Here is a 288,358-nt window from a genome sequence, read left to right as displayed (position 1 = left end):
TTGGGTAAAATTGAGAAAAGTTCATTGAATTTGATAAATAAAGGAATATTTGCAAATTTTACCTAAATAGGATATTGTCAAATAATTTTTTTTGAAATCGACAAAAATTGGCTAAATTGACCATAAATTGGCTAAATTGACCAAAATTGGATAAAAAGACCAAAATTGGGTAAAATGACCTAAAATGTTTAAAATTGGATAAAATCGGGTTTAACCAACTAATATCGTCTAAAATGGGGTAAAATGATAAACCGAGAAAATCCCATGCTTTTTTAAATGTAGATTTTTTCATTTTAAGTTGTCAAAAACATTTTCGATTGCCATAGCAAAACGGAAGCCCAGCGTAACTTTTCCCTTGGTGAAAATTCATCTTACCTTAAGGTCTACATACCCCCCGAGTTTCATCAAAATCGGTGATTTACACCTCGAGTACACTCCTAGTTAGATATGTGTAAGATCATCAAGAGAATCAACAAATACTTGGTTTACACATGGACGAATTATAATTCGTCCATGGTTTACAACTGGACGGGTTGAAAATAAGCGAGCCCCGGTATATCACATCGCGCCATCGGTTTCTTTTTCAGTGAAAATCAAAGTAGTCTAACCTAAATACCTAACAATTTCGTTTAGATTCTTTTTTGCTTAATATAAGAGGGTCGTGGTCAAATTTAGGCCGAAGGAAGCGAGATTTTTAGCAAATTAACGAGGAGTGAAGCTGCCCAAGGTATTGTTGGATATAGCCACACCTGCGAATGCACGGCGCGAGTACAAAGAAAGCATGACGAAACATATAACGGATCTTCGAGAAATGGAGTCACTAAATGGCTCCGGGCAAATACTCGGATTATTCGTGAAAAAAAAACGAGAAAATCCAAGTACATAGTTAATTTTCCATCGTCCTCAGACTTGACTAGTGGCAGCCAATGGGGGGATAGGCATGTTGTTTTTTATTTGGGCCAGCAGGTACTCCGTCCAACAAGTTGCCTAAACAGGTAACCTAGTGCCGACTCGGGGATTCGCCGCGTACACAAACACTTACGGGCCCTCGAGGCTTCGTCTTCTTCGACTGTACATCAATAGGAAGAAACTAGTTTTCTGTCTTTTGTTTTTACGCGAATTAATACCTTTAGCTATTTTACATTATATGAAAACTCAAGTTAACCACGTTTTAGGATGCACTATCCTTCCAGCTAAATATTTTGAGAACACGCGATTTTTTTTGTGGGAATTTGTAACTGTTTATTCTTCATTTGTTTGTGGGATTTTTAGATTTTTTGTGAAATTTTAGGGTTTTGAACTGTTTTTTTTCGATTGGTTTGTGGGATTTTTAGATTTTGACATATTTGTATTTTTTGGAAATTTTAGGGTTTTAATCGGGGTTTTTTTCGATTGGTTTGTGGGATTTTTAGATTTTGACATATTTGTATTTTTTATGAAATTTTAGGGTTTTGATCTGGTTTTTTTTTGCGATTGGTTTGTGGGATTTTTCGATTTTGACGTTTTTGTATTTTTTTGAAATTTTAGGGTTTTGAACTGTTTTTTTTTTCGATTGATTTGTGGGATTTTTAGATTTTAAACTGATTTTCTTGATTTTTGTGGTACTTTTGGATTTTTAATTGTCTTTCTTGATTTTTTTCCATGGAAATTTCGGATTTAGAATTGTATTTCTTGATTTTTTCCGTGGAAATTTTGGATTTTGAACACAATTCCTAGATTTTTCGTTAGATTGTTCGATTTGTATTGACTATGGAAATATTTCCGGAAATTTGGATATATTTTAGATTTTATGAGACTTATACTTTTTGGTGATTCCTCTGATTTTATGAGACTTATACTTTTTGGTGATTCCTCTGATTTTATGAGACTTATACTTTTTGGTGATTCCTCTGATTTTATGAGACTTATACTTTTTGGTGATTCCTATGATTTCATGAGACTTATACTTTTTGGTGATTCCTCTGATTTTATGAGACTTATACTTTTTGGTGATTCCTCTGATTTTATGAGACTTATACTTTTTGGTGATTCCTCTGATTTTGAAATCCATCCAAACTAATTGAATCTTCATCACATTTAAAATTAAAGTTACATTTTTATTTTCATTTTGTAGGAAACTTATCCTTTTTTTTTGTAGTTTTCGCAACATTTGAAAGCCTTAAATCCCCACCCTTTTGGATATCATCAATAACAAAAACAAATTAGGAAATAATTATATCTATGAGCCCCGTAACAGTCTTCCGCAAAGACAAGGATTAATTAGTCGAAATACGCGTTTTTACTTAAGAAATCCAGATCTGCGTTAATAACAGAATCGGAGACTCATTTGAGTCCCTACAGAATAGATAACGGTAGTGTACCGCGATACCCTCAATACGGCTAAATCAACGCCTAAATGATAAGAATACCATCCCATCCAAACAACGACAAAGATTATCTCGTTGAGTGTAGCGTTGTTTTGAAACCCGCGTTGAAGAGACCGAAAGTATGTACGACTGGGGATATATTTAGCGAAGAAGATCCTCGTGGCCAGATAAGCAGACGCTGGTATAGAAAGAAGACTGTTGCGGTATTGCAATGACACAGATTTCCACGATTTGCTCCGATAGCTTTTTCGCTTCCTTTTGCCGGAGCTGTAGACGGTGTACGTAACCGCCGCGCGCCGGTAAAACAGGTTCCGACTCGGTCCCTCACCTTTAACCTTGAACGCGGTAGAATCGTCCGTACCGCCAGCACGAAAACGAATTGGAGAGTACGTGGAGAAAAAAATAGGACTGAATACGTTTTGCTTTTTCTTTCGACCGACTTCTAGGTTGCCGCTGAGAAATCGCGAATACAGACGCCGTAGTCGAGGGACCAATGAGGGGTAAAGTTTACGCCATCGCTTTCTCATCGTACGATTCTTTTCGCGAAATAATATTTGTAGGTGGGATGGCATTGGGGGGAAAGCGGTATGGGAAAATATTTCTGTAAACTAGGTAAAAATTGAACAGTTTTGGAAAAGATCTGTTTCACGCTATAAATTAGCAAATTGGTCCCCCCGGGAGGGATGTTAAAATGAAAGGAATTATCTAGAAAACGGCCCTCTTTCGGCCTTAATATTTGACCCCACGCAAACATTGACGTTTCGTTTCTAACCTCCCCCAATTTCTGTTTGAATCCCCCCCGAAAACGAGCGGCGTTGAATGGGAATGAAATCTCGCGTGGAATGAGCGTAGGGGAGAGGGGCGGCTTTCCCTCCTGGCTTCTGTCTTCCTTCGGGTAAGCGCATCGAGGCCAAAGACAGGGACTCCCCCGTCCTTCGAATTTCGAGGCCAACCTATTTAAAGCGCTTAGCACCGTTACGGCTAATGTCAGTTGCGAGTTTGATTCCAAGCATAACGGTGTTCGTCCATCCTTCTTCGAGACAGCCACGGTTTTATTCTCGTCGCGTTTGATTCATGAAAGCGACGTGATTCGTTCAGTTGGAATACTGCGAAAGGAGAATTTGCTTTTCTCTCTATCTGTGATTTGTCTCGTCCACTCATTTGGAATTATACTTCATCGAAGGACCACGAAGGTAGGATACGAGTTTCTAAACAATCGGAGATTTCGCGCCGTTAGATTAGAAATAGTCTAGATTTTTATTTCAATACCTCGAAATTGTTCAAAGTTGGGTATCTTTTAAATTGAAAAGTTGCTAGAGTGAAACTAGGCGGGCGAGATATCTCAATGCGTTACGACTATTTACAATTACTCGAAGGAAATTGATGTATCGAGAAAATATATTTACGCGTATATAATAGTAGAAAGGGATAAAATTCTTCGATTTTAAATATTTAATTTTTTATTATCTTTATCTTTGCGTCGAAGGTGTCACTAACGGGGAAGGAAAGATGTTAAAAATTCGGACGGCCTTGAACTTGGCCATCAGCTTCCTGGGGCTGTCGTTAATCCAGCAAGTCTTAGGAGCCAACTACGGAGGTGGTTTCGGTGGAGGAGGCTTCGGCGGAGGAGGTTTCGGAGGGGGCTACGGCGGAGGACACGGCTGGCACGCCCCTCCGGTCAAATTCATCATAAAACACGTCCCAAAACACTTCCACATTCCCAAACCATTCCCGATCCCGCATCCGTTCCCGGTACCGAAGTACATTCCGTTCTTGAAACCTCTGGCCATCGCCAAGCCGGTACCCATCCCTCACATCATCCCCGTGATCAAGCACTACAAGAAGCAAGTACCATACTTAAAAGCCTTCCCGGTACACCACTCGGTGCCGATACCTAAGTTGGTGGGAATTCCAGTAACTATCAAGGTACCTCACCCAGTCATCGTCAAGGTGCCCAAGCCCTACACGGTTCACAAGCACTTCCCGGTTCACGTGCCGGTCAACGTGCCCAAGCCATACATCGTCCCCATCTACAAAGCCGTGCCGTATCCGGTCATACACAAAATCCCAAAGTTCCACAAGGTCGTCAAAACCGTTCCTTACTACATCAAGAAACCAGTGCCAGTCTTGTAAGTTAGCCCACACCTTCCGTCTTACCACTCGCGAAATTTGACAACTTCCATAACGCAATTACTTTCTTTACAGCCTTGACGGAGGAAAATCGTGGAAATCTGGAAAGTCCGGGTATGGTGGATAGTCACAAAACAAAAAACTTAATAAATTTAGCTTAGAAACATTTCTTCATTGGTGGGAATCAAAATAATATCGACTAACAATATCACCAAGTCTCTATTTTTTTTGGTGAACGTGAAAGTGGCCATCCATTAATAGTTTCAATTATCCAATACAGTTATTAAAAACATTGACGTTACTTTTTAATATTCCGGTATTTTAGAGAAAAAAAATGTGGGCTTTGTCCGCGTCCTTGTTGCATGTTGTCACGTGTTTGAATTGTCGTTCGTTTTTGAGTGTGGTTAATATTTATGTCCGTTTGTCTCGTTGCACGTATGTTCGTTAAGTTATGCACGTTTCGTTTCGTCCGTCCTTAATTTAAATGTACAAATGTAGTGGTCCCGTTTCGTCCTCGTGTCGTATACGTCCTTTTCGTTTTTCTAACTCACGTTTTTAAAATTAATTCTTTTTTCCAGCTTCGAATCGATAGATAAAAAATCAAGCACTGCCTAAAATCCCACGTGACTAACACACTGCCGTCGCTGTAACTACGTCCGTTCCTAAAACAAATCGCTTTGGCTAACAACGTCTTCGCTTTCTTAGAAACTAACCGACTAACCGCAATCGATAAAACCCGTCAAAACTCTATAACGTAAGACTCTAAACTTCTTAATTGTCTCCAACGCGGACAGGTTTAACTTGGAAATTACGATTCAATTTTAATAATACACGTGTGTCTTCGTCATCTATGTGACATTCGTCCCTTTCGTGGCTTTTTGCATGTGACTAACCAAAATTCTTCAAAATTCGGTTCTATGTCCGTCCTCGTTTCAAAAGATACGTCGTCAATGTGATTGTCTGGTCGTCGTCCTTCAACCAAAATCAAAATTAATTACGTCAGGGTATCCGTTTTGTATCGTCATAATTTCCCTTTAAAACGTGTGCCTCTAAGTCCGTTAGTGTCAGTATACCAGTAACCGTTCTTCGTTCAGTCCCCAAAAATGTGTTTGTTCAAAATCTTCTCGCGTAAAAGTCTTTTTTACGCGTTATTAATCGTAGCAGAACGTCTTACGCCTTTTTTTCTTTAGTAAATTCTTTATACTTTCGCCCCTATTTTCTAAATAACAAAAAAGCTGTAAATAATGAGCTTTGGAAGTAACTGTTAAAGATCCGTCTGTCTCCCGCGTAGTTTCGTTTCATCTCGCCTCGTCCTAAATGTTAGCTTACGCGTTGACTATGTTTTTGTCCCCTCGTCCAGTATGACTTTACTATACGTGTATATTTCTTTTGTATTTAAACGTACCCCTTTACCTTCTCGTACTTTTATTGTCGCGCCCAGAAAACTTGATTAATTTGAATAACAATCTATTGAAAAACCCGTCGCTTTCTTTTTCTGATTTGACTTCTCTTATCGTTCGTGTCGTTTACAAAAATATAAACCAATGAAGGCTGGACCCTCATATTTAAAATCTCGTATTTCTGAGTAAATAAACAGAAAATACGCCCGCCAGAGTGTCTCCTACATTTTGTAAAAGGCTGGTCAATACAAAATCGCGCTGGTTTCGGTGCAGGAAACCAAAATATTTTGTTTTAACTTTTTTTTACCCGTCTGGTAGTTTTTATTTCGTTTCACTTTGCGGGCTGTGTAAATTAAATTACCGACAAAAAAAATTGCTCATAGTGTCATGTTGTTGTTAATGTATACAATTTATATAATAATTTTTTACACGTTGTAAATAAATAAAACAAATTGTGTTTTTTTATGTAAAAGTCAATAAGTCTCTTTTTTTTTCTATTCCTAAAAACACCGATGAGCAGCCATGCTTTACTTTCGAGAATATTCAGTTGGTGGGGTATTTGTAGTTACCATTTCTCGAGAACATAATTCCCTCTCCAATCCCGAACGCAATAGGATTTCCGGAGAACCAGCTTAAAACGGGAGAAGCATCATCGAGTAAGCCTAGATATTCGATGACCTTCATCGCTTAGTTTCAGAAAGCGGTGGTTATCCCGCGAAGCGTGAATTCGAAATAGGGGCCAAGCGTCTCGTTCCCGAACAGCCAGGAATTCACCAAAGCGACATATTTCGACTCTTATAGAGCGAATAAAAAAACACATTTATTATAGATAGAAAATTGCGCATCCGCTATAGAATATATTTAGAGTATTTAAAAGAATGAGAATAATCAGGGGATAAAGAAGAACGCGGGTCAGTCAGTATAACGAAACTGGTTCGAGACTACTTTTAAATAATGTTAATTATCCCCCAAATGGACTGAGAACGAGTCGTGGATATAGATTGGGTACTTATCAGTAGTTTACGCCAGAAAAATTAATTTATCTCAAGGGTAACCGGGGGACAATGTTCCAATAGAGTCGTTTGGATTGTTAACAACGCGAAAAAGCGTGGTTCAAGTACTTAACAATTCCCATCAGTGCCGTTCAAAGAGGCAACGCCGACCACGTGTGGTTTATTCGTGTAATTGATGAGCGTGGATGTGTTACAATTCGTAGCCGTTGGCGACTATTAAATCTTTTTTTTTTTATAGTCGATCAACTTCTTTGTAACCCAAAAACCCGCGAAGATAAAAGAGACGAAATCTCCAATAAGGCTTTAAGCTACTGATATAAAAGAGACAAAATTTCCAAGAATGCTTTAAGCTAAGGAGGTAAAAGAGACGAAATCTCCAAGAATTAATTCTTTAAGCTATTGAGGTAAAGAGACGAAATCTCCCAGAAGGCTTTAAGCTATTGAGGTAAAAGAGACGAAATCTCCAAGAAGGCTTTAAGCAACTGATATAAAAGAGACAAAATTTCCAAGAATGCTTTAAGCTAAGGAGGTAAAAGAGATGAAATCTCCCAGAAGGCTTTAAGCTATTGAGGTAAAAGAGACGTAATCTCCAAGAAGGCTTTAAAGTTACGAGGTAAAAGAGACGAAATTTCCAAGAAGGCTTTAAACTATTGAGGTAAAAGTTATAGGACTGTAGACGTAGCTTTATTGCGTAAAATCTACACTCAGCTACCAGTTTTCCGTTCACGTTTTCGAGGGTTGGCCTAACCTCTCTATTGACTATCTAAAATGTTCAAACCGAAAGTGTTCGTCTTTCAACGCCACATAAATCACCCCACAATATTTTATAAATTTTTCAGATTGTAACCTTAGAATTATTATTTAGAGTAAAGCATTATCAAAAAAATCGTTTAACACACAAATTTAACGTAAATTACTCATACAAAAACGTCATTATAATAATAATAATAATAATCAGCTAGGCTAATACCCAAGTCACAACCTTAGGCTCAAGTCATCGAGCTACTTAATGCTTTTAGACAGGTGGCCGGGTTACAAATACCAGTTATTATTCATTCAAAACGTTAATATACATACAAAGAACGTTATTATACATAAGAAAAAACATTATTATACGTACAAATAAACATTATTATTCACAAAAAACATTAATATACAAAAAAAAATTATTATTCTCAAACCAAACTTTTTTATTCATGCATTTTAGAGTTACGAGAAGTATAAACAAAAATTATTTTTTCAACCCTTATGACGCGATAAATAAAAACTAATATTAATTTGAAATTAGAGAAATTAGGAGAAACCAGGATACAAGTCAAAAATTTAAAAAATATATATATTTTCCAGACAATTTAACAAAAAGTAAATTCGCAACGAATACGATACAGAAAAAGAAAATACGCCCATCAAAGCAATCTAAACAACATCAACGTTATTTCGGATACTAACTTCCTCGTTAATTAAGAATGAAAATTATCTTATTAAGTATGTATTCAAATTACAATATTAGAGAGATTAAGTCCGACAATAAAACGTGAAATGAGAACTTTTAAACCATGCGCTTAATTTCATAAAACGGTTTTTATAAAATGAATTTTTGTTATAAATAACCTTATAACTTTGTGTGAAATAACGAAATGATCATTATATTATAGCCATTCGTGTAGTGAAATTTGAAAGACGTTACGCGTTTTCGTTACCCGTTCCACGGTACCGTGCTTAATCTATTATTATTGTAAAAGTTATAGACACGGGGGTGTAATTTCTTTACCTCCCCTATGTAACGTCGTTATAAGATTTCAAGAGACCTAAATTCGGCGCGTCAGCGAGGGGGGAGACCACTCTAAAGACCCACTGACCCAGAAAATATTATTAGACACCGAAATACATATCATATCGGAATGGATTCAATGGCGAAAGGATAGCGTCCAATTTCAAGGAGATAATACATACGGGGGGGGGATAATCATTTATTATTATAATATGCGAGTCAATCTCACCTGATTGCTACAATTTACCAAATGAATCGTTGGCAATAAATGCATTGCCTGATGAAATTAATTCATTGTGTAGAAAATTATGTATTTTATTCATTCCTTCTAATTATTGCAATTTCGCCTCAATCGTTCATTAAAATTATTGACTATAGCATTTATATTAATAATTTAAAAATATTATTACTGCCATTAAAATGTATAGTCAAATAAATAATTACTTTATCACACTTAAATATGTATTATTAAAATATATAGCCAAATAAATAATTACTTTATCACTTTTAATTGCGTGAAGTATAAATATAAAACAAATCTTTTGAACGACCACAAAGCATTAACTACTTGATTCACTTTATTTTAGGAAATTTTTCCCGAATAATTATTTCGAAAACACTATAATGACCCGACGCGAATTTCGGTAAAATAGGAACGCTAAAATAAGCTAAATGTGAGAGCAATAATTTAAAAAATAAAGTAACAAATAAATGCAAAATTAAAAAATGTCCTAATCAGATATCTTTGAAATTTGTTTAGTCTACTGTCTATTGTGGTTTTTTATATTTATTTATTTACTATTTTTAAAGTAGTCTTTTTTGTTATGTTCATACATTTCCTCAAGCCATAATAGTAAAATTGCGTGATTTTAGAGATTCAAAGTAATATCGGTACAATAAAATCGGTATTTATCTTATTCAATTACTGATTAAATTAATTTATTTAATAACTCCATATATTAATAGAAACGCCCACTCCTAGTAACCTTAAACTTACAATCAATATTAAAACTTAGTTTGACATGGTAATTTAATTAGAAAAATAATAAAACAAAATTAGCAGAATGTGCGAGGATTTCGGTTTCTTCAGTGGTTGTAGCAGCACTCTTAAAGGAGGGTCCAAACGTTGTTAACGCCATCCCTATGCGATGAACCAAACTACGGCTAAATTAAACTGTAGTTGTCTCCGCCGCATAGAGATGGCTCAAAGTGCGTTTGTACCCATCTTCTATGGCGGCCTCCATGAACCTAGAATCTAAGGCGACTCCCTGGTCAGCCTTTAAATAGCACGCGTTAATACTAGGAATAGGAAAATCACGGCTAATTTTAGTTCAATGTGAACAAACTTTGCGTCGCTGAAGTCGATTTCCTATTTGACGAAATGGCGCCGTTATTGTGGGTTAAATGATTAGGCTTAGTAAGTTTTAGACTTTTTATTTTTGAAATTGGTTCTTTAGAGGTTTTAGTAATGGTAATTAATCATTGTGTTAAATAAAAATAACCAGTAAGCCGCGTATGGCTGAGGCTAGAAAATATCATGAACCTAACTTTCTCGCACGTACTGTCGCTTATAATACCCGGCTAAGCCTCTCGTGGTGATAGTTGAACATAATTCTTGAGGCGCTTCAAAGCGGCTGGTGTACCTCAGATTTACGCCACGCCTACCGTGTCAAAATATCTGGACCAGTAGGGCCGACTTCGATGGGTGTGCACAAGGTGCCAGTGCACAAGGCCCCGCGGTTCAGAAAAAATTTGGGGGCCCCGCGAAATTGGAATTATAGTACGCGCGTTAAAACAATTCAAAATTTCATTGATTTCATATCTTAATAAATATTTAATGCAATATGATTGTGTAGTTTCTTTAACAAAAAAATAGTATTCATTAAAAATCGTCTAAAAAGAGGGGCCCCGATATTGGCTTTCGCACCAGGCCCCGCAAAACACCAAGCCGGCCCTGTGGACCAGTGTGTCCCCTTAGGTTCTTGGTCCATCACACGCTCGCGTTACTCATATAGGCCTTATTTCTCCAAGTCTATAAATAATTGGAACATATCTTTCATTAATTCCACGTGCTTAAACCAAATATATGGGCGCAATTATGACGGGTTTGAGGGCCAGATCACTTTGTTACAGGGTGTTCTAATAATCGTGATTTAATCATTTTTAATCTTTGTACGGACAAAGCTACATATTTAATTTTAATCTAATCTAATCATAACTTAATCATACGAAGGTGTCCTAATAATCATTGGAGTGAGTTGCCCCTCGGACGGATCGAAGTAAATATAAGTTGCCTATTACGCACGTCCACGCCTACAACCAAGCGCATCTGACCATCAATTCAGTCCTTACCCCTTTTCAAGAAATCAAGTCGCAATATTAGGTGAGACGATTCGTTTCCCAAGCGTAAAAATGAAGAGCCAAACTAATTATTTACCGAAAAAAAAATTATAAATGGCGTAACGGAATAAATACGAACTAAAATTGAAATTTTTCCCATCAATTACGTAAAGAAAACCTAAACTGTTTCGATTTCAAAGCGGAGATATATGTCGAAATGGAGACGAAAATGATAAACATGAGTGACCAATAAGGGCAATCCGCGCACCGAGGAATGTGGCCGAGAGAAACTCGAAGCAAATTGGATAAACGGAGAGCAGGTATCATCTTCTCCGTGAAAGAGAATAAATTGCGCGTAGGGGAAGGGGGGCGTTGAAGGTTAATATTTGGGACGGTATCGTGGGTCCGAACGTCGCTCCGAGGCAAGGTGAAAACTGGAAATTTCTAGGTCCATTTAAAATACAAACTCGCTCCTTTGAAGTTTACCGATATCTTTCATTCTCGTTCTAGGTTAGACTTTTTTTAAATGCAATTTCCAAGTTGACCTTATATTTATGTAGTAAATAAATTTCCCATGACAATATTTAGGTTTGCCTTTTTAATTTATTTCAAATATAAATTTAGTTGCTAAACAGAGTGCATCTAAGTTGCAATTTATTTATATCCGAAATGTAACCGAATTTCCAAAGTTTGAATTATCTGTTTTCGAAACAGCATCGTTAATTTCACATCGAAAGACCATATTTGTTTGTGTTATTAAAAATTAACCAAATTTAACATATACCTAGGGATTTAAAAATGAAAACCAGCAGATTTGAAAGAAAATCTAGAAATCAAGGGTACAAAATTAACATTTTAAACTAGTTACGGATACGTTTAATTTAATTTATAGTCTTGACGCATTTAAATAGTTTATAAAAAAAACTATAATGTAGGTCAGTTAGGGGCCAGTTTGTTTCTATCAAATTAAAAAGCTTTTAGGCAGAATTGTGGTTCAGTTCAGGTCCGTATATGGGGGGATGGCGTTAGGGGATGCTCAACGCCCCCAAATGAATACTTGAGAATCCCCAACCCGACCCAAAACAAAATCGATTGCTCAACTACCAAAGGATATGATCTAAGATGTTTGTATATTAATGAAAAAGGAGAGCTACATCACAAATAATTTCAGTAAATATTTAAAACGCTTTTACTATAGTTTTGAAATATTTGGTTTTCGCGCGTTTCACTGCACCAATGGTTTAAATATTTCAATTGAAGAAATACCGAACTAGCCCATACATTGAATTGGGAATAATACTGCTAGAATTACAATTACGATTTCGGTTACCATGGTTACGCGGGATCTGTTCTGATAAGACTGTACGAAATTCATCTTTATAATTAGGCGGTAGCGCCATCTATACTTTGTAAAGTTATATGGCTAAAAATAAATAATTATTAGCTAACTCACCGTAACTTGAGTTAAAAAGGATCGTGTTGACAGAATAAAATTATTTTTAAACAACTTCAAAGGTTTGTTTGTTACGAGTAACACATTACACAGTAATACATTTCAATTTCGCATCAGATTCGCGAAAAAATTCAATTGAAATATAGTTTCCACCACTAGAGACAGATGCCGCCACGGTAGAACAATAAAGTTGATAAAGTCTCCTTATTGAATGAAATTGGTCCCGCGCCAGCCAGACTTAGTTGTACCTCTATTTATTCCCAACTCAATGAGCCCATAAAAAGAGTTTCGACGGATATATCATTGCCTTGGAATTTTTGGGCTACACCAGGTTACACGAAATAGAGAAAAGTGATTGGACAATACTATACGACAAAAATGGTAAAACGTTCATAGAACTGCAGTCCATGCTTACTATTTCATCGACGTGTATCCTACTATATCAAAGAAAACTATTAGCTAATCGTCTTAAAGATTAGTTGTTTTAAATTCAATGAAAAAAAGTGAATCATTAAATTATATTAAAAAGTAATACCAAGAATGTATTTATTTATAATCATGGAGAATGAATATGTCGAGATTATTTTTCGCGTTTCTCCAATTCCACCCGTTGGGCCCCCCGGTATGCTCAATAATAATAATAATAATAAATATAATATTCTTTCAAAGCATTTAAAGTTACGTGTATTTACAAATTTAACAAACACGGTTTAAAATCGAAATAGGAGATTTCGCAAGAATTTGGACCAAGGCAGGACGTGATAGTTCAAAAGGGGGTATGAAAATGATGATGTCTAGTGAAAGCCAACAATATGGGGATGGGGGGGGGGACGTCGTGTTTATTTATTCTCTTTCTATTTTTTTCTAGATGGACAATTATGTAGTACAAATGTCGCGCATCGTCAGCGAGTTCTGCCTCAAAATACGCGACATTTAAATAAAAGGGGGAAAGGATTCGAGCGCTGTCCACCTGTCAATTCAAATCGTAATTAGGATTATTCATAACGGAACGAACGTTTTTGTTTCAAAATAAACCAAACCGCGTGGAAAAATACAACCATTTACAAAATCTGTTGAATTTCTCACAAACTTTAAAATCATTAAAAATTAAATATTTTTGTTATAAACTAAAGGCCACGCATTTCAGTTGCCTACGAAACTTCCCTTCGCGTAATACGTAATTTGTGCGTAAGGTATCGTTAATACGCGGTTTCAGTGGCGTAGACAAGGGGAGGGTTTCCGTGTCACCTCCCCCCTTGGGCGTATCGTTGGCTGTACTAAAATTTCACCCCCTTCTCGACCACTCTCAGGTATTTTATATAGCGTAAATCCCTAGCTCCCTTGAAGGATTTCTGGCTACGCCACAGCGCTGTTTACTCGATATGTTTTACGGTTTATAAAATCAATAAGCTCGTGCTGTACATGTAGCAGCAGCATTTTTCTATTGGAAGATCACTTACGTCAAGGTAATTTAACTTTATGCCTTTGATAAAAATTTAAAAATATTTGTGACACTACTACAGAATTTTCTTCACAAATTTTTACATTATTAAAATTTCCTAAAAGTAAATAATATACCTCTGGAACAGGATCGTATAGAGGGGAGAGCATCAAGGCTTTATAGAGGTCTGGTACGACAGGACCCCATCGCGTTGTCCTTCACTCACTAAAATCAGTTAGAACGGCCCGCTATGACATAATTTGTTTCTAAATCCAAAATGTTTCAGTGGTTCCAGGGAATAAGTCTGTATTTATGTAAATATATTTTAAACCTTTACTTACACTACATGAAATGTTGAATTTTAACACAGTCTACTAGTTATATGTTGTAAATACGTGTAGGTTTTATGTCAGTTTGATTTAGGAATATTTCCAGATCTCATACACTCTGCTTCCAACAAATGCCGTTATTTTTAACGAGCTTCTTTACCGACTACGTGGCAACTATGTCCATTACAGAAACCATCTACACTCTAAAAACACAACACTAGAAATTGAATGCATCAGCATTCAATGCCTGGCCACTGTGGTGGAATGCTTTACCATTCAAATGTAAGTTCTCACGGGGGCGTTCAACTTTGACTGCTAGGTTAACATTCAATATTGAAAGCGAAGATTCAATCCTGAATGGGTAAAGCATTCAAAGCCAATAGTCGCACAGTTCATCTTTGATTGCTGAAGTTCCAATTTAAGCGATCCGGCGTTCAAATTTAAGTCTTTTGACGTTCAAATTTAAGTGTTCCGGCGTTCAAATGTAGGTTTTAGAGTTCATATTTAAGTATTGGGTCGATCATATTTACCTGAAATGGCGTTTAAATGTGCGTGATTTATCACTCAAATGTAAGTCTTTAGGCGTTCAAATTTAAGCATTCCGGCGTTCAAATATAAGTCTTTTGGCGTTCAAATTTAAGTCTTGGGTCGATCATATTTACCCGAAATGGCGTTCAAATATGCGTGATATATCATTCAAATGCAAGTCTTTAGGCGCTCAGATTTAAATGTTCCGGCGTTCAAATATAAGTCTTTTGGCGTTCAAATTTAAGTCTTTTGGTTTTCAAATTTAAGTCTTTTGGCGTTCAAATATAAGTCTTTTGGCGTTCAAATATAAGTCTTTTGGTTTTCAAATTTAAGTCTTTTGGCGTTCAAATATAAGTCTTTTGGTTTTCAAATTTAAGTCTTTTGGCGTTCAAATATAAGTCTTTTGGCGTTCAAATTTAAGTCTTGGGTCGATCATATTTTCCTGAAATGGCTTTCAAATGTGCGGGATTTATCATTCAAATGTAGGCATAAGTCTTTTGGCGCTCAAATTTAAGCGTTCCGGCATTCAAATTTAAGTCTTTTGGCGATCAAATGTACCTGAATTGCTGTTCAAATTTACGCGATATGTCGTTCAATATAACGACAATTGAGCTTCACATTAACGCGTACAGGCGTGCGTGAATCATTTTTATTATATGGTGAATTTGAGGCGACAAATATGTTTAATTGTTTATGTGCTAGAAAGGGAACAAGTAAGCTTACAGCATTAATAAGTTCATAGTTTAGAAAATACGTTTTTATTGAAATTTAAACTTTATTCTTTAAACAAAATTAAAGTGTATTCTAAAGCATGATCCATAAACTTATAGTTATTCTGTAAGTCTATTAACAATGCCTACTACCGGCGACGAAACATCCGTTGTTACAATTTTGAAAAACACTTTCTGGAAATTCTTCATCCATTGTTTTTCTCAAGGAAGTCGGATACTCAAGTATGGTATCCAGAAAACAAGGATGCGACTGTCATTCTTATAGAGTTGACGTCAAATGACACCCCGTCAATTTTAACTTCCAAGGGATAATTGAATATTTCTCTAATGTTTTCATTTTGGAATACTATTTTCGGTGTATTCACAATTGGATCCTGTATGAAATATAAAAATATAAATTTTGTAAAATATAAAACCGCATGCTTTAAAAAAATTATTCTCACTTTAAACGTGAACTATGAAACTATGTGGTAATTCACCACTTCAGTATTTATTGTGCCATTTACGGAAGTTTTCCGAGAGCACATACTATATAAATTTTGTAGAAACGGAAGAAGGAAATTGCATACTAAGCAGTTATCTTCTTTAATAGTAGATGGCGCGTCAGTCACTGCGTTTGCGCAGATCGTGTTACTGAAGTGGTGAATTATCTTGATTTTTATTTAGTGAAGGCTGAAAAGCTCTTTCTAAAAACGCCAACCATTAATTTCGAGTTACCAGGTTTTGGAGATCAGGTAGCGAAATAAAATGAAATCTAAATTCCCAAATTAAATTTATATCAAGTATATTTCTGTTTAAAATCTGTAGAGTCAATAGTTTTCATTTCAACACTAAACGTTTACTAGTGTTTAAAAAATCTCGTTCCATAAGCTTAACGTAGCCATTGTTTACCGGAAGCGGGGGACCCTATATTTTCTTTAAGAACAAATAATTTCATTGCTTAATTCTAAGCCAAGAATAATATAAAATTAGAATAGCAAAACCAATTGATATTTACCTGCTTGTTAAAAGGTACCCTCGTGAAGTCGTGGTGGTTGAACAACAAAGTAGGCTAAGGCTTAACACGACCGGGAAAAAATGGCCTAGTTCCCACGATGCTCTTAAGTAATAGCAGGGTCTTTTTGAAGTGGGTAGCGACGCTTTTTTTTTTTTTTTTTTGACATCCACATATCGGTGTCGACCCAAGGCCTTAGACACCAGCACACAATAACTGATTAATCAGGGCGAGATATGTGTAACGGCCACGCCAACGGGGGGATACGTGGGGACAGGGGTGGGGACACCCGTGGCGGAAGTATTCCGACCACCCGTTGGGGGATTGGTGGTCGTCCTCACACGGCCATCCACAAACTCTGCCTCCCGGACGCCTGGGATTACAGGAGTGAGCCACTACTCCCGGCGGGTAGCGACGCATCGCTGCCACGTTTTAAAACGCAAATGATTCCAGGCCGGAGCGCTTCCGCAGCCGTTACGAGAAAGCGGGGCTGAACATCGAAAATTATTGTAAAATGAATTTCAAAATTTTGAAAATTATTTTAATCGTGTAAATTTGTGCTACTAGAGGGTTAAAGTAATATTCATTTTAGATTAATTAATTGGTTCGTATTTTAAATAGCTCAGCCCGATCACGTTTGGTATACAAATTTATGGTACCCTGAATGTGGTTTTCGATGGTTACGGTCGGTCGGCAAAACAACTTTTTTTAATTCAATTAATTTAATAATAAGATGTATCCGCTATATACAAGATAGTACACAATGATCTTAGCCAAGAGTCCGAGTTTTTTAATTCTTTAGGCATTACCCGCCTAAATCTAGTGATCCGGGTTCGATTCCATACCGTTTAAATATTGCTAATTAAAATAAAAAAATTGCACTGAATTGACTTTAAAAAAGCTCAGCTCAAATTTTATTATTAATTATATAAATAATGTATAACAAAACTATTAAAGAAACAATTGTCTCTTCCAAAATTAAAAAGCATAAAGAATGGCAGAGAAACGTTAAGCTTTATGTTTAAAAAAAGTGTCTGGTGCAGTAAGTGTCGGTGGCTCAACGGTTAAGCACTCGCTCGGAGTGCAGAGTGCCGGGAGTTCTATTCTCGGTAGCCGGATTTGTTAATTCATTTGTATAATTATTAAAACGCGAGTCACAACATTTCAATTTCTTCTGTGCAATAATTTAAATCGAACCCAAAATTTCGTTATATTTATCATGGAATAATAAAGCTTTCTTCTTCCATGTATTTACATAAGAAGCGAAAAATAAAACACTATTGATATACGCTTTTGATGAAACTGAATTTCTAATTTTCAACAAAGTGATTTAAAGGGGTTCCAAAGTTCGGTGGCAAAAAAAAAAAGAAAATTGAGCATGCTTTTCATTCCCCCAACCCCTCTCTCGGCCTTGGCAGAGGCGGGCAGAGTCAACCGTATATTTCGCACTTTACTGACTTTACACACATTTTGCCACCGAACTTTGGAGCCCCTTTAAGTATCGGAGGTTCTTTGGTACTGGTAGAACACCCGCCTGTCATGCAGGAGGACTCGGATTCGAAACCCACCCGATTCGATCACAAGTAAGACATATACCGTGAACATTTGTTGGAAACCTAGCCATTTGGATGCTTAGACGTCAAAAGCATCGTGAAAGATTTTTGAACGCAGAGGCTTATGCGTGTTCGTTAAGGTTGAGCAAACCGTCGTCTGCTAAACTTCGGCTGCTCACAAAGTCGCTTGGATACACTATTTAGCTCGCGTAAGCGTCGTCACTTTTTATAGCAGACGACACAGCAGCCGAGAGCTCACTCGACCAACGATCTTTTTTTTTGTGTAAACTGCTGTTAAATTGAGTGGATGTAGAACTTGTAGTCAAAATTTAACGCCAGGAATTAGTAAAATTAGAACGTCAATTTGAAAGCTTTTTTAAAATTGAATGGTAGCGGTTAAAGTTGAATGCCTATTTGAAGCGGCATTCAAAATTGAATAGTGTTATTCCATTTTGAAAGGAAATTGAATGCTTTTTTTTTAGAGTGTAGAAGCCCGAGCCGGATAATAGTTAGAGTTAGTGGCTCCTCTATGAAATCTTAACTAAATATTCTATAGAAATGCTTCGCAATTTTATCTACTAACATTCTATAAATAATTCACTTTTAAAGCCTAGATGGAAGCTTATCTCTAATATATTTATTATGCGCGTATATTACTCACAAAGAAAAATTATTATTTATGGTAAAATTTAGGAGAACAAAGCATTTTTTTGGAGTCCGGAACCAATTTAAGCCCGTAAATAAAAATAATTGTTGAATGTTTTAGTGGTTTTTGCATAGACATAGCATAATTTTCATGGCCCTCTTTTGAATCCGACGATTCCGACCCCATTCTCCACTTGCTCTTCCCAAGTGCATGGCTCTGAAAAATTACTTTCATATCATCCTCGCTGTCGAATGTTTGTTTGACCATGATACATTTCCAAACGAAGAAACTGTATACTGGAATATCGACATACTGAATAAATAATTATTACCGTATATTAATAAATATTACACGTTGTTAGCGATCCTACGCGGTAAGCCTTTACGTCCCTAGAGTATAGACAAGGTTGGACGTTTCCGTACCAAAAGCCAACCATTGACTGTACTAAATTTCCCCCCATCCTAAACATTTCTGGCGACTCAGTGCCGTGTTAACTCGTGGCAGGGCCCCTAGACATCCTCTCCGCCTTGTGACGCTCGGCCCCTGCTTGGTCCGTGCTCTTGGTGGGCCCCTAGGATAACGCGTGCACTCTGTCGACGATACTGGCAGTCAGAATAAATAATTGAGCGCAAATATTTAATGAAAATAAAAGGTTTTCCACCTCATTAACCTTGATATTATAACTTCCAGCTGCTAGAAGGAACTATACAAACAATAAAACGAAGAGATAAGGATCCTTTACTAATAGTGTACGCAACTGGTCAATTTTGAAACATTAGGAACAACAATTCGATATTTTCGCGTACGAAAGCACGTTAGTTTCGGAAAGAATGTATTTACATTTACATTCGCGAACCGTAAGCTCCTTCCCCCATGAAAAAGCTCAAATCAGCCCAATATCTCATTGGTTCCATAAATATCACGCTTTCGTGCGCTATTGAAGCAAACTCCGGGGAATAAATACCACCATGGTGCCCGCAAATCGCCTAAACATAGAAATAAATGAACAAGAAAAGGATTTAACTTTCAACCAATGGAACCTGCATTAGAAGCACATTTTCCAGGCGCCATAGGCCAGTATCGATCAGTCAGTAATTTCACAGTGGCATAATTATGAAATTCGACACGACCGCGAATCAAAAGTACAAAACATTTCGCTTTTGTACGAACCACGATTAAATGCCACCGAGAGTTAGAGGGAAAAGCTCACAAAGGGTCTGGTATATTTATAATTAATGCCTGAAATATTTAAATGTCACGCACGATTAAAACTAATGCATTACGATTAAGAAAGATATAATATTACTTGATTTATTACAGTTGCGAAATATTGTAAACATCAATACTGAAGTTTTATTAAACTACTCTATAAATGGAAAAACACAGTGGACTCTCGCTAAAGTACGGAATTTACGAGGTAAGATTTGGATATAAATTAAAATGGCCGTGCTACGTTCTATAGACTCCAGTTTTATTTGTCAGAAGTTTCAGTCAAATCGACTTAAATTGATTTTAAGGTCTAGCGTAACTGTGCTTTTAGAAAAGCCATTTTTGCATACTAGAGAAGTTTATGCATTAGCGGAGCATTTCTGTCTCCACAATTATGTTGCATTTCGCATCGGGTTTTGAACGGGAAGCTGGAACGTGATAGCTTAATCCACCCGTGAAAAGGCAATCACGTAATATTTCTAGACGAATAAGTTTATTTAATTTAGCAATTGACTAACAAAACACGGAAATTATTCACGGATATCTTATATATTTTAGGAAATTAATACCCGCAGTTAACTCTTGTACTTTTAAAAAGGGTACCTTGGATTCGGCGTTCGGTTCAGTGTCTAGGGAAATAGCAAACTATTTTCAGCGTTCTTTAAACATATCGTGAGTATACCATTTACTCCTAAGAAATTGGTTTCAAGAAAAAAAATTTAGACCAAAATTTAGGGGTTGGCGGATAACCGAATTTCGGAACAGTATTCGTTTGTTTTCAAATTTCTTGAGAAACGATTATCCGAATTTTTAAACAATTATTCGAAAAAAATTCGAATAATCGTTTAACTTACAAATACGTTTGAAAACGAATAAAAACCGAAAAATCGTTTGAAAGTAAGTCCTATTTTGCGGAAAGAATATTTTGCATACTTTTGCAAAACTAGTTCGAACTGGCCATTTTCAAGACCTATTTTGCGGAAAGAATATTTAGCATACTTTTGCAAAACTAGTTCGAACTGGCCATTTTCAAGACCTATTTTGCGGAAAGAATATTTTGCATACTTTTGCAAAACTAGTGCGAACTGGAAATTTTCAAGAATAGTGCCCCTTCCTATATACTTGTTTTAATTGTGCTTTAATATGGTATTTTTCGCAAGGAATCTATTGCTGTTAAAATTATTTTTCGGAAATAAATACTTAAGGAGATATAGTTAATTAAAAATTATGCAAAGACTATACATTGGCGCCTAACGGCGCCGCGCACTCACTTCGCTCGAGCGCTGGTGGCGTGCGGCGCCACCCCAACCCCATACTAAAAAAGTCATGGGCCATCTATAACGCGACCTAGAGGACCGTACCAAGCCTTTCGCATCAAGTATATAATTTTAAATTAACTATATCTCCTTAAGTATACATTTCCAAAAAATAATTTTAACGGCAATAGATTCCTTGCGAAAAATACTATATTATATGACAATCAAAACAAATATATAAATGAGGGGGCGCTATTCTTGAAAATAGCCGCATTAGCTACGTTCACACTAGTTTTGAAAAAGTATGCAAAATATTCTTTCCGCAAAATAGGTCTTGAAAATGGCCAGTTCAAACTAGTTTTGCAAAAGTATGCAACATATTCTTTACGCAAAATAGGACTTCCCGTTAAGGGTAGGGCAGTTTCACTGAACTTATTTCTAAAGCTTAAAGCATTTTGGGAAGAAATTACTGAAATTCAAATAACAATAGCTACGCCTAGAACTGACTGGTGGTGATTTGCGATCGGACGGATCGGCTATTACGCCCACGATAAGTAGTTCAGAAAAAGCTAGTCCAAATATCGACGAAAACAGAAGAAAAAAGAACAGTTTCAACGTCTAACTTTTACTTTTTAATTATTTTAAAACATAATTCCGATTAATTTAATTACTTAAATCACAATTTAATAATTTAATCATGTTTTAATCATTTCAATAACGATTTAATTCCTCCAATCAGGATTAAATCCCTTCATTCTCAATTTAATCATTTGAATCTCGATTTAATCACGAATTATTGCTTTAAATCACGAATTAATTCTTTAAATCACGAATTAATTCTTTAAATCACGAATTAATTCTTTAAATCACGAATTAATTCTTTAAATCGCGAATTAATTCTTTAAATCGCGAATTAATTATTTAAATCACGAATTAATTCTTTAAATCATGAATTAATTCTTTAAATCACGAATTAATTCTTTAAATCACGAATTAATTCTTTAAATCGCGAATTAATTCTTTAAATCACGAATTAATTCTTTAAATCGCGAATTAATTATTTAAATCACGAATTAATTGAATTAATTCTTTAAATCACGAATTAATTCTTTAAATCGCGAATTAATTCTTTAAATCACGAATTAATTCTTTAAATCGCGAATTAATTCTTTAAATCACGAATTAATTCTTTAAATCGCGAATTAATTCTTTAAATCGCGAATTAATTCTTTAAATCGCGAATTAATTCTTTAAATCGCGAATTAATTCTTTAAATCGCGAATTAATTCTTTAAATCGCGAATTAATTCTTTAAATCGCGAATTAATTCTTTAAATCGCGAATTAATTCTTTAAATCGCGAATTAATTCTTTAAATCGCGAATTAATTCTTTAAATCGCGAATTAATTCTTTAAATCGCGAATTAATTCTTTAAATCACGAATTAATTCTTTAAATCGCGAATTAATTCTTTAAATCGCGAATTAATTCTTTAAATCGCGAATTAATTCTTTAAATCGCGAATTAATTCTTTAAATCGCGAATTAATTCTTTAAATCGCGAATTAATTCTTTAAATCACGAATTAATTCTTTAAATCACGAATTAATTCTTTAAATCACGAATTAATTCTTTAAATCACGAATTAATTCTTTAAATCACGAATTAATTCTTTAAATCACGAATTAATTCTTTAAATCACGAATTAATTCTTTAAATCACGAATTAATTCTTTAAATCACGAATTAATTCTTTAAATCGCGAATTAATTCTTTAAATCACGAATTAATTCTTTAAATCACGAATTAATTCTTTAAATCACGAATTAATTCTTTAAATCACGAATTATTTTTTTCAATCACGATTTAATTCTTTCAATCATGATTTAATAATTTCAATCTCTATTTAATCTTTTGAGTATTAAATAATAATCATGTTAATGACCTGCTCAAAGGAACTCCGTAAAATCAAGTTAATGGCTATAATATCCCTTTTTTTGTTTAAAACAGATATGGAGACTTTTACGACATAATGGCGGATGAAAGCAATAATTTTGACCGAGATTCCGTTTTCAAAGACGTAAGATTTTAAGATTTGGTTTTGGGTTGGCATTTCACACTCAGGCCAAATTCACAATAGGGCCTCGACATCGTGTTCCTGCCGTTCTCGATGAACGGCGGCTGGTACTACGTACACTACTCATTCACAACGTCCGTCATCTACAGCGATATGGTGATTCTGTCCGGCACCCCGCAGGAAATCATAGAAACTTCATTTTCAGGATACTACCTCCTTCAAAAAGGAGTATTTACCACATATGTTTTTTTTAAATAAACATTGACCATGGATGTCCATTCGCAGGTACTAATATGCATCTGCCTGAGCTGGATCTCAACGTCCGTGATAAACACCTTATGCGACGTCTTTCTAAGGAATCACAAGTTAAAGTTCAGTACCAAACGCTTTCTGGTGAGACTATGGAGTCATGCTTGGAATTATTTGTGGTCTTTCTTAAGATTGCGTCAGTATTTATATCCGAATTACAACGCGTATTTAAATAACCATTGCTATTACTTTATAGCAATTCCGCGAATGAATACAGTGCGCCATATTTCGTACCGACTTCTAACTGGCACATGGCTGTTACTGGTTCTGATCATTGTCTTACAACTGAGCGGTTCTTTCACCGCTAGAATGTCTTCAGTCTCCTATACGACCATCAACAGCTTTGAACAGGTGGCGAAGTACAAAGACACGCAGCTCAAGTTGTACAACCAGTCATTCGAGCACAAAATGATGTGCTTTAAGGCGAGTTTCTAAGACGAGTCACGATCAGTGGCGGCGCCAGGAATAAGCAGAGATCAGTCACTGCCTTTTTAGTTACACAAAAGGTCTACAAAATTTAAAGTAATGGACTCCCAAAGGTTTTAATTTAAGGGCCTCGAAATTGTAAATTAAGGACCCATGTGCCAACCAACTCTGAAAAAATTAGATTTTGAACTACGTTTTTTGAATAAAAGATATTATTTTCTATCTTTCCTCCTGTCTGCTTATAGCAGTGTTGTCCGTGGTACTTAAGTGTTCTTGATTTTTTTAATACGTTGGTTGGACAAAAGTACAACTAGAATCCGTTTTAAGCTTACTATTTCGTCACTACATCAAAGACGAACTAATAATCTATTGTCCGCGAACGAATTTCATCGTCTTTAAAAAGGGGCTTACGACCTGTTCGTCTATACCTCAAAATAAATTCTGGCGCCGCAACTGATCATGATAGAAAAACAGCTGAAAAATTTACGTTTCGGGCGGAAGAAGACGAAACAATACGAGACATTTTGATGGAAATAGAGTTCAATGAAAGGTTCTACTACTACAGCGATCTGTTATTTAACGACGCATTCCTCCGGGATATTAACGAGAGGAAGATATCGGTGATTACTAACACATTTTTCTTTCGCGCATTCTCTCATTACAATCAGAAAGACCAAGGCTACCAATTATACTTGTCACCCAGTCAAGCTCCAGTCATTCAGGGCTTACTAGTGTCCAACAACGTTTCGATGGCTCTTAGAAAAACCATTAACATCAGGTAAGCTAGGCCTGTACGTAATTCTAATAAAGCCTTACTAATTACACCACCGTGACTCAGGCTAGCCTGGATATTCGAGAGGAGAACGTTCGGTAATATCTTCATGGAATGCGACCGCTACGGCTCTCGGCATAAGTGGCAACATCCAGCGTCCAATAACATCGTCTACCCATTAAACATGAAGGACATGTCTGTTGGGATCGTTCTCTTAACCGTGAGCTTAACAATAGCAATTTGCGTCTTCGCGATCGAAAATACTACGCGGCTCAAAAAAAGGTTAGAGCAGTTGAAGAACATCTTCGTACTCAGGGAGAACGTTACTCGGGTTGGCGATACTACCATCTTCGTGCGTCCCGCTGCTAAAGGACGAGGAAGGAAAGTATGTATCGAATTTGATGTTGACGAATAATAAAATTGTCTATAAACGAACCGGAACCGAATAAACAAACGTCAATTGTAATACGCGTTAATACTACAGCACATGACTCAATAAAGCCATATAATTCTGATGTATTTGAGCAAGTTAAAAATTCAATAAAAATACAAGATATGTATACGTATCATTCAAAATGTTAAATGAAACAAAAACAAAAGAGCATTCGTGACTATTCGACTCTTACTACTGAAATTTTGACACACATGGTACGGAAATTTTCAAAAAGATCACGACGATCCTTGTCTGCAGATCGCTCTCTTTCTCGATACTTAATGGACTCTCCCTCGAAACGAGTCAGAAAAAAAGGCGTTCTATTTGACACGACACACTGAAAATTTAACCAACAACATCTTGCTTCGCGAAGATAGTTCCCAAGAGGGCTTCTGCTTTTCCACGCTCGATATTCAATAGAACTAAACAATAACCATAGCCGACTTCAAAGGTCTTAGATATCCATATCAACGACAAGTCTCGGTACATCATTTAATTAACAAAAACGAAGGACACAGTAATACAATGGTACTCCGAATTGGAAATTACCAGGTAAGTCTGACCTTCGCTTCACTACAATAAAACCCGATACTGAAGTGAATCACGCTATAGCCTATAAGTAGTTTAAACTCAAAGTTTTTCCACAAACAAATATATTTTTTAAATCCGGCTTTTCAACGTCTTAGCAATTAAATATTGTTCTGATCCAAAATATTTTAGGTCCCAAATTAAATTTCAAAATTCATTTGTCTGTTGTTGCTTGGACTAATGAATGTACTTCGTACACGGACGAACCTCACTATAAGCGTAATAACATTTGTTAGTAGCCCTCTACCGACCAAAATAGGCATAGCAGCACTGCACATGCGCGACCAGTAAACTGATCGGTTCTAATAATTACATAAAAAAATCATTTAATGCGGTTGATATTTAACATGTTTTCTGCCAACACCGTACACGTAATGGCTTCTCTTAAAATACGGTGCAAATACAACCCGTAGGGCTCTTCGATGTTCCGTGCAGGACGGATTCTCGAACAAATTTCGAACTACCTGGGATCATCTTTAAATATGACGTAAGTACGTGCGTGATGTCTGAAAAATCTGTATATTTTATGATGAGGATTTTGAATTTTATAGATATGAATTGTACTATATTAATCAAGAACAGACAAGTAATTTTGGCATCGACAAGATAATGGTGGAAGTAAGATAATATACGCGGCATCAAAATATATACTATGAACACATGATAACATTGACATCATATTATTTTTAGGGCGTAGACTTGATATTAATTCCGTACACCATCGGTTGGGCCTATAAATATTACAAATACACCCCGACCATCGTCACCGGGGATATTGTCATTTGGTCCGGACAACCAACTAAGAAAACAGAGACTTCTTTCTCTAGGTTCTACGTTTTCGAGACCACAGTTAGTATACATACGACTCCCTCTAAATCTTGAAATCAACAAACGATGGTCTTTGTTTATTTATGCAGGTAACCTGGTGTATTATTCTAAGTCTAGTTATCATCTGCTGCCTGGAATCCCTCGTAACAACGTTGAATTATAGAAAAGCAATGAGGAAGCGAGGTGGACCACAAAATGAAGATTCCATATACTGGGAGAGCCTGCTTTCGCACTTTTGGAAGTACATTGGTTCTCTAGTGCGCGTCGGTATGGTCCTATAATTCAGACACAAGGTGTTATATTTCAAACGCTAATCTTACAGCGATACTAGAGAAGAGCAAGCAGGATTCGTATCGTTTACTCTTGGGGTCGTGGCTAATCTTGGTCTTCGTCCTCAGCGTCCATCAAGGGTCCTCTTTCACGGCACACATGTCTTTTTCTAGCTACGGCACCATTCAAGATTTCGGAGACATCCTTCAGTATCCGCAAGCCAAACCCATGGCTTTTAAAGGCACGGTCATCTACACCTCGCTTCAAACCAAGGTGAATAATCGAAAAATAATGCCATTTTTGAAGTATTAACGAATTAAGTTTTTGTTTGACACGATAACAGGCCAAAGAAGATGCTCGCGCTAAAAAAGTGTTGGATGAAATAGAAGAAAACGAATATTTCTACAATTTCGAATATTTCATCACCGACGATTTTCTAGAGTCGCTCGACAACAATACGACTATTTTGATAATCAACGACTTTTACTTGGGTGCCCTAGCCTCCGTCTTTCTGGAATACGACACCGGATACCGTTTTGCTGTATCGCCCAGTCAAGGACCAATTATTCAAGGATTTCTCATGTCCAATAACATTTCCGTTTCTCTCGCGGAATCCATCACTTTGAAGTAATTGGTCAGCGTCCCCATTTAGTTTAAGCTAGGCTATAATGAAATTTTTCCTATCTATCCTTAGGATAAATACAATTTTCGACACTAAACCGTACGACTACATCTTCAACGAGTGCGAAAGCTACATGTCGGTACATACTTGGCAACCTCCGGCGACCGAAAACGAGCAAAACGGACTAACGGTTGACGATCTCAGTATCGGATTCATAGTCTGTTTTGTCGGATACGTCCTATCTATATTATTGTTTCATATGGAACTAATATACCACATGAAACGAATGTACCGCGTCAAAAGAAAGAAATGCAATCCAAAAAGGGACACGAAATGTCAGGGGAAACCGGCGTGGATTCACCCAGCATTCCATCTGTTACCAAAAGCGATGTTCAATGATCAACACACGCGAGTATTTTGAACAGCTTCAAAAAGATTCTATATCATAAATAAAAATTTATTTATTTATTTATTTATTTACTTATTTATATTTAGGGAGAATGATTGCTGTTAATCCCACTACACTCTTAGAAAAAAGGGTGTTTGGATGGTTTTTCCTAGAACTCCCGGGTTCTTTGTAGAACTTTAATGAGTTTTTAGTCATCGAAGAGGTTGTTTATACAACCTTAGGGTTTTATTTTTATCTTTTGGGTTTAGCATATAACCTTCGGGTTTTATTTTGGCTACAAAGGGTTTTATTTGGACCAGGTAGGGTTTTTTATAACACGTAGGGTTTTTGTTTGACCATGTAGGGTTTTCGTTTGACCGCCTAGGCTGTTTATTGACCACGTACGGTGTTTGTTGACCGCGGAAGGGGGTGTTTGTTGACCAATTATGGGTTTATTCTAGATCTTCAAATATTTAATAGTTGAACCTTTGGGTATCTCAACAACTTAATGCTATTTATTGTTGAAGTTTAATATAGATCTTAATCAAGTGTCCATTTGACCCTTAAAGGGGAATTGTCACCACCCTAAAATTGGTTAAAAACCATTTAAATAGATAGAGGACTTCCGAAAATGGTTATACAAAAATTTAATGTTAATATTTCCAGTATTTGATTTATTATTAACAACCAAATTTCGTGTTTTATCCCCCCCCCCCCCGACTCGAGAATCTCAGACCCGCTTGGTTGAACCTACCCGCAGCGCCATCTCGTGAACGAAATATTATTTTCCCCGGTTTTATCGTTTTTCGATTGGAACTGTCGTCTGCTACGACATTCTCCTTGGCTATTTAACCTAGTTATATTCGTAGATTGTAGTTTATCGTGTTTTTAAAATGCCCTACACGCCGCACTTTCTCAAGTTTTTTGCCGCTTCAATGGGTGGTAGATAAAACCTAGGAAAGATATGAGACCAACCTTTGAGGCTACTAGATGGAACCTTGAAGGGTTTTAACGAAAGCCCCACGCGGAGGTTGTTAAATTTGTGGATGGATTGAAATAGAAACCATGACGGGGCTAGGTAAAACCTTAAAGGTGCTACGGAGGATTAACTAAGCACCTAGGTTGGAGTCAGTGGCGTAGCGTGGGCCATTGTCGCCCGTGGCGGAATCATAATTCCAAGGAGGATAGGAAGAGAGGCGAAGTAGAAGGGATGAACGCGCCAAAATCATCCTTGTAAAAAGGGGCAATTTTGCCGCCCTCCTAATGGTGGCGCCCGGGGCGGTCCGCCCCTCCACCCCCCCCCCTCGCTACGCCACTGGTTGGAGTTACATAGAACTTTCTATAGTTCCAATATAACCTAAAAGGGTTGATGATAAAACCGAAAGAAGATGTATGAAAAACTCCTGACGGTACAAGATAAAGCCTTAAATGGAAGATAATCAAACCCCTGGCCGTGCCAAATGAAACCTCAAAACAAGGGAAATACATAACACCTTTACGGGTTGAAAATAAGGGACCTCGGTAAAAAAAACCCTTTTTCCGGTTACACCAATTTTTCTAAGAGTGTAGCAGTAAGGTTCCAATAAAATTAAATCAGATCAGATATAATTGGTTCCCTTAAGATTACGTCATCCGACGATATTAAAGCACGTACCGATTACTTTACCCCCCCCCCCTTAAGGGCATACTAGAACATAATGTTGCCGATCGTTTCAACAGTCATTCACCCTAAGTATAAATAAATACATTCGTATTATAAATTAAATATTTTGTATTAAATTACACCACAAATCATCTTCGGGTAGGACCCGGGCCGATGGTAACTTTTGGGGGTGGAAACACAGGTACCAAATACGATCCTAATATTCTACTGCTAATATTGTTTGTTGGATGCATGAACCTTTGCACTGTGGATCCCGTCAAGTTTTCAAAATGCGTTTGAACGAAATAAATAGTTATTTAAATTATATCATATAAATTATGATATACATTGATTTTCTAAAACCTATTTCACCTGGAAAATATACTTTATAAATAAGTTAATATCTTTAGCCAGTGAAATCTTTTAATTTTACATAGATAAGTAATACACGCAATAATTTTTGTAAAATAGGGTTAATCAGTCGTGGGGAAAACCACTTCCTTAAATTCGGTACACCGATTACAGCGAGTAGTACAGCCTTTGGAAGTGCTAAATCGGTAATCGATTACGTAATCACTTTAGTACAGTCCAAGCTACGGGGTTGTACACCGATTACGGATAGTGGTCAGCAATCAGTAGCCAAACTAAATGCGGTGTATTGGGGAACCACAAAGTAGACGTTCGCCACGACGGGTTAACTGTCAGTGGCGTAAGTATAGAGAGATACCATTTTCCTATATAGCAATTCAAGCTACGCCCCTGGTGTCCATTGAAAACGGTCCTGATCTTGTGAAGGTACATGCTTCATTCTCGCAAGAATTATAAATTTCTGATGATACTAAATCATGGTCTGATATCTATTCAACGCAAGTATGTATCTTCGATCGAAATACCGGGTTGGTTGCACGAAAAATCGATAGTAATAAAAACGAATGAATGCGGGCTTGTTTTGAAGCCCTGGACGTTCTCTTTCCAAAAATGTCATTGTCAAAACCAATTTTCAAGCCTAAGTGTACTAATTTTGAGTCCGAAATTGACCTTTTTCGCTCCCCAAAATCCTGAAATTTTCAACGAATTTTTCTTCTCCGTAGCACGAGCAATTTGGGGCAAATCGAAGCTGTAGTTTTATTCCTAAATTAGAAGGAACTGAAGTGGAGGGATTCGCGTAGCGCGCGCGACAACGACGTTTTTATGAGCGAGGAACCTTCGGTTTCATATCATTTTTCTACTACGTAGCCTTGTGTATTATGCCTATTTCAATTACTACTGCCACGGCCGACTTCGATCTCTCGCGCTACAGTGGCCATCTCATTCGTTGACGTTTCTGTGTTAACCTATGAGCAAAAGATGTGTATGACGTCAGCGCCCCTAGCGGATTATTATTTTTAGTATAGTTTTTATATTGAAGTCAATATAACAACCGAGCGTGGCGCTGAACTCCTACACGTTATTTTTACGGGTTTTTTTTGGGTTTTTTTTAGATCCTTGCTCGCGGAATTTCGACGAATGTGTTGGCCGCTGTAGCGCGAACAGGGCGTGATCAAAGTTATCCATGCTACTGCGTAGGACTTTTTCCTGGGTGGTAAATCAACCTGCTTTTAATCCCAGATGTAAAGAAATGTATTACAGACAATTAACATTTTCTGACGTCATAGGTGCCGATAACCATTTTGACTTCTTTTTATGGTAATTCAAAGACCGCTTAACCGATTTTGATGACATTTTCTGTACTGGCTATAAAATGTTTGCTCTATCTAATGAATCATTAATTAGCCATAGCTAAAATTTCGTGCAACCAACCAACACTTTAATTACGGTTCAATTAGTTCTGACAATATTAAAGAAATTACTAAAACATTACTTAGGTCCTATAAAGATTATAAATTAGAATTTTGGTAAGTAATGTCGAAAATCTTTGTTCTATAGAAATCATCTCTAATTTTCACTAACAAAAGTAAGTATAAAAATACTCTTAATCCGAGGAAGATAATAGCTTAAACGAACAATAGGCCCTTCTATCAAACATCTTCAATGAAATCGCCAAGAACAATGTTTCCGAGAGCAAGGACCTGCAAGTTACTGTTTATATAAGCCGAGTTCACACTAGACACTTTGGAACCGTTTTCAATTGTAAAATTTTGCTGTCAAATGTATTTATCGTATGGCTATTAATACAGTTGACACCGAAAATGTTCAATTTTAGATTTCGAAACCGTTTAAATAAGTGTTCCCTTTTAACCAGGTAGCTTTATATTAAGAATTAGCAAAAACATGACGTTCTGTTTACAGGTGGAAAGTTTCAATTATTTCAACAAGCACCAAATAAACAGTAACTTGCAGATGCTGGCTCTCAGAATTATTATTTCTAGGTGATTTCCTTGAAGATGTTTTTTGAAGCGTCTACGAAATTTCGCCAAAAAAAGAGAAACTTTTCCGGTCGTTAAAACTTTACTAATTCTATAGAGCGAACGGTTTTCTTAGCTTTTAATGAAGCTTTAGGAATTGACACTTAAATTCGCTTAATTATTATAAAACTTATAATTTCTATCTTCTACCATTCGAATATTCTGAAAATATTTTGGTCTACCACAGTAGACCAAATTGACTTTCCCGGGACAATTCATACATCGGAGGCTTAAAACAAACAGCTAGTGTGTTCTTTTCTGTAAATATCATTATTTACTCACGAAGGATCAAGAAGCAAAGCGCTTTTTAAATATAGCTATAGCGTTTGTGACGAACGTAATCAATACTTTTGAACAAAGTATACTACCAATCTGTATCGATGGTCTTTGAGCAGAAAGAGTAATTTGTTTACCCAATATCTCATGCTTTTTCATTTTTTATTTTCGAAGTTTATACTCGCTATTGGTAATGATAGCTACCGATAATTTTTTTATTCAGAATATTATTAAACAGCCACTGGGTCAAATCTCTTTCTAACCATTTTGGATTTTCATTTTTAGCATCAACATCGAAACTTTTCGTTTCCAGTTTCGTAATGAGTTTAGTTTACGGAGCTTACAGGCTGTGCTAAAGGCGGTATTATTGAACGGCGTATTAATATTAATATATTTTAATGGTTTGCGGCATCGCCAATTGTCACGCGATCAAATCGCCAAGTCTGAATATAAATTAAATGCACACTCGTAGAGAGACAGTAAATAGGCGAAACTTAAAGGACGGCAGCCGTGTAGAAATCATTCAGATATGATTTTCAACTATGGACTGTACGCGGTGAGTACAGCTAACCAGATATCACTTTAATATGTTTAGAAATTGTTCGTTTTCAACGCTATTTTCAATTAAAATAATTAAAAATTCAGTTCAAAATTCGTATAAACGTTGTCGTATGTCTGTTATTAGCTCTTTTTAATTGGTATCGTTGATGTTAAAAAACGTTTTTACACTGTTGTTCTAAAAATATCTGTGATTTCTCACATTATTTCAGTGATTTTTATATATTTCTAACAATAGTTCGGTGACTTTCATTGATTTATCACAGTATTTTTGGGATTTTCATTGATTTATCACAGTATTTTTGGAATTTTCATTGATGTCTCAGAATTTTTCAACTGCGATTTAATAATAATAATAATATTTAGCTAGGCTAATACCCTAGGCACCACCACAGGCCCAAGTCAGCTTGCGACTTTTAATGCCTTATTTACCGGTGGCCGGGTTACAATGCCACTCGATCTAGACGACAGCTCCCTACACTAACTATTACCGTTAACCTCTTAGTTCAATTTCAGTGATTACACATGATTTTCTTAGTTCAATTTCAGTGATTACACATGATTTTCTTAGTTCAATTTCAGTGATTACACATGATTTTCTTAGTTCAATTTCAGTGTGTACCCAAGATTTACACACTTGATTACTTAAGTGACTACTCATCGGACACCGTAAAGAATTTCGCCGTGCTACTCTGTTGCATTGAACATTGTAGTTAACCAGAGTTGTTGTTTTGGTTTTTGAAATCAGAAAAATGTATTTCATTGCTTTTGTATTTTTATTTGATTGATTTTCAAAAATTGCTTATCTCTTTGTTTAGATTATTTGACTGATACTTTCCTGTAATAGATAAAGTTAACTAAAATTTAATTATTGCTTATGAATATTTATAGTAAATCGGTTTACTCAGAAGAAACATTTTCGTAAATTCGTTGACGCATAAAATATCATTTAAAGCAGTGATCGTAAAAAAAAATCAAACAGCACTGTAATAAGCCCATCCCAGGATTGGGGTTCGACTGACTCGTACTAAAGTATGCAGAAGCGTACCAACCCGAAACAGGGAAAGGCCACTTGAACCGACCTCCAAAAACGGTTTGACAACCTTTTTTAGAAACACACCCTCGTTACGCCACTGAAAATATTGTCAAATATTACATTAATTAGTACGTAGAACGTGCACTAGGTGTAAACCTGATCCAAAGGAGCCTAAGTTGACTAATCTTAAACTCTAAAGGCAATATGTATAGTTTTCTCACCGATCAACAGTCAACTTGGGCTTAAATTTACCACCTGTCTGCCTTTTTTTCCTGTGCCAGTTAAATGGTAAGATGTTCATGTTTCTTGTAGGGTACGCAAGAGATGCCATTTGGGAAACTGTGCATTGAAATTGCCGACTACTTTCAGAATAGTATAAATTTATCGTGAGTGTATTCATATTATAAAAACTATCGCCACATTTTTGCCCTGAAGAGCACTATTTTTAACAACTACGAAAAAAATATAATTATTTCAAATCGTGACGACATAATTTTCAGATTTTTAACCTAACCTTTATGGAAGGAGATTTGTCGCTGAACATCTACCAATTTTAGAATAACTAAACCTAAACACATGGCGTGATAAAAGAAACATTATTTTTATCAGTGCGCTGGCTTTTATTTTTCAATCAATAACTAGATCATTTTATATGACATATGGAAAAATTATCGACCGGAATTATTAAGTTCACACATAACTTCCAGGTAACGATGGCGAGAAATCTCCTTCGCCAGCTAATTTTTGGTAAGATCAAGGCCTAATGAAAAGCAAAAGACTTCCAAAAGAAAAAATAACGCTTACTTCGGCAAAATAAAAGAAAATTGACAATTATAAACAATCGCTTCTTTTCTAAATATATTTATTTTGTAAATTTCGTTTTCGCTAGTATTTATCGCATCAGCGTAACTTAGTACAAGATATGATATACAAAACACTTGAAAGTCCGTAGTAGCCGAATCTAATTTCTCTACTTTAAAAATAGGTACACTATTGTTGAATTGAGCCCGGATGAAACGGATAATTTCTACAGGCCGAATGACATCATTAAAGAGGTACATCTCGAGAGACTCACTGTGACACTTTATTTTTTTTTAAAGTATTTAATTTTAAAATAAATTATAGTATTACTATTTCTATGATATGGTCATACCAAAAGTGACATAATTAATTACCAAAAGTGTGTCAATCGGACCTTTTTCTTAATGAATATTACGAGCGAAATACAAGTTGGGAGGGGAGAAGGGAAAGAAGTTAAAACCAACAAATAACGCCTCGTAGTGAGGAACGGAGGAACTAAGTAGCACTGGTCAAAATTAGTGCACTTTTTGATTTTTCGTCGTTCTGTGGAGATGCTAACGCCATCTACATACGATATAATACCATAGACTAAAAAAAGATCCAGAAAGGCGTCCATAAATAGTCTTTTATGTGGTCGATCTCTAGTCGAGCATTCATTAAACCTTTAGCATACGAAAGTACAGGTATTGTCACACTTTTGGTAATTATGTCACTTTTGGTCATACTCATACATATCCACTAACGTAAACCATTATTTTCTTTAGAACCTTCATTAGCACATCTGCATTCTTTATTATTCCCCTAGGCCTTACTTGAAGTTTCAAACTCAAAGGTAGCCATATGCGGAAAGCGTTTGCGCTCCTTCGTAGCAGGTTATTTTTAAGACCCCTTCGCATTTTCTTAATTCAAATCGGTTGTACAAGCCCATTTCATCGGTGTTTTATTTTTTGTTTAAAGATTGTATTTCGAGCGAGTAGAAATATGTTTCCCATTATAGCTTGAAATATCTCACGTGTGGACTTGGTTGGGCGCGACCAAGAAATTCAGCCCATTCTCTCTCTTTATACCCCTCGATCGTCAGTAGCACGCGTGTCAATTCCTTTTGTGTGAAAGCGCCAAAGACCATTGAATAGTGCCTATGGGATAAAGCAAGGTCACCACGTGGGAACAGGTGGTAAATACCTGGTTTACTTACCGTTTTCCAACGTTTGTCTTTTTGGCTTGGCTACGGATAGCTTCAGCGCGAAAATTAAATTTAGGAAGGGCACGATTTAAGGGGGGGGGGGGGCAACCGATGCCTCCAACTGAGAGGGGAATTTCTAGGTAAAATTTTCTAACGAATACCGAATGTAGTGCAAAATTATACAACAAAAATCTAAATTCTGACAACGAAAGAGCAGTTTTCACACATTCATCAGGGAACTTCTATAACGGGAGATTTTATGATGAAAGGGGGAAGGTATATTACGCGAGACCGGTGCGAATACAACATGTTTATAACAAACATTTTGCCCGTCTATGCCTGTCGATACCCGAAATGTTATCGGTATTCTGGAATTGCTAGCCGAGTCTGAACCACCATTTGAAATAGCATGCAAACAAAGGTAGTGGTCAAGTCAATTACCTTTCATCTACTTTTTGTGAAGAGCTGATCAGCTCTATGGGTGATAAAGTCCTCAATGAAATAATATCAACAATTAAAAAAATCAAAGTACAATTCGGTGTCAGTGGACTCCGAGCTCGATGAATCTCATATCGATCAACTGACTATAGTTGTTCGATATATTGAAGAATCGATGCCGAAGGAAAGATTTCTGACCTTTTTACCAAACTCCGGCCATACTGGTGAAACCACAGCAAATGCTTTTCTAAAATTTTTAGAAGACCATCAAATTGACATTCTCGATTACCGCGGCCAATCGTACGATAATGCTGCAAATATGAGTGGCAAATACAAAGGGATGTAAGCTCTGATTTTGAAATACAAAATCGTTTATCGGCGTTAGTACCATGTTGTGGTCATTCTCTTAATTTAGTTGATCTTTGATTTCGTTCAGAATTTATATACATTTTTCACAGCAAGTACAGAACGATACCGAATTCTAACTGAAAAATTATCGTAGAAAAAAAACGGACAGTTTTACGTGTTGAAAAAGCTTAGCTGAAGCTCCGAAAGCCATTGTCTTTTGATAAGGAGCAAAAAGGCGTCGTGAGAAACGAAGCAACGAAAGATGAGTGATCTCGAAACCGCTCTATTTGCCATCTTTTGGAACGACATTTTGGAAAGATTTAATGCTACAAACAAGATGTTACAAGACCCGGAAATGATTCTTGAATCTGCAATGCGTGCATTGTAATCATTAAAATTATTTGTGGAATCCAAAAGAGACGAGTTCGATAAATACGAAGAAGCAGCTAAAGGAATATCAAATACTGAGCAGTACGTACAATCACGCACGAAAACAAGAAATGTGGGGTTGAATTCGTTCGATTGTATGAAAGCGTAAAACGCTAACCTATCACCAAAAAAAAGTGTCAGTTTTTATCCCAGTGATTGATCAGCTATGTGTTTCTCCTACTTAAAGATTGCAAGCATACGATGCAAATTTGCATGCTGCAGCAGAAGAATTGGTAAAACTTTACAAAGACGATTTAGAACCTAGTCTTAGTAATGAATTGGTTCAATTTGTATCGTTGATAGATTTATACAAAAAGGACTATCAAAAAGACCAATCTATGGAGTTGTTCTACTATCAAATTCTTGAAAATCAAAATTTCTGAGCTACATTCTCAAACATTGAAATTACACTGAGAATGTACTTGTTTTTAATGGTGTTGAAATGCACTGGAGAACGCTCATTTTTAAAAATGAAAATTATAAAAACTAGACTACGAACTATGATGAGACAAAACCGCCTATCTTAGCATTGAAAGTGATTTACTCAGGGAGCTGGATTTCACTGAAATCATCAATGATTTTTTATCGAAAAAAGTTCGCAAGGTTCCATTTGTTAACGCTATAATTTGATTTGTTCTGCAATAAATTATTTAAACACTTGAAAAAAATTGTTTAACTTGTTTGAAAGATTATTAGGGGCTTCCACTCCTTTGTGGCCCCAGGGCCTCCGCACCTTTTAATCCGGCCCTGTATTTAGGGCAACGCAAGTCATAATGCAGTTGAGAATCGTAGATAAAAACAGTAGCTGCGCAAACACCAATCCCCCTTTCATATCCGTCTATCTCTAATCCAGCCGTTCTCTTGCTCTCAGCCCCCACCCCCACCCAACGTTTCCGTTCCCCCACCAGAAGCGCATGCGCAGATGCTGTTTTTATCTATAAGATATGGTACTTTCATACTGTCGTGAACAGCGAAATAAAAGACGCGAACTTTTCAGACATAAAAACCGGTAAACCTTTTTCCTCTTATTTCAAAACAGAACTGGCCGTTAATTTATTTTTACACGCGCAAAAAATAACACCTTTTTTAACAGCAACCAAAAACTCACTTTCACGCGCGCGTGCGCTATATAAACATTTGAAAACGAATATAGGTACCTGTACTATACAAAATTACGATGTGTACAACCGAACATTCCGCCCGCCTTGAAATAACGAATTTCAAATGAGATAGTAAAAGTCCGAAAAGTTACATTTGCATACATAAATAACCCTTAGTAAACAGTTTGAATACAATTAAAATCAGTCTAGTGGTAACTGGCATAATTTAACTACGGGTCTTTTCAGTGATTTGTCAGAGGTTCTGACAGTTACGACGCGAACTTGATTGTCTTGTCCTGGATGAAGTTCAGTGATTCTTGCCATTCTCCACTTGGTTGGAGGTAAATCTTCATCCTTGAGCAAGACCAAGTCGCCGACTCGTAGATTCGGTTTTGGTGTAGTCCACTTTGGACGTTGTAGAAGGCGAGAGAGGAATTCATTTCGCCAACGGTTCCAAAAGTGCTGCAGTACTTGTTGGCCCAATTGCCAACGTGACAGGCGGTTGACGTTTTCAGAAGTGAGATCGGGTTCGGGTATTGCGGTGAGTGCATCTCCGATTAGGAAATGTCCAGGTGTCAACGCATTGAAGTCGTTTGGATCCGAGCTTAACGCCGTTAAAGGACGTGAATTTAAGCAAGCTTCGATTTGGCAAAGAAGCGTTTGCATTTCTTCAAAGTTTAGAACCATGGTGCCAAGAACTCGTTTCAGATGATACTTGACATCACGAAGACCGACGATCCAATAACGTTTCTGTAAGACAGAAGTTAGTAGTTGAGCACCTCCGTGAAAATGTTTCTCGTGCTCGTGTTGTATTAGAAGTTCTGTTAATTTGCTCTGTCTCGGTAACAGTGCCGGATGCCTTTGTTCGTATGGTAAGTTGGAGTGGCAAAGTCTGCCACCAACTCTAAGAATCCCATCTTGATCGATGTACGGACGCATCGAAAGGATTTTACTTTTCCGTGGTAATTCTTTGTTTTGTTTAAGGCAAGCTATCTCTTCGTTAAAACTGTTGCTTTGGACGACCCGAATCCAATGGGATAGCGCCTTTTCGTTCTCTTCCTTCGATAAAGGTCCAGTAATCCTCAATTCTGTCGCATTTCGCGAATTGAAGACAAAACGTAGAATGTAGGCGGTGATATGAATGAGTTTTTTAAGCGCTGAAAATTTGGAAAGGAGCGTGAAATCCATTTGATGATGTGTTACTAACGAAATAATTCGTCTTTCCTCGGATAAACATTCATTTGGCTCTGAGAGTTCATGTAGTTCTTGCGTTGTTGCGGCGAAAATAAGGCACTGCGGTCCATGCCACCAGAGACCATGATTTCCCAGTTCGCTAGCGGATATTCCTCGAGAAGCGCAATCTGCAGGGTTGCTGTCTCCTGAAATGTGATGCCATTGCGCTCTCGGTAGTTTCTCGTGGATTTCTGACACTCGATTGGCAACGAACGTTTTCCAACGTTGCGGTGGAGCTTTCAACCAAGCTAGGACGATTGTTGAGTCCGACCAGCAATGAACATCAGCTATATCCAATCTCAATGACTCCCTGATCAGTTGAATCAGAGAAGCCAAAAGTAATGCACCAGATAATTCCAGTCTCGGAAGTGTGATTTGTTTGAGCGGAGCGACTCTTGTTTTCGCAGCGATCAGTTGTATTTTGATTTGTCCGTTGTTATTCACCGTCTTCAGGTATACGGCAGCTGCGTACGCTTTCTCCGATGCGTCACAAAATCCATGCAGGCTAATGTCTGTAGCATTAGCTTGCGAAATGTGCCGTTGGACCGTAATGTTTTCAATTTCTGGTAAATCGGTTCGAAACGACCTCCATTTAGCTTGAAGTGGTTGGGGAAGTTGCTCATCCCAATTCAATTTTAGCTGCCACATTTCCTGTAACATCAGTTTCGCTCGAACGGTTACTGGTGCCAACAGTCCCAGAGGATCGAATATCCTTGCTGTATCCGAAAGAATCGTACGTTTAGTGATTGAACTTCTTGACGCTGGAGAAGTAACCATAAACGAGAAATTATCAGCCGAAGGAGTCCAATATAGGCCGAGAGTCTTGACTGATTCGTCGTTCTCGATGCATAGTGGCTTTTGTAAATCCTTCATGTTGGCTGGTAGTGTATCCAATAATGCAGCTTCATTCGACGCCCATTTCCTTATTTCAAATCCTGCTTGAGATGTAGCTTGAATGATTTCTGACTGAAGTCTTAAAACGTTCTCAATCGTTTCGTCGCCTGTCATTAGATCGTCCATGTAGAAGTCATTTTGTAAAGCCGAAGATGCCAACGGAAGTGTCTCTTTCACGTCATGGCCGAGTTGCTTCAAGACTTTAGTTGCTAGGTATGGCGCTGATGCGGTTCCATATGTAACCGTTAGCAAACGGTATTCGAGCAAGGGTTCGTGTGAGTTGTTTCGCCAAACAATTCTTTGAAGATCGGAGTCGTCTGGATGTACTCTAATTTGACGAAACATTTTGGCAAGGTCTGCTTTCATTACAATGCGATGTTGACGAAAGCGAATAAGGAGGTTGACCAAATCATCTTGAAGTTCTGGCCCCACTAGCAGATGATCGTTTAGGGAAACTCCAGTTGTAGATTTGGCAGAGGCGTCGAACACCACACGAACTCTCGTGGTGGTACTGTCTTCTTTGAATACCGCATGATGAGGCACGTAGTAAGATGGATTGGTTTCGATTTTTATTTCATTCGAGGGAATGAGTTCCATATGTCCAAGGGCAATGTATTCCCCCATGAACTTGCGGTACTCCTCATAGAGATTCGGGTTAACACGTAGACGTCGTTCTAAGTGAGAGAATCGACGGATTGCCATTTGTTTAGAATCTCCAAGTTTTGGTGCATCGTTTATCTTTGGTAATCGTACAGTGAATCTTCCTGTAGAGTCACGTGTATGTGATTCTTCAAAGTTCTTTTCACATTGAATTTCTGTTGGAGATAGTATTCTTCGAGGCTGGATGTCTTCTAGCTCCCAAAGATGTTTCAAATCTGCTTCCAATGTACAATGGTGGACCTTTATTTTCGAACTTCTTCCGGACATCAGCAATGGACCGGAAACTGCCCATCCGAAAAGAGTATTAAAGGCACCTGGAAGACCTTCTTTCCCCTTGCAAATGCCATCTTGTAAGAGCTCTAGATACACGTCAGCACCTAGTAAAATATCCACTTGTCCAGGGCTATGAAAAGTTGGATCAGCAAGTGTTAAGCCTTTCAAGTGTAGACAATTTCCAGGATCGAACGGACTGTTAGGTAAATAATCCGTGACCTTTTTCAGGACGATTGCCTCGACGATGACCTCCGACGTGTTAATGATATTTGACTGAATATTCACCATGACACTGCCTTGAGAGGTGTTCATTCCGGTTGCTCCAATTCCGTCAACTGAGACGTTGAAACGTGTTCGCTTCAATCTTAGTTTCCTCGTGAATTGTTCCGTGATGAAACTGGCTTGAGAACCCGAGTCCAGAAGCGCTCGGGCTGGATAAAGTTGCTCGTCAAGTCCCTTGACTTGGACCATTGCGGTTGCCAAGATAACTTGGGTTGATCCAATTATTTCACGAGATGGGCATGAAACTACACCGGAGGTTGCCTTCGTCTTCGTTAATTCCTTCTCTTGATGTAGAAGTGTGTTATGTCGTGCGTTGCATTTCCTACAATGACCAGATTTGCAGTCATTGCTTTGATGACCGGTTCGTAAGCAATTGAAACACATGGTACTCCTCTTGACCATGTTCCAACGCTCGTCCGAAGATGCATTCAGAAAATTGGTACATTTGTATACAGAGTGTGTTTCGTTGCAAAAGTGACACGTCTCGCTCAGAGCACCATGATGAGCCTTTGTACTCGGTCTCTGATGTAATGGAGGCTTCGACTTGATTGCAGTAGTTGTAGGCGGAGCTGCTGCTAAGGCTCTGGCCCGTTGTTCAAGAAATGTAACGAGATCCTCGAAAGCTGGTCTTTCGGTCCCCCTCAGGGAAAGTTCCCATTGTCGGCGAGATTCTGAATCCAGTTTTTCCTTTACAAGATGAAGTAGTATGGAGTCCCAATGTTGTACTGGTTCTTTGAGAACCTTGAGCGCCCTTATGCATTCGGCGGTGGTATCGATGAGCGTTCGTAAAGCGGATGAAGATTCTTGGATGACATTAGTTTGACTGAAGAGACGTTTTACGTGTGCATCGATGATTTCCCGGGTATTGTTGAACCGATTGTTTAAGATATCCCAAGCTTCCAGATAATTAGCGTCAGTTACCGGAATAGATTGAACTAGGAGCGCTGCTTCGTTTCGTAATGATGACTTCAAATACTGAAACTTCTGAGCTCCGGTGAGCGATTCGTTGTTGTGTACGGTGGCCGTGAAGAGATCATGAAATGGAAGCCAATCGACGTAACCACCGCTGAATGATGGAAGTTCCAGCTTAGGTAAACGTACATCACTAGCTGGTCTGACTTGTCTCACTGGAATGTTTGCTGCTCTTTCATTTGATTCAGTGACGAGTAGGATTGTCAGATCTTCGAGTCGAGCGACTAGAGGGTTGTATTCATCTTCGTGATCCGCGAAGTCGTCGTCGTCGGGATCGATATTTGCAACTACGGCATCGTGAACCTCATCCAAGTCTTTCGATAGTTTTTCCACCTTGTCTACATACAGCTTCAAGGCGACGTCAGATAGATTCGTTGCTGTTTGACCCACCGCATTTTCAATCCTGGTGATCTGTCCCTTGATAGCTGCTCTTCTTCTCACCAGAACATCCATGATGACTTATGTTGATTCGTTTACGATCGGGATATGATCGATGGTTTAAACGGTTTCCAACGGAGAATCCACGCTAATTTTCACTGTCTCTCACGGAAAGATAGCCGATTCGATGATTAGTTGAGGAACATAATCAAGTTGACGAATGTATCCGGCTCGACGGACCAAAAAATGTCGTGAACAGCGAAATAAAAGACGCGAACTTTTCCGACATAAAAACCGGTAAACCTTTTTCCTCTTATTTCAAAACAGAACTGGCCGTTAATTTATTTTTACACGCGCAAAAAAACACCTTTTTTAACAGCAACCAAAAACTCACTTTCACGCGCGCGTGCGCTATATAAACATTTGAAAACGAATATAGGTACCTGTACTATACAAAATTACGATGTGTACAACCGAACACATACCCTCTGCATCACGACTTCCGTTGACCTTTAATTAGTAATCATACCGTAGACTACCCTATGAGCATTAAAGGTAATATCCATAGACACTTTGAGACCAGTATATCCCCCCCCCCCTCTTCGGTAATGAGAATCCTTCTATATTTGCTGGCGCTAGGGAAACCTACCACACATTTTGAGCTTACTTTCTACAACGTAAGACATAAAGGAAAACCATTTTAAACAGACACTTTTAATTACAAGGATGTGGACATAGTCTGCATGCCCTGCTCCACCAACGGTGGTTTCTATTACAATTACTATACTTTCTCGACACCAATCTTAACCAGCGATGCTATCATCATGTCCGGAGTTCCGTCTAAGCAAATAGAAACGTCCTTCAATGGCTTGTTCATATTTTCGGACGCTGTGAGCTACTCAATTGACAACGTCGTTAAACACAAAGTGGTCGCTCATTCTATTTACAATTTCAGGTTACGGTGGGTCTGATCATGGCCATCGTGCTTGTTTCGACCATCGGATCCTTGATCAAAAACCAACAACTGCTGGAAACAAATGAGGGTGACCGATTCGTACGAGGGAAACGGCCAAAGAAATTTTTTCTAGAAGACGTAGTACACCACTTGTGGAGTCTTTCCCTCAATCTATTTCGCGTCGGTAGGTGTTCATCTTCAAAAATATCTTTATAGGCTGCTGGAATAAACTTGTCGATTTTCATTTCTTCGAGATATCCGTAAAATCCCAAACAGGTTTTCGTATAGAATCCTGATGTACGCCTGGTTACTGGTGGCTCTCGTCATCAACATCCAGCAGGGTAGCAATTTCACCACCAACCTATCTCTTCCGGTTTACTTGCGCATTCGACAATTCTCGGACATCAAGCATTACCCGAACATCATTGTCAAGGTGCCTAAGAACACCTTTGAATCCAAATTCCTTTCCAACGAGGTAATTAAGTCAATAGTACTGCCTCCTACAATCAAATAATTATAAAAATCTTATAGGCGGAAAATGACCCGGGGGCTCGTAAGATTCAACAAAAGGTGGTTGAAAACGACCATTTTTACGCCTTCAGTGACTTATTATTTTACGATGACTTTCGAGCTAACATCAGTCAACAAAAGATAGCAATTGTTACCAACACGGTGCTGCTAAAGATACTGGCTTCGCAATGTATGGAAACCATCGAGGAATACCGTTACTACTTATCTCCGAGTCTCAAGCAAATCCTACAGAGTTTCATCATTAGTAGAAACCTAAGCGCTCAAATCACGGAAACCATAAATCGCAAGTAAGCTTTTTGTTTTATCTGGCTGGTGATTATACGGTTGTAATATAAATCATTTTTCGTGATATCTAGTATGGCCTACATGTATCAGAGTAAAAGCTTCGAGAGAATGTTGCAAAAATGTGAATCATACCTTTGGGTGCATACGTGGCAGATTCCACCATCGGACAACAATCAATACGTGTCCATCGAGGACAGTTATTTCCCATTGATTATCTACGTGGCGGGCCACGTACTAGCGTTATTTTCCCTCGTGTACGAACTGTCATCGACGCCCAAACTAGGACCGAAGAAAATTCAGGCTTTAGTGAAATATCCCAGAAAGGAAATGAAAGAGCCAATCGGGATGATATTAAGAAATACAAAGACGTCAGAGGAAAAGTCATTTTACCCCAATCCGCAAAAAGGTATTAATTTTCTAGGGAAAGTTGTATCTTTTTATTGAGTTTCACCAATGAAACTCTCTACCACCCACGTTATTAAGAAAGTTTTCAATCTAACGAAAACATTGATAATGTGGTAGGTATGACATCAGCGATATGTCAAAATTTATCTTCATAGTGTATTAACGATGTAATAAATTGTTTTGCTTATGAGAATGGTGGAATTCTGGATTTAGTCAAAATTTATTTAAAATTAAATGTTTTTATTTTAATTCCCAAGTATTTTTTTCTTGAATCTCACGTTTGACTGGCTGTAGCTTGGGCTTTACCCTTAACAGGAAATTGGCGTATATCTGGCCAGTTGTGCTGGTCCCCCGTTCGACTTCGGGTTTCCTTGCGTTTCTTCATGCTTTCCTTAGTTTCACAATTCGCCCCTTGTTTTTAATTTTCCCCTGATAGAAGATTACCAAGCCTTTCGTTTTCTAATATGGTGATTGTATTGTTAGCTCTCTTGCAAATATGTAGTGTACGAGGACTTACCCTTTTCTTGTGAACTGGCGGTGTAAAGGATCTGTTTCCGATGGGTTTTTTCCATGACGTAGTGGATAGAGTCAGAGGGTTTTGGTAACCGAGATCTCTTCGAAATGAGGAGCGAATAGAAATGTTTAGAGAACCAGATAGTTCGGGAAGGAAATATCATCTCCAAAAACGATTGTCTGGAGTCCGGACCATAGAGTAACCCACTAACATAGAGTGGAAAGCCCTATGGAAGCGCATTAAACATCAATCCGAACGGGCCAACTTGTTTTCGAGGCGTGAATAAATATAGTCCGAAGAGCGATGTTGTTGTTTTTACATTTTTTAGAGTATAAACTAATTTTTTTAACCAGATATTGTACATTACTTTTAGGCCAACTTGTTTATTTCGCGCCTCGAAAACAAGACGTTGCGTACGAAAAGTGTTAACAAGTTTCGCTGATAGCCTTCCACTCTATGTGAGTGGTTTACTCAGTGGTCCGGACCAAGTCCGACGTAATTTGGTTATGCGAAAAGTGAGCGACGCTGGAAGAAATGCGAAAACTTTCGCGAGTGTCGCCTACAACTTCACTTCACCAGCGGTTTTCTTTGGCTCCTTTCGTCATCGCTGCCCGATCAACTCCGAGCTTATAGCCCTGGCTTCATTCCGACAGCGTTAATCAGACATCAGAATGATGATCGTCGAACCCAAACTGGAGAATGTTCGCCGAAACAAATAAGTTGTCAATGTTTCAATACTAACTTGATCAAGAACTTCTCTCCTTTAGTCTTAACAGAACTAACTAAATTCATTGTCGGGTTCAAAGTTTCGGGTGTCACTAGTTTTAAGTTAGCTTTTAATTGCCATACGTGTTCTTTGTTTAAATATCTATAATTTGTAAATAGAGGTTCGGAATAGAAATAATAATAGGTTTAGTTTTTGTTCCGTGAAGTTATACTCTTAATGTTTAAACTAATAAAATATTGCATTGGTAATGTTCGTAACCCTTTCTCTTTACTTCTTAAATCATACCCCTAGTCACCATATTTTTGTAGAAATTAAAAATTTATAATTATCACAGGCCCAATTGTGAAAGCCTGGTGAAACCCGGAGATTATTCTGTTTATGGCGTAGTTTTATTTGTGGTCCCTACATCGCTACAACATGATTTCTTCCCACTGGCCCCCAAAATATGGAAATAGGGCCAATGGTTGCGACTTCGTGTATCTAATCGCCTCAACAGCCACGCTTATAAAGACTATGAACGATGATGATTGCACTTAAGCGTAGCTTTGTAGGTCACATAAGCGTCTAGGTCCCTAAACACATAATGTTTTCGGTTGAAAATTCTTGTTTAGGTCAAGTTGGTAATGTTTATATATATCGCCCTTCCCTTGATGTCCTTATGGCGTGCTTATATTGCTTAATGGTTAAGCCAGCCCTGCTACGAGGACATTATACCGTCATCGATTTGCTTGACTCTTTATCGGCTATTAGTTTCTCTGAGCGTCTCTAAAGGTCTTCATCCGGCCCGAGCTCGTAGAAACGTGGAAATTTTATAGTTTTCCATGAACCCGTTTATAATTTCCAGTCTTCATAATTTCGATATCTTCCATACTTTTTATTTAATTTACCATTCTTGTTCTGCAATTCACCGTAGACAACTTTTTTAGGGATATATATCACAAATCTGTCTTTCTGTTTTTATCTTCCGCCAACTGGACAGCTTTCGTCAAGTGGCGTTTTCAAGAAACGGGGAATCTGTGAAGGTTTAAAAAGAATTTTGTCATTTGATTCCTCTCTTTCAAACGCCACTTTTGGTGCTCTTTAAGCCAGAGTGTAAGATGAGATATTTTTATCTAAACTTTGTAAGGCAAGGTGCTAATGCTATATACAATACCCTGCCTCCCGTAAATAACAACAAGCTGTAACACTTAAAACTCTCTTTTGAATGACTGACGTTAGCCAGCGGAGTGCCTAGGCTTCCACAGGGCCTGAAGACGTTTTATCAAGCTAAATATGAAAACTGACACTCGTAAGTCTATAATTTTCTGAACTTAACAAGTAGGGGCCGGAAACTGGGTTTCGGCTCAGGCTAGCGGCGATGATCCCAGCATCGCTGGAGCTCTGGCGGAGTTGGTTTGCAACTTTGCGGCGGTGGGTCTCCGTATGAGGCGCTGTGACCCTTGCTTCCGCCTTTTGGGCCTTAAGGGGTTGGAGTATGCCATAACTGGTGGCTTTACCGGGGAGTCTTGGCCCGGCTCTTGTAACCCATAAGGGCGGTGGTGCACTGGGAGATGTTAGCTGTAAGCCTTTTTCCTTACCTTTAACAACTGCTCCTAGTCAAAAGGACGACACCGCAAGACACAATAGCCTACAGGGAAGGATTGTTACTTGGAAACTCGTATAACGTACACGATTGGAGTTAATGAGTTGAAGTCTAGGGGTATGCTTAAACTACTCATAGGGATAAAAGGACGGTCTGCCACATTGCAATTAGAATGGTTACCTTTAATTATTAAATACAAATTAGATTTAACTCTACCAAAAGCTCTGCACCAAAGGCTCTGCAGAGACCAATTGATACATGACATACATTTTATAAACCAACACAGAAACAATTCCGAGAGAATGGACAACAGTTAAGTCTTATTTACGAAAATAAACAATACGTCATACCATCGTTGTTTCGGCTCGGCACCCAGTTTGCGGTTGTGGAACGGTGACCGCTAGTTTTATGGCGCACAGACACACACGCGCACACCGGGGTTTCTGCTGCTCGAACGGGACTTACGCCTTCCTAACTCAAACCTCCAGGTTAGCTCGATTCATCACGACTTAAAGCCTAAACAGCGGGGCAGTTGCCCTTTAGCTTAGGGGTGCTTCCGACTTCGCGTCAGTGGCCAAAGTTACCCAAAGGTTGGGTCTGCCCCAGGAGTAGCGGAGAGGGTGACCCTTTTTTGGTTCGAGTCCCCAGAGCGGTTCTCAAGTTCGTTCTTCCAAAATCTGCCAAAATCTTTGGTTTTGATGGTCTTGGGTTCCCGCGCTTTTGGGCTCTGCCCAATCACTAGTTCTTTTCCTGAACGGTCATCACTGAGGACATCCAATCGTCGAGCGTGGGAGCGAAAGTCTTTAAATTCAAACCCCCGAAAATAGTTGTTAGTTGAAGGGACGCTCGTTTAACATGAAGGGGCTACCACCGAGCCAAACACAATAACAGTGAAACTTTTACTTTTCGCACTTAGGCGTTAAAAGTTTCCATATGAGTCACTTTATGACCCCAAAGCGAGGAAAGCTCGCTTTCTATTCATTTCGTTAATATCGTATCAATACAAACTCTCAGAACTCAAGTCATAAAAACGTCACACAGAAATAACAAAAATATAAAATAACATGACATATTGGCAGTCCTTGTTTCTTATTTCGGAGAAATCCCAAATGGGGAGATGAGGGTTAAAAGATAGTGCGGCATTACAAAGACAAGGGGGCACTCCTTTACTCCAAACGCATCGTTATATGGAACGAGAAAACCTACTGGGGGCACAGCAGCCACTATGGACCCCATGTCAACAAAGAAAGGGAAGCTCGGCTAAGAACAGCTGGTTCACGCGATTCCACCCAACCCAAGACGACCCGCGCCAAGGGGTAGAGAGAGAACGCCCGAGGAGAAGTTACAAAAACTTAAAGAACGATACAATTAAACTGAAACTAGAAAGCCCAAGAATGCTAAACTTAACAGGCTAACGTAAGCCTAAAATATGGTCGTTATATCGCTCTGATCAAATGGTCCTATCTCCAACTCCAACTTTGGTCAGGTATGTGCTGGAAACTGGGCTTCGGCTCAGGCTAGTGGAGAGGGTCCAGGCAAACTGGTCACCTCGGAGGACTGTGTAGCCTGCTGTGGGGCGGCGGGTCTACGTATGAGGCGCAGTGGACCTGGTTCCCGCCTCCCGGCCTTTTGGGGCACCACCGGGTGTACGGTGCCAGCTGTGCCGGGTTACGTGGGCCGCTGTGTCGTTCCCCTTTAGGAGCTCTTTCTGAAGGGTATGGCTATCTATATACGTAGGTAGGGTGTCGGCTGGAGTTGCTATAGCATCCACTCTCTATCTTACAGCTGTGCGCGAAGTGGAAGCTGGTCCCCCCCTTGCTCCGCCTTTGGTCGGGATGAGTGACTTGCGTCGAGGGTGAGACCATCAGTAGTAGGGTACTACTACCCATGCTGGATTTGTCACCTGTCCGGGCTTGTGGACGTTGGCGTAGGGCATTCTGATGAGACCACCGATGTAGTAGGCTTTTGATTCGCTTGAAGCACCGGTATATAAATTTCTGACCACACATGCTTCCGCCTTTTGTGCTCACATCGGGATAATCCGAGCCTACTGTGCGGGGAAAATGTGTGCCCTTTATCAACTCGTATGGGAAGGACCGTTTGCCAACAAATCCTAAAAACTCTTATCTTGTTCCGTGTCTAGTGATCGAGATAAAGTGAGTTCCAACGAGTCCGATACTTGACTAAATGCTCTTCCATCGCCGTCCTTGGGGACTCATTTCGTATTGCAGTTGGCCTTCGTTAAGGCACCTGCATGTGGTACGCCAGTCAGTTCCTTTGGTACTCATGAGTCATGCCCTAAGCTGTAAGAAGAGCTCGGGTCGTCTTTAATGATGTTTTAGAACGAGCTCTTTTCTTTGGCCGGTGGTTTTTCCACCTTTACAACTTGTTCAATGGAAAAAAGCAGCCATTTTGGACTTCAAGTCATCAACGCTTTGTGGCATATAATTAAATACTTGCCACTATCAAAACAATTTTTCCTACAGCATTTTACTAAGAATCCACATTTGGAAGCTCTTAGTCTATAAGCCAATGAAAGAAAAAAACATTTTAAAACTCATCTAAAAAAGTTTAGACATTGCGGCGCTGACAGTATACTAACAAGGAGACATCCCGAAGTGTAACCCACCGATTTTGTTCAAACTCGGGGGTCATTCCATGACAAAACGCCTGCCACAGAACACCCGACCCCTTTCGATTTTGCCCAAATTTTGTATACAGGGTTTTTTGGGCCTAGGAAAACGATTTTGACAGTTTCATAACGATCGGTTCAGCCGTTTACGAGATACAGCATACGCGTTTTTTCAAAAGTACGCCTTGACCCCCTAAATGTTTTCTACTATATCTTAAGACATAATTATCGCAAAATCACATGTAATACCTCATTTTAAAGACAATGCGCACCCTAATATGAATATTTAATCAGAGTTGTCATTTGACGTAAATGTCATTAAAATCTGGGCCTTTAAATAATTTGACCTTTGACCTTGCCCAGACACCTCAGTCGTAGGTCAACGATTTTAGCATTTTTAAAATTCCCACTATCGAATACATAATAATCACTCAAAATCTCAAAGTAATATTTGTAGTTTTCGAGATATTAATTTTTGAAATTTACCCCTCAAATTAATGAAAATGCTATTTTATACACAAAACTAGTTGACCTACTAAATAAATTAAAAATATTATTATTTTGGTAATTTTGAGTTTAGAATATCAAATACACTAATTCTTAAATTAAGTTGAGTTATTTACATATTATTTTTAGTTTTGCATGTTATCTGTAGACAGAAGACATCACTAAATTGCTTGTCCTTAGTATAGTCTGGCGTTCAATATTATTGTAGCGTATCTTACTGCACCCTAAAATGGAAATGTGCTAGATATCTCAAGAAAACCCAATATTGCTCTTAGTCATATCGATTACGTTTTTAATAACGTAAAAATGTTTTAATATCTTTTTAATATATAATAGTTATAATTGAGTAGTTAAATATATTAACAGCGATAATTGAGTAGCGAAATAGAATTTATTTAACTGTATATTCTCGAACAAAGCCCTGAAATGGATCGAAATTGTTCGTTTTGGAGAGACAGTAGTAAATGTCATTTGCAAACACTTTCGAAAACAGTTGGTATCAACAACCATCTGTCCGAGGATGACAAATTAGTTCTTAGCAGCCGAACAGCTATACCTATGTCCAAAATAAGAAACATATGTCGTCACCATGAAGAACTTTTTATGAAAAGGTATTCAACGAGTCAAAAGAAGTGTATGAATCCTTTTGGGACTCACGACGCTGAAAGAAAGAGTGGACTAAAAACTATTTCATTGGATTTGTTCAAAAAATTAAAGTTACGAGGAATTGAAGTTATCGCTGGAAATAAGTTGCGCATCCAGTGTTTTATGTCTGCTGGAAAAAAAGTAAAGGATGAACTCCAAATACAGTTGGACGTTTCAGAAGTTCACACTGCACAAGAATCACAAGAAAGCGATTCTTTTTCATTTAGTCAACCTTGTTCATCGGGAGATGCGACGCAAGACGACAAAGCTATAGCTTTAGACTTTAGTGGCAGTTAACGAAACTCTAATAAACTTGGGAGAATCTCCTGTTAAAAGAAGTAAGAAATATATTCAATTTGAAAGAATTTATATATGTATACATATATAAATACATATATTTTTTAACTTTTGTACAGAAGGTTTGTCATCTCGCCAAAAAACAATTCTAAGCAGGACTAAGTTAAACGCTGTGAACAATTCATTGAAACGCAAATTAGAAGAGTCAATGGAAATTTCTCTTGATGAAACAGACGATAATATGGTTATGGACGATGTTTTTAGAAAGCTCGAAGAACATCGATTATATGAGAATATTTTGAACGAACTGAGAGAGAAATTCAATAACTCCAAGACATCATACGGCGAAAAGCTTCAGATCCTGACCTTGTCACCATTTGGAATACAACGCACAATGGAGGAATTTGGAGCACCAGAATACATGGTCAAACGAAGCAGGAATCTTAAATCTAGTCAAGGAATTCTTTCGCTACCAGAGAAACAATCGAAGGGATTAATATTGACCGAAGACGTTAAATCAAAGGTCGTTGAATTTTACGAAAATGACGATAACAGTCGTATGACACCTGGACAAAAGGAGTTTGTGTCAGTTAGAAACCACGAGACAGGTCAAAAAGAACATCATCAAAAGAGGCTTGTACTGCTGAACCTGAGAGAGCTCTATAACAAATTCAAGGAAGAGCATGATTTGACGTTAGGATTTTCGTCATTTTGTTATCTACGACCACCTTGGTGTGTATTAGCAGGTTCGTCAGGTACACATTCAGTGTGTGTCTGCACCTATCACCAAAATGTCAAGCTAATGATATCAGCTCTACCGTCTCCTTGTCCTTTAAAATGTGATATCGATTTCATGGCGCTCACCGTGTGTGACACTCAAAACAGGAATTGTATGATGAGGGTGTGCAAGGACTGTCCTGGGAAAAATGGTCTACTTGAAAATGAATATTTAACGAACCTTTTAGAAGATTTTAAAAATATAAAGTTCATGCAATGGGTGACAACTGACAGCACAAAGCTCATGACCTTGAGCGAGAGTGTTGAAAACTTTTTCGACTCTTTGGCCATTAAACTACTTGAACTAACTTAAAAACCTCAAAAAAACTCTAAAACCTGGTGACGTAATTGTTCTCAGTGATTTTGCGGAGAACTATTCCTTCGTAATTCAAGACGAAGCACAAGGGTTCCATTGGGACAATTCTCAAGCGACAGTGCATCCCTTCGTAATCTACTTCAGGGTAGTCGAAAACGGAGAACTTAACCACTTAAATTTTTGTATTATCAGTGATACCAGAACACATACAACCAATACTGTTCACAGTTTTTTAACTTATCTAATTCCAAATATAAAAACACATGTTCCTAATGTTAGAAAGCTAATTTATTTTACGGATGGATGTGCTGGACAGTATAAAAACAAATACAACTTTTCTAATCTCTGTTGCCACAAACAAGATTTTGGTTTGGACGCTGAATGGCATTTTTTTGCCACATCTCATGGCAAGGGACTTTGTGACGGAATTGGCGGAACAGTGAAGCGTAAAACAGCAAGAGTCAGTCTTCAGCGACCAGTGACTGGACAGATTTTGACTCCAACAGATATGTTTAATTTCTGCCTATCAAACTTCGAAAATATCAAGTTCATCTATGTTAAAAACGAAGAAATTGAGCGACAAAAGGAACTTTTAAAAGAAAGGTTTTCTAAAGCCATAACAGTAAAAGGAACTCGAGGGTTTCATAAATTCGTTCCGAAATCGTTAAATGAAATCATGGTTTCTCCGTTATCTAATGACGATTCGCTAACCACAGTTAAGGTTTCGACTTTAGAATTGTCAGATACTCGAAATCAAGAGGCTGAAAACTTTAAAGTGGTAAATTTGGTAGCCAGCGTCTACAAAGGCCAACTTTACGTTGGATTAATTGAGGAAGTATCAGAAGAGTTTGGAGACTTCTTTGTAAACTTTTTGCGTCCCCCTGGTATTTCGGACAAATACACATGGCCCAGAAGGATCGATAGCAGTTGGGTGCAATTGAAATTCTTGTAGGTTTACCAAATTCGAAAGGCTATCAAATCAAAGAACACGATAAAAATAAAATTACCAAAGCCTTTTCCATGTATAAAGAAGTTTAAGCTGTTTTGTGTAAATAAAAAATTAATTGGTGTGTAAACTATAAAAATAAATGGTTTTGGTATTTCATTTTGTGTGTGGTGGAGTAAATTTCAAAAATTAATATCTCGAAAACTACAAATATTACTTTGAGATTTTGAGTGATTATTATGTATTCGATAGTGGGAATTTTAAAAATGCTAAAATCGTTGACCTACGACTGAGGTGTCTGGGCAAGGTCAAAGGTCAAATTATTTAAAGGCCCAGATTTTAATGACATTTACGTCAAATGACAACTCTGATTAAATATTCATATTAGGGTGCGCATTGTCTTTAAAATGAGGTATTACATGTGATTTTGCGATAATTATGTCATAAGATATACTAGAAAACATTTAGGGGGTCAAGGCGAACTTTTGAAAAAACGCGTATGCTGTATCTCGTAAACGGCTGAACCGATCGTTATGAAACTGTCAAAATCGTTTTCCTAGGCCCAAAAAACCTTGTATACAAAATTTTGGCGAAATCGAAAGGGGTCGGGTGTTAAAATTAAAAAAAACTAGGTCGTTTTGTCATGGAATGACCCTCGGGGGATTGGCAGACGTTCATGTATGATGAAAAATCCTAAAGGGAATTTATTCAATGGGCAACCGTTTTGCCATGGCAACGAAAAATGTTTTTGACAACAAAAAATGGAAATTTTCCCATTGAAAATAACATGGGATTCTGACCGATTCCTAGGGCCCCCCTGTGAAAAATTTAAACAAATTTCGAAAATGCCAAAAAAAGAAAAAGTAAATAAAAATTGACAGTAAAAACATCAATTTGAGGTCAAAATCCCATGTTATTTTCAATGGGAAAATTTAATATTTTGTGTTGTCAAAAACATTTTTCGTTGCCATGGCAAAACGGTTGCCCATTGAATAAATTCCCTTTAGGATTTTTCATGATTCATGAACGTCTACCAATCCCCCGAGTTTGAACAAAATCGTGGGTTACACTTCGGGATGCCTCCTTATAAGAAGATTTCTATACATCAACTTATAGAAAATGATTTCCTAAACACCTTGGCCGTTGGAATGTTAGGTCTAGAACCCCAAAATCATTAAAAGTTACTGATCATAAATCTTTTCCGTGTTCAAAGATGAAACTTTGATCGCTACTGATTTAGAACCTCATTTCCGTTTATTTATCGATGAAGTAAACTATAGCCACAAATTCTTAGGCAGAAACGCGTTAAGAGGCGGCCGCAACGCTTTTATTTTACATAAAATTTGTCAAATAAGAAAACGTTTTGGTTAATATTAATATTTGAGACAAACATATTTCAATCAATTTAATTTTACACGGGGTCTCGGAAATTTCTCTATTTTATCAATGTTAGAACATATAAAAACATTTTCAATAGGTACGTTATAGAGCATATTCGAAAAGGTTATTTAAATAAAATATTTATCATTGTGGTTTCAAATAAAGATTGGTTTTAGAAGGCAATAGCTTTTTTTTGGGAGAATTGTCCATAAAAGCCGGAAATGTAATAACAAGGAGACGACCCGAGGTGATTCTCACTTATTGTGTTGAAACTCGGAGTTATAGTAGACCTTCACGAAACTTGAAAATTTTCTTTACCTGATTTATCATAGGAAAATCATAGATAATAAATAATAATAAATCATTTTTGAAATTCCAAAATTTTGTTTTTACAAAAAAAATTACTCAAATAAACAAAATTATGAATTATTTGACGAATTCGGTCATTTTGGGTAAATTTTTGGCGACTAACATTTTGTAAAAACGAATATATTAAGGAAAATTGCGATAAATGTGATAGGCCTACATTCTAATAAAGAAAGATAAATATTTCAGGGAAACAATATTTGGAAATTTTTGTATAATTAAATGGAGGGAAATTTAAGGAAATGCAATTAAATTTGGGTAAATGCGAATTGAATTGGGTAAATGCGAACAAAATTTGGGTAAATGATAAAAAATTGGGTAAGTGAGAATAACTTGGGTAAATGAGAATAAACTGGGTAAATGCGAATAAGTTTGGTAATTATTTTGTAAAATTTGGGTAATTGCGAATAAATATGAGAAAATTGAGGTAAATTTGTGTAAATGGGAGTAAATTTGGGTAATAGCAGGGAAATTTCGGTAAAAGTGAATAAATTAGGGTGAGTGCGAAAATGGGGGCATAAAATTAGTTATGAAGTAGTGAGCGTATTTAAGGGTCCTTAATATTTAAAACCCCTGAACAAATAATTTTGTCAAAATACGTTTCTACCACATTTTCCCAACCCTCAAAGACCATTAAAAACCCTTTTAGAAGTAAAATCCTGGATACGCCCTTTATCAAGGGTTTCTAAAAATACCATATAGATATTGCGATTCAATTTGTGAAAATCTTTCATGTGTTGCAATCTTACAAAGTCACCACCCTAAGGAAAATTCGCCATCTTAGAAAATGGCGTTAAAAATTAACTAAAACGTCAATAAATCACGAAGTTATCAAAATATATTTACAAAAATGCCCGTGTCTTAGCCAATTTATTCGCACTGACCGAAATTTCCTGCTTTTACGCAAGTTCATTCGCATGTACACATATTTACCTACATAAGGGCGTATCCAGGATTTTACTTCTGGAAGGATTTTAATGGTTTCTGGGGGTTGGCGTAGAAACGTACTTTGACAAAATTATTTTGTTCAGAGGTTTCAACTATTAAGGACCCTTAGATACGCTCACTACTTCGTAACCAATTTTCTGCCTCATTTTTAAAACTATGATCAAGTATTCCTGGTTTTCTTCGCACTCACCCTAATTTATTCGCATTTACCGAAATTTCCCTGCTTTTACCCAAATTTAGTACAATTTACCTAAATTTTCCCAAATTCGTTCGCAATTACCCAAATTTCCCCATATTTAACAAACTTATTTGCATTAACCCAATTTATTCGTATTTACCCAATTTATTCTCCTCTACCTAATTTTGTCCACAATTACCTAAATTTAACTGCATTTCCTTATATTTCCCGACATTTACCCATTTTGTTTGCATTTACCCGATTTTTAATCAGCTAGGCTAATGCGTAGCAGGGTTGTGGCAAGCCCTTCATGCCACGCGAGCCAACAGCTCCCTACACTAACTATTACCGTTAACCTCAACAAGTTTTACCTACATTTTCACAATTTCATTTCAATAGGCGGTTAAATAAAACATGAATGAAACATCTTAAAGGAAATCGCCAAGAAGTAATATATCAGAGAGCCAGGACCTGCAAGTTACTGCTTGTGGAAATAATTGACACTTTTCACCTGTAAATTGTAAACAGAACTTCGTGCTTTTGCTAAGCCTTAATACGTAAAAAATAGCTACCTGGTTAACACTAAACACTTGTAGCATATGGTACAGGTGAAAAGTTTCCATTATTTCAACAAGCACTGTATAAACAGTAACTTGCAGGTCCTGGCTCTCTGAAATATTACTTCCTGGCGATTTTCTTGAAGATGTTTTATTGAAGCGTCTATAAGCCCAATTTTTAAATTATACCAAAATTTCCAAATACTTTTTACCTTACATTATTAGCGTATCACATTTATCGAAATTTACAAGAAACGGACATGCGGTGCTGTGTTGGTATTCACTCCATTAAGAGATAAATTTGAATTTTTCAAACTACATTGGGATAAATTAATTTGAAATTAAAAAAACGATTTGGAGATATGGGAACAAGTCAAACTGTTGTAATGGAAACTTTTTGCCGGTACGGTAACGGCATGTTCTAATTAACTAATTAATTAGTCCATGGTAACGGTATGCAAGCAGTATTTCCTTTTACCCAGGTAGATTTTTTGACATATTGAGACTTAGCAAAACAACCATGTTCTGTTTACAGTTTTCAATTAAATAGATTCACCAACACAGTGATAACAAGGAGCTGAAATGTATAACCAAGAATGTATTTATTTATACTCAGGGAGAATGAATATGTCGAGACTATCGACGGACACGTTGAGCCCCTAGCCCCGTCACGCTAAGGGGGGGGGGGGGAAGGAGGCGGTCTTATCTTTTGCGTCCTAGCAGCAGCGTTAATCGCGTCGAAAAACGTAATTTTTAAGAACCAATGAGATTGCAGTATTATTTGATTTTTATTAAAGCGGAGGAGCATACCGGGGGCCCAACAGGTGGAATTGGAGAAACGCTAAAAATAATCTCGACATATTCATTCTCCCTGAGTATAAATAAATACATTCTTGGTATAACTTTCTATTTATGCAAATTTCATAAAGAGGCTAATGATAACATTAGACTTTTGCTTATACTATATTATTAAGTTTTAGTACGATTTGGAGGCACATATCACAAATTTTAGTCTCACATTACATTTGGCAGGAAACTTATATAAAACATATTGTACACAACAGATAGTAGTAAATTTGTAATGAATAGAACAGCTGTAGCTTTAGTAATGGGTGCCATTACTGACGAATAATTTTCTCAATAGTTAAATAACATTGGTGTTACCACACTATTTGCATTTTCTATTCAACAGCTCCAACACAATCAGTTCACTCAGATCAAATTTATTTGGGTGTTTCTTCGAAACATTTTTCATTTCTTTCTCAAAAAGAGTGTGATTAACAACATCAGCTAAAACATTCTTACTAGTAAATTTTTAACTGGTAAAATTCTAATCAATTCCACAACAAAATTATCAAGAATATAATTCCTGATAAAATTTTATTCTTTAAAAATTCAGAAAATTTAAATTCAAAAGGGTGGTTATATTATGGTTGCATAACCAATTATGCAGATAAATATTTTTTAAATCAGCAATTTTACTAATTTATTATTCATAAATCTACTAGTCTTCTTACATAATGCATGCATAAATTTACATATACATAACTCGGATAATAGCTGTTTAATTGCAGTTACATTTAACACAGTCACAAATATATTATATAATTTATATTCAACCAACCATAGTTGGAATAAATTATCACAGAAATCACTTTTGTAGCTTGTACTTAAATATTATTGGAATCCCAAATAGTAAATAAAACTTAACAAATCACGCATAAATTTAAAACATACATAACTTTGAAATCTACATAAAAGTTTCAAATTCATTTACAAAAATTAAGAGCGAAACACTTATTGGCTGGTTGAGTCTATAAATTTTTTTAGTAGTTCGTAAGATGCATTTATAATTCCCCATGATAGAAGAGCGCGAGTATAGTTTACGTGAACACCGTAAAACATTTTTCTAATACTGCAGTCCCTTTCTATGTATGTTTGCCGACAAGCTTCAGGGAAGGATATAAATTTAGTCCCACACGAAACTTGCATTTTAATTTTAATTACATTTATTGGGTAAAAGATGGTGCTAATGAACGCACCAATGAGCGCACCACTGACAAAATGTTCAACAAAATTAGCTAACCACGTTTCATGTTCAGGAAGAACATTTTTCATTGATGACTTTAACCCAAAGAACATAACATTGCTGGGGCCATTTCTCATAAGGATCGGAGTCAAACCTCGATAATATTCTTTAATACCGTACACCTTTAATTCATGGAATGCGTGGTAAGTGTTTTTGAAACGGTTGTGGTATTTTTGATCTTGTAATAAGGTTTGCACTCGCTCAAATGGGGACAATATGGCCTCAGTTGACCCTGCTAGTAACGCAGCTACTGTTAGAGAAACTTGCGGGGATATAGATGGAAAATTTCGTTTCAGAATACGCCTGTACTCGTAATAAGTACCAAACATTACGGACATAGAGACGGTTTTTTGAATTAACGGTGGTAAACATCCCCTGTAAAGATAACGAAGGCCTTCTTTTTTCAACTGGTTGAAAGCGTACTGCGTGTCAATACCATGTAGCATTTGACGGAACATAATTTTGTATATTGGAAAGGTAACTGTAAAGTTGGTATCAAATTAAAAACTTTGGAGCTTATAAGTGGAAATTTCAATAGCAATCAAACCTGCAATGTTAATAAATCCTGATCCCCACCCACAAATAAACTCTCCAATGGCTACATTTCTTGTTCTTTTCCGCCCTTGGAATTCGTCCGTTTTATTAACCTGCATCAGTGATTTGAGTGTATATATTATCTCTATACATAAAAAGTAAAAGTTTCAAGTCAAGCCTTGCCACAGCTAGATAGCTATCCCTAAAGTAAAAGAGTAAAGCACTATTACTACAATGTATTATTTGTCGACTTTCACATCCTAAAATTACTCACTTAACCGAAGATAAAAAGGATGCTTTACAAATTATTAAAGCATAGAACTGTGAAAATTTAAAAGAAAGTACACCGGTGACCGGCTAGCACAAATTTCCCATGCACGGTAGTGACGGTACCCTAGATTCCCTTGGTACAGACCCTACAGGGTTCATCTTATGGTCCCTGAACATGAGAAGGCGTTTTGAATCTTCGCCGTTAGATGTCGTGATTTGGAACATAAATAAGTAGAATTCGATATTGCTAAATTTCTTGAAGCGCGGGTAATTTGAATTTTCAGACAACGAAAATAGTTATTTATACGACCATAGCCGTCTGTATTACCACGGCCAACTTTGATTTATCGCGCATCTCTCGCGCTACAGCGGCCATATCATTCGTTGACGTTTCTGTGTTAACCTATGAGCAAAAGATGTGTATGACGTCAGCGCCCCTAGCGGATTATTATTTTTAGTATAGTTTTTACATTGGGGACAATATAAACACCGAGCGTGGCGCTGAACTCCTACACATTATAGTACAGTTTATAGGGGGAAAATCCTTGCTCGCGGAATTTCGACGAATGTGTTGGCCGTAGTAGCGCGAACAGCGCGTGATCAAAGTTGGCCGTGGTATTACAGACGGCTATGATACGACGAAAGGTAAGCATTTCGTTTCGGGTATTACTGTGGGGCCAGGGTCTCAGCTCCATTTTCATAGGATGGTAATGAGTATGTTTCCTTAAATAATCAACTTCCGAGTTTCGCTGATAAATGCTTAATTACCCGATCCCCTACACCCCATCCAAACATTTAACATTGAACTGTGGTTATGGCACCCACGTACACCGACGAAAAACGGCATAAAAATTTAAAATATTTAAATAAGGGAGTGGCGTATCAAAAAGGATCAGTCCACTTGAGGTTGCAGCCGATTTTGTTTCGTTTCTGTTGGTAAAATTTAACGCTCGCTGTTCAGGCGGAATAGTCACTCTTACTTGTTGAAATCTGAATATTAAATTCCAGCCTTAACTATTGGTATACACTGAAACTTTAGAAATGACCCTATGAAATAAATTTGAACACCCTATGATGTAGAAAATTCGATAACTGTTAAATATTTGCAATTGGTTACTAAACAAACAAAATTTTTTTTTTACTAAAAACATTTGATTTACAAAGAACAAACCAAGGGAACGAAAGGTATTACCGTCTCTCATAGTGTCCTGTCTATACTATAAGAAGTTAATTGGTTAACATTAGGACAGTAGCGGCATCTTCGTTTTGAAAATTTGCCGTAAAGGAATTCTCTTGTCTTCCAGATTAAAATATAAACAAGTCTTCAGAGATTTCTAATAATTTTTCAGACGACTTGTATTGGATATGAATATTTCCTTTAAGCCCAAGCGGCAAGGATAATAGAAATATTAAGTCCAAGCCCTGTGTACTCGGTTTTATTGAATCGTCTATAATAAGCAACATACAGACTTTATAAAAATTAAAACGGAACAAAATGATGGCAGTATTTTTTATATATAATACCGAAATACCGGGATTGAACCCAGTCCAATACCGGCATTTCGTTTCTGAAGAAAATGTCGCTATTACCGGGATGGGATGCACTAAATGGGAGTTTATTGTACAGGAAATACAAAGTGTATACGCTTATTATAGACGATTCAACGGGTCTGGCCCATAAGCGAAGCCGGTGTTCATAATCACAGCAGCAGTATCGTATCATCAGCCAAATATTTATCGACGATTTTTTGTTAAATACAACTTTAGATTTTTCTCTACTGCAATATCGTAGTTCTTTATAAACGTTTCCTAACATATATGAAAAACTATTTTGATATAGATCTATGAACATGGTACCGTACGAGCGACATGGTACCCAAGATGAGCTATCGAACGGTGCCAATGTTTTTGAACGTTTTGAATGCGTAAATTTTAGTTCAACCAAAAGTGACATAATTACCAAAAGTGTGACAATCCCTGTACTTTCGTATGCTAAAGGTTTAATGAATGCTCGAATAGAGATCGACCACATAAAAGACTAGTTATGGACGCCTTTCTGGATCTTTTTTTAGTCTATGGTATCGTAGGTAGATGGCGATAGCATCTCCACAGAACGACGAAAAATCAAAAAGTTCACTAACTTTGACCAGTGCTACTTAGTTCCTCCGTTCCTCACTACGAGGCGTTATTTGTTGGTTTTAACTTCCTTCCCTCCCCAAGACATACTTTCTCTTCTCCCCTCCCAACTTGTATTTCGCTCGTAACATTCATTAAGAAATAGGTCCGATTGACACACTTTTGTTAACTATGTCACTTTTGGTTCAACATATACTTCTTATACTATCTCTTCTATCTTAATTTACCATTCTCCAGTAGTTCCATAAAATATGGAATACCAATTATTAAAACTAAAAAAAATTATTAGAACTGAGCCACATTCCGTAACAACAGGTAGAATAATTTCTGTGCCTCTGTTTTTAATTTTTTTAAAGTTGGCACTTTCGTACTCCGCGATTAAACATTGAATACTTTTTTATATTTTCATACAATAAAAATTAACTTAGTCTTTGATGTAAACAAGGCTGCTAAATATTGTCTCAATCGTTTCTGTTGCTCTAAAATTAAAAAAAAAATAACGAGTTTGACCTTAAAGTTAGATATAGGCTAGACCAGCGGTTCCCAAAAGGTGTTCCGCGGAACCCTTGGGTTCCGTGGAAGGATCACAGGGGTTCCGAGAATTCGCAGCGCGGCCATCTTTGTTTGTGTCAAGAGTCTTTTAAGATAAGTAAAAAAATTAGTTGGGGTTCCACCAGAATTAGGTGGATAATTTAGGGTTCCATAGCAAAATAAATTTGGGAACCGCTGGGCTAGACAAAACCAACGTCGTCACAGACGCCTTGTCACGGGTTCATGAGTCTGGTGGGTTGGAGGGCGTAGGACCCATCCATCAGGGGGATGAGATTGGTGATGGTATAGTGTCTGTCTCCCAAACCCCGTTTTTGGCTGTGGCGGCTAGTACCGTTGAGGTCGTTCCAACTTTGTCTATGGCCGACATCTTAAAAGGTCAGTTAGATGATATAAGTCTTAAGAGGATATACTGTTAATGGTAGTCAATATTGACTTTATCTTTTGATCTAACGTTATCTACCAAACCAATTTCATATGGGTTGTTTTGTTTTTTTATATAACCTCTGATTTTTAAACCCGCATTTATTATGTATATAAACAGCGGTTGGTTTTACTAAATCATCATTCGTTACCCGTTATTTGTATTTACTATGTAATTCATTAAATTATTTTATGCTTAATGAAAGTTGTCGTAATAATTCTCGTCGCTACGGTTTGGAAGCTGCAATTCTAAAACTTCAACATATACAATGTTTTAGAATCAGGCATTCTACTCGCTGAGGAGAAAGAGGCTAGACATTATACGATAGTCGGTCACATCCTGAGGCGTACGGTTGCAGGTGGGGGCCATCGCATTGTTATTCCACCTAAGTTGCGTTAAGTAATTCTTCGTCAGGTTCATGACCACCCGTTGTCCGGTCATTTGGGTGTTGACAAAACGGTCGAAAGAATACTGAGTACATTCTGGTGGCCCGGTTTAAAGAAGAGTGTGTCCCGGTACATAAAAACATGTTTCACCTGTCAACAACCTAAGTGCCGTAATTTTCGATCTCCTGGCCGAATGATCACTACATTGGTGTCGACTTGATGGGTCCCTGGCCGTTAAGTAGGCATAGAAATCGTTTTCTTTTGGTGTTTACTGATTACTGTTCGAAGTGGGTGAGGTTAAAGCCTTTACGGGTCGCTACTGTACAGACGGTGTCCGAGGCCTTGGTTGAGAGGGTCGTTAGGCAATGGGGATGCCCGAATCGTTTGTTAAGTGATAATGGTCCACAATTTATTGCTCACGTTTGGAGGAGTACTTGCGCTCAACTGCGAATAATTTGTTCCTATGCCTCACCATATCATCCCCAAACTAACCAAACCGAGCGTGTGAACAGAGTGCTTGGCTACGTGATCAGTATTTTTGAAGGGAATCAACATCGGGAGTGGGACGAATGTCTCCCCTTATTACAACTAGCTTATAATTCTGCGCGCCATGAGGTAACTAAGCAATCCCCTTTCTAGTTAACCCAAGGTCGGGAGGCGCGGCTACCGTGGTTGGAGTTTCCAGGTGATGTCCAGGACGAAGACTTTGAGGCGGAGTGGTTGAATATGCCAACAGCATTTTAGAGCCCATGGAGGAACGGCTATCCGCTATAAGGTAGGTATTCAGGTAGCTAAGCAAAAACAAAAGAAATATTACGATCAAAATAAGTCTGATTGGTGCCCTGAAGTTCATTCGTTGGTTTGGAAACGAACTCATCCGCAGTCTAGTGCCGCTCTTGGTTATACTGCGAAGTTAGCCGCCAGATGGGATGGACCTTATCGCGTAAAGAGAGTCTTAAATTTAGTAGATTTGCGAACCGGCTTGAATGTGGGTCCATGGCATGTTAGTCTGCTTAAGCAACTCTATTCTAGAGACCCCGATTTGCCAATCTTTCCGGTAGTTGAGGATAGTGATAATGTAGGCGACAAACCCATGCTATTAGGATTGGAAGCTTTGCCTGGGTTATTTGAGGACGAGGGAGAGAATGGTGTTCCTCCCCTTGAGGTATCTGATGAGGGTGAGTCCGTGGGGGCTGTCGTAGGTGCAACACCCCCGGGTGCTGATGGTTGTGTGGAGGTCCTTGCTCACACTGACCCATTCCTTAAACCTTTTTTGCATGGTTGGTATAGGGCCGTTGTGCATCGTGTTAAACCGTCCGTTACCGGTATCACGTTGGATATTTATTATTTTCCCCCTCGGTACGACTAGGTCGGCAGAGTAATCAAATTAAGGTCCTTAACTGATGTGGGGTTGGAGCTGGAAACTACGAGTGATTAACATTTACCTACTCATGGTTTATCGTTGGACAATTTTACCTTTGTTAAAAAAACCATTTACAGGGAACCTCATGAGTTCGTCCGTTCAGCCGGTGAACCCAATCGTTTCTTGTAATTGATACCTTTTTTTTCCTAGGGGCCCTGGCTTGAGTTTTCTGCGTACTAGGTTAACTGATAATAAAATTGAGATTCCGGTTGATCTGGGGTTTTCACCCGTTCCCCGGATTACGTCGGCTGGAGTTATGTGTTTGCATATCCGCTATAATCTGTTGGGTGAAGCGGAGCTGGACTACTATAGTACTTGGGCGAACGTTCGATTCGTGGGACTCTTGTTAGTTAAGGTGTTTTGGTCGCAGTCTGCCTTTGTGTTGCCGTATCTCTTCGTGCAGAAGGAGGACATGTCGCCACCTAAGATAAATTTTGATCCTGCAAGTTTGGCACGTCTGGGCTTGCTTATGGACTTCCACAAAGGAACTTACCGGCTTGAACCCCTTTCTTCGCTACGTTTGTGCCAGCCCCACGCCGTATCCTGTGTTTCCATTGCAAGGGATGTCATAAAGTCCGCGTCTGTCCGTCGTTACCCCGAGGTCGTGGTCCGTCTCCCGTCAGCGGGTCGCTTTCCAGTTTGTAGGTAGCCCTCAACCAGAACTGTGCTATGGCTCGTCCAAGCGTTGTCCCTCCAGGCAATCCTCCCGCATTTGTTCCCATTGATGATCTACCATCATCTCCCGTGGCTGTCGACGACGACTCTCTCATCCTGCACCCGGACGATACTGCTTCAAAGCGCCAGTTTCTCCGATCCTCGCCCTCGCCATCCGCCACGTCGGGTTCACCACCAGGCTACCAGTTTCCGTCCGCCGAAGCGTTTTTCCCGTCAGCGTCCGAAGCCTATGCCATATTTTTGTGGTCGCGCTTCGCGTGGTTTTGGTGTTCGTGATGGTGCTTGATAATGTTTTTTTATCTTCTGCTATTTAATGACTTTTGTTCTCGCCAAGGGGCGTTATGATCTTTGTACAATTTTTATCTCCTGGTTTTGTTAATAAAACCGTGTCTTTTGGAGTGGGGGGGGGGGAGATGTAGCCGTTTCCGGCCCTAGTCTTTGTTCTGGCGTGTTTGGCAGCACTGCTCCACGTTATTATTAGCAGGCGCACATTGCCTCGGTTGTTCAGTCAATCTAATGGCTACATCCTCATCAACTGTCCGGAACGATACCTTTGTTATATCACAAGTATAGTATTGTTTTATATTATCTCTTAAGCCTATGGTGAGGTTTGGGAGTGGTAATTTATTGTGTAGTCACTCTACGGCCTCCGAAGACATGTTACACCCCCCCCCTTCATAAGTAAGGAGCGGGTACATAATGGACGAGGCACCATGGCTACAGTCGTCGCGTCCCGTGTCTCGAGGAGGCCTGGGTATTCGCCACGCCTCTACTCTCACTCTCCCCGCCTTTCTCTCATCGGTATCCAACGTTTAGGTCTTAGTCCGCGCTATTCTGCCTGCCTCTATCGACCATCACGGGTTGGATTTTTCCGAAGCTTCATCTCAGTGGGAAATCCTTTCGGGTGCGGTGTCTTGCCATCGCCGGATCTCCGAAGTCATCAACGCGCGTGGGAGGCCCCTCTTGTCGAGCAGCCTATTACTCGGTTGTCCGCCCGTACTTCCAACGACAGGGACAAAGATCGGCTACTCTCGGTCAGCTCTGCGGACTCTGGGTGTTGGCTAAACGCCCTTCCTTCGCCGTCCTTGGGCACGCTCTTAGACGACGACTCCTTCGGTTGGGTGCCGAAATTTGTGTCCCGCACGTTTGCAACTGTGGTAGCCGTGTGAACTCCTTGGGCACCCACGGTTTGAGTTGCAAAAGAAGCTCTGGTCAGCTGTCACGCCACGGCGCCGTCAATGACCTGCTTAAATGCGCCCTCATTTCTGCCGGTGTTCCGGCCATTCTAGAACCCCCCGGTTTGTCGCGGGACGATGGGAAACGACCCGATGGCATGACCTTGGTCCCCTGGTCCGGTGGAAAATCCCTGGTCTGGGACTTTACGTGCACCGACCCTCTAGCCCCGTCCTACTTGGCGTCATCCTCTTCAGCCCCCATTTGGGCTGCAACCCAGGCCGAATTGCTGAAGAAATCAAAATACGCGGGTTTGGAAAATCGGTTCATCTTCACTGCTGTCGCGGTCGATACCCTGATCTCCTTCGGGCGGGATGGTCTGGCCTTGATCCATTCGATATGCCGTCGGATCAAGGAGGTCACAGGTGAGCATCGGTCGGTGACTTTCCTCTTGCAACGGATCGAAATCGCGGTGCAGAGAGGCAATGTGACCTCAGTACTAAACACTTTCCCTCCGGGCGCCTCACTCGGTGATTGTTTGTACTCCCTGCCCTAAGTTCGTGTGGGTTTTTTTTATTTTGTACTATTGTTCATATTTGTTAATAAAAACCAGATATTAAACAAAAAAGGGAATTAAAAAGATGATACTAAACGTGTGTCATTTCATTACTCCCAAGAACGGACAGATATTGGATAATATAATACAGAGATTTTTTAAAGTAACAAGTCTGGATATTTTTAAGATTTTTTGGCTTACAAAAATATTATCAAAGTTTTATTCAAGTTTACTAAATCAATCTTATGAAATGTTCCTCTTCTTATCATAGTTTTTCTTTTCAGGCTTTATACAGCCGCCTTTAAATATAAGTGGGTGAATTATACGCATATTGTCTATTTAATATCAAATTAGAGCAAAGTTTTACTATTAAAAGTACTGCGTTTTAGCAGATTTTAATTAATCTTATAGGTTTCGTGTACAAATGTTTTTCAGCTTAGCCATTTAGTACGGGTGATTTCTATCGTGGTTCAGTGGGCGAAGGTGGGCGGAAAATTAGTGGTTTATTCATCAGTAATTAATTTATGCCAGAAATACATGAACCGAAATTATCAGCGAACAAATGTTCTCGGGCGGCAATTTCCCCGTGCGACAGGGGAGGGTTAAATAGGGAGGCCTTGTAAATTTTCCGCCTCCCGCGACTCCAGAGAAAATTTCGAATGCACCACGGGTAACTAGACCGCCATCTAGTGAGGCCAAGATAAATTATTTCATCGAAGAAAATCGTGAGAAACGTGGTCTGCAAACCTAGGCTTAGCCGTGTTTTGTTTTTGATAGAGGTCAGTGGAACTGTGGAACGCGCCGCAACGTGGTAGCTGCAGCTAAAAGTAGATTTATTAAAGCCTTTTTAACTATTCTTACCAGACCATTTATGTATGAAAGAACAGAGAAATACTTAGTTTTATTAGAATTAGAAAATATACAAATTACTTAATGGAGCTACTTAAGATATATGAAACCCAGATAAAAATATTTAGGCCTGCAGTAGTAAAGAATATGGGAAGACCAAAGAAACAGAAGGCTACGGAAGAAGAAGAAACTGAAATAAACCACGAGAAAAGAGCTAGTAGAAATAAGAAATAAAAATGATGATTTCGTTTACGAGTAAGGCTACATTTACGTTGCTATTCAGTTTTATATTTCAAATAAAACAAGTACAATTATTTTAACAAAATAATACAAATATTTATTGTTTATAATTCTTTTTACGTAGTCAAGTTAGTCTAGTTTTTATTAGTCGTTAACTGGGCTTCATTAATTAATAACAACTGATTACGATGATATTTGTTTGAGGTATTCTTTCCTTGGACAGACACATGATGCACTTGTAATTTTTCCCCAGCAGCATATTTTATTTATTTATTTATTTGTTTTTCGTGAAAGTTTCGCTCGGCCGTCGCCAGGTAGCGTATTCAAACCTTCACTGCGGAGGTGGGGAGGTTCTCTTTTCGAGGAGGGGAAGGTAGCACGCGGCCACTAAGGTGGGGAAAACTTGCCTCCCGTGTTAGAGGAATAGGACGCTGATAATTTCGGTTCATGTATTTCTGTTTATGCTTTATCTACTTAACCGATTTTATTTCGTATATTGCTTGTTTTAAAAAAGTTAATTAGGGAGTGAGTAATTAATTTTTGACGTTACCGACCCCCTCCCGACGCAGAAATAACATACGAAATTATCGTGTTGAATTTAGCAAGAGAAGCCTAAATGTTTGTACAAAGCTAGTGTTTGATGCCCTAAGCAAAATCCTTAAAGCTCCAAAGGATCCGATTTGGCTCTTCCCCATTTTCAAATATGACTCTTCACACTTCTTTGATCATATCTTTTGATCCAATGACGTTATAATGCTTTTTAAAGGTTCTATCGATAGAGTCTTGGCTAGTCTATATTTTCATAATTTACACTAAACCTCCATATCTAATCACAACCAAGTTCAATTACTAACATTTTTGTCATTAATATCAAATTCAAAAATAAACTAAAATTAGGAATCAAATTAGCGCTAGCAACATAGACTATTTATTAAATATATGCATGAATTTATGAGTACCGCATTGTAAAATTCAAACTCGTAAGTTTATCTAGAGAATATTTAATCATTTTGACACCAAGATTATTACGACTTTGAAATCTAAAATTACTCTTCATCTGAAAAATCGAAAATATCAGTTGATCATCAGATATTTTTGTGACACTTCGATTTCGTCAATTAAACTATATTTTTGTCAACTTTGAGAAAAGTTGGTGGGAACATACCCTGGTACTTCGCGTACCAAAGACCCACCTACGCGCGATCTTCGTTCATTAACTGATTTAAGATTTTGAAATCTTTGAAGTGGTTAAAGTCACTATTTTAAAAAAATCCATTTGTGGATTTCAAGTTGATTTGTTTCGCATAGATAGACGGTATTTCAGATCTCTAAGGAGCTAGGCAAGGGGGTGAAAGGTTACCGGAAAGATGAGAGTCCAAGGTCCATTTCAGGAAAAAAATGGGGGGGGGGGCGATACTGATGAAGCGTCAAATCGGATCCTTAGTAACTTTTAGGATTAGGCTTAGGGCATCAAAGATTTTTGTAGAGGTCCAGGATTTTTAACTGATTATCAAATATTTCTTCGATTTCTAAAGGTTACTTAACTTTCTCAGTGATTTTTATTTCATTCATAATTTAAAAAATAACAAAATAAAGCCAATTTAAGTATATTTACTAATTTTAGGATTGGGAGTTCAAATTACGATTTTTAGTATCAAGGCATTGGCACCCCCCAAAAAAATTGAGCGGCCCCGAATTTGGTGGCTGGTTACGGGGCTGCTAAATTCAACGTCCATTTCTAGACACCCACGATAATTTCTTAAATTATTTCCGCGTCGGGGAGTAACGTCCAAAATTTATTACTCACGCCGTAGCGGCCGTAATTAAGTTATTTTAACATTCTATGGCTTTAAATTACTCGTTAAACAAGAACTACACGAAATAAAAATTGTTAGATTTTTTCAGTAATTTTATAATCCATTATTTAATCATATATTTCATCATTTTGGATTTTTCATTAAAACACGATTATTTTTAATTGGCCATGCATCTATAACTATAAGTCTTAAAGTGTGTCCTTTTATTTATTTATTTGTAGGCCTATGTCATGTTCCTAAACACTCGAGAACTCAATGTTCAGGGCCTGATTTTCAACTAAACGCGCCTAATGCCAAATACCTGACATATTTATTAATCTAATTCAATTTTATTTTTATTTTACTCGACTTTGGACTTTCGCCTCTTTGCTTCCCTTATCTATTTTTCCGGCCGGTCTCGGCTTTCAATTTTTTTCTCGACTTCCACCCCTTTGCTTCCCTTATCTATTTGGTCGGATGGTTCCGACTTGCACCTCTTTACTTCCCATATCTAATTTGCCGCCATTTGCGGATCTATTTTTTTTTTCAATGTCGCGTGGTCGCGCCGTTATTTGTATTAAAACGTCGCTCGGTTTGTTTTCCTCTCTTGAGTTCCTGGCGCCCGTCCCGACCTTTAAACTTTTTTAACGGGTTAATTGTGAAATTCGTAGAAGTGTGAAAGAAAGGGAGGTTTAGTTAAGATTTTTAGGTAGTTCAGGACTTTTTGCTACGCGTGTTACGTTTTTGCTACGAGGACTTTTTGCTACGCGTGTTACGTTTTTGCTACGAGGACTTTTTGCTACGCGTGTTACGTTTTTGCTACGAGGACTTTTTGCTACGCGTGTTACGTTTTTGCTACGAGGACTTTTTGCTACGCGTGTTACGTTTTTGCTACGAGGACTTTTTGCTACGCGTGTTACGTTTTTGCTACGAGGACTTTTTGCTACGCGTGTTACGTTTTTGCTACGCATGTTACGTTTTTGTTACGCGTGTTGCGTTTACTTTTCTTACGTACAAATCAGATCTAATTCATTAAAACTAAGACCCCGGGCGAAGCCGATTATTAAAGCTAGTTCGTAATATATATGCAGTACCCCCAGAGTGCTAAGCGGGGAGTAAAAATTTCCAAATGCCAAAAATACTAAATCTGGTCCGTTTTTGGGGTTTATTTTGTTCTTATTGTCCCCCTCAGTCCTCAGACCACCGGATTTAAACTGCTTTGCCCCGTCCAACTTCTCAAACGTTACAAGGTCACTGCTCTGCCATGGATAGTAGATTTTAGAGGATCGGTAATAAGCCTGGTTTTTAGCCCCCGTAAACCAATCACACTAAGGGAGTCGGCCAAGGTTATTTGAAAAAAAAAACAAGTATCGCTAAGAGTGGACGATACTGTTCGAAAAAAGAAAAAAGATAAACACGAAGTACATTTTTACGTCAAAAGGTATTTTTTCACTTTTTTATAGATTAAATATGATATACTAAAAATCAGTTGATAGTTTTTATTGAATTAAAAAACCAAAATTACGTAACAATATCAACCGCATTAGATTGCCATTTTGAAATTTTAAGATCACTTGGTACAAACGACCTTGCAAGACTCCCTCGGAGTCTCTCGAGCTGATTGATACGCGGGGATAAATAAAATGCACTATGGAAGGGTATCAAAAACCTGTCCCCTTAATTTACTGTCCATGCTTAAATATGCTTAAATTAAGAAAAATTTTCCGTATATTTGCTTATACATACTTTTAAGCATGGCTGCTCCTTGAAATACCTTAGCACATGCGCAGTCGCTGTTAGGCATGGTTTATGATGAAGTAATAGGTAGAAGAGCGTTTCACAAAGGATAATAATAATAATAAATAATGAAGTATCTGGTGCGGTTACTGACACATTTTCCTGTTATTAAATATACCTATCAACCCTGAATTTTGTGGTTTTTTAAAGTATAACATATTAGTTACCTAAACCATATTTTTATTTACCTAACATTAAACATATTAGATTACATTTTAAATATTTCATACTTTGTTAAAAAGTGCCTTGCTTCAAAGTATTCAAATCTTTTAATGACCGAGGCCTTTATTCCGGAAAATGTTCCGTATTTTTCCGAAAAAATAAAAAAGGTTTCATTCCATGATTATTCTAATATATAAGGTGGTTTTTTTCCGCTTGTCCGAGGACAAAAAGTGTTAACTTTTTAAACTAAAACGTTTTATTCGCCTGTTCTCGGGGTAAGATTTACCCTGTCCCGAATTTTGTTCGCTTGTTCCAGAAATCTAAGGTTACACTTTTTACTCCTCCTCGAAAGGAGGTGTAGAGGAAGTAATCTAGCTTTGTCGTCTGCTTAAACGAAAAACCCCCAGATTTCATTAGGGGAGTACAATGTATGACTTTGACTTGTACCCCCCCAAATTTCAAATTTCTAAATACATAATGATTTTATAAAAATTTGGTTACAGAAAAACCAAATAAGCGAAGCTTTTGGAGTCTAGGCAGCTGGATGTACTATTACTTCTTGGCGTAAATGAAATCATTGAACGAGCTTTATAATACGAACTTCGTATTTCGATGATAGATATACTAATGTCCATGATGATACAAACGTCTATTTGAAATTGGCAATATTAACAAATTGATTTTTTGTTTAACAATGAACACATGAAGAAAGAAAAAATAGTTATATTATACAGATTATACACTCTTTTTTTGGGAATTTTGCTGGGCGCGTTCATGTGGGGTTTACCCCCCTTAACCCCCATTCTCCACATACTTTAGGGCTAAGAGTCAGTAAACTATCTGATGACCGTGATATTACGCTTAGCTGAGTTAATTTTGAATTACCGAAATGGTTTTACGTGGAAGGACAGAAAAACTGATTCACAATAATATCCCAACTTTGAAAATGCTTCAAGCATTTTCACCGTTGGAAATTTCAACTTTCCAACATTGGCAACTCTGCTTTGCAACGGTTTCTCAGGACGGTGTTGGCGTGGCGCCTATTTTGGTCAATTTCGTGCCACGATTCGGTTTTCTATTCAAATTAAATAAGTAGACTAGTGCAAAAGATATTAAATGGGTTTACTGTGTTTACCATTTTTCAGTTATAGAAATCTGGAAACCATTAATGTAAGTTGTTCTTTATTAATTTAGCGCCTTTGGTGTTTAATAACCTACATCGTTTAAATACTATTATGTTGCTCATAAAAGTGATTAAAAACAAGTTGGCAAGCCAAAATATACCTCTCCTCGGAAGAATTGTCCCTAGTGGTATTAATTTCTCGAGATAACCCTTGAAGATATATCTCCGCAATTTAGAGTTATTTGTTAAAAATATTAACCCATTTCTATCCCGCCCGGTATAAATTTTTAATTATAATTAAAATAATTGAGACGAAACGACCAATTTTAATTTATTCAGAATATCATAAGTTAAGTAGTTACAACAGTAAGTTAGACGTACTATAACAATGCACAATTGAATTAAACCCTTTTACAGAACAAGTTTATCAGTTAAATATAATACGAAGCCAATTTTAATGAAAGAAATATCTACAGAGGGTATTTGTATTTTTGTCGCTTACGAAATACTTGCCGCATAGTTAACGCTCATTTTATTTCAACTATCGCCCGATCAAGATACCGTAGATATCTGGTAGTGGACGACTCGTTCACTTCCTGTTGACGTTGTGACGCATACCACATGAAAAAGACCAATGCCGTCCAATTTCCAATATCATATAATGACTCGCACACCCAAGAAATCATTGACTGCGTTAGAAATCGTAGATATCCAAATATCCACACCAAATGTATTTACAAGAAGCAAAAACCTTACCATCAACAAAGCACAGAGAGCCACTTGACTAACCGCCAGCTTTTAAAGCAATTAACGTTAAATTATCTCCTTTGAATTAACACAACTATATATAGGTCGTTAAGAAAGTGGACCACCCACAGGGTCTACCCTTTAACCCTCTAATCTCGGCTGACTGCGCTAAAACAAGATTTAACCTTTAAAAAATACCAGATTAGGCCTTCATAAATTCATCAATAAAAAAAGACTTTATTACCTATTATGCTTACGATGCCTGTCTTAATTTCAGTGAATCTAAGCAGCTATCGGTGGTTCTGTGGTAGAGCGCTCGACTGCCAAGCCGAATGGTCTGGGTTCGAAACCTGGGTGGCGCATTTGTTTTTAATCAATAGAGAAACGCTAAATTAGAATTTCTTCGATGCAATAATTTCAATTTCAATTCTATTTCAATTAAACCAAAATTTCGTACTCTATTAAATACGCTTCCGATAAAGCTGAAGGTCTAATTTTCAATAAGGCGTAACAAGTGTCGGTGGTTCTGTGGTAGAACATCCGCCTGTCAATCAGGAGGTCTCGGGTTCAAATCCCGCCCGATGCGATCGCAAATTGATACTAAGACGAATACCGTGTACAACTGGTGGAAACCCTGCCATTGGACGTTGAGAGGTAGCATTACACTCAGCACTCGGTCCGTCCCAAAGTCATTAAGAAGAAGTTGGAGAGAAAACGCCCATATAACACAACAGACTCAACATGCACATCCATCAGAACACAAACACAACAAATTCAACACTCACAACCTACGCACAAACATTACAAAAACGTAATACACCAAACCGTCACGACGGTGAGCGAAAAAACACCATCCAAACCAAACCGCAAATGCATCCGTTAACGCTCACCGTCACACGGTGGTTTTGCCAACCCTTTGAGAAACTGCGTACGCAGTGATTACACTTTGCACCGAAAATGCGAACGCGTTCGCAGTCCTGACAGACAGACACACCCACAGACCCACCCACAGACCCACCCACAGACAGACACGGTCGTTGTATAACCCCTCCTAGGGGACTTTGTCCCCTCGGAGAGGTAACAAGTTGGCAAGCCAAAATATACCTCTCCTCGGAAGAATTGTCCCTAGCGGTATTAATTTTTCGAGATGACTCTTAAAGATATATCTCCGCAATTCCGAGTTATTTACTAAAAACGTAATCCCGGTTCAATCCCGCCCGGTATAAAATTTTATTTATAATTAAAATAATTGAGACGAAACAACCGAGTATAATTTATTCATAATATTATAAATTAAGTAGTTACAACAGCGAGTTAGACGTACTAAAACAATGCACAATTGAATTTAACCCTATTTACGGTACAAGTTTATCAGTTAAATATAATACGAAGCCAATTTTAATGAAAGAAATATCTATTTTTCTCGCTTACGAAATACTTGCCGCATCTTTAACGCTCATTTTATTTCAAATTAAACATCTTAATCAGTCGAGAAAACGTTTAAAATAAATTACGAAGTAATGACGACCCAGTTAAAAACCAGACCAACATAAGTGTAAGCGCACGATGTATACAACTCGATAAAAATAAACGACTGAAAAAACGAAATAAAATACAAATAAAACGAAAGATATTTAAAATTAAAAAAACTGATCCTAATAAAACGTGAAAATACCCTCCAGGTCACGCACATTCGAAATATGCAGAAGTAACGTTATACTATATCCAGTTTAAAATATTAGAGTATCAAAAAATAAAAATAACGAATAGAAATATACACAATAACAACCCAAACAATCAGACTTCAGAAACAAAACTCATAGAAAAATATTATAACGCAGTCAAGCAATCAGACTTCAGAATCAAAATAATTCATAGAAAAATATTATAACGCAGTCAAGCAATAAATTAGTTCAAATACTTATAAATCAAGCAATAGAAAATATAATATCAAGAAGCGCAACACCTTACCATTCACAAATACGATTTTTAACGTTATTATAATGAAACCGGATAAGCTTTTGGGGATGACTTACGCTCTTAAAGGTTCCTCTAAGACAGGACGATTTTGCGGGAAAAAGGAAATAAACTTAAAAAATAGTAGATACAAATATAAGACAGAAACAAGTTGGCAAGCCAAAATATACCTCTCCTCGGAAGAATGGTCCCTAGTGGTATTAATTTCTCGACACGACCCCCAAAAGATATCTCCGCAATTCAGAGTTATTTACGAAAAACGTATTCTCGGTTCAAACCCTGCCCGGTATAAAATTTTAATTTTAATTTAAATAATTTGGGACGAAACAATCGAGTTTAATTTATTCAGAATATTATAAATTAAGTAGTTACAACAGCGAGTTAGACTTACTAAAACAATGCACAATTGAATTTAACCCTTTTTACAGTACATGTTTATCAGTTGAATATAATACTAAGCAAAGTTTAATGAAAGAAATATCTACAGATGGTAATTGTATTTTTCTCGCTTACGAAATACTTGCCGCATCTTTAACGCTCATTTTATTTCAACACTCGTAGACTTCCAGTTGACGTTGTGACACATACCGCATGAAAAAGACCAATGCCGTCCAATTTCCAATATCAAATAATGACTCGCACACCCAGGAAATCATTGACTGCGTTAGAAATCGTAGATATCCAAATATCCACACCAAATATATTTACAAGAAGCAAAAACCTTACCATCAACAAAGCACAGAGAGCCACTTGACTAACCGCCAGCTCTTAAAGCAATAAACGTTAAATTATCGTCTTTTAATTAACACAACTATATATAGGTCGTTAATAATACCCGTAAATAAATAACAAAAAACTAACAAAGTGGACCACCCACAGGGTCTACCCTTTAACCCTCTTATCTCGGCTGACTGCGCTAAAACAAGATTTAACCTTTAAAATTTCATTCGTAAAAAAACCAGATTAGGCCTTCATAAATTCATTAATAAAAAAGACTTTATTACCTATTATGCTTACGATGCGTGTCTTAATTTCAGTGAAACTAAGCAGTTATCGGTGGTTCTGTGGTAGAGCGCTCGACTGCCAAGCCGAATGGTCTGGGTTCGAAACCTGGATGGCGCATTTGTTTTTAATCAATAGAGAAACGCTAAATTAGAATTTCTTCGATGCAATAATTTTAATTTCAATTCTATTTCAATTAAACCAAAATTTCGTACTCTATTAAATACGCTTCCGATAAAGCTGAAGGTCTAATTTTCAATAAGGCGTAACAAGTGTCGGTGGTTCTGTGGTAGAACGTCCGCCTGTCAAGCAGGAGGTCTCGGGTTCAAATCCCGCCCGATGCGATCGCAAATTGATACTAAGACGAATACCGTGTTCAACTGGTGGAAACCCTGCTATTGGACCTTGAGAGGTAGCATTACACTCAGCACTCGGTCCGTCCCAAAGTCATTAAGAAAAAGTTGGAGAGAAAACGCCCATATAAACACAACATGCACAACCATCAGAACACAAACACGACAAATTCAACACTCACAACCTACGCATAAACATTACAAAAACGTAATACACCAAACCGTCAAGACGGTGAGCGAAAAAACACCATCCAAATCAAACCGCAAATGAATCCGTTAACGCTCACCGTCACACAGTGGTTTTGCCAACCCTTCGAGAAACTGCGTACGCAGTGATTACACTTTGCACCGAAAATGCGAACGCGTTCGCAGGCCTGACAGACAGACCCACAGACCCACAGACAGACACGGTGGTTGTATAACCCCTCCTAGGGGACTTTGTCCCCTCGGAGAGGTAAAAACCAACAATACCAAAGATTAGACAAAAAAGAACGTAATCTGGATCAGTTAAAAAACACAACAAAAAAGCGTATCCGAAAAAATAAACCTACTGACAATTAAAGAGTTTAACAACGTCATTGAATAATATATTACAGATTTATAACACAACGTAAAAGGAAACAATAACACAGCGGCAACGAATCAATTTCATTAATATTTAATAAAATATAAGATTAATATAATTTATAAATATTTAATAAAATATAAGATTAATATAATTTATAAATATTTAATAAAATATAAGATTAATATAATTTATAAATATTTAATAAAATATAAGATTAATATAATTTATAAATATTTAATAAAATATAAGATTAATATAATTTATAAATATTTAATAAAATATAAGATTAATATAATTTATAAATATTTAATAAAATATAAGATTAATATAATTTATAAATATTTAATAAAATATAAGATTAATATAATTTATTAATATTTAATTAAATATAAGATTAATATAATTTATTAATATTTAATTAAATATAAGATTAATATAATTTATTAATATTTAATTAAATATAAGATTAATATAATTTATTAATATTTAATTAAATATAAGATTAATTTAATTTATAAATATTTAAAATGATGTAGAATAAATTATAGTACCTAACGTTATGACTTTGTAAATGACATTCGCCAAAGCTGTTTTTTAGAAAAACACCGTAACTCAACAAGTGTTGGTGGCTGAGTGGTTAGAGTAAATCTCTTGCACGAGGCAGACCCGGGTTCGGTTCCCGGCCGGCGCCAATAAATCGCAAATCGTGAACAATTGGTGGAAACCATGCGATTGGATGTTGAGAGGTTGCATAACACTAAGCATTCGGTCCGTCGAAAAGTCATTAAGTAGAAGTTGGAGAGAAAACGCCCGTACAAACACCACAAACTCAACACCCACAACCATCAAAACACAATCACAACAAACTCAACACTCACAACCGTCATAACACGAACTCAACATACACAACCTACGCATAAACATTACAAAAACGAAATACACAATCAAACTGAGTTAAAACCGTCGGTGAGCGGTAACGAAAAAACACCATCGAAACCAAACCGCAAATGAATCCGTCACACGGTGGTTTTGCCAACCCTTCGAGAAACTGCGAACGCAGAGACTTCGAGAAACTGCGTACGCAATGATTAACCTTTGCACGGAAAATGCGAACGTGTTCGCAGGACCGACAGACCCACAGACAGACACGGTGATTGTATTACCCCTCCAGGGTACAAAGTACCCTCGGAGAGGTAATTATCTGACACTAGCGGAATTTTCACTCAAATTTGCTTAAAGGTTAACCTTTGTAACAAGTTAACTTAATACATTCTTTTGAAACTTCGGCGCAATCGGTATTCGAATTTTGTATAAATGAGGCATATTTTTTAAAGCAGGGCATAAGACGAAATTCACGAAGATATGTTTAAACTAGATTCCAAGCAGTAGTAATAATCGTTATTGACAGTACAGTAAAACTACCAATAGAGACTTGGCACTCCGTAGCTTTGGCCATGGCGGCCATAGTGGTCAATTTTTTTCCCCACTATAAAAACTATAGAAAAACAAGTTGGCAAGCTTGCAAAATTATACCTCTCCTCGGAAGAGTTTTTAATTTTCAGTGAAGCGTAACTGTATCCGTGGTTCTGCGGTAGAACGCTCACCTGTCGTTCAAGAGGGCTCGGGTTCGAATCCCGGCCGATTTAAAAATTATACTACACCCAATGACAAAAAGAGGGCGCTTTTGGAAAAACCTTTTCCCTGATTCTAAGAAACTGGGTACGCAGGCCTGACAGAGAGACATGGTGGTTGTATAGCCCCTCCTAGGGTACAAAGTCCCCTCGGAGAGGTAAAAACTGACATAGCACTGCCAAGTCCCAATTAATATATTTCGTAAAATGAAAGGTGTTTACAGCTAGGAGCAACAAACACAAGGAGAACGCAGCTAGCCTTTAAACACACTAACGAAGGTTGTGTACGAATTTCATTGGACGAGCGTCAGGAGCCTTTACGCTGAACGTTTTACGGGCGGGGGGGAAGACAATTTCTGAATTTTCCCCTTCCGTCGGCGGCAGGCGCTAAAGCGTCTAGCCAATGAAAAACGTACACAAGAAAATCCACGACTTTTGACGGGTTGCGTTTTCCTCTTTTTTTGGGTTTTGTGTTTGTTGCTCCTAGTTTACAGTTAGAAATGTTTGAAGTTACCTCTACTAAACTCTGATTTAAAATATAAGCTTAAGTAAAACAGAATCTTAATCTAGGCCCCAACTAGCAAAATCACGAAAATACTACTGTTTGATACATATATGCGTTTATATTTTAAAGAAAAATCTACTGATCGAAAGTTTTATTTTATTTTTGACAAATCTGAGAAACTATTTACAATCATTACAAACCCCTTTTTTGTGACCAGGAGAGGCTTAACAGCTGATATTTTTAAGAGAAATAAATCTGGCTCCAGAATAATTTTTCTAATTTTAGCCACAACATAAATTAATTTAACTATTATTTTTTTAAATAGTAATAAAAGAAACCAATTAGATACTCGAAAATTTAAAAGAAAAACTATTTAGTCGAACTGGTAAACTTTACAGCACAATGGCACAATGAAATTTACTAAATTTTAGTATTGATACAAAGTATTTTGCTAGATAATCAGGTGTGTTCCACGTTATTATTTGATTTGTTTATATATTAAAAACCATTATTATCAGGCATATGCAGCACAGCAGTTTTTCTTAAAACCAATTCTTTTTAAACTAAATGAACTAGCAATTTCATTGCGTGAACTGTACATTTAGATTACATTTATAGTAAAAAAAGTATTTTCAAAAGTGATGGTTTCATTTAACGGATTAATTTTTAATGTTAAAAAATAACAGCATTTAAATTCTGACTTAAAATTAGGTTTTAATTACTTTGACCGTAGTTCAAACTTTGGTTTTTTAAGCCATACTTCACGCTGTCAGAGATATACCATTCAAAAACTCTCAATAGTAGGCTAACTTCGATAATCTTTACACATTGAAGTTAATGGAACTAAGTTTTCATATAATTAAAAATTTTGAAGCAGCATTTTCTCTAAACTGGAGGGTCCAGTTTGTGCTTCCTACACTCCTGCTCTGGTTTTTACTCTTGAGCTTCTCTGCAACTGAAATTTGAGAGAGAAGCTTGCGGATGTCAATCATCTCTTTTAAGTGGTGAGTAGAGAGCAATTTTTCAGTAGGGTGTTTAAAGAAAATGCCACTTATATTAAAGCTATTGATTACTACACTTCATTATTTTTCGGTGCTACAGTGAATAGTTATTAATCTATTTCTGCTTAAATAATTGAACACAAATTGGGCGGATAACAAATAAACCATTCCTTTTTTTATACATAGGTGACACATACTTGACGGTATTTTTTAAGAATACCAGCTTCTTTATAATAGTATCAATACCAAAATGTAAATTTAAATAATTTGTCACTACCTTTAAAAAAAAAAATTGACAGCCAGCCCATGGACAGGTAATAAATGCGTTATAAAAGTTATATCAGAAAAACAAAATTTAATGATTTAAAAGCATTTCTCGGCTGGTGTTCTGGTTCAAGTAGTGAGGTTTTAAGTATAAAAACAAAATACCGAATTGGCACTACAAAGATGCGCTATTCCATTTCTCACATTTTAATCATTTGGATATTAATTAGTCTAATTTCGTGGATTTCTTATTTAGTATTTTCATTCAAGAAAACATTGATACACTTATTTTTGATACAAAAATGACATACATACTTTTTTCTTCGATTTTGACTTATACAAAAGCGATAAACATTACTTATAGTACATCAATGTATCTTTAATAATTGTTCATGTCTTGGGGGGAGGGAAATGGGGTATTATTTTCTTATAGTCAGTTTTTAATTTTTTTTTCTGTAACACTAATTTTCAGAGACTAAGCACTAAATAAGCCTGTTAAAGTTAACAGTAATATACTGGAATGTGAGCTTCGCTATTTCGTAAATTTTGTAGATATAAAAAACAAAAAAGGGGGTAGGAAATATATATATATAAGGTTCATTAGCAGGCTTATTTTTAAAATCTGTAAAAGTGGCAATTAAAAGGAATTCTTTTTGGCATATATTTCGAAAATAACCTTACCTAATTGTTTAAACTCGCTATTATACAAATTATAATATTTTTATTGTTCTTCAAGATATGCAGTTAATTTACTTTCTGGAAGATATTCTTTACTTTGAGAGAAGAAACTTCTTCAAAAACAATGTGATTTCAAAAGTAACTTTGATTCTTGATAAATGAGCTTTTGTAAAATGATGATGAGAAAATTTTGGGGATAGGGAAATAATATGAAATTCTAAATAGACAAGCTCAAAATTAGTTTTACAGTTTTTCTTTTGTGTATAGTTATTCTGAAATTGGATGACTACATGCAATTTTTAAAGTATAATAACACCACTATTAGGAAAAAATGGTATTGGTCGGTTACGCATTTCTTTTTTCTCTTTTTCATATATATATATAAGTTCACTACATCACACTCTTTCATGTCACTGCGTCTTCACCCTACATTCCCTTTAAAAATCGGTATTAAAAATGTATCGAATTTTATCGCGACAGTCCCTCTTTTAACATCACGATGACCAGTTATTAATTTGTATTATTATTATCATATAAGGATGCGTTTTGAAGGCATACCATGTCCGAAAAGGTGGATGGTTCGGACTCGTTTTTTGTTGTTGCGGAAGGTATATAGATATTTGTTAATTGTCCGAGGCCATCGTTTGTTTTGTAGACGACACGGAAGATTTATTTCCGAAGCAATTTAGTTGTAAGACTGATGAGAGTGGGGGGTAACGTTAGGCGTAAAACTCTTTGTTGCTGCTTCGTGTGTAAGAGTTCACCGTTGGTGAGCGTTTAGGTTCATCTAGGGCATAGCTGCCCTCGTCTTTTTTCCTCATGCGGTACACGATGAACATGACCAGCAATATGGCACAGAGAAGACCAACTACGGCGCCACCAACCACCGCTATAAAAAGAGCAATGTTTAAATATCTGGAAACAAACTATATTAAAGCTTTATTTCCTTACCCGCAAGAATGCCTGGTCGTGAAAAGAAAGAATATCTTTCGGCAGATTTCTGTTGCATGACACTAACTTGGTTGCCCTCGTTATTGTTGCTTTGGTGTTTCGTATCTTTGTCATCACCCGTCCCGGTTGCTCCACCAGGAGCACTAGCGTCTGTTGGTAGCACTTTACCAGATTCTGGTACCTTTTTGGTTGATGTTTCGTGATTTAAATCGATTTCCGGGATTTGGTTTTCGTGTTCTGACGGACTCTTGTGCTAAAATAAAAAAAAAATCGTATCTTCATTTTGGCTGTTACCTTTTAAATATAATAGGGTTTTGTTAAAAAAAAAACACACTACCTTTGGTACTATTTTTCCTTCCTCGACAGCGGGCTTCTTCGATGTCTCTGGGGTGACCATGGACGTCGTTGTACTTGTCGCACCCGTCGGCGGTGGTCCACCTTCTGAGTGAAGTATATGTGGCACTAATACCATATAGAAACAAATTATGTCAACATTAGGTTAAGAAATCCACGTTTTGGGTATGGTAATTCCAAAAGGATGGCTTCCGAACATATTTTCAAGGGTTGATAATATACCTCCTCCGGATCCGTTGTCGTCAACGTCGTCCGTTTGCCCATTTCCGGACCCATCTGGCGCGTCTTCGTCATCGACACCTTTGCCCGAAGAATGTTCTAGGTCGCCAAATTCTTCGTCCACCGCACTGCCCTCGATCGAGTCACCCTGAAAGAAGATGGAGAACGACATAACGTCATTATCTTTTCTCAAATCGCACGCAAAATTATCAACGAAAAATACTAAACATAACTAGAAGAATATAACATATCTTCCCAAGTTCAAGGCAGTTTTAAATGGGAGCGATTTTTCAGCCGAACCTCCGAAGAATATTTCGCACCACGGTTCAAAATGTACGTATCACTTAGCCTAACAATGTAAAATATGAAAATTAAACTGAATAGGGATGTTAAATGATGTAAATACTATTTTTCTCTATGTAATAGTTTAAGAAAGTCACTATATGATGTATCAACAGGAGCCCGCGATTCCGCGAAGGTCCAAGTTTCAAGCAAATAACATTAGCAATGCATATAAAGATAAATACTTCTGACAGATAAATAATACGCTTCCGTAAAAATCTCCTGCTTGGGAGACCAAAGTAAATACAGAATGTGTGTGAAAATGATAAAACAACTGCCAACAGTGAAACTTTAGCAAGCGTAACAGGAACAGAAGTTGCGAACTACCAATTTTCTTCCCTTTAGATTTTGATCGCAACCTTAGACTAGAGACAAGCCAATTCTCTTCCTTTCGCATCTTTAACGAAGCCTTAGGACGCCAGAAAGAATCAACGGCAATGGAATTTCATTCTCCAGGAAGGCAAACGCGCGTCAACAACTTGGCAGTGCAGCTCTAAACTACGATAGATAACGGCCACCTGAATATTGATCCTATTTGCTCACGTAAATCAGCAACGTAGAACTCATTAAGGCAACTGCCAGTTTATCGTTACTGATCTTACGCTCGGTATTAAAGCGTAACAAAGATACCACTTTAACTCAAATGGTAAGAATCAAACAAAGAAGTGGACGTCGAAGAGAGCGCATTGTCGCGCGGATGAAAATGTCGCCAATAAAGGAGAACAGTTTGGTCCGGGAGATTAGATCTCTTTCGTCGAGCCAGATCTTTTCTCCTTTTTATAGCGAGGCGCGGAAGAAGAAGAAGCCGAAATTGCGTTTTCTCCGAGAAGAAGAAAGCGAACAGCTTTACACAAATGAGTCCGCGCGGATAAGAATGAGACGAGTCGCTTGACATCCATCGAAGTTAGCGGCCGAGCGTCAAAAAGTATCAGCGGGCGGCTTAAGGATGTAAAGAGATCGAGGACAACCTCAACTACTTACCATTGTTTGTTAGCGAAGAACGAGAACTAAAGACTAAAAGAAAATGGTCGAAACTTTTCGGAGAAGTCTTACCATCCGACGTAAATTCTTTTAGCGCGTTCATTTAAGGGGGCCGTTTCGACGAAATCGAAAAGACAAAAGAGTTAAAGCTAGTTTTTGGAAACTTTTAGAATAAAATCTCGTGTTCCTCTTTTCTCTTTATCCCGGAGAAAGGGGTTTTTCTTCGGGAATTTTGTACTTACAAGCGGCTAAAGTTCCGAATTCGGTGTTATCCCCCGCCGGTGAATTTGAAAAGGGGAGATATCGACCACGCCGCTGGAAGGAGAAGAATGGATAGAAGCCTTTTGCGCGGCCAGACTCGAAGGAATGAGAGAAAGAGGCTCATCCGCTTTTATACGGAACATTTCTTTGCATTTTAATCTTGTTCCGAAAAAGGATTGAGCGCGCGACTAAATTTATATATTTCTAAAACGCTTTTGTCTGAAAGAACTAAAAAGTACACTCGATAAAAGTCCACCGACGCCAGACGAAATGTATTTATACCCGACGAGCGTTTAGAATTCCCTTTTTCAGACATCGATTAGAAATATTTTGTTATGGAGATCAATTATTTAAAGTGGGTATTAGCCTAGCTGATTAGTATTATTATTATTTTGTATTAAGGCCTACCAAAGATTGCCTTTTAAGTTTTAAAAATACCACAAGTCTATAATTTAGGTCCATAAGTGTGTCACTTGATCGAAATAATTACCGATAGCTATGTGACGTAGAATTGACGTCTGTGATGCCTAAAAATACCAGCGCCTCTAGCGACAAAAATAGGCAAGATATCGGGCGCCGGTCCTTCGCGTGGCTCTTTGCACGCCCTCGATACGATTACTAGACAAAGAACACGTGTAATTTCTAATGACTTAAGTCTGCAGTCCACCAAAAATGCGCTGATAGGGACCTGACACACTTATGTTAAAATTATTATAAACTTATGAAAACACTTAAGAAGTTACCAAAACGAAAACCTTATTTGGTAAATTCTAAGCATTGTATTGCGTGACAAATATAAAAGGGCGATTTGGGTAATAAAAATAAAGCAGATGAATTACTTGAGGGTCATCAATGAAGAACATTCCGCTGTCGCCATGCTTATCACTTGCCCCACTCTGAAAAACAAATGCCAAAAATTAACAAAAATGCAGCCAAAATCATAAAACGCATTACGCAAATTAAAGAAACAACCAATAACGAACGACAAGACAATTAGTAACGTCTCCATTAAATCAGCTTTCACTATAATTAATTATAAATATAAAACTACAGGTCATGCCAGCCTACAATATAAATTAATTACAAAGCATTTTTCTATCGCCATAAATACTGCATTGCAATATTTCCAAAAATATTGAATATACCTTACTATATGGTCTAGTGTAGTTTGAAAATTAAACCATTTGAAGGAACTACGTATTTCATCTATATAATATGGCGCATGCATTCGTTATAAATATTACAATGACCACACAAGACAGGTTTAGCTTTTGAGAAAGCATCCTAATATTTATTTACGCCTAGTAATACGAATTTGCATAAGATGTAATAAATAAATAAATAAATTCCCACAAGTCTTTGTTCTTTGAAAACTTTCGCGAATACATTATACATTCAAATAATAAACAATATATCACGGACATTTAAATACACACAGTCCCCCCGATGTATTAAATATATTTTAAATATTAAATTTAAATTTGAACCAATTTTCAATCATCTTGAACTTATTAAACCCAAGAGGAATTTTATCGAAATTGAATTTTTTGAGTTACCGGGTTTTGGAAATAAGGTAGAGAAACGCGAACGCGTTAATTTAAATTAATTTTTAGACAAACCAAATTTTTGAGTTACCTGTTTTTGGAAATAATAATAAGGTAGCGAAACGCGAACGGTTTTCGAAGTTAGATGGCGCCTGTATCAATTGTTACGAAATTAAAATATCACCATAGTGCGTAAAATTAAAATTTCTTAATGCAACCGAATAAGTAGTTAAGAAACAAGTCTGTCTTAATTAAAAAGTTATGTAAATTTTAAGTCGAAAATTTACAAAAATTATTAAAGGGGCAAATTACCAACTTATACATTCAAATAAGTATTAAATTTAAATTTGAACCAATTGTTACGAAATTAAAATATCACCATAGTGCGTAAAATTAAAATTTCTTAATGCAACCGAATAAGTAGTTAAGAAACAAGTCTGTCTTAATTAAAAGAGTTATGTAAATTTTAAGTCGAAAATTTACAAAAAATGTTAAATGGGCAAATTACCAACTTGTGGGCCCCCTAGTAGCAAAATGAATATTGGGCTATTGAGGATCTGATTTTATGTTATGTCAGATTCGGTGGCGGCGGACAACACGGAACGTGATCTTACAATTGTTAGTACACACAAATCCCTTAGGATTGTGTGTAAAAACCGAGAAAACCGTGGCTACACCACAAAGAAAGGTACTACAGAAATTATCCTGTTAACCAGAAATGTAAAAAAGGAAGCTTTAGATATTTTACTATACTGTTGTTTTATTTGTTTTACGTCAACAACGGAAAATAAATTTGTAAACCAAAGGTTCAGTAGCACCACCAAACGGAATCTATGAACTAACGACGTAATTTTGAGGGGAACACCCAGGTTCACACTTACCCCTAAATCGCTTTGTTTTAGATAACTAGTTTTCGAAACCAGCGTGAGAAATCGCTTCGTGTTGGTTCGGGAAGCAACTCGTCCAAGTCGGTTCGCTTAGAATCTCTTTCAAAACGACCAGGTGGGGAAGTAAAATTGCTCGAATTTTCCAAAATAATGGGAATAAAATTCTAAATAATGTCAAATAAAATTCTAAATAATGTCAAATAAAATTACTGTACGTATAGTAAACATGATTAACTAATTGTTTTGGGATACATTATAGTATTTTCAAAATTATGGTCATAATTTGAAATGGTCTTGGGCCTTGGCTATAAGCGAACCGGGGTGAAGCGATTTCGCACGTGTGAACCAAGAATTATCGCCGGCGGTCAAAACTGGCATTCAAACCGACCTAAATTCGGTTTTAAGCTCTAGACTCTAGTGTGACCATAGAGTGTGACCGTGGCTTTAACCACGGCCAACTTTGATCACGCGCTGTTCGCGCTACTACGGCCAACACATTCGTCGAAATTCCGCGAGCAAGGATTTTCCCCCTATAAACTGTACTATAATGTGTAGGAGTTCAGAGCCACGCTCGGTGGTTATATTGTCCCCAATGTAAAAACTATACTAAAAATAATAATCCGCTAGGGGCGCTGACGTCATACACATCTTTTGCTCATAGGTTAACACAGAAACGTCAACGAATGAGATGGCCGCTGTAGCGCGAGAGATGCGCGAGAAATCAAAGTTGGCCGTGCTTTAACAGAAGCCAGCCTAGCCAGGTAGCCAAAGCGGTTATCAGCTGATTTTCTGAAGCCGGTTTTCGCGTCTTAAAAGAAAAATGTCAAAGGCTTAACAATTTCCGAACTTATTTCGTTACTCTTTTATAGTTTTTTAGAGTTTGCAAGTGTTGAGATTACGTTATTAACAAATGGACGTTTAAATGAAGAAAATCAATAGGTGTGTCAAGCTTTTAAATAATGTGGTAAAAAAGTAACTTACAAGTGTAACTTTGGCCTAGCGGAGGATAATTGACACTCCCTTTAATTGATTATTATATAATAAATGGCAAAATTTAGAAGAATATAAATATCTGTATTTTAGTAGAAATGAGACGAATACACAACCGATTTTTTAATTTTATTGCCCAGGCCTTTTGCGGTTGTAGGAAAAAGTGGTAACCGAACAGAATTTAACCCTATTGCTTAAAAAAATAAACTTACAGCTTTAAAAAAAATGTCCATGAACGACTTTTTTCATCTTATAATTTAACGCGTCTTCGAATGGAGCCGCCATTTCGTTTCACCCACATTAACTATTTTTGACGCACCGATGGCGCCACCTATCGAAACTTTTGGTGGCGAACTTCCGAATATTCCAGGAAACGTACTTCGTAGAAAGTGGAGCGCTAACGGTTTCTACGAGCAACGGCAGTGATGGCATGAAAATCCAATTTACTCTAAGAAGATTCGGAAGAAAGCCTGATATAGGGAAGACCAAGAGCAACTACGAAACAACTCCGCGCGTTGCAGAGTGGACTTCCGGATAATCAAATGAGGAAATGGATGTTTCGCCAATGTATAGCGCCATTTTTCGCAGTTACGCGCCGTACAGGTGTCTATTCCATCCCGGAGAATAGTCCAAGAAGCTTAATAATACTAATGATATGTTTACCAAATAGCAAAACTGGGAAACACATTTCCATAAACAAAATCATACGAAGCTAGTCAACACAAATTAAGATTCCCAAAATTAAATACTTTAAATGGGTTTATATGAAGTTGTAGATTTCAAACAACGTCGAATAGGTAAAATGTTATCTTTAGACCAACGGTGGTTCTTATTTTATTGTAGATTTTAAAAGTTATCTGAAAGATAATTTTACAGAGAGAAGAGAAGAATTAAAGCAAAATGGGTCGTAAGAAATTTCCAGTTACGACTGCCGCCCAAGAGCCAAGGCTGGCAATTACGTTATCGAGTTAAAGATCCGTACTTTTAATAAAAGCGGACGTTTCACTTGTTGCTCGGTCACCCCCGAAGGATACGACGATGGGCTCAGACCTGGATATATCGAGGAATCTGGTGTCATTAGGCTACTTGTTTTAGTCGGAGGAGGGCAACGACGGATATCGAACGATGGGCTCTCGCTCGTTCGCTGATCTGGGCAGAAAATGAAACCGTTCCATCCGCGACGCAACGACAGACAGACGGCTGAGAGAGAGACGATGTTTGGTGGGAAACGCCTCGAATATCTTCATCCGGCGGAAGCGGACTTTTCATTTTCCGCCAGAGTGACACGAGGACCAATTTCCGCACCAGCTAGCCAAATAACTCCCTCATCTGCCGCGGCTATTTTGGTCGCGTCTCGCGCCTAAAAAACATATCACGATCTTTTTCTGGTTGCTTGGCCCGATAAAATGGGAATAATAGGGACATGAGCCCGTCGAGAAAGTGATATCGCCAAACCGATCATCGGAATAATGGACGAAGTATACCTTCGATCTATAGAAATGATGTTGCTTCGATTTCTCTATTCATTTCTCTCCAACTTTCTCGATTCGCTAGCTAGTATATAGCTCTACTATTTTCCTCAATTTGATCGAAGGAATGAAGATATATTTTCAATCACGCGGGAATACACTACTTCATCGTGGGTTATCTTTTATATTAATCCAAATAACGCGAATAAGAAAGATCTCTTCCAAGTATCTCAAAACTCGTGACAACCTCAACAACTACTACAGGGTTGCTACAAAATTTTCAGATTCAAATTCGCTGACTATTCCCTGACCATTTTAACTTATTAAGTCCAAAATTTTTCTTTTATATTTTAATTTTATCAGAAGTTAATAAATTTAGATGAACTTATATTTCAGTAAGACGGTTATTGCAATGTTGAAAAAATTAACCAAACATTCAAGGAAATAAATGATAATAGTGGAATTTGTCTTAGATCTAGAGTTAAATTACCTTAAAAAAATGCCAAGATAAAATTGAATTCCCTGACTTTTCCCTGAATTTTTACCAATTCTTAAAATTCAATGAAATTTCCCTGACTTTTTAGGCCCATTTTTAAATTCCCTGATTTCCCTGACGTGTGGCAACCTTGTACTATCAATTTTGTTCCAACTATACCTCCTGGATTTAAGTTTTCTCCAATCTTAGCCGCGTTCTAAGACATCCCAAAAACAACCAGGTTAAAAAAAAAGAAATCCGGTACATCGTATAAAAACAACGTTAAAAAACCCTGATGGAAATTTCCCGCTTATGGCCATTCCAATTTCATTTATAACAATTTCCAGACATTTTCCCAAACTTAGCGCGAACCCCGAGACGAGGGCAAAATGGCTCTTCTTCGCTAGACGGGGAAATTTAACGAGCGGCCAGGGCAGACCCTCCGAAACTACACACTAAAGCCTAGTTCCCACTTAGCGAAAAAAAAACAATTTTCGCGCTGAAAATTGACACTCGCGAATAAAATTTGCGTTTTTTTTTTAAATTCGCCGCTAAAGTCGCGTCTCCGCGGTATCTAGCGAATGTTCTATTTTTTGACGTCCACACCTTGGCGATAAAAAGCTTCAGCCAATCAGAAAACGCGTTCCCTCGATATCTTCCGCTCCCGTCCGTCACTTATTAAGCCTAGGTCTTTAGAAAAGCGGCTCAGCCAACTTGACCAAGATACTGAAGTAAAGGTAATTATCTCACGAATAGAATCGTTTATTTATTGAAATTATCAACAGGAACATCCATTTGGTTCATTTTGAACTGATGTTTTATGTTAGGCCTAAAACATTACTAAAAACCCGAGTTGTTTTCAGCGTTTTTAAATTTTCGCGCTAAAGTGAGAACCGCTTCCCCAGCGACCGCAAAAAAGCGTCTTTTTTCGTTGCGCGAAAATTTTATTCGTCTCGAAAATTCGCCAAGTGGGAACTACACACTAATCGAGGGCATTTAAAGCGGCGACTAAACACGTTCTTCGAGACGCGTCATCAGCAGCTGGGGGCCTCAGTTTCTCTCTTCTCCGGCCCCCGTCCTCTCCTTTTAAACATTAGCGCCACTAATATGATCGTAGTATACAGCGGATCCGGCGGATCGATTTTTGCCGCGAGGGCCCCTGAGGCGGCGACGAGAACCGCGAGCAAGCATTCCGGAATGCCGAACGTACTTTAGTACATTGCTATCATCCCATGCAAGATACGATAACCGTATCTTCTAATATATTCCGAAATGCTAAGCGGGTATAAATGCCCCTGTGCGAGGTTGAGAGACTAAATGCGCTCGGCTGATACGATTGAAAATACCCTACCGTAAGTTTTTTTCACTTACGAAAATGACGAGGGGTAAGACAGTCTAAGATAATCTGTACACCGAGTTCGTGCATTTAGCACTGTTAAAGGTACATATTTTCAAGAGTTCGCGAGTTCCATTTAGCACTGTCAAAGGTACGGTAGTATACACCGTGTTCGCAGAGTGTCTTACCCCTCGGAAAATGACTCGATACGATGTAGATATTGAGATTCAACTGGACTCGAGACAAAGCAGTTTGAATGATCAAAGGATTTTTTCCAAATCGGAATAAAGTTCCCATTTTGGATTGTAACTTTAGGCCAAAGCCGAATTAGGATCTGTAAAATTTTGGAAACAATTGCACTCTTATTTGATCCACCACTTTTCATTGTTCGTGTATTTTAACGTTCCTTCCAAAACGTAAAGGGTCGCGGAATCCCTAAAAATTTAGGCTTTTCTATCACGTAACTAAGATATAACTTATTATTTCCCAAAACTCGCGATTCTGTAGCCCCATCCCCAGACGGGCAATCAGAGCAAAGAGCAAACGCAAAAAAAACACCCAAGAGCAAGTTTCAAACCTATGTACAGAAGCAAAAAATGAAGTCCCGCAAAACCCCTAAATGGGCTCCTTCCTATCATGTATGTTCGTAAAAGTAATAAAAAGAAGTTGAATTAATTGAATAAATTAGACGTAGTTTCGAAAGAAAATGGAAAGGTAGTTTCGAGTTTCGGTAAAGGATGAGGATGAAAGCGGAGGGTTTCAAAGAGATCGAATGAATTTTTAACAAAGCGCGTTTGTACCGTTGAAAGGAATAGGCCTAATACGCGGATGGGGGAGAAAAGTAGCTTTATCGGGCGACTAGGGCTGGCTAGATTCGCTCGGAAATAATATCGATCCATCAAGGTACGTTGAACGCGCGCCGCTATGGTATAACGGGAATCGACCGGAAAAATTACCAGAATCCGAGAAACGAAGACAGATTTTTGGAAAAGGATGGAATTGCGGGTATCCATCCGAGTGTACCGGAATAGACGACGTCTTTCTGTCGCGCTGAGAGATCGTTCCAATTAGAATTGACAAAAGTCACGCTTCCGTTGGCGCTGAGCAAACTAGAAAATCAAACCGCTACCGCCGCTTCGATTCTCCCGCCTCATTTGAATAGCAAACAAACTCATTGTATACCGCGGTACCATTCCTCGTTACATTGGACAATACTAGGAAAAGATCTCCCCCCCCCCCCCCAAAACATAGCGAGTTTGCTTTGGGAAAGTTGTACCTCAATTTAAATTAGTTTCTTAAAGAGATATTATATACGTCAATACTTTGTACCACATATAGCAGCTTTTACAGAGCTCGTACGAAATTTCGTATTTTAAATCCCTGATTTATCCAGGTTATCCCTGACCGTTTTTAAGCAATATCCCTGACCTTCATGGTAATATTTCTGGTAATTTTCATGATTTCATAGGTAAAAAGTACAAAGTTAAAGTATTTTTTTTTTAAATATCACAAACGTAATTATATTTTATAACAACATACTGAGAGCGCATTTCTCTCGGGAAAAGGTGCCATAAATTTGCGCCCAAGAGAAGATACCTAATTTTTCTCTGCGATGCAGAGTTGGTTCTCTAATAAAATCTCTTCGTTTATCCATAATTTGTAAATCCCTGACTTATCCAGGTTCCGTACGAACCCTTACCCCTAATGAAAAATCTTTTAGCCACTGCTGTCGTCTGTACCTTTATCGTGAAACGAAGATCAAATATCTTCAAATTATCAAGTCATCATTTTGCAATAATAATGCAATTTCTAAGAGAAAATAAGATTGTTGATTCATCCAATATGAAAATTAAATTTTTGCGGTTATTTTCCAAAATTAAATACGAATAAATTGATAATAACTGTGGCTGAGTATTAAACTATGAACTACGATCAATATTCATCGCGATTCTTGGAAATAATCAGACGAGAGAATGAAATTGCGGTTTTTTCCCCAAATTAGATTTATTTTATTAAAAATGATGGATAAGTATCATTTACGATCAACGTACACGTGAATTTCAAATACCAAAGAACCCGGTTACTTCGAGGAAACTCAATTGGAAATTCCAGGAACCGTGGCATCACTTTCCGCTTTAGTCTCTAGATTCCATTTTGATCGATTCCTCCGCTTTCGAGGGAACTTCAACGTCATCTAGTAGCTCAACGAGGGGCGTCTCGCCACGTTTTACGAAATCTCGTTGCAGGTTCTTTAATAATGTAATTACACTTTTGACTGCAACGCAACGAAAGAGCGGGTTCAAATTCTGTTTACCGATAAATCAAACGTGACTTAAATTCGCGAACAAAGTAGCCATTAATTAAATTTAAGCGAAACGAAACTATGATGACGTCATAGCAACGTCATCGAGGACCGTGAATGCTTAAGTGAAAAGTAAAATCACGGGCCGAGTAGTTAAGGACACTCAGGGTGACCACATAATATTTTTAATTCCTTTAAAGGAATTATAGGAAAATATATAGGAAGAAAATTGGGGGAAAAGAGAAAACGGTTGTCAAAATTATTTAAAGGGGGAATAACATTCAAAATAAAGTTGATAACCAATAGAAATAGTCGAAAACTATCGGCGAACAGTGTTGGAAATAAGCATCTTAAAAACTAGGACAATATGAAGACTTCGAAGGGTAAAATATCAACTATTTTAATTTCTTCAGACGTTTGAGTCAAAATATAGGGTATTATAGGAAATTTAATGCAATTATAGGAGAAAAAAAGGAAAGACTTAAATTATAGGAAATATAGGAACTGTGGTCACCCTGGAAACTGTAAATTTTAGTTTGTCTGTTTGTGAACGGAATAGGAAGTATTTTCGTAACGTCACCATCGTTGTAGTGGAAAGCTAGTGTCTTCCCCCTTAATGTCCTGCCTTCGAGCCAGGCTGACATCTTGTCTAAATTTCTCGTGAATACCACCTATTCTTATAGCGTTTCTGACAGTGTTCCGAAGTGGTAAATGTCAGGGGTCAAATAATGTGGCAAAAAGTGGTAAATACCGACATGGCGAATAATACCTTTACTGGCTAATATGGCAAATATAGGCCAATAATAAAAAACATACCAAAGAAAAAATATATTTGTGCTATTTTAGTGAAATATAGTGGATTGGTTGCCAGGTTTTGGGCTAGAAACTCAATTATAGCCCAATCTAGTCATTTCTTTTGGCTATTTTTCAACGATTTTCTTTGAGTTTGAATTCGTCTGCTATATATCTTTAAGGTGTTTTTAAAGGTTCTTTTGTGAAAAACTGAAACATTATTTCACATGTAAGTGATGCTACTACATCATTTAAATGCATATACTGATAATTAGTCACTATTTGCCATATTTGCCACTGACATTTACTGGTTGTATACTATTGGACCGAATCCCGTTTGACCGAATCCCATTGAACCGAAAAGTATTTTCGTTTATAGCCCAGCATGGCGGGATTCAGTTGAATGGGAAATTTAAATCTGGTTCGTTTTCACTTCGGGTAGGTTAGTTCAGGTTGGGTTGGGTTGGGTTGGGTTAGGTTAGGTTAGGTTAGGTTAGGTTAGGTTGGGTTAGGTTAGATATGGTAGGCAACTATTTCACGTCGGGTCTTATCTGTTAAATATCTTTGTATTTGTGTAATTAGTTTAAAATTGTGTATTATTGTTTAATTGAAATGTGTTTATTATTAATTTGTAAAATGTTGTATTTTTTTTAGTGTATTATTTGTTTTTTAAAAATGGCAATATCCATGGAAAATTAATTCGAGAATTTTCTTTTGTAATAATTTTCTTTTGTAAAATGTATAAACGCGAAAGTGCCAATCTGGGTTTTTCCGTGGCGAAAACGTTGAGCCATCCCTGCCTTGCAAACCCGAAAGACGAAGACCGGATATTGGAGGCAACGGGGGGCGGCTCAATGGGACCGTCCTAGTATTTAGGGGAAATACCCCATCCTTTATAAAAACAGAATGACCAGAAACGTCGTAAAAACTAGGTGAGAGAAAAAGCTCGCTCGGACTCTAAAGAGTCAACCCCAGTGATGTTCCGGACGGTACAATTGTACTTTTTTAGTACGTTTTGAAATTTGAAGTACAAAAATACGTTTTGGATTTTTTTCAACGTATTTAGTACGTTTTTATTATTTTCAATGCCAAAATACAATTTTGGAATAAATGAATGGTTTTTATTACGTTATGAAAATTTTCGTATATAAATAAAAACGATTCTCGCGCAAAGAGTGGTCAACCATTGAAATACCCCAAATATTCCCCGTTTTTCACTCATTCAAAGTTCGTTGCACAGTAGGTGGTTTACAAAAATTACACCTGAAATACAGGCAGACTGCCAGTGGCACTTGGCAGTGGCCAGGTGGTTGTTCAAAGCTTATCAAACGGGGGTCAGTTAATATCCGGTAGTAGAATGGGGAAACTCGGCCCTAGCCGGGGATTCGGGGAATAAAAGATCTTACAAAAGAATGTGTTATCTCTTATTGAAGTGTCCCAACTTTCCCTCACTCTCCCGTCTTTTTCTGTTGATTGTTAAGTTCTTCTAATCCTCCCCTATATAAGTAGCTAATAGCTATGTCATGAGGGGAGTGGAAGAGGAATGCAGTAGAAACTAAGTCAATACCTTTCCAAACGAGAGGGGTTCCCCCATTTGTTATTATACTGTCTACCACGAACAGCTGAAAATTTGTTGGTCAAGTTTACTATCTCTTTTCTAATTTCCGGGTATTCTGGTCTTTGTGAGGGGAGGTGGGGTAAACTTTGGTCCTTTCGAGGATGTACTTATACGTAATTAACAAGTGACATCAGTCAATACTACTCTGACATTTTGACTCTGATATGCTTAATCTAGTAGTCCAGTCCACCACACTTTAATTCAAACGCCAAAACTAAAAGCATCAAAGCTTTTGAGCTCATATGTTTTCAATTTTGTTGCTAGTTTCTCTTTAAATTCGCAGTTCAATGTTATTACGAAAGTTTAGCTACTTGAAAGTTCAATTATGGATCGATTTTTAATTTAAACTAAAACAAAAACAACCAAAGTGCTCTTATTGAATAAAACAGACGGTGACGATTGCGACGAACCAGGAGTATCCGGATACACTAAACCAAAGAGACAGATAATTGCCGATGTTTTCCAAGAAGAAATACTAGGTGATGCAGAATCGTCTGATTCTAATTCCTACTTTAGCCATAGCGCTAAACGGATCATGGAATACCAAGAATTCCAAGACTTTGTGAAAGTTGAACCTCATAAGCTATTAACACCTTGCCAAACGCGTTGCCTTTCTTTAGGAGCTGTGGTTTCTAGAATGCTTGAACAATGGCCGGCTCTAATACTTTTTTTTTCAATCGGCTGCCCTAGAGGACAAAGTAGCTTCGGCTGCAACAATTCTTAATGCATTGAGAAACCCAACGAACAAATTATACTACAGTTTTTTAAATTAAATTTTAGGTCACATTAACAAAATGAACCTTATTTTTCAAAGCGAATCTCCAAGGATCACAAAACTGCACACAGAGATTAAACGATGCTGAGAAATTTTTTGCAAAAAAATATGTTGATGAAACTTCCGTCAGTAACATTTGTCCAAAAAATAAATCGAAACGGCTATCTCCCAGAAACGTCTATATCGGTACCAAAGCAGAAATAATGATTTCTGAAGTCAAAATTTGCCCAAATGATTTAACGATGTTTTATGAAAGAGTAACCGAGTTCTACGAGGAGCTGTGCTCCCAAATTAAATCCCGATTTTCATTCGATGATCTTTTTTTAACGAAAATATCGTGTTTGTAACCATATATCGCCGTATCTGGGGAGGTAGCGAGTCTTGTCCCTTTAGCTACGCAATTTCCCAACTAAGTTTCCGCTAAAGAATTAGAAACTCTAAACGAAGAGTGGAGAATGCTGCCAAATTTTGATTGTTTACAAAATCTAGGAAATAGTGATGAATCACTAGAGGGATTTTGGAATAAAGTTGGCCAATTTAAAAATTCATTAGGAAATCAAATGTTCCCTACACTCGCTCGTTTTTCAAAAGCGCTCATTTCTTTGCCGCACTCAAGTGCTAACGTTGAGAGAGTGTTTTCACACTACAAACTAATTAAAAGCGATCAGAGAAATTTGTTATCAACAAAAACTTGTAATTCCCTCATTTTAACTAAAGAGCTTATTGGAAAAACCACAACAGATAGATCTTGTTTTAACTGGGAGCCGCCGAGTCGTTGTTTGATTAAGAAAGCAATTCCCCCTGATCTTTAATTCGAACTTTATGTCTAAACAATTACATGATACCTGAAATTATGCCAAAAATTTGTATTCAATTATTAATTATTTCATTATCGTATTAAACATTTCTAAATTGCTATTGGAGTTATTCTTTTTAATTAAATTAAAATTCGCGCCTATTTTATAGATATTTCTTGCCATTTCGTTTGAATTTTAAAAAAATTGGCGCCTTTTCCGTGTGAAAACTCTAGATGGCGCTCGCAGCGTCGACTAAAATACGTAAAGTACGTTTGCTCCTCAGAAAGTACGTTTTGTTTAGGGTAGAAAATACTTTCTTAAATCTAACAGGAACATCACTGGTCAACCCTCCTAAAGGAGGAATTTTTAGTTCAAAATAAAACTTAACCCTTTTAAAACCAAAAAGAAGTCTCAAATTATCTTAAACAAAATAAGAAAGTAGGCTCGCAAGTAGATACAGTTAAAGATCGCTTTAGGTAATTTAGTCCTATAAAACTCTCAACATAATGGTGCCGAAACCCGGGATCTAAAAGCCAACGTAAGCGAATCAAAACTTGGAAAAAAGAACTGTTTTTCCAACGCGAGCAACGACCACGCCAAAGATGACGGAGCCGGCAGAAGAAGTGATTGCGGCCGCCAACGCCGCGTACCAGAGGGTAAAAGCCAGCCGGACTCCCATCCGGAGAGCCATCACCGTGGAGATTTCGAAAGTAGAAACGCTCATCAAAGACAAAAAATGTACGATCGAGCAACTGGAGGACTTACTGGCCATCGTTCTTCAAAAAGAGGAGGAAATCATTCTTCTCGACCAAAAGGCCGAATCGCACCTCGATTCACCAGCGGATCTCGAAAAGGAGGCGAGCTCGACAATAACTTACAGGGACAAAATCACCGTCGCCAAATCCAAAGCCAACCGGAAAATCAACGAGCTCCGAGGCTACGGAACGACAACGTCCATCCCTTCGAACCACGGAGGAAACCTGCAGCTGACGACGCCAACGCTGATCCCACCACCGCAGATCATCTCGGCCACGAAGCTTCCCACCATCACGATGCCCAAATTCAACGGAGACATTTCAAAGTGGTCCAGTTTCTGGAGCCAATTTCAAGCGGCGATCCACCGAACGAACTTACCAAAGGTAGAAAAGTTTACGTATTTGGCTTCGTATTTAGAGGGGGAGGCGGCTAGTGTATTAGATTTCTTAGACGCGTCAGAGCAAAACTACGACGACGTAATAAAAATGTTAGAAGACCGATATGGTAGAAAAGATCTCGTAATACATAGATTAATGAATAAGTTATTAGATATACAATCGGTTAAAAAATCAAATGATGTAAAAGCGTTGCGCACCCTGGTTGATACGTGTGAGGGAACAATAAGAAGCTTAAGAAATCTAGGCGTAGACCCAAAAGTAAATGGTACTTTTCTCTGCCCAGCCCTACTACGTTGTCTTCCTAGCGATATTAGGCTAGATTATAGTAGAACGAAACCCGCCGGTGACAATTGGGATGTCGATAACTTGATAACGTTCCTTAAAAAAGAGGTAGAAAATCGGGAGGTCTCTGAAATGTTAGGACAGGGGCCCCAAATTATAGATAGTTACGCGAAAGTTCAAAAAGAACAAAGTAGGGAAAAATCCTACCCGGAAAAGTTTAAAAGACAGCCATCGGCAACCGCGCTATCGGCTGTAGTCCCCAACGAAAATGTGTATTGCATTTTTTGTAAAAGCACCCAACACTCGTCCACGAATTGCACCTATCACTCGATCGAGGATAAAAAACGCCTATTAAAAGATGAGGATAGATGTTTTAATTGTATTAGAAAAGCCCACCAAACCAAAAATTGCCCGTCAAAATTTAAAGGGTGTAGAAAATGTGGGAGGGCCCATAATATCGTAGTGTGCGAGAAAAATGAGTCAAATTCCAAGAAAAATCGAAACCCCCCTAAAGAGGGCGAAAAGGATAAAGAAAGGGGAAGGGAGGATTTTACTACAATGCAGGTGTCGGTAAACAGCTCTCAAGTAGCTACTTCAAATACAGTTTTGTTACAAACAGTTCAGGCCCTCGCGGAAAACCCCGAAATGAAATCAAAAGGAGAAACAATTCGTTGTTTATTAGATGGGGGTAGCCAATTGTCATTTGTACAGGAAAGCTTATCCCGTAAATTAAAATTGCCCGTAGTTGGTAAAACTGAAATAGCGGTTCATGGGTTCGGGACTAGTAAAGCCGCGGAAGTAAGTCGGCGTATTGTTAGGCTAATTCTACGTAACAAAATTTACCCACGTGAATTTATAGAAATTCAGGCCGTAGAAGTCCCGTTCATTTGTCGGGCATTGTCTAAACCACCTTGTATCGAAATAGAAAATTATCTCGAGGAAAAAGGCCTACAGATGGCCGATGAATCGGAAAAGGGAACCCTAGACATTAACGCCTTAATTGGGGGTGATATTTATTGGGAGTTAGTTTCCGGTAAAATTGAGCGTTTCGGAAAAAACACCGTCGCTTTAGAAACTAAATTTGGTTGGGCCATAACGGGTCCCGTAAAAATAACAGGTGTAGGACGAGAAACGTACTCGACCTTGCACGTTAGTGTGGAAGAAAATCAAGTTAATGAAACGTTAAAATCGTTTTGGGAGATTGAGGCTATAGGCATTCGTGAAAAATCTAATGACCCACCCAATGACGAAGAAATCGTAGAAGATTTCGAAAATAGCATTGAATTCGAAAACGGCCGTTATAGCGTTCGATTCCCCTGGAAAATTGATAGGGAAAACCTGCCCAATAATTTTGAAATCGCGAAAAAACGCGCGCAAAGTTTAGCTAGAAAACTTGGGAAAAATCCCGCTCTTTTCAAAGAGTACAGAAAAGTTCTTCAAGAACAGTTAGATTCGGGGATTATCGAGGAGGTACCCCCCGAAAAGATTGACTCGAAAAATTGTCATTATGTGCCCCACCAGGCGGTAGTGCGAGATAGCAGCGCCACAACAAAGGTCCGAGTCGTTTTCGACGGCTCCGCCCATGAAGCGAACTTACCCTCTCTAAACGACTGTTTGTCGCCAGGTCCTAATTTAAATCCTGATATGTTAGGCTTACTCTTGAGATTTAGAAACCACAAAGTGGCTTTGTTAGCCGATATAGAAAAGGCTTTTCTTCAGGTGGGGTTAGCGGAAGAAGAAAGGGACGTAACTCGGTTTCTTTGGTTTAAATATGACCAAGAGGGAAAAATAGATCAAAATTCATTTAGGGTGTTTAGATACAATAGAGTTCCTTTCGGGTTTTCACCCTCCCCGTTCCTTCTCGCTGGAACAATTAAGTTCCATATTAAAAATTACCAAGAAACTGACCCCGAAGTAACCGAAATTTTAGATAGGGATCTCTATGTAGACGACGCTGTAAGCGGAGCCGAAAATGTCGAAAAGGCTTACAAAATATCAGTTAGGATGAACGAAATTATGGGGGACGCGAATATGCGACTAAGAAAGTGGAATTCAAATTCGCCCGAGCTCAGACAAATGTGGGGGGAGAAAGATAAAAACGCAGGCCCCATTCCTATTTTCTCTAGTGAAAATAGTTCCGAAACTCAAAAGGTGCTAGGCTTAAATTGGGACCCCGAAACTGATACCTTTTCATTTAACTTGTCAAAATTAATGAGTTACCTAATAAACCTCAAGAAAACGAAGCGGTGCATTTTGAGTTCCGTTTCCCAAGTATTTGATCCGATGGGGATTTTAGGGCCTTACACAATTAGGGCCAAACTACTGTTCCAAGAGTTATGGAAAATAAAAAATTTGACCTGGGATGACGAACTTCCGGAAAATATAGGAAGGGAGTTTGAAAAATGGTGCGAAGAACTACCCGAATTAAGAAAAACAGCTTTTCCCCGGTATTATTTGAATGGGTTGGAGGGCGAAATAGAGTCGAGAGAGCAACACTGCTTCTGCGACGCCAGCTCAAAAGGTTACGCAACCGCGATTTATTTTAGACTGACCACTAAAAGGGGGGAAGTTAAAACTGTACTGGTAATGTCAAAAACCCGCGTGGCCCCGCTGAAAGATAATACGATTCCCCGTTTAGAGTTGATGGGGTGCGTTTTGGGTGCCCGCTTAGCTAAATACGCTAACGAACAATTTGAAAACAAAATCTCAAAAACGTATTATTGGACCGATTCAATGATAGCCCTTCACTGGATAAAAAATAACTCGGAGGATTGGAAACCGTTCGTTTCCAATAGAGTCCGCGAAATCCAAAATTTAACTAACCTCGAAAATTGGGGTCATTGTCCCGGAACTAGTAACCCAGCCGATTTACCAACTAGGGGCTTAAGCGCGAAAAAGCTCAACGAAAGTAAACTTTGGTTTGAGGGTCCGTTATGGTTGCGGGATCCCGAAAGTCATTGGCCAAATTTTCCATCCACCCCCTTAGATTTATCTAACGACGGGGTAGACGCTGAAAGGAGAAAGGTAGCGATGGTAACCACTCGCGATGATCAAAATTTAATCCAAAATCTAATCCCTTTAGACCGCTATAGTAAAATAGATAAATTATTCCGCGTAACAGCCTGGGTTAAGCGCTTCGCTAAAATGTTGAAATGTAAAACTAGAATTAAGGGTAATTTAACCGCTGAAGAGCTAAACGAAGCGGAAAATCTATGGGTGAAACATATCCAGAAAATTGAATTTAAAGATGAAATAATTTCTTTAGAAAACAAACAAGAGGTTAATAAAAATTCGAAAATTGTATCTTTGAAACCATTTATTGATAACGAAGGTTTGCTCTGTGTGGGGGGCCGCTTGGAAGAAGCGAAATTAACGTATAGACAAAAACATCCGATTATTTTGGGAAAAACTAGCCGTTTCGCCTCCCTGCTCGTAGAAAGAAGCCACGCCCAAGTGCTACACTCTGGTGTAAACGGCACAATCACGCAAATTCGCGAAAAATACTGGGTGATCTCGGGTCGCCAGTTAGCCAAACAAGTAATAAATAAGTGTTTCGAATGTAAAAAATTTAGTGCAAAACCGGGCAAAATGTCGGAAGCCCCGCTACCGAAAGCTAGAATTGACGAAACACCCCCATTTAGTACCATAGGAATAGATTTCTGTGGCCCTCTGTATGTGATTGACAAGTACAAACCAAAAACAATGGTAAAAACATACGTCTGTTTGTTTACGTGTAGCGTGACGCGCGCGTTACATCTTGAATTAGTCGATTCTCTGTCTACCGAAGACTTTTTGTTAGCTATGCGGAGAATGATCGCGAAAAGAGGTATTCCTCAAATAGTGTTTAGCGACAATGCAGCCACTTTTAAAAAGGCGAATGCAGACCTTAAAGAACTTTGAAAAAAATGTTTAAATTGAATTGTTTTTGGAAATACTAACGTATTTGCCGGGGGAGTGTTAAATATCTTTGTATTTGTGTAATTAGTTTAAAATTGTGTATTATTGTTTAATTGAAATGTGTTTATTATTAATTTGTAAAATGTTGTATTTTTTTTAGTGTATTATTTGTTTTTTAAAAATGGCAATATCCATGGAAAATTAATTCGAGAATTTTCTTTTGTAATAATTTTCTTTTGTAAAATGTATAAACGCGAAAGTGCCAATCTGGGTTTTTCCGTGGCGAAAACGTTGAGCCATCCCTGCCTTGCAAACCCGAAAGACGAAGACCGGATATTGGAGGCAACGGGGGGCGGCTCAATGGGACCGTCCTAGTATTTAGGGGAAATACCCCATCCTTTATAAAAACAGAATGACCAGAAACGTCGTAAAAACTAGGTGAGAGAAAAAGCTCGCTCGGACTCTAAAGAGTCAACCCTCCTAAAGGAGGAATTTTTAGTTCAAAATAAAACTTAACCCTTTTAAAACCAAAAAGAAGTCTCAAATTATCTTAAACAAAATAAGAAAGTAGGCTCGCAAGTAGATACAGTTAAAGATCGCTTTAGGTAATTTAGTCCTATAAAACTCTCAACATTATCAAGGTTATTTTCCAAAATTAAACCCGGAAAATATCAAATTTCGAGGGCAAAAGGTCTAAAAATACACGTCGGTACGAAATAATAAATATTTAAGACATAGTTTAGTCCAAATTAGATATACTATCGTCACGTAACCTACGATATATAAATATGTATCACTAACGCGGTTTTCAGTCGATTGGAATTCGGTTGAATGGTACATTCGGACGAATGGGATTTCGGTCCAATGGTCTACAATCACATTTACTTTATTCTAAAAAAGTGACATTTAGGTAACACTGGTTTCTGAACTTGACTCATTACATCATTTCCCGTAGCTTCTCCGAATGCGTTGGTCCTGGTCGGATTGACGCAATAGAAATTTCGCTATTTGGTAAGCAACTAAAAATTCTATCGCTGTTCACGCAATGTAACAAAAGTAAGCACTAACAAGCAAGAATTATTAATATAGCTTAAAACAGTAAAGTACTACCGTTCTACGAATGTTATAAAAAGCACAAAATTTACGAAATTCGAAGAAATTAGAGTTTTACTAAGAAATTTAAATACACGAATACAAATTAATCTTCTAATGCGAAAAGAGAAGCGCGTAGACACACGACCTATTTAGATAAAAGGTTTAAAGTCTTTAAACAATCCCAGTACGTATGGCGGAAGGAAATTACGAGATAAAAATAATATAAATGATGCATACGTATAAGGGAGATGAAGAAAACGATTATTTCTATGTAAAAAGTAGAAAATCGCGTGGTACAATACGATTTGTGCGTAGATTGTATAAAAACAAAACGGAGCTTTGGTCTATTTTCCCAGTTGAGCAAATTTAAAGTTTTCCCTACCAAAATACAAGAGCCCATACATCCGGCCCCAAAAAAGCTTCTAAATGAAAATTGCTTTGTAACTATTTCTTTCATTATAGAGAAAAATTAGTCTTTTCAGTTGATGTAGAGTCACATAATCTTTGTCAGGGTTGCCACATCGTTTTAAAATCAAAGTCCCTGACTTTTCCAGGTTTTCCCTGACCATCTCCGGAGATTTTCCCCGACTTATTATGTGTTATTATGTGCCAAGATTTTGTAATTTTCACCCTATATTTTAGTAAAAGTTTCCTATTTCCAACCAAAATTTAAATTCCCTGCCATTTCCCTGATTTTTAGACTAATTTTTAAAATTCCCTGCCATTTCCCTGATTTCTATACCCATATTCAAATTCCCTGACTTTCCCATGAATTCCAGGTTTTCCAGGTACCGAGGCGACCCTGTTTGTATTTTAGCGTATGAAAACCCAGCGTCTAAGTGAGCTTCTCGCGTTGGTAGTTAAGTGGCTCTACGTTAACTGATGACTAATTATAGGACCCCTATTAAGTTTAAATATTTGCTAACACTAGTGACAAACAGCGACGAAAAATGTAACAAGACTCTCTCATTTTCATCCATTCACTCTGCTAGTTTTCAAAAACGTGCATAAAAGAACCACTTTAGCAAAAATCATATAATGCAAGCGGACGAATTAAAAGCATTTAGTTCGATTTTTTAAACGTAGATGGCGCATAATTTCTGCGCGCAAAGAATAAAAACAGCGAGCAAACAAAAAAAAACAGCTTTTTCCTAATGGTTCCCTTTACGCGGGCCCGTTTATTTCCGTCTCCCACGTGTATAAGATCTCAACGGAGATCCATAGTCTTCCGCCTAGATGCGTTTCGTTAAAATTTAAAAGGGCTCTTTTGATGAAATTTGCGTCATTAGAAGGAGCGCGTGCCAGAAAGAGTAGATCTCGTTAACGGACACGACCTGGCCTTTCAATCCCTTTTCCTGCAAAGTTAATTCTCTCGGCGCGCCTCTCTCCCGAGTTCGTGCGCCCATCATTCAGCCGCCCAATATGTTACCGACAAAGTTTATTACGCGCGTCACGAAAGGGTTAACGAGTCCGCATTAATTATTTCCGAAGTCGTTGACAGAGTGCGCCACCGTACGTAAAAACGACCCTAACACTGTGAACATCTTACCAAGTTCGCCAAATTTCAGGGTTTAAAAAAACCCGGGTTTTTTTTTAAATATCCAGCCCAGTGGGTTTTTTCGGGTTTTATTGGGTATTTATGGGTTTTTTGGGGTTTTTTATTTTAAAAATATTAAATATATTACATTTATTAAATTATTACTGTTTATTAAATTATTACTGTTTATTAAATTATTACTGTTTATTAAATTATTACTGTTTATTAAATTATTACTGTTTATTAAATTATTACTGTTTATTAAATATATTATGTTTATTAAATTATTATTGTTTATTAAAAATAAAAATATTATACTTAATTCGAACCCTGCCAAATTTAGGGTCCGTATTTACGCCACTAGGTGGTTTCTTTTCGCCTTTTCTCGGACTCTATTTACCCTTAATCGTTTTATTCGCCAGATGCGGGGATGAGAATTACTCCGCCCCATAAACTATTCGCTTGTTCCGGAGTATTAGAGCTACTCTTTTTACTCCTTCTGGTGCCTTGGGTATTAGCCTAGCTGATTATTATTATTATTATTATTATTATTAAGGGACGTGTAAAGGATTACATCTGCTAGCCAGAATTTATCTGTTAAAAAGGTCACAGGCAGCCATTTTGGAAAAATGTTTTTACTCCGACTCAAACTATTCAAACATAATCGGTGTAAAATGACGTCATAGCCTTACCCTTCTTACTCTACTCCGAAATCCCGGAACAAGGGGAATTCATAAAACGTGGAACGAAAAAATATTGCATCCGACTTCAATGCAATTAAATTAAATTAAATATTTTGCGATCGAGCGAAAAAAGTTCAAACGCCGCTGCGCACAGAAAGTAAAACATTCTACGTGCGACGGAGACCATCTGAAATTTCTAAAAACATTCGGAAAACTGAGTACAAAACGCGTGTTTAGAATTTTATTTGCAAAACTGAAGTTTTAGCTTTTACTAAAACCTTCAATGTTGCTAGAGCAATAGTACGATATCTGATATAATTTTTTCTAAATTTTTCTACCAATAAAATAAAGAATAAAAATATATTCGTTTTGTAAATTGAAGTATACTAGTAGCGAAGTTAGCGTATATGCTAACATATATGTAAGCACCTGAAACTATCGTCTGCTGCAATCTGTCGAAAACGAATTACAACATTTATAAGGTAAAATTTATTGGATAGCATTTTTTGTTTTACGAATTCGCGTCGTACGCAATATTTTCCGTTGGACGGAAGTACCGATGAAAGCAATTTTTTTTACTTAAGTAGTAAGTGTTGGCTAACCGAGGAGGAGATTGTTATTGAGATAATTCCCGACTGTCCTCGTGTACCCCTCTTTACGATTTGGGTACATTTGTTCGAATTTCATTCGTCCGAACGGTGGTACAAATGTCCGAATGATCATTTGTCCGAATGCCGGAAAACAGGATCGTATGTCCGAAAACGTATTTCATTTGCCCGAAAATTTTTTCACAACCTTTGTTGGTGATTTAGTCGTTCAATTTATGTTAACTTTACTGGCGAATTTCATTTGTTCGAATAATCGTTAGTCCGTTTTTTTTTAAATTCTTGCACTAAAAAAAATCCGGACCAGAAAAAACAGCAATAAGAACTACTAATTTAGCGACAGAATTCGGACACGTGCTGCTACCGATTCGGACGAATGAAACAAACAAGTTGTCCAATTCGGACGAATGAAAAGTTTGTTATTTCGGCGGTTCGGACGGTATGTTCCCATTTAACCCAATTTTACCTTCTCCCAAAGTTATCAGTTCTCCCAAAAACATGGTGTCCCATTTGTCCCAATTCCATTTCTCCGAACCGGAGTTCATTTAACCCAAAAATATGTATTCCCATTTTTCCCAACGATCAAGTTTCCCAAAAAAATTGATTCCCATTTCTCCCAACGATCAATATTCCCAAAAATATGGATTCCCCTTTCTCCCAATCATTATTTTCCAAATATATGGTAATTGCGCGGTTTTAGATCTCATCGGTACGAGTCGATATGTCGAAAAAAATACAGCGTAACATTTTGACGGTACTATATTTTTTGACGACATTGTCTAATAAAATAGGAAGGGGCCCATATGTGAATTGACTTGGCGTTAGGTTAGGTTAGGTTAGGTTAGATTAGGTTTACCATATTCATATGGGCAAAATTTGATGTACTTGCATATTAAAATAAAACTTAGATTCATGTTTATACCAAGTGTAATTTTGGGACAAATGGGATTTGGGATAACTATTTTGGGACAAATGGGATTTGGGATAACTATTTTGGGACAAATGGGATTTGGGATAACTATTTTGGGACAAATGGGATTGGGGGAAATGGGATTGGGAGAAATTGGAATTGGGAGAACTATTTTGGGCGAAATGGGGGTAAACCGTTCGGACGAATGAAATTCGAACATTTGTTCCACCTTTCGGACTATAACTAAAAAAAGATTAAATTTCTTTGTTCAAACATTTATTATTTCTCGTGGATTTCGAGTTTTCTCATTTATTTAAACTTTTTCTATAATTCGGATATATCTGTAAAACAGACTTAAATGTGATTTTGGTCGTGCAATTTGAAGGTAGTAAAATTCTTCCCCTATTCCGCCGCCACTGAAGGTAATCTAAAATAACTTTTGTCTCAAATCCCCGTGTGGCGCCGAGTAAAGGCTGGTTTTCACTAAGGCCAAAACGCCACAACGGTGAGAGTCGACGCAAAAATATTGCATTAGGCCTAACGGGAATTTTTCGCGTCGACGTTCACCGTCGTGGCGTTTTTGCCCAAATGAAAACCAGCCTTAAGCCTCAATGAAATATTAACCCGGTGGTAGTCATTTCGGTCCTGATCTTAGCAAAGAAAGAACATCCAAGTTAGCGGTCATAATCGGAAAGTAGTCCCGTAATTTTGGGCAGGTCTCCTAGCTCGTACTCTGGCGAACTTCCCGGAAGATAATGGCGCGTGAAGTAGAAGGTAGAGAGAGAGAGAGATGGTGAAACTACGGAAGAAAGACGAAGTAACCGTTCGAGCTGACACGGTAGAAAGCTATTCGGGAGAGAGCGGACCGTCGGAAACAAAGAGAAGAAACGTTTACGGGGATATGACGCGGTGGGCCACTCGGAAAGAGATTTTCTCGCCGCCCCAGCGTGTCTACCGCAACAGCGCTCCGTGTTATAACTCCGAGAAATAGTTCTTCCGTCACTCGAAGGAGAATGAATAGCTCGTTTTCTATCTCTTGGCCTACGGAGGAAGATAGCTCGCTGAGAGGAAAGTTTCCTCTTCCCGGCTGCTCGTTGGTGCAGAATGGAGCGTGGAATCGTTTCGCTTCCTTTTCAAATGGCGCTGGACTGGAGAGACGCCGAGCGAGTTTTCAACTGTAAAATGTTCGAATGGATTTATCGGAGCGTCCCTTAAATCTCGTATGGCCCATTCCTAATGCTATAATGAAGCGAGAGGCATTAGCTAAAAAGGCCAATTCGCGCGGTAAAACTACTACCCAGCCTCAAACCGATTTGCTCGACTATTTGAAAAGCGGAAGACGCCTATATTTCTGATTCGAATGAACTCCCCGAGAGGTCCTCGCCTCTACCAGTTCTGATAGAAAAAAAAGTACTTAATGGGAGAGTCCGTAGTGGGGGTGCCAAACGGAAATGCTAAAACGTAAAATTAGCCAAAGGAAGAAAAAAAGATGGGTAAATTCCCTGGAAAATCCTCAACGCGCGCAGACATCCACATCGAATAAAAATTAATCTAGCTTAAAATTAGTTTCGCGATACACATTTGTCCGTTGCCCCTACTTTACCCTCTCCCCGCAGGAGTTCCAACTCTCTCTCTCTCTCCCGATACTTGGTGCTTATAATTCTATTTTAATACAAACTTGGAAGAGCTAAAGAAGGCATGAGCGTTACCATAAGTGTATAATATTATTACATAAGTGTGCCGCTTCTTCTTATGCAAAAGTTTTACTGAGAGCTATTCACAAGACAGACTGCATTACGGGCTTCGTCGCCGTTTCGCGTCCGTTTGCTAACGCAACACGCGTAGCCTTTGACCAATAGTCTAAAGCTGGTTTCACACTCGACGGAAAATTAGCAGCGTAAAGTTGAACGTTAGCGGTATATCGAATGGGAATCAATTTTCAGCTCGGCGTTTATTATAGTCTTTCCGGCATATTTTCCGTCGAGTGTGAAACCAGCTTTAGTCGATAGCTACGCCGCAAAAGTTTGGTTTTGAAAACGAAAACATGAGAGAGTTGGCCGTTTTCGGTCTATCGATATCTGGCAGCCTTGCCTGTCTTCCGGCCTGTATCTCCATACCGAAAATGGCCGACGATTACGCCGCCGAAAATATTTTACTAAACTGATCGGCGGCGTTTTTGACCGTTATTTTGAATTATGGACTTAGACTATGAGGTTGAATAAATAGAGATCCAAATCCGCCTTCCAGGACCTACGTTTCGCGGGACAGTTGAGTTGGAGAGTTAGGCCTAGTAAATTAACTTAATCTAATCATGTTGGCGCCATCTATCGCGTTATTGGAAAACTAAACCTTAATATATTTTGCAAAAGTGTCTGCTTATAGAAACAGATGGCGCCAACACGATTGGATAAAGTTGAAACTTAAGCCTAATTCTAATACTCAAATAACACGTGTCCCGCGAATCCCAGATTGGTTTGGATCTCTAGTTCATATTCTACCTCATTGCCTTTGACAGCGCCTCGCTAAGTGGAGATTTTCTTCTTGCGATGACGTCGCTTCGTTTCTAACTCTCAGTAAAATATTCCCCAAAGTGACAAACTTATGGAACATTCTTATAGACTTATAACGTTACGTATCTCTCGAGTATTCCCCGATAAACCTGGAGTGCGCCTTACATGAGACAGAGAGAGTTGGGTACCAGTGTCGTCTTCTACGCCCGTGTTACAATTTTGCAAACCTCGGACGCGTATTACGCCAATCCAGATCGGGAGGCCCCACGCGGTTGCTTACAACAAATTTCTCTTTCGAGTAATCTTAGTTTCTCGTCGGTAGGGGGCGGAAATTTCTTTCGAAACGCGAGATTATAACGTTTTCCCTTTATTGCCAAAGAATGCCGGATTAATTCGCTTTAATTAAAAAGCGAGCTGAGTCGGCGAATTTAAATAGTTCGGAAGCGAGAGGGAAATACGGCCAACTAAAAGGCGAGACTGAGCGAAACCGACCGGCCCATTATTATTAAAAGGCGCGCGCTTCACTGACTAAAGACACTGGGAAAGAAACCCGCTTCCTTACATAAACGCCCCACGCCAGGGTCAATGGCTGAAGGCAGCGAGCGGGAGAGAGGGATGCGAACCTTGGCCTTAGCCTTAGGTCTGCAGTCGAAAAGGAAACTGTCGCCAGGGGGAGAGGGGGTGCGAGGGTGGCCGGAAATTTAGGAAGAGGTGCCGGGAGTGGAGAGGAGAGAGTTATATTATAAAGAAGATGGGGAGAATTCCAGCTCACGCGCCATTAGCCCTGTTCCGAGATTTTTCCTTTCCAGCGATTCTCGTCCGGCCAATCGGCCAACCGGGGAATAAGCCATAATTTCTTCCACTCATAAAATGCGCAACGTATAAAAAATATCAATCACTAAAAGAAATTCAAACAAAAATGTCGGGCCGTTCTTCCAACGCTTTGTGGTTCAACGAACCAAATTCTTCGCGATTTATCTTTATTGTTCGAGGTAATATAACCGACTACGGCTGGGTTAAAGTTTCTTAACTGTTAGGGTTCAATTTCCTAACAGAAGACTTTCGTTTTAAAATCATTTACAGTAATCAAAGTTTTGAAATTTAATTGATTTTGCGTAAACTGAAATTTGTTCAAAATGAAAACTATTTTCAAAACCACAAATGAATAACACCCAAAGGTGCTCCATCAAAACGTTAGGTGTAAAATAAAATAAAATAATGTTTTGTATTATTTTTAAAAACAAATCTAGTGTCTATAACGGATTTTAAATTAATTTGAAAGTCTTCGGGGAAAAGGCAAATTCGGCCTTCGTATACTGGCGTCAAATTCAACGAAGTAACGGTTTACACTCTTAGCGAAATTAATTCTCAAGCGACTCGACTACATTTTGGAATATAATTTATAAAGGCGGCTCTCCTACGATACGTTTAGATTTAAAACATCGGCTACGCGGTACATATATAATCTTAGATCATCGGAAAGACGCGTTTCTCCAGCGACGCGAAAACGCCTTCGGAATTTCGTCCTCCCTTACTGATTTAAATTCACCCCGAGATAGACAGAGCGCGCTACAATTTTCCCCGAGTAGTTCCATATTTTAGGAAGTAGGCTGCTGGAAGAGGTCGCCCGCTCGCAGCTGCAGCGCGTCTCCGAGGTTATATACTTAGAGCCAGAGAGCGGCTACTTACGATAAAAGGACTTAGCTTTACTCACACACACGTACCCACCCCCCTAAAAATAAAGTAGAGTTCAACAGAGAGTCCCGGTAGTTTAGGAAAACGACAGAAAAAGGCCAACGCCGGGGGGTGATTAAATTTGATGACTCTTCCAACATTAGAGCGCCACCCCCCTCGCCTCAATTCCCTTTTCTTTTTCAAGAATTTCGATTTCTGTTCTCGTTTGGGGCAGAAGTGGAAATGTCATACGCGTCGCTGACTTTCTCTATTCCTCCATCTCCTCGCGAGGACGCCCGCTCCGCTCACTTTATCCAGAGTAATATATACTGATTTGGTAGGCTTCTAGAATGACGAAACGCGCGATTAATTGCGTATGCTGGATTTCTTTACGTTCTTTTAAAAGAAAGAAAAAAAATGTTTAAATTAAAACTTCCTATAAGAAAAATAACCCATTTTTTTCAATTCCTTTATTTGTACGAAAATTATTCTTATTTTTTACTCCTTTGGGAATTTGGTCGGGGTTTCATTGGCGGTTTATTTTTAGAAGATCGAACGGATGCGTGGAAGGTTAGGAATAATTATCTGGCGGTGATAATTACGACAGAATTCAACCAAACGCTCGTATAAACAAATTATTACCGAAAGTAAATAGGGAGAGTAAGTCTTGGACTTGGATCGAAAACTATTTTCCACGATTTCGCTTCGATTCCACAGGCCTATTTACGGAAATTTGTTCAAAACGTATGCTTCATCGCCGTAAAAATCAGTGATTAAAGGGGAATAGGCAAGCTTTTCCAAATATCGCCTTATTTGCATATCAAAAGATCAACAAGACGTTCAATATGCTTACACGTACCTTATTTTGTCTTGAAAAAATAGTTTTTGGCCTAAAAAGTTGAAACGCCAAATGACGCCAAGTATTTGGGTTTGAATTTTCGCCGCCATCTTAAGGTGTATCGCCAGAGCCAGCAGCACCTTAGTGAGCGATTTACGAACTATACTAACTTTTAAAATCGCGCAATTTAGGCTTAGGTCTCTTAAAACTGGAACGCGTCGCGCGTGCAAAACAAATCTTTCGCGTCTTCAGCAGCGAGCGCTTTTACGTTGTTTTTCTGTCTCACCGATTTCTCACCAGGTGTCGCGGCGGACGCGCGCTTTTCAATCTCCCGAAATTTCTTTATTTTATTAAAATTTGACTCTCTTAATATTTTTTATGCGGTTTTCGCCATCAATTTTAGTTTTTAACGGGCTATAAGGCTATCTAACTGGTTAAAGCTTGACCGTTCCCCTTTAATAGGCGACAATAAACGCTTTAATAAAATATTTTAAATTAAACTTAATCAAAGTATAATAGTTGATCATTTCTCATTATCAAATAGGCCTTTGAAGATAACATTTTTGGGGAGTTAGGATTTTACTTTTTTGGTATTCTTTTTAAATGATACTTAATTATTGCATATTAAAAGTTCCTTGTAAATTTATTTGAAATCCGCCAAAATTGTAGGATTTGGTCGAATGGGAATTCGTTTGTATGGGAGAAAAGCTTGTCAATTATCCACCGTGAAAGATAGAATACTCGATCGGTTCGAGAGTTTCCCCTCCTATTTACTTTCGGTATAATTTTTATTAATGCTGGAAATGTTTCGATCACTTTCAGCCATATTTCGTTGCTCTTTAACATCGAGCTCTAATGGGAGTTGAAAGTTTTACGCTACACGCCTTCTGCAGTCTAATTTATTATTAAATTAAATGAAAAAAAAAGGAATTTTATTCCTTAATGCGAACCCGTATTTTTAAATCGTTAGAGAACGGCAAATTTGATTTTTTTTCGCCAAGCTTTTTACGTTGAACGGTTTCTTTTGGAAATAAAACTGTTTAGAGAGAACAGCTCCTGGGAAATCAATAAAATTGCGAGCGCCAGCCGAAAAGAAGATTAACAAGAGGCCAGCTAATTTAAATCGGCTCGCTCATTACCTTCCCCATAGAGACTAAATATTCTTTGGCAAGAGGGAGTCTCGTAAGGTACACTTTATTGCTAAGAAACTGTAAAGAGTCATTATTTTATAAGTATCAAGAATTTAAATTGTCTAATAGAAGTGATTATCTACTAGATAATAAAATAATGAAAGGCGGACAGTTTGGGTTGCTTAGATAATGCTTCATCTTTGCTCGGCATAATTAGCATACGTGACGTATAGCTTCCAGAGCTAGATTATCGTAATTGAAAGAAGAGATTTTTAGGAATTAATGTGGTTTCTTGAGTTTTAATTTAAATGTATAACGTCAAGAAATATACGAACAATTATAATATAAAATTTTATGGAAATTAAAAATAATAAAAAAAAGTCTAGACTTTGTTTAGCGGTAGGTCGAATATTTGTATTTAGCTAAGGTGACTTACGTGAATAGGGCATTTAGAGATACTTAAAACGGAGAAAGCACTGAGACACGAGAGGGGGGGGGGGGAGAGAGCTTCAATGGCGTCGAAAGACGTAAGTATTATAGAGAACCAATGGGAACTAAAAATAGTTTCAACATATTTATTTCTACACAGGGATAATGATTAAGTAAATAGGATTTTAAATTTTAACTCGAAAGGTGGAGTGGTTAGCGCATTCGCCTCGCAGCAAAAGGATCCGCATTCGATCCCAGCTTGTGGCATTGGGTGCAAAACTCGGAACTACTCCTTCCGCGTAACGTTTGCGAGTTATCTCCCTACTGGTTAAAGGGGTTCAGGCTAACGGAGAGGGTCCAGGCAAACTGGCCGCCTCGGCGGATTGGGTAGCCTGCTGTGGGGTGGCGGGCCTCCATATGCGGGCACGGCGGTCCTGTTTCCCGGCCTTTTGGGGTCCACCGGGATCTCCGGTGCCAGCTGTACCGGGTTATGCGGGCTGCTGTGTGCTCGTCGTTCCCCTTTAGGGTTTGACTCCTTACCTACGTAGGTAGGGTGTCGGCTGGAGTTGCTATAGCATCCACTCTTAATCCCACTGCTGTGTGCGAAGTGGGGATTGGTCCACCCATTGCTGCACCTTCTGCTGGGTTGAGTGGCTTGCGTCTAAGGTGCGACCATCAGTAGTAGGGTTCTGCTACCCATGCTGGCTTTGTCACCTGTCCGGGCTTGGGGACGCTGGCGTAGGGCACTATGATGATAGGCCTCCGGTGGTATGGTCTTTGTTACTAGGTACACCGGGCTATAAATTCTGACACACTGCTGTTAAAGGGGTTCTCACCCGAGTTCTTCGGTTTCCCCTTCCATAAAAACGGTAATAGTTAGTGTATGGAGCTGTTGTCTCTCGTGGCATGAAGGGCTTGCCACCACCCTCCTACGCGTTGTAACCCGGCCACCTGTTTAAAGGCATTATAAGTCGCTAGATGACTTGGGCCTAAGGTGGTGCCTTGGGTATTGGCCTAGCTGATTATTATTATTATTATTATTAGTTAAATTCTTTTCGATTCGCCACTGGCGGAGAAAAGTGGTCAGCGAATTATCTTTCCAGCGTCAAGGAAAGTACAATAAATTTTATCATCATGCGTAATAATAGATTCTTCAATATGCAAAACGTCAAATAGGGAAAAAATTACTATAAAATCATACACCGTACTGCTATAAAAAGGAAAGAAGATTTTCATTGTTTTAAAACTACAATATTGTTATTCGCGATTTATAGTCGTACTTCTTGGTAAAGTTCGTATTTTCTAACGCAACATTACGTCCAATTATTTACAGTAACTCCCTGAACGGAATTCATTATTCACAAAGAGCAATTAGATGGACAAATAACCCAGCCGCAACGATACAAAGGAATGAAAAAACGCAATCTGCCTTAATGAAGCGGAAAGAAGGCGAGAGGAGGAGGGGCTGACAAGATGATTTGTACTTTCTTCAATCTTTTATTTACTGCGGAGACTAAGAGTTAAAAATAATAATTATCCTTCGCCCATTAAGTCTATACCCTTTTGTCCATAAAAAGCGAATACGCGTACGCTCAAACAATAAAAAGTAATTAATTCATCTCAACGAAGGAAGAGGGCGCTTCTTTCGCAATTAATTTTTACGACGACCCCCTCTGGCCATCCCCCCCCCCTCTTTTCATCCTTTCTCTCAATAAAGAAATGAAGTAAAAAAAAATAAAAGCACGAGACCCCGAGAGAAAAGAAAGCTCCGATACGTAGAAGAAAAAATAGTATTTAATTCGAGGGCAACGGACAGCTTTCTAATTTGTCGGGGCCACCCCCTCCTCCTTTAAATTGCGGTGTCGGGGCCCCCTTTCGACTATAAGCGCCGCATTGCGGGCCAACCGAAACCCGGCAATGGTAGATACAAAATATATTAAAAATCCAGAGGCTGCTAAGAGTCTTTTTTTATTTTTCGGTGCTGGTAACGAAAGTGGCTCTCGACGGAGGGATTTCCAGCCTGGAGAAATTGCTGAAACCCGAAGAACAGAGGTGTTAAATTAGAATGAAATGGCGCCTGTAGCCGGAGATGGTCGCGGTGATGTATAGAAGAGAACAGGAGGAGCCCGCTGAAAGGTAATTATCAGAAACACGCGGCTTTCGACGGATATTTACGGGTTCAAATTCTTCTCTCGATTCCCGGAAATAGGTTTCCTTCTTTTTACTATATTCTTTTAGCTTCGGATGGAAGACCTCGATTCCGGATGGAAGAGGAAAAAGGACCCAAAGAAATTATTACATTATACGGGATAGTATGCAAATTACGTATTTCGTACGTTGAAACAAGAATCCATACCTCCACTTGGAATGCTTATCCTGCCGTATCGCGTACGGTAAGATAACTCTGACGGCTTTGGCCCCGCCTACGAGATAAAAAAAAACCCCTTTGCACGCGCGCTCCCCTCTCACGTTGTTGTTTGTTAAGTTAACATAGCGACGTCAAAAAACCGTTAGCCACATCGAGACGAAAATCTGCCGCGATAAGCATTCCAAGTAGAAATATGGATTCCTGCCACGGTAAATGGTAAGTCACGTGTGAATCGTAACGGTCCAGTGCCATCTTGTATCAACGCACGAAATACGTAATTTTCGGCGAGGATCAAATTGATCTCTTTTTTTCGGTTAGGAAATGGATGGAAATGGTAATTTTGTAGTTCGGGAATGGTCGGTAAAGCCTAAAGGATTTTCTTTGGTCGTGATTTTTTTTAATCGTTGAGGGGAAAGGTATGAAAATGAAAAAAATTATTTCAAATGGAACGAGAATGGATGGGAGACATATTTGAATGGAAATGACATCGGAATGAATATTGTTTCAACGGGAATGGTAAAGTTTTTTCTTCAAATGCAATCCTTTAATAAGGAGGGTCAGGCACTCATTAGACTTGGACTAATCAAGTGACGTTTATCATAGACGAATTTTAATTGTAAATTGCGGTGTTTGAAGAAAATAATTATTTGAAAAATTAATTGACGCCAAAAGAAAACTAGTGTTGTTAATTTTCCGGAAAAATAAAATGCGGAAAAATTTCCAGAAAAATAAAAAATTTAAACATAAATTACTTTTTAAGGGTTTTTAATTTTCTTAACTTTTTATCGATATAAAATGTCTAATCACAGTAAACATACTACAAAACATTAATAGCGTTACATTGTTAATCAGTTTAAAGCTAGTCTAGAGATTTAGTTTTACTTAAGGATTCGAAAAAATTAGCGAAAATGCCGCTTTATTTAAATTTGTAAACAATATTAAACTAATCATGGAATGAAAACTTTTTTTATTTTTTTCGAAAAAATACGGAATTTTCCGGAAAAAAGGCCTCTGTCATTTTCCGACTTACAACACTAAAGAAAACTATCGTACAATGTCGAAATTTCCGTGCTCGAAATAATAGCGTGAATACTAATGCAAATTAAGATAACAATAATATAGTTCAATCTAAACATTCTATTATTGACCTTTAAATTTTCACCCACGAAATAACAAGTTCAAACTCCTTTACTATAAACTTTAAAAATGACGGGTTACGTCCGTATAGTCGTTGTTCAAAGTTTAATACTCCTAGTCTAATGAGCTTCTGCTGGGGTTCGGAAAAACAGTCCTCCTTATCATAAACTAAGAAACCATCCCTTATAAGAAAGCGCGCGTGACCCCACGCCTAAATAATAAAGATCGAGCTGATGTCAGCGGCGAAACAGGTGTCAATGTTTGGCACAACACACGGTTCCTTCCAAAACTCTCTATAACTTATCGGAAACTCGTCTTTACGCCAAAGACAGCGGTTGAGGATGTGAAAAACGCCTTCGTTTTATAAACCCGCGCATCCTTCCAAATCGCTTATTTTTCACTAGCAACAGCTTAGGCTACTTTCTCTTTTATGCATGATGGAAATTCTAGCAACTAGGCGAAAATGGCCGGCCGAAAAAGATGAGAAATAGAGCGTAATAACAAAAAGGAAAACGTCGGGCGTTCTTCATCCTTCTTTTCTCGAGAGGAGAGCGAAAAGCCTTCATTTGTTTTTCTAAGCCTCGGCCGCGTTTCCACCCGTTTCAGCACGCGCTTCGACGCGAAAGAAAAAAATAGAACCAATTCAACCCTTTTCCAACTTTTTATCTCTTTATATATAAATGACCAAAGATAGTCGCGATCCGCGGTTACGCGAGAGTTCAAACCAATGGTAAACTTCCATCTCAGCCTTGCCGTTTCGCTGCGAGGTAACTCGGATCGTAGAAGACGGTCTTTTCGTCGGCGGCAGCTGTCCCGATAAGAAGGCCAACAAAAAAGAAAACTACCGAGAAATTGAGACGAAAAGTTTTCCTCCCTGAAAAAACTGCCGAATATGGGTGGAAAAATAAAAATAACAGGGCCAAAAAAAATAAAGAGAGCTTCATCATTTTGTTCTTCTATCCTCCGCGACTATTTCTCATACATGGAGCGAGCGGTAGTCAGCCTTCATCCGCGCCCACACTCTCTTTTTTCTCCTTGGACCGTCTTCATTTCTTCTCGCGGGGCTGACGGACTGTGTGTATAAACAGACAAGCTAGCAGACGTCCTTTCGCTTCTCACTCTTTCGCGGGGAGCGCGTGCTTCGAATATCATCACGGTTGCGACTTCGCGCGGAGGATACGAAAACCAAGCGAGTCGAAGCTTCTTACACACCAGCCACCGATAAGTAAGTGGCGGATGAATGACGATTCATTTCAAAGATTTACGCAGCGGAGATACACGACTTCTGTGAATACAAAAATTTCGATGTACACGATTTAATCCATAAATATATATTTATCACAGGGTTGCCACCGTTTTTTCACAATCAATTTCTTTGACTTTTCCAGGTTCACCCTGACCATCTCCGGAGATTTTCCGACTTATTTTGTGCCAAGACTTTGTATTTTTACCTATATTTTAGAAAAATTTCCTATTTGCAACTGAAATTAAATTCCCTGACATTTCCCTGATTTATTAGACTAATTTTCAAAATTCCCTGATTTTTATACCCATATTCCTATTCCCTGATTTTTTAGACTAATTTTCAAAATTCCCTGATTTTTACACCCATATTCAAATTCCCTGACTTTTCCAGGAATTCCAGGTCCGTGGCAACCCTGTATCATTATCCTACGGTCCCCCTCTTTAGGGAAGTAAATATTTTTAGTATTCAGACTAGTCTCAAAGGAACATATTTTCTTTTTGCGATCTAATTACGTTATTTCTACAAATGAACTTGACCTTGTTTTATTGTTTCTGTTACGTCACTGTCTCTTACTTTTACAAGGTTACGAGAGCTTAATTTCGGATTTTCTGGGGCTTGTGGCTCGTACTAAGATTGTACTAATAAAGCTCTATTTGGTGAAGTAAAAACATGTTCTCTTTCATTTTATTTTATAGAAACATTTATTAACTAGGCAAAATTTATGTACATCATTTGATATTGACCAATAACTTCAGTGAAAAAACCAATACGTTCATTTACAAGGTATGCTTTTTCGACGAATCTTGGGTGTTTATTTTTTAACTGCTGCCAGAAAGAGACCCTTACTCTTTTGCTACAGAGTTTCACGTTATTAATAGATAATCTAGGGTATTCCTGATCAATATTCACGGTTTAAATACGATTTTAGTAAATATTTACATCGCGAATCGCGGAAGTTTAAAAATGAGCTGGTGTTTATTTAAAGATAATATACCGCTACCCAGCTGGTTAAAATAGAATATATAAACACTGGATAGTATCAACAAATTTATATTTTGGAAATGGACAGTGATTGTCTTCCCACGGGTTTGATAGATTAAATTTAATAATAAAAATATTATAATTTATATTTAGAATATATTAAAGATATTTTCTATTAAGAATGAAAAAGTTTTTTTATTTATAAATTAAAAAAATAAACTCTAATGTTCGTATATTATTTTAAAAATTCAAAAATATTATTAGATTTAAATCGTATTTTTATTGATTGTTTAAAGTTTTTCTTGCCAAATTGATTTATTATTTGAGTGCAGCGGGTATGTAAATTCAAATTAATGCTGAATAAATATAATTATTAAAAACAATTTTAATTTTGTTGGTTCTGAATTGACATTGCTAGAGAGCCTACTTTTGCACATTTTTCTAAATACATTGAAGTATAATACAGGGTTTCCCTGATCATTTTAAGAGACTTTCCCTGACTTATTAAGGCCAAAATTTTTCTTTTATATTTTACTTTTATCAGAATTTAATAAATTTAGATGGACTTATATTTCAGTAAAAAGGTTATTGCAATGTAGAAAAAATTAGCCAAACATTCATGGAAATAAATGGTAATCGTGGAATTTGTCATAGATCTAGAGTTAAATTACCTTCAAAAAGTGCCAAGATAAAATTGAATTCCCTGACTTGTCCCTGAAATTTTACCAATTCTTAAAATTCCCTGACATTTCCCTGACTTTTTAGGCCCATTTTTAAATTCCCCGACTTTCCCTGTTTTCCCTGACGTGTGGCAACCCTGTAATAGGAATTAAAAAAAAACCCTGACGAACATTTTATTCGTATTATCTTTCTATTTGGTCTATACTCGATCTACAAACGCCTGTAGAAGTATTCAACTAGCAAGGCGTCGGTGTTCCGAGAAAAGCCAACATTACTAGCGGTACAGCGAAGTGGCGAGAGATAAAATTGGATACCTGGGAAAGGGGGCGTGGATCGGTAAAGGGTTTCTCCTCCTTCTCGCAAAAGCCTCGTTCGTACCACTCTTACAACCTAGCGAGGTTTCATTGTTAACTATAGCAAACCGTTACGCGTCAGTAAATCACGAAAAAAATAGTTCTTTTCGCACGCACCTTCCTACTCGCGGAATGTAGCGAAAAAAGTCACTCGGGTGGTTTCTGGGCGCGAAAAATTTGTAACAAGAAGAAAATATACGTACATAGATAGGGCGCTTATCAAAGAATAAGAGATAGGTGGAAAGAACGGCGCTTATCGGAGAATAAGAGAGAGAGAGGCAAACTTTCTCTCAGACTCGCTTCTTTCCGCAACACAGACCGTTCGTAATATAAAAGATGAAAAGTTCTGGTTTTCGCTATATTCATCATATTGCGATTCTCGGGGTGCCCCCGGTGCGCACCAGGGATGCCCGTTATCCAAGAAGGGGCTGTCTCGTGCCGATAAAAAGGGAAGGACGGGCGCGCTTCTCCCTTCGCGCCGATAAATCATCCACTCTCCTTTTTTATCCGCAGCCTCTCTTACGTATAATAAGATATATCGAAGGAGGCGTAGGACAGCATCGCGGCCCACGCGCCGCCGTATTCATTCGGGAAATGTATAGTTCGACCTTTCTTTATACTCTTTTATTTTTATACTATAGGCTACGAACTCGCACTTGTCAAAATTGTTTTTTTCTCCGTAAGAACTATACGTTATTTTATATGTATAGGACTTTTCGAAGGCGATATCACGATATGAAATTGAAAATTATTAAAGGCGTCTGAATATTGTGGTTTGCGTTTAGGTAGGTTCTCCTTCCCTTACGACCTCGAGGAATCCCCCTTAATATTAGAGCATTTATCTAACATTTTCGAGGGTTGTCAAGGACGGGCTTAACCTTGGTTTTGGAAGTAGGCTGCATCAAGCGCAAAACCAAGCAGCAGGGACTTTAAGTTTACTTTTAAACGCTGGTTACCTCGATTTGTTTACAAAGTCCTTTTTACCTATCACACGAACCCAAACCTTAATTTTCGAATTTCCCTGCTGCTTGGTTTTGCGCTTCTTGCAGCCTATTACCAGGGGATTATAGGCCACACTTTGAAGCTCTTTTCACTCATCGTAGGAAAAGGGGAAAAACTGGCATACTTCTCAACTCACCCCCTACAACTCCAGAAATGTTTGGCATAACCCTTTGAAACACCCTGTATAAGGTTATCACAATGTTTTCAAGCTCACAGTCCCTAATAATTTTAAGAGATTTCTACGTAACATTTTAAAGCTAAAATTAAGACAATTTTTAACTTTATATTTAATTTTATCAGAACATAACGAATTTATTTTAACGTATATTTTAGTATAAAAGTGACTCTTCCGGTTATATTAACTATTTAAAGACTTAATTAAACGTTTAGAAACCTTAATTTATCTTTAAAATTTTGTGGGCAAATTTTTCTTACCAATTCTTAAATTTCTGACTCTTACTCAACTTACCTATGGCAACCCTGTTTTTGTATTTTCGATAATACTTTAAATTTATCACAAAAATTGCTTTTATATAAAGCATTTTCCTTTTATGGGAAAAGAGCTTTGGAAAAAATGCGCGTAAAAATAATGGGCCAAAATCTAAGAGATTGATTTTTGCTGGGCCTGAACCCCTGCACCTGCGCCTACGAGGGAACCGATGGTAAAAGGCGCGGGCGAATCTGGCCAATCGATAAACGGAACGATACTTTTTGGGCTCCCATCACAATCAACTTCCGTTACTTTCTAGGATCGCTACCTCGGAGTCTATATACGTTCCGGAAATAGGTAGAGAATAAACAAGACGTGACGTCTACTGGTCTTATTTATAACAAGTTATTAATAAATTACCTTCTTGTACGTGTAACGATAGACCTATTCCGCTATTAGAGAGTTTAAGACTCGTAAAAGGCTAATCGGAAATTTCATACTTTGACAGCGCTTCCAAGTTAGGTTGTCGAAACGCCCTCAAAATAACGTGGAGCTCAATAGGCGATAGCATAAATTGTTTTGGTCTTAGCTAACTTGTTCAAATGTTCCCGGAAATTCGTCATATCACTGCCAACTTCTATAACGCGCTTCCGCGATCGAGGTTGGCCGTGGCCGAAACATAGGGGCTAGTGGCTACTTCACTAAGCCTAGGTTAAAAACGTGTTCTAGTCTAAGTATTTAATTTTTTTACTATTTTCTAGTCAGAGACTTAACATTACTATCACAATAATATTACTAATGCCCGGTCATCGTTAAATTAAGTTTAATAAATTAATATTTTTTCTATTAAAAAAGTATAAATATTTAAAAACATAATATACCACAAAATTTTAAGTATGACTTTCTTTAAAAATTAAACTTTTAAAGATTTGTTTAACGTTTCTACCGTTTGATGGCGCTCAAATGTTTCCCGAAAGAAATTTTACCCAGTATACCTTGCAATTTCTACTATCGCCTATTAACGTCACGCGTTTAGGGGAAAAAAGTTTAGATTGATAATCGGAGGTTGGAAAAGTTTTACAAACTACATTTTGCGTGTTTTATCGAAGGTTGCTTAAAATAACGACGTTCTTTACCGAATAAACTATTCAAACTACAAGAGCAATCTCTCTTAATTCCCCTTTAAAAGGGGCAAACTTTCGTAGCTTGGCCAAGAATAAAGGTTGCGCCGGAGAGATGCGAAGGTAAGATATACAGTGGAATCGCGAGCTGAACTTTCGTTTTAGTAAGTAAAGGCGAACGTAAAGAGACCCGACTGCCCGACGGAACGAATAAATTTCTATCAACTTCTTTTTTTCTCTATCTTGCCTTTAATATTAATGCACGAGCTTTCTCTATCACTTTCGTTCTGTATTTTTTCCCTCGAAGGGACTACGTATAAGAGTTCCTCTCTCACCAAAAAAAAGAATTTGTCGAGGATGTGAAAAAAAAATGGCGGCCGTGGATTGAAATCAATAAATGTTTGCTGTGGCGATTAAGGTCACTCATTATTGACTATCTGCGCCACGAGCGAATGAAAAAAAAAGAGCCCTTTTCATTTGGTTCTCTTCTTTCGTCGCTGACTCGACGTTTCCAAACCAAATTTCAAGAGCGACCGGAGTATATATTGATAGGAGGCCCTTTTTATCTCGGCGAGCTTAATGTCTCCCCAAAATTTCCGACTCGAACTTACCATTTACTCGTCAATTGGGAAATGTTACCGAATTAAAGAACCATTAACGATCCATATTCCAATAAGAAATTAAAGAGTTTCTCCGCCCTTTTAAAAGTAAGATGGATCCAGATGTTTGTGGTTGAAATTACAGATTTCTAAGAAAGGCCCGTGTAATCCCAAATCGAAAGAATGCTACATTGTCATTGAAAGCGGAAACGTTACCATTCCCGCCCATTTCCACTGAAACTGTTGCCACAGTTTTTTCAGATTCAAATTCCCTGACTTTTCCAGGTTTTGCCTGATCATTTCCGGAGATTTTCTATATCTTAATAAAGCTTTCCAATTGGCAAGCGAAATTATATTCCCTGACATTTCCCAGATTTTTAGACCTATTTTTATAATTCCCTGACTTTTCCCAGAGTTTTAAACTAATGTTTATAATTCCTGACGTTTCCCTGATTTTTAGATTAATTTGTATAATTCCGACTTTTACCAGATTTTTAGACTAATTTTTGAAATCCAAATTTTCCCAGATTTTTAGATTAATTTTTATAATTCCCTGACTTTTCCCAAATTTTTAGACTAATTTTTTATAATTCCCTGACTTATAGACCCATATTCAAATTCCCTGACTTTGCCCAGATTTTTAGACCTATTTTTATAATTCCCTGACTTATAGACCCATATTCAAATTCCCTGACTTTGCCCAGATTTTTAGACCTATTTTTATAATTCCCTGACTTTTCCCAAATTTTTAGACTAATTTTTTATAATTCCCTGACTTATAGACCCATATTCAAATTCCCTGACTTAAATTCCCTGACTTTTCCCAGATTTTTAGACCTATTTTTATAATTCCCTGACTTTTCCCAGAGTTTTAAACTAATGTTTATAATTCCTGACGTTTCCCTGATTTTTAGATTAATTTTTATAATTCCGACTTTTACCAGATTTTTAGACTAATTTTTGAAATCCAAATTTTCCCAGATTTTTAGATTAATTTTTATAATTCCCTGACTTTTCCCAAATTTTTAGACTAATTTTTTATAATTCCCTGACTTATAGACCCATATTCAAATTCCCTGACTTAAATTCCCTGACTTTGCCCAGATTTTTAGACCTATTTTTTATAATTCCCTGACTTTTCCCAGAGTTTTAAACTAATGTTTATAATTCCTGACGTTTCCCTGATTTTTAGATTAATTTTTATAATTCCGACTTTTACCAGATTTTTAGACTAATTTTTGAAATCCAAATTTTCCCAGATTTTTAGATTAATTTTTATAATTCCGACTTTTACCAGATTTTTAGACTAATTTTTGAAATCCAAATTTTCCCCGATTTTTAGATTAATTTTTATAATTCCCTGACTTTTCCCAAATTTTTAGACTAATTTTTTATAATTCCCTGACTTATAGACCCATATTCAAATTCCCTGACTTAAATTCCCTGACTTTTCCCAGATTTTTAGACCTATTTTTATAATTCCCTGACTTTTCCCAGAGTTTTAAACTAATGTTTATAATTCCTGACGTTTCCCTGATTTTTAGATTAATTTTTATAATTCCGACTTTTACCAGATTTTTAGACTAATTTTTGAAATCCAAATTTTCCCAGATTTTTAGATTAATTTTTATAATTCCCTGACTTTTCCCAAATTTTTAGACTAATTTTTTATAATTCCCTGACTTATAGACCCATATTCAAATTCCCTGACTTAAATTCCCTGACTTTTCCCAGATTTTTAGACCTATTTTTATAATTCCCTGACTTTTCCCAGAGTTTTAAACTAATGTTTATAATTCCTGACGTTTCCCTGATTTTTAGATTAATTTTTATAATTCCGACTTTTACCAGATTTTTAAACTAATTTTTGAAATCCAAATTTTCCCAGATTTTTAGATTAATTTTTATAATTCCGACTTTTACCAGATTTTTAGACTAATTTTTGAAATCCAAATTTTCCCAGATTTTTAGATTAATTTTTATAATTCCCTGACTTTTCCCAAATTTTTAGACTAATTTTTTATAATTCCCTGACTTATAGACCCATATTCAAATTCCCTGACTTAAATTCCCTGACTTTTCCCAGATTTTTAGACCTATTTTTATAATTCCCTGACTTTTCCCAGAGTTTTAAACTAATGTTTATAATTCCTGACGTTTCCCTGATTTTTAGATTAATTTTTATAATTCCGACTTTTACCAGATTTTTAGACTAATTTTTGAAATCCAAATTTTCCCAGATTTTTAGATTAATTTTTATAATTCCCTGACTTTTCCCAAATTTTTAGACTAATTTTTTATAATTCCCTGACTTATAGACCCATATTCAAATTCCCTGACTTAAATTCCCTGACTTTTCCCAGATTTTTAGACCTATTTTTATAATTCCCTGACTTTTCCCAGAGTTTTAAACTAATGTTTATAATTCCTGACGTTTCCCTGATTTTTAGATTAATTTTTATAATTCCGACTTTTACCAGATTTTTAAACTAATTTTTGAAATCCAAATTTTCCCAGATTTTTAGATTAATTTTTATAATTCCGACTTTTACCAGATTTTTAGACTAATTTTTGAAATCCAAATTTTCCCAGATTTTTAGATTAATTTTTATAATTCCCTGACTTTTCCCAAATTTTTAGACTAATTTTTTATAATTCCCTGACTTATAGACCCATATTCAAATTCCCTGACTTCTCCTGGAATTCTAGATTTTTCAGGTACTATGGCAACCTTGAGAATCCATTCCCGCCCACTTCTATTGAAACTATATCTATTCCCGCCCCATTCGCGTTGAAAAAATCTAAATTCCAACCATTCCCTACACAAAAATTAAGAAATTAATCCCAGTCTACACCTGCGATATAATAATAATAATAATCAGCTAGGCTAATACCTAGCGACTTTTTTCAATGCCTTAAACAGGTGGCCGGGTTACAATGCGTAAGAGGGAGATGGTAAGCCCTTCATGCCACGCGAGCCAACAGCTCCCTACGCTTACTATTACCGTTAACCTCATCAAGTTTTTATGGAAAGTCGAAACCGAAGAACTAGAGGGAAAACCCCTTTAACCAGTGGGGAGACAACTCGCAAACGTTACGCAGAAGGAAATGTTCCGAGTTTTCACACATTGCCTCAAGTTGGGATCGAACCCGGCCAGGGCCGGACTGGCTAGTAGTTGGCCCCACCGGCTATGCAATGGTGTTGGCCTCATTTCCCATTAATGCCAAATTTTTCCACTTTGGCCCCCAATTTGAGTTGGCCCCGATCTGACCGGCTCCTCTTGCTGCGAGGCGAAAGCGATAACCGCTCCGCCACCCGGTGGTAAACGGTAAAAAAACCTTTCCCACGCAACTCAATATTATTACGGTTCTTAAGCCCCATCCTGGCACTGTACATTCACGAAAAATAACAAAGTAAATTAAATTTCTCGAAAAACGCCCGCTATAAATCTATTGATTGATGTTCCACCAGTAGGCGTTTATGAAGTTTCCCAAAGGTTCGGCGGCTGTCGCTACCATCAGTAATGGCGTATCTTGAATGATTAACAACTTAATCCGAATAGCGAGAGAGAGAGGGGGAGCTACGATTTATTAAACTCCCTCCCCCATGTTGAAATTTATAATTAAATCATAGTCTCCTTGAAGAGAAGCTATTAGTCACCGAAAATTAATAACGTTTAGACAGTCCAAGCCCCCCCCCCCCCCTCAGTTTAAGCATCTAAAGTGAACCCAAAAATGCGACTTACTTTGAACGCGAAAATTCCGGCGGGTTTCATCAAGGGATTTTCTTACCACAGAAGCTTGTTTAGGTTAACGGTAATAGTAAGTTTAGTTGAGCTGTCGGCTCACGAGGCATGGACGGCTTTCCCCCGCCCTCCTACGCGTTGTAACCCAGCCAACTGGATTAAAGGCATTATAAGTTTTGGGCCAAAAAACTACGAAAATAACAAATTTATGGTTCTTACCCACTTGTAAATTATTTTTTTGACTATATTCATTATTATGACTGCGTAGTTTGCGCAACAATCAACCAAGTAGCCTACCAGGGTTCGTACGAAAATTTCTCATCTAAAATACCTGACTTTTCCAGGCTCGATTTTTTGTAAAATTTAGTCTTTTTTAAAATTTAAAATTTAGCATTTGATCATTGTTGACCTAATAAACCAATTATCTATGTATCATACCGATATTTCACAAATAATCTATTTCAATCAATTCCTATAAACTATAATCGTTTTTTAAAAAATAATTTATTTCAAATAATTTCGAAATACTTTTTCAATGTTTGTACTTTTTTAAATTTTCTCTAACATTTTCCCGATTTTAGCCATTTTGGTTCATTTTCACCTATTTTTCTCAACAAGTAAAAAAAACTGTAGACTACCCTGACCCCTTTTGAAGCTTGAGTGTACTAATGAAAGGTGTAAAACGCGGTTTTTATGAAAAAAACGGGCTATGCATAGTTTCGACACGTGATCCATTCGCTCTCTCTCTTCAGTCATGTAAACATAACAGCACGGACTTTGCTATCTAGGGGACGGTTTTAGCCAAGGTTCTTAAAAAATGCTTATCGCATTAATAGGAAAAATATAACACAATTTCCAAGAATTCAACGCAGAATTCAGTGAATTCACGCCATATTTTAAGAAATTCGCGGGAGTTTTTAATGAAATGAAATAAAATTTTGGAAGTCACGTGAAATTACAATCGTTTTTCGAATTCATTGGTTTTCACAAATTTTATTGAATTCCACTAGGAGTTGAAGGAATTCATTTATATTTCTACGGAATTCATACAATGCTTCTGGAAATACCGAGGGGAATTCTTGTATATTTTAAAGAAATCGCGTAATTTGTAAGGAATTCATGTGAATTATAAGAAATTAAAAAAACTTTAAGATTTCACTTGAATTCCTGGAATGCATGAATTAATTTACAGAATTCAAGTATTATCTGTAGGGAATTCTCGTTGAATTCATCCAGAGATGTACGCCAGATTCGCGAGTTAGCAGCCCCTCGTTTCCAGGTTATCCCTGACCAATGTTTGCCAATATTCCTGACCTTTTTGGTTACACTTTTGGACTTTTTTTTTATTATTTTAGGTCAAAAATTCTTTGTTAATGTGTGCTTTGGTTGACTAACTAAAATCCCTGACTTATCTCCGACTTTCAACGAAATTATTTGAATCCCTGACATTTTTCCTCCATTTTACAGATCCTTGACTTATCCAGGTTTTCCAGGATATCCAGGTTCTTTACGAACCCTGCCTACGAAAGGGTCTGAAAATGTTACGTTTCTTACAACAAAACCATCTTGACACTCCAGGGCCAAAGGGCCGAGGGTTAAAAAATCCGAAATAAATAAGCCAGTCTCAAAGTTGTTCCACCGATACATCCACCAGAACAAATAAAAAACAAAAAGAAGGCAGAGATGAAAGAGGACGCAAAATGCACCACGCCGATCGATGGCGGCGCCTCCTATCGCCAGTGGCCCGTTTATTTTTGGTTTAAGAAAACTAGACGGCCTACAAACAGCGCTTGGCTGTAGCGTGATTAATTGGCGCGCGCCAGCACAATCAGGCGGGTCAATACGCCATTGTCCAAGCCGCTTAAGCCAAAGCTTCAACTATACCCGCAGCGTACTCTACTTACACCAGGAGTCAAACATGATACAGAAATTCCCCCGAGTGCTGGGATGGAGAAAAAAATCTTGAAAGGAGGGAACCTTTCTCTGTATAAATTTATCCTTAAAAGCTTTTATATTCTACATATAGGATGGAAACGGTGACGTCATCGTAGCGCCCCTGCTCCTAATACTAGTAGCGGAAACACTCCCACCATCACTCCATCCATATTACAAAAAAAAACAGGAGAATTCAACGTATCCTTATGATGATGAAATACCGTTAGCGATTCGAAGTAATCTATTCCATAAATCAAGATATTCTCGGTTCTTTCTCCGGCATATTCTGATGGGTTTTTTCGGGAGACGACGACGGTTGGAATGAACTGAGAGGGGAGGATCACCCGCATTCTAACTAATCGGCGAAGTAGGCGTATACCCCCTTGACGAGTCTAAGTCGCTAACAAACGCGGTATATACGTATAAAGGGGGAAAAACGATACGAGTCTTAAAAACAAAAACATTCTTATCTAATGAAGACTGATTAGGCGAACGTCATAAGCGTAAAAACCGGGGTGCCTAACTGCAATGAGCTTTTTACAACACCCTAAACGCGGAATATGGCGTCAGAACGAAAAACTTGTACATGACGACAAATCGTTATACATTTTAAATTTACATATTTGGGCGACTACGCGGGTTTCATTAACAGATAAGGCACGCAAATTATCTTTAGTTGTTGACACTTAAAGACGAACGAAGTTGCGTGACCTTCGCCAATTCTAGTCAACTACAAATTCTTAATATTCCGCGACGTTTTAGGCCAATTTTTAAATTCCCCGACTTTTATCTGGAATATATCAAATTTGATAATACAAAGTGGTCTACAGTAGCTTGTGTCAAAGGAAACTAAGTCTCGAATCTAGACAAAAGTTTGATCTATAAAGGAAAAACTAATATTGGTTAATAATAATAATTATCAGCTAGGCAAATACCCAAGGCACCACCTTAGGCCTAAGTCATCAAGCGACTTTTAAAGCCATTAATTCAGGTGGCCGGGTTACAACGCGTAGGAGGGTGGTGACAAGCCACGCGAGCCAACAACTCCCTACACAGGGTTGCCACAAAATTTTGTGATTCAAATTCCCTGATCATTTTAAGAGATATTCGCTGACTTTTTAAGGCCAAATTTTTATATTTTACTTTTATCAGAAGTTAATAAATTTAAATGGACTTATATTTCAGTAAAAAGGTTATTGCAATCTTCAAAAAATTAGCCAAACTTTCAAGGAAATAAATGATAATCATAGAATTTGTCATAGATCTAGAGTAAAATTACCCTCAAAAAGTGTCAAGATATAATTGAATTCCCTGACTTTTCCCTGAATTTTCCAAATTCTTAAAATTATGTGACTTTTAGGCACATTTTAAAATTCCCTGACTTTTCCCTGACGTGTGGCAACTCCTTTATAAATATTAAATGAAATATGCCAGTTTGCAGCTAAAAAGCCAAATTTTTGGTAGACCAGGCTACCATTTCGACGCGAGCAATTTCCACTACTAAAAAATGTATTCATCTTCCAAAACTTTAGAAAAATATAAAATCCGAGCCAACGAAAACTGCGTATTTTTTTATTCGTTGGTTCTAAGAAAATGATGTCCTTTCGGTCTGGTTTTCGGAGGCGGCTAGCTGTTTTAGTAAAATGCAATATTAATATTTGAGCACCCTCTCCGCTTTCTTATCGGTTTAAGCATTCCTTGGTGGTGGCGAGAGATAGTAGGAAGAAAAAATGGAAGAGTCGCTAAAGAAGGCCCGAGCCGATTTGAGCAATCTCTGGAGCTTTAAACCGTCTTTGTTTCCGTATATTTCGCCTTAGCTCTCGTCTGGGTAATCATTATTTCGTCCGTATTTAAAAAGGTGGGCGACTTTAAGAGAGTGGGCCTAATTAGAAGGCTGGGCTGGAGGGATAAGTTTCTAACGGTCTCTACGCGTTACGGTAATCAAGGCCCGGCAGAGCTTGGCCCGCGCCCCGGAACGGATTACGAGCCCCAACGGCTTTCCTAATACTCCATCTGACAAATTAATCCGCCTGGAACCAGGAACGTAAACGAGCGATCTGCCGAGCCAATCTCTCTAGCTTCTTTTCTTTCTTACTCCCGAAATTCGGGGCAAAAAAAAAGCTTTTTCATCCTTAACGTTTTTACGCGTTTTGTTCTAAAGAGATTTAGTGACTGTTGATATCGTAAAACTGAGATAACGCTATAAAATTTTATGTTTCGAAACGTATTTTGATGAAGAAGCGCATTTTATCAAATTAAACACAGAAATAGCCCCTTTTTTATTGATAATTTTTAATTTTATGGTAGTTCAAATTAAAGAAAATATTTATAAGGGAAAACTAACAATGTCAACCATTAATCTAGGTGACAAAAAGTACCTTAAATATTTGTCTCTCATTTATTTTAATGATTAAATCTGATGATTAAATGAGGGACAGATATTTGAATAAGATTTAATCAGATTTAATCATACGAGGGTATCCTAATAATTGAAGGAGTGGGCCGTCTGCTAAAGTAATCTAAAACATTACATAATTTTAGTGTTTATTTTACGCCGAAATATTTTTCAATGAAATTAGGCCTCTTTAAATATTTGTTTGCGAGTGGTAAACCGTAGGGGGGGGGGGTACTTTAAGGGCGGAAACTCAACTTCATATTCCCAATTAAAATCAGCCATCATCAAAGGAGCAAAACAGAACGCGTTGGGGATAGTAATCAGAACCTCAGCGGCGATCCTCTTTGGCCAGTGACTGACCCACTCGTCCGGCTCAGTCGAGAGAGCAAAAGAGAAAGGGAATTGGACCACGTCGCGAGTGAGAAGGGCGTCGCGTCTGGTGTGGCTTGAATGGCCGCCGCTTATACGCGAGAAGAAAGCCCAGAGAGAACAGAAGATTCTTTGTGGTCTGGAAAGAGCGTTTTCCGCGCGAAATGGGATTTTCTGAGAGGAAAAAGAAGGGGGCACTTCCCGCTACGTGCCCCCCCCCCCGCACTTCTTCTTCTTTACCATCCCGAGCCCGATGGCCCGAATGTTGACCCCGAAAGAACCCGAGGCACGCGGGAAACATAAAAGGGGGTCTTGCTGGTCCATTTCAAAAGACTAGTTCGATAAAACGACGTCGAGTTTTGTTCTCCGTTGTCAGAAGAACAAGAAAATGAAAAGCTTCCTTTTTTCAGTCAAATAGAACAAAAACGGTACAGCTGGAACCGAACCGTTCAAAGAGACGAACAAAAGACCAGCTATAAAACCTTAAGGAAACGCCAATGCATCTTGACGAAATTATTTAGTGAAAGTATTATTTAATGTACCAAATTTGTGCTTAAAACATTTATCTAATTATTTTCGAAAATAAAACCAATTCACGGTTTTCAAATATTTTCAGATTCAAATTATCTGACGTTTTACTAATTTTTTCCCTGGCCCATTTTTAGAGATTTTCCCCGAGGGGCAGGTCACTTCCATTTTGGGTGCGTCTTAATCATAGTAAAATGATTAAATCAGATTATTCGTGATTAAATCAGGGTAATCAAGATTAAAAAATCTAATCTCGATTTAAACGAGATTTAATCAGGATTTCATAATTTTAATCAGATTTAATCATTTTAATTAAATTTAATCATTTTAATTAAATTTAATCATGTTAATTAAATTTAATCATTTTAATTAAATTTAATCATTTTAATTAAATTTAATCATTTTAATCAATATAATCGTCTGAATCGAAATTTTATAACTTAAGCATTCTAATCATGATTAACCGTGATTTAATCAACATAATCGTGATTAAATTTAATTTAATCAAAATAATCACAATTAAATCGGATTTAATCTTTTGAGAGGTGCGTCGTTAATCAAGGAAGTGACCTGACCTTCTGTAGAACAACATTCGACAATGTTTAACTTTATAATTTACTTTTATCGAAATCAATAATTTACTATTAAGTTTGTATTAACAAAAAACATTTTAATTATTAAAAAAATTACCAGAACTGTTAAGGAACAAAATGATAATCACATAATTTATCCCAGAACTATAGTAAAATTACATTCTAAAATTTTCCAAGATATAAATTAAATTTTCATAAAATTTTCCAAGATATAAATTAAATTTTCATAAAATTTTCCAAGATATAAATTAAATTTTCATAAAATTTTCCAATTTTTTTAAAAACTTTCCCTTGCCTTTTAGGTCTATTTTCAAATTCTCCGATCTGTAGCAGCCCAGCAATTATCAAAAGGCAGAATTAACAGTGACAAAAAGACACGCTACGCCCTCGATAGAAAGCAGTCTGCGCGCGATAAAGCTACGTCACTGCCCTTATGGGCGGGATGAACCCGTCTCCTCCAACACTCGCTTTCAATTGATTTCGACACCATCTCCGGGCCAAAATTGTAAACGTCACCGCGGGTGGATTTCGTTCTGTTGCTCGCAAACAACGTGGACCAAATCCTACCTAGGGGAAAAAGAGCTTACAATTTCGACCAGGAGATGGTTCTGATGTAAATTAAAAGCGAGTATTACGGAGTTTGCCAGACAGAAAGGATGGTCGTCTACACGCAGCGAAGATGGAGGCTATATCAGCGGGAGGACAGGAGGGATGATAATGGCGGGCACCCAAGTGTGGGTGACATAGTAAAGGGGGCTTCCAACGACGAGAGGGGGTGATGGGGAAATTTCCCGATATAATATTGGAGAGACGTATAAGTAAATCGCTCGATGCGAGCGCGCGAATGAAAGATAAATTCCGAATTAGGAGCCAGCGAGGGTTGACTCACTACCGCGTATAAGGGAGAACTGCGGGATTCGTCATTCTCAAGTTTGAGCAGTACACCTTACCAGAAGTTAATAATAAATATTAAAAGAGAAGTAGCCACCTTTCTAAACTGCTAACATGTACTTTCGCGAGTCCCCCGATGATTTTTCAAAATACCAGGGTTGGCAAGAGCCAGGCAGACTGGATTAAACCACCCTTGTTTAAGCCGGTTTTCACCACCTAATAAAATCCATGGTTAAAACCACTTTTTTTTATAAAAAAAATTGACAAATTAATTAGAAACATTGACAAAACTTAACCTTCACTTTTTGTCGCGAGTATTGAGAGCTAACATATAAGCAATTAGGGTATCTTAAAATTAATTTTGCGCGTGAAAATACGCTGCCATGTTAGGGTATAAAAGCGGGTAAATAAGTCTGCTATACCTCACAATGTAAAGGTACTGTCACGCGCAAAAACGTAATTTTTAAATCGGGAAATTTGAGCAATGAGGGCTTGATATAAGCAATTTGATCATTTTTTTATTAATGGATTTAACCGGTTTAATCCACCGGTTACAGCCGGCTTTAACCATACTGGATTTTTCAATTTTTAAAAAAGCCGTTTTTTTTGCCAACCCTGCAAAATACCGTTTCAGAATAAAAAAATACAGACTAACAGGTGTTTTCATAAAATCCCCATCAAAGAACAGCCTAGGAGGTGGTATACTCTAGGAAGGGACATGTAACTGGCTGTAGTCTTTGGTTTTTATTGATTTTTCTGGAAACATGTTTGCCAGCTTATTGACGTACATTCATGCGAGTCGCGCCGATGGTTTTAGAACTGGAACGTACTGAACTGAACTCCCATCAAAGACTGAGGAGGCAATTTTTGTCGGGGGGGGGGGGGGGCGACATAGCTGGATTTATAAATGAGTTCATATCCATAGGAATTATTTTATTTTAAATTTTACACATAATAGAAAGAGTACATATTGAGCGGTTTGAAGGGAAATTCGGGTTCAAAACGGCGACAAGCCTGTGAATTGTTCATTTTGGTAGCCTAAATTTATACTTCTGACTGTAATCGGTTTTCCCATTTTACTTGTTTAATAATTTATTTTCGGTTAAAATATTCTAGGAAAAACTAGTAATATTTCTTTAGTCCTCCTTTTTAGGAGCAATATAAGAACAATGGAAATAAATAAAAAAGTTATAAAAAAATATTACCAAAGACGGTCTATCTCAGCTCTGAAAATGGCTATTCGAAATGTCCCAAGGGTACGTATAAATCCTCGAAAATAGCGTATATTTCGGTTCATCCTAGAAATACGTGTAAATTCCGAGCATAACTTAAGTCATGAATTTCCAACATTGCGTAACACGAAACCAAAACTGATCACCTGCGATTTCCACACGCCATAAGGCGAGCATAGCCAAGAATTTATTCGGGCGCACAGAGAATATGCAATTTGTTTGCTTCGGGATTCCCTAAAGAAAAACCACGCCCCTCCGCCTTTCTCTTAGTAAGTAAAAAGCTGGGTATCTCATTTGTTCCTCAAACACGATTGCAGCGCCCTCCAGTGACCAGGGTTCGCACTTTTTTTTAAATAAAAATACAATCAATTGATTTTTTTAATTTAAATCGGATTTTATTGAATTTATAGTTTTTTATAAAATAATAATATACCGCATAATAATTAAAGGATATTTACTTTTATGAGTTAGCTAATCTTGAATTAAATGAAATCTTAATTGAATTTAATTACTATTTAATATTTTAGTTTAGTAAGATTTTCTATGAATTTTAATCTTTGAAGATTTAATGATTTAAATCAGGGTTGGCAAGAACCAGCCAGACTGGTTTAAACCGCGTTTAACCACCGAAAACAATCCATGGTTAAATCCACTTTTTATTAAAACAAATACTGATAAATGAATAAGATATATTGAAAATTTCAAAAACTATCTATTTAAAATAAAAAATGCAGAATAAAAAAAAGAAACTAAAACTTAACCTTCTCTTTTTGTCGTCTGCTACGTCGTCTTACGTAGTAATGAGGGCTAGATATAAGCAATTGGGGAGTGGTTTTAATTTTTAAAAAATCCGGCTAGCCTTGCCGGTGAAGCTCCCCCATACGTAAAAAATTCGAGTAATTATCTCTAAGCAGAAAAAAATACATTCTTGGTTAGGGCAACATATTCTCCACGAACCCGAATATATTCTTGCCTTAGTAAATCTATTTTATATCGAATAAACGCGAATAGAAACAATAGCATTTGGGGTATTGGAAGGGGGAGGAGGGAGAGGGCAATATCAGGGGTCCCTCGGGGATATTGGCAGTGAATAATCCGCGAGGCCGCATCGGCCAATAGGATAGTAATACATCCTTCGAAAACGGACGTTGCGAACATGAAGAAAATGGCAGAGCCGCGGCTTCTTCGATGGACGGAAGTAAAAAAAAGAGAGCGAAAAACGTCTGTTCGTCGTGGCGTATCTGGAAGAAACGATTCCCCCGCGGCGCCGATGGGTTTTTTTTCTTCCCAACAACGATATAATTTATATAAAAGCCCGGGTCTTTTGTAAATAACGGAAAAAAAAAGAGTAACGGGATAGGGAGCTTCTTACAAGTTAGAAGTATTAAAAAGCTCTATCTTAAAGCTATTTATAAAACTAGTTTTCCATCCTCGCCGCCGCAGCGCGTTCGCCGCTTTTCGTCTAGAAATGGATACGCGCACGCTCATCCCTCTCATCCTCCTGGCGAGAAGAGCGGATTATTTTCGCTTCCAGATTCCAGATGGAGCCAGGAGGAAGCAACGAAGCGTAAATTTATTCAGTCGTCGTTTTATTTTTCCGGCGGGCTGCAGCGGCCGTGGCGAGAACGAAACGAGCCGTTGCCATGGCGACGGAGCACGCGAATTTCGAGCCGTAAGATATACGTAGGAGTTTGATTCGAATAGGTCTACGGGGGAAATCCCCGGCTCAATGTACGGCGCGGCACGTGCGGGGAAAACCGACGTGTTTGCTTTCGTCAATATCGCGCTGGCGGCCACTTCTTACACGCTGACGCTGGTTCTTCTCTCTTTGGGGACAATTTAGAGTAATAATAATGAAACGCGGGTCATCTTCCGCCATCGAGCTATCCTAGGTTACGTTTACGTCTGGATCCAACTCCCCGATCAATAAGGAACTTCGGTGTGCTTATAGAAAGAATGAGACTCTGTAACGAAGAAAGCGCTCGTTCGCTTTTGTCGTAATAAAAAAATGATAATTAAACATGTATTACGTCTATTTTGTAATTAGCGAAATTTTAAATTTATTAACTTACAAGGAGACATCCCGAAGTGTAACCCACCAATTTCGTTCAAACTCGGGGATTTGGTAGACCTTCATGTATCATGAAAAATCCTAAAGGGCATTTATTCAATGGGCAACCGTTTTGCCATGGCAACGAAAAATGTTTTTGACAACACAAAATATTAAATTTTCCCATTGCAAATAACATGGTATTTTTACCTCAAATTGATCAAAAGTTGATCAATTTTGATGTTTTTTTTTGTCAATTTTTATTTATTTTTTCTATTTTTGGCATTTTCTAAATTTCGAAATTTGTTGAAATTTTTCAATCGGTCAAAATCCCATGTTATTTTCAATGGGAAAATTTCCATTTGTTGTTGTCAAAAACATTTTTCGTTGCCATGGCAAAACGGTTGCCCATTGAATAAATTCCCTTTAGGATTTTTCAAGTTACATGAAGGTCTACCAATCCCCCGAGTTTGAACAAAATCGGTGGGTTACACTTCGCGCATCTAACAAGGAGACATCCTGAACTACAATTTTCACAAATCGAAATAGATTTGTACGTCTGCTCGTATTGAAAATCCATAAATATTACTTCAAAAAAATGTATATAACGGTATCATTAACCTTTTAATAATTAACTCGCTACATGACAAAACCTCGGGAAGGTTAAGTAGTGGTTCGTATATGTGGATTTCATTTGACGTCACTATCATAAATACATTCCAATCATTGAGCAATGGTAGACATCTTGTTCAATTAATTTAATACCGTATTTCGAAAACATGATGTTTACTTCGAAATTTGAACATAATAAACACCTTAGGTCTCTAGTCTTCAATGGAAGGTTCGGCCTCCACTCTCCGGTCCTCCATTTTCCATCGCGACTAGAGGCTTCCGGTTTCCAGGTCTCCAGTCACCATCCCGACTAGAGGCCTCCAGCCTCCATAGAAATCGTAGGTTTCCGGTCTCTGAGACAAACTGGCAACTCTTTTGGTCTCCAGTCTTCAATGGAAGGTTGGGCCTCCGGTCCTTCAGTTTCCAATGGAAGGTTGGGCCTCCAGTCTCCATAGAAATCGCGGGTCTCCGGTCTCAATGTATGATAAACACTAATTACTGAGGTCAACTGAAACCCGACTGAAATTCGCATGTTTAGCTAATTTAAGGCATTTTAGGATAGACCCAACATTTTACTATTTAATTAATAACTTCATTTCTAAGATAAGTAAAATTAAGTACAAAATATTTCGACGGACATAACAAACAACAATAATTGAATTAAACTAGATTTCAAGTATTTTTGGTATCGAATTTTTAACACGCGTACTTCATTAACATTTAACGCAAACCTAATCAAAACTAATTAGCAACCCTCTAACTATCACAACCAAAACCCTAACCTATATTAACGGTAAGTCCTACCTATAGCTTAATTTACCCTCATTGTACAGGGTTCGTACAAAATTTCCAGAATTAAATTCATTGTCTTTTCCAGGTTTTCCCTAACCAATTTGAAAAAATTTCCCAGACAATTTTTGTAGAATAGTTTGAGGTAAAATCTGGAAAAATATTTTATATGTATTTTTATAATACATCGTTCAAAAATTTATTTGCGTGATTTCAAATTCCCTAACTTTTTGGAACCATTTTCAAAATTGCTGACTTTTCCAGGTCGTGTACGAGCACTGTAGTAAGTTATTCGGTTACTTGACAATTACAAGCGCGTATGGGAGCTATTGTGACAACATTACACGAAGACTTATTTATTCCAAGCACCCAACTGGGCCGTTTCCGAGGGAAACAAAATTAACGCGCTGGCACGTTTTGAGGGGGTTTTTTGGGGAGGACAAACATGGTGTACGCCGAGGACAGACTGCTCTCGGGGCGCTCACAGATGACATTTCGTGTTCCATTGAGATTGCGCTATCAGAGTTTTCTGAGAGGGGGAAATAAATTGAACGTCTTTTAGAAACTGTAAGAATGTCAATATTCTTGGGAAGATTTGGAAGAACCCGTCGAGATAGTTTATAATAAAAACTTAAGATGGCAGCACCCTTAAGAGATTCATATTAAATATTACGATTTTAAAAGTAATAAAATTTACTGCTCACGTTTCTGCCTGATATTAACAATTTACATAGACTTACAAGGAAAGTACCCGAGGTATTTATTGCCGATTTTGTTCAAAGTCGGGAGTAATGTAGACCTATATGAGATATGAAATTTCCCAAAAGGAGACGTTGCACTACCCAATGTCCAAATTACCCATTTCGTGATTTTCAAATATAAATCCCATACTTTTTTAATGGAGATTTTTTTGTTTTTAATGGTCAAAGACATTTTCGGTTGCCATGCAAATCGAATTGGTACTGCAACCTCTCCTTTTGGGAAACTTCATATCTCATACAGGACTACATTACGCCCGACTTTGAACAAAATCGGTAATAAACACCTCGGGTACTCTCCTTGTTAGTTAAGTACATATGTATAAAACATCATCTAAGTCTTCGCGTTTCAGATTATGAACGGGTACGATTTTGAAACGTTCTTGCTTTAAGGGGGAAGAATACAGTAGAAGCCTCTTTTTCGGTCAAGCTGAAAATTTCTGTTTTAACAATTACATAATTGAATTAAATTTTTATTATTAGGCTGAACCTTCCTCTAGTGCTTAAAATGATTTTGATAATTATAATATTAATAGTTAAAGAGATATAAGGTCCCAACTAAAGGGTAGTTTGGGCGCTTGCCTAACTTGTTTAGCTCCGGGGGTCCGAATTAAAACGTAATAACTTAATTAATATCATTTCAACTTATTTCATTATGTTTTTTACGCAACCAACCATTTATTTGAATAAAAGTGGCATTTATTTAAATAATTGTTTGTTTCATTTAAATAATAGGCTTATTCACTTTCCATTATTTAAACATTTTACAATTTTTATTCAACTATTGGTTATTTAAATAAATATTATTTAAATATCGCCGAGCTTATTTTATTCGTGGATAAAAATTAATCGAATGCCGAGCACTAAACAAGAGGCTGTTCCACGCTTAAATATGAATTTTATAAGTTAAAATACAAAATTAAAAGAGATCAGCTTGAAATAACGCGAAAGTAGACAATGGCCACTGTAGTCTTCCCCCTTAAGAGTTGTTTCTTGACAAAATTACGTAGCATGTTCTAAAAATAAGTAAACTTTTTTTGTTAACTCTACGCAGCCGTGGCCTTATTGAAAAAATAAACACCGCTTTTCTATAAAATTAAACATACTCTTCTTTTATTTATTTATTTTTGCTAGGTACGCCAATGTCTTCCTCTCGGCTTTCCGCGCGACTTGAAGAATGGGAAGGTAACCCTCGGTGACGTCCACCGGATTTGGTTGTTTCTTTTAGCGAGGCCGGGGGAGGAAAGGCTGAAGGGAACGGCAACGAGCCATTCGTAAGCCGCTCTTATTAATTCCGTCTCCGGCCGACAAGTTACTTATAAGTAGGGAAAGAAAGGGGCTGCTCCGGAGTGGGGCTCCCGAGAGACCGCGTACCTACAACAAGGGCCGCTCGCTTCGACATCGTTAATGTAATTAGGGCGTGCGCGCGACACTACTGGGGATTAATAAAAGACGTCCTCCCAATCGCCCGGATTAGCCCACGATGATAAAAAATAACATAGGACCTAGCCGCATTCACCGAAGGAGCCAAGAAGCTTTTATATTAGGCCCCGATACAGAATTTTATACTCGACACGGAAAAGAAATTAGTTCTCCGAGATACATTATGCGTAAGAATTAATTATATTTATAATTAATAGTAAACCGCGATATTCGTACGGTGGCGGAGTGGTTAGCATCACCTCGCAGGGAGAGGAGCCGGATTCGATCCCAACTTACGGTACTGGGTGAAAATTCGGAGCTACTCCTTCCGCGTTGAGTTTGCGAGTCCTCTCCCCGCTATAGTTAAAGAAGTTTTATCCCAAGTTCTTCGGTTTCCCCTTCCATAAAACCTTATTGAGGTTAACGGTAATAGCAAGGACCAATTTACACGAGAAAGAACTTGGAACCGGCACAGTTTACATTTAGTTCTACTAATTTTTTATTTATTATTATTATTTATTTATTATTTCAAAAATACGAAATTTTCTAAATTTATAGCTACTTTTAAATATACAATTGGAAAATGCTTTAATTTTATAAACTCAGTTAGTTTTATAATATTAATTAATAATGAACAAAATTACATAAATAAAAACTATCAAATAATTCAAAAATATAAATAAATTAAATTATTGGTTTAATTTATACGCGATATGCATATATTAGAAAATAACGTATTTATAAAAAAAATATAATTATAAAACTAAAATAATAATACTTATGAAAAATGTATCGTGTTCCGTTCAAGAGATGGTAATAGTAAGTGTAGGGAGCCGTGCGCCCGTGCCACCACCCTTCTAGGCGGTAAAACCGGGTACCTGAGTTTTTGGAAATAAAAGTCGCTAGTCTCCTTGTATTGCAGCTAGCTACGTAATTTGAAAAAAAAATAGCTAAACTGTGACTGTTTAGAAATCGAGCATTTATTGAAATAGGCCAAGCTAATTAAATATTAATCATTTAACCTAAAAATTTAAGCTTCGTGACAATTTATATTCACTGTTAAAAATTTAAAATTTTAAAATTTGTTTATCCATTTATTCATATTACATCTAATAAAGACGTATTTATCTTTTACAAATATAATATATTTATTAGTTTGTAGTTTTTAGACATGTTCGAGCAGCGTATACCTAAAATGGGTATAGGTTAAGCCAACTTATTAACCTTCTTATTTCTCAGAAAATAAAAAAATATTCAAACGTCCGTAGATAAACGGATACCAAAAGTACCCGCCCAACCATAGTTCAAATTGACAAAAAAAAACTAAATACCCACCCCCACACCATTCGCGGGTGGGTGGATATTAGTGGGTTTCCACCTCTAGAAGATGGTCGCCGTAATTTTATTTTTGAGTAGTCAAAACTGAATAATTTCTAACGAAAATATTTGATAAAAAATTAATCATCTAAAAATGAAATACGTAAGCGATTAACCAATGAAAATAAAGTTTGACGTCCGCGAGTTTTTTTCCTAGACATATAAAATTCGATTCAAAGCTCGAGTAGATTTTAAATTGGAAGGCGTTATGGTTATCGATCAAGTTCGTAGCGCCATGGCAGGCGTCCAGTCCTCGAAAAAGCGCAAGAGGACAAAGAGGAAGCGAAGTTCCAAGTCCGCGGAACCCGGGTCCGACGAGGCGACGAGGAAGGCCACGGGGGTCGTCTTCGCGAGTCATCCCGAGGTGCCCTTGGAAGAGTACGCCGAGTCCCTGATTCGCTTCGCCGGGTCGGCCCGGAAGCTAATTTACCTGGACAGCTTCAAGAGCAGCCGGATCTGCGCCTACCTCGAAACCAAGCAACTGGCCCAAGAGTTAGTTCACGACGGCTTTGTCCTCCAGGGAAATCGAATCAAATGCAAGCAGCTCCGTGGATAGTGTCATTGTTAATTTACCCAGCGCGATAGAGATTTCCAAGGTACGCACCCGCGTAACCTTAGCAGGTTTCCTTTTCTCTATGGTCCCCAAGGCGGGTTTCGCGTTTGGATACTCTATAGAACATTATTTGCATTAATATTTTATTTAGATTTCAATTTAGTATTAATTTCATTTTACACTGAATTAATGTTTTACAAATTGAAGTCTATCCCTTTTACTAATTCAGTTTACTTATTGTTAACTTATTAAATTCTGAAGACAAACAATTGGCGATCCTTAGTAATTTATTTACACAAGTAATAAGTTTAAGTATGATACTTCCTATTCAATAACAATGATTAATACGTTCATTGTCGAAACCTTATTATGTCGCCAAGAACTGAAAATATCTCCGAGAGCTGTTACTAGATGAGAAGTAACGATACTCGAGAAATAGCTAACGAACGTGTATTGAAAATTTAAACGTTTTCTACATTAAAAATAACGGAAAATTATTAAATGGGAACCAAAAATTATTATTAAGCTATCACCTTCTTTATTTTCGAATTTGATCAAATGTATTATTTTCGAATTTGAGACCTAACGAAGAGAGAATAGGGTATAGTCTTACTTTTACGCAAGCACTCCGCGACAGACAATCAAGTACCGAAATCGTTCAGTGTTATACTTATGATCAATAAGTTGCTCGCGCTATTAATTATGTAGCGATTTTGTTATAATTCTTGACATATAGAATAAAACGTGTCTAGAATTATAACACGCGTTAAAACGAAATTTGTCGCGTACCACATTGCAAAGTTGTCGATAAATTAATCAGTTATCCCTCATTATAAGTGTATCGAAATTTGTAAAATGCGGCTCGCGCGTTATTGCCGGAGATAAGCTCGCTATACAGCTATTTTCAAACAATGAACGCCCGTTTATTTACCGATAGTTCGATACGTCAATAATAGTCGGCTTCTACTCTTATCGAATCGCGGCTTGTTACGCGAGCGAGCGCGCGGAGGGTCGGGTCGCTTATCGGGGATTTTTGGCTGCCACCGACAGGAATTATCGACAAATCAAACCCCCCGACAACGCGAACGACACTGAATATCGGGGTCGAAAATTCAATTCCCTCCCCATCACACGGCGACGCCTGTTCCCGAGTACCGGCAAAAATTCCTTATTAATTTAAGCCGCAAAATGTTTACAAAGTAATATAAACCATCTGACACGAAATATTCGTAATATACAACGGTCAAAAGTTAGTATAATCGTACGAGGAAGGACGTAAAACTTTTACCTAAATGTTTATGGCCGATAAAAAGGGGGAAGTTGAAAACGGCTACTTTAAAAGTTACGGGAATAATTTCCTAAATTTAGTGACGCGAGATTAAATTAAATTTCGGGCAACGACCAAAAAACACAATGAATTCACTCTCCAGCGAACGCGAAAGCACCGATAAAAAGGAACAAAAAATGTATCTACCATAGCGTAAATAGGGACGTAAAAATGCCCTTATCTTTCCTGGGTATAAATTGACATTATTCACGATGGAATATCGGAAAACGGTCGTGGTCCGAACCGCGAGTCAGGGCTCGAAAATTCCCATTATTACCAATCAATAAAAAAAGCGATATTAAGAAGGTACTAGTTACTAAAAAATAATTGAAATCAACAAAAAAGCGCTGAATCGGAAAAGTGAATTAGTAAGTCACGAAATACCTCATTTAAATTCGAAAGAGAAATTTGAATTTGATCAAAGCTCTTACAAGGAGACATCCCGAAGTGTAACCCACCGATTTTGTTCAAACTCATGGGGTTGGTAGACCTTCATGTATCATGAAAAATCTTAAAGGGAATTTATTCAATGGACAACCGTTTTGCCATGGCAACGAGAAATGTTTTCGACAACACAAAATATAAAAATTTCCCATTGAAAATAACATGGGATTTTGACCTCAAATTGATCAAGAGTTGATCAATTTTGATGTTTTTTTTATTAATTTATATCAATTTTTTAAATTTTTGGCATTTTCGAAATTTTTAAATTTTTAAAAAATTTTCACAGGGGTCCTAGGAATCGGTCAGAATCCCATGTTATTTTCAATGGGAAAATTTCCATTTGTTGTTATCAAAAACATTTTTCGTTGCCATGGCAAAACGGTTGCCCATTGAATAAATTCCCTTTAGAATTTTTCAAGTTACACGAAGGTCTACCAATCCCCCGAGTTTGAACGAAATCGGTGGGTTACACTTCGGGATGTCTCCTTGTTAGAAGAAGGAAATTTTGTTCGAAGAGCCCATCGCTGGTGCGAGATCAAGAAACGGAAAGTTACGCGAATGAATGAATTCGGGTGAAACGAAGAGGTCAACAAACGAAGGAAGAGATGGCTATTAAGGTCAGTTCGGCGGGTCAATACTTCTAATGACGGTCGAAAAAGATCAATTAACCACTGACAGAGGTGGTCGTCGTGTAGGATCGTCATTCCTCTCTCGAGAGGAGCTGAGGATTGCGGGGAATTAAACGACACCCGAGAAACCAAACGGAGTGTACTCTATATAATGGTCTCGCGGAGCCCGAGTCCTTGAAGGAGCGGAGACCCGATGTTTGTTTCCTTCCTTTCGAGTCCTTCGACTAATGCCAATTACCAGACATGCTTCGACGCTGAAAGACTCGCCAATTCACTGCCAAGAAAATACGCTGCGAAATAAATGTGTCCACTATACGTTACGAGTTTACATACTTTCCAATGAATGATCCAAAGTTCGTAGAAGTGAAACCAAGTAAACTCATTCGAGCTAAATAGACGCGTGGAAGCGTTTTTTTTTGTACCATTTACACTAGCGGTAACGGTGTAAATCAGATTGATATCGTATTTTCGGTTAGTGAATTGATGGAAAAAGTAATTTAGAGTTCGGGAATGGTCGGGGTTGAATTTTCTCTCTGACCGCAATATTTTGAATCGGTAATGTGTAGGAATGATAAAATTTGCAAAAAGGAATTAAAATGGGAATGGTTAGAATACAAATATATAAACGAAAATGGGAATGGTTAGAATACAAATATGTAAACGAAAATGGGAATGGTTGGAATACAAATATGTACACGAAAATGGGAATGGTTGGAATACAAATATGCACACGAAAATGGGAATGGTTGGAATACAAATATGTACACGAAAATGGGAATGGTTGGAATACAAGTATGCCAACGAAAATGGGAATGGTTGGAATACAAGTATGCCAACGAAAATGGGAATGGTTGGAATACAAGTATGCCAACGAAAATGGGAATGGTTGGAATACAAGTATGCCAACGAAAATCGGAATGGTTGGAATACAAGTATGCCAACGAAAATGGGAATGGTTGGAATACAAGTATGCCAACGAAAATGGGAATGGTTGGAATACAAGTATGCCAACGAAAATGGGAATGGTTGGAATACAAGTATGCCAACGAAAATGGGAATGGTTGGAATACAAGTATGCCAACGAAAATGGGAATGGTTAGAATACAAATATGCCAACGCAAATGGGAATGGTTGGAATACAAATATGTAAACGAAAATGGGAATGGTTGGAAGACTATGTAAACGAAAATGAGAATGGTTGGAAGACAATGTAAACTAAAATGGGAATGGATGGAAGACAAATATGCTAAAAGAAATTTGAATAGTTGGAAAAGCAATATGTAAACGAAAATGGGAATGGATATTTTTTCAACGGAAATGGCGATGCTTCCGCTTTATACGTGGCTCTCTAATTCGAGCGTCATGCCATTCTTTCCAGCATCGACGCTAATATGATGTGGTGCGTGTTACCGTTGATCATTCCTAAACACGATAGAACGCCAAAAGATTACATTCTTCGCGCACTCCTTCGGTCGACACTGACGCGGTTTTATCTTTCAGAAGAAACTTCTTAGAAACTGAAAAGGACGCTCTTCGAAACCATATTTAGGCAATCTGTGGGCGCCACCACCGACCTCGACGAAACGCCTAATCTTTTCCCCTTCCGGTCTTCCCTGTCTCGTCGCCGGTTATCTATGACGCGTTTAGTTGTTTCTTAGTCAGGACTAAACGTCTTCGGAGAGCCCACGCGACGAAAACCAATAGAAAGTGCGTGCGCCAAAGACGTTCACGATACTGTTCTCGGGATTGCCATACTTCTGGCTTCAATGAAGCGGAAAAGTAGCATTCGGGGACAGCGTATCGGCGGTTGGCCAGGGTTAACTGTCTTTTGGCTAGACTCGCGGGGTACGGAGGATAAAAAGGAAATTAACTAGAGCCTAAATTGCAATTACCCCCACACACGGACTAAACGCCAAATAATAATCAGAACCAAATGCAAATACATACAAAATAACCACCACCTTTTGAAAATTTCGCCACTTTTTAAAAATATTTTATACGTTTTGGGCGCGTCAAGTTGACAAAACTGTTTCCTTAATTTAAAAACATGGCCTTGTAAGAAAAACATTTAAATTAAAATCATGTCAATCATACATACCAGTTCGAAGAGCACGTGATTTTTTTAAACGACTTCATTTGATAAAAGTATAATTAATTTTAATAAACAATTGAATACTTTCCTTTAAAATATATGACCGCCTTTTCCATAAAAATTGTGTTTATTTCATTCAGAAACGTTTATAAGGATAAATTTTTAAAAACCGTTAGCGATATTGCGAGAAATCTTGCGAAATTGACGTACCCATTATTTTATAACATTAGACTTTAAAGGGAAATATCGTCCGTAGAGTAACGTTGCGAGTAGACCTTGCATTAGAATACAACGATAATGGCTTTGATGAAGTGGAAAATTATACCACGATTCTGGGCTGAAAATATAAGGATTCAAACCGAAATAGCCTATTTGCATAATTAAAACAAAGGGGTTCGTAGCTTGATCTCCAGCAATTCCAGATATTGAACAGTTTTCCAAAGTAGCTATAGCACGAAGTCAAAATATAAGTTAGCGTCTTTTGACGAGGTAAACGCGCGACCTCAATCATCTTCGAAATTTAATATTTAAAGGGATTTTATTATTTCTAAACTCCCTTACGCGAGGTTAAGCCTTTCCGTAGACGCTTATCCTCCGCAGACAATGGACTCTAAGTATTATGTAGGTCAGTTATAATCCCGAATGGCGCCAGTCTTCCAGGCGGTATTTGCCATCAAATACCTGTTCAAAGTGTAAGCGAATAACGAGTTTCTTATCGCCGTCAACGAACGATCGTCTTAACCGGCGGCAAATGCGAGCTTACTTTACGTACTACAGAATACTCGCAAAGTGACTTACATTGTCTTAACTTACTAGAAATTATTGTACCGTGAATCACGATTAGCCAAATATGGGGACACTGCGTATATAGCTTATATTGCGTAACAAGATGTCACGGACATTTAAGTACACGCAATCCCCCCCCCCCGATTTATTAAATATATTTTAAATCATCTTGTACATTAACTTAATAAATCCCAGAGGAATTTGATTGAAAATGAATTTTTCGGGTAACCTTGTTTTGGAAATAAGGTAGCGAAACCGAACCCGTTAATTTAAATTAATTTTTAGACAAACCGAATTTTTCGAGTTACCTGTTTTTGAAAATAAGGTAGCGAAACGCAAATGTTTTAAGGAATTAGATGGCGCCTGTATCAATTAGTAAGAAATTCAAATATCACAATAGTGCGTACGCGGGTTGTGGGGTCCCGCGAATTGGCCAGAAATCTCACTTAAAATTAAAATTTGTTAATGCAACCGAAAACGTAGTTCAGAAATGATCAGTACCAACTAAAAATATAATTTAAAAAAAATTGAGTGGTTAATTTTTAATAAAATAAAGAAATTTCGGGAAATCGAAAAGCGCGCGTCCGCCGCGACACCTGGTGAGAAGTCGGTGAGACAGAAAAACAACGTAAAAGCACGCGTTGCTGAAGACGCAAAAAAATATGTTTTGCACGCGTGGCGCGTTCCAGTTATAAGAGACCTAAGCCTAAATTGCGCGATTTTAAAATTTAGGATAGTTCGCAAATCGTTCATACGGGGTTAGGGGCGCTGGCGGCAGCCCCTAAGATGGCGGCGAAAATTCAAACCCAAACACCCGGCGTTATTTTTCGTTTCAACTTTTTGGGCCAAAAGCTATTTTTTCAAGACAAAAAAAGGTACGTGTTAGTATATTGAACGTCTTGTTAATCTTTTGATACGGAAATAGGGCCATATTTGGAAAAGCTTGGCCGTTCCCCTTTAACAACGGGCTACCTTCGATTAAAATATCCCTGACCCTGCTAAACCTAATTCTTGGAGAGTTATGTGGAATATGGCGGCATCGGCATCGGCTACACTGTAAGTCAGCCCAGTACACACCAATCCCTTAGGGATTGTGTGTAAAAAATTGATGATAACAGACCTCCAATATTAAGATAATATAATACGAGATCAAGACGAAGTATGTAGGCTTCAATCAATAGATAGGTTAAGCCCGCTCTACTAAAGGTCTACGAAGAACGTATAGACTACACGTGATAGGGCGAAATCTAAACGTTCTCCCTACTCATTTTCTAGAACGGGTTTATCCTCTATATTGACCAAAATGAATTTTTGGATAATGAAGACTTTGTGAAAACTGTCGTGACGTATGAGAATATTTTTTTTAGAAGGAAGCTTAACGATTTACAGAAGAACGTAAAACTGATAAGCGATATGCGCTGTTACTAAGGGATACGCTGGATAAAAACAAGCCTTGACATTTGAAGTACCGTCTAGTTACGAAATGGAAATGAAAAGAATATCATAACACTAATCGTAAACATTTAAGTTGCTCAAGGCAAATTAGAATTTTGAGATCAAATTACCAGATACATATTTATTTTAATTTCCGTTGCATTTTTAATTAAAAAAATTAAGAGTAAAGACCAATATCTGAAAAATAGTAAAAAATTAGGAATTTACCGGAGTTTAACAAAACTTAAAAAAAACAATTTAAAAGCATGACTAGAGAACAGCGTAACATACTATTATCATTGTTAAAATATTTTATATACATGCGTAAGAAGAGTCATCTTCAACCCGCGAGATTTGAAATTAAAAAAAAAAACACGAGAACCGTCTAATTAAAGTAAATCAAAAACCCATTGGTGCAAAATTAAAGTTTTAGCGGTGCATTAAGGTGCAACATAATAGGGTGGTTTAGTATTGAAAAACAAGAAGTGGCTTGCGAGATTTGAAATTTAAAAAAAAAGCGAGAGCCGTTTAGTGCAAAATTAAAATTTTGGCGGCGCATTTGGTGGCATTATGGGTGCTAGATGATAGGCTAGTTTAATGTGTAAAATTTTAAAATTTGTGTGCTGCATTAATTTGGCTCACGAAATTTAAATTTGTTTTTGGTGCCAAACCATTGTGGTGCAAAATTCGGAACTGATGGTGCATTTGGGTGCATAATGATAGGCTATTGAAATATTTGATTGGAGGAAGTCGCGGGCCAGCTTAATGCACCCCAGAAGGACATAACTCGCATCTGCGCAGGGAGTGGAAAAATACACAATTATTTCAAGAATTACAAATGGTTTTTCGAATGCGCCACCGTTTTGTTAGTCGTGACATACCATCTGCGTTTTACTTCAAATATAAACAGGAATAAAATAAAGAAAACACGGAAGAAAAATTAAACTAATTAGATATTTAATCAAATATAATCATTGAGTTTTAATTAAAACAAGGATAAATATTTGTGTAGAAACCGTGAATTTATTAAGATTTAATACCAATTTCATTTGTATTCTACACTAAATATAGCTGGCGCTTAGATCACGAATAATTCAAATTTTAAAATGCGCTTTGATATATTATATCAGTGTTGTAGCTAAACAGACAGTACACTTTATAATTAGCCAAAAAAATCGATAAACTAATTTAGTTAGGAGGACTAAATGTGACGCATTCGTAGAAGTCTAAATATCCCGCTGACTGACCAAAAACTCCAACTATATCAGATGAATTCATATATGAACGAAAGCTAGTAATAGTAATTTGGCTTTTAAAACGAATACGAACCAACCAGCCATTTTTCGTGAGGCTATAACTTTTGTTCTCAAAAGTAAAAATTGAATTCCCGAAGACGAGCTAATGATCTACCTTGCAAAAAAGTGTCAGTTTCGTTCTGCCCAAACAATAGTTATTTTTATAAAATAACCTTGGCCATCTTGTTGAAATGTTGCCTCCCCGCTTCAGCTGTGGATCCGTTTTCTCTCCCACTAAAGAGCGAACTCATTCTTAGGCATTGGCTGAACTATTCCAGGGCAACATTTCAACAAGCTGGGCAAGCGTAAAGACATTTTATAAAATCAACTATTGTAATACAGCCTTATGTAGTCGGATGAAATCAGTCGTGCGTGAAATAGGCGAATAGTTCAGAACGGGTTACACTCTTTACAAGTAAATTTAATTTACAAAGTGCTCGTTTTTCAGCCATACGGTCTTTTTTAGTTTTGTCACCCGCAACCAGAGTTTCATATTTCAAACAAGACCGTTCCTTTTCTTCATTTTCAAAATTAAAGTTGTAACCATCAGAGCTAATTCCTTTAATATGTTTTTTAAACCCGCCCACAACAGACGAGTCTGATGCTTATGGAAGGCGCGCCGGTAACGAGTAAAACAAATCTGAGAAAAAAGTCCCTCTTCCTCGCCTCCCTGTACGAGTTTAAAATACCTTTCATAACACTGCCAAGTTATCTCGACGAAACTGTTCGCAAAACACGGGTGGACGTATAGATGTTGTTGATGAAACTTGGGTCGCTTATACCTCGCTTAATATAAAGAAGTTGCTGGTCGAGTGGCACTTCCTGTTCTTGTTCGCGCGAATGTGGAGCGCGACCTTCCAAGCGCTCCCCTTGAAAATAACCCGTACCACGAATACCGGCATCGGTGGATCTTTTTACACACAATCACTAACAAGTAAGGGATTTGCGTGTACTGGGCTCACGTACAGTGTAGCCGATGCCGCCGTATTCCACATAACTCTCCAAGAATTAGGCTTAGAAGGGCCTGGGATATCCCACTCGAAACAAATATCACGCCCTCGATAGCCCGTTTTGGAGATCGGGGGCCAACAAATTGATCATTGGCCCATTTTAGTCCTTTTTGGTGATATTTGACTTAATATCAACAACTTGGTTGATCATTTATGAACTACGTTTTCGGTTATATTATGAAATTTATATTTTAGGTAAGATTTCTGGCCAATTCGCGGGACCTCATAACCCGCGTACGCACTATTGTGATATATGAATTTGTGCCATCTAACTCCAATAACATGGCTACCTTATTTCCAAAACCAGGTAACTCGAAAAATTAGGTTTGTCTAAAAATTAATTTAAATTAACGTGTTCGCGTTTCGCTACCTTATTTCAAAAACCAGGTAACTATAAAAAAAATCGGGTTTCTAATAAAGTCATTTAAATTAACGCGTTTGCGTTTCGCTACCTTATTTCCAAAACTTCATTTCCGATCAAATTCCGCTTGGGTTTATTAAGTTAATTTAAAAGATGATTGGAAATTTGTTCAAATTTAAAATTAATATATAAAATAAATTTAATAAATCGGGGGACTGTGTGTACTTAAATGTCCGTGACATCTTGTTAAGGATTCAACGGGCATTTTATTCGAAAATGAAAATTCATTTCTTACGGTTCTACACATACAACAAAAGATGGCTTTTTGTATTTAATTAATGGTTTTAGAATCAACCATTTTTCATCCCGATTGTAACGTTGCTATCCTGCCCCTTCCAATGATTAATCGACTTCAAGTTGCCGAATAATGAATTTCATGAATAAATTGCGCGAAAGATAATTAATGCTCTGGACTAATTAAAATATGAATTTTTATATTCATAGCGAAACCGAATTGATGAAAGCGAAAGTAAGGTAGAAGTAATAAGTATGGCACTTCCTATTGTTTCAAGATGCTAATTTTCTTAGCGGACCTTTTTCCGACACTGACACTCTCATCCACCTCTGACTTGGACTCGAAACCGAATATAATAGAATATGATCGTCCTTAATAGTAGTATATTTAGACACTAGGGGACTTAACAAAACCTTAGGTGATAATCTTCGCTAATGGTCATCCTTATTAATATTAGGTTACTTATGATATAAGTACACCTGAAAAAAACCGCCCAAAAATTTAAGTGAATAATGAAATGGTTTTGGACGCCGCTAATGAATTATCCCACTCCAGTTGGAATGAGCTTTGCCGTAAAGTAGATACACTGCTATTTAATCAGATATTCTGTCACAACAAAATAATTCTTAGAACGAACAACAATGGTGGAAATCCGCCAGCGAATGTTTCGAGCAATTGAGTATTCGACAAAGGAAATAGTGATATATTTAAGCAACCATTAATCCAACAACGCCAACGTTTGTATATAAAGTCGTAAGGACTAATAACGCTAACGAAATAACAGCCACACCCATAAATTCGCGTAAAGACCTAATTCCGCAACACCACGATGGCTATAATGGAAGCGTTGATGGAAATAATGGCAAATTATATAACGCGTATAAAAACAGCAAAATTTGTCCGCAAAAACAGACGTTCCGCGGCGAATTCGGTCACCAGACGTTCATAAATTTGGCCAGCCACCGTACGTGTTAAATAATAGAGTGTGTCTCGAGGGTTGACCAAAATACAAAACACGATCCCCAAACCGGCGACCCATTTAGGCCCACAATGCATTAATGCAATTAGGCTCGAATATATACGCGAGATAAGGGAAAGGATTCGGTAATATTATCTACAAAGGCTCGAAGAAACCGTGTTAAAGTCGCGAGAATGTCGGCTTATACGTTTATACCGCTGGGACTCGAGTATATTTATTTTCTCTCTCTTGTCAGACAAAATTGGGTTTTAGCGCCGTTCCGGAATGTCCTTTTTTCCACGCTTTCGCGCGAATTCCTTATTTAAATGTCAAACGGAAGCGAGCCAACGCGTCAAGTCGCGAAGGGAAATAACATTTCACACTACAAACCCGGGCCCCGAAAAAATTGTTTTCTTAGGCTCAAGGCTTGGAATTCCTTCAGACTTTTTTCATTGACTCGAAGAATTTTCTCAAAAATTTCCGCCAACATCCAACGTCAAATAAATAAGCAACAACGAAAAAGACTCTTCACGTTTATGCAAAATTTTATTCAATAGAAGTCAAGCCTTATTCCAAAACGTCAGAAAACGGCCAGAGTCTGAATTATTTTCAGAATCCAGACATTTTTCTTATTTTCGGAGGATGAAATGGAATATTTTAATAACGCTATACAGGTACATTTCTATTTAAAGTTTAGAAAAAACGTTTTTCTAGGATTTACAAGGTCTGTTTAAGAAATTTTACGCACTCGCAATGTCTAAGGTTCCATTGTCACCGTGCTGAAGATCTGAAGAAACGGGCTTAAGCTATGTCGAATGTAAGTTCGTGGAATTTTATTCTTTTTATTTCTTAACGAAACTAGTCTAGTTCCTTATAAAGTCACGCAATTTGATGATAAATAAACAGTAAATGAGGTATTATGAAATCTTATTATCGAATTGGCGCAGATTCTAAATCCCGGCATTAAGCCACGCCCGAATCACCAGGGCCACCATAGTCTTCCTTAGATATTCTAAGTGCACACATATATAATTTCCTGGTATAAGCGAAATCAGACAGTCAAGTTTATTTCCGTGGCACCTAACGTGGTAAAACCCAAATTAAAAAACCTATACTCTACGTCCTTGACAGTGGTACTAATTAACTCAAATATCTTTTAAGGTTGAAGGTTGGCCACCACCTTCCCTCTCTAGGGTGCGATACGCGGAAAAAACTAATTTAAAAACTTGTAAAAAATTTAAATAAGCTTCCCACTGGGACGCCGCCGATATATAGGCAAATTAGGAGCGATTTTATCGTACTATGGGTGAGTATCGAGTAAGTCATTTAGGTAAGATGCTCACGATGGGGGAGACGCTCGCCAACGACGATTCTGACTGATATGTCACGCTGCGACTTTCGAATTGCATTAAAAGCTAAATCTGAATGGATTACAGTTTATTTCAATAACGGTAAAAGAATATTTATTCTAACTCTTCACAGAGTTAGAATATTTAATTTTATTAAGGCTCAGTGGCTTTGACCTTTTGTTAAAATTCTACCGGGACTACCGGCAATTACTTCAAAATTTTGAAAGGTCAAGATACCGGCGTAATACTATAGCCTGCTCTATATATCAACGATGACAGCACCTGAAAAAATACCGATCTCAAAATAGTCTTTAACGAGAACACGTAACCATTCATAGAATCGATTTCTCGAGATAATGATATTTTATCACACGAGCCGGACTCGCCCACAATGACTTCATTAGGAAATTTCAGAATTACAATAGCGAAATTTCGAACAAAAGTGCAACTTGGCTTACTGAATCAGCCTTCTAAGAAGTGTATTAAGTTATACCAAGAATGTATTGAAGTTACTAAGAATATTTCAGCATAGCATTAACCCATGGATTAAACACTAAAGGATGTTCCACGAGCGAAAAAACACAAAAATACTCTGTAACCTTGCCACCTAGCGGCGCGAGCCCGCAAACCGGAAATTGTTTTCTATCCAGGGGCAAACAAACAGACATGCAATGATACTTCGTTTATATACTTACCAAAGATCTTATTTTAGGATTTGAAGCTTTGAAGTTTCAACCTTTTCACTATTTACTATTTGTAATTTTAAACGAAATTGCCGATTGGTAAAAGAAGCGTGTTTTGATCCATTTGGTTATAATCTTCAACTAAAAGAGCAGACGAAAATCACGAAATTACAAAAAACCGCGAAATTATTTAAAAAAATACGAGATGGCGCTACAAAATCATATCCGGTGCCCCTAGGAGAGTTAAGCGCGGGGGAGGAAACACGTTACGACCGAGCCAACGCGAACTCGGCATTGAAATCTTAGCTCGTGGAACATCCTTTAGTGTTTAATCCATGATTAACCCCTGGTACCATCCTCACAGCTTTTGTGGAGAAAGTTCGTCTGCATTTAAGGCGCATTCAAGGTCATACCATATAGCAAGAATGGGAAAGCAGACGAATTTAAGCTACAAAGGCTGCGAGGATGGGAATCAGAATCCTGTAGTCCAATATTCTTAGTCACTTCAATACATTCTTGGTTATACGCGAAACAAGATCACTTTTGGTCAGAGTAGATAAAACGAGTACTTTAAAAGGAACGTTTATAACAGTGGCAATTTCAATTACGCGGCGTGTAAGATAAGATTTCTCCCGAGTTCCGCGAAAAAAGCTGTATTATTTTACAAACGTACGTGATTTCGTAGGATGCTAATGTTTATAGAAGATAATAAAATGAAAAGACATCTCCCACGATTGACACAGACGAATTCCCGAGACTGAAAACGCGTTTGGCTCGCTTCGCTAAAGGCGAAAAACTTACCGTGACCTTGGAATACGTAATTAAATTAGAAATACACGTACACCGCTTAAATTAAACCGGAAATTCTAATGAATTGAAACTCTATTAAGAATCAATGGAAAGTGGAATTCACTCGAACTGTTTACGGCGATTCTTAAAATAAAATTGCCAATTTGAATTTGTAAGAAAAATTAAGAGGTTTACAGTGTTATATTCCCAAGGCTAAACGACGGTTTAAGTGGCTTTTGACGTACTCGAAATTGCTTAGAAAACGTAGAATTATGAAGAATTTTCCAAAATAAAAAGAGGTCTTAAGAATTACATCGCCTGGAATATTTAAAGTCATAAAACTAACCGTTAAAGCGAAGCAAATATCTTAACGCGGTTTTAATATCGGTTTCGCTAAATAGCTTCTTCCCAATAAATTAATGGAGATACTTGAAAGTCCGAGAGATTAAGTTTTGAAAGCGTGCATTATACGCTTTTGATATAGCTTCGGGACATTTCACTTTCCCCTTTAATAATATGTCCTTTGTATAAAAAGATAAGTTTCAAAGAAAATCCGAGAAAAAGCTGATCTTGACTTTTGGTGAAGTTGAAGGGAAATTAAATATGTACGAAGCAGTATATTGAAAAGATTCGGGTTTTTTTTTTGTAGTTTCGCGAGCCAACCACTTAACTTTATAAATGTATTTTTTGGATGCTTTCATTTTGAGCCGCTAAGGGGTGGAAACTCCGCAAAGTATATTGTGTGGAGCATACTTAATATCAGTTAAAGAAATTAAAAACGTTTTAAAACTTTTTTACGAACTGGACACGTTACGAAGTTTCAAGGATTTCAAGCAATTTTATAGCTCAGCTCCTAATGGCTAATACGAGGCGAATACAGTTGGTGCTAATGACGCGAAACCTTATTTATTGATGAAAGCTATTAAGTCGAATCTTCGCGATTAGTTTATAGCCCACCAAAAAGAGATTAACACGTTATAAATAAAACGGGGAAAATAAAAAAATAAGTCTGAAAGGGACGCCTTTGACCCCTGTCAAAATTCATCGCGGAGAATATCATTAATCCCGAACATCTTTGAGCGATCTGAATAATACCAGGCTATATAAAAAGATTAGGGGCGGGTCGAAGAGGGAACTTTAGCCTTAATCAAGTTGAAGGAACCTATTTTCGCGGCGAGGAAAAGAAGATAAACAGTCTCAGTCTGCGAGATCGGCTGAATCGAAGGCTTTTTAATGACGCGTAGAGAGTGAACGAAAGCTGGCACGCCGCTGAGATATCGCGTGTCGGAATATCGAAGATCGTGTTTCGTCCTTCTTTGCGATATATCTCGTGATGAGACGACGGCAACACTTTTTTTGATACAGAGCTGCCAGATGGTGCGTTTTCTAAATACGTTTGGCGGTTTTGGACGAAGGGAGTTTTCGTATTACTGCATACAGAGAAAAATATCGTTAACTTAAAATAATTAGATAAAAGATTACTTTGTGTGAGATGAATTTATTTAAGCATTAATAAAATTTAATTTGTGTCTAAAAATTGCAAAAAGGTATTATCCGTATGATAAAATAGTGCGTATTATAACTGGATTTTACACAAGAAAGTATCTATAATAGAGATACGATATTATCATTCTCTGGTTTAGATCTGATTCTCGAGATTATCAGAACCTACTTAACCGGGGGAGGGGGTGGTAGTCTCTTTAGTAAACAGGTGTACAAATCGTAGGTAAACACAGAAATAGCTCAATACAATCACTGGAAATCACCGAATATTTTTCAAAAACCATTACTCAACCAATTTTAAGTTTCAAATAGTTTATTTTAAAACCTGAAATTATATTTCATAACGTAAAATACGTTTTAACATATAGCGAAATGAAAAGTTTTATTTCGCCTTGTCAGAATATTTTGGAAATTGGGCGGTTTCAAAGAAGATTTTGGGTGGGAAAACGAAAATCCGGCAACTCTACACGTCCGTACACTGCGCCAAAAAGCGCATTTTTACCCGAGTTAAAAAAAAGCTGTTTTAATCTTTGTCCGCAACGATGATGAGGGTGGCGACATTAGAACGGGCGCGCTCGAACGAGCTCGGAGATTGTGAAAAGTAACGTGAATCTCAACCATCAATCACAGCCGATGAGAAGAGCCAGCACGAGCCCCGAGAATCCAAATCTGTTTCTCTCGCCGCCCGCTGCCATTATCCCGCATGCAAATTAAGGACGGTGATTTCGCTTAAAGAGAGATATACTCGCTGCCAGCTCAAAGTCCAAGTCACGGACGGGGTTACGAAGCCGATATACGGGCCAAATAAATTGAGGCGAGCGCGGATGACGGGATACGTTGGAAACTCGATTCACTTCCGCCATTGGAGAAGACTAGCTGCCAGAGGGTCACGTCAACAAATCGGAAAGATAAGAATTACGCCCCAATTTAGCACTCGTCGTAATTACGGCGACGTAAAATTAAGAGCTATCTCCCTTCGCCGGTGTCCAAATAACGCGTCAACGCAAATTACGTCGACGCTCACGAGAACCGATCGTGTTAAATAACTAGATCCCAACCGATTTCTACCATCCAATTTTCTATCGCTTCATTCAGTTTGTAAACCAGTAACAAGTAAATATGGAATTCCTTTCATTGAGGAATATAATAACAGATTAAAATATCAAACACTTTTTAGGTAACCAATGAATAGGGTTCGTACTATATTTTCGGAATTAAATTCCTTGACATTTCCAGGTTTTGCCTGACCAAATTGCCAAATTTCCCCTGACCATTTTTGTAGAATAAATTAATGGTTGCAGGTAAAATCTTGAAAAATATTATGTACATCTTTCAAAATTAATTTGCCCGATTTTTTTTTGGGTCATTTTAAAATTCCCTTACTTTTTTGGAACATTTTCAAATTACCTGACTTTTAGAAACATTTTGTAATTCCCTGACCTTTTGGAAACATTTTGTAATTCCCTGACTTTAAAAGGTTTTCCAGTTCGTGTACGAACCCTGATGAAATACCTGGCTGGTTAGTTTTTAGTTTTTTACACAGAATTGGATTCTTGCTCGTAGCGTCGTAAGCGTACGTCGTAGCTAAGCCAAGCCTTGAAACGGCCGACATGACATTAATTTGACGTCACAGATCACGAGGAAAAACGCCACACGATCCTGAGAAATAATCACGTGACAGCCATCGGCGTCTTAATGTCATGGCCGACCGAGACGCGTTACCGCGGTAACGAACCCAAGAAACAACCACGAGCAAGCTACGAATCCGTACTGGGCCCACGTACAGTCTAGCTGATGCCGCCTTATTCCACATGACTCTCCAAGAACTAGGCTTAAGGCTGCCGTGGATATCTTAATCGAAAGGAAATATCATGTCCTCGGTAGCCCGTTATAAACCTTTGAAATCGGAGCTCAAAAAGTTAATAATTCTTCCATTTTAGTGGTTTTTCGCGATTTTCGACTTTGAATCTATACATACTTTTTAAATTAAGACCGACTTGGTCGAGAATTATATTTGTAGTTACTACTGATCGTTTCTGAACTACGTTTTCGGTTTCATTAAGAAATTTTAATTTGAAGTGAGATTTCTGGCCAATTCGCGGGACCTCACAACCCGCGTACGCACTACTGTGATATTTGAATTTCGTACCGATTGATACAGGCGCCATCTAACTCCAAAAAATATGGCTACCTTATTTCCAAAACCAAGTAACTCGAAAAATTCATTTTCGATAAAATTCCTTTTGGCTTTATTAAGTTGATGTACAAGATGATAGAAAATTTGTTTAAATTTAATATTAAAAATATAGTTATAACATCGGGGGGATTGTGTGTACTGAAATTGTCCGTGACGTATTGTTTTTTAACGGGGAACGAACTTGCTCCTCGAACGTAAAGGGATCGGGAACAACGCTAAAAATCGTAAGTAAATACATTCTCGATCACATTTTGAAAGATCCGACATTCAAGGGGCTAGAGCAAACAATGTCAGCTATATACTACATAAATCAAACAATGTCAGGTATATACTACATAAAATATGAAAGGTCGCGTCAAAAGTAAATGAACCGAAGTTATCAGACTGCTATACTCTCCATGTTGGAAGCGTTTTCCTTATGAAGTTACATTTGGACCTCGAATTTGAAATTTGGCGCGCTCCTAAGCCGAAAAAATACCGTTTTTGTTTTTATGAAACCATTTTTATACATAGAAATAGCTATACCCACAAAGACGGGGATGGAAATTAGCTTTTATTTGACTCGATTTTCTCATCATTTTCGTAAGGAAAACGCCCTCCAATTCCGAGCGCTATTTCGATAACTTCGGTTCATTTACTACTGGTCGCGTTTAATTACAAACGAGTATTGGCCACTGAAAGGAAGGTTATCTACTTTCTATAATGATAGTTCTTAACTCTACAGAATGGTGGGTGTTTTTCTAGGGTTGGCGACCGTCAGCGTTCGGTTTATTCTCGCAGATGGTATAGTCCTACGTAACCGTGACGTCAGCCTCGTCGTCAGAGTTATGATGATTGTCTTCCGATCGGAAAACTGGTTTATCAAGAAGAGAGAGAGAGAGACAACAACTCGATCCGCGTCTTTACCTGTATCAATTCTCGGCGCCGAAGACGGCCTCCATTTTAGGAGAAAAATTCGAAGCAAAAAAGCAAAAGAGAACGCGCTCTTCCTTACAAAATTCGACCTTCCCGCTCTTCCTTACATTTACTCCGAGGAATAATGACTCGAATTCCTCAGAAATATTCTTTCCGCTGCTAGTACTCACCCTTTTAAAAGAGTTTATCCTGAAAACTCGTTCAAAATGAAGACGTTCGTTCTAATTTCTATAAAAAAATAGGCCACAATTATCGATGAAAATTATTTCTTCGCACCAATTACAGTTAGACAAACACAAAGTGCTCTATCAGGTTTTTAACAAATGAAATATTATATATAAAATTTCACATTTCTACTACCAGATTTATCAAAAGCTAACTAAGTTAAAAACAAGTCTTACTTTTATCCATATCCGAAAATTATCCAAATAAAAACTTAAATTTTGCATACTAAATCGTTTTATAACCGCGAATAATATCCATAAATAAAAAGTTAACATTTTTTTAAAGAATAATCGAAAATTTGGTGGTTAATTTATCTGACCTCTTGTGATAGTAGAGTCCATTTACAAATGTATTTAAGCGTCTATACATTGAGAAATAATTGTGAAGTATAAATTCCAAGAAAACCCAAAAATCGGAAATTTGATGATGAAATTCGTTCTTCGTTTAAAATGACAGGTTCTTGCAGAAACTAAAAACCAGAGTTAAAGTTCCAAAATAAAAAAGGTCATAAAAATAAAAAAGCAAGACAAATGATCGTTTAAGAAACAAATTCCCCCAAAATAAATTAGGGTCTTCGCAAATAGGGCAAGGCTCGCCGCCTCTTAATCCATTATATTTCGTTAACAATTATAGTTCCCTCTAATTATCAAATCAGCCACATATCGCGTGCTCGAAATAATTCACCCTTTTTCGCATTTCGGAGAAATAACTGCGGGAGGGGGGGGAAATCCACCAAAAACAAAAACCAAGGCTTAATCGCCGGTGGCCGCCACGCGTCAAAGAGAGAAAGAGTCATAGGAGGGATCGGATGCCTGTATCGGAACCGATAGTGGCTCGCCCACTACTTCCGGATTCTCTTCCGATTTCGATTAAACTTACATTTGTCAGTCCAAACACGAATTCGGAAGAAAAATAATAATAAAATTCAAGAAAAACAATAGAGAACGCCTCCGCCGGTTGTCGTTGCTAGATTGGACGGTGTTGGGCAGGAAGCCGCGTTCACATATATATTAAGAGAGAGAGATGCCAGGGCGCTAATGAGGACCAAGCTGCTTGGAGAGATAGCGCCCTGATTAGGCAGACTCGCGTTTGCCTGACTCCGCGGCTATCACGCCGGAACTGGCCAAACAACGAGGCGCCTCCCCCGCAGCACCCCACTATTGTTCCACTTATCAGAGGCCGATATACACGCGGCTCCAAGTTAGGGCCGAATTAATCTCTCAGAAATGAGCTTCGAATTAGCCCAATGCCTTTCCTACTCCCTCTCTCTAGCTAGCTAACTAGTTAGTTGATGAAACGCGAACCAGAGGTCGGCAGAGATATCCCATAGAATAAAAGCGCCTCTTAATGTAATTAGCAGGCGCAATTTAATTAATGCCAAGGGTCGTATTAGCTTTATACAAAAACCAATAGCATCTACAATTTATATTTTAAGTTGCCTTGTATTATTTTCGCGTTGAAATTATTTTTCGTGGCCAAGAAATTCCAGACCAGTACAAAATCGAAAATAGCCAACTCGATTTCAGCCATTCAAACTAAAAAACTAAACGTCGTCTTTTGGGACGACGTTATTAAAATAAAGAAAATTGTATAGCAATGCCAAATAACTTACAAGTACTCAATAAATTTAACTGAGATTAAATTAAATATTAGTTTACATTACCAATGATAATAATGAATCAATTGGCCAAAAAAGGTTTAAAAATAAAAATATAAAATATAATATAATTTATAATATAATATAATATATAATACATATAACATACAAAATAAAATATAATATAATATAATATATATATAATACATATAATATAACATATAATACATATAATATAACATAATACATATAATATATAATATATAATATATATAATACATATAATATAACATATAATACATATAATATAATATTATATAATATATAATATAATATAATATATAATACATATAATATATAATACATATAATATATAATATAATATAATATAATATAATATAATATAATATAATATAATATAATATATAATACATATAATATATAATATAATATTATATAATATATAATATAATTTAAATAAAAGAAATCAATTTTCAATTTTTATGAATATAATATACAATATAATATTATATAATATAATATAATATAATATATAATATACAATATAATATTATATAATATAATATATAATATACAATATAATATTATATAATATAATATATAATATACAATATAATATTATATAATATACAATATAATATTATATAATATAATATATAATATACAATATAATATTATATAATATAATATATAATATAATTTAAATAAAAGAAATCAATATTCAATTTTTATGAAAAAAATATCAACAATCAAACGGTCGTAAGCCCGGGCACGAAGAGCCACATGCACAGCTGTTATGTTAATCGGAGCTATAAAATTGATAACACCAAACCAAAATTGTTATAATTACTTAGAAATACAAATTGGAAAGGCATCTTAACATTACAGTATTTGATAAGATACCCCCGTATAATATCGCATACTGGTGTATAAATTGGCGATTTTAGGCGCATCAAAGACTGAACTCGCGTCGGAACCGGTTTCCTTCGTCGGTGGATATCAATTAAAAGCCACGGGTGCCAGAAGGACAAGGAGTGTCGGCGGAGTCATAATTACAGACAGCTCGCTTCTTTCGCGTTATAAATACATTCGGCCAACTGATCATATAGCTGGCTCTCCTCAAATCAAATAGCGAAGGCGCCAAAATGCTTCGAAAATGCCTTGAACCGGCGTTATTATGACGCGTGACGAAACGCTAAGCAACTTTCGGTTGTTTCGGTAAAAGATCAAGGTCTTCCAATTTGCCGCGTCGCCGATAGTCGCCCCCGATGGGAAAGTGAAACTCGAGAAAGCCAATGACGAGTTTTAACGAAACCCGAACCGCGGAGGTTCGAATTTTGAAGGTTTAAACGCTATACTATTACGTCGCGAAAATATACACCTGTATACACCAAAGCTTTAGTATGCCTTAAGACGTTAACGTACTAATCGTTGTTGATGGGACAACGCGCGTATCTCGGCGATACGCTCTCGTCATTTCCATCGACTTATCGGGCCGCTTTGAAACAATAGTGGGATAAGCGATATAGTCTTAGCGACGTAACATTCGCGTCGAAGATATAGACTATCTACAGCGGACGACAGACAATCTGGCTCGCGAATGTCTGTACCCAGTACGACTTTGGCCCCTTTTTGTAAGTTTCTCTGTACGTAATTCGCGAACTCGTCTATATAACGGGACCGCAATTCTATAAAGTAAATATAAAATAATATTTCGCATTCTTCGAACGGGCAATTAACTTCCAAAAATGAAAAATAAGGTTCGTGCAAATTTGAATAAATTTCCAACAACGCGTAATCGAGATTTACAATTTAAGAACACAGTCATAAGCGATCTCTATTGCAATTTACAAAATAAGACTTTATATACGAAGATTTAAAATTTGCAAACGGTCTTACAGGGTTGGTTGATCGTACGAAATTCCTGGCTGTTTCTACGCGTATAAACGGGGGATGGAAATGTAGATGTACAAAGACGCCCACGAAAATGCGCGAGTGAGCGATTCCAGACCATCGCGTTCGCGGAGGGAGCGCTGAAGGGGATTTGTTATTTCCGTTCTGTCCTCGGAGGACAGCGTGGCTTAGCAGTTCGACGGCCCGTCCCAGCACCGCGTGTGTTTCACGCTTTAGTCTTGATGAGTAAACAAACGCGCCCCTTTCAATTTGCGAAACGAAGCGACCCTATAACCCCGCAAATGAAACGGAAAACTGGCGCTCGATCAATTACAGCACACGCAACGACGGATGCCGATTTGCCGCGTTACACCCTTTTCAAACCACACAAAATCACACTTATGGCAAATACAGAAAAATAATTCCCAAACTATCTCATTATTTCTCTTGGTTAGAAATTCATTCTCCAAAAATGTTTACTTTATTTCACGCTGGATTTCAAAATTTCAAGATTTATTGTCGGTTTTCGAGATTTGTCGCTGGCTTTAAGGATTTCTCTCTCGAATTTCGGGATTTCTCGTCGGATTTCAGGATTTATCGCTGGATTTCGGGATTTATTGACGGATTTCAAGATTTATCGCTGGATTTCGGGATTTCTTGAGAGATTTCGGGATTTCACGTCTGATTTCGGGATTTCACGTCTGATTTCGGGATTTCTTGCCGGAATTCGGGATTTCTTGAGAGATTTCGGGATTTCACGTCTGATTTCGGGATTTCTTGCCGGAATTCGGGATTTCACGTCGTATTTCGGGAATTTTGCCGGAATTCGGGATTTCACGTCGTATTTCGGGATTTCACGTCGGATTTAGGGATTTCTTGACGGATTTCGAGATTTCACGTCGGATTTCGAGATTTCACGTCGGATTTCAAGATTTTAAAGAAATCCAGGCAGGATTTCGTATTTCTTGGAAAGTGTACGGGATTTCTTTGATTGTCCGACCCCTCGTCAAGAATTTAGTTTTACGTTGCTCATGTTGAAGAATGAATATGTTTAGAGACTTTGCTATACGTCTCCCAAATCTACCTCACGATCCTACCAAAAAGCAGCTCCTCCTCTTAAAAGTCACTCAGATCGACCCTCATTGAAACAGACGCGAGTGACCATTTTCCTTCCATTTCTGTTGTGCCGGGAGGGGGGGGGGGAGCTGGACCATGGTGTCGGCAGATCGTCTCATCATATTCATTATCCCTAACTATAAACAGAATGTATGCGGGTTCTGTTCTCCTGGTGATCCCCGTAAGAAAAACCACGCCCCTCCGCTTGACTCGCGGAATCATTCTCTCCGCGAACTGTTTGTACCAAGAATGGATTTAGCTTATTACAAAAGTACAAGAAAAGTTACTATTAGCGATGGTAATAAACACGCGTCTCCGTAATAAAAATCAAAGCTAATCGACTCTGAACTTGTACTCCCCATTAAAAAAACACCTGTTGAAAAACCTCGAAGAATGTAAGAGGGAATGTCGGTAAATGGATTTCTTCACCACCCCCCTGCCTCCAACGGCGTCGCTAACTATACGAGATTAAAGGGCTTTTCGATTAAAACGATGGGCGGGTTCTGGGCATTCCATCTTTTCATTCACGGGTTCGGGGCGATTACTACAAGGCGCTTTCGATTCGAGTCCTCCGCACGACTTCCGCGAAACCGAGAGCGTCACGCTCTACGCCTGACCGCACTCCACTCTCGATACTGGTAATTACCGCTAACGCGCTAGTTACGAACATTCCGCCAGCCAGCCAGATATACGCGATGTGGTCGTCATGCAAATTCACTTATTTCATCTCTCCGCGAATGAAGAGAGCTTTCGCGAAATGAGTCCTTCAAAAAGAATTATCATCGAGTAAAGAAATAAATTAAATTTTCCGCGGTTCTCCGTAAGATCGGTCTGTTGTTACGGCTTTTGTTTTAAGAGATTATTATTCGGGAGCTGGATTCCCCGCGGTCATTATACCACGGACACTTATCTCAACCAAAGTTTCGGTAAAGTATGGTTACGCGTCGTTGCCACCATCTTCTACTAGAACAAAACACCGGGACTTCACTTTGCACTTTCCCAAATGAATCAAAACACTTTCTATTATTATTCTCGGATTTAGTTTGAATATAAATATAAAATTACGGAAACCATTATTTCAAACCTAGTATAATTAACGACGAACTCGATAGTTTGAAATATTAAATCTTTCAAAATAAATCCGTAGATTTTCGCGATAATATAATTAACGACGAACTCGATATTTTGGAGTATTAAATCTTTCAAAATAAATCCGTAGATTTTCGCGATAATATAATTAACGACGAACTCGATATTTTGGAGTATTAAATCTTTCAAAATAAATCCGTAGATTTTCGCGAGTACGTACGATGAAACCCGGCTCGAATATTTCGAAATAGAGTATTTAAGCGAAAAAGCAATAGAATAAAGGTCCGTCTGGTTCGTTATCGGTCTAAAGCGCGGCGACCGAGAGATGGATCGTGTTCAGCTCGTAGGACAGCTGTCCGTCCATTGTCTACACCATCGTCTAATGGGGACATTTCGAGCGTCTTCCACGCGGCCATTACATCGAAACTAGCGTACAAAGCCTCGTAAGACGAGACTTAAGCGCCGAATTAAAGCAGCGCCACTCCATTATTTTTAATGGCGGGATTCTGCGCTATATTCAAAGCGAGCGGCTCGTCCCTTTGTTATTCGACGTCCTCCAAACTTTCAATTGATCCACCGATTACAACGGGAATTCTCGAATATTAAGCGACTTCGGAAATCGCGTATTTATGGCTTCGAGAATCCAACTCGGCCGGTTAATACGGTTCGTATAGGCGCCGAACGGACTTAATGTTCGAACAAATACCAGAGTTTGATGTCGTCATTAAATCCGCGATTTTGAATAGAGTATTCGCCCTATTTAAGCGTACTTTCAATAATCGTAAATATCATATTTACAATTAAACGGACCACTACGGAATAAGGAAAGACGAAATAAAGGCGATTACTTAACGGCAATGGGCCGCGAATGCTTGTAGAAAAAGGGGGAGTTGAATCATTACCGTCACTAGGCCACTTCACGTCGTTCGACACATTCGCTGTCCCGTTTAATTAAAGGCGATAACTGGAAGCGAAGTCGGCGCAATTTGAGGAAGGATAGGCGAATCTCCATTGCCTTTGTTTCGGGAGGAAAGAATCATCGACCCATTTGTCTCGCGTTTAGAGTAACAGCCTACACGTTTAGTCTTTCGGGATTCTAGTCTAACAAAGCTTAAAATAGCCGCTTCCAGAAACAATAGCGCGGACATTAGCATCAGCGGCTATTCGCGAATTTCGCTAATTACGCGCTCCGAAAAGTAGCGGCCAGAAACTTAAGGTCGAATATACGTAAATTATAAAAGCGTAAAAGCATTATATGGGTCCCCAAAATAAACGAGACTAGGTTTTTCCGGTTTGCGACGGACGAGATAAACTTAGCGAAAGAGACGAGAGCCTTAGAATTCGGAAACAATGCTTTTGAAAATGTCAAAGGACCGTAATTTAAAAGTCCACAACGGCTTTTAAATTGACGTCGTAAAACAGAGGCACCCGTGCAATATTTTCAGATTCAAATTCCCGGAATTTTTCCCGATTTTCCATGATCTTTTTAAAATGAAAACAATTTTTAATTTTATATTTTACTTTCATCAGAAGTTTATTTTAATTTACTTCAACCTTTATTTTAGTGTAAAGGTAAAAACATTTTATTACAACGTTTAGAAATCTCCAGAACATTTAAAGGAACAAAATAGCAATCACATTTTAGTAAAATTATCTTCGTAATATAGTTAAGATACATTTTCTAAACTTTCCCCGACTTTTGGGCCCATTTTTAAATTCCCCGACTTTTAGACCCATTTTATAATTCCCTGACTTTTGGACCCATTTTTAAATTCCCCGAATTTTAGACCCATTTTATAATTCCCCGACTTTTGGACCCATTTTTAAATTCCCCGACTTTTGGACCCTTTTATAATTCCCTGACTTTTGGACCCATTTTTAAATTCCCTTGATTTAGGTCAATTTTTAATTTTCCCGACTTTCAGACCCTTTTTTAAATTGCCCGACTTTTAGACCCTTTTTTAAATCCCCTGAATTTTAGACCCTTTTTTAAATTCCCTGAATTTTAGACCCTTTTTTAAATTCCCTGAATTTTAGACCCTTTTTTAAATTCCCTGAATTTTAGACCCTTTTTAAATTCCCTGAATTTTAGACCCTTTTTTAAATTCCCTGAATTTTAGACCCTTTTTTAAATTCCCTGAATTTTAGACCCTTTTTTAAATTCCCTGAATTTTAGACCCTTTTTAAATTCCCTGAATTTTAGACCCTTTTTAAATTCCCTGAATTTTAGACCCTTTTTTAAATTCCCTGAATTTTAGACCAATTTTTAGATCCCCCGACTTTTTAAACCCAATTTTTAAATTCCCCGACTTTTAGACCCATTTTTAAATTCCCTGACTTTTAATAATTTTAGGCCAATTTTTAAATACCCTGATATTTCCTAATTTTTAGACCCATTTTTAAATTCCCTTACTTTCCCTAAACTGAGGCAGCTCAAATTTTATTAGTCAGATCTGAGATACGGACCCGCCCATTTGAAAAAAAGTATACTATAGTCTATTAACAATGAACAATAAACAATGGAAATTTTTAATTTTCGCCCTCTAACTTTTAACTTAATCTCTTAAACATTCCCAAACAAAATTTTATCATTCGGACAAATTGCACCAGATTCCCGGAATAGCAAATCTCGGAAATGGAGGGGGCGAGAAAATACACCACTGTACGAAATGGCGCCGTCGAAGCGCAGCTGGAAGGTAAAATCCGCAACTTCAAAATGGAGGACCGAACTTCGCGACCCCCTTTTTCTTTCTCATAAAGGGTCCAAGATAAAGATAAGTGTATATCTGAAGCGATACGAGATTTCCCACGATCTATCGTTCAACAGAAACAAAGCGTCCACCCTTCAAAAATCAGAAATAAATTAACACTCGAATTAATAAACTGTATCCAAGCCCCCATCACACCTCGCAGGTGCACCTACAGCGCGAACAACTGCTATAGGAATCGGATAACAGGGAGAAAGTAAAACAAATCGCGGTGACGTCACGAGATGGAGGGTAAACGCGAGAAACGAATGCTCGAGCACGGCTGAGCTTCGTACGAGTTGGCGAATTAAGGCTCTCGATAGTGTGTGTACGTAATTTCTGTTCGGCGCCTCTTTCGCCCTTTATTATTATTCCCCGAATCGGGCCTCCATCTTCCAGAGCAGAGCCACACTTTGCGCCGGGTAGTGGCGAGGAAAAAAATGAGAGGAAGAGGTGTAGTTATTCTCCGCATTATAAAAGCGCGCCACCTCCGAACGTAAAAATGCTTCATCTTTTCCCCCGTAAATGTTTCGTCCGCCTACACCGCAAAAACTAAACGTTCTCTTCAAGTAGCCATAAATTCCTTTCCGAAACTCGGGCACACGTGTTCGTAACCGCGGTATCATTTATAAAATTTTCGATGACCCGTCGTATTTTGTATTTCAATAACGGTAATGCCGTACGTGGTGGTTATTTTAATAACAAAAGACAAAATCAGATTCAAATTCCCGGTTTTCCCTGACCATTTTAAGAGATTTTCCCTGACCATTTTAACAGATTTTCCCTGACTTTTTAAAGCCAAAATTTTGTATCAAAAGTTAATAAATTTAAATGGGACTTATATTTCAGTAAAAAGGTTATTGCGATGTTGAAAAAATTAGCCCAACTTTCAAGGAAATAAATGATAATCAAAGAATTTGTCATAGATCTAGAATAAAATTACCTTCAAAAAGTGTCAAGAGGAAATCGAATTCACTGATTTTTCCATGACCTTTTACAAATTCTTCGAATTCTTTGACTTCATAGGGCCCATTTTTAAAATCCCCAACTTTTTCCTGATTTCCCTGACGTGTGGCAACCCTGTTTTAACTGTATTTTTTTCTTAAAATCAAAAAAAATAATTTAGCGCATTGTTAACGTAAAAAAAAAAAATAAATACCACTTATTGTACAATACACAGTTTTTATTTAAAAAACGAGACCACTATAGAATCGCCTCCCATTCGGAGGCTTCATCGGGTCTGTTTTCGTAAGAAATTTATGGAATTGACCTACGGAGAAATTCACAAAATGTAAAGTTTTGGAAACATGGTTTAGACTGAACCTGTAACAGAAGGAAATGATGAAGTATAGAGGAAGTTAATAATGTTCAAATCTTAAATGTTAGGTTCTGAGGGTTGCCACAAAATTTTGAGATTCAAATTCTCTGTTTTCCCTGACCAATTTAAGAGATTTTCCCTGACTTTTTAAAGTCAAAATTTTTTATTTTATTTTATATTTTACTTTTATCAGAAGTTAATAAATTTAAATGGACTTATATTTCAGTAAAAAGGTTATTGCAATGTTGAAAAAATTAGCCAAACTTTCAAGGAAATAAATGATAATCATACAATTTGTCTTAAACCTAGAGTGAGATTACCTTCAAAAAGTGTCAAAGTAAAATTGAATTCCCTGACTTTTTATAAATTCTTAAAATTCCCTGACTTTTTAGGCCAATTTTTAAATTACTTGACTTTTCCCTGTTTTCCCTGACGTGTGGCAACTCTGGCTCTTTATACTAGTACCCTGATGAAGCTACTGTAAAGCGTGTATTGAAATTAATAAGACTATGATTCACTTTAAATTTAAAATATCAACAGTAAATGGTGTTGCAATTTTGATCGTAATATTATCAAATATTCCTTTTACAAGCTAATCCAAGCGCGCTAATTAGATTAAATTTTCTAGAATTTCCTTATCTCGAAATATGTCGTTAACGGAAAAAATTCCAATCAATAAGAACCGTTAGTAAATTTCTTGGATATCAATTGATTAATATAAATTCTAGGAATTTTAGTTCCTTGGTCTACTAAAGCAGAGTTCTTGTAACTATTATAAATGTTAAAAATTCGGGGGGGGGGGGGGGAATGGTTTAAAGTTACCTTATTATTTTCCAAGATATCGATATATTCAAAACTAACTACACGGCGAGAAATACGAACTACGCTCTCGAAACCAAAAATACAGGGTCGAACCAAGGATTCTATATTTTTAGAGGGAGGGTTACCTTCGTATAGCTACCAATAATTGTAGACTGGAATAGAATTTCGTACAAGCCCCATTAAAAATTTTCATTAGGAAAAGTTTCGAGTTGCTGTAGGTAAAAACTCATAAACGAGCCTTACTCGCAGTTCTTGAAACTTGTTAATACACTGATCTGGAACAGTTTAATAACATATTTTGTTTCGCGCCGCCATTTTGTACAAAGCGTGACACTGGTATAATAGTTGTTTGTTAATGATTAATGAAATTAAAAACGACTTCGTTATATTTGCATATTTAATAAAATATAACGAAGTCGTTTTTAATTTCATTAATCATCAACTACGCATATTGAACTTGCAAACTTCCTAAGCCTTAGTTGTTTGTTAGTAGATGCTTTAAACGGTACCGCAGGGATATTATCATTTAATAGGCGTTTCAATAAATCATCATCTAGGAAATCGCCAAGAAGAAATGTTTCCGAGAGCCGGGACCTGCAAGTTACTGTTTATATAGTGCTTGTTGAAATAATGGAAACTTTTCACCTGCACGGTATGCAACAAGTGTTTCCTTTTAACCAATTAGCTTTTTTTGACGTAATAAGTCTTAGCAAAAACACGAAGTTCTGGTTGCAGGTGAAAAGTTTCAACAAGCACCAAATAAACAGTAACTTGCAGGTCCTAGATTATATTTTTAAAAATATAGGTCTTTAGAGGATTATTTTTTCAAAATTATAGGTCTTTATAGGATTATTTTTTCAAAATTATAGGATTTTATAGGACTGTATATGCCATTTCATTTGCTAACTTTATGCATTTAAAAACCAAATCTATATTTAATGAAATAAATCTTTGATTTTCACTTAGAAAAATAGAAACTATTTAACCATTTTATTACAAAAATATCTAACCACATGTGTTAACAATAACAAAAGTATAGACTAGAATGACATGGTATAGCAATTTAACTGAGGGGCGGGATTTGAAATGGACAAAATATCAAAATTATAGGATTTTATAGGCCAAAAATAACTCTCTTGTCATTACGTCTTAAGAAGAATAATTCTGTAACCACTTTTACGAACGTCGGAAAGATAATCCTAAAATAGTCCGTGAGTCAAGTGAAAACTCAAGTACCGATCGGAGGACATATTGCCACATATTTTCGGTAAAAGAGCCACTAAATATGATAGAATCTAGTAATGGCGTCATCTTTCACCCAGCTATTCAACATGGCGGCCATTTAAATATATCCAATCAGGCCGAAATAAACCTACACTCGTATCTTCTCTTCTAAGTATCCAAATTGTACGCGCTCTTCGACGGTAGGTGGGTTTCGATGTAATCTACAAATTATGTACAATGCCATATTTCGAAGCGTAGCGCTATCGCACGGTGAAACGATAAAATGTGATTCCTCACTTGATCACCCAGATTTTGAAGGGTTCATTGAACATCACTAAAAATTAATTTATACGATGAATTATATAATAAATTGCCAATAAATTAGCTAAAAATAAACATTTTCCGTATTTTCCCGAAAAAAATAAAAAAGTTTTAATTCCATGATTAGTCTAATATATTGTTTGCAAATTTAAATACAGCGGCATTTTCGCCTCATTTTTTCGAATCTAAAAGTAAAACTAAACCTCTAGACTAGTTTAAACTGATTAACAATGTAACACTATTAATGTTTTGTAGTATGTTTACTGATATTAGACCTTTTATATCAGTAAAAAGAACATAAAACCCTTAAAGGGTAATTTATGTTTCAATTTTTTATTTTTCCGATTTGCGGAAACTTTTCCGCATTTTATTTTTCCGGAAAATTAACAACCCTATAAATTGCCAATAGTTCAAGATTAACATAAGTTTTCAATAAGTAATAATATAAATGACTATAACTATTACTTATATGTACACCTAAATTTTGGTCGATTTTTCAAATACTACGAATTAATAAAGAAATTGGCTAATTTGTTTCATTACGCATAGATTAACAGCTTTAAGTATTTCTTATCACGGGATATTGCATTTTTAGTATTTATATTACCATAAGCTACATCTAAAACATAAATGTGCCACGTTGAAATTCTTGGTATTGATTGTGGTGGGAGGAAGATGAGATGACGTTAGTACAAGATAAGAATAAGAATTAAGAGGCGTAGTTTTGATATATTGCCGTTGAAACGTTGTTTGCGTAAAAAAAATCTCAAAGGGTTTCCAAGAATTCCAGTCTTTTCTATTTCTGTAAATACTCCAAATATTTAAAATTACTTAATTTTAATTCGTTTATATAATTCACGATAAAAACTACAGATTGGTTGTATTCAACGTAAAATAAATAAAAAATCTCAAAGATCAACAAAATTATAATTTTTACGTTATCGACAAATGACACAAATATTAATTGTAAAATGTATTAAAACACATCTATTGCCGAAAATCGCGGGCAAATCGGATGTTTAGAAAGAGAGATACGAGTGGTTTTATATCAGCCTGGTCCGCCATTTTAAAATGTCCGCCATCTAGAATACATGGGTGACGGATAATGCGTTCGTTTTCTATCGCGTCTATAGTGACTTAGGCATGTGGTTCATAAACTATAGGTTCTTCTAGACAATGGTTTCGCGACAACGACACAGTCTGTCGGTAGCTTTCGAGGTACACCATCGTCTCTATAATGGAAGGTTAATGTCATTCCCCTTTCCTCCATCATGCCCCGCCTTTGAACCGTGGCGGTCATCTTGGAACACATTTTTCGGGAGACTATGAGAGATCGTATTGCGTAGTTTGTCGAAACGACTGAAAAGCGAGACGAACGTCGAACGGTTCAGGGTTAAATTACACGAAGGCGACGGTATATATATATTGATCGTGAGGGTGAACTCCCGTATACTAGATGAGATTTCAAAAGGGAACGATACCGCGACCCTCTGAAGCGTTCGAAAACGGTCGAAAAGAGCCGTCCGAATGGAAGTTTAAAGTTTCGAAGAACCATTAAGGGCAGGGACAGATTTACAATGAAGCGGAAATAATAGGGTGGTTATATTTTTGGCAATACGAAACCGTTCGCGTTGAGTTGACCAGTTCTTCGCTATGGCCTTCGCGAAGACATTCGCCATCGACAATTTTTACCGAAGAACGGAATTTCTCACCTACACGTTATTAGCTAAACTGAAAGTTAGAAATCAATTTCATTTTGGTTGGAAGGGAAAAAAAATCTTTTGATCGTGAGAACCGGACATAAAGTTGACATTTAAGAAAAGACAATGCGTTCTTTTATTCCAGAAAATTAACTTTTGCTTTTTTTTCTCTAAACTTCCTTCCGGAAAACCTGTTTTCCCGGGGTACGAGTTCACTTAGATTATCCCTCCTCAAAAGTGGTGATTGCCACCAGGTGGACAATAATGAGTTTACTAGCTAATGTGGCAAAAAGTTTACAATATATTAAAAGAGTGACCATAGAATATTTTAAAATCTTTTAAAGGAATTATAGGAAATTGATCATTGAAATATAGGAAAATATAGGAAGAAAATTTGGGAAAAAATATAGGAAGAAAAGGGGGGGAGGAGAAAACCCATTATGCAATAAGAGAAAATAAATAAAGTTGATCACCGAAAATAATTAAAAGTAGGAACCATCTTTATTATAAAATTATAAGCAGACGACGAAGCTGACGCTCGCGGCTCACAAGAGATAAATGAACTGTCTGAAAAGAGTAGGAAATAAGGATTTTCTAAAAAAATAAAGCGTACCAATATATAAGTAGACGATAGAAATAGTCGAAAACTATTGGCGAACAGTGTTGGAAATAACCACCTTTAAAAACGAGGATCAACTATTTTAATTTCTTCGGGCTATTGAGTTCAAATATAGTGTATTATAGGAGACAAAAGGAAGGACGTTAAATTATAAGAGAAAATTGGAAATATAAGAACTGTATTGAACAAAAAACCGCAAAACTTTTTCAGAGACTGATTCAAATTATAGGCCTAAATTTTTATGAAAAAAGTGGACTTTCGGAAAATTGATTTCCACTTATTTAAACGTCTTAAGTCCAGGATAACCACATTAAAGCTAAAAAAAAAATAGGAAAAATAGGAAATTTGTATTCGATTTCTAGGATTTCATAAGAGCGATTTTTTGGGGAAATATATGATAATTTGTGTTGAAATTACAGGAAAATAAAGCGTCAAGTATTTTTATTCGAAATTCTTTCTAGCTTTGTACTTTTTCATTTCCATACATATCAAAACACGTAATTGCAATGGGTGAAGTATGAAAAAATCCCTAAAAATAGGAAAACACGTTCAAGAAGACATTGCAAATAAAGGCATTTAAAAAATATATAGGTGTGGCTCATCCTGTACTTCTTTCGCGAATGTATCTTAGTATATTGTTTTCGCGTTAGCTCAACCGAGGCTATTTTTGAAGAAAAAATTAATAGAACCGAGGGCTAAAATGAAAATTCGCTGATGGTTTCGCTCTGCTGGGGAAAAACACGAACTCGTCGATAGTTGAATAGAATTTCCAGGCGGGTAACCAAAACGCGTCTAACGAAAACTCAATCGCTCTCCCCTCTCTTCTGCCGCTATTTCCTTCACACGCAAAAAAAAACTACCATTACAGGCTGCGGAGTCGAAACTAGAAAGAAGAGCAATAGGATCATAAGTCTGTAATGTAATTCCATAAGTGTGCCACTCAGGGTTGGCACGGTGGTAACCAGTCCGGTTTTATCCAAAAACGCATTGTTTTAAAAAAATCACTAAGAAACGTTTCTATACTTAGCCAAAAAAAGAGCTTTTTATTGGTGAAAACAATACAATTTAGTTTATGGAACTATCCCAATTTGTGTCAGTAATGACTAAATACTAATCAATATTCATTTTTCAGTATTTTGAGTATTAAGATACCTGTTTATCTTTACAAGTTTTTCTGCTTTTTCGTATCCTAATCTTTTTCTCAAATTGGATAAATTTTCCTTCCTCCACTAAGATGCTTTTGGCATCCTACACTATTAGTTTTACAATTATTACACTTAATTACAGAAACTGCTTGAAATAAAATCAGTGTAATAAACAAATTAAAACACCTAATATGATTCGTATGAGTGAGACTGTGAGACTGACTCTGTATAGCCAACGACGGCCTATGATTTAGGAGTGCCAGAAATAAGCAAATAACAGTTATTTAGACTGATTTTTTTTCAAGCAGCTATAGTTTCTGTAATTAAGTGTAATAACAGTAAAACTAATAGTGTAGGATGCCAAAAGCGGGTGGGCATCATAGTGGAGGAAGGAAAATAACACTATTGTATTTAATAACCAGAAAAGTCCGGTTTTAACCTGCAAAAAACCATACCAGTGGACTTTTCAACAACAAAACCGGTTTTTTGCCAACCCTGGTGCCACTTCGTGTTCTTCACCGAGTCTTTTTTCGCTTCGTCGCGGATTATCGTCACGCCGGGCCTTTTTGAGAGGGTCTCACTAGGGGGCGAATTTCCCTCAGCGAATACGTCTCAGTCAAATATCAGACATACTTATGGAGTAATACTATAGACTTATGGTAGTATCCGATGTGGAAAACCGCGGAAAACGATTACCGTGACGCGAAAACGTCCATTGAGTGAATAAACGCGCCTGACTTCGCCGAACTCGACAATTTTGGCGAGATTTCGTCCTTGGAGAGTTGAAATATTAAAATGAAGCTCGCGAGTCGAACTCTTTCACGACTCGGGCGAATCAAAACATCTCTTTGTCAAATTAAGAGATGAAATTCCTCTTCAACGCGAAGGCCAGTAATCTTTCGCTAACCATCGGAGCAGTCACTCGCGTACGCGTCATTGGCACGAGGGCTCCAGACATTCGCTATATTGTGTACGGGATTTGCAATCTCAAGGTGATTTCGTAAATCCGAACACGACTTTGAGTTTCGTGACTGATTTTCACCCAGAATTCGGTATTTTCAAGAATTATTTCATCATTACTAACACTTATTTCCCCTAGAATGTTGTTGATTTTAACCTCTACTACAAGTGAAATTAATTTGCCATAGGCGTTTTTGTAGATAGCCAGAGGTAGATAACAAATAGCTGCTAAGCTAAGTCCAGCCCGTACTGCGTTTCATCTCCTTTCATTTCATTTTCGTACGTGAATATTTCAAAAACAATTAGCCAGCTTCTATAATGTAAAGGCATTTTCCAACACCACAAGTACGATTTGGGTACATTTGTTCGAATTTCATTCGTCCGAACGGTGGTACAAATGTCCGAATGAACATTTGTCCTAATGCCGGAAAACAGGATCGTATGTTCGAAAACGTATTTCATTTGCCCGAAAAATTTATCACAACTTTTGTTTGTGATTTAGTCGTTCAATTTATGTTAACTTTACTGGCGAATTTAATTTGTTCGAATAATCGTTTGTCCGTTTTTTCGAACATTAGGAATTGGTTGTTTTTTTTTAAAATATTGTTAATATAAGAAAATAGTAACATTAACGTGAACCTAACCTAACCTAAAATATCCACAACATTAGCAGCAATTAAGAAAAAACAACTTGAATAAACAACGATATTTACAATGTAGTTTTTTATTTTTAATTCTTGCACTAAAAAAAATCCGGACCAACAACAATAAGAAATACTAATTTAGCGACAGAATTCGGACAGGTGATCCTACCGATTCGGACGAATGAAACAAACAAGTTGTCCAATTCGAACAATTGAAACATTTGTTATTTCGGCGGTTCGGACGAATGAAATTCGAACATTTGTTCCACCGTTCGGACGATTGAAATTCGAACAAATGTACCTACCCCACAAGTACAGTCAACTTAAATAGTTTTGACACGCGCTTTTATTTTATCGCAATTGGCCAAGATGGTACTTTTTCGCGCTGCCTTATAGACGCTTCAATAAATCACCTTCCCAGGAAATCGCCAAGAAGTAATATTTCAGAGAGCCAGGACCCGCGAGTCACTATTTATATAGTGCGTGTTAAAATAATGGAAATGTACACCTTTACGGCAGCAACAAGGGTTCCCTTTTAACCAGGTAGCTTTTTTGACAAATTAAGGCTTGGCAAAAACACGTTCTGTTTACAGGTGAAAAGTTTCCATTATTTCCACAAGCACTATAGAGTAATATCAGCTCCCCGCCTTCGACTGTATTAGGGGTCTACGGTATAATAACGTAGCCGATACTACTCTATATAAACAATACCTTGCGGGTCCTGGCTCTCGGAAATATTACTTCTTGGAGATTTCCTGGGAGGATGATTTATTTAGTGCTAAATTTTTGAAACTGGCAAATTCCTTTAATGGCTAAAATAATATTTAAAAAATATTAATTTGGCTTCATCGCGTTATATTTAATCAAATGCTCTTTTCACACTAAATGAATGCATTAGACAGTGAACTTCACTCTACATTAGGAATAAACCAATCATTTCGTCATTTTTTCTAGCCCTATCTTCGGAGATTTATATCGTAAAATGTTGTTTTTGACGAAACGAACAGAAAAATACACAATGCCTTTGATTTAAATTATAATGCTAATTTTCAATTGAGATAAAAATAAAATTAAAAGGCGTCAAATAGCAAAATGAATACAACGTACAGAATAGTAACGTAATCTGTTTCAGGAAGTATGTACGATATTAGTGTGAAGATGGGGATTCTACGAAGGACGAGATAATAAAAAGGGCGGCCTAACGTGAAGCGAAACAGAATAACATTCCCCCCTTTGGTGTTCTAAAGACTACTATAGAAGGCTTTCAGAGCACTGCCAAGTTATTTTGACAAAACGTGTAATTCTCAGCCTTCCCGTCCGAAACGTTGGGTGTCTAAGACTCTATAGTTATTCGAGACCAACAGCACGCACAAGCCAAGCCGACGCCACTCTCCCTTGTTAAAAACATCTTTAATCCCCCCCCTCCCCCAAACTTTACTTTTTTTATTCAATATTTTAAATTTCGCACTTGATTTTTCCAATACCATTCCGAGTATAAACAGTTCAAACAAATGATTTAAAACTAAAAACTATTTATTATAATGAAACAAAAATATCAAAAAAAAAATACAATGCAGTTGTCAAATTGAAATTGATTGTTTCTTTTGTAAATATTAGCAAGTACAGATTGTCATTGTGAATTTTCATTCTTTACTTGGAGAGCGTAGAATAACCAGTTACCATATAATTCTAGCGCTGATTAGATATTCAAAGAAAGAAAGTAAAAGCCAACCTACCCTATTACAAAGTTTTGTTATGAGTAACTTCTAAAGTAAATAATTTGGATTAAATATCACAATTGACTCATAGTAACTTAATTATTACTGATCAGCACAAATTAGTTAGGCAACCATACAAATTAGTTTTGAGTGGCTTTAATATAATTATTATAATATTAAACACGAAACGTTCCAGACGAAACAGGTCATAATATATTTTGAATGGGTAAATGAACCAAAGGATATAAGCCTGTATTAACAAAGGCTTAGCTAAACATAGCTTGTCAAAACTCAAAAGTACCACAAAGTCAAGTTATTAATAGATTGTTGTTCAAATTTAGGTAAATAAAGTTTTGATCAATTAGAATTTATACCTACAACTCAGTTTTTAAAAAGAATATTGGTATACGCAAGTTTTCCAGTTTCTAAAACTCAGATGGTAAGACATGTTAACCGAAATAGCAAATGCTTAGTGCTTAGGGTACGGCCTCGCCAGCAATCATGTACAAGGCGAGTGAGCTGCCCGACGACTCCTCCCAAGAAGCAGCCGCCGATGTGGCTGTAAAGATCCCGTAGCCGATTCGCCGCGCGCAGCCCGAGACAAGAAAGGCCTTCAAAGGCTTACCTTTTGGCCGATCGTGAATCCTCCTAGCAGAACAAATATAAACACTGTGTTGAAAAGTCTGTGGCTCATTCCCGAAGTTGTGTTGAGGTAATCCAAGATAAGAGTTAACAAGTTTCACTGCGACTTTGGACGACAAGCAAATACGACAATATTCAAAACACCCACATAATTTCTTTGGAATGAAAGTCCTCTATAAGAATAAGGCAACCGCAACCAAGGCTAGGAATCCTTGGTTCGAAAAAGGATCTCCAGACTTCGATACGTTGCTTCCGAACTACGGTCTACTCTTTTCTCCTCCGAATCCTCTGAGCCCTCTCCACTCCCGTGAAAATTCGTATATCGTCGTCAGCCGTGGTTCCACTTTCGGCACAACGGTGGCGCAACTGTAGCCTATCACTCGGTAGAGCTGTTGTTGTTGCTTCTAGCTGTCAATGGCTAGAATTTCCTATGATGATACGTTTTTGTAGTTACGGTTTAAAATTGTTGAGTGTATTATGTGTATAAACAGTTTACGAATATTATTACATATTTTTGTCATTTAGTATTTGAGAGGCAAACTTGTTTTTTAAGTACCTGACATACCCTATATTCATCCTATTTAAAAAAATTCACGTATCAAACGAAACCGAAAGTACGTACTTTTGATAGTTTTTAAAATTATAAAAGGAAAGAAACCCTGCATCTTCTCAAAACCTGCTGTTATATTACGTTTTGCAGCTTTCTGCCGGCGTGGATCATATTTCCGCTTTCGTAGTTTCATTGAATTAAATTCAATTTAGTGCTTTAAGCGCCATCTAGCAATCGCGTTAAATAAGATAATTTATTTGATGTTATAACTTAAATACTGCTCATTTCAAAAATTATTTTAAATAATATTTATAGATATAGCTAAAACACTACCATAAATCACAAAAAAATTTAAGTTTACATTTCTCATTTAGACATTTGTATCATGTAGGCTGATACAAGTCTTGTTTCAGTAAAGCTGGATTCCTGGCTCCTAAAATGAATTAGAAATTATTTTTTTGTGAATAATAAATTGTTATAAACCAATATTTGATATTTTATTCGTTTACATTTAAAATAGACAAAATACACCGAGGACCAAATCACAAAATAGTTAAGTTTTGAAAATTTGTTATATGGGGATGAACTCTAAATAATGAAAAATATGATAATGAACAATGAAAAATTTGCAACAGGGCTTGATTAAAGAAATTTTTCAATGAGAACATGGAAATTCGTTTTCACGCAAGTGTCAAGCTGATCAAACCTTTTTGCCACCATTTAAATTAGCTACATGAATTAAAAAATTTATTTAAATTAAAATACAAGACAAGCTATTTAAAGATCTGAATATTTTTAAATAAATGGTTTTTGACAAATTTTACATAAGGTAGTCAAAACTATACTTTAAAACATTTAATCATTTTTCAGTTGATGCTTGTAAATTAAGACGTTAAAAGTTATAAATAAGAATATGGTCATTATTAATCAAGATATATTAAAATTAAATGTCTTGTTATAGTATCTGTGTTGATTATTTAATTGATATTGCACAATTAGAGAGTAGTGGAACAATTAATAGATCTGAACTGTGTTAATTGATCCTAACCAATCCAGACTGAATCAAAAATCCCATTATAATCAGCTGCTCCCCAATAACCTGCTAGTGAAAATTAAATCTCCATGTTTAAAAAAATCTTATAAAAGTATGATTGGCTTAGAAAACATTTTGGTTTTAACTTTTAACTGTACAGGATTAAGATGATTATAAATTTGAACACTCAAAACAGATGTTTTTTTATGGTACAAAAAATATTTACAAATTATCTTTCTTAGATTTATAAGGGCACCTAAAAATGTGGTTTCAAGTACTTATAGTTCATCAAAGAAATTAAAATTAACAGAGAACGCTAAAGTCATGGTCATGTCCTTTCCGTATCTTTTGTGACTTTGGCTAATAGCCTATTAATTGTGGGCACCTTAATAGCGGAAACACAGCTTAACCGAACTAAACCAGCTTGACCAGCACTTATGAGCCAACGATGCGATCCCAAATTAGGATTCCAAGAAACCTAAAACAATTCAACCAATAAAATAAACTCTTGTATGGCCATAGCCCACAACCACCATTATTAAAACCACCAAGAATGTATTTATTTACACTTAGGGAGAACCACTATATTGAGAAGATTCGCGGGCATCAGTTTAATATTTTCCTCTGGCATGAGGAGAAGATAGAACATCACGGAGAAGGAGCTAACTTTTCAAGCATGAAGGGTTTGGAAGCAAAGCTAAAAATTGTCTCAATATAGTCATCCTCCCTATTTACGAATATATACATTTTTATAACCACTAAGAACTTAAAATAACATTTACATTATTTACAGAAGCAATTTGATATTGGCCCGGATAGAGTTGAGGCATATTTATTGGTAAAGTTAAAGATCGGGCCTCAGGAGAGGATAACTGATTAAAAGAGCTCTGTAGCAAGAAATAAAAATTGTTAATGATTTAAATACAATATGAAATAAAAATTTAATAGGCATGTGCGAGCCTTGATTTTTGGGTTTCGACCCAAGCTTCGAGTATGAAAAATTTCACTTTTCAAGTATCGAGCCAAGCTTGAAAATTTAATCGAGCTTTCAAACTTTTAGCCTTAGCTTAAACAGTGGTTTAGAGTACTCAAATAATAGGGCTTAGCTTAAAAAGGGGATTTCTAGTATTCAAATAATTAGGGTTACAGCTCTATCACTAGGTTCTACTATTTCTAAATTAAAAGAATATTTACTGCCAATACATTTATTTGAAGCCATATTTGTGAAGTTTTAATTAATAACTGGCCATACAAAGGATTACAACAAGAAAATAGTGATGAACCGCCAAACAACTGACGATAAACAGCTAGGGCACCTTATGTTATGTAACTTATGATTTTGGTTTCGTTTTCTAAATTTAAAATCAGTGACCAATCAGAAACAACTAGGACTCACCCAATAAGAGATCTTAAGGCGGGACCAAAGGGAATTTTATAGTAGCTTTTCCCGCCATTTTAAAAGCTCACAAGTAGTACCTTGGTAAGAATAATAGTTTTGAGCACTCGAAAGATAATCCTAGGCCTCGATTTGAGCTTTTCAACGAAATCGAGTACTCGCACATGCCTAAAATTTACAAAAGTAGTAAAATATTCTAAATAAGCTTACCAGAGGAGCGTCAATGAAAACAAGGCCATAATTTTCAGTCAATTTATCATAAGTGTTGCATAAATACAAGGAGGGATCATTCTTGATACATATTTCACCCTGCAACTTCTTAAAGCTTTGATTCTGTTTACCCTTAATAGGAGTTTTCGTGTCATCACCAGCCAAAGAGCAAATTTCAGTAGAGTATATTGGCTAAAAGAAATTGAACCTTATTTAACTGGAAATCTCACATTTCATACTTTAATATATCTTTTTAACTTACCCATCGATTATTTTTTAGCGATTTGAGATTGGTAATATTTTCATCTAAGCTTGGAAGAACAGTCATATTTACAACTCCAGCAACATCACAGCTAGCTTCGCAATTTAGCCAATCAGAAATAGTGGTTTTCTTAAAGTTAGAAAAAACGGCAAGTTAGATTGCCATGACAAATAAACACACTGCAACCGTTATCGTTTAAAACATTTGTAAGCTAAAGACCATTACCCATATACACGAGTTGTGATTAGAGATGGCGAAACTTGGGAAATCAAAATAGCCACATTCTTTGAAAAAGGAGTTGGAATTGTTTACACTAGGAAAAATAATTTACTTAAGTAAACAATACTGATATAACAAGTTGTAAAAATGTTTACAAAAGATTCATACTTGAACCCATCATCCACAGCCATAAAATATCCACACCAATGACTTGACCAAGATAAGCTATGACCAACAGCTTTTTTAAAACTATCTACAGGAATACCTGAAAATTTCACAAAATAGTTCTTTAAACTGAAAGAAAACCCTAAATAGAGTAAGTTATTTTTCTCTTTAAATTCTTAAGCAATTTATAATTTATAGTTAAACGATTTTGAGCATCTAAAAATATTGGTACATAAAAGTTGTACTTACTCGTATCATCAAGATCCCAAATTCTAGAAAATCGATCTATCCCACATGTCGCAATAAACCTCCCATTAGGAACTGGACTGAATGTAACACTTGTTACTGATGCAGTATGAGCGAGGAATATATGGAAAGGTCTTAAGGTCTGCGGAAGTGGGGAACATCCTTTACTACTGGGTCTTCTTCTACAGGCAACAATAAGTGGTGAATTGCTCCTTAGATCCCATAAGCTAACTAAACCTACCAAAATCACGTGTCAGGTTAATATTTAATCAAGCAATCTTTGTTTTAATATGTAAATTTTACGTTTCTTACCATTTCCATATCCTGCCACTATTTTACCATGACCATCAGTTTTTTCAAAAGAAATGGCAGTGCAGCAGGTTTTCTGACTGTTTGAAACAAGACCAGACTCTGGTGAATTCATAAAAAACACGGGGTGTGTTGAGTAAACTTTCAATTTATCATCATCATTGGGCGAGAGTTTATGTAAGGCTTCAGGATGTGGAATACTGAAAAATAAAATTGGAACAATTTAAATCAAATATTTTCAACAATTTTCTTTAAATACATACATACCTTAACACTCTAACACAGCCATCACCGCAGGCCAATGCTAAAAGGCCTAGTCGAGGTAGAACGTCCGGACTGTTAAAACTTTCATCCGGTTGATCCCAGCATCCCGATGGACACCATTTTATATCTCTAATTTCTCCGTAATTATGACCAATTGCTAATGACAGGTGGGGTTTCGATATCAACCTGAAACAGATGTATAACAAAATAAAAAACACTCACTGTAGTTAGAAAATGAAAATAACACGAATATTTACATAGTACTGTTTAAATTTCCTAAATTCCATATTTGAATCAAGCCTTTGCACTTTGAGACATCTGTCATCTTGTGTTCTTTTTCTCGATTAAGGCTAATGCTCAAGGCAATGTACTGTGTAATATCTTTCGATGCAGCTTCTGTTAATGGTATTGGACACCAATCACAGGCCCAAACTGCCCCACCAGCATTGAATGTTACATGATCAGCTGGCTCTAGAAAATTGTTATATAGTATTAGAAGGATTTGATTTAAATATACTAATTCTTTCAATAAAGAATTATACTTGTGCAACAAAAATGACGTACCGGATTTGGAATCTAAAACTTCGAATAATTTGAGTTTGGACCACGAGGTAGATGAATCACCATTCAAATGTTTTATCTTGAAATTCGGGGAGTCACCATGTTCTGGAAGATAATCTCCTGGATTATTTAGAAGAATCCAGTCAGATTTTAATGGCCGAAATCCAGAAAATGATTCAGCCGAGTGATGAGTTTCATAGCTTAAAAGTAGAACAAAATATTAAAAAGTCATCTCTTATAAAATTGTTAGTTTCATGCAATATTAAATTGTTTTATCTTAAGATATTATTTAACTTTAAAATGCTACAAAATATGAATTATATACTCACTATGTAAATGTGCTCTTTGTTAATTTTGGATTAACCTCCAGTTTATGTAAGTTAAATAGTTTCTTTCGGTTTGGAAGAGTAATGCTAAGGTACTGTCTATACCCATTAAGTTTTGAAGATTCTGTATCACCTAGATTTAAAAAAAGGTTGTACTTGAAATTTTATTTCAAAATTGGGTTATAATTCAAATGATAAGTTCCTAACATAAGCAAAAGTGACTTAATAACCAAAAATGTCAATTTGAGCTTCAGAAAGTAAAAATTGGGTGCTTGTGAGAACTTAGGAAGCTCTGCTAGTTTGTTAATAATAATAATCAGCCCCCTGTGCCCCCCCCCCCCCCAAAACGTATGGTCGTACGTACAAATATTTTTATTTTTTCACTTTTTTTTCAACAAAATCCTAACTACGCCAGTGCAAGGCACCACCTTAGGCCTAAGCGACTTTAAACTTTTAGCTACTCAAAGGAAAGTATAGGTATAAGGCTATAATATTTTCCAAAAGTACGTCTCTTACGTAAATATTTTAATGATAGATGTTCACAGAGTCACATCATCACAGAAAGTAAAAAATCTCCTAGCGAGGCGATCTCAATGGCTCTGTGAGACACAAAAATGCAACAAACCCACTACAGCGTGGGTTGCGAAAAAGTTCAGTAATGGTTGATACCTGAAGAACATAAACTTAAGGAAAAATATTATAGTCTTATGGTGAAGGAACGCTTTTGGTAACATTGCCAATTTTGAAAGTACTTATATGTTAGGGTAAACAGGCGTTATGAAGAATATATAAAAATGTCATTCACCTTGGGCTTGAGATTTCTTGTGCTTTACCATATGAATATAAAATTTTTTGATGGATTGAGTTCTAAAAGGTCGAGAGCCGGAACAAATCAGACACACGTAGAATGATTCATCTCCACACAATTGTCGATGTTTAATAGCAGCAGCAGTTGATAATAGTCTTTTACTACAGCCATCATTTTTGCAACTGATATATTTTAATTCTTTTAATTCTTTCCTCCAGAGTGTCTTTTGATCAGGATCAACTATCTGTTTAACAGGTTTTTTATAATTATCTGGCCAATCCTTCTCAAGTTTATTTCTAAACCACTCTTGGTTATGAGTTGACATTATTTCAGGAGTATCATCAACGGAACCATCAGAAAATTCATCCGATTTTTCACTCTCTTCATCAGCAGTATAATCTTTGTCTTTTGCCTCTTTCCCATCTGATTCAAGAACCGGTTTTTCCTCTTCAATTTCCTCATCAGAGGCAGCATAAATTTCCTTGCCATCTTCATCAGTGCGCTCTGCTTTCACAAATTCTTCAAGACGAGAATTTGCCCTACAGTAAAAAAAATCATAATGTATCTTCTACTTATTTCAATTGAACTTAAAATTATTAATTTAATAATTTTTTAAATTAGGCTTTTTCTACATACATTAAAGCTGCTCTTCGAGTTGTCCTTTTTTTAATTGCTGGTTCATCTGTCTGGCTATCATCATCTTGATCCTCAGAGTCATTTAAAATTAAGCTATTTCTAATTTCTTGCTTTTTCTCATTTCTAACATGTCGTTTGTAATGCGACTCATATTTTGGTTCCATAACATTTTCACTACATATATCGCAAGTGATAATTTTAACCTGTAAGTGGCGCAAAAAAATGGAATAGTAAAAATATATTACCATACATGCAGTGTATCCAAATTATTGTACTTGTAATAAAAAATCAGTTACGGACATTACAGTACAGCAGCGCAACTTCCACTTACCTGTTCATTTCTACATAATGTTACCCTAAGATTTAAAAAATATTTTTCTACAAGTGAAATATTTTACCGACACTGTTACATAAGCTTATTCATAGATAAAAATATATCGTAACTATATAACTAAAACAAGTGTAAGTATAAAAGTAAATATAAGTTATGCTAATGGATGCATAAATGTAACTTTTTTGTAATAATAAAATATAATGATAAAAGAATGTTGATTAGAAAATCAAATCTTAAGCCACCATGTGGTTGAGAAATAGGTAAGAATATTAGAATGACCACACATTTGATTAGGGCTCAAGTGAAAATAAAATTATGCGACACTATGAAAACCTTTTTTGTTTTCCATTATTTTATCATTATATTAAAATTTAGAAAATATAATAGGTAAGTGAAAAGTGATTCAAAAATATATTAAAACAAAATCCACACCGATCCTTTATAAAACTTTTTTATTTATATAAACAAACAATTATGATAAAAACGCGGGAAACAAAAAAAGGTAAATGCTAGTGAAGCATATTTTTATTTTCAATTTTAGACAAATATATTTGGAATATTCAAAGAAATGTCTTTCTACATGATATGTACATTTGCTTGAAAAAGTTAAATTTCTACTTACATTAATTTTTTTAAGGGTACCTAAAGCTCAAATTCGTGGGAAATAAACTTTAAAATGTTTAAAGAACGATAATCCAATATTTCCAATTCACAACTGAAGAGACTTAGATACCCTTATTATTAGCAATTTGTACGTCACTAAAATCGTTTCCCTTTTGATAAAAATTGTGGTAAAAATCTCTGGTTCAAATTTATAAAATACAACAGTAGTAAGGCACTTGGTTTTTATGTTTGGCTTTTATTTTTCAACATCATTTTGGGACTGAATTGTTTTGTATTAAGAAGCTTTGGAATTGCTTACAGCTAATTTTTTGATTTGTCTATTTTTCAAGTTTTATTTACAGTGTTATTTTGTGTAAAGTACTAGTGTGATTTTGGGGATAAATTAGTCTTTCGGGGCCGGCCTTTTTCTGGAACCCATATCTTTTACTGTATTTGAAGAATAAAGATTTGTTTGTAAGTTTGTTGGATTTACAACAGGAAACTCTGTTGCTTCACACGTTCTAAAAACTAGATCTCCATCTGGAGGGTCTGTTTTACACTTTTTTTTAGGAACTGCTTCATTGTCCATATTTAAACGATCACTGATTTTTGACATATTTGGAGTGGGGATTAACACAGTTTCTTTAGACGTTGCATTTCTTATGATTGTTTTTAGTGGTACTGCCTGTTTCTGAGTTTTTGTGAGATCATTAGTTGATTTCTCAGTTGATTCAGTAAACAAATGATCAACTTCAAAGTCTTGAATGTTTTCATTAAATAGCTTATTTGGGGTGTTTGTTAAACCAGAGAAATCTGGAAGAGCAATTTGTGTTTTATAATCCTCTTCTGTACTATGAACAATGCAATCCTCTCCTATCGATTGAACAACCAAATCCTCTCCCATCGTTCCAAAAATAAAATATTCTTCCGTTGTTTGAACCACTAAATCCTCTTCGATCGTTTGAATAATTAAATCATTTTCCGTAGATTTATGAGATAGTAAATCATCTTCCGTCATTTGAATATTTATTTCCTCTTCCTCATCTTCATTTATAATTATACTTTCTTTCCTTGCAGTTTGAATGTTTGTTTCCATTCCCACAGTTTGAAAATTGGTTTCCTTTCCCACAGTTTGAAAATTGGTTTCCTTTCCCACAGTTTGAAAATTGGTTTCCTTTCCCACAGTTTGAAAATTGGTTTCCTTTCCCACAGTTTGAAAATTGGTTTCCTTTCCCACAGTTTGAAAATTAGTTTCCTCTTCCAGGGTTGGAATATTAGTTTCCTCACCAACAGTTAGAAAATTTGAAACTGATATTGTACTTATAGTACTTAAGTCTTCAACCATAGTTCGAATATGTGATTCTACTTCTGTTATTTGATTATTTGTTTCCTTATCAGTTGTTGGGATATTTGATTTCTCAACTGCAATCAGAATATTCGATTCATCTTCCATATTTTGAATATTTGTTTCCTCTTCCATATTTTGAATATTTGTTTCCTCTTCCATATTTTGAATATTTGTTTCCTCTTCTGCTATTATAATATTTGTTCCCTCTTCTGCTATTATAATATTTGTTTCCTCTTCTGCTATTATAATATTTGTTTCGCCAACCGCTCTTGGAAAATTTGATTCCACAACCGCTCTTGGAAAATTTGATTCCACAACCGCTCTTGCAAAATTCGATTCCACAACCGCTCTTGCAAAATTCGATTCCTCAACCGCGGTTGGAAAGTTGGATTCCTCAACCGCGGTTGGAAAGTTGGATTCCTCAACCGCGGTTGGAAAGTTGGATTCCTCAACCGCGGTTGGAAAGTTGGATTCCTCAACCGCGGTTGGAAAGTTGGATTCCTCAACCGCGGTTGGAAAGTTGGATTCCTCAACCGCGGTTGGAAAGTTGGATTCCTCAACCGCGGTTGGAAAGTTGGATTCCTCAACCGCGGTTGGAAAGTTGGATTCCTCAACCGCGGTTGGAAAGTTGGATTCCTCAACCGCGGTTGGAAAGTTGGATTCCTCAACCGCGGTTGGAAAGTTGGATTCCTCAACCGCGGTTGGAAAGTTGGATTCCTCAACCGCGGTTGGAAAGTTGGATTCCTCAACCGCGGTTGGAAAGTTGGATTCCTCAACCGCGGTTGGAAAGTTGGATTCCTCAACCGCGGTTGGAAAGTTGGATTCCTCAACCGCGGTTGGAAAGTTGGATTCCTCAACCGCGGTTGGAAAGTTGGATTCCTCAACCGCGGTTGGAAAGTTGGATTCCTCAACCGCGGTTGGAAAGTTGGATTCCTCAACCGCTGTTGGAAAGTTGGATTCCTCAACCGCTGTTGGAAAGTTGGATTCCTCAACCGCTGTTGGAAAGTTGGATTCCTCAACCGCTGTTGGAAAGTTGGATTCCTCAACCGCTGTTGGAAAGTTGGATTCCTCAACCGCTGTTGGAAAGTTGGATTCCTCAACCGCTGTTGGAAAGTTGGATTCCTCAACCGCTGTTGGAAAATTGGATTCCTCAACCGCTGTTGGAAAGTTGGATTCCTCAACCGCTGTTGCAAAGTTGGATTCCTCAACCGCTGTTGCAAAGTTGGATTCCTCAACCGCTGTTGCAAAGTTGGATTCCTCAACCGCTGTTGCAAAGTTGGATTCCTCAACCACTTTTAAAACATTTGATTTCTCATTTGCACTTGGAATATTCAATTCCTGATCTACATTTTGATTATTTGACACCTCTGCCATAGAAATTATTGATTCTCTCTTTGCTTCTTGAATATTGGAAACTGTTAAAATTTCTAGCCTTTCAAAGCTAAGATTACTCTTGGTTTGTAGAGAATCAAGTATTGGCGTATTTGATGGATATTCAATAGTTTCATAATTAGAGGAAAAGACTGATTCTAATGAGTTCTGTAGTAATTTAAAACTTGGAGAGATCTCGGTTGGGGAGAGGTCATGTTCTCTTCTTGGTGCATTTCTGATAGATAATTGTTTCGTATTTTCATTATCTCTATTCTTCATTTTATTTTTTATTTTAGAACTACACATTTCAATTAACTCAGATTTTTGGGACTGTGTCACTGTATTTGAACAGTGTGACATAGATACTTCTGTAGGGGCCTTCTTTTGCGTAGCATGTCTTGTATCCAATGTTGCAAATCCACTTTTTTCGCTAGATAGTAAATTTGTTATTGCGTTAGACACCAAATTGGATTCTTTATTATCATGTTTTATGATAGAAACAAACTTTTCCTTAATTGAGTTTGCCAATTGATCTTTAAATGTTGATTCTAGTGGTTCTTTATCAAGGTTTAATGATGTACTTGTACTTAATGGTTCAACTATTTCCATTTCAGTGGATATTCGACTGTTACTTGGCTCTTTTTCTTCATCGAAACCAGTAACACCACTACACGTAGCAGCACCTACATGGCTCACCACATTATTTCTGCTGGACAAATTTTCACCAAAACAAACATGCTCATCATTAGGAGCATTTTTATTAGTTGTAACTGTTTTACAAGAATCTTGGTTAGACTTTTCAACTTGTGATACATTAGCCAAAGATGAGCACAGTGGTTCGTTTTGGATATTATTGTCTCTTACTCGGCTAATTAACTTAACTATCGGTTTTGGCAAGGATTTCTCCAAAAGGGTTTCATGGTTTGAATTTTCTTTGTTAGCTATTAAGCTATCATTTAAGCATTCATTAGTAGGAGATGAATAATCAACAATACCGGCAGGATGGTTATCTATAACAACTTTACTAGTTCTTAAATATAAAGATTTAATTTCAGATAATTTCAGCTTATTCACACATATTTTAGGAACTCTCTTAAAAGAAATTTTCCTAAGCAATTTTCCAGAGGAAAAACTTGCTTTGCTTTTGAACGCTGAGTGAGCTATTTTTCTTTTAACAACAAGTTCATTTGATTTTTCTTTGTGATCAGTTTTGGATGATTTCCCTTTAATGATCCTTTTGGTTGATTTTCGTTTTCCTTTAATATCTGACGATTCTGATTCCAGCTCAATTTTGGATGACTCTATATCCAGAACTTTCCTTAAGTTTTCCCTTGCTTTTGAAATGGGGTCAATGGTAGCCGATTCAGATAAGCTAGAAGCACCAATCTGCTTCAAAATCTCTTTCTTCTCAATGACAACCTTCTTTGGTTTTTTAAATTTTGATGTTAGAGTCAATCCTAAGCTCTTTTTATTTCTCTTAAGAACCTCTACCTTCACCTTAGCCTTTACAACCTTTCCCGAATTTATTTTAGATATTGCTTTACTTCGAGCAGGTTCACTTGATTTTTTATGAAGAACTTTGCTCTTTTGAAAGGGAAATGATTTAGCTGTAACTTTATTTGGTTGGTTCACTTTTTTGTTAGTATTTTTAGTGGCTTTGTTTGATATCGGTAAATTTGAAACCACAGGATCATGGACATTTTTTAATTCTAAATCATGAAGAGTCATAATCTCATCAAAAAACAGTTTAATGGTTCTTGCACGAGGTGTTTTCCGGATAGTAAAAGAACCACTAGTTTCAGCGACTGAACAATTTTGAAAGTTATAAGGTATCAATTTTGATGTAACCTTAATGGAAGACCGAGTTCTACGCGAAGGTGTTGTTCTAGTTGGTGTTACTTCCAATATTTTCTTAGAACTTTTAACTTTCTGGTTAGTATCACTGGTAAACATAAGTTTGGAGTTTTTGAAAATTTTTCCAATGGAATTTGAATGACTTGCATGTTTTGACTTGGACGGTTTTGACTGATCATTGATATTAGCCTTCACATTCTGAATGGTAGAGATGTTAGATTTAAAGTTTTGGTTCCTTAGTATCGCTACTGATTTACTAAGTGATCGCTGGGCAGCTTCAACAGTACTACACTTAGTTACTAATTGGGTTGACTTTCTGACAGCTCTGGATGTGGTATCAAAATTTTGTAAATAGGTAGTTCTCCTAGTAAGTTTTGGGATTTCTGGCACTGACTTGTTGAGCTTTGATACATTTAAGTTTTTCTTTGGGGGCTTACTCAGAAATTTAAATGCTTTTCGAGTTACCACTTTACCGCTTTTCAAATTTTTTGTAGAAACAGATTCAAGTAAAGATTTTAGTTCATTGGAAAGTGCACTTTTGGAGATTTTTGGATGTTTAACAGCAGATACTTCTCCACTTCTCAGTTTACTCTTATAGTTACGAGTTTGCCTAATAGGCAAATATCTATCACCATTTATTTCACAAACTTTTTCAACATTGGGCCCATTATTCAATTTATCTTCGACATGCTTCCTTCCATTCTTGGTTAAAATGCCATTGGATATTTGTTTCTTCTTAGTTCTTTGTAAGTTTGAAAGATTTACTTTCACTTTTGAAACTTTTTTCTTTGATGTACTACCAATAATGGCACTATGTCGAAGTGACTTATTACCAGATTTGGCTCGAGTACAATAACCAGCCCTTCCTTTAAAAGTAGCTAATGTTACTTTCTTGGCTCTAAGTACAACTTCTACTGCCTTTCGTGATTTGTTATAGGTTTTAGGAAGATATGACACTTTATTAGATTTATTCAAAGATTTTTTTGATATTAATCTAGCCTTTTTCACAACCTTTTTTATGGTTTTTGTAAGATTTTTGGCAGCCTTGTCTTGGGCCTTAGTTTGTTTACTGACAACCTTTCTAAATTTCCTTGTTGCTGCTTTTTTCCTTTTACTGTGAACCAATGCCACTTTTCTCCTAGGCTTGTTTATAGCTGAAGATGTCATTACAGATTTTCTGACAGCCATATTGGATTTACTGATAGATTGATTTCTAGTTTGCACTGTGACGACAGCAGTTATCTTTTTAGGATGGCAGATAGCTACAGCTAATTTTTTCTTAGGTTTACTGGCAACCATTTCTAAAGATTTTCTAGCATTTACTGTTGAAGTCCTCAAATTTATGGCTTTTCTTACAGGTACTTTTTGTATGTTGTTGGATTTAATGACAGTGGGAATTTTGAATTTAGAGGCCATTGATGATGGAGAATTTAGTGTCTTTTTAACAGAAGCAGCAGCAGCAGCAGCTTTTAACAGCTGAATCTCACGTTTATGCATTAATGAATTTTGGGTATCGTGAATGCTACCATAAGCATTCAAATGAGACTTTCTATTATAAGCAGATGTTCTCAACAATTTTTGAACATTATTGCTCTCTAGCTTCTTATTGGTACTTGCAGGAATTTGGATTGCTTTTTGACTTGATACTTTATTGTTCAATTTAACAGAATTAGATGACGAATTTCTATGTTTGTTAAAGAGCTTTGATTTATTACTAACTAAGGACCTTAATTTATTTACAGTTGGTCCTTTGATATTTGCTTTGTTTTTTTCATCAATTGCTATTTTGACTATACGAGTTCTTAAACGCTTTACAGTGTTTGCATCTGGAACATTTTTTTTTAAGGTTTTCTGTTTAATGATTTCCAATTTCATACTCTTTGTATGCAATGGGTCCTTCCTATTCTTGCATATTAAATTTGTACAATCAGATTCAATTGAGTTGCTGGACCGGTTATCAGACTCAGTTAATTCAATTGAAGTCACTAAGGTATTAGGGCACACTTCAATAGAGTCAATTTCAATCACTTTTATAAATGAATCTAATTTAGGTACCGCAGCTGTTGCATCATTGAGTATGATATGCTGTTGAGAACATAAGGAGTTATTATCATTCATAACCTTCTCTAATACATCTAAATTTGGTATTGAAGGTGTTGAATCACCGACTATAACAGGCTTTGTAGAGCTTTGAATGTTAATTTCATTGGTCACCTTTTTCAGAGTATCTTGACTTAAAGCATCGGATGAGTAGTCAGTGATTGTAATGATGTTCCGTGTAATATTATCCTCAATATTACCCAACTGAGATTCGGATACAGTCGGTGATGGCACAGTGAAAGGTACTGCAACATTTGTATCTAATAACGTATTTTGGGAACACTCAATTTTTTCTTTGTGCGATGTTACCACAGTTTCAGTATTTAAACCATCTTTCACTTTTTTTGAATTAGTTGGAGAAATTTGTTCAACAATAACTATACTTGAATCTTTTACATTAATGTTTGGTGAATTTTCAGTCGGGCTTTGAGACTTTGCTTTGGTCTTAGGTTTCTTGGGTTTAATTTTAACTAGTTCTCCAGACAATTTGCTTTTAGCTAAGGCTCGAGCAGCTAACAATTTTAGGGAACTTGTACTAAATATTTCTATCCCTTCAAATAAAGAAACATGCTCCAAAGATTCCTTTTCTGCAGTTTTCAACTTTATAGTTTCCCTAGAATCCATTTCATTGGAGCTAATAACTTCTGAAAATGCTCCAACATCAAAGGAATGTGGTTCATCAAAGATGAAACTGTCACCAACGACGCACCTTTGAGGCCAATCGTAAGTCATAGGTGTAACAACCGCTTCTTCAGGAAGTACAATACCCTCAAGTGACTGATCATTTGATATTTCCAAAGAATGATCAATTACATCTGAACTTAGATCTACTATAACATTTACTTCGGGGGAATCTAAGTTTTGTGAGTGTGTGTTTTGTTGTATATTTAGATGATCATTATTGCTATTATCTTTTACAGTACACGAAGAATCAATATATTCCACTAAAACTTTCTGCGTACCAATATCACTTGAAAAAATTTCTACATTTACCTCTACTCCACACATCTTCATATGATTTAAATAACCAGGTGTTGACCGGAAAAATCGACCACAATCATCATTGAGACAGCCCAGTGACCGCTTCACTTTAAGAACATTTCTCAACACCACATTCATTTCCGAATTGGTAAATGGAGTTTCGTCATTGATTTTAGCCTGAAAGAATAAAATAAAAATACTCTTTAAAATTTTTAACAGTGTTCCTACAAAAACCTTGTAATATTTAATTTATAATTTAATTCTGTAATTAATTATTCAAGCTCATCAAATAGGCCTTTTTATAAAGTAACATTGGCCTTCTTGTATTGATGTTTATGCTGAGTCACGGGTGACGTATCTGATGTTTGTATATTTGTATATATATTGGTTTGTTACCTTCTATGCACGCCCAAGATAATTGTCGGATTCGCACGAAATTTGGCATTGTGGCATTGTGGCCCCTGCCGTCAGGTTTTAGGGGCGTTTTGAGATTGCTAACCTTTGTAGTTTTTGACCAAGCGACCCATAACCAGTGCCGGAAGACCGAAACCCCTGACCTAGCGCTGTCAAGACAAGTGGGTATTAAGAGACCGGGGAGTTTATCTCTCTGGCTCTAATTGCCTCACATAGCTGCTGCATGGCACGACCTTCGACTCTTTTCGCTTGCGTTCGTTCTCTTTTCTCTGGCCGGGCTTCTCAGCTAGTACCAAATATTTAAAACATTGACTAATTTGATTTGATATTTACCGATTAAAATACAAACCAGTTAAACAATAAAATATCAATTAGTATTATGAATATCAAATATTCAGTAATAATAAAATCAAAGAACTATGCTCCCTCCCATCATTTATCACATTTCATCAACTTTTTTCCACTTGTGTTTTGGTTGCAGTTTCACTTTGCTTTAGTACAAATTCTAGAATGTACCACAAAATAGCAAATAGGAAACCTAACATCGCAGGTCTACCATGGAAAATTTTACGTAAGGAAACTATTTACAGCACCTTGTCCTTGACTCAATAGAGCAAAGCAGATTTTATGTGAAAAATACACCCAAATAAGTATGGCATTATCCTTTAATAGTCTGTGATTATTTTATCAGTTAGCAAACTAGTTGAAAATATCAAATACTTTGTCTCCCCATTTTTTAATATTCAACTTTTTTATCAGGAAAATTTAATATTTGCTAATCTTCTCACATGCTTTTCGATTCAACATTTGACTATAAGTACTCTTTGAAATCATTTAAAAATCTAACCACTTAGTTCCTTGTTGATTTGAGAAGAAAATTTCACTAAAATAGTATTTAAGATAGTTTAGAGTCAGACACATAAATTGTTATTTTTAAATCTGAGAAAAAATGTAGATTCTAAAACTGACTCTCATTGAGATTTCCAGGTATATTTAGCTTTCCAAATTTTCACCACGTTAGTTAAAAGACTAGAAAATGGTTTCTTTTAGAGTATTTGGATTTTCGAATCATTGGCCATATTTATTTATAACTTAAGCCCTTTGAAATTTTGATCACAAATAGGCTTAAAATCATGTAGGCAATAGGGTTCTTAGCAGTAGCCATTTTGTCTTTTTGCTTTAGGGGAGACTGAGGTTTTAAAATATTTTTGTGACAGCTTCAGGACATTTCAACTATTGTAATACTCACCAGGCCATGATGTTTAGAAAAGATATGATTCTTTGCGTTAGTCTTGTTATCAAATATCAGTTTGCAAGCACTGCATTGAAATGAATTCTGAAAAGATAAATTAATGGTAAGTGGGATCACAATTCAAAGAATCAATTGCAAATAATGAAGCAGAATTTTCAACTATATTAACAAACAATAAAAATCAATGCTTACTGTTTCATCATTTTCATTATCATCTAAGTCAACATCATTATTTAGAGATGGACTACTGGTCATGGAACTTTCTTCAATATGACGTCCTCTACCCCATCCACCTCTTCTACCACCTCTCCGTCTCCGAGTATACCTGCTACCTCTCATGGCAGGACCTCTTCTGATAGGTGTTGCAATATTAGAATCACTGTCTGACACAGAATCCAATGGGGAGGATAAGCTTATTTTCTTTTTCAGGCTGCCAAAGTTGTTGCTCAAAGATTCTTCCATGGTTGACTGAAGCTCCAAATTTATGTCATTATTACGAGCTATTATTTTGGTGTTTCCAAATTTTCTTTGAGCGAAACTTGAATTTTTCTTCATTGATTTTACTGGAGGTGGATCATCATCATCGCTGTTGCAAGCCGGGGAAGCTAGTTAAAAAAATGGCATAAGAGCAATATTTATTAAAGCAACAAGTTTGTTTAATATTTTGTACATTTTCCTTCTGGTTTTAAGAATTTTTACAAATAGTGTCAGCTGATTTAGAAACAACAAATCTATGAATATGTACCTCTTTAATGTTTACTTTTAAGAGTGGAAAATTTGGTTCCGAATAGATAGACAATTAAAGAAATATCAATTTACTATCAATAATTTATAACAGCTATTTGTACCCAGATGCAATTTTTATAGATATTTTTTTACTAACAAAAAGTTGCCAAGATATTCATAACATTTCAACTTTTCATACTGAATCACTGAGAACATTGGGAATTATTTCATTTCAATAAAAATGTGAAAATACTTTTATAAATGTAAAAATTCATTAAAAGAAAGAAATTTTGACACTTAATATAATGACTACCTAAGGTACATGTCAGAAAAATCTTAGGGGCAGGGTAGTGTTAAAAATAAAGTTGGAACAGTCAAGGGCAATGTTAGGAATTCCAAACGAGAATAACAATTATTGAATGTAATTCTGAAAATTATTTAACAATGGTTTTTAAATCAATAGAAGATTTACAGGGTTTACTTCTTTTAAAACTTATTAAGAGTGTGAATTTTTTTATTACGATAAACCATAATCCGAGGGGTCGGACATTTAGTCAAAATCCCGTACACTCCCCTCGTAATCCAAATCGAAATCCGAAATCACAAAACGAAATCCAAAAAAAGATTTCGGATTTTGTAAAAATCCACTATTTTCCGAAATCCGGAACGAAATCACGAAATCCGGCGCGAAATCACGAAATCCGGAACAAAATCCAAAATCACAAAACGAAATTCCCAAAAATCTTTCGGATTTTGTAAAAATCCACTATTTTACGAAATCACGAAATCCGGGGCAAAATCACGAAATCCTGTTCGAAATCACGAAATCCGGAAAAAAATCCAAAATCACAAAACGAAATCCAAAAAAAGATTTCGGATTTTGTAAAAATCCACTATTTTCCGAAATCCGGAATGAAATCTCGAAATCAATTTCAAAATCCGAAATCCGTTTAGAAATCTCGAAATCAATTTCGAAATCCAAAATCCGTTTAGAAATCTCGAAATCCATTTCGAAATCTTCGAAGTCCGTTTCAAAATCCCGTACAATTTTCCCTGAATGTCCGACCCCTCGCCATAATCATCAAGCCCGAACAAAGCCCAGCATTGATTTTTCAATGGTACAAAAGCAGGGATTCATATTTTTCACAGGGAGGTTCCTGTTTCAACACTAATTACCTAATTATTTTTACTTCACATTCTAACAATCTGCGATTAGTTATATATTTTGGTTATAAGTAGAAAAAATCATATTTTACCTTTTCTGAAACCAGATGAAAGACCTTGAAACCTAGGATCACTCCTTGGAGGTCTACCTCTTTTACGTTTAATAGGCACATCTGAAGGGGTAGTATTTTCTACTTCGGAGATAGATACCGTACTATTGTTCTGTGATATTTTCACTGCCTGTTTTTCTACTTGAACTAGCTCTTCTTTATTTTCAACTGTATCATTGCACATATTTGGCGTACTTGAAGCAAATTCCTTCACTTGTTCTACCTTGTCTTCAAAACTGTTATTTGATGTGTTTGGAATTTCAATTGTGCGCGAATTATCATTTGAAATCTGTAGGACGTTTTCGTCAAAAAGAGAAGTAATATTGTTTGGGGAATTAGTTTCAATGTCTATTTCTTGGGGTTTCCCAGTATGTTTGTCTGTTTGTTCTGGTAACAAGGATATTTTATTGTCATGAGCCTTTAATGTTCCAGAGGAAGAGCCAGTAGCTATCATTTTCTGTACACTCTTCAAAATGAGTTTCTGGTCACCAACCACCATTGGTTTTAACGTACCATCTCTTTCAGGTGTCATAATTCTAATTTGCGGGTTACTAGAAAGAATAGAGAAATCTTCTAGTGGTGCTAAAGTTCCATCACTCTTTGGCATGTAAATTTTTATTTGAGGATTGCCGCTTATTCCAGCAAGTCCTTGGATGGAAGAAAAGGTACTCATTTGAGCTACTGAAGAGCTAGCACCGTCATTACTTTGAGAATGACAGCTATCAGATAAGCTAGCAGATTTATGATCAGACTGGTCTTCTTTGGAATTGCCATTTGTGGATGTTTTAGAACTCTTTTTAATAGTATCAATGGCACTAACATCTCTCTGGTTCTTGTCAACATTACTTAAACGTTTTTCTGAAGTGGTGGGTTTGGTGGGAAAAGATTCGCTGTTTCTATTTACGACTTTAGTAAAAATACCTGAAGCAGTTGAATTAGTGACAGTAGTTGAGTTGGTTTTATTTTCAATAGTTTTCACAGATTCTGTCCACGGTTCAGGAAAACTTGAGCTATTTTCATCAGCAATTGTATCGCCTTTTTTCAGAAGTTTATCAGACTTTCCACCACCAAATTCGAGGAGCTTTTCTAAATTTGGTGGAAGAAAATCCTCGCCGATGTTTATAGATGACAGATTTGAAGGAACAGGTAGTTGGAACCTATCTATAGTGGGATCCTTCGGATCATCACTGTCACTTGCAAATTTGTAACTCTGCATTAATTTGGGCTTCCGTTTCTTTATAATAACTTTCTTTGGCTCGCTAACTACCTTTCTATTACTGGCACTTTCCAGAACTCTAGCTCCAGGAACAATCTTCACACCAACAGGGTCCTTTTGAGGAACCTCCACAGTCGATGGTTCATTCGCTTCCTCTTCAATAATTACGGTATTTGAATCCATCGCAGATACACACTCAATGATAACATTTTCATCAGACTGAGCAATTGGTATACTACTCGCTTCTACTATAATTTCACCAGCTTCTTGTACCTCTTCAAATTGAACATTGTCTAAAACTTTGTTATTAGTGGAGTTGGTAACTTCTACTGAAGAAACTCCAATCTCATTGGTGGTTTCATTTAAAGTGTTTCCCGGAGCTATAGCTAGTTCCTCATCCGGAATTGAAACAACATTGAAGGAACTATTTTCAGACTCTGGAAGTTCATTGTTTTCAGTAACTGCAACACCTTCCGCAAATGCTTGAGAAAGACTTTCATCAAGGACAATATACTGACTTTCGCCAGATTCTCCCGTAACAATTACAAGTTGATAATTTTCTTCCTCTGGTTCCTGAATTTCATTTCCAATCGTAACACATCCTTCTGTTTCAATTGGAATTAATACATTTTCTTCAGTCCCAGAGTTGAAAAAAGTAACAACTTCTTCGGAAACATCCATTGGCACCTCAGAAGATTGAACTAACTCTTCAGATGTTTCATTCTCTTGAGGAACTGGGACATCAACCTCTTCGGATATAGTTTCATCCTTTTCTTGCAGTATAGAATTAGATTTTCCCTGCTCCAGTGAAATACCCTTTTCTTGTGACACTGAAATAAATTCTTCTTGCAATATTGTTTTTTCAGGAGAGAGTACCTCAGCATCTAAAGTTTCGGCAATGTTTGATTCTAAAAACGATTCAGAATCAGATTGCGAAACGTCTTTCGCCGATGTATCAGATGAAGAGCCCCCAGAACGAGAATATGTTTTTCTCTGGACACCCCAGTTTCGTGCTGGTTGAAGTACTTCAGCAGCTTCTTTTGTTTTTGGCGCTGGTCTTTTTGGTTTCTCTAACATTTTCTCTTTTAAAGATTGTGCAACTGGATCATCAACATTTGCTTCATCATCTTCGAGTTTATCAGGGTGGATAACAGAGACCACAGTCTTAAAACGAACTTTCTTATCCGAACCATCATCTCTACTGTTTTCACTGTCTGATTTCACAACTGGTTGCCTCTTTGAGTAACAAGTTTGGCGTTTCTGATATGTTGCGCGCAAGCTCTGTTTTTCTCGTTTAAGTTCAAGTGCTCTGGCTTCTTTCTCTTCACGGGCTTTCTTCTCTTTTTCTCTACTTTCTTTAATTATCTTACGAGCAACTCGTTTCGCTAAGAGAAAGGAAAAGAGGCAAAACTTTAAATAATATAGGAAATTTAATTTATCGAAAAAAACAAACCTCGATAGTCATTTATTTCACTAGGATGTTCCTTTCTCACATGGTCTTCTATTCCTTGAAGAGTTGCAAGAAACTGGCAATTGCAATATTCACAAGTTTCAAGACCTTCTCCCTTTTCCTAAAATTAGAAAATATGTTAATTTTATAGTTAACAGCTAAAATTATGTTCAAAGCTTATTGGAATTTAATAGAGACATGCGATTTACTGAAGATATACACATAAAGCATGCCAATGTTGCAATAAATCTTACCCCTGTGCACCATTTATAATGCCGCTCAAATGAAAATACGGCGGAGTAACGCATCTGACATCCAGGAACTGAACACGAAACAAATCCACTTGCATTAAGTTCATTCTGCCAAGAAGTTTTCAAGTCATCTTGTATTAGGCGAGGTTGAAGCTGTTGTCTAAAAAGTTCATAAGCAAATAAATTAATTATTGTGCGTCTAAAATTAAATTATAAACCATCAAGAATGTAAAAGCTCCCAAAAGTAAAAAAATAATATAAACACAGAAAAGAGCAGTTTCCGAAATAAAGTTTCAGTTTAATTAACACAAGAATGATTGATTGTAGTATTATCAAAGACAGTGGAGCATTGGAAAAGGTTTGTTGAGCCAGCATCTGTTTCTTCCAGAACCTTTAAGACTCTAAGAAGGGTTCGCATACACAAGTGCGAGCTAGTACCTCAGTTTTTAACAATACACCACTGAAGACAAACTAATAATTATATATATATATATATAATTATATATTATAATATCATAAGACAGATAGGTTAGAAACTAACCCAGCTTCTTTCGTTGATTCATCCAAGTCACAGAATGTCTCTGCTTCCGCATCATCAAAGCTTTGTCCAGTATCTTTAACTGTGTCTTGCGATATAGGAAATGGCTCCTCCATCATTTGTGGATCAGTTGGAGGAGCCATCAACGTTTCATCTACAGCATTGTTGTCCGGAAACTCATCAGAAATATTTGGATTGAGAACTGTCGCAATTGCACTTAATGCATCAAGATTACCAGATGACATTTTACTTTATTTTTCCTGAAAACACAAATTAGCTATTAATCACGCAACATTCAAGCTGACCACTTTCCACGATCCATTATTATCTCACTATTTTCACAAATTTTAAATTAATATTTAATTGAAAAATTAGAATCCCAATAGATAGAATAGTTTTTTTAAAGACATTATTAGCTTCAGCCAAAAAAAATGCAATCACTAATTCATAACGAAATAGGGCTGTGCAAAAGTAAAAAGTGGCAGCTAGGAGCAACAAACATATCCCTAACAAGGAGAATGCGACTGTTTTTAGACACGCATTTTTGTGTGTCCATTTTACATTTACTAGAGAAGGGGAAAGTTCAGAATGTCTCCCCCTACCCGCCAGAAAGTGGGGTGGTGGAGTAGTTAGCACTTTCACCTCGCAGCATGAGGAGCCGGGTTTGATCCCAGATTGTGGCACTGGGTGAAAACTCAGAACAATTCACTCTGCGTAACGTTTTAAGATATCTCTCCCCACTGGTTTAAAGGGTTTACCCCCTCCCCCCCCCCCCCCGAGCTCTTCAGTTTCGCCTTCTATAGAAACTTGTAGAGGTTAACGTTAATAGTTAGTGTAGGGAGCTGTTGGCTCGCGTGGCTTGAATAGCTTGCCCACACCCTCCTACGCTTTGTAACCCGGCCACCTGAATTAATGGCTTTAAAAGTCGCTTGATGACTTAGGCCTAAGGTGGTGCCTTGGGTATTAGCCTAGCTGATTACTACTGATAGCCCCTAGTTTTAATATCTGACACTCGTAATTAGAATAAAAACAGGAACACACCAGAAGTGGAAAATTCCAAAGCAGCATAAGAAAATTAGTGAATAACCATGTTCCACTCCATGGCGTTAGTTGTTATTCCATTTCCAAATTAAACAACAACCTTCAAATATAATAAAAAAAATTTTAGGTTAGTTTAGAACAAGAAAAGTATCCAAAATGAATTACGCGTCAGCACATTTCTTCACCTATCTGGTCTATAATATTCCTTCAGGGACCCCAACCCAATCAAAAATGGGACCAACACAATCGATGCAAAATCAAGTCACTATTTGTTCTGAAACAACTACATTCTGGTATTTTGAGGTGAAACTATTGCAATCATTTGTTTTTCAAATACGGTAATTCCTATACAAGTAAATATTAACTGTTTTCATATTCCATCGCTACATTTTTACTATTAAACGCATTAGCATTTTTTAATAAATTTCAAACTTTGTGTAAAGATGCTTGACACAGTTTCGAAAAGTAAAATTCTAACTAAGCCAATCTGCAAACGAGAATCTCACAGCCTTCCTCCCAATTATGGATTATACAGCATACACTTTGGGGAATCAGAAGGTCAAAATTACTTAACTAGATCACATTTTGATAAAAGGGAACTGAAAATGAACGCATTATATTTTTCAAATATAGAATTAAAAGATGTTACTTTTCTTTATTTTAATCATGTTCTTTTTCCTTTTCATTATTCCTTCAAAGAATATTTGGCATTACACGAATCATAGAATAGTAAAAACCATACTAATTCAAAATTTTTATAGAAATTGAATTATTTCAACCCTGCCCAGTGTCAGACGGGTCTATGTGGCCAAGTGGTTGGTTTAGCTTGAAACCTAGCCTGAATTAGGAGTTTGACACCTGAATTCTTTCATTTTGCATATTAAACCAAAAATTAAGTGCATTTTAACCAAATATTTTTAATTTTAACGCATTTATTTCATAAAAGTAGGCTAACTTTTATGAAATTTATAAAAATTCTACATTCATTTTTGATATAACTAGTATTATTTACAGTTTAGAGTAGAGGTTCTCAAAATGTGCATTACACACATTTCTTTCAGGTTATTACAGGTATTATGCAGTATTATTTAAGTATTAAATTTTAGAGTGGATTTCCCTAGTATAAATATGATAAATATTACCATAATGGTACCCCCACACTTAGTTACTTACATCATTAGATGAGACAATTTTACTATTTACTTGGATTATAGCCACATAAGATTATATTTTTTAAGCAGAGTAGCTTTCAGGGGTTTATGCAGCTTATCTTTATTAATATCAAAAAACTCTTAAGTATTTGCACATTAATTGAAATATGATAAGTTATTAAGTTTTGTTAAGCAACAGTAGTAACTGCATTAGTTTTGTAGCTAAGCCTAACCAAATGACAGAAGCAAAGACAGTTAGCGCCACCTTGTATGCAATTAATATATGCCATGTTTATATAAAAAGGTATATTTTTTATGTAAACATAATCAATATTCGTATTAAATAAACTTTATATCCGTTAAAATTGATTGATTAATTTAGCATACACAAGCTAGGTAAAAGGCGCCAACACTTCGCATTTGGATTTAGGCTTAGAACTCATTCATAACCATAAATAAAACAACCTACAAGAAAAGACTTCTAAACTAATAAAGAACTTACATTTGACGTTATATACGGTTAATTATCTAACTAATTTTACAACTCTTCGATTTTCAAATGCAACTTTGAAATCAAATAACCACGTTAAGATTAGGCTTAGTCGACAGTCCACACAAACCCAATCGATAATTTTCAAGAAGTCGCAAGTGGCTCTTTTTACAAAGGCATAAAGATATTCAAACTAGATGGCGTGGTTAACGTGGAAAGTGGACACCGTTAACACGGGCTGCGTTCAACAACCAAAAAAACGTAAACCGTAGACCATGGAAATCTCATAGGTAACTAGAATCATGCTATAATAATACTTTATTGTCAGGATAGAGAAAGTGAAATACACTTATTGGGCTCCTGAGTACGCACTTATATTACGTACACCAATTAAGCATTCAAAAACAATATTAACAAAAAACAAAATAATGCAAAACAAGATTACCAACACAAGACAGAGATATAGATAAAAAAATAAACAAAAGGGGGCAAGTGGTTGATGAGACGGGAAATAATACGGATAATAAGAAAACTAAGCGGAACAGTATAAATTATTATGAACAGACAACAACAGGTGAATCGGGGAAGCTAAAGAGATTGAGCGGTAAATAGTACAACACACTATACAATAATATAAAAATAATTCAGATATTTACAAGGGGGAAATGGGGAACGACTAGAAGGTCCAGCCCCGAAACTTGTCCAAACGTGATTTAAAAGAACCAACCGAGGATTTAGTTTTGACGGCAGAGGGGAGCTCATTACAGTGGTTAATAATACGTTGAGTGAAAAAGACCCGTTTGGATAAACAGCTGCACCTGGTTTTGTACAGGGTTGGTGCTTTGCGACCAGACCATTTAATTGTAAAGAACTGGTCGGCCGTAAGGTCATAGAAACCATGGACAATCTTAAAAGTTTCAATGAGGTCAGTTCGCAGGCGGCGATCAGAAAGGGACAAAAGGCCCAGGCGCTTAAGGCGGTTAGGATAAGGGAGGTTACGCAAACCCGGGACAAGTTTCGTGGCTTTCCTTTGCACCCGTTCCCATCTATCAACGTCTTTAACAAGGTGAGGAGACCAAATGCTCGAGCAATAGTGGAGATGAGGACGGACATAAGCACTATACAAAATCTTAAACGATTTAGCACTAAAAAAAGAGAAAGATCGCTTTAATAGATAAAGGGCTCTCATTCCCCGGGCTGAAGCAGCTTTGCTGTGAGTGTCCCCCAACATTCTGCCCGAGAGCATCACCCCCAAATCACGAATGATATTTTGAGATTCGATTAGTCTGCCACCAAGACGATACTGGAAGAGGGGGTTGTTACTCCCACAATGCAGAACTAATGATTTGGTGGAGTTGAAACTCATACCGTTCGAGCCCACCCAATAATCTAATGCATTGACATCTGATTGAAGTAAAAGAGCATCAGACACAGAGATTATTCCACGGCCGACCTTGCTGTCATCAGTAAAAAGTTTCAAAAACGACTCCTTGGCCACAAGGGGGAGATCATTGACAAAAATGACAAAAAGTGTGGGGCCCAAAACAGATCCCTGGGGAACAACACTAGTGACCGAGCACCAGGACGAGGTGACGCCATGAAGAACAACACGCTGAGACCTATTACTTAGGAAATCAGCAATCCAGTTAACAATGTTTGGGGCATGGACTAATTAGTCCATGTTTGGGGGAACCTCTAAGAGCTCCAATTTGCGAATAAGTAGGGAGTGGGGGACTGTGTCAAATGCTTTCCGTAGGTCTAAGTAGATAAGGTCAACGGCGTCCCCATTATCAAGACAGCGCGTGACAGCCTCCATAGTCGAGAGCAGATTCGTGAAGCAGGAACGTCGGAGGAGAAAGCCATGTTGGTCATTAGAAAAGAACGACCGTTTTGAAAGGAAAGAAACAAGAGTGTCACGAACATTTGTTTCGAGCTCTTTACTGGGGAGACAGGTCAAAGTAATAGCTCGAAAATTGTCTACAGAGCAGGAATTGGGGGACTTTTTGATGGCAGTGACATTTGCCTGTTTCCAAATGGACGGCAGCCGACCCGACGCAATAGAGTGTAAATATCGATAACAGAGGGGATGCAAGAATGGTAGCGCCCTCTTTGAGAAGACAGGGATGAAGATCATCCGGCCCTGGGGATTTACTAATGGATAATCGATTAAGATAACGCTTGACAGTGGCATAAGAAAGACCAAAGTCTGTGGGGCAAGAAACTTCATACGTGGAGGGATTGTAGTCAATAGACGAGAAAAAGTCTCCCAACAGGAGCGCTTCTGGATGAGACTCAACAGAAAAAACAGATTGGAAGAAACTGTTCAGGGCCTCCACAATTTCAGACGGGTCACGGATGACCGTCCCAGCTGAGTTCTCAACCACTATTAGTGGTTTTTTAGGCTTAATGGAGCGTGCAATGTGAGCGTATAGGGCCTTAGGGTTGCTAAGGATGACATTAACTAACTGAGCCTCGTACTGGAATTTAGAAGAACGAATGTGATTGGTAAGAAGGTTCCGTTTGGTCGCGAAAGCGTGCCTAGTCAAAACAGACGGGGAGAGACGAAATGCTCTAGAAGCCTAGAATGCTTCAACAGTCCATTATCGACTCCTATCACCGCAACTGTCCGGCAAAGCCTGCCAACCGGCCAAGGCTAGTGCCTTGGTGGAACAACGAGATTGGCAGGCTGCGCAAAGAAACTCGTAGGCTCTTTAATAGGGCAAAGAAGGGGGGCGATTGGGATGCCTATAAACGCACCCTCACCACCTACCACAAGTCTATCCGCGATGCCAAGAAGGCTTCATGGAGAGACTTCTGTGAGAACATAGCGGATGTTCCCAGTACGGCCAAATTAATGAAAATTTTGGCACACGATAATACTAAGCATCTTGACACAATTAAGTTGAAAGATGGTAGTTTTTCCACGTCCGGTAAGGACACTCTGACACATATGTTAGATGTACACTTTCCGGACTCTAAGCTCACTAGCAATGGTAACACTGACAATCGCCCTTTGAGGATCAATCGAACCAAAAGGGAAGATTGGGCAGTGGCGAATAAGGTCGCCACGCATTCCAGACTTATATGGGCTGTAAAGTCATTTAAACCCTATAAGTCCCCGGGACCGGATGGGATTTTTCCTATCCTCTTACAGGAGGGCATTGATATTCTATGCCCTATGCTGCTGAGAATCTACAGGGCTTGTATTGCTCTAGGGCATTTACCTAGCACCTGGAAGCTTTCTCAAGCGATCTTCATACCTAAGCCTGGTAAATCAGATTACCTGGAAGGTAAGGCATTTAGGCCAATTAGTCTTACCTCTTTTCTCCTAAAAATTCTGGAGAAAATGGTGGACAACTACATTAGGGAGGAGGTTCTTTGCAACTCTCCTCTGTCGACTGCGCAGCATGCTTACCAGAAGGGCAGGTCTACTGAGACCGCCCTGCATGGTATCAGCAGCTGCCTGGAAAAAGCAATTGAGCACAAGGAAATTGCGTTAGCAGTTTTTCTTGATATTGAGGGAGCCTTTGATAAGGTCTCCAGCGCAGTTATACTTAAGGATGCGAAAAGGTTTGGTATCAATGACACATTGTGCCTTTGGATCAAATCTATGTTAACTGACCGAAAAGTGGTATCCTCCTTGCTGGGTGACTCCCTTATGGTCTCCACCAGTCGTGGTTGCCCACAGGGAGGCGTTCTTTCTCCCCTTCTGTGGTGCCTGGTGGTGGATGAACTCGTTCGGAGGTTGAACAGGGGAGGAGGCCGCTGTTTCGGTTACGCCGATGATATTGCTATCATCATTACTGGGAAATTCCCGGCAACAGTGAAGGACGTAATGAGGCGGGCCCTAGCATCAGTTGAGAGCTGGTGCAGGGAGGTCAACCTCATGGTTAATCCTAATAAAACTGTCTTGGTTCCTTTTACTCGTAGAAGGATAAAAGGTATGTTTGAGGGTATTTCCTTATTTGGAAAGGACCTAGTGGAGAGCACCGAGGTGAAGTACCTCGGGGTCATCCTGGATAGCAAACTAACATGGAAACCACACCTTGACTACATAGTCAAGAGGGGCAAAATGTGCAGCTAGTGGTGTGTTTCGAGGCACCCTTTTCCCCATATTTGAACCACCGCAGTAAGGCCGCCTCCCCCTTTTCCCATGCGAGAATTACCGTGGCACCCTTTACCCATAGTCGAACCACCGCAGTAAGGCCCTTCCTCTCCTTTTCCCCGTTTGATAATTACCGTGGTACTCACCTCTCCCTTCTTCCCAGGGGATAATTTCCATGGTACTCTTTTCCCCATAGTAGAACCACCCCAGTAAGGCCCTTCCTTACCTTTTTCCCCATGTGATAATTACCGTGGTACCCCCTCCCTCCTTTTCAAATGTGATAATTTCCTTAGTACCCCCTCCCCCCTTTTCCCATGTGATAACGCCCGTGGTACCCGCTCCCCCCTTTTCCCATGTGATAATTACCTTGGTACTCCCTCCCGTGGTACCCGCTCTCCTCTATTCCCATGTGATAACTACCGTGGTACCCGCTCCCCTCTATTCCCATGTGATAATTTCTTTGGTACTCCCTCCCCCCTTTTCCCATGTGATAACTACCGTGGTACCCCTTCCCCCTTTTCCCATGCGATAATTACCGTGGTACCCCCTCCCCCCTTTCCCCATGTGATAGTTACCGTGGTCCTCCCCTCCCCTTTTCCCATGCGAGAATTTCCGTGGTACCCTTTTTCCCGGAAAAATAACTCAAAAACTCGCCGCCGTCCCAAACCTCTCTGTACTCCTTTAAACCCCCTGTGTCCAATGGCTGATTTACTCTCATGACGAACAAATAAAAATACGCTCGTCCTTGAGTCCCGATTTACAGTGCGAAATTCGAGCCAGTGCGAAATCCGATAAGAAATTCCAAAAACAAACTTAATGACCAAAATATACTTGACCTAGTATTAAGGCGAAGCGCAACGACCACGGGTTATACACAGATAAATTACTTTCGGCGATGTCAAGTTAGACCCTATTTCTGAAATATACTCAATGACCTAGTATTAAGGCGAAGCGCTAGGGAGACCTTCGGTGTGTACCTCCGTGTACCTTCGGCGACGCCACGTTAGAGGCGCTTATATAGATTCGTCTGCTTAAATTTCATTTCACGAAAACATAACGGGTTTTAAAGCTTTTAATAACGAATATCCAATTGTTAAATGCTATTCAATGACTATAGAAGTTGCTTGATGACTTAGACCCAAGGTGGTGTCTTCTGTATTAGCCTAATGTTATATAAAATTACATTTTTAATAGGTGGTTTTTTTCGCCTGTTCTGGTTTTTTTGAGCAGGTTCAAAAATAGGTGGTTTTTTTCGCTTGTCCGGGGACAAAAAGTGTAAAATTTTTACCCTAAAACGTTTTATTCGCCTGTTCTCGGGGTAAGATTTACCCTGTCCCGAATTTTGTTCGCTTGTTCCGGAGTATTAGGGTTACACTTTTTACTCCTCCTCGAAAGGAGGTGTAGAGGGAGTAATCTAGTTTTGTCGTCTGCTTAAATTTCGTTTCACGAAAATATGATGGGGAAACTTTTTATAAATAACCTTTAACCTTTAAATACTCCCTTTCTACTCCAACTCGTTTTTTTCGTGAAGACAGAATTGTAGTAAAATGACGTCATATAGCTACACTTTTTAACCTGCTCAAAAAACCCAGAACAGGCGAAAAAAACCACCTAATTGTAGCCCTATGACGTCATTTTACTCCAATTCTATCTTGACGAAAAAAACGAGTTGGAGTAAGAAAGGAGTAGTTAGAGGTTAAAGGTTATATATTTGTTTTGTTTTTAAGATGGCGACCGATGGTGAGATCATCAATATAGGACTCATTTTTCTTATTTATTTAATAATAATAAAAATCAGCTAGGCTAATACCCAAGTCATCAAGCTACTTTTTAAGTCATTAAATAGCATTTAACAATTGGATATTCGTTATTAAAAGCTTGCCACATGTGAAGATGTTCAAAACCCGTTATGTTTTCGTGAAATGAAATTTAAGCAGACGAATTTTCTATATAAACTAGATTACTCCCTCTACACCTCCTTTCGAGGAGGAGTAAAAAGTGTAACGTTTGAGCTCTGGAACCAGCGAACAAAATTCGGGACAGGGTAAATCTTACCCCGAGAACAGGCGAATAAAACGTTTTAGGGTAAAAAGTTTACACTTTTTGTCCTCGGACAAGCGGAAAAAAACCACCTATTGTAGTATTTATTCCATTTGGTATCTGTTTTGTTTCTCGTTCTTTCTTTTTTGTCACACATGCGCCTCACGCGACATGCTTTAAAATCTCGTGTTTTTTAAATTTATATTAATAGGCTTTAAAAATGGATTGATAAAGGGCCACGGCTCGAAACGTCTCCGAATAATAAATTTATACCGTGTGATCTTCTCCAGTTTCATTGTTTTTTAATCACAGTAATCTCTTTTAATCTGTCATTTAAATTTCCATGAAAAAAGATTTGACCATTATTTCAAATAATAATTTAGAACATTGTTATTTTCTCATATATTTTTTATACTCACAATATGATTAATAATTTTACTTGCGTTACGTATTATTTTGTACCCTTTGACGTTTTCAGTATAGGGACATCACCACTGCCTTAATTAGCGAAAACGCATCAAGGACCAAAAGTCCATTTCGAGAAAATCATTGAAATTCATTTGGAAAAACCATTTAATACGTTTTTGCTTAATTCATTCAAAAAAATGCTATTTGCAAATTTGTTACTATCTGGTTTATACCAATTAATGTGTTATTGCACAGTAATTTTTAAATATCATGACTGATGACGCGTCTATATCTAAAAAATATTCAAGCTAGAAAGGTTTGTTGATTTAATAATAATAATATTTCGCAAAATAAAACTCTGCGGGCAACCACAGAGGCCTATATGTGGTGGTTAGATTCCATTAAAAATTAGATTAAAGATTTGAAAGCTCTACAAAAAAGGTTTAAATAGATAAAACCAAATTTAAAAAAAAATTAAATTTAACATAAGAAATTAAGAATTTTGCGGAAGCCAAATGCCGAAAAAGAATTCCGATACTCAAGAACGAAATAGCGGAATTGAATTCTGAGTGACATTCTCCCGGATTCCAGGGGCTCGATTCTATCTGTTTCCTAACGAGAATTTTTTGTCGTTACGAGTTGAAGTCTCGTTGGATTGAACGCGAGTAGCAAATTTGGTATTCTATCTCTAAAACGTAACGACATATCGTTGAGACTTTCTCGTTCATCCTACCGTGAGCTTTTTTATCTCGTTACTGTCGCTAACGAGGGTTATCGCTGCTTTAAAGGCTAAAAGGTTTTTATTGGAGCTGTCATTAAGACACCCTTTTCAATATCTGAATTAGTTTTATATTATTGTATAGTGTGTTGTACTATTTACCGCTCAATCTCTTTAGCTTCCCCGATTCACCTGTTGTTGTCTGTACATAATAATTTATACTGTTCCGCTTAGTTTTCTTATTATCCGTATTATTACCCGTCTCATCAACCCCTTGCCCCTTTTGTTTATTTTTTATCTATATCTCTGTCTTGTGTTGGTAATCTTGTTTTGTATTATTTTGTTTTATGTTAATATTGTTTTTGAATGCTTGGTGTACGTAATATAAGTGCGTACTCAGGAGCCCAATAAGTGTATTTCACTTTCTCTATCCTGACAATAAAGTATAATTAAATAGCATACTCTATCATTTCAGAAATTATTTTAAAATTTATATAAAGTTTTCTAACATTTTTTAACATTTTTTAACAATTTTGGATTTTCGTTTAGATACATTACAAAACATATGATGTACAGTTGTTAATTGCGAGTTGTATCCCTCAAGGTTTAAGTTTGTGCATTCCGCTTCTTTACTTGCCAACGGCCGAGGATAGAGGCTACCATCTGCGGGTGCCAGGTCTGGTTGGGTTCCAGGTCAAGTCCCAATATATGTTTTATGTCAGTGTCTGTGTGCACTACCCTCCACTCAGAGCTATCTTCAGTTGAAGTCGCGGGGCATTCTAGTAATATGTAGCGGATGTCTTCCTGTGTTGCCCCACACAGGCGGCAGTGTGGTGAAAAAGCAAACAGTTGGGACTGTCTATAACTGGTAAGCAGTGCCCCCGTTCTAGCCTGGAATAGCAAACAACTGTACCAAGTCCCTTTATAGAACTCTTCTGTGTGGGGTTTGGTTTTACTAGCGTACACTTGGAGACTTTGTTTTGATCTAACAGCAGCCTGCCAATTAGAGATAGCCTTATCATTCGCTTCAGTTGTCACAACTTTTTTCCATTCCTAATATGTCGTGGCCTGACCCCTGGATGTACCGATACCTATTTCACGGTCTAGTCGAGCTATTTGTCTGGTCCAGCTCGTATTGACACCATGCTGGCGTATGTAGTTAATGATCTGTTTTGTCAGGTTGGAGTCTGGTAAGAACTTTAGATGGCCCAGGTAACATAGTTTGCTTCTAGCTTCGTGGTTTGTCATTGTGGAAAATCCCATTTCACCTTGGACCGCAGCTTTTTCCGTGAATGGTCCCGCATTTCGGGCTGTTTTCCCAACCTCGAATTGTGTTCTTTCCAATACATCCATAACTCTTGGGGAGAGGCATAACACCTCAGTCCCGTATGTTACAGCAGGTACCGCGACGATTTTCCATAACATGTTTTTATTTGTTGTACGACATTTCCGCAAGGTTCCTGACTGTCCATCGTAGCTTTAATTTTTGAAGATGGCGCTTTTAAATTTTGTAAGATTAGAAATTTTAAGAGATGCTGCAGAAAATGAAAATGATTATAATCAAGGAGATCTTAGAAGACAAAGGGTCATAAGAGATTATTCAGAAGCGTTTGAGTTAAGTGACAAAAAATTTAAACGACTATTTCGGTTTCCAAGATGTGTTGTCTTAGAGCTATGTCATTTGTTGGAGAATAGATTAGCGGGCACTTTATGCACAGCAGTTCCAGTTGATAGCAAGGTATGTTTCTCAGTTATACAATATTTCATCATTTGTTGCAAATTGTTGAATAAATTGTCATTTGCAGATTCTAATTGCATTACGATTCTATGCCGTGGGGTGTTATCAGTTACCAATTGGTCAGGATTTATTCTTAAGATATAGCCAGTCAACTATTTCTAGGTGTCTTCGTATTGTCAGCGAAGCTATAATGGATGAACCAGAATTAATGAATCGACTTATTAGGTTTCCTGTGACCAATGAGGAACAAGCTGCTGTTAAAGCTGGGTAAAGTTTTGTACATACTGTAAAGGCACTAGGCCTAGTTAACATATCTAATTATATTATTACAGATTTATGAATGCAACTGGTTTTCCAGGTGTCATTGGCTGCGTTGATGGTACGCATATTGGCATTGTCGCACCTCCAACCACAGATAATCGATTCCGGGAAAACCTATATGTTAATCGGAAAGGAGCGCATTCAATAAATGTTCAGCTTGTGAGTAAATACTAAACGCTCAGTAAACAGTATTTAAAGTTTACGGAGGATAAGATTCATGGAATATCTTCCTTGGTTTTTTAGATTTCTGATAGTAACCTTCGAATTCTCAGTGTAAATGCACGATTCCCTGGTTCGACACATGATTCCCATATCTGGAGAATGGACCTTGCTCATCACTTTATGCAAAATCAATATTTAAGAGACCGAAGAGCTGCCTGGTTACTTGGTAAGAACATCTTTTAATATGTTAAGTTAAATAATTACACTTATGTTTTTAGGAGATAGCGGGTACCCCCTACAACCTTGGTTGATAACACCAATTGTTAATGCTGCAGCTAATTCACCGGAGGAGAGGTTTACTCAACTGCACACTAAAACGAGAAGCTGTATAGAAAGGTGTAACGGTGTCATCAAACAGCGCTTTCGTTGTTTGCTAGGTCATCGTGTCCTTCATTACCACCCAGTTGCAGCGGGGCGCATTATAAATGCATGTTGCACACTTCACAATTTGTGCATCGAGAGAAATATTGAACTTGATGAAGATCCGGATTCGTCTGATGAAGAGGATGAAATCATTATAAATGGTTGTAATGAGCCTATTAATGATAATTGGTTAGCTGCTGGTACAGCAGTTAGACAAGGAATTATTAGGATTTTGCAACGACAGTGATAACAAGGTAACCATTATGTAGCTTTTAGAAATGATAAACATGGTTTTATTTTAACTGCAACGTTTTATTAAAATAGATGCCACAGCTGACAGCTTTAAAAACATAAATATCGCAGTTAACAGCATAGGAAGTTTTAGGAACTAAATCATCATTTTAGAATTGTGAAATGTTATGGTTTTTTAAAATAAACAGTTACTTCTTTCAATATTTGGGCAGTTGTTGCAATTGCATGTTGTTTTTCGGCCATGGCTCTCATCTCTTCTGCAGTAGCTAATTTATTTAGAACCCCAACTTTTTCTTTTTGTATCTGTAATCTTTCCTTTTCAATTTCTATCAGATTTTCTTTGGCCTTAGCTATTCTTTCTGTTGCTTTTGCATAAATCATCATAGCTTCTCCTTGTGTTTTCATTTCATCTCTAACGCTTTTCTTAATTTGGTTTTTCTCATCATCAAGTTCTTTTAACTTCTTTACTGCTATTTCAATGTTCCCTTCCTTATCTTTCTTTCTTTTCCCATATTCTTGAATGTATAGAACAAGCTATTATATATTTGTTATTATTGTAACACTCATTTTTGGAAATACGTACTTGGTGTGGACACTGAGTTAGTGACAGTTTCTGATGGTAACTGTAAATTTTTCTACGTAATCCTATCAACTTTCACTTTTTCAAAAGTCTTTTGTGGCCCTTGTGGGTGTATTTCATCAGTTGATGTAGATGGGATGGTTGGAGACAATGTTGCAGTACTTGTAGATACAATTTCATATTCATTGCCTAAATCATCATTAATGACTACTAATTCAGTGGCAGTAGCGTCTTTGGAGCCATCACTGGGTTGTTGATTAGCGATTGTGCTTATATCCGGAGTGTTATTTTCCATGGTAGGTAGATTATACCCGTTTATAATGCCCTTTTGAAGTTAGAAAAAATATAAATGTTTCACAAAATGTAATTTGTAAAGAGCCATACAATATATTACTTAAAAATCCAGGACACGGCAATTCTGTGTGACCCTCAACAACTATTTCACCTATTATGGCTAAAAGTCTCTCTTCAATTGGTGTTAAGAGATCTTTCGGTTTGGGTGCATCACCACCACCAGTGCCATTAGTGTGTCGCTTTAGCTTCGATGCCTTAGCTTTCGTGGCTGATTTCCAATCGCACCATGTCTGTATTGAAAATTGAAGCGTGAACAAACATAAAGGTACTAAACTATAGTTTTTAAGTTTATTACCTTTCTCCACTTTGAACTGTCCTTTGCTGGGCCCGAACCATCATTGTTAAGCAGCATGGTCAATTTATCCCACAAATGGTCGGAAGTGTTTTTCGTAAATTTACTGGAAAACTTTCCAGAAAGAAACTCTGGATGACTTTCCATAAATTGAAGAATAATTTCTTGTTGTTTTTCTGTAACTTTTGCTCCTCTTTTGTTGTTAATACTCTTGTTAGTTAATGTAGTAGCCATAACGAAATAAAAAGGGCACTAACCAAAATAAAGAGAAAAATCGAACTGCGCGCCAAAGCGTACACGCGTTTTTAAATTGTAACGGCGTTTCCTATTGGTTCTTAAAGTGGAAGTGACGTATTTTTTTTTAAGTGACTTTTCCTCTAACGAGAGACTCCTTACTGAGACATTGCTAACGAATGCCTAACGATAAAGGAGATAGAATAGCTTTTTAAAATAATTCTAACGAAAATCGTTATCCCGGTGATACGGATCTCTCGTTAGCTCAACGAGATGTGTCATAACGATAAAAAGATAGAATCGAGCCCCAGGGGGCCTATTCTTGTCTCGGTTACTACATAACGATTCCGCCTTATCACTTCGCCATACCGACATTCGCTTGGAACCTTATTCTTGTCCCCCTGTCGCTATCAGAAATGTCGTAAAAACGAAAATACCGCCAGGCGAGCTGTGACGTCAACATCCGGTGACGTGCCCCTCTAATCGTCCAATACGAATCGCACTTATTTATTTCTGTCGGCTGCTGTAATATTTTTGCGTTTGTTTACGTTTTCGCAGTTGGCATTTTTGTTCTTCGTTGGTAGTTTTTTTTTAAAATAACATTGAGTCGCGCCACAAAATTCTGCGGAAATCTAAAGGTTTTAATTTTAGAATACATGGAGGCTAATGAACGTTTCGTTAGCCGTAAGTTTGATGCAAACTGTACAAACGAGGCGTACAGTACACCGCGATGTGCATTAGTCTTGTCCAAAGGCTTAATGCTTGTGGTGGACCGTACTGGAGGTGCAGTAATTTTTTTGGAATAGAAATACTGTTACTTCTATTACTTTGGCTGACTGGAACTTCCCAAACTAGAACTAAGACAACTGAGGGAGGTCGAGCAAATGCTGGGCAGCTCTCGTTTATTGAGCGGCCTAGGGGGTACATTTGGCCACTACGAAGTACCAGAAGCTGGTTTTGGGGTAAGTATTCTTTCATGAATACATTTCATGCTAACATTTCTTGATTTTAACAACAGATAATTGAAGAAAATGGATGCGGCATTGGCTACTTTAGATCAAAGTCCCGCAGCTTCTTCAACAATGGCTCCTCCATATTCAGTCACTATCGCCCATTCTTCTCCCACTGGCTCCCATTCCCGCAGATCTCCAAGATTTAATCATAGTTTACCAGTAGCGTCTGTGAGTTCTAACAATGAATATAAAGCCCCAGGAATGGAAGGTGTAGCTCCGTCTAGTGGAACTTTTGCACCTCTCGTTTTCAAAGAGAGACCTGGTTGCGGTAACCGTTTCCAGTTACTCTGATTTGCTTTGCCGGAAGTTTCTAGCTTGGCCAAAACACACGGCCAATAATATCAATCCTTCCATTCCTGGGGCTTTATATTCTTTGGTTCTAATCACTCCCAAGGTAAAAATATTTCTCCAGCTGCATGAGGTAAGTAGAAAATCATTTACTTTAAAAATATTTAAAATTTGGAAAAGATAATTTGGCTTAAACCGTTTAAAGGTCGCAACCAACAAAGGCAACAGGGCCATATGCGAGGGCTCAACAATTTCTTGAGAAAATAAATTCAAATCTTGATAAGCAAACTAAGATAATGGAAGATCAGTTGGAAACTTGGTGCCATATAGCTAATTCTCAAAGGAGAATTTGTATTGTAAAAACTATTTGAGTTTCATATGCTTAGTTTTAAAACAAAGTAAGTGAAAAATTCAAATTTTTTATTTTGAAGAATCTTTTACAATTTCACTAATAAAGTTTTGAAAAGAAAAATAGTTGTTTTTCTGTTACCTATACACCCTCATACTTACCTTTATATTGAGAAGTTAATACTCAAAACTTACCTTAGGAATGATCTCTCGAGTTCTTGGTTGCTAGGTAACTTTTTTCAAAGATATCTTGAAACCATTGATGCCTTGTATATGTGGGCATCATGAGTACGCCCAGGAAACTTGGCTTTGACATTCAAAATTACCAAATCACAATCGCAAAGCTATAAAAACTATGTAAATTTTTGAATGTACATGTATATTATTTATATATATAAATAAAGCTTACCAATTGCACGTTTAAGGAATTATTATTATTATTATTATTGATGAAGGGGTGAAGGGCTTTGGGAATGCCCTTTCGCGCACGTCGACCAGAGGTCCATTGTGCAAAACCCGAACCTTAAGACTTAAAAAGTCCAATATCCGACACAAAACGGAGAATCCTCTTGGCCGGCATATTATAGAAATCAGAAGTTTCCAGTTGATGCATACCAAGATGCTCGAATCTTTGGGCCGCGTAGTAATCGCACCTACAAAGCACATGAGAGGCGGTTTCCTCCTCAGCCTGACATGCCCTACAGATTGGATCATCACTGATTCCAATCAGGTGAAGATGTCTGTTAAGGAGACAGTGACCTGTTAGTAGGCCAATGACCAACCTGATATTAGATTTGGAAAGCGAGAGCAGCTCCTTAGCTCTCTGCCTAGAGGGGCCCGAGATAAACTCTTTAGCCTGCCTTTGGCCATCCATCTCAAGCCAAAGCTTGAGTTGACGGTCAGTCATGGAGTTAGAGATAAGGCCGCGAACTATGCTAGAGGGGATAGGAACGGCAGGTTCAGGACCAAAGAACCCAGCCTCTGCCCCCTTCTTGGCTAAGACATCGGCCCTCTCATTACCATAGTACCCCCGATGGCCAGGAACCCAATAGAGCTGAACTTTATTATTGGTGCCTAGCTCCGAGAGGAGGTTCAAACAGCTGTAAACCAGTTTTGAAGAGACCTGAAACTGGTTGAGAGCCTTGAGGGCTGCTTGACTATCCGAATAAATTTGGATAACCTTGCCATGAAGCTTCTTCTTAAGACAAAAATCAACACAGAAGCAGATAGCGGCAATTTCCGCCTGGAAAACACTAGCATAGACACCAAGGCTTTCAAAGAAGCCGAGATTGCTAGTAAGGCAATACATCCCCGAACCTGAGCCAGAGCGGGTCTTAGACCCATCGGTAAACCAGACGATTTCTCCTCTGGCCCCGAGGGTACTATGATTGGCCCACTCTGTACGGCTCGGAAAATAAGTATTGAAGGACTTACTAAAATGCAGCTTCGTAGTCATCAAATCAGAACCCATGAGATATACAGGTAACTGACATGAAATTTCCCGAAAGATCTTGGTGTGGCTATTATCCCAAGTATTCGCCTTCCACCAACCATTCTGGTTGAGCCTATAGGCTCCCATAGCAGCAGCTTCTTCTATAAAAAGATGAAGAGGAAGAATGTTCAGGAGAATTTCTAGAGAAGCACTTGGGGCTGTTCTCATAGCTCCTGTGATGCTGACACAAGCCAGCCTTTGTAGGGTGCGCAGATCGCTCTGCACAGTCTTAATTCGGACTCTTGGCCACCAGACCACTGCAGCATAAGAGAGCAGTGGTCTGATGATCATGGTGTACAGCCAGAAGGCCACTTTAGGGCTAAGCCCCCATGACCTGCTAACTGCACTCCTAGTCCTCCAAAGTAACATCTTGGCCTTCTTAACTACACAGTCAAGGTGAGGCTTCCACGTTAGTTTGTTGTCAAGAATAACACCAAGGTACTTCACCTCCGTGCTTTCCCTCAAAATAGTCCCAAATAAGGAGATATCATTAAAAGAGTTTTGCAGCCTTTTACGAGTAAAAGGAACAAGTACCGTTTTACTAGGATTAACCGTAAGACCAACTTCCCTGCACCATTTTTCCACTGATGCAAGAGCCCTTCTCACTAAATCGCTAGTAGTGTTGGGGAATTTTCCCGTAAAGATGATGGCGATATCGTCGGCATAGCCGAAGCAGCGGCACCCATCCCTGTCTAGCCTCACCAAAAGCTCATCCACAACCAGGCACCACAGCAGAGGTGATAGAACACCACCTTGCGGGCAACCACGGCTGGTGGAGATCATAAGGGATTCACCGAGCAGGGAGGATACCACCACACGATTCGTCAGCATAGCTTTGAGCCAGAGACACAGAGTGTCATTAATGCCAAAGCGCTTAGCAGCCTTCATGATGACTGCGCTGGACACCTTATCAAAGGCGCCCTCAATATCAAGGAACACAGCTAATGCTATTTCCTTAAAGTTAATAGCCCTTTCAATGCAATTGGTTATGCCATGAAGGGCAGTCTCAGTAGATTTGCCTTTTTGGTAGGCATACTGAGCCGTCGAGAGAGGTGTATGAGAAATAACCTCTCCCCTAATATAGTTGTCTACCAATTTCTCCAAAATCTTTAGAAAAAAAGAAGTCAAACTGATTGGTCTAAAAGCCTTAGCCTCGAGATAGTTAGATTTCCCTGGCTTCGGAATAAAGATCACCCTAGAAAGCTTCCAGGTGCTAGGAATATATCCAAGGGCAATACAAGCCCTATAGATTCTACTCAGCATTGGGCAGACAACGTCAATGCCCTCCTGCAACAGAATGGGAAGTATCCCATCCGGCCCCGGAGACTTATAGGGCTTAAAAGACTTTATAGCCCAAATAAGTCTCGAGTGCGTGACAATTTTATTCGCCACCGCCCAGTCCTCCCTTTTGGTACGTGCAATCCTAATAGGAAGGGGGTCAGAATCAGTACTGTTTGTAATTCTGGAGTCGGGAAAGTGTACATCTAACATATGAGTTAGTGTCTCCTTACCCGACGAAGAATGACTGCCATCTTTCAACTTGATAGTGTCAAGATGTTTAGTCTTATCGTTGGCCATAATTTTCATTAACTTTGCCGTACTAGGAATATCAGAGATATTCTCACAGAAATTCCTCCACGAGTCCCTCTTGGCCTCGCGGATGGCCTTATGGTACGCAGTGAGGGTTTGCTTGTAGGCAACCCAGTCACCCGACCTCTTAGCATTGTTAAAGAGCCTCCTAGACTCTTTGCGAAGCCTGCCAATCTCAAGGTTCCACCAAGGAACTAGCCTTGGCTGGTTGGCAGACTTCACCGGACAGTTACGGTGGTAGGAGTCGATAATGGCATGTTGCATGCGATCAACAGCCAAATCAAAATCCAGCACCGATGACAGCCTAGGCTTATCATCCTGCAGATGAAGATTTAGATCATCCCTAAAACCAGGCCAATTAGTTCGCCTGGGATTACGAAGTTCGGTACAAACCTGAACCACTTTCATCCTGACTGTATAGCAAATGTGTCTGTGATCCGACAGTGATGGTTCACTAGACACATGCCAGTCATTAATAAGAGCTGCGACATTTTCTGTGCACAGCGTGAGATCAATGACCTCACTTCTGTTACGAGTAACAAAAGTTGGTTCATTGTTCCTATTAAGAATATGGAGTTTCGTACTAACCACATATTCCATTAGTTTATCACCACGATCGTTGCAGTTACTGCTGCCCCAGATAACATGGTGAGCATTTGCATCACAACCTATAATGAGTTTCTTTCCCGACCGCTCACAGTGGTTGACCAGATTGGTCACCTCCTGTGATGGTGGGGGCAGAGCATCATCGTAGGGAAAGTAAGCAGAAGCCAGCGTGAGTTCATCATTCCCATCAGCAGAAGGGGAAATGATTTTAACCACTGCAGTGTCCCTAGAGTGATAGATTGAGAGCGGAAGGGCATGAATGTCCTTGCGTACCAAAATACAAGCTCTAGGAGAAACGGAATTATGGTCATAATAGATATTACCTGCACTATTAAGACCAAGGATTTTACCCCTGGCAATCCAAGGCTCCTGAATAAGAGCAACATCAATTTGCTCCTTAGCAAGCCTTCGACAAAGTACAGCGGAGGCTGCCTTGCAGTGATGAAGATTTATCTGCACCACCTTAATGCTCATGGCGACGGGCCTAGATTGGAGGTTGACCAGTGACACCGCCCCCTCCAGTGGGGGGTGTGGAAACCACACCACTCCCGCTGGTTAGGTTAGTACCACCAGTCTCCCCCACCACTGCTCCATATGGCTGAGCCACCATGCCTTGGACCTCTTCACCGTCCGAGACACTGAGGTTCTTGATGTCCTCTGTCAGCGTATCCCCTTCCGAGTAATCGCTGAGCAGAGGCTCTAGGTCCTCTAGTCCTGAAATTACCGAGTCGTTAGACTTGGAATCATTAATAGGTGTAGGATTATCCACACCCTCTACAGCACTTACGACTGAGGTTTGATTTGGTTGACTGAGTATCTTAAAGATACCCCTATCCAAACCTGTCTGAGCGGCAAATCCTGCCGCTTTGATGGCGTTGACCGACTCACCATCCATTAGAAAAATCCAACGGATGGCAGCCGGTTCCTCGGATTTGCCCAGCACCTTCCAGCGGCTGGTGTTCAGCGCACCGTTGAAGGCTTGAAGACGCCTGAGGAGCACTTTAGGGTCCTTCGTCCAGACGTCCCTTGTACGGAGAGCGACCTTAAAAGGTTTCGGCAGGTCACTGGCTTTTGTTACCAAAAGCTTCGTTCCCTGGAGAACCTGTTCGTTGCGGTCGAACTCCTGGCTTAACCATTTACCTGTGAAGTCATCCTTACACAGGTAAACCAGGGCACCTCCTTTCAGCTGGAATTGCAGGAATTGAGGAAGAGGGTTACCCGAAGGTATCCCGTCAATCCTCTCCAGAACTCCACGCTGGATGGTGCCCATTTCTGCCTCGGTTAAGCCGTTCGAGGGAAAGCCTTCTTTAATGATGGCCATCCGCATCGAACCCACAGCTTCACTGAAGGTTAGTGGTTTGGACTTCTTGGCAGCCTGTTGTTGAGAGCTAGGAGAGTCTTGATCTGACTCCCTTGTTCTCTTGTTAGAATAGGAGTTACCCTTTGGAGAGTCGTCTGCCACCTTCTTGTTTGTCTTACGACGCCTGTTCCTCTTGCGAGTACGAGCATTAGAAGCACTTACCTTGCTTCCCTCCGTCGGGGTACTGTCTTTGGTAGACTCCGGCTTCTGATGCTGGGTACTGCCAGAGGCAGACCCTAGCACCATGGGCTCGGTATCCTCCACGACAGACCCACGACCTGAACTTGTGGAAGGGAGGGTAGTATCCTGAGATACACCCTTCCCCTGGCTAGAGCAGGGTGCTGTCAAAGACAGACCCTTGCCCGATGGTTTTTTGTTTTGTTTTTTGTTGTTGGAATTCATAAAAGATCCCACGAGAAAAGAGGAAAGTAGAAGGTCACCGCCCTTAATCCTCTGTCCGGGCGGAAGGCTAAAATACAACGGGGTGTCGCCTGGTTCCCCGAGGGGATCGTTCACGATACCGTAATTTCGCTTCCCCGGTACCACTCAGCCCTCAGCACGATACCACCCACCTTAGCTTAAGGAAGAAGCAGAGCCTTAGTTGGCCAGCATGAAGGGTTGCCCCTCCACCTGTTACTCCCTTCCACCACGAAGAGGTACAAGGTTGCAGTTTATGGAAGGGACGTTTAAGGAATGGTATCCTTTCCTGTTAATGTACAAATGTTCACGATAATTTGAATCTCGTGAATTTGGAGCAACATTTGCAATGTGCGTACAATCTATTGCAGCAATGGCCCCCGGGAAATCTGGTCTTCTCCATAAATCTATACGCATTGTTAAATTAATATTTATCTGCTATGAGAAGATTTGATAATTACCTCAACTTTGTGGCTTCCCTTTACGCAGTGGAAATTTTATCCATTTTGGGCATTAAAATGCTATTTATTGCATCGGTTTCTTGATGCAGACAGCGACTGACCATGGCCTGACTGACATCAAGAAACAAATCTTTGCCAACTAGCTGCTTGAACAGCCACTAACGCCTAATGAACCATATAATTATTAAAACGCTAATAATTACGAAATATAATTCTTAAATTCATGGCTCACCTTTGAATCTACAGGGAGATCCGTAACTCTTACGTTAGACGCGTTTGACTCTAACGTCGCTTTTAGATGCTCACAAATCTCTATTACTAAATACTTATCTAGGTGAAATAAACTTCTAAACTAATTTTCCGAAAGTTCAAAAGCTTTTGATCTATCTCTTAGAACTCTCTCCCACCCAAAACTCTTCGTTTCTTCCATTTCTGACAGACGCCAAAACTCAAAACATGCGAGCTGTAAAGCAGCCATTTTGAAAATACCGCGATTCGAAGCGAAAAAGACGTCATAACGACAAAGAAACGCGATTCCGACATCCCCAGCCCTGTCGTTATAATTCGCTGGCGATACGGCGATGTCGAAGTGAGTTTTGGAGACAAGAATACGGTTTTCGCCGGTCGATGTCGTTATGGCGATATTTTATCGATTCCGCCATAACGACATGCGTATCGCCAAGACAAGAATAGGCCCCCAGCACCGTAACCAGGATTTGATTTCGGAGGGAGCACACAATGGGAAACAAAAAAAAGCCATACGTTTCGGGGGAGGTGGACTTGCCCCTTGGTCCACCCATCTGGCTATACCACTGCATGCTCCTCTCTATTTGAACTCTGTTTGAGCCCAAAAACCAACCTTTTTCTATTTGACTAGGCAAAAACCTAACTTTTCACCCTACCCCTCTAAGACCGAGGGGTAAGACAGTCTCATATAATCGGTACACCGAGTTCGTGCATTTAGCACTGTTAAAGGTACATATTTTCAAGAGTTCGCGAGTTCCATTTAGCACTGTCAAAGGTACGGCAGTTTACACCGAGTTCGCAGAGTGTCTTACCCCTCGTCTAAGACGAAGCACTTCATTACATACGTTCCTGATTTCCATACGTGACAAGTCACAACGTAACTAAAACCAAAAAAGAAATGCCATAGCACCCACTTAAAGGAAGAAACAACTGGACCATGATTATCCAAATTATAGTTCGACTATTCAAATTTGTTTAATGCTGGGAAAAGGGTGGGGCTACTACCTCTCTGCTGAGCGGCCTGACACGTAGTCACAGAGTGGATAAGAGATTGGCTATGTAAGGTTACAAGGTAGTCGTTTTGGTACGGTTTTACCTCTATACTTTACCGCCTAGAACAAAGTTCACTAAGCGAGCGCTCGCTTAAAGCGAAGCGGGGGTCTGGCAGCAGCCCTAGCCCATGCCCCCCCCCCCATAAGCGCCGCTTTAAGCGAGCGCTCGCTTAGTGAACTTTGTTCTAGGCGGTACTGTAGATCACCGTAAAACGAAATAGAGGCTACGCGGTACCGTATTTCGACTTACTCGAATTCGTTTTTTAGTGTTTTTCGAAAGAGTATTTCATATTTCATTTATACTATAAATATGAAAAATAGAATCAATATAGTTTCAAAGTTATTGGTTGTTTTCATTTTGAAAAAGCATGGGGTAAAACTGTTATTCAATTTAAATAAGCTTAATGTTTTTTTTTGAACTAGCGTATGGACGTGGGATCTTTCGGGGCCCCCTGATCCAGGAACTCTAAGTCCGCCCCTTTGCGTCTTTGCGTAATACAGCAAACCGGAAGCTGTCAAACATGCATTGAAACCGGGTAAATCGATATTGTTTCCACATATTACAATTAAAGATTTTGTAAAATTGCGATGTTTAAATCGGGCGTCGAATTCGTGAGGTTACCGGCGAGCTGCGATCGGTGGAATTTCTCACGCAAAGAATTTCTATTGCGGTTCAAAGAGGGAACGCAGCATCAGTTCTTAACTCGTTCCCCCCTGGTGTTTCACTCGCCGATTACCTGGCAACCTTGTGCTAATTTCTTTTATTTTATTTTGGTTCACCATAAACATTCTATGTAACTTTGTTTAAGTGCTTAAAGTGAATAAATCTATTACTAATAGTACGAAGCGCTCTTCTATCACACGTTTAAAGAAGAGTAAAAAATTCGCCATTTTGGAAAATGACGACCAAAGTTATAAAAAAGCTACATATTCACAAACTGCTTAATACCATAAGTAACATAAAACTGTAAGTATGACACTTCCTATTCTCCTAATGATAAATTTCTTGATGATAGTCTGTCTCGGCATGACCATATAAATCATTAATAATAATAATAATAATAATAATAATAATATTTATTTCGCAACACAAAGTTTGCAGGCAACCACAGAGGCAAAGCCTATACAGGGTGGTTACCAAAACAGTACAAACAATTAAAATAAATAATTTAAAAACAAATACACAATATAAATTATACCAGATGTTAATTAAATAATAAATAAATAAATTAAGAATTTTGAAAAAGCCAATCCGAAAAGAAGACCAAAAATGTTGAATTGAAAGAGAAGTGGCATTCTACCGGATGTCAGCTGGCAAAAGATTCCAAATCCGTGCACTTCTGAAGAAGAAGGAATTTTCTAAAGCCAAGCATCTAGCAAACTTTAGATTATACGTAGGGCAGGTCTTCCGGGTGCATAATGTCATTTTGTCATCTGTATTAAAGGTCGGTGACTTGACAATTTTCAAGAGTGTGACCATATCCGAAACACTTCTACGAACGGAGAGTGGCCAAAGGTGAAGATTTCGTAAGCGTTGGCTATAAGGAATATGACCAGGCAAATACGACCGAGGCTACTTAAGGTAGTAACTCGGGAAATTACGCTGTACGCGTTCCAGTGCTGCAATATCCTTATTGAGATAAGGATTCCAAACTGGAGACGCATAGTCCAGCACTGGCAAGCACATCGAACGAAAGAATGTGGTAGATGCGGGCGTAAAACCAGTGGTTCTACGAATAAGACCACAAAAGCGGCGAGCTCGATTGCTAGCGTAATTAATGTGGGAGGTCCACTTTAGATCTCTTGAAACGACGACACCGAGAATCTTCATAGAGTACACACGGTTAAGTGGAACGCCATTAATATTATAGGAGACATCATCATGGGACTTCCTCCTTGTAATTACCATGACGTTGCATTTTTTAATATTGAGGGAAATGTTGTTGGCCACACCCCAATTGAAAATACTAGTGATGTTATCTTGCAAGTTCAAAAGATCCGTGGAAGATCTAATTGCGAGATATATATAGCTGTCATCCGCATACTGATATAGATAACATTTTGAAGTCAACACAGATGGCAGATCAGACACAAAGACGTTGAAAAGTAATGGTCCCAAAATCGAGCCTTGAGGCACTCCAGAACGCGCTGGAAGGTACGTGCTGAATTCACCACGATAGGTCACTCGTTGAAAGCGATTGGATAAAAAATCCCGAAGCCAAAGCAATACCTCACCAGTGATCCCGATTCTTTGAAGTTTAAAAATAAGCCGCTTGTGGCAAACGGAGCCAAAGATTTTGACCAGTCAAACGACACCACGTGAATGTCAGTTGGGTTACGCTCATCGAGAAAGGAAGACCACTCGTGGAAAGACTTCAGAAGCTGGTGCGTGCAAGAGCGACCCTTCGAAATCCATACTGCGAGGTATAGGTATTAAGGAACTGTCTTCCAAGAACTTATTCAGCTTCTCGTAATCAATCGATTCCAGTAATTTTCGAACGACAGACGTGAGTGATATAGGTCGATAATTTGAAAGATCGTTGCGCTTGCCCGACCCTTTGAAGACCGGCATAACATTAGCAAGCTTCCAACCAGAAGGCAGAGAAGACATCGATAGTGATAACTTAAACATTTTCACCATCGGGTCAATTATGGCAGGAGAAACCTAGGATGTAATACCATCCGGCCCACAGGCCGATCCATTCTTCAAACGTTTCAAGGCGTTTTTTCTGGTGTCGAAACGGATGGTAGAGTTAAGGCAGTGTCTGACGTGCTAAAGCTTCGGTAGAAGAATTCACCAAAGGCCTTAGCTATGGCCAAAGGACATGATATTTGCCCATTCTTTACTATAAACGAAGACGGTGGAGGGAGTTGGGACTTTGAGCGGACGAAACTCCAAAACCGCGTAGGATAAGTAGCAATGGTATCATGCAAATTTGACACAAATATATCATATGCACCTCTAGTCTTAGTTCTCAAAGTGTTGTTAAAATCCCGATACTTCTTCCAATCAAAATCTCTTCCCAACCATTTGGCCTTCCTAAAAAAGAGAATTCTTCACGTGGCTCGCGTGACCAAGAACAGCCGTAATCCAGGGCGGACGCTTCTTTCCATGAATGGTTATACTCGGAACATTGTCCCTAACTCATGCCCAAAAGAGATCAAGCCAAAGTTCCCAAGTCACATCAATATCACTTGAAGAAAAAACAATGTCCCAAGGAGCGTAGTACAAAGTGCCTGCAAGATCATTTTTAGACCGATCTTTGTAATTGAGAATAGTTCGATGAATTCTCTGAACAAAATACCGAGGTAAGTTCAGGCTTCCAGCAACCGCAAAGTGATCACAACCTGGTAGGCTGTCTCTAGTGTGAATCTCAGTGAGGACACGTTAGTCATTTATGAAAACCAAGTCAAGGAAGTTATTTCCGCGTGTGGGATTTGTTATACCGTCTGTTGAAGTCCAAGGCCAAACACAGTATCGCAAAAAATTTGCTCCTGGGCAGTACAAAGGGACGGATTCGACCAGTCAACATGTAGGTTAAAATCTCCCATTAAGAAGAAAACATCGTGCGGTGGAAGAGTCTCGTGTAAGAAACCGAGAAGGTCACTTACATCCCAAGGACTGACAACTCTCCGCGAGTTAAATCGGAACACATTTTAAACTTTATTTTTGTTTCTGTAGGTAGTTTTGTTCGAATTTGAGACCCAAACCTTGCCCAAACGTGCTTTGGCTCGTATATACAGCCGTAAAAATAATCTTTAGACGAATTTCCGGTTAGGAATCCTCCGATTACGCAATCACCCCACGACAGACCATCATTAATATCATTAACGGACGTCTTTCAGTTTCATAATAATGGTTATTATGTTAGTTATGATATTATATATGAAATGGTTTATTTTATTTTTAATAATAAAAATATTTTGGTACGCCCTTAAAGCAAAGAGTGTTTATGTAGTATCAGGGGATTTTAGCGTATTTTACAATTGTTCTCTTTCTGTAAAATGAATAGCATCGCTCTTCGATTAGGAAAGCCCCAAAATTTGTCATAATTTAGAAAAAAGGCTCCGTTGAAAATTCGTAGTTTTTAGGTTTGGCCCGAGGGGCAGTTCACTCCCATGATTAAATCTGCACTCTTGGTTGATTAAATCTGATTAAATTTGATGTCTGTAGCTTTGGCTGTATTGAATTTAATCCGATTAAATTTAATGTCTGTAGCTTTGGTTGTATTAAATGTAATCCAATTAAATTTTTAACCTTGATTACTTCTGCACTCTAAGAAGGAGTGAACTGCCCTTCGGTTTGGCCTCGGGTTTGGCCCCGTTGGGCGCATTTCATTTCGCCGTCTAGCTTACCTGCAAAAAGTTCCGATTCCTCGTCTGCTTTTATTTTTGTTGACGTGCTTCGGTAAAGCTAAATTGTATCCAAAAAATTCCAAATTCGATTTCAAAGAACAAAATGAGCAGAAATGTTTGAAAAAATTAAGACTCGATGCAATGAAGTGAATAAACGACTACAGGCCAGCTCTTATTTTCAAGGAGTCGGATTCGACCTAACCTAACGTACATAATCTCAGAATGTTATAGAATTTTAGGAACGTGTGAAAAGTATGGGAGACGTCACACTGATACTACTCTATTTCCCATTTTCTGCATTTCTGCTTGAAATACTTTAACACAGTAATAATAATCTAAACTACTAACGCCCCCATTTCAAGTGAAAATGGACTTCAATTTCTTGAAAACAATATAATAACTTACGAAAGTTAGTTCCGCCATTTAGATCCCCAGATTTAATTTTCATAAACCATGGTACGGATACTAACAAGGAGAGTGAGTACCCGAGGTGTTTTTTCTGATTTTGTTCGAAGTAGGGCGTAATGTAGACCAATATGAAAATTGAAAATTACCAAAATGAAACGGTGCACTATCCATTGGTTTTGCCATGGCAACCGAAAATGTTTTTGACCACTTAAAACAGAAATGAGATTTTTTCCTTATTTTACCCAAAAATATTTACAACTTTAACCCAAAAATGTTAAAATTTACCCAAAAATGTTCCAATTTACCTAAAAGTGGTCGAAATTACCTATTTCGTGTTTTTAATTTTTTTTTTAAATTTTCGTAGGTAAAACCGAAAACATTCCATGCTTTTTAAAATGGAGATTTTTTGTTTAAAGTGGTCAAAACATTTTCAGCTTCCATGGCAAATCGAAAGGGAAGTGCAACGTCTCCTTTTGGGAAATTTCATATCTCAGATAGGTCTACATTATATCAAAGATAATTTAAACTCGTTGTTAAGAAACTGTTAAAACTATGTAGAATGTTAAAAATAAGAATTAAAAGTTTCAAAACTAAATGTCAAAAAGATAAAAATTAAAGGTTTTCTTAAAAAGTATTTTGTATTTTTAAACTTGTCTTTCTGTCGTTAATGATGTATTCGTACACGTGTTCGAGTTCGACAAGCCCTTGTAATGGCTGCCAGATGAGACCGGGGACCCCCGCATTGTTCGCGGATGCTCCTTTTCTAGAAGGCCCAAGACACATGTCAAGTGTCATCTCTTGGGGGGAGCGGAAAGCGAACGAGCGGGGCTTAAACGGTATCTTCTGGCATTCCGATTTGCTAAAATCAAACGCTCTCCTAAAACTAAAATTGTTACGAGAAGAAATAAACCGAAATTCTTCACTCGTACCCTAGATTCGAATACTAAGAGCTTTCCCATTGACGGTTTTGTTACGAAGCGTTTACCCTTTTCTGGCACGTGACCTCAGAAAAATCTGGCTCCATCGGTTGCGGTTAGGAGCAAACTATGGAGCGAATTTTTTCTGAGTTCCAGCGGGAAGTGGGTAAACGCTATCGTCAACGCGCGAGAGAGTGATTTCGAATCTATGGTACAAGTTTAACTTATTTTTGATTATATACGCCCGACTTTGAACAAAATCGGCAATTAACACATCGGGGACTCTCTTTGTAAGTGCCCAGTTTGTACCCTTATTAGAGACTCTTATATTGGGATTATGGGATAATTACTTAGGTGGGGAATGAACTAGTGGCGACATGGAAAGTAATCATCGCCGATTAAGTTCTATTTCGTCGCTAGTTCAATTCGCCACGTAATTATTCTAATTGTACTGCTCTAGCTTGTACCAAAATATTTTTATTGTTAAAAATTTGTTATTAAAATAAGCTGATTACCACTCAACTGAATAAAATATATGATTTAATATAATATCATAATTAACATAATAATCATAAGTATCACTGAACGACGTCGGTTAATGATATTAATGATGATCTGTCGCGGGGTGATTGCGTAATCGGTGGATTAGAAACTGCAAATTCGTCGAAAAAATGACACCTACGTATTATGTACCAGCCAAAGCACTTCCTTCAAACACCAGGGTAATGTTTAAAATTTGTCCCGATTTAATTTGCAAAAATCTGTTCGTCCAGAGGATGAATGGTAATCGCCGAGACAGACTATCATTAACTAACGTAGCATTGGGAGAATAGGACGTGTCATACTTATAGTTATTATGTATTAATATAAAATTGCAATTATAATTATAAACTAAAATTGTGTTACGTTTTTTTAAGGCTAATATACTTCTCAATAATAATATGGTAGATATACTATACGTTCTAAAGTATTACTCGTTATGTTAAAATGTAGCTTTTTTCGCTTGACTTTTTCATAATTTAGGTCGCCATTTACCAAAATGGCGATTTTTTCTCTCTTCTTATAGTATGTGGAATTTTGGATTTCAAGAAATTTATCGATTGACCCTGTTTCAATGCATGTTTCCCACCTTCCGGTTTGCCTGTACTATAAAGGTACGATTGTCAGGAGCCACGACAGTCTGCCCGCGCGATTTTAAAAAGTCGTACTTTTTAGGGTCTTGATATTGGTGTTTTTTATTTAAAATTATTTATCTACCGCAATTTATATTGTCTTAACATATTCTACTTACAAAACGTTGACATTTTTTGCAAGAATTTTTTTTGAAAGCTGATTTATTCAGTAACCGCGGAAGTACTCCATGACTAGCTCCTCTTAGGCTCCTACGACTAAAGCATAAAGAACCCTACATTACCATGCAAAATGGGGGTGCATTTGGCCCTACCTGCCCCCCAATTCCGCGGCTCCTGCTTTTATATAATTATGTACTGTAGCTGACATGGATATTGAAAGCTTAATATGTGTTTTTATATTAAAAATTCATTCTTCTGTCCCCTTCTGACAGAGGACGGAAAACACAACGCCATCTACATTATAGAATTTGTATTGTAGCAATAAAATATGCTACCAAACAATTTTCTTATACTGTAATAAAACATAATATTTAATTACGACCAAAAATTAAAATAAAGGGAAAACTTTAGTCAAGATTATTTAATTTCAATAATCTTGCTTTAGCCACAAGCGGGCGTGACACGTAGTAAGTTTAACTCTGCATAGTGTAACCATAGACATAATAAAGAAATAGACACCTTACGCGGAGTTTGATTTGCCAAAAATATACGGGAGCGATAACTAGCAGACAACCGGTATTTGTTCCGTATTCCTGTGGTACCACGTTTAAGCGACGCCTGTCGATTAGGCGAGAAAATACCAAATCATCACGTGACACGTCACACATGTTCGTGTTTGTAATCTTTTAGGTACTCTGACGTGATTCGCGAATTTTTTGGCTGTGAGAATTTAAAATAAGGTAAATTTTTATTATAATTTTTAAATAAGTCAATTAATTCTTTCAAAACCCAAATAAAAAGCAGCAGATGATCTTATAATTAAAAACAAAAAATTCTAATTGCGAAATGATATTTTGTCAAAGGCTTAAGTAACTATCGGGTTTGTTGTGGTTATGGCTTGTTATGGGAATATTCTGAGATTCTAAATTATAAACAAAAGTAAATGGAATTTTGATGAAAAGGATGATTCTACCTTGGATTAATAATGATTCTACTAAAGGTATGTAGCTATTGTCCTTGAAATAAAATTAGCTTTGACAATTTAAGTCTGATGGCTTGACCCTTCATTTCTAGATTTTTGTCCTTCGCTAATTTGTGGAGTCTGAGCTTGCAATATAAATTAATAACTTTCTTAATGATGATGTTCGATTCCAACTTCAGGATCAAAAATGTTCGTGGTGATCTGGTAAGATGTCCATGCCAACAATATTTCGTAATACAGCAAGTTCTAGCAAGACTACATTTCTTTTAAAATCTTTTTATAACGAAACCTACAACACTTTCTCAATGGACAATTGCTGTAAATCGCGACACATTCAAATCATGATTTAATTTGTAATGATCACTTTTTAGAACGGGATATACAAATTGTAAACGGCAAAAGGTGGGTCACACCAAAAGTCATTCCAACTCTGGTTTGGTTTCCATAGAATTAAAACAAGTAACAAAAGTCTAAATAATTTTTTTATTTAATTTAAAGAAATTACATCCAGTTGAAAGTGAAATAGAAAAAAACCGGTGATGCTAACTTCTCACCTTTAAATTTTGACCAAGGATCATTTCGTGTAGGTTTAATTATGTTATTATAATTTGAGTAAGATCTCCTTGGTTTTTAGCCAATTGTGTTTAGTTGTTATGAAGAGATATTCCTCTCTCTATAAAAGAAATGTAGTCTTGCTAGAACTTGCTGTATTACGAAATATTGTTGGCATGGACATCTTACCAGATCACCACGAACATGTTTGATCCTGAAGTTGGAATCGAACATCATCATTAAGAAAGTTATTAATTTATATTGCAAGCTCAGACTCCACAAATTAGCGAAGGACAAAAATCTAGATATGAAGTGTCAAGCCATCAGACTTAAATTGTCAAAGCTAATTTTTTTTCAAGGACAATAGCTACATACCTTTAGTAGAATCATTATTAATCCAAGGTAGAATCATCCTTTTCATCAAAATTCCATTTACTTTTGTTTACAATTTAGAATCTCAGAATATTCCCATAACAAGCCATAACCACAAGTTCCACAACAAACCCGATAGTTACTTAAGCCTTTGACAAAATATCATTTCGCAAATACAATTTTTTGTTTTTAATTATAAGATCATCTGCTGCTTTTTATTTGGGTTTTGAAAGAATTAATTGACTTATTTAAAAATTATAATAAAAATTTACCTTATTTTAAATTATCACAGCCAAAATATTCGCGAATCACGTCAGAGTACCTAAAAGATTACAAACACGAACATGTGTGACGTGTCACGTGATTATTTTGTATTTTCTCGCCTAATCGACAGGCGTCGCTTAAACGTGGTACCACAGGAATACGGAACAAATACCGGCTGTCTGCTAGTTATCGCTCCCGTATTTACCCCCCGTAGAATCTTGGGTCTATTTCTTTATTATGTCTATGAGTGTAACTAAATACATTTCGGAGAAATGGGACTTCGGTGATATGAGCTTTCGGAGTAAAAGCAAGAATATGTCAATTCGGTGAAAAGGGAGTTCGGTGATATGGGAATTCGGTGATATGGGGATTCGGAGAAATGGGGATTCGGAGAAACGAGAATTCGGAGATGTGAGGTCACTAAATACATTTCGGAGAAATGGGACTTCGGAGATATGAACTTTCGGAGTAAAAGCAATTCGGAGAAAAGAGAATTCGGTGATATGGGAATTCGGAGAAAGGAGAATTCGGCGTTGTGAGGTCGACCCGGTGGCGCTACAGCCGAAATATTTTCAAAAAATTTATCTCTGGAGTCTGCTCTCTGTTCAAGCTCTGACGTCACGAAACCCAGACTAAGATACCCAACCGAGACCCGGAATTTGTATACTTAGCAAGAATGATCCACTTATGGACATACCAATTGCAAAATATTCAAGCAGAATCACTTAAAAAAATTAAAACACCTCGAATTAATTAAGTGGTCCAGTGGACCACTAACCCCCTCCGATTTAATTAATAAACTGGTCCAGGCAATTTTTAAACTGGTCATTTGCCCACTGCCACCGCCTTATTTCCCACACTGTTCCCAATGAAATACGAAACGTTTTCGGAGCACTCTTTTGTTTCCCTCCGACTCTTGAGTTGGGGCAACCGGGAGCACTCCGGGAGGGAGTACCTTGGTTAATGGAAGACGATCCTCCCTCTCGGAGTTGCCCCTTTTTTGCCAATGGAATAAGATTTTGATTTTGGAGCACTCCGGGAGTGCTCGGAGGTTCCCAATGGAAAACGCTATTAATCTGGCTGGCGCGGGATCAATTTCGTTCAACAAGGAGACTTTATCAACTTTATCGTTCTACCGTGGCGGCATCTGTCTCTAGTGGTGGAAACTATCTTGCAATTGAATTTTTTCGTGAATCTGATGCGAAATTGAAATGTATGATTACTCGTAACAAACAAACCTTTGAAGTTGCTTAAAAATAATTTTATTCTGTCAACACGATCCTTTTTAACTCAAGTTACGGTGAGGTAGCTAATAATTATTTATTTTTAGCCATAAAACTTTACAAAATATAGATGGCGCTACCACCTAATTTTAAAGATGAATTTCATACAGTCTTATCAGAACAGGTCCCGCGTAACCATGGCAACCGAAATCGTAATTGTAATTCTAGCAGTATTATTCCCAATTCAATGGCCGTATTTGAAGAATTATGATCAAATTCGGTTTTTGTAACGTAATGAAAAATAATGAGCTAGGTGACGTCATTCTCTCTGGTGACGTTAAACTCTTGGCAGAACCACTCTTTGAGCTCTGATTGGCGGAGATCTGGCTATCGTCAGCCACGGCGTTTGGTCCATTTGCCAGTTACACGGCAGTATTCTAGTTACCTATGAGATTTCTATGCCGTAGACTTATGGTGACGTAAATGCTTTCTGAACGCAAAGCTGCACAACAGATGTATAAAATTAATCAATCTATATGGCGACTAATAGAAATTTTCTTCGTGCGCTTTCAACAACCATAATTAAATAATTCTGAAAAACCGGCTCGTCGAACAAATTAATTTAATGCCCTTCTGAAACCTATAGTGACGTCACAACCGGAAGAAACCAAAACGTTCAACAACTGTTACCGTTTTTCTGATACTGATAGCGTTTTTTATTTAAATGCTCTCAAGCGCTTGAGATCGCCGCTATCAACAGTTACTGTTCCATTTGCATACTTGGATCTGCTCCGATCAATCTAGGAATATAATACACTTTCATAAATGCATGTTCCCTTGCTCTCGAGTGCTCTGAGATTGCTCGAAATCGAACTGCCGATTTCCATAGATCAATGTATCGAGATCGCTTTCGGATCATTTTTTCCCCTTCTCAACTCTCGAATTTGCGAAACACGTTCCATTTCGCTCTCAATGATAGTGAGATCAATTTATACTTCAGAAACGGATTCGGAGCGAATCTCGAGGAGTCAAATGGAAAACGCGGTTTTTCGCTCTTGCACAGATATAGTTTTACATTTATTTTCCCTCTAGAGCGCGATTAGTAAACGTTTTTTCAAATTAGCAAAGAAGGAATATCCCTGAGCGTTAATTAATCCATGGCAAGGGAAGCGTATTAGCAGACGCTTTTAGAGTTTGACAGCCATTAGCGTAAGGACTTATATAGTAGGCGGGCGCCACCTAAACTCAATTCGATCGATATCCGATACGTACGGAAATCTATTCGCAACCGAAAACTATCACTGCGCCCCCTTTAGTTTGCCATCGAAACCTAGGGTACTTTCAGTTCCTGTAAAATGTTAAAAACCGATGCGAAAAAAAACCGATTGCGATTTTTCCGATGTGCATCGTGTGATTATTTTCACCGATGAGCGTCGTGACGTGAAAAGTTACTGTACGCGGTTTTTTTTTAATCGATGCCATCGATGGATTTTTATGAAAGGTAGCGGCATCTAAAGACGACAGACGGTACTAAAAATTTTACATTACTGTTAGTAGTGACATCTATACACGGTTGTCAGTTAATTATTTTTTAATTTTTAAATTAATTAATTTCCGGTAATCTTTTTTAGGTGCTTCAAAGAGGTAGCTTCTATTTTCGCAAGTTAAAGTCACCGAAACAAAATTAACATGATTAATTTCCATTGTTGAAGCCATATTCTCTATGTGCTTCGCGACCGCGCGCTTGGGGAAAACAAGGACAGTAGATACAGGGACGAGAAAGCAGGGAAAAAAATTGATTTTAAACGTCTTCATATTCACGGGGAGTTAGATGTAAACAAACCGCGGCCATTGTTAAGACGTGGTTCACCATGGACAGTATTATTGTAGTTAGTTTTTACCATTTTGATGTTAAATTAAAAATAAAACTACCCATTTGTTTTGAACAGTTCAACCAAAGACTATCTATGTAATAGATAGTCTTTGTAGATGACCAAACAAATAAGTTCTACCTTACTTAAGAGCATTGAATACGGACATTCAGACCAATAACATAAGGTAGGATGCGCGTAAGGGTTGCGCAAACGAAACTTGATGCCGGGTAAAAGTATGGGGGGAATGAACAAAAAGGGGAATTTCTAAAGCTTTTTGCGACAGGTTTTTTAACATGACGCCGCCGTTCCTTCTCTACTTCTTCCGGGTGGGGTTCATTTCCCCAACTTTTCATATCTCCAACAGTTCATATATCCAACTTTTCATTTGACCAACTGCTCATTTCCCCAACTGTTCATATCTCCAACTGTTCATTTCGCCAACTACTCATTTCGCCAACTAGTTTTTTTTACGGAGTTGGTGAAATGAAGAGTTGAGGAAATGAATAGCTCATTTCCCCAACTCTTCATTTCGCCAATTGTTCATTTCGCCAACCGTTCGTTTCTCCAAATACTAGATAGGGTTGGGGTAATGACAAGTTGGGGAAATGAGCCTTTCCCACTCAGAACGAGACGGAGAAGACAGAGGGAAATTCGCGGTAATGTCCGGAAGAGAGGGAGACCTTCGCCGCGAGAGAGAGGGGGGGGGGGGACAAGGCACTGCCGTTCAGGATATAATTTAAGCGAAAAATAAAGAGTGGACTTATTATAAGTTATAAAAAAGATTGGACTAATAAAATATTATTTAGGAGAGGGAGACCTTCGCCGCGAGAGAGGGGGGGACAGGTTTTAACATTGCCCGGCTTTTAAAAGTAAACAATAAGAGCGGCTTATCCGCCAAAAAAAAGAACTAGAAAGACTTAAATTACTAATGTTGTAATTGTACTATTTGTACTAATAAACTGTTTGTAGCTTAATAAAATTATTTTAGTTTTCTTTTGGTATTAATGTTCAATTAACATAAATACGACATTACTAAAGTTATATAACTCTTAAACAACTCCGTAATTCACGATTATCGTAGCGCCCACGCTCCGCTCAAGTCTTTGTCCGGGTTTTGAGACGTCCTAGTTATTTTAAAAATTATAACAAAAACAGTTTTTGAACTGAAAAAACAGTTTAGAGCTCGTTAAATGTGCAGCCTTAAAGGAACATATATTATTTTTATTGTTGATTAATATCTCAAATTAATTTAAAGTATTAAAAAATATTCCTGTGAACAACAGAATGACGTCATTCCACCTTTCAAATCACAGTCCACTGCTCCTCCAATTTTTAACTCAAAATCTTTGATCCAATTTTGCCCACAAAGGTATCCATATTTATATTTATTTTCTTCCCTACACATTTAACATAAAAATTTTAAAATTTATTATTATTATTATTTAATATGTATTATTTATTTATTGCAATAATATAATATAAAATATAAAATAAATAAAATTTGTATAAATAAAACATATAGAAATATACGTAAATATCTATAATATATATATAAGATATATTAAACGGAAACCGTAGTACTAATAATATATGAAAGGAAATAAATAAAACCATAGGAATCGCTAGAAAAATGATAGGATTCATTTACCACAAAACAGCAATTTAACTATTTCTCGAGAACGTACTTGTGCTTAAATGAAAGCAAATTAAATTTCCATTAAAACCGCCATCAAAACCAGGGCCGGCGGATCGTGTTAATCTCGGGTGGGTAGTCAGACGAGGGGGGGGGTTGGGTTATCCTACATATAAAGATAGGCCTATATAATACTAATTAAGAGAAATTGATAGAGGTAAAAACTACAAAAGTTTAGTATTATTCAAATTTATTATTACATAGTATTAATTGCGCAATGCAAAAACTGTACTGCGTTTTGCATTTTCGGAAATGAACTGATTCACCAATTTTTCCAAATATTTGGACGGGTGATTTCATGTAGCTATTAAAATTCATATGGCTACGTGTAACGATGTTTGAAGGATCTGAGTACTAATATTTAAACTCAATTATATAGAAAGGTAGAGACAACGTAAAACGTAGTACTGACAACTGTGGGTACTTTTCCTACCCCAATTTGTGGTAGAAGACGTTGAAACTAGGCACCGATTATTTAAATTACAATTATTTAAAAAATAAATGGAGACTTTATGGCTTTGGTGTCAAATAAGCAGTTTAGGGAGAATCAGTTATTTATTATTTGAACACTTACATTAGAGCCCACTACTAACCGAATAATCAACTCAATATCATATATGTAATATACATTTAGTATCGTTTACCTTCTAAAAGTTATAGTGTATGCAATTATCAATCCTACTTCACAACGCGAGGTAGAAATGTAACACCTAATAACTATTTTATATAAATGTTTGATTGAAAGAGACTAATGACGACAAACATTAACGTTTAAATACACTTATGAAAATTATGCTTTTGTCATTTTATGTATTTTTAAATTTTGATTATGATGATTTACTTTAATCTATTTCAATCGGGGCAGTTCCGCGTGCATAGTTTTCAACAGCACCGATATTTAAAGCATGAGATAAAGATAGTGTTGTATTTAACTTCCGCATCACTTCCCGATATAAGTCAGTCTTTACCGTATTTTCAGAAATAGAAAGGGTATTGACGCGAAGGAAATGAAAAAACTTGTCAAAGGTCTATGCTTAAGTTGTGATTTGCCCTTTTGCGAAGACTGCGTTTTACTATTCATGCTTGTCTCATTAGAATTAAAAACTAATATTTAATAACCTATTTTACAAATTCACTTCTGCAGTTTTTATACTGAAAAGTGTCACTGACCACTTACCAGGAACTGAATTTTCACTGCACAACGTTAATTATTCTTTGTAAAACCTTTTCGAGGTGAGTGGAAACATAGCTATTCTGTGACAATGGTCGTGGCTCTATGCCCACAGTACAGACTTTGATGACATCAATTCCGGGTGGGTAATAATTTTTTTTTTTTTTTATTCAATGACGGTGCATGGGACAAATAGTCCTCTCACCCACAGTACAAAATAGTAAGAATACATGTTTTTTTTTTTTTTTTTTTTTTTCGGTGTGGTGTGTTAGTAGTCATCTACAGAAATTCTATTGGAAGGAATGGTAGCGATCTTTTAATTTCTATGCATAGACGTAGCTACGTTGACAGTTCAGAGCATCAAGTCCCCGATGAGCCAAAGCCCTTGGCATCGCGTTCGGTGGTGTCAAGGGAGTGGACTTCGGATAGCGACATGTCTTCTGGCATAAGCGTGCAGATTAGTTGAGCAATAGCTTGGTTTGATGTTATCTGAATAGGCTCCGTCGAGATGTTATAGAGGAGAACGGCTATGTTTCCCCTGAAGTCCGGATCTATGACCCCTGCTGCCACCTGTATGCCTTTTTCCATTAGTTCTTGTTTTCCCGAGATTCGTCCGTAGGTATGCTCAGGGAGTTTAATAGTTATATCCAGTGGTATGAGGGTGTTCGAGTTGGGAGGTATAGCCGTGGCTATTGGGCTGAAGAGGTCCCATCCTGCTGCCATCGGAGATCTGCGCCGCGGCAGCACTGCGTTCAGCGAAAGCTTTTTACACTGCATCTGCGTAATGAAATATTATTGTCGATCTTTGTGGAATGGATATCTGTTATTTAGTCTGCAATAAAGTTTCAGAACAGCTAGAAGGGAGTTTAGGAGAAGTAAATTCCCCAGGTATATGGCGTGTCGGATGTGGTTAATGTCAAAAGGGGTATTGATCGGCAGGCTGTGTTGTATAGCGCTGTGCAGATGGGCGAACCTCTTGCAGCTGATGACGACATGTTCAAGATCTTCCGTGACCCCGCATGTCGTGCATGATGGGGATATGGTTTTGTCGTGGAGACGATGTATGAGCTGCCGTGTAGGGAAGCGGCGACATAGAAAGAGATTGACTAAGACGCAACGAGACCGATGTCCCCGGTATCTAGCGGTTGGGGGGGGGGCGAAGAATTCCTGGCGGAGTGGTTGGAGCTTGGCTTCGGAAGTTGCGGCCCACGTAGTTGTATAATATTTGCGGAATGCGTTTTTATGAAGTCTTTGTAGTGTCGTCTTTGTGAAAGGCAGAAAAATCGCTGAATCGTAGGCCGCAGTGGTCGCTGCTTGTTTAGCTAACGAATCCGCTTCCTCGTTTCCATCAATCCGGCAATGGGACGGACACCATATCAGTGATATGTCGGGATGTGTTGTCAGCGTCTGTGTAATGCTTGTGATTAGCCAGTCAGCGGAGGAATGTGATACAATTTTTGCCAGGGCGCTTTGGGAGTCAGAGCAAACGACTACATTAGTAGTGTGTGGAGTAACTAATGCTAGTGCGTAGTGAACAGCTAGGAGTTCGAGCCGGGAGATATCGTGGCCGCTGTTTACCCTAATTGCTGTCTTGATATTAAGATCTTGACAGAATATCCCAATCCCCCCCGGTCCGTCTCTGATGGAGAGGGAGGCATCTGTGTATAATGTGGTCTTGCTTGGATTCTGTGTCCACCGGTCCAGATTGAAGTGAAATTCTTGGTACATCTGTGCATTAGAGAGGTCTGATTTGGTCCCGATGAGCCATTTTGACAGAATTCTGTGGGTGTGGTCTACCGACTCCCACGGTGGCGATTCCACTGCGGCTTTGTCTTCGGCTTGTGCGAGGGCTATTTGTGGCATGTTTGGACGTATTTTCTCTTGAATGTATAGCAGTTTGTTGGGTAGAGGCTGTCTGTGTATTGATGGAAGTCTGGGTAGAAGGACTTCCTTTATGTCGTAGTTCGCGTCGACTGATAATAGACGCGCTAAATATAGGGCTTCCTTTTCTCGAAATCTGTCCTGAAGAGGCAAGATGCCACAACAGCTGTGGAGAGCAGCTATTGGGGTGGATGGTGGAACACCTAGAATAGTTCGCAGGGCTGCGTTTTGTACTGCCTGCATTCGGTGAATATTTTTGTTGCTTGTAGATGAGTATAAGAGCGACCCGTAGTCTAATTTTGGGCGAATAAATTGAAGGTATATGGCCGCCAGTGCCTTGTGAGACGCTCCCCGGGTCTTTCCAGCAATGGCTTTTAGGAGGTTAAGCCGCTTTTGGCATTGTATAACGGTTTGCTCCACATGTTTGTTCCATGAAAGTCTCTCGTCGAAAATAATGCCGAGGTATCTGCAATAGGATACTTCATGTATGGTGGTCCCATCAATATGTAGTTGGAAATCATTGTCTGTTCTTCTTTTCCGAGTAATTATGAGGTAGGTACATTTCGAGTATTGCAGATGTAGTTCCCATTTGTCCATATATAACGCTATCATATTCAGTGCCATCTGAATTTCACGTTGGAGGTGAGTTAGGCTGGAGCTAGTCGACCAGATCGCTATGTCATCTGCATGCAGACCTTTTGAAGTATTATGTGGAAGATCGCGGCATATGCCATCAATGGCATAGTTGAACAGCAATGGGCTTAGCGGATTTCCCTGTGGGAGTCCCATGTTAAAGGCTTCCGGGTGGGAGAGTGTTCCATTGAGGAAGACTTGAACTTTCCGGACGGAGAGCAAGTTTTTGATCCAGTTGAATATGTGGCCGGTATATCCGTGGCTTTCAAGCAGACTACATAGCTTTTCGGTGGATATACTGCCGAAAGCATCCTTGAGGTCTAGAAATACTATTGCCATGAATTTTTTGGAACTGAGGGCAGCCTCGGCTGTGTCCTTGATACGAAGTGGGTGCTCCAAGGGTGTTCTACTTTTCCGGAAGCCAGTTTGTTCTTGGGATAGCCGGGAGTCTGATTCCAGCAGAAAACGGAATCGAGTTTCCACCATCTTGTCAAATAGCTTCTTTAAAGCGAATTGGAGGACAATTGGGCGAAACGAGCTTGGTTCCTGGGGATCCTTCCCTGGTTTGGCAAACGGCAGTAGTATTGCATCATTCCATGTATGAGGATATGTATCTGTCGACCAACATACATTACAAAATTGTAGCAACAGTCGCAGAAAGGTGTCTGGTAGATATTTCAGAATATGGTTTGTGATGTCATCCTTGCCCGGTGCGGTATCTTTCAGTGACAACCAGGCTGTTTGGAATTCGCGCCATGTAAACGAGTCGTTGAATTGCTGGTTTTGTATATTGGTAGGAGATCTTGTTGATGGGTTGTGGAATGACGGGTTGTCTGTGTAATATAGAGATGAGTAATATGAAATCAGAACCTCAGCAGTCTCCTGGGCCGATGTCGTCAGCTGTCCATTAGGGGTTTTAATCGTTGGCGTTGTAGAAACGGGTTGAGAGCCTTTCGTATACCACTTGATCTTCCTCCAGACGGCGCCTGCTTTAGTAGATGATCCTATCGTGTTGCAATAATTTTGCCAGCTTTGGGATTGTGTTCTTTTGACTAGGCGTCGCAGTCGTGCCCTTTCCCGTTTTAATATGATCTTGTTTTCCTGAGTGGGATGAGTAACAAGCTGTCTTCTAAGTTTATTTACCCTTTTCTGACTGGAGGCGATGGACTGTGACCACCACGGTGGTTTTACTTGGTGGTTCTGAGAATTCCCTGAGGTGCTTGATGGTATATGTGAGGTTGCTAGGTGGGTGATTACTTCTCGGATTCCTTCCCACGTGGTTAGAAGCCGTGGGGTAGTTCGCGCAATGTAGTCGGCCTCCTTGGTGAAATCCGCCCAATTTGCACGGTTGTAGAACCACTTGCGGCGTGGCCTTGTTGGTGGCGCTTTTGGATGAGTGGTGGGTAGTTTTATCAATATCGGGAGATGGTCGCTTGTTCCAGTTAGCAGCGTCTGGGGTGGGTAATAATACCAGAGATACTGACAATATAGAGATATGAAACTCCCTATACATCGCTGCGACCCCTTTTTTTTTCGTTAACGTCGGCGCCATCTATCAACCGGGAGAAAGCTTTTTCTTCCCGTGTTTATTTGTAGTAGGTTTACGTTTTGAATGAAACTCAATGAATCATATGTGCAGCTTTAATAAAGAAATACGATTGCTTAGAGGATTTTCAATACAATTTATTAAGATAAGATAAAAAGTAAGTTTTTAATTAATTATATTTAATTATTTTAAGAAAGTTCATATATTAACTATTTTTTATGTTATTTTAGACCTTTGTTACTTGAATCAGGGCCAGAGGTTAAATTAATGATCATTAATCCAAGGGTATTTCTGGGATAAATAATTGGAATATTATTAATCCAAGTATATGTTATCGAAATGGTTAACGACTAAAATGTTTGGTAAGTATTTGTTAATGTTGAACCTTAAGTAATTTGCGATCTAGATGTTTCTGGGCTTTGTCATACTTGTGGTTTAAATTATGTTTTTCCAATGTACTACGAATGGAAAGTTGTACAAAAAAATTGATTATTTCTTTCAAGTAATCAAAACATGGAACATGCTGATGCATCTCATCTTTTGAAATAAACCAAGATTGATCGATTGTTCTTGAAATAATTCTGGTAATCCTCTCTTTGACTTTATTCATTTGTATTACCATTGGGAAAAGTTTATCAAACTTGTCCTTGATCTCAGATACGTTGCTCTGGAATCTTTCAGTTGGTATTGTCAAGCCACTGAATGTTGATGTATCACGAGACTTAAATGATGCTAATATATTTGACTGGTTGAGTGTTTGTTTTTCATCTACAAGTTTGGTTTTGCATTATTCACAATTGTGGTTTTTATTACAACGAGATAAGACATATCCTGAAATGTAAGATAGTTTGTTTTGTTTTCCAGGCCCTTGGCTTTCAAGTGAACTTTTACAAATTTGAAAGTCTTCCTCCGAACATGCCCTGGGATAATAATTATTTGCTGATGGAAGACTTTCATCATAATCATCTGGAATTATTATATGGGTCTTATATAAGTTAATGTTAAGAAGGAATTTGTCTCGATATTAGGTTTAGTAGCCTGCTGAATTTCAATTGTAGGAATTTCCACTGATAAAGAAAATCATGTTAAAATTTAATAGTTGTTTTGAATGAAACTGTTTACAATCCTGTTCTGTAGATATAGTTTCGCTGGAACTTGCTGCAACTGATAATATTGTTGCGCTCTTCAGGGGCGTAGGAACGTTCTAGAAGTTGGAGGGGGCAAAGTGAAACCCAAAGGGGTCTGGAGAATGGTTTTGAATTTTTATGGAGTGTAGCTTTTCCGAATGCATTTGTACATTTTTGTACTATATACATTGGCGGGAAAAGACTGAAATTTAAACACAGTTGAGGTTCTATAAGCTTTCTATGCTTTTAAAATGATAATTTGAGCCTTGCGAAGATTTTAACTGAGAGGGGGGAATAACATTAGTTGCCCCTCACAGTAAAATTCTAGGGAGGTGCATTGCAATCCTTGCCCCCCCCCCCTGGTTCCTATGCTCTTCCACCATTTCTACAGGCAGTTTACTAGATTCTATTTATATGACCCTTTACCAATGTATAAATTTCATTGTACCAGTTGTTTTATGATTGTCCTTGATATCATTTTCTACTAAGTTCTCCGGAACCTTTACGTTTGAGCAACTAGCTAAATTATCATTCCCTTGGGAAATATGTTTCATTTAAATTAACTTATAAATAAACAATACTTAAAACTCAATTTTTACTTGTTGGCTTAAATTCATTTGAAAATATTGTTGGAATAGCGTTTGATGTCAGTCTGTTTTTGGTTTTACTATTCATAAAACAAGAATCCTCAATGTAGGGCGCATATTTTATTATGATGTAAATGTATCGCATCTTTCAAATAAAGATAGCTGATAATGCGGGAAGAAGCTATTTCTCAGAGCTAAGTTTATTGAAAAACCACATATTAAAGGTAGGCCTAACAAAAGCTATTAATTAATTTTTCCCACCGTTCTTTCTCTTTTGGAAACTTAGACAAGGAGATCCTTTGCTTTACTTTGGAACTGTTACAAAATTTTACAGAACAATTACTTCCAGGCATATTTCTTTATTGATACAAACCCTCAAGATGATAATTTCTAAGCCAAAACGCGTATATAAATTTTTGCGTCTGAAATCCGCTGTTTGGGATTTCAAAAATACGTTTTCTCCCGGCCGTTAGGCGTCGCTCCGCTCAGGATTTTTTAAAATTCCGGGGGTCGCTTTTCAGGCGGAGTTTCATATCTCTATATTGTCAGTATCTCTGATAATACCAGAGATCCTGGCGAAACTCCGCCGAAAATCTGGCAAAAAAATGCAAGCATCAGCGCCGTCCTTCGGCCGGAAGGAAGCGCCCGTTTCAAGCCGAGAGACGCAAAAATTTTAAACGCGTTTTATTTTCGAAATAAAGTTTTAAAATGCCTGGAACCTATTGTTCAGCGATTTTTTTTTGGAAAAACATAACCTAAACCATAAATATAACAAGGCCCAGAAACGTTTAGATCGAAAGTTACTTAAAGTTAATCACTAAATATTAACAAACTTTAAAATATTAGCGTAAATCCTTGATTTAGCCCTAATTTCTCAAAAATCCTGTTTCTTATTTCTTTATTGTGGTTAAACAAGGCCTAAAATATTTTAAAATGATAAACAGTTAAAATATGAACTTTATTTCAAATACATTTTAAATATATACTAATGTATAAAAAAATACTTAAACTAATAAATTATAGTTCAATTCCAGTTTCAACTTGGTTTCTTCTTCGTTGGCGTTTTTTTTTTTATTCAATGAAGAAAGGGCTGATTGAGTCTGAGAAGACCATAGATATAGGAAACGTATATAAAGGTCTAGATAAAATATTTCAAAGGGAGTGAATACGGAGGTGACAGCTAGCAGAAACGCGTAATTTCTGCAGGCTATCCTTATAAGGCGCTATCTATCGGTAAGAAAGCTCGTGCTATCGTCGCGAGAGCCATTGTCTCCTGCTTAAAAATTATACTAAAAGTCACCAACAGATGGTGTCTAAAAACTACGGCCTGCGGAAAGGTCAAGCACTTAGTACTAAAATGCTAAGAGAGCTCGCGCTCTTGTTCACGTGCCTTCCTCGGTGTCTGCTAGGTGTCAATTCCGTATTTTATGTTAGGCTTAGACGCCCCGAAATTTATCTAGACCTTTATATACATTTCTTATAGCTATGGAGAAGACCGCGAGCCCGGCGAAACACCATCTGATTAATCAGGGCGAGATATGTGTAACGGCCACGCCAACGGGGGGATACGTAGGGACAGGGGTGGGGACACCCGTGGCGGAAGTATTCCGACCACCCGGTGGGGAATTGGTAGTCGTCCTCACACGACCATCCACAAACTCTGCCTCCCGGACGCCTGGGATTACAGGAGTGAGCCACTACTCCCGGCCTTCGTTGGCGTTAGCCCAAAAAAATGTAAACAACGGTAACAATCCTAGGATCTCTGCGATAATGCGATTACTCCCCACGTACAGGCGTCGCTGCGATCGGCAAAAACTTGAAAAAAATTGTTTTGCTTAGGGTATAGGGAGTTTCGCATCTCTATAACTGCCAGGATCTCTGCTATTACGCTTGAAAACTAATACCGTCGTGGCCAGGAATCTAACCCGGGTCCATAGAAATCGGATAAAAAACTAGAACGCTTAATCGAATGGCTGGCAGCCGCCCGATTAGATTCTTGGCTAAAACGACAGTAACACCTAGGAGCAACAAACGCAGCACCCCACACAAGGAGAACGCAACCCGTCAAAAGTAGTGGATTTTCTTGTGTACGTTTTTCATTGGCTAGACGCTTTAGCGCCTGCTGCCGTCGGAAGGGGAAAATTCGGAAATTGTCTTCCCCCCCGCCCGTAAAACGTTCAGCGTAAAGGCTAGTGACGCTCGTCCAATGAAATTCGTACACAACCCTTCGTTGGCGTGTTTAAAGGCTAGCTGCGTTCTCCTTGTGTTTGTTGCTCCTAGTGTAATGCGAAATATCAAATTAATAAGAAATATACCATCCCCTTTCCCCCAAAATAATTGCTGGTCGAATATTTTGGTGATTGGGTGATTCGGTTGTTTGTGTTTTACCCCAGGTAAGGGAAGGGCCCGTCCTTTTACCGGGAGATCTTTGTTTTTGTGGGATAGCGAGGAGATCACAGCGCCGACGTGTCTAAGACCAGTTGTTTGATAGTCATTTATATTTCTTATACATTATATATATTATAAATTATTTATTGTGTTAAAATATGCTTACATGTATTATACATATTTTTACGTTTATATTTATTCTCAAAATTGAAGAGTTGGAAAATAATACGCGAGATAAATAACGCGAGTTTTTTTAATAACGCGCGCTCGGACGCGAGCTAAAAAAAAGATATAGTAACGGTTCGGAATTTGATTTGAAAAGGACTCCATTTTTATGATCGGAGCAAAATAATTTTGATTCAACTCATTTTGTACGTTAAAGTCGTGTTTTGTTTAACCTTCTAGCTGTAAACGTGTTGACTTGAAGATAAGGGCAGCAACAATCTATATTGGCAAATTCGTTATGCCCAACCATCCAGCGGCTACTTTCAACATATTGTACGAGATACCATCGCCACCAACATAAATTCTGTGTTCCGCTGTTCCGAAACGTCAACATCGTCGCTCAGATTTTTCCACGGCTTCAACCGGACTCTGCCGCTACGATAAAGTATCCACAGTTCGACTGAACATTTCGGGATGAACTTTGTTAAGTAATGGTTGCAACCTATATTTTACATTTCGTTAATGTCGCGAGCACTGGCCAGTTGCTTAGTTTGTTAATATTTCGTTTAGTTTAATTAGTGTTTAGGTAGTTTTAAGTTAGCTTAAATGTTTGGTTAGGATATTGGGTTTAAATTAAATCATTTAGTGTTTGGCAATCTAACAACTGGCTTGATACGTTTAATAACAAATTTCTCCTAGACACCAATTTAATACTGAGGACCCTCGCTAACCCCACCATATCACGTTACGCGAGTAGTCCCGGGCGTATTCAGTCATTATTATTAATAGACCCATGTTGAAAGTTGGGGGGTCGAAAATTAACATTTTTACCTGGCAGCTCGGCATTTGGACGGAACATCCGTTTCCTTACTTCCGCCTGTATATTTCGAAGGCGGCCACGTGGTTCAAAACGTCACAAACAGGATGTTCCGTCCAAAGGTCTCACTTAAGCCTCGTCTGCGGCCCCTCTTTTGTTATGGGTCTATTGTAGACGGGTACCTTAGGGGTTCGCTTAAGTCGATTGTCCCTAGGTTGAGATCTGATCTCCGACGCCCGCGCTACACTAGGTAACACCATCTATGCCGCGCACGAAGCTTATTTTATCTAGTGATCAAGTCTACTTTAGGTGGTTTTTTTCGCCTGTTCTGGGTTTTTTGAGCAGGTTAAAAAGTGTAGCCATATGACGTCATTTTACTTCAATTTTGTCTTGACGAAAAAAACGAGGTCGAGTAAGAAGGGAGTAGTTAAAGGTTAAAGGTTATTTATAAAAAGCTTGCCCGTCATGTTTTCGTGAAACAAAATTTAAGCAGACGACAAAGTTAGATTACTACCTCTACACCTCCTTTCGAGGAGGAGTAAAATGTGTAACCTTAGCGAACAAAATTCGGGACAGGGTAAATCTTACCCCGAGAACAGGCGAATAAAATGTCTTAGGGTAAAAAGTTTACACTTTTTGTCCCCGGACAAGCCAATGAAAACCACCTTTTGTGAACAATGTAGGCACTCTTAGTTTATACATGGATTAAACCGAGGATTAAACACTAAAGGATGTTCCACGAGAGAAAAAACGCAAAAATACTCAGTAACCTTGCCACCTAGCGGCCCGAGCCCGCAAACCGGAAATTGTTTTCTATCCAGGGGCAAACAAACGGGAGTGCAATGATACTTCGTTTATATACTTACCAAAGATCTTTATTTTAGGATTTGAAGCTTTGCAGATTCAACCTTTTCACTATTTACTATTTGTAATTTTAAACGAAATTGAAGATTGATAAAAGAAGCGTGTTTTGATCCATGTGGTTATACCACTTATGTCTTCAACTAAAAGCGCAGACGAAAATCCCGAAGTTCCAAAAACCCGCGAAATTATTTAAAACAAGTCCGCCAAGGCCGTAATATTAGTTCCACATGGATGAATGAATTAATTATTCTCTAAGCCTTGGCGCGTGTCAAAAGGTTTAAGCATAACGTCAGACTTAAGCTTCTTTATCTTTATTCTAAGTTTGAGCTCCGTATCTCAAATCCAATAGGAACTACGAAGAAAATTCGCATACGATCACTAACTCTTGGCGCGGGTTAAAAGAGTTTAACATATGGTCAGACTTCAGCTACTTAACTGTATTAAAAGTTTGAGCCCCGTATCTCAAATCCAGTCCAAACTACGAAGAAAATTCGTGTAGGATCGATAAGCCTTGGCGCGTGTTAATATGGTTAAGCATAGTGCCAAACGTAACCACCTTTACCTATATTCAAAGTTTAAGCTCCATATTTCAAATCCAATAGGAACTACGAAGATTATTAATTTTTCTCTAAGCCTTGGCGTTTGTCAAAAGGGTTAAGCATAGCGTCAGACGTAAGCTTCTTTATCTGTATTCTAAGTTTGGGTTCAAATCCAATAGAAACTTATCTATTAATAACGCTTTACCCGGGAACTTTCGTACTCTGCGTAAATTAACGCTCAAAATCGGAAAAGGGGGGCTGTTGCACGCCCTGTTTACCTCACAGAGCTCAAAAGTGCACACAGTGCAGAGGTATAGCAGTAATATAGATTAAAAATTAAACGGGATTTACAAGTCAGTCGAATCCAAAATTTTAAGACTGCGTAATTGTTTTTACATGGGGGCTGTTGCGCCCCCTGTTCACCTGACAGAGCTGAAACGTGCACACAGTGCAGAGGTATAGAAGTAATATAGATTAAAAATGAAACGGAATTTATAAGTCAATTGGATACAAAATGATAAGACTGCGTAAAAATGCTAAGCCTTCGTTAATTTAAATTTAAATCTGGTAAAATATCCGCAATACCCATCCTAATAACTACATCAAGTTTCAAAGTTACACCTCAAATCACACGCGAATAGCGTTAAAATTAGGCCAAAACAAGCTAAGCCTTGGTTAAATTAAAATTAAGTCTGGTAAAATATCCACAATACCCATCCTAATAACTACATCCAGTTTCAAAGTTATACCTCAAATCACACGCGAATAGCGTTAAAATTAGGCCAAAACAAGCTAAGCCTTGGTTAAATTAAAATTAAGTATGGTAAAATATCCACAATACCCATCCTAATAACTACATCCAGTTTCAAAGTTATACCTCAAATCGCACGCGAATAGCGTTAAAATTAGGCCAAAACAAGCTAAGCCTTGGTTAAATTAAAATTAAGTCTGGTAAAATATCCACAATACCCATCCTAATAACTACATCCAGTTTCAAAGTTATACCTCAAATCGCACGCGAATAGCGTTAAAATTAGGCCAAAACAAGCTAAGCCTTGGTTAAATTAAAATTAAGTCTGGTAAAATATCCGCAATGCTCATCCTAATAACTACATCAAGTTTCAAAGTTATACCTCAAATCGCACGCGAATAGCGTTGGCCATACACGGCTCCGTTAAGTAAGTGTCACACTTATTAGTTACTTCTGGCCATACACGGCTCCGTTAAGTAAGTGTCACACTTATTAGTTACTTCTGGCCATACACGGCTCCGTTAAGTAAGTGTCACACTTATTAGTTACTTCTGGCCATACACGGCTCCGTTAAGTAAGTGTCACACTTATTAGTTACTTCTGGCCATACACGGCTCCGTTAAGTAAGTGTCACACTTATAAGTAACTTCTGGCCATACACGGCTCCGTTAAGTAAGTGTCACACTTATTAGTAACTTCTGGCCATACACGGCTACGCCAAGTAAGTGTCACACTTCTTTGTTACTTCTGGACATACACGGCTTCGATATGTAAGTGTCACACTTATTAGTTACTTCTGGCCATACACGGCTCCGTTAAGTAAGTGTCACACTTATTAGTTACTTCTGGCCATACACGGCTCCGTTAAGTAAGTGTCACACTTATTAGTTACTTCTGGCCATACACGGCTCCGTTAAGTAAGTGTCACACTTCTTTGTTACTTCTGGACATACACGGCTTCGATATGTAAGTGTCACACTTATTAGTTACTTCTAGCCATACATGGCTACGAAAAGTAAGTGTCACACTTATTAGTTACTTCTGGCCATACACGGCTCCGTTAAGTAAGTGTCACACTTATTAGTTACTTCTGGCCATACACGGCTCCGTTAAGTAAGTGTCACACTTATTAGTTACTTCTGGCCATACACGGCTCCGTTAAGTAAGTGTCACACTTATTAGTTACTTCTGGCCATACACGGCTCCGTTAAGTAAGTGTCACACTTATTAGTTACTTCTGGCCATACACGGCTCCGTTAAGTAAGTGTCACACTTATTAGTTACTTCTGGCCATACACGGCTCCGTTAAGTAAGTGTCACACTTATTAGTTACTTCTGGCCATACACGGCTCCGTTAAGTAAGTGTCACACTTATTAGTTACTTCTGGCCATACACGGCTCCGTTAAGTAAGTGTCACACTTATTAGTTACTTCTGGCCATACACGGCTCCGTTAAGTAAGTGTCACACTTATTAGTTACTTCTGGCCATACACGGCTCCGTTAAGTAAGTGTCACACTTATTAGTTACTTCTGGCCACAGACGGCTCCGTTAAGTAAGTGTCACACTTATTAGTTACTTCTGGCCACAGACGGCTCCGTTAAGTAAGTGTCACACTTATTAGTTACTTCTGGCCATACACGGCTCCGTTAAGTAAGTGTCACACTTATTAGTTACTTCTGGCCATACACGGCTCCGTTAAGTAAGTGTCACACTTATTAGTTACTTCTGGCCATACACGGCTCCGTTAAGTAAGTGTCACACTTATTAGTTACTTCTGGCCATACACGGCTCCGTTAAGTAAGTGTCACACTTATTAGTTACTTCTGGCCATACACGGCTCCGTTAAGTAAGTGTCACACTTATTAGTTACTTCTGGCCATACACGGCTCCGTTAAGTAAGTGTCACACTTATTAGTTACTTCTGGCCATACACGGCTCCGTTAAGTAAGTGTCACACTTATTAGTTACTTCTGGCCATACACGGCTCCGTTAAGTAAGTGTCACACTTATTAGTTACTTCTGGCCATACACGGCTCCGTTAAGTAAGTGTCACACTTATTAGTTACTTCTGGCCATACACGGCTCCGTTAAGTAAGTGTCACACTTATTAGTTACTTCTGGCCATACACGGCTCCGTTAAGTAAGTGTCACACTTATTAGTTACTTCTGGCCATACACGGCTCCGTTAAGTAAGTGTCACACTTATTAGTTACTTCTGGCCATACACGGCTCCGTTAAGTAAGTGTCACACTTATTAGTTACTTCTGGCCATACACGGCTCCGTTAAGTAAGTGTCACACTTATTAGTTACTTCTGGCCATACACGGCTCCGTTAAGTAAGTGTCACACTTATTAGTTACTTCTGGCCATACACGGCTCCGTTAAGTAAGTGTCACACTTATTAGTTACTTCTGGCCATACACGGCTCCGTTAAGTAAGTGTCACACTTATTAGTTACTTCTGGCCATACACGGCTCCGTTAAGTAAGTGTCACACTTATTAGTTACTTCTGGCCATACACGGCTCCGTTAAGTAAGTGTCACACTTATTAGTTACTTCTGGCCATACACGGCTCCGTTAAGTAAGTGTCACACTTATTAGTTACTTCTGGCCATACATGGCTACGCCAAGTAAGTGTCACACTTCTTTGTTACTTCTGGACATACACGGCTTCGATATGTAAGTCACGCACTCTGCGTAAGGTAAAGACGAACGCCAGCGGGAATGTGGTTTAAGTGGCGCCCAAGGGCCCCTAAATTTTCTAGGGCGCCATAACCTGGCACACCAATCCGTTTAACACAATTTTATAAAATTTTATTAATTTTTGGCTGTTTTATTAAATTTTTTCATTTTACCCCAAAATGTTATAATTTTATCCCATTTTAGACGATATTAGTTGGTTTAAAGGCCGGTTTTTGGGCAAGGATTTCGTTACAGACCGAAAATGATTTTTAAGAAGGACCTCGGTGGGGTGAGGTGGATACGAACCGACTTTCTTTTTGCTTCCCCTACATTTCAAATCCCGAAAACTTAGAGAGGGACCCGAGACGAGACCGAAAGCGATACGGAAAGGACAAAGGCCTGACGCACTTTCTCTTTGAAACATATTTGCGAAATAGCCTAGAAAAAAAAAACGACGCGATTCGGTGAAAAAGGGGTAGTCAAACATGTATCAAAATAGATAAAATAATGTCGGAATTCAAATTATGACGAAATTAGATCAAAATAGAATAACTAGGGAAATTTTTAAAAATGCGTGCCAATTATAAAAGTCAGTTTTATATTGTATACTCACTTTGATAATTAACAAAATATAACTAAAATTAAATTAACCAAATATAGCTTTAATGAAATTAACTAAATATAGTTAAAAATTATATTGGTAAAAAGTATTTCTAGATACTAAAATAAAGTATGTATTTGGTAGTTCTATACAACATAATGGAAAAATTAAAAATACGTAGTTGGAAATTTAATTTATTGTGCTAGCAAAAAAATAAACAATCGTGAATCCGTAATTACCTTTGGCAGCCTCGAAGTCCCAACCTTTAACCTCAAATAATTATCGTATTGCTTTTTCTTCGTCCTCTCTGAAGGTCAATGTCATTTTCGTCTTCTTCGTTGGGATGACCATTTTCAACTGAAACCGTCCTGGGAGAAGCGACCTTCAACCTTCAACATATTAAAATTTACGATGTCCCTTGGGCTTGGTAGGACTGGCTATAAGCTTTATAGTTGCCGCCCTTGCCAATTTCGACGTTCCAAGAATTCAGACTTGTCCACTGTTGGAAAAGAGTGCTTTTCCGTTTTACCCCGAAGAAACCCTTTTAGACCCAACCATAACTTTTTCCCAGCGAAATTACAGAATTGTCTTCAAAATAGAGTCTTCGTTCGTGTTTTCCAGATCGTACGCATTTCTCTCCCGTGTTTTTCGATTGTAAATAGTTTCCCTTCCATATCTTTTATCTAGTGAAATTTTATAATTTTGTTCAAAAAAGTGCGATAAGGGAGGGATGAGCATTTCGGTTTCACTGTGAACATTTTCTTCCGCTCACCACAGATCTTTCAAATTTTGTTTCATACGTCACTTACGCGCTTTACTCTCGACTTAAAATCATGGATGTATTTACGGGCCAAAAAAATGTAAGTCGGGTATATCAACATGAGGGGCATATTTATCTCAGAGATAATACTAAGAATGGAAACGAATATATGCGATGTTATTTTCGAGATGATTTTCAGTAGAAGGAAAGTGAGGGCGAGACTCCGATCCTAGGATCGAGGATCGAGGATCCAGGATTTTAGGGCTGAAATGGGGGTAAAATCGTCGAAAAGTCAATGTATTTATGATATTTCTCGCGACGATTTGTTTTCCCGTATATCAACATATTGTGTCCAGGCCAACTTGTTCATTTATCTACGCTTATCTCGAAAGACACTTGAACGTATATCTTATCACGTTTTATCGTACGGAATAAGTTGAAATGATGTAAAAATTGATAACCTAGGCGGCGCGTGCGCAGATTACCCCGGGGGACGCGGTTAATTTGAATTTAAGAGTGTTTTGACGTCATGGAATATTCGTTGTTAAAGTAGAATGGAAATATTTTTAAACTTCATTTTAATATCATTGTAGTACGCTTGGCACTTGAACCAATCTCACGAGTATTTCTTAAAACGAATATCTCGATCGCGTTTTATCGTACGAAATAAGTGGAAATTATGTAAGTTGTATGATTAATAACTTAGGCAGGAAGATAGCGCACGCGTGCGCGGATTACCTGGGAGGCGCGGATTGCCCGAGGAGCGCGGTTAATTTGAATTTAAAACATGGATTCCCTCTCCGAAATAATTCATGTACCCAAAATTGGACCGCAAGTTTTTTTTCTTTTTAGGGGAATCTCTATGGGAGTTTAACATTACAATAAAGCTAATAGGTCCGAACGAAAAATCAAAAAAATTACTTACTTCAACCTTTCTCCCAGTTATTAGTTTCGTTTTAAACTTGGTTTACGTTTTAGTTTTACTTTGCTATTCTAGAAAATTCCAAAATTCCTTTAGAGTTTATCAATAAAACCACTTACTTAAAGTATTTTTTTTAATTAGTAGATTACGCACCTATAATCCATGATGTTTTCATTTAAATTCAAATTATAACGAATTGAAAGTTTGAAGAAAATATTAATTTAGTTTGTAATTTTACCATAAGCCAACTTAATTTTTGAACTTCCAAAATAAATTAATGTACTAAGTTACGTTTAAAAGAACCTTTTGTAACAATTCCAATATATATATATATATATATATATATATATATATATATATATATATATATATATATATATATATATATAGAACCGTGATAAATAGTAAAACCCACTTATTTTTCAATAAATACATTTCAGATACACAAATTAATTAAATAAATACTTAATTAGTGTACTAAGTTACGTTTAAAAGACCCTTTTGTAACAATTCCAATATGTAAATAATAATAATAATAATAATAATAATAATAATAAATATAGGTATAAGGATTGAAAAAATACTTAAAGTGGTTTTACTGATAAACTCTAAAGGAATTTAACTTTAAAGGGTATCTTAGATTATTGTTTTTAATTTTATTCAAGTTGAAAACGTATTAAGAGTCCTTCAAAGTACTATAAAAGGATTTTATTTACGAACTTAATTCATATTTTCTTCAAACTTTCAATTCGCTTTTATTACTATTTAAATACGGTAAAATATAATTCTTATACACAAATATAGTCAGAAAGATACTATAAAACACTAAAATTAAAATTAAATTAAATTTGTGTGGATAAGATTTGTAAATATCATTTTGAAACTAATAACTTTCACGCTTTATTTAAGTCAAGCCAATAAAAACAATTACCTATATTTTAAATACGGTAAAATATAAATACATTTCCGATGTGTAAATAGGTAGAATAACACTATGAAAAGTTCCTTTTTCTTCTTTTAATACGACAACACACAACTCTGATACGCAAATATATAAAGAAAATATAAAAAAAAAATTTACTCTACGTTCGATACGTTAAAATACATTTCCGATACACAAATATAGATAAAGAAATACTATAAAATGTAAAAAGGTAGAAAAATACTACACATTAACCATTATGAATTTAAGCTTACAACATCCTTCACGTATAGAGCATAACATATATGTTCAGAGTTAACTTGTTTCCTCGTTATCTTTATCGCATGTGTTTTAAATAGCGTATGGAATAAGTTAAGAATGTACTGAAATGGTGTATGTTTAAACCTCGTAGAATAAAGAGTAAAACATATGTTCAGAGTCGGCTTGATTACTAAAGCGAATAACACAGAGACGTTTCCGGTGTAGTCACGTAGGAAGAAAAATACTACAACACTCTCTATACTCTACATTCAACACGTTAAAATATACTTCCGAAATGCCAATATAGGTAGTAAAATACTACAAAATCTCTATACTTTACCTTCAATACGTTAAATTACATTCCAATATGTAAATATAGGAGGAAAAATACTACAAAAGCCTCTTTTCTTGGCGTTCAATATGTTAAAAAAGATTTCTGAAATGCTAATGTAGGTAGTAAATACTACAAAATCTCTATACTCTACCTTCAATACATTAAATTACATTCCAATATGTAAATATAGGTAGTAAATACTACAAAAGCCTCTTTTCTTGGCGCTCAATATGTTAAAATAGATTTCTGAAATGCAAATATAGGTAGTAAATACTACAAAAGCCTCTTTTCTTGGCGTTCAATATGTTAAAATAGATTTCTGAAATGCAAATATAGGTAGTAATTACTACAAAAGCCTCTTACTCTACGTTCAATACGTTAAATTAATGATATGACTCCGATCGAATCGTTCATTTTTTCCTATTTAAATATACGCATTTAAATTAGAATTGCTTCTAGTGTTCGGCAGTCGATTAATTTTTATCCACAAATTTTCCGATTTATTTAAAAAACGTTGGTAAAAAGAATATCATTTTAACTTATTTAATTGTGTTTTTTACCCAACCAAGCATTTATTTAAATAAAAGTGGTATTTATTTAAATAACCAATAGTTAAATAAAAATTGTTAAATGTTTAAATAATCGAAAGTGAACAAGCCTATTTTTTAAGTAAAACAAACAGACTTTAGAGTTGATAAGATTTGTAAATATCATTTGAAACTAATAATTTTCACGCTTTATTTAAGTCAAGCAATTACATTTTTAAAAATGAAAGAAGTTAAACAATATAAAAATTTGTAAATATTGTAAATATTTTTAGGTAATAAAGAAATTAAGAAATGTTTTAATTAAAATATCTTTCATTTTCTACTGGAATTGTTACAAAAGGTTCTTTTAAACGTAACTTAGTACATTAATTTATTTTGGAAGTTCAAAACGTATTAAGAGCCCTTCAGAGTACTATAAAAGGTAAATGAAAACATCATGGATTATAGGTGCGTAATCTACTATTAGACCGAACGGATTAAAAAAAAATACTTATAGTAAGTGGTTTTACTGATAAACTAAAGGAATTTAACTTTAAAGGGTATCTTAGATTATTGTTTTTAATATTATTCAAGTTCAAAACGTATAAAGAGTTCTTCAAAGTAATTTAAAAGAATTTTGTTTACGAACTAAATCCATATTTTAGAAGTTAGTTTGTATGAAATACTTACTAATACCTGAAAAATGGACTTTAGAGTTGATAAGATTTGTAAATATCATTTGAAACTAATAATTTTCACGCTTTATTTAAGTCAAGCAATTACATTTTTAAAAATGAAAGAAGTTAAACAATATAAAAATATTATTTAAAGTACAAATGCATAATTTAGTGAAATAATTCTTATTTAAATACTTTTATTTAATTAATTTGTGTATCTGAAATGTATTTATTGAAAAATAAGTGGGTTTTACTATTTATCACGGTTTTATATATATATATATATATATATATATATATATATATATATATATATATATATTGGAATTGTTACAAAAGGTTCTTTTAAACGTAACTTAGTACATTAATTTATTTTGGAAGTTCAAAACGTATTAAGAGCCCTTCAGAGTACTATAAAAGGATTTCATTTACAAACTAAATTAATATTTTCTTCAAACTTTCAATTCGTTATAATTTGAATTTAAATGAAAACATCAACGAAACTAATAACTGGGAGAAAGGTTGAAGTAAGTAATTTTTTGATTTTTCGTTTTTTAATTTTTGAGTTCCGATAAAAATTATTTTTATATAGCATTATAACGTACGTACCCTCGTCCAATAAGAAATGTTAACGATGTTTATCAAATCCCCGAACACCCGCAAATCAATTCCGATGGATTTATGTAATTTACTTTTTATTATATTTATATATTTTTTTAATTTAATAAATTAATTTATAAAATAAACGATTAACCCTTTGTCAGCAGACACAGGAAATGAACAATTCCTATAAAATACATACATTAAGACAAAGTTAAGAATTATCACCGAGTATTCCTACTTACATTTTATTTTATTTCATATTATTTCATATTTTATTTTATATTTTATTTTATTTCATATTTTATTTTATATTTTATTTAACAGTTCTTAAGCCAATCAATGACATGCAATATTATCCCTTTACTTCTCTGCTCCCTTCCAACTATCTTGCAATATTTTCAATCCAATTGTATTTGTTTTTATATCTTTAACTTTATTTCTCAGTACAATTTCCCTTTGACAAGCTTCTTCTAACTTCAATTCCCACTTTTTTAAATGCTTTTTTATTTCGTCCAAATGTTCTTTTATTTCTTGCATATCTAACCACGTCCTATTATACTCTTCCACTATTTCACTAACTTCCTCGAATGAATGGAAATCCATATGACTATAAGTAACAGAACACAATAAATATAAAACGTCCAGCAATGTTAAATGTTAGGTCACCAGAAAGACCCTTTCCTCTTGTTGTTTCTATTTCAGTGGAAACGAAACTTGGACTTCAAGACGCCCGCGTCTTTTACGTTTATACATGTATGGATTATTCATGACGGTTCAATTTTGATATTATAAATGGACACGTATAGTAGGGAGCTAGATCGAGAGTGTGGGGGATAAAAAATTAATCTAGGTGAAAAAATTATTATAAATAAATACCGATTCAATATACGAACGAAACTTAATTATTAATTTAATTAAACTCATTTATAAATTTTATAAATTAACTTGAAATATCGTAAAGCCAATAAAAATAATATAAATTTCCTACAAATCACCCATTTTAGGGATAAAATTTTAAACGTAACTTAGTACATTAATTTATTTTGGAAGTTCAAAAATTAAGTTGGCTTATGGTAAAATTACAAACTAAATTAATATTTTCTTCAAACTTTCAATTCGTTATAATTTGAATTTAAATGAAAACATCATGGATTATAGGTGCGTAATCTACTAATTAAAAAAAATACTTAAAGTAAGTGGTTTTACTGATAAACTCTAAAGGAATTTTGGAATTTTCTAGAATAGCAAAGTAAAACTAAAACGTAAACCAAGTTTAAAACGAAACTAATAACTGGGAGAAAGGTTGAAGTAAGTAATTTTTTTGATTTTTCGTTAGGACCTATTAGCTTTATTGTAATGTTAAACTCCCATAGAGATTCCCCTAAAAAGAAAAAAAACTTGCGGTCCATTCATTTTTAAAAAAATGTAGTAGAAAATGAAAGATATTTTAATTAAAACATTTCTTAATTTCTTTATTACCTAAAAATATTTACAATATTTACAAATTTTTATATTGTTTAACTTCTTTCATTTTTAAAAATGTAATTGCTTGACTTAAATAAAGCGTGAAAATTATTAGTTTCAAATGATATTTACAAATCTTATCAACTCTAAAGTCTGTTTGTTTTACTTAAAAAATAGGCTTGTTCACTTTCGATTATTTAAACATTTAACAATTTTTATTTAACTATTGGTTATTTAAATAAATACCACTTTTATTTAAATAAATGCTTGGTTGGGTAAAAAACACAATTAAATAAGTTAAAATGATATTCTTTTTACCAACGTTTTTTAAATAAATCGGAAAATTTGTGGATAAAAATTAATCGACTGCCGAACACTAGAAGCAATTCTAATTTAAATGCGTATATTTAAATAGGAAAAAATGAACGATTCGATCGGAGTCATATCATTAATTTAACGTATTGAACGTAGAGTAAGAGGCTTTTGTAGTAATTACTACCTATATTTGCATTTCAGAAATCTATTTTAACATATTGAACGCCAAGAAAAGAGGCTTTTGTAGTATTTACTACCTATATTTGCATTTCAGAAATCTATTTTAACATATTGAGCGCCAAGAAAAGAGGCTTTTGTAGTATTTACTACCTATATTTACATATTGGAATGTAATTTAATGTATTGAAGGTAGAGTATAGAGATTTTGTAGTATTTACTACCTACATTTGCATTTCAGAAATCTTTTTTAACATATTGAACGCCAAGAAAAGAGGCTTTTGTAGTATTTTTCCTCCTATATTTACATATTGGAATGTAATTTAACGTATTGAAGGTAAAGTATAGAGATTTTGTAGTATTTTACTACCTATATTGGCATTTCGGAAGTATATTTTAACGTGTTGAATGTAGAGTATAGAGAGTGTTGTAGTATTTTTCTTCCTACGTGACTACACCGGAAACGTCTCTGTGTTATTCGCTTTAGTAATCAAGCCGACTCTGAACATATGTTTTACTCTTTATTCTACGAGGTTTAAACATACACCATTTCAGTACATTCTTAACTTATTCCATACGCTATTTAAAACACATGCGATAAAGATAACGAGGAAACAAGTTAACTCTGAACATATATGTTATGCTCTATACGTGAAGGATGTTGTAAGCTTAAATTCATAATGGTTAATGTGTAGTATTTTTCTACCTTTTTACATTTTATAGTATTTCTTTATCTATATTTGTGTATCGGAAATGTATTTTAACGTATCGAACGTAGAGTAAATTTTTTTTTTATATTTTCTTTATATATTTGCGTATCAGAGTTGTGTGTTGTCGTATTAAAAGAAGAAAAAGGAACTTTTCATAGTGTTATTCTACCTATTTACACATCGGAAATGTATTTATATTTTACCGTATTTAAAATATAGGTAATTGTTTTTATTGGCTTGACTTAAATAAAGCGTGAAAGTTATTAGTTTCAAAATGATATTTACAAATCTTATCCACACAAATTTAATTTAATTTTAATTTTAGTGTTTTATAGTATCTTTCTGACTATATTTGTGTATAAGAATTATATTTTACCGTATTTAAATAGTAATAAAAGCGAATTGAAAGTTTGAAGAAAATATGAATTAAGTTCGTAAATAAAATCCTTTTATAGTACTTTGAAGGACTCTTAATACGTTTTCAACTTGAATAAAATTAAAAACAATAATCTAAGATACCCTTTAAAGTTAAATTCCTTTAGAGTTTATCAGTAAAACCACTTTAAGTATTTTTTCAATCCTTATACCTATATTTATTATTATTATTATTATTATTATTATTATTATTTACATATTGGAATTGTTACAAAAGGGTCTTTTAAACGTAACTTAGTACACTAATTAAGTATTTATTTAATTAATTTGTGTATCTGAAATGTATTTATTGAAAAATAAGTGGGTTTTACTATTTATCACGGTTCTATATATATATATATATATATATATATATATATATATATTGGAATTGTTACAAAAGGTTCTTTTAAACGTAACTTAGTACATTAATTTATTTTGGAAGTTCAAAAATTAAGTTGGCTTATGGTAAAATTACAAACTAAATTAATATTTTCTTCAAACTTTCAATTCGTTATAATTTGAATTTAAATGAAAACATCATGGATTATAGGTGCGTAATCTACTAATTAAAAAAAATACTTTAAGTAAGTGGTTTTATTGATAAACTCTAAAGGAATTTTGGAATTTTCTAGAATAGCAAAGTAAAACTAAAACGTAAACCAAGTTTAAAACGAAACTAATAACTGGGAGAAAGGTTGAAGTAAGTAATTTTTTTGATTTTTCGTTCGGACCTATTAGCTTTATTGTAATGTTAAACTCCCATAGAGATTCCCCTAAAAAGAAAAAAAACTTGCGGTCCAATTTTGGGTACATGAATTATTTCGGAGAGGGAATCCATGTTTTAAATTCAAATTAACCGCGCTCCTCGGGCAATCCGCGCCTCCCAGGTAATCCGCGCACGCGTGCGCTATCTTCCTGCCTAGGTTATTAATCATACAACTTACATAATTTCCACTTATTTCGTACGATAAAACGCGATCGAGATATTCGTTTTAAGAAATACTCGTGAGATTGGTTCAAGTGCCAAGCGTACTACAATGATATTAAAATGAAGTTTAAAAATATTTCCATTCTACTTTAACAACGAATATTCCATGACGTCAAAACACTCTTAAATTCAAATTAACCGCGTCCCCCGGGGTAATCTGCGCACGCGCCGCCTAGGTTATCAATTTTTACATCATTTCAACTTATTCCGTACGATAAAACGTGATAAGATATACGTTCAAGTGTCTTTCGAGATAAGCGTAGATAAATGAACAAGTTGGCCTGGACACAATATGTTGATATACGGGAAAACAAATCGTCGCGAGAAATATCATAAATACATTGACTTTTCGACGATTTTACCCCCATTTCAGCCCTAAAATCCTGGATCCTCGATCCTCGATCCTAGGATCGGAGTCTCGCCCTCACTTTCCTTCTACTATTTTCAATGTATGCAAAGAGCGGTGTTAAGCCCCATTTTCATGCTCGCTGGTAGCGGATAAAAATCATCAAAATTCGCATCCGCCACTCGCAAGCGTGAAAATAAAGCTAAAATATCTGTTTGAAACAGATCGACGCGGAAAGTGAAAAAATGTGTAGCGGAAGCGGATTTTGTCGATTTTTACCCGCTACCAGCGAGCATGAAAATGGGGCTTAACGCGTAGGAAAAGACCGCTTAGAGCTTACAAACAACAAAGGCCACACTCACCCGGTCCCGGATAATAATATTAAAGAAATGAAATTCAAACAGGAATTGAGAACCAAAGTGACATCGGAGATTAATATTTCAAATCGAAATGCATTCGATCGCGTTCGAATGAAGTATGTCCATTTTAATTAAAAAATTCTCACCTATTACCCATTTTAATTTTATTCCTTCCCGTATTAATACTAATATGCGCCAATTCTCCGGCCGCTGCACACGGTAATATTTAGTCTAAAGCGTTTTAATCCGAAACTAAAAGTGTTGATTATGTGAATTTTTAATTAGAAGGTGCGCTGCTGGTTTGCGGGACATGGTAACGACCGAAACATTGATCCACCGGCCGCTGCACAGCCCCATGCACAATTTCGCCTAGTGAGGGCGCCAAATGGGTTGAGATTAAAACTTTTAGGCGCTCCTCAACAGGTAATACATTTCTAAATATTACATTATTCTGTAATTTTACTAACTAGTGATTTATAGCAGCATAACAACGAACCAATGCTACGCGCAGAAATTATTCGTGCGCCAGCAGCTGTACGTGCGCCTGCAGCTCTAGGTGCGCCAATTCTACATGCGCTAGCAGCTCTACTTGCTCCAGCAGCTCTAGGTGCGCCAGCAGCTGTACGTGCGCCTGCAGCTCTAGGTGCGCCTGCAGCTCTAGGTGCGCCTGCAGCTCTAGGTGCGCCTGCAGCTCTAGGTGCGCCTGCAGCTCTAGGTGCGCCAATTCTACATGCGCCAGCAGCTCTACTTGCTCCAGCAGCTCTAGGTGCGCCAGCAGCTGTACGTGCGCCAATTCTACATGCGCAAATTCTACGTGCGCCAATCCTACGAGCGCCAATTATTGCCGAACCCGTTATTCCAGAAAATGAAGAAATAGAAGTAAAATTATTTATTTTTTTTTCTTAGGAAATAAAATCTATAAAAATATTATTTTTATAGGAACATATATGCCGCATATGTTATTCGAATGTTCCAATAACAATGGTGGTTCCGTGTGGGCATACGGCTTGCCGTACGTGTCTTGAAAGGGTTCAAGGAATCTCAAGAATAAATGAAGAGAGATCCCGATGCCCATTCTGCAGATCAATAAGAGACACCTAAAAATTTAAGTGGCCCTTAACCTTTCAAATATTATTACATAATCCTACCCCCATCTATTTTGTACATAATGAATTCTCCCCCTGAAAAACAATGCACATTGTTCATTGAATAATTAAATAATAAACACCTTATTAAACGATACTACACAGTATATCGTACTACATCGTATTACACGCATATTACATGTATTTCGAATAACAAACCAACGTGTACACCTACTACACGAAGGTTACCCCTCGCTTTCCAATTTGACTTTATTTTGTCTTGTTGTAAGATTTTCCTTAAAAAGATCTTTTTCTAAAAATCCGAAACATTGTTTGAAATGCGCAGGTGCAACACGCGCTTCTTCAATTTAACACGCGTCTTTACTTCGTGTTGCGGTTTGGGAAAGCTAATTGTCTTTGAGAAAATTTATATATATATCTCCACCGGACTGAAACAGTGGGTATATACAGGTAGGTGATGGGGTCTTGAAGTGAAGGAAACGGTCTTGAAGTTAGGTGATGGTAATTGGTGATTGGTAACGTGTTAGTAGGTTAAATAATGCGTTGGAATTAGAAAATATGAAAACTGCATTTATTTACAAGAAAAAAATAAAATTTAAATTTGGAAGGAGAACTTCACTTCTCTGGTTAGCGGGCTCAAGAGATCTGCCCAGTGTAGGACCCTGGGAACCGTCGAAAGCTTTGTTCTCCCCCTTCTTACGCCCCCCTTATAGCCATCCCTTGGCACGCGGCATCCCAAAGAAGTCAAATTGCTTGAGAAGTGATTTTTATGACTCTCGGGGATGGCAGCGATGGGACGGCGGACAATCAGAGAAACTACCCCTTTTCGCAAATTGGCGAGTTTCTTGGAAATACGACCGTTCCCCCTGCCCTACACTTTATTGGCAATGGATCATCGGTAAAGGCTCCCAAAGGTTGACAGTTTATTTCAGGAGGAAGGTTGGGAGAAAATACCTTTAAAAGCTTGGAATACAATACAATGAAATAGAAAGTTATTGGAGTTTTAAATCCAATGTTAATCAGCAGAGCTACCCTACACTAACTAACTAATAAAACTAGTAAGAAATCATAACGTAGTAATTTAAAAAGACAAACGTTTATTAAGAATGAATACTTTACAAGATGAACGACATATTAGGAGTGACGATAATAATAAACTCTGTAAGCGAATATATATACACATAAGGTTAAAAAATAGTAATATAAGATTAGTGATTAAAAATATATCTTATTTACAATAAACATTTTTTAACCTATTTAAAAAACTAAACGAGAAAAGCCGATAACGCTTTTTATCTTCAAAGTACACTGGTTATTTTTGGCGCGAAAACAGGTAGTTATATTTTTTAGAGTTAAGCTATACATTATTTAAGGTACAAAATGAAAATTACAAGAAGTTTAAATTTATGTTTAATATTAAATAGATTTTAACGGAAAGCGCTTTATTTGTAATACGCTTTCGCAACACTCCCCCCGGTAATACGCAGTATTAACAAGGTACAAATTACGCGCTTTCGTTAATTTCGAGGTTTTTTTTTTTATTCAAGGAAGATACAAGGGCTGAGTGGGTCTGAAAAGACCGCGAGCCCGGCGAAGATTTTGAGGCGTGAGTGGGACGGGGGGGGGGGGACAAATGCGGTCCGCCCGTCCACCGGATTAATCAGGGCGAGATATGTGTAACGGCCACGCCAACGGGGAGATACGTGGAGACAGGGGTGGAGACACCCGTGGCGGACGTATTCCGACCACCCGTTGGGGGGTTCGTGGTCGTCCTCACACGGCCATCCACAAACTCTGCCTCCCAGACGCTTGGGATTACAGGAGTACGCCACTACTCCCGGCTTAATTTCGAGGTTGCACATAAGCCTATAAACTCTAAGTTTGAAACGCGCATATAATAGCGCCCTTTGTACCACCACTGGACGGGCGAAAAAGAAGAAATCAGGCGATAGTATCGGCACCTGGTAGAGATAAATTGAAGCTTCTTCTTTCCACTATCTACGCACCTCTCTCTTACCAAAGCAGCTGACATCTTGGATTAATAATAAAAGCTATCGCTTAAGCGTTAGCTTTTATTATTCATCCAAGCTGGCATCATGCATTGCGGGACGCGTTAAGCTTGGTTTCCACCAGCGCGCGTCAAAAAGCGACACTCAGCTTTGAAACGTGCAAATGTTCTTACGCGCGACAAAAAATTAACATTATGACGCTCTCTTACGCGCGTTGGTGGAAACCAAGCTTAAAGCTTGTTTTCCACTAGCGGGCGTCATAATGCTATTTTTTTTACGCGCGTAAAAACGTTAGAACGTTTCAAAGCTGAGAAATGCGTCGTTGCGCCCGCTAGTGGAAAACAAGCTTTACGCGTTACGTTTCTCTTTTCCGCCACCGGGTGGATTTAGCGCTGTACTTTCGCCAGTCGTTTGCTTGAACCAACACTGCCTTTCGATTCAATGTTAGGGTTGATAGGCTTATGCTTATAATAATCACCAGAAATCACCGAAAAATTGTGAGTAATCACTGGAAATAACCGAAAAATACTGAGCAATCACTGGTAATCGCCGATTATTTACGAAAATCAGTAATCAGGTGTACAAAATATTTACGAATGACTACCCCCTAGCATTTTTCTCACACGCACTCATTGTTTTGATATAAATAGAGCTCTTGTATATATTTTGTAATTTTATATTTTGACATTTTTCCAGCCATGTTTCCGGAAATTAAAATGATTGTGTTGTCCGTAAACTGAATTAATATAGAGGTTAAGAAGACCTACCCAATGTGTAACTGAACGGCAAACTGGAAACGAACGCGTAAAAATATTTTTCTCGCCGTTCGAACGTCATTAGGCTTAATGTCAATAGAGAGGTTAAAAAGACCTAACGTATACGGGAACGGGAACGCGTAACGTGGCCTACACGTACAACGTCAAAAATCATTAAGAAACATCGAACAAAATATCGTCTGCTTTCACAGATATTCGGACGGGATAAAAATATTTTCACGCGTTCGTGGTCACCATAGAAATCTCATAGGTAACTAGAATGCTGCCGCCTACGGCCGAGCTTGACGCCAGTTCGCCTTGAACCTTCAGCCAATGAGAGGCCGTAGAGTGGTTCCGCCAAGGAGGATAATAATCCTCCTTGGTTCCGTTACTATAGCGGGAGATGGTTCCGTTACTATAGCGGGAGATAGGTGACGTCATTCTCTCCGGTGACATTAAATTCTTGGCAGAACCACTCTTTGAGCTCTGATTGGCTGAGATCTGGCGTCGTCTGCCACGGCGTTTGGGCCATTTGCCAGTTACACGGCAGCATTCTAGTTAACTATGAGATTTCTATGGTGGTCACTTTCGTATATACGTAAGAGTCTCTAATGAAAGGCTGGAATAGTTGTTAAAGCAGACGGACTTTGGCTAACTAATTAGAAAGTGCGAAAAGAAAAAATTGTAGCACCTTTACAATTTTTCTGTTCACACTTTACAATTAGTTGGCCTAAGTTCATTGGCCAAACTAAATGGCCCAATAAAATTGTATAGTCTGAACTCCCCTTTAGACATTCCCAGTGTATACATTTATAATTTCCGGGTTAAGTTTTTTTCAAATCTACCGCTCGAAAAGGTAATACTTTATATATTTCCTCTGCAGTCGTTTTACCTCTGTAATTTTCTACTAGAAGTAGGAATTGCCGAGCTACTTTTTGGGAGTTGGCGAAATGAACAGTTGGGCAGTGGCGTCACCAGGATTTCAAAACTGGTGGCGCTTAAGCCATAAGCACTGGTCAGGGGCGTCCTAGTGAGTGATATGGGGGAGAGGGTAGCTCCCAAAAAGGTTTGTAACGTTGAAACATTTCCGGGAGTAGTGGCTCACTCCTGTAATCCCAGGCGTCCGGGAGGCAGAGTTTGTGGATGGCCGTGTGAGGACGACCACCAATCCCCCAACGGGTGTTCGGAATACTTCCGCCACGGGTGTGCCCACCCCTGTCCCCACCCCTGTCCCCACGTATCCCCCCGTTGGCGTGGCCGTTACACATATCTCGCCCTGATTAATCAGATGGTGTCTTCGCCGGGCTCGCGGTCTCCTCAGACTCAATCAGCCCTTTCTTCTTTGAATTAAAAAAAAAACGTTCAAACATTGTGGCCGACTAGGAAAAATTATATTTTTGATGCCCATTTTTAAGAAACTTTTCGGCAAGTGAATTGGAAAAATTGGGAATTTTAGGAGGCGCTTTTCGGAAATTTTAGGTGGCGCTTCATAAATTTTACAAGTGGCTCAAGCGCCGCCTAAAACACCCTAGCGACGCCACTGCAGTTGGGGAAATGAGCTGCTCATTTCCCCAACTGTTAATTTCGCCAACCCTATCTAGTATTTGGAGAAACGAACGGTTGGCGAAATGAAGAGTTGGGGAAATGACCTATTCATTTCCCCAACTCTTCATTTCACCAACTCCGTAAAAAAACTAGTTGGCGAAATGAACGGTTGGAGATATGAACAGTTGGGGAAATGAGCAGTTGGTGAAATGGAGCATTTGTGGTTGGGGTAATGACAAGTTGGGGAAATGAGCCTTTCCCGTCCCCTCGGAGAGGTAATAAAAACAAATTGTTGTTTCTGGAACCACTCTTTGAGTTCTGATTGGTTGAAACTTGTCGATTGTCTGCAACGGCGATTTACATATTTTTCATTTATACCAGAGATAATTCTCTAAATTATCTTGGGTTATACAGAAACATTCTACCATATGTAACATAATTACTCATAAGTATGCCACTAGCTCTATTTCTTCACTAACGGTTTATTTCACAGATATTTCGTCATCCGTACCCTACGTAATATTTGATGTAATATTTGACGTAATCGAATCTCAAATGCCGATTATGCCGTCGCGCAATTAGCTCTACTTCCGATAAAACGACGGCCATTATTTTAGTAAATATGTAATATAGCATTTAACCCGGTGATACTAAGATCTGCTCTGTAATATAGCAAATAACTGTAATATTGCATTTAACCCTGTGATACTGCGATTGATTCTGTGATATTTGAGAATTATTCGGTTGCATTTCAGTATTTCCCTAGTTTTGGTACTCGACATCTCCTTGCCTACAACTATTGCATTGTATTTCATTTCATTATTATTATATTCCATTACTATACTTAATTTTTATACTTGATTATTATTTTGCATTATATTTCCCTACTATATAACTTTGCGGATATAAGGTCTATCTGCTTCCCCATTCTTTGCACTTAACCTCGTTGACCTTTGTATTTTTACCAAATCTGTTTTAATGATACTCTTAAACTCTTTCATGTATTTTTAAATTTGTTTTTGCTGTGCTCTTTCTGAGCCGCCCTGTTGCAAAAGGGTGTCGATTCTGTCGAAGACGGCAACAATAAAACCTTAAAACAAACCAAGGCTTCGGAGCTAAAATGAACTACAATATAGTGTCAAGTGCTGTTAATGCTATTAATAAAGTTTTCGGAGACTCACGTTCTAAAATAATTTGCATTGTCAAATAAAAAAGTAGGTTTATTGAAAAAAATAGTTGAAATTCAGGTTGAGCTTTTCTGGGGCATCTCCAAGGTTGGAGTCTTTGCAGATTCTTTTGAGCCTAGGCCTAACTCTTCTAGGCTTGGTATGGGTTTTAATAACGCTGGTGGAATATCCCACTTCGACTACTTGTTACATTTTCGGAAAGTGATCTCTGAACCGAACCGTATTGGTCATTTTCCCCAACCTTTTATTTTTCTAAACTACTCAATATTTAACCTAGGAGGATTCAAGTAAACCTGGAGTGGTCGTTTCCCGTTTTGGGCGGGGCAGTAAAAAATTCACGGACATAACAAGTATCGCCATCTATCGTAGAACCTTCAGTCATCGGTGTTTTTTAAAATAGCGTAGCATTAATAGTAGTTTTACGTCAGTAATGACGTCAGTCATCGGAAAAACCGACTATTGGCGGATGCACACATAGCCTTCGCGCGTGAAATTTCGCTTTCAAATCGCATCGCGTCGCGTGATTTAAATAGAATGGAAGTCATGGCGCATCTTTATAGCGAATTTCTACTATTTCTAGTAACCTTGATGGCGCGTGCGCGAAAATTCGCAGGCGAAATCGCTTGCAAACCGTGGCTGCGTTCAACAACTATCAACGGAGAAAAACCGTTGAGTTCTTTTAATCAACGCTACGTCACAAAAATCTAAAGTTGTTGTACGATTTATATAGTTCGCTGACTTAACGAACAAAATATCGTCTGCTACCCCTCCTTTAACTTTGTCGAATGACGTCACGACACCGATGAGCAACGGAAAAACCATCTCGCCCAGCCGATGTTCCCGCTGAGTCTCCGATGATCAACGTGACGTCAAAACCGGAAGTCAAAAAACCCGTTCAACAAAAAACCGCTGACCGTTGAGCTCAGCGCTGAGCTATTTTAGAGTTGTTGAACACAGCCCGTATGTGTGTTTGGGCCTTATCTCTTTTGTGACTTCGGTGTCTCACCCATAGAAATCTCATAGGTAACTAGAATACTGCCGCCTACGGCCGAGCTTGTCGCCAGTTCGTTTTGAACCTTCAGCCAATGAGAGGCCGTAGAGTGGTTCCGCCAAGGAGGATAATAATCCTACTTGGTTCCGTTACTGGGTACGTTCAGCAGAGCTCATCGGACTCACCGATTACTAATCGGTGACATAGGTTTCCTACTGTACGCTTTGTTGCGTTTCCGGTTTTGACGTCACGATAGTCATCGGTTACTCACCGAAGTCATCGGCTGGAAGAGTCGGTTTTTCCGATGACTGACGTCATTTCTGACGTAAAACTATTATAAAAGCTACGGCATTTTAAAAAACACCGATGACTGAATAAAAGCGTTCAGCAACTTACGACGTCATTATGACGAAAAAGCTCATCGGTGAAAAATATCAAATCCATCGGGTTTTTTCCCGTTGACTGCTGCTGAACGTAGTCACTATCGCGGGAGCTATGTGACGTCATTCTCTCTGGTTCTTGGCAGAACCACTCTTGGAGCTCTGATTGGCTGAGATATGGCTATCGTCTCCCACGGCGTTTGGTCCATTTGCCAGTTAAACGGCAGCATTCTAGTTAACTATGAGATTTCTATGGTCTCACCGATGACGATCGTGACGTCAATACCCGAAATTAAAATGCCGTTCACTTCAGTAAAACACCGGTGTCAGCGGGGACTCAGCGGACTCACCGGTGAGCGTTTCTGAACGGCCGCGGCTACTGCTAGTGACGTAGCCTTGTAATCCCATTCCTCTGGCAGGCCATGTGAGGACGACCACCAATTCCCCAACTTTTGGTTGTCCTACTTCCCGTTTGGCCGTTCCAATGCCCCCGTTGGCGTGGCCTTAACACATATCTCACCCCTGATAAATCAGTTGGATGCTATGGTTGGACGAGCGGACTGAATAATATGGTCACACACGTTCTAATCTCTGTATAAAAAAAGATTTCTATGAGATAGGTAAAACTGGTCAAAGTGGTGAACATAATAATCGAGGAGTATAGATAAGATTTTGAAAACTTGTAGTGTTAATAGTGGCCGCCATGACAGTTATCCTTACATTGGTGACGTCGTGAGTTTCGAATTGAATTTATTGAAAGTACTGTAAAAGGCAAATTAAAAAGTCACATGATGTCTAGATCTATAGTATGCGTCTTCTGATTGTAATTACCCCAAAACCGTGTAATAGCTATCATGCTTACCACAAGCATAGCAAGAAATTGTAGTTCTTGATCATAGCTTGTGCCACAGGGGTGAAAAAACGTTATCCCTCTTTCTACCCGTGCTTTTTTCTATTCAAAAGACTAAACTATTACCATAAGTAACATAATACTTACGCTATTACCTATATTAAAACCATAATCCTTGTACATATTTCTAGTTATCATTCCTGGTTGGATGGACATTGTCGTTATCAATGTTGACTTTACTGAAAGATGTTCAGGCACATGGAGTATATATCTCAAATAAATTGAATATGTGAAAAATATTTTTAATTACACACAACAAAATACAATTTTTTACATTTTCCTCATTGCTAACATTGTGTTTATATCCCATATAATAGTTCGTAAAAAATCAATAACTTCTTTCAACTGGCGGTTTTTTAATACAACTTGCTGAAAAAAAAAATTTCATTAAATTCAACACGGAAATAACTTATTTTTTTACCCCAATGAACTGTGACATTCTATTTTAAAAAACAAAAGCCATAATTATTAATATAAAATGCCCACAGTCACTCATACCCATTGAAGTAAGAAAAAATGTTATGATGATGGGCAAAAATACAATTTATGTGAGTAACAAAATGAGTAAGATAAATCATAGCATATATCTTCAAAATATTTGTCATGGTGCCTTAATAAACAACACTTTGGGCAAATAGTTTTTTTAGCAGTGGTTGATAACCCCCAAACCTAATCTTATGTTTAAGGTATAATAGAAATTGATTTCTGGAATATTTTACTTTAACCTTAAATTTATTTTTATAAGTATATCCTTGTAACTGTATAACATAGCTAAAAAGCCTGTGTGACAGTTACATTACATAAAATTCCAAAGCTGAATTACTATACCATAGATAGATAATTATGAAATAATGAGATTTTGTTAGCATTTTAATGGAAAATATTATATGGAGAGTTTTTGTTCTCTATTACAATCATCACTTTTTGGATATTAAGTTAAAATAAAAATAACCACACAAAATATTTTATTATTTTTTATTAGCAAAAGTGACAATTACCAACAGTGTTTTGAAATGATTGTTATTCCTAAAGTTAGAAAGGAATGCTAGTTGAAAGGTACTGTTACCTGGTTAGAGCTAAGTGAACTTAGGTGGCACTGGAAAAGGCTTGTGAATTTATTCATTTTCAGGCACTCAACAGAAAGTCTGCTCCCATAATGCATTAGACCTAAGAAGAGACCAAAGTGGGTACATAATCCTCCCTCTCTACTATTCTATGTGCTCTAGCTTGATAACATCATTCAATAAATCCTTACATTGTTTTAGGGAGTGACAAACTATTGGTATTGTCACTTTTGATATTAGGTGTTTACATAACTTCTAGTGACAATTTGGCATGACAAAACTATTTCAAACACAAAGTTGGCCAAAATACAAATAAATATTTACATGAATAAAAACTGTTTCTCAAAACATTCTATTAAATTATTTCAATGTTAAGTTCACAACCACAATTAAAAAAGGGCCTGTGAAATAAACAATTTGGTATTCAAAGACATTAAAAAGTATTATATGAATAATAACAACCAATTAATTAACAAAGTCAAGCTACATGCTTTTTGGTATTTGAAGGTTCAGGATGAGGCACTAGATTCTTCTTCTTTTTTTTCCTCTTTCCCCTGCGGCGAGAAACCGGAACAGTGCAATTTTTTGCTAAATGACCCAAGCCAAGACATTTTCGGCATCTGATCTTAGCTTTTGCTGCATGTTTTTTCACATCTTGCATTGAAACATTAATGGGAGTGGGTAGTAAACTATTAGGTTCTTGATTTTGTTGCACTGAAGCTGTTGGCATAATTGTTGTATTAATAGCTGAAAGATTTTGTTTTGACAGCTTTTTTGGATTGTTCTTTGGATTAGTTTTCTTTGCAGGGTTATGTTGTTGAAGTTGCGAGATTTGTACAAGATTAGATTTAGGAATTTCTTGAGCTCCACTCTCATTAGGTTCTATAAGTTTTAAGTTTGGCCGGTGTAATTGTGGTGGCTTTTGCTGTTGATACGTAAAGTTCGCGTTTGCCTGAAGAATTTGGTGATTTATTGGGTAAAAAAATTGAGGGTTCATTTTTTGTTGATATGAACTATAATTCTGAAAAATAGCACTTTGTTGTGGAAACTCAGTGGTTCCTCCTTGAAAGCGGTACATTCCACTTCCAAAACCAGGGTCTGACAGTTGATACCCAAGGTTTGGAGGTTGATATTGCGACCTAGTTCCTTCCTGATACCCAGATCCTGTAGCTTGATAACTAGATCTTGTTATATCGTACCGAGATGCTGTTTCTTGATACTCTGACTGATACCCTGAGCCTGTTTCTTGATACTCTGACTGATACCCAGAGCCTGTTGCTTGATACTCTGACTGATACCCAGAGCCTGTTGCTTGATACGCAGATCGATACTCTGAGCCTGTCGCTTGATACCCAGACTGATACTCTGATGCAGTTGCTTTGTAGTCTGACCTTGTTATCTGTAGGGGCATGGATGTCCCATCTGAACTAAGGTTTTCCACTTGCAAATTATTGTTTTCAAGCTGCATATTGTTTTCTTCAGGAAAGTCTGATTTTTGTTTCAATTTACTGGCTTTGAATTGTTTCAACTGCAAATTTAACTCTGAGAGTGATATTTTAAGATTAAGTTTTTTAGATTGTTCACGATTGAAGTCTTCATTATCACTATCTGTATCTTTAAGTTCAGAGGAGGATTTGTCCGGTTTTGACAAAGCATTTAGCATTTCTATTGAACACGGAATACATGGACAGGTAGCTACATGATAATTTCTCATAGCTGCAGAGTCCATTACTAGTTTGGGTCTCTTGTCCTCAACAACAACAGCTTTCTTAATTAAAAAAGGGGTTCCCTGTCTTTGATGAGTTATACGAAGAGGTCCTACAGCTCCTAATAGTAGATATGGTGGAAAATCTGGCCAACACTTGTAAAAGGTGTTCACTTCTTCCATTGAAAGTTGCGGATAAGGATGTGAAAATCCTATACGATCTGCAGCTGCAGATGAAAGGATAGGATAAGGCGCAGACATCATACTTGAAGCAGGAATAACAGAATGGATGCTATATTCCATAGAAGAGACTTTCACGAAAAATACTGAACTATCCTGTATAAAGAAGAATTTAGTACAGGTTAAATAACAAACATTTAACATTCAACATCTGCAATCACCCGAGTGTCTAAGCCAGCTGAATGTCCTCTACAATAAATGTGCAAGGACTAACAATTGAGTAAGGTTTTTAAGGATGTGGAAAATTTCATTCACCAACTCGTTTTCCAAATTCACAAAGTTAAGAAATTTTTTAAAAATGTCAAACTTTTACTTTATCTTATTTGGCCATCTCTGGGGAAAAAGTTGTTAAAGCTGACACTCCACCGTAGCTTGCTCCTTAGCAACATTAGATACATACACAAGAAAGGCCTCATGCATGTTAAGAAATACTAAGAATAGGTAAGCCTTCCAGACACTCGAGAGGTAAACAAAAGCAATGTGAAGGCCTTGCAACCACTCAAGAACAGACCAATGGTTTTCCCTGAAACCACTCATGATTGAGTAACAGGTCAATGAAACCCTTTCACATCTATTAACAAAAATGCATGCACCACCTTATAAATACTTTTTTTTATACAAGCTTGCTCATATTATTAGTATCATAAATCATTTAATTTTGCTTCTAATTAAAATAATATTCATAAAGGCCCTTCAAGGTTGAAAGCTCTCTGTAACCTGGGACTTTCAACACCCAGTTTCTTTTCATTCTTTTATTTTGATAGTCCATGACCTTCTTCTTATAAATAATTGAACTATAATAATAACATTAAAATTTACAATAACCTTCTCCGCAATACTTCTTGCAAGAACATTTGATACGCTGGCCAATTTCAGTTGACATTTTGTAACTTGTTCAAGGCTTCTCGCATAAACTTCTGCTGTCTGGTGGATTTTGTAAATTTCTTTTCATTTCATTTCATTTTCTCTTTAACTCGTGCTCTATTCTCCTTCTTTCAGAAATTGCTTATCCAATTTAATAATTTGTATATATCAACAGTTATTATTACAATTTTTACCAAACCCAAAAGCATCAAAACACAAAAAAATTGGCAACATAGATCTACTCAACATCAGATGTCAATGACTGATTCAAAAAGCAGCTCTTTATCATATATAATGAGATGTTAATTAAAATATTTTGACGATGATTTATGATATCACTAATACCGGCAAGCTTATTAACTAGCGAATATTTATATTCCTTTAAGAAAAATGGTGCATATTTTTCCCAAGTAACGTACTTACAACTCGGTTAGGCAACCAGTGGCGTAGCTAATGGTCAGAGCTTTGGGTGGCCTTACTCACCAGAAAGAAATTGAAAAGGAGGGAATCCATTCTGATTTTAGCGAGGGGGGGGTTGAGTTATCAGCTACGCCACTGTAGGCAACTTTATTTTCACATATAAAGTGTATAAAGCTTTTCCAGACAAATTTTGCTATCCGGTAGCCTTTCAATCGCCACAGTAACTAATCTTAATCATTCTACAAAATTTAATTTCCCTTCAAAATGTCAGAAACAGAGACATTAAGGACCGGACAATCAATACAAAATGTATGTAAATATTGTGATTGAATTAGTATATACAATGACCATCAATGTGAAAGCTAATATTTAAATACAATTAAATAATGTGTTTAGTACCTTTCTTAGCTGTTATTAATGCACTTTATAGCAAGAATGCACTAGCTTTGTTAAACATTTCCAGTTAATTAAATTTTTCGTACAGATTATCTCTTATGCATATAGATCATTAACGTATCTAATTCCAATGAAATGTTGTTTCAAATACTCTAAATTTAATATTTTTGAGTGGTATGCATAAGAACAAAATTAAAATAACCTTTTCTTTGAATAACTTAATATTTAGCTTTTACTAAATAATTCTTTTTTTTGGTCGTTACTTAATATTTCATATGAAAACCACCCACGTTCAGCCTTTAATTGTTTTGATAAAATACTAACCAAAACGTTGACCATGTTGAATTAATAAATAATAAATCTGAACTACAAAGAAATATTATGGAGTGCACTAAATTTTTGAAATGTCTTGCTTCGGTTTTAATAGCTATTAAACCGCTTCAAGAAAACCACATGCTCCTGAATATTTCTTTATATTTCAGATTTAGCGTAAAGCAACTTTGACATCTTTTTAACTGAATATTAAATAAAAATATAAAGACTGAACATTTGGGGTTTTCATATCCAGCTTCGTTAAAAACATTAAAACTACGAAAAAAATTCAGAACTATCACAAAATACAGCCATTCAAAGTCAAAATTAAGTATCTGCTATTGCGGAATTTATGCACCCAAAATATCAGTATTTGAGGATAAAAAAATTGACAAATTAAAGAGGTTTCAATATGCAACAGTTGATACACATACCCAAGAGTCTGTGCAAAATATTTTTGGAGTTATAAACTTATCATAAAATTATTGATTTTTAGTAGCAGTGTGCTTCTAAGATAAAACTGTAAAAATTTATTGTGAATGTGATGTGATTTACTGATATGACAAATTTGAGGGTAAATATTACTGCATAAATTGAACAAAAAAACTTTAGCTCATGGCAATGATATTTTTCTTCATAAAATGTGGAGATAGGGTTACATTATATTTTACCATTTAAAATTCCCACGGCTCTAGTACTTATTCAGGCACGGTCATGTACTTCAGCTCAAAATATTTTTATATACTATTCCATAAAACCAAAAATAATTCTTTCCACTGTTAAATATCTAGCATTCATAAACTAAATTCATAGGTTTTAAATGTTTGTTATTGCCTATAATAAGGTTATCAACCACTGCCTTGGGAAAATAATCATTTTCATTTGAAAAACTAGCTTTCAAAGAAACTGTTACCTCAGATTTTTTTCAAACTCAGGAATTAAGTGGACCTTCATTCAAATCGAAAATTTCGAAAAGAAAAGTTGCACCGGACTTATTAAAAATTGGCAACTAAAAAGCAAAATATATAGATTGGTTAATTTTTATTTATTTTTTTTTAGTAAATTCATGTAAATTTGTAAATATCATGTTAAATCAGACAATTTTTTCCATAGTTGCCAAAAATATTTTCATTTTAACTTTCCCTTTTAGGAATTTTCAAGTTACATCAAAAGTCGACTTAACCGCCAAGATTTAACAAAATCATAAATAACCACCAACAAACTTTTTGTAAGTGTGGCGCTTCTTTTATCTTATTAATAATAATAATAATAATAATAATGAGCTAGGCTAAAACCCAAGGCATCAACCATACTACGTAACAATCAGGTAGCAACTTTTAATGCTATTATTCCAGGTGGCCAAGTTATATTACCTAGATGGAAAGCCCTTTGTGCCAACAGCTCCCTACATTAATTATTATCTTTTAGCCTCAACCAGTTTTAATTTAAGGCTTATAATATATATGTGTTTGTGGGCTGGTTAGAAATATACTAGAACCTGGCTTTTGCCATTTAAAAAAACTGTCTCAGAGTAAACCTAAGCCCCAAAACAAAAATCTTTTTACCAGTAAAAAGTAACTTACTTCAACAAGATCTCTATGCTCGTCTGTTAGGTATTTGACATTATCTGATACTTTTTTGTCTTCTTGTTTATTATCCATTTCATCTTTCATTGGAACAAGACTCTATACAATGTGTATTTTTCTTATTACTATCTTGAACTAATTAACGCAGGGACTTTTTGACTTCCCAAAAACGTAAGCCACACTTACTTGTTAGGGTCATCCCTCTACTAGCGAAAAAATATGCTACTCACTCTGCGCAAGCGTGAAAGTATCACATTGAGCGATCCTGTTATATCGTAATATCTTTAATAGCTATTCAAAATTTTAAGCATGGCCGCTGCGTGATACCTACGCACTTGCACAGTGGCTGTTACGCCCCAATAGAGGAATAAGAATAACCGTGTCGCACTCTTGCTGGAAAAATTCCGTGGAAGCAAAATGTCCCCGTGTTAATTAGTCCAAGTTACAATACTGTTACCAAAAACAAATTTAACATCATTCCCTTCACTTCCTTCTAGCACCAGAACTCAAAACACCCAAAATATAATAAAAACCACTAAAATATTTTCTATCCTCGCTTTGAGGTGTAATTGGTGGATCCTAAAATTCGCGTGAAAATACAATGCCATGTTAGGGTTTAAAAGCACGTAAATACGCCTGCTATACCTTATGATGTAAAGGTAGTGTTGTGCGCAAAAACGTAATTTTGAAATCGGTCAGTTACTGAATGTCAACAAGTCCATTTTCTACCCTCATAATTTCATTGATAAAAAGGAAGCTGTCTTTTAAGAAAGGGTGAAAATCACTCAAATCAAAAACTGAAAATAAACTCACAGGTTGACTTAAGAGCTGGTTCAATAATGAATTTATTTCAGCCTATGGTTACTTTTTAGTTTATTTACTGGCCAAAAAGTGTAGCGAACAAGCTCTACTAGTCAACTTGGAGCTTGATTTGGTGTCTAAGGTTTTTGACCAACACCATAAGTTTGCTCTAAAAAAAAAAACTTGGAGCTTGAAAAAAAAATTTGTTAGTAAGTTATAGCGTTTTCCATTTGTCTGCTCTCGAGCACTCTAGATCGCTCTGATTAACATTTTATGCTCCATTAGCGTGCTCAAATCTGCTCCGATCAAGTTTCGCGTGTTCAATTTCGCGCTCTCAGGTGCTCTGAGATCGCCCAAAACCGATCTGCCGATTTCGACAGATCAACGGATCGAGATCGAGATCGGAGCAAATTTTCGCGCGTTCCTTTTAGATTTTTTGGCAAAATGGCAGACCAAGACGCGAAAATTCAAATTACTAGCAGATGAAACACAACAAAGCGCGGGAATATGTTCATGGAATGTTCCATTTGCGGTTTTACTCTAGTCGTTTAAGGCGAGATCTATGACGTCAGAGACAGAGCGAATCTTGAGCAATCAAATGGAAAACGCTATTAGTAATTAAAGAGTTCAAAATATGATAGCTATTCTAATTTGTCTGATTTTTAGTGTTGGTTGGTAACAGATCTTTTTTTTGTAGCATGCAACGTACACCCCATATTCAATAACTGCTGTTAATTTTAGTCACTTTAAATTCTATACCATAAAAGAATAATAAAACTCAATGAGTCTCACTCATAGTATCACAGATTCAACTACACCCTAGTAATGTTCTAGCTTTGTATATGAGTAACTAATTTAATTCTAAAAATTTATATAATACCAGAAGTATATACTATATCTCTTACAAGAGAAGTATTCATCTCAGCCATTAAAACGAAACATGTACCTTCACACGTTTGACGCAGATACCATTAGGTCCCAATTTCCTGTCAGATTGCTGAGATATACACGGCATTACAAATCAAAACTTTGTTAATTCGCTTTCAAATGTAAAATATAAAAACTACACAGCATAGGGATATTTAGCTATTGATAAGCCATATTTTGTCGATGAAATAATATGAGAAAATTAATGCCCTACAACATTTTTTTGAAATAAATGGGAGCCTGTATAGGTACCTGAATACTTCTCTTGTAAGAGTAATTATATACTTCTAATAATATCTATCTGTATATGGGCATGCGAACCAGGGAAAGATATATTGTCACTCAACGAAATGATAAAAGTTTATTTTACCTCAATGTGAGTTGGCCTGCAGTATTCTATTCCTGAACAATTTTCATTGCATTTTTCATATATCCTTCTTAATCGCTTAAAAAGAGCACCAATACTTTTAAGACTTTCTTGGCATTTAGATTTTCTCTCCTCTTGACCTGACAAGCTTTGAGCCGTTCCATTTGGGAGCTGTAACAATTCAAGATTTACAACAACATTAAATTTATTATCAATCATTTAAAACAATTATTGAATGGAACAGTACCCCTTGTAGTTCAACTGGACCACTAAATACTATATAGAATTATAGATTATAAAAACTATGAAATCTGTTCAATTATTTATAAATTTTAAAGACTTCATGTTATTAAGTCTATTTTAAGATTTTTAATCTTGCGTCTAACTTCTCCCCATTAGGCTTAAGTTGAGAATTTGTGTTTATTTATTTATTGAGATAAAACTACTCAATAAGCCTAAAAAAAATTAATACATACATACATAAACATAAGGAAACAATAACCAATGACACTAAATCAGGGAAAAAAACCATGGTATTAGAATAAATAGGTATAGTAACTAGATCATGGGGGAGGGCGTTCCAGTAAGATATTACGGTATAGGAGAAGTGATTTTGGCGTTGGGTACGGACACATGGTTTTGATAATCTGAGGGAATGTCCCCAAGTTTGAGAGCTGGCGCAGGTAAAAAAACCAGAGAAGTTTAATGGAAGATTATTGTGGAAAAAGTCATGGAGCAAACATAAGTTGTTAAGGTGGTGGCGTAGATCGGGGTCAGGTATGGGGTAAGAAAATCTCAAAGCAAGGTGAGGGTAGTGTTGCTAAAACAATGGAGTGTTGTCATGTGAAACCCTGCGACGTCACCATCGTAATTTGCCTATTGATAAAAAACAGTCACTGTCATGGCGGCCACTATTAACACTACATATGTGACGTTACAAGTTTTCAAAATCGTATCAGACGACAACACTCTATTGGCTATTTGTTTTGATTGTACTATATTATAGCATTTTTTCCAAGGAATCTATTGCCGTTTAAATTATTTTTGGAAATTAATACTTAAGGAGATATAGTAGGTGAGGTTTATATATGCACCCATGATGATTGTAAAGAATGGGGTTGGGCCGGACAGGCGCCCCCCAGCCCGGTTCGCCATAAAGAAATGTTACTATAGTAAGCGATACCAAAAGTTTATTCAATGCAATTCTTCTAAATTTCTGAAAAAATTTCAAAATATCAAAGCTAGAGAATTATCTAGGTTTTTGTTTTTAACAAGAAACATTGTCTCCTCCTCACATTGAACCTAGAACAAAACAACAAATTGGTACCAGTAGTCAGAGTTAGGGAAAAAGCCACTAGTCTTATGTTTTCATAACCAGGGTCCCCATATGAGCTTTAGATAAAAACCCGAAAAGTAATTTAAATTAGATTAAATACCTGCAATCCTTTCAACATCTGAAACAATTCAGTTGTTTTGGCGACAATATCTTGCACAGTTTCTTGACCAATTCGACAAAGTAAAGCTGTATTGAAATCTCTTTGTGGTTGCATAGGTTGAGCTTGATTTTGTGATACATTCCCAAGACCGGCATTTCCGGAGTTTAAAGAGCTATCTACCATTCCCATTGCAGATTGACTTTCCAAAGATCCTGGAACACCTATTCCTGATGCATGACCACCACCCATAGAACCCATGGTATTTTGTGGTGGAGGCAACTGAACCTGGTATTGAGGTGGATGTGATAGCCTTGGTTGGCTGCCATAGGGTTGCTGCATTGGCGACGTCATTTTTCTACGAATTATATCAAATAGGAGATATTAGGACTATGACAAAACTAATTTGAACACAAATGCGTTGCTTTACCTTTTTAATAACTCTTAAAAGACATAAAAATCAGAGAGTAGTGGTGGTATGCCGTAAACAATGCGTAGAAACCGCCGTTACCGTAATCAGTTTAGTTTTGACAGTTTAGTTTTGATGAACAGTAAAAATGAGACATGAAATAGGACTCATGAAACAAGAAAAGCTTTTGGGGCCTGAGCTCATATTTTCGTCTAATTTTGCAACTAAAATATTGTTAGCAAATATACGTAAGAAAACGTGACGATCATAATTTTTCAAAAACTGAAGCTCGATTTTCGTTTGAAAAGTAGGCGATAAATCAAAAGCAGTCTGCTTAGCAGACAGAAATCCAGCAGTTTATGAGTTTCTCTCGTTGGCCGCTATGAGGCTCTATGTAAACTGGAAAGGTTAATTAGGAGAAAAAGAGACTTTTCGTGATAAAAAAATAATAGTAAAATAGGATTCTATAGGAAACAAGTTTTGAGACAAGGAACCAAATAGGTACGGACGACGTGAAGACTCAACTGAGAGGGAACTGTTTTCTGAAAATATATATTTGCGTTGAGACCGTTGCTCAACGTGACATAGAATCTTGTATCAAATGTCCAACAAAATGAAATCTTTATTTAAACTAAATTATCACTGTATATTTTTTACCGACTTCCATCTTATTTCAGACCCTTTTTGTAGCATGAAATCTTACTTGTGATTGTGAAATGTGAATAGTTTTGTTGTCTGCTTAAAAACATTTACAATTATATAATAGTGCAGCTTTACATTTCCAGTTCTATAAAAACTTCTGAAAATGATATTAAAATGTTTCCAATGCCAATTTAGAACTAAAGTTTGTACGTATACAGCTATTATCATAATTTTGTACTAATGTAATTTATAAATAACGATATGTTAATGGTAAACCGTTTTAAAGATAACTCTCAAGGAATTCTTGCCCCTTTAAAGTGTTCTTTTCACCCACCATAACCTAGTTAATTAATCAGAACTGAAATAAAAAGAATAAAGTCTCTTTATTTTATTGTAAGCCTTTTGTTAACCTCAAAGGCATATGTACACATTTTTTTATTTTACCCTTTGATGGCTTCCTTAAGTTCGTTTTCTTTTGTCAGTGCCTCTTTTGACAAGTAGTGCTTTCAGTAAAGAGACCCGAAGAAACAGGAACCTAATTAGAAATATATCTTTACTACCACATGCATTGGTGAGTTTCTGAAGCACCCAAATAAAAACCGCCAAACTTTATTCATTTTATTATAAAAATTAATATAGAAAAATAAAAAGTTTTATATTATTATAATAATGTGTTTTTATTTTGAGTTAAAATGGTTGATATATATACCATTTGCTATTAGCAGAAGTATATATCTTAGGAAGAAGTGTTTAGCTAACAATATTGCTACTATTATTCAATTGAAATATGTACCTTTGCAACCTAACTCTGATCTTACAAATTAGTGCAGAAGACATAACAATTCTATAGGAAAT

The 288,358-nt window shown here is 37.2% G+C and overlaps 7 protein-coding genes and 1 pseudogene across 14 annotated transcripts in view; 2 read left to right on the top strand and 6 right to left on the bottom strand.

The window, feature by feature from the left end:
- The first annotated feature begins 32,691 nt into the window (after positions 1–32,691).
- Positions 32,692–45,080, top strand: LOC149940809 (uncharacterized). Of its 3 annotated transcripts, XM_090178358.1 has the most exons (8): positions 32,692–32,748; positions 34,099–34,172; positions 34,772–34,841; positions 43,503–43,667; positions 43,733–43,916; positions 43,987–44,207; positions 44,264–44,550; positions 44,620–45,080. In XM_090178358.1, the coding sequence occupies exons 1-8, from the start codon at positions 32,722–32,724 to the stop codon at positions 44,990–44,992; spliced, it is 1,401 nt and encodes a 466-aa protein (XP_090034484.1). In that variant the 5' UTR covers positions 32,692–32,721; the 3' UTR covers positions 44,993–45,080. The 3 variants fall into 3 exon arrangements, with proteins under 3 accessions (XP_090034484.1, XP_090034486.1, XP_090034485.1); XM_090178360.1 differs by lacking the exons at positions 32,692–32,748; positions 34,099–34,172; positions 34,772–34,841 and adding exons at positions 43,222–43,332; positions 43,417–43,454; XM_090178359.1 differs by lacking the exons at positions 32,692–32,748; positions 34,099–34,172; positions 34,772–34,841 and adding an exon at positions 43,222–43,454.
- A 13,230-nt stretch (positions 45,081–58,310) lies between these two features.
- LOC149940808 (mitochondrial nicotinamide adenine dinucleotide transporter SLC25A51) lies at positions 58,311–60,347 on the bottom strand. 2 transcript variants are annotated; one of them, XM_090177522.1, is made up of 3 exons: positions 60,223–60,347; positions 59,962–60,150; positions 58,311–59,895 (listed from the first exon to the last, which is right to left on the bottom strand). In XM_090177522.1, the coding sequence occupies exons 2-3, from the start codon at positions 60,065–60,067 to the stop codon at positions 59,123–59,125; spliced, it is 879 nt and encodes a 292-aa protein (XP_090033648.1). In that variant the 5' UTR covers positions 60,068–60,150; positions 60,223–60,347; the 3' UTR covers positions 58,311–59,122. The 2 variants fall into 2 exon arrangements, with proteins under 2 accessions (XP_090033648.1, XP_090033649.1); XM_090177523.1 differs by lacking the exon at positions 60,223–60,347 and having other exon boundaries at positions 59,962–60,191.
- Positions 60,348–80,426: 20,079 nt separating this feature from the next.
- On the bottom strand, positions 80,427–182,507 carry LOC149940807 (uncharacterized). 2 transcript variants are annotated; one of them, XM_090178175.1, is made up of 6 exons: positions 182,090–182,507; positions 86,181–86,237; positions 83,761–83,905; positions 83,522–83,646; positions 83,185–83,437; positions 80,427–83,122 (listed from the first exon to the last, which is right to left on the bottom strand). In XM_090178175.1, exons 1-6 carry the CDS (start codon positions 182,156–182,158, stop codon positions 82,953–82,955), a joined length of 819 nt encoding a protein of 272 aa, XP_090034301.1. In that variant the 5' UTR covers positions 182,159–182,507; the 3' UTR covers positions 80,427–82,952. The 2 variants fall into 2 exon arrangements, with proteins under 2 accessions (XP_090034301.1, XP_090034302.1); XM_090178176.1 differs by lacking the exon at positions 86,181–86,237.
- A 653-nt stretch (positions 182,508–183,160) lies between these two features.
- On the bottom strand, positions 183,161–207,672 carry LOC149940806 (uncharacterized). Of its 3 annotated transcripts, XM_090179722.1 has the most exons (23): positions 207,498–207,672; positions 205,845–205,944; positions 204,807–205,063; positions 204,269–204,425; positions 204,018–204,135; positions 201,331–203,949; positions 199,541–199,953; positions 199,346–199,432; positions 197,695–197,859; positions 189,092–189,294; positions 188,453–188,994; positions 187,651–187,780; positions 187,325–187,521; positions 187,018–187,231; positions 186,764–186,946; positions 186,500–186,696; positions 186,191–186,424; positions 185,945–186,041; positions 185,783–185,870; positions 185,558–185,686; positions 185,296–185,487; positions 184,472–184,576; positions 183,161–184,167 (listed from the first exon to the last, which is right to left on the bottom strand). In XM_090179722.1, the coding sequence occupies exons 3-23, from the start codon at positions 205,046–205,048 to the stop codon at positions 184,018–184,020; spliced, it is 6,462 nt and encodes a 2,153-aa protein (XP_090035848.1). In that variant the 5' UTR covers positions 205,049–205,063; positions 205,845–205,944; positions 207,498–207,672; the 3' UTR covers positions 183,161–184,017. The 3 variants fall into 3 exon arrangements, with proteins under 3 accessions (XP_090035848.1, XP_090035846.1, XP_090035847.1); XM_090179720.1 differs by lacking the exons at positions 183,161–184,167; positions 184,472–184,576; positions 185,296–185,487; ... (9 more) ...; positions 188,453–188,994; positions 189,092–189,294 and having other exon boundaries at positions 189,985–197,859; XM_090179721.1 differs by lacking the exons at positions 183,161–184,167; positions 184,472–184,576; positions 185,296–185,487; ... (12 more) ...; positions 205,845–205,944; positions 207,498–207,672 and having other exon boundaries at positions 189,985–197,859; positions 204,213–204,412.
- Positions 207,673–243,449: 35,777 nt separating this feature from the next.
- On the bottom strand, positions 243,450–243,812 carry LOC149940805 (deoxyuridine 5'-triphosphate nucleotidohydrolase pseudogene; annotated as a pseudogene).
- A 69-nt stretch (positions 243,813–243,881) lies between these two features.
- On the bottom strand, positions 243,882–247,116 carry LOC149940804 (uncharacterized). Its single transcript, XM_090179373.1, has 2 exons — positions 246,747–247,116; positions 243,882–246,607 (listed from the first exon to the last, which is right to left on the bottom strand). Exons 1-2 carry the CDS (start codon positions 247,114–247,116, stop codon positions 243,882–243,884), a joined length of 3,096 nt encoding a protein of 1,031 aa, XP_090035499.1.
- Positions 247,117–277,295: 30,179 nt separating this feature from the next.
- Positions 277,296–287,242, bottom strand: MED30 (Mediator complex subunit 30). Its single transcript, XM_090178165.1, has 5 exons — positions 286,883–287,242; positions 286,456–286,810; positions 285,023–285,190; positions 282,922–283,023; positions 277,296–279,442 (listed from the first exon to the last, which is right to left on the bottom strand). Exons 2-5 carry the CDS (start codon positions 286,804–286,806, stop codon positions 277,880–277,882), a joined length of 2,184 nt encoding a protein of 727 aa, XP_090034291.1. The 5' UTR covers positions 286,807–286,810; positions 286,883–287,242; the 3' UTR covers positions 277,296–277,879.
- A 377-nt stretch (positions 287,243–287,619) lies between these two features.
- Positions 287,620–288,358, top strand: part of Uqcc1 (Ubiquinol-cytochrome c reductase complex assembly factor 1) — a 2,945-nt gene continuing 2,206 nt past the window's right edge. The window contains exons 1-2 of one of the 2 annotated variants that reach the window (XM_090178356.1): positions 287,620–287,709; positions 287,986–288,074. In XM_090178356.1, the coding sequence (XP_090034482.1) occupies positions 287,667–287,709; positions 287,986–288,074 (132 nt within the window). In that variant the 5' untranslated portion in view covers positions 287,620–287,666. Of the gene's footprint in view, positions 287,710–287,858; positions 287,881–287,985; positions 288,075–288,358 lie in introns of those variants that run through there. The other variant, XM_090178357.1, reaches the window with a different exon arrangement.

This window comes from Leiobunum rupestre, chromosome 6 (assembly GCF_980474605.1).
Source record: "Leiobunum rupestre chromosome 6, qqLeiRupe1.1.hap1, whole genome shotgun sequence".
Lineage (NCBI taxonomy): Eukaryota > Metazoa > Arthropoda > Arachnida > Opiliones > Sclerosomatidae > Leiobunum > Leiobunum rupestre.
The sequence above is the reverse complement of the archived record's forward strand: the minus strand, read 5'-3'. Positions and strand labels throughout refer to the sequence as shown.

What these genes read in the sequence shown, in the direction of transcription:
- LOC149940809 (XM_090178358.1), top strand. Translation starts at nt 32,722, where the DNA reads ATGATTTTCAACTATGGACTGTACGCG. An exon ending in TGTTCATATTTTCGGACGCT is followed by an intron (nt 43,668 to 43,732) that starts GTGAGCTACTCA and finishes TTACAATTTCAG; the next exon opens with GTTACGGTGGGTCTGATCAT. An exon ending in ACGGAAACCATAAATCGCAA is followed by an intron (nt 44,551 to 44,619) that starts GTAAGCTTTTTG and finishes CGTGATATCTAG; the next exon opens with TATGGCCTACATGTATCAGA.
- LOC149940808 (XM_090177522.1), bottom strand. Translation starts at nt 60,067, where the DNA reads ATGCAGGTTAATAAAACGGACGAATTCCAAGGGCGGAAAAGAACAAGA. An exon ending in AGGATTTATTAACATTGCAG is followed by an intron (nt 59,896 to 59,961) that starts GTTTGATTGCTA and finishes CCAACTTTACAG; the next exon opens with TTACCTTTCCAATATACAAA.
- LOC149940807 (XM_090178175.1), bottom strand. Translation starts at nt 182,158, where the DNA reads ATGAGCCACAGACTTTTCAACACAGTGTTTATATTTGTTCTGCTAGGA. An exon ending in TCTTCATTGATGACCCTCAA is followed by an intron (nt 83,906 to 86,180) that starts GTAATTCATCTG and finishes ATCTTCTTTCAG; the next exon opens with GGTGACTCGATCGAGGGCAG. An exon ending in CGACAACGGATCCGGAGGAG is followed by an intron (nt 83,647 to 83,760) that starts GTATATTATCAA and finishes ATATGGTATTAG; the next exon opens with TGCCACATATACTTCACTCA.
- LOC149940806 (XM_090179720.1), bottom strand. Translation starts at nt 205,048, where the DNA reads ATGTCATCTGGTAATCTTGATGCATTAAGTGCAATTGCGACAGTTCTC. An exon ending in TTCATCTGGTTTCAGAAAAG is followed by an intron (nt 199,954 to 201,330) that starts GTAAAATATGAT and finishes TTTTTTAACTAG; the next exon opens with CTTCCCCGGCTTGCAACAGC. An exon ending in TTTCTAAACATCATGGCCTG is followed by an intron (nt 197,860 to 199,345) that starts GTGAGTATTACA and finishes TTATTCTTTCAG; the next exon opens with GCTAAAATCAATGACGAAAC.
- LOC149940804 (XM_090179373.1), bottom strand. Translation starts at nt 247,116, where the DNA reads ATGTATAGGGAGTTTCATATCTCTATATTGTCAGTATCTCTGGTATTA. An exon ending in TCGCCTCCAGTCAGAAAAGG is followed by an intron (nt 246,608 to 246,746) that starts GTAAATAAACTT and finishes GCAACACGATAG; the next exon opens with GATCATCTACTAAAGCAGGC.
- MED30 (XM_090178165.1), bottom strand. Translation starts at nt 286,806, where the DNA reads ATGACGTCGCCAATGCAGCAACCCTATGGCAGCCAACCAAGGCTATCA. An exon ending in AGATGTTGAAAGGATTGCAG is followed by an intron (nt 285,191 to 286,455) that starts GTATTTAATCTA and finishes GAATTGTTACAG; the next exon opens with CTCCCAAATGGAACGGCTCA. An exon ending in AGCATAGAGATCTTGTTGAA is followed by an intron (nt 279,443 to 282,921) that starts GTAAGTTACTTT and finishes TTCTTTATACAG; the next exon opens with GATAGTTCAGTATTTTTCGT.